The sequence below is a fragment of the Zalophus californianus genome, chromosome 8 (assembly GCF_009762305.2).
Source record: "Zalophus californianus isolate mZalCal1 chromosome 8, mZalCal1.pri.v2, whole genome shotgun sequence".
Taxonomy (NCBI): domain Eukaryota; kingdom Metazoa; phylum Chordata; class Mammalia; order Carnivora; family Otariidae; genus Zalophus; species Zalophus californianus.
In genome coordinates this window covers 116844919-117089000 of record NC_045602.1, presented here as the reverse complement: position 1 = coordinate 117089000, position 244082 = coordinate 116844919, and the positions used below count along the sequence as shown (strand labels likewise).

The 244082-nt window shown below is 43.0% G+C and overlaps 4 protein-coding genes, 5 non-coding genes and 1 pseudogene across 17 annotated transcripts; 6 read left to right on the top strand and 4 right to left on the bottom strand.

The window, feature by feature from the left end:
- Positions 1–8107: 8107 nt before the first annotated feature.
- LOC113938499 (translation initiation factor IF-2-like) lies at positions 8108–24418 on the top strand. Its single transcript, XM_027623884.2, has 2 exons — positions 8108–8200; positions 19274–24418. The coding sequence occupies exons 1-2, from the start codon at positions 8108–8110 to the stop codon at positions 19961–19963; spliced, it is 783 nt and encodes a 260-aa protein (XP_027479685.2). The 3' UTR covers positions 19964–24418.
- Positions 24419–31685: 7267 nt separating this feature from the next.
- Positions 31686–86301, bottom strand: CNBD2 (cyclic nucleotide binding domain containing 2). 7 transcript variants are annotated; one of them, XM_027623938.1, is made up of 13 exons: positions 86005–86301; positions 83612–83665; positions 70015–70152; positions 67584–67637; positions 62962–63125; positions 58971–59127; positions 58316–58467; positions 56404–56542; positions 48246–48360; positions 45258–45435; positions 43008–43128; positions 36784–36947; positions 31686–32027 (listed from the first exon to the last, which is right to left on the bottom strand). In XM_027623938.1, the coding sequence occupies exons 1-13, from the start codon at positions 86278–86280 to the stop codon at positions 31709–31711; spliced, it is 2031 nt and encodes a 676-aa protein (XP_027479739.1). In that variant the 5' UTR covers positions 86281–86301; the 3' UTR covers positions 31686–31708. The 7 variants fall into 7 exon arrangements, with proteins under 7 accessions (XP_027479739.1, XP_027479740.1, XP_027479744.1 ...); XM_027623939.1 differs by having other exon boundaries at positions 62962–63032; XM_027623943.1 differs by lacking the exon at positions 86005–86301 and adding an exon at positions 85775–85996.
- A 10-nt stretch (positions 86302–86311) lies between these two features.
- On the top strand, positions 86312–87285 carry SCAND1 (SCAN domain containing 1). Its single transcript, XM_027623946.1, has one exon. The coding sequence runs from the start codon at positions 86498–86500 to the stop codon at positions 87029–87031; it is 534 nt and encodes a 177-aa protein (XP_027479747.1). The 5' UTR covers positions 86312–86497; the 3' UTR covers positions 87032–87285.
- A 1035-nt stretch (positions 87286–88320) lies between these two features.
- Positions 88321–234321, bottom strand: PHF20 (PHD finger protein 20). 3 transcript variants are annotated; one of them, XM_027621550.1, is made up of 18 exons: positions 234202–234321; positions 211294–211408; positions 175445–175616; positions 173700–173784; positions 165491–165570; positions 160800–161187; positions 156303–156416; positions 155420–155608; positions 154700–154879; positions 134500–134778; positions 116906–117004; positions 114516–114680; positions 113364–113542; positions 105620–105719; positions 102503–102698; positions 97952–98357; positions 96062–96245; positions 88321–90877 (listed from the first exon to the last, which is right to left on the bottom strand). In XM_027621550.1, the coding sequence occupies exons 2-18, from the start codon at positions 211374–211376 to the stop codon at positions 90735–90737; spliced, it is 3042 nt and encodes a 1013-aa protein (XP_027477351.1). In that variant the 5' UTR covers positions 211377–211408; positions 234202–234321; the 3' UTR covers positions 88321–90734. The 3 variants fall into 3 exon arrangements, with proteins under 3 accessions (XP_027477351.1, XP_027477352.1, XP_027477353.1); XM_027621551.1 differs by lacking the exons at positions 105620–105719; positions 113364–113542; XM_027621552.1 differs by lacking the exons at positions 88321–90877; positions 96062–96245; positions 97952–98357 and adding an exon at positions 101945–102077.
- Positions 99340–99448, bottom strand: LOC113938787. The gene has a single exon (XR_003524993.1). It is a non-coding gene; the product is annotated as a U6 spliceosomal RNA (small nuclear RNA).
- LOC113938832 lies at positions 102183–102372 on the bottom strand. The gene has a single exon (XR_003525031.1). It is a non-coding gene; the product is annotated as a U2 spliceosomal RNA (small nuclear RNA).
- LOC113938798 lies at positions 105156–105267 on the top strand. Its single transcript, XR_003525003.1, has one exon. It is a non-coding gene; the product is annotated as a U6 spliceosomal RNA (small nuclear RNA).
- Positions 163540–163878, top strand: LOC113937359 (annotated as a pseudogene).
- Positions 203187–203318, top strand: LOC113938836. The gene has a single exon (XR_003525035.1).
- A 1459-nt stretch (positions 234322–235780) lies between the features above and the next one.
- On the top strand, positions 235781–235884 carry LOC113938786. Its single transcript, XR_003524992.1, has one exon. It is a non-coding gene; the product is annotated as a U6 spliceosomal RNA (small nuclear RNA).
- Positions 235885–244082: the final 8198 nt, after the last annotated feature.

The following is a 244082-nucleotide window of genomic DNA, read 5'->3' as shown; positions in this document are numbered from 1 at the left end:
AAAAAAAAAAAAGTAGGTTACCAGGGACTGAGAGGGAAGTAGTTATTATTTATTTAATGGGTCAAGAATTTCTGCTTGGGTTGTTGAAAAAGTTCTGGAAATAGAGGTAATGGTCATATAACATTGTGCATGTACTTAAATGCCACCAAACTGTACCCTTAAAATGGTTAAAAGAGTAAATTTTAGATTACGTTTATTTTGCCACAATAAAAATAACAATCTGTATTCCTAAAAAAAATACGAATAACTATTTATTTTTTAGCTTATCCAAGAATAATTATGATCAACTTCCTTAAGATATTCCAGGATTGCTGAATTTGTTTAGAATTCCCCTACTGTGTTGCTAATACAATCCTCCCACATGTTCCTAACACTTTGAGTATGGTACACTAATTGATCATACCTTTGGCAGAACAGAGAGCAAATGATGGGCAAATGTTCTTGGGGAAAAATGGAGGAGTCAAAATATCATTCTATGGACAGGTATAGAACTCATAAAGGATTTATGTGGTTAAAGGCAGAAGAGGGATGTCAGTTCTCTGCTTCTAATGAAGACAGAATCAGCAGATATTGCAACAGGAGTGACCTAGATTGGCTCACCACTGTAAAATGAGAGGACTGGGCCAGTAATTTCTGAGACCCCTCCAGCTCTAACAGTACCTCGCTCTGTTACTAAAAACCGAATAGGAATTCACACTGGCCCAGTGCCTGTGGTTTGTGTGGCACTGTGCCAAGTGATTTCAGTAGCTTATTCAACCCTCATGACTCTGTATGGTTGGTATTACTACCCCCATTTTACATAGACGGAAACAAGAGTCCAGATAACTTACATCATTTACTCAGAGTTCCAGAGCTAAGAGGTAGCACAGCTGAGAACCAAGGCCAAGGATGTCTGACTCCAAAGTCATATGCTCCACACTAGGCCATGCTATAGCATCCTCTTTTGCAGAGATACTTGGGAAAGGAGAGAGCTGACTCTGGGCTACAGGCTGGGCCACCCCCAGCTCAAAAGCAGGAGCCTGAAGTCACTTGTTAAGATTACTCGGAGCTGCTTCCCTCATATGCCAGGTCCAGAGACTGGGGCTGCAGATCCGCTACAAACTGTCCACCAATCTTCAAAGATGGAACACTTTACAAGTGTTCATCTGCCCCTGTAAACCTCTGGAGCATCCATCTCCCAGGTGAACTGGTTGTGGCCCTTGGAGGAAGAAAGGGCAGTACCTTTTGGCAGAAGTAGGACCTCTGGCCTTTGCAGTTCTCTGACCTAGAATGGGCAGAACAACAACAACAACAAAAAACCAAGTTACAATGTAAAGCACCCCAATGTGGCTGAAGGATCTTGCACATATGTTTTATCAGAGAAGGTACTGGAATAATTTCCCATTCGTAGCTGGTCTTCTGGCCTCCAGTCCGTTCTATACCTCAGTGGCTTGGTTAATTTTCCCAAAGCACAGTTCCAATGAGGACCTTCTTCAGCTCAAGAGAGAAATCCAAACTCCTCAGCTTGGTATCTGAGGCCCTCTGTGATTTGTCTCTATTTCTATTTCCAGCACCTACCAACCTTATGCAGACGTCGACCCTACTCACGGCTCCCCGTTCATGCCTCATCTTTTCCCATGACAGTGGGCTGTGACAGCTGGGCCCAGTCCTAAATTCCCTTCACCGGGTAATAATCCAACCCCCTTCCTCTGGAGAACTCTTTGCTCTCTCCTCATACACAGAACCTTGTATCCTCCAATGGAATCTATCTTCCTGGCCACATGGATTAATTCCAGGTTGGGTATGTGACCAAAGCTGACCCCCCCCTACAATCTTCTCTGGGACTCTCCTGCTGTGGGTGGCAGGGAGGGCTATCTTGCTCTCCTCTGATCTGTCATAACTCTTATCTGGACTCTCCTAGGCTGCCTAGCTCGTACCACAGGTATTCTTATATTCTCTGCGAGATTGCCTAAGCCCTGCTTTCTCCAAGTGCTCCACTTCTTTTCAAGTGCTCAATTTTAACAGACATTTCCTGACCCTTTTCTGTGCAGACATTGTGCTATGCTCTGGGGATCCAGAGTTGGATAAGACATCCCTTATTGAATGGATGGATGAATGAAAACAGTCCTTGGGCCTCATCCAGTTTATCACAGGGGATTGGACAGCAGAAAATAGTAAATATAAAGACCAAAGTCATTAGCCTGGCGTTCAAGACCTTCTCGATCCAGTTCTAATGTTGTGCCCCCACTACACATACTCTTAGCTCCAGCCAGACTGGCCTGTTTGTTGTCCTAGAATAGCCTGAGAGGTCCCCACATGCGTGTGTTGGCCCAGGCTGTGGTCTTCTCCCACGGTCTCTTCCTGTTTTTCTCTTCCATTCATAACTTCCCTTTCGCCATCTCATGGGGGCCTCATTTCTCTCACTTTTAGCTCCTCTCCCTTCTACTCCCCCTCTTTCATCATGTCTCCTTTCCTTTTTCCTTTCTCTCAGCTGTCGCTGAGCTCTCTTCTGACACTTCCCTGCATCCCACTCTTACCTCTTAATTCTCTCTCTTTTGTCTCCTGACCCCCTTCCTGCTCTGTGCACAGCCCCCTCCTCTGGGGGGCAAAAGACGGGATAAGACAAATCTAAATCAAACAGCTTCTAGATCTCATCACAAGAAGTCCTCAAAGTCAGGGGAAAGGAGAGGGGGAGAAACGGAGGGCAGAGGGGATCCTGGAGGCAGAGAAGAGGCTGCCTAGCGACCGCTGGTGAATCAACGGGGAGCTTTGTGTCAGTTACCCACCTCCAACCCACCCCCGGCCCTTCCCTTTCCTCCCTGCGATCACAGAATTATGAAAAGTCAGAACTGCAAAAACTCTTGACATCCATCTACTTTGCCTCCCTGATTTTGCAGCTGAGAAAGTGAAGCACAACTAGGGAAACAGAGGCCCAGAAAAGGGAAGCACTAGCTAATGTCACCCAGCAAGTCAGTGGCTCAACAGAAACCGGAGTCCTAAGCCTCCCACCCTCCAGAATGGTGGAAGCCCTTTCACCCATACCACACTACCTTCCTCCCTGTCGTCCCTCCCCCTGGTCCCTACCCCACCAGGCTTGAGATTACATTTAAGGATGCCCAATCTCCCCTCCCTCCCTTGCTCCCACCCGGAGTAAGTGTAGGATCCATTGAAATAGGGCCAGAAGGGACAGACCACATCACAAGGTCCAGCCCTAAGTCCCAGGGGCATATTCAGTGGTGACAGGATGGGGAAGGCGTCAATCTGGCCTGTAGGGGGACCAGTCTCCTCTTCAGAGAGCTCCATTAGAAGCAGCCTCTGGTGAGTTAAGAGATGCTGCGTTAGACAGGATCCTTTCTCACCCGCCCAGCTTAGCTGGCCACCTAGAGACCCTACCTCACTCTGCCAGCCACCAGCCATGGACTTCAAACAGAGGCCACCCAGGCACAGGATGGTCCACAGTTGCCAGTAGGGGTGGCTAGAGGTTGGGGGGGGCGGGTGTTCCAGAGGCTCCACTTTCAGTTCTACTTCTCTGCTCCACAAAGAGCCACTGTCTGAGCACAGAAGGACCCTGGAGGGAGGCCTCCCAAGGTGCTCAGCAACAGGGCTGGGTTTCATCATGCTGGGCCTTCAGGACAAGTAAACATCAGGGTGGAAACAGGCCTAGCAGTTCATTCCTGCCACGGGATTCTGGCTTCAGCAACGCTCAGTGGCATCCTCACCCAGGGCTTCCCTGAGAAAATGAGGGCCAAGGTCATTTGCCCAATTTTCTGCAGGCACGGAGAGTCAGGATGGGGAACTGGCTGTAACCAATTCTCTTCCCATTGCTCAAGGAGCATCCTATTTCCCCCTTAAGAAGCACACGTTTTCCAAGACATTTTTTAATTAGTTTAGGAGGAGAGAGCTCTGTGAGCTTGGGCAATCAGGGAAGACTTCCTTGAGGAAGTACAATTTAGCTGTGATTCTCCCCAAACGGACAGGAAGGAGAAATGCATTTTGGGCAGAGAGCACAGCACTGACAAGCTGTGGTGTCTGGAAAGCAGGAACATTTGGGGGTCCATGAAGAGATCTATCCGGCAAGGGTAGAGAAAGAATTCACATCAGAGAAGATGGGAAATAAAGTCAGAAAGTTTGGTTGAAGGTTAAACTACGACCAGTGTGAACAGCCAGGCTGAAGAGTCATGACATTTCCTGAGCAGAGCAGCGACGGAGTAAAAGCAAAATTTCAGAAAGTTTAGGCTTATGATGTTTTGAAAGAGTCCCTACATTGAGCCCCCATCTTCTGGATGACCTTGGGCTGGTTATGGCCTCTCTCTGGGGCTTGGTTTCCTCATCTTTAAAATAAAAGAGTTACGAGGTGCCTGGGTGGCTCAGTCGGTTAAGCGTCTGCCTTCAGCTCACGTCATGATCCCAGGGTCCTGGGATCGAGCCTGCATCAGGCTCCCTGCTCAGCGGGAAGCCTGCTTCTCCCTCTCCCACTCCCCCTGCTTGTGTTCCCTCTCTTGCTGTGTCTCTCTCTGTCAAATAAATAAAATCTTTCTAAAAATTTTTTAAAAGTAAAATAAAAGGGTTATACCAGAGAATCCTGAAGCCACTTTACATCTCAAAATGCAAGAATTCTCTGATGGGGCGGCAGGGGCTGCAGAGAATGAAAGGAGGAGAGGAGAGGCTGTGGGCACATGCCAGATATCTCTGGGCTGCATTTCCGCAATGAATCATCCCCACAGAGCTGTGAAATGGCCATCATCACTACCTTTGCTGCCAGGCACTATGCTGAGCGCTCCCCACTTTCTTAAAACTTCAGTTTTTTGTGAATAGGAAATGCATATACATATTGCAAATTTTAAGTCATAAAAAGATGCATGTATGGTAAAAATAAGTTTCCCTCCTTCTCCTATTTTCAGCTATCCATTTCTTTTCCCACTGTCACCAGTTTCCTGTGTAGCCTTCCAGAGAAAACCTATACATAGATAAAGATTCTAGAAAGTCTCTTTTTTTTTACAACAGATGGGAGCATACTGGACACACTTCTGCATTTTGGTTTTTTTAACTGGGAAATTCTGGAGATCTTTTCATATGAGTATATAAAGAGCTGCCTCATTCTTTGTATGGCAGACCATGATTTATTAAATTAGTCCCCCATGGATAGATATTTAGGGTATTTCTTTTCTATTCTAAACAATGCATCAATGAATATCCTGAACATACATCATTCAGCTTGTGCTGGAAGAGATCCACAGGATATATTCTTAGAATGGAAATTATATGCTAAGCTCTTCATAGGACTTAAGATTCACAACAATAATTTAAAGCAATTATAATTATATGGATCTTGCTGATGACAGAATTGAGGCACAGAAAGATTCATTGACTTGTTCAAAATCACACAGCTCTTAGGTCCTAGAGTTGAGATTCCAATGCGGTCAGTCGGACACCAGCGCCTCTCAAACTTTAGCACACATTCACATCACCCGGAGGGCTTGTTAAAACATAGGTCACTGAGCCCTACCATGAGAGTTTCTAATTCAGTTCATCCCTGGTGGGGTCCAAGAATTTGCATTTCTAACAAGTTCCCAGGTGATCACTCTTTGAGAACCACCACACTATGCTAGCTCTCCCACCTTCGGCTGTGCAGGTTGTCCAAAAAGAAAGCAGTTAGAACTTAGCACCTGGCCTTGATAGGATCAGAGTTGAGGGGCATAAAATCTGAGCTCCATGAGGGGAAGGTGAGCGCCCAGCACAATGCCTGCTACTCAGTAGCACTCGATAAATACTTGTTGAATGAATGAATACATACAAGGGGTACAAGTGCTCCATGCCACTTGTTGTTGCCTCTTTTCCCAGCCCCCCTGGGAGCCCCTGGCCTGGGGAAGCCCCACTACCCACACTGGCAGAGAGCCAACTTCATGTTGTGAGAGCCTGCTATGAACTGCATGTTTGTGTCTTCCCAAAATTCATATATTGAAGTCCTCCCCTCCCCTCAAGGTGATGGTATTTGGAGGTGGAGCCTTTGGGAGGTAATTAGGTTTAGAGGAGGTTATGAGGGTAGGGCCCCCCATGATGGGATTAGTGTCCTTATAAGAAGAGAGAGAGCTCTTTCTCTACTATGTGAGGACAATGCAAAAAGATAGCTGTCTGCAGGCCAGGAAAAGGGCCTCACCAGGAGCCAAGTCAGCCTGCACCTTGATCTTGAACTTTCCAACCTCCAAAACTTTGAGAAATAAATGTCTGTTTTTTAACGCCCCCGCCCCCCACCCCCCCCACCCCACCCCCCCCCGTCAGTAATTTGCTATAGCAGCCCAAGCTGACTAAAATAGAACACTTGGGAATGCAGCTGTTTATTTCCTCCCATGCCTCACTTTGCTTAAAATGAAATCAATGAGGCAGCCAGGCCTTTGTTATTAATGGAAAGGCAGCATCTCAGAATGCTAGAGCTCAATCAAGATAAGCAAATCCAATGCTCTCATTTATTATTAATAACAATAACTATAAATCATAGCCTACCCATGCAATTGACATGCTTCCTTTTCAAAAAATTATTATTATTCCCTCTAATCGAATTCCCCGTGTTTCTTTCCCCCTTATTCTGGTACACAGCCTCTCTTTCCATTCCATGTGGCTGATGTGGCCAGTCCACATACACACACACACACACAAACTATGAGAAAGTCGGGAGGAGGTCTGAGGCCTGTGGGATGCCCTTTCTACAGAGTGAGGCACTGACAAAGATATCTCACAAACATGGACAAAGTTTCAGGGTCGTGCATTGTTGCCTGGAGGCCCCCAAACACCAGCCCAACGCCTCAAAGTGCTGACTCTGTTACAGAATTCGATCCCTGAGCTCAAGGGCCTTGAGGACCCCTGCAGCTTCTTCCAGCGGCTCCCTACCTGGCCGTGAGTCCTGCTTCTGCTGCCTGGCTCCCCCACAGGCCTCTCTCTTGGGCTTCTTCCCCTGTCAGTGCCCTTGCTTTGGACCCCACACCCCAAAGCCCAGACTTGTAGCTGAAAATGTCTAGGCCCCTGGACAAGTGACACCCCCAGAAGCCATTGGTTGGGCAGCTGCAGCGAAGGTGGCCAGTAGTCAGGGAGAGAATTTCAGGGGCCAAGGCAGTCAGAGTCGGTTGGTCAGGTGCACGGCAGGCCGGCAGTGTGATTCCACCGCATCTGTTGGGGGCGGGCCAGGTCAGCCATCACGGCAGGCGGGCAGGTGGAGTCGGACACGGCCGCTCTCGGTCAGGCAGAGTCACACAGGTGGCCAGGGAGGGACAGTCAGGGAGACTCAGTCACCCAGGAACCCAGTCCCTGGGATGCAGCTAGACTCAGATGGTCGGCCAGAATCAGCCAGCCATGCAAAGCCAGCCGCGCAGTCTGGCAGATGCGGTCAGCCCACACATCAGGCGGGCTGATCCAACCTTCCAGATGCCCAGCCGGGCCGGCTCCAGCAAACACGAGGCAGTGCTGAGGCCCGCCGGGTCAGGGCAGTCAGCAAGTCTCCCGAGGCCAGCCAGACAGGGGGTGGGACTCCGGCGGTGGCCGCAGCAGCGCTCCGGCCCAGGTGCAGTCCAATCGGCCGGCCAGTCTCCGGCCAGTCTCGGGCGGCTTAGCCCACTGAGCAGAATGTGGTCAAACCACTGCACAGAGCGATCAGTCAGAAGGCTGGTCAGTCGGACACCGGGGGCCTTAGTCAGTCAGATACAGCTTGTCGAACACCGAAGGGGTCTGGGCAGCCAGACGCGCCCTGTCAGGCCCGGATGCCTTCAGCCAGGTGTGGGCAGTCCGTCAGTCAGCTGTGGTCAGGCAGACAGATCACACGCTGTTGGGCCCTCAGGCACCCATGAAATCTGGGTTCCGTCAAACACAGCCAGACAGACGGATTATCAAGCAGTGATGGCGTCTGTAGTCAATCAGACACAGTCGGTCAGTCAGACGCAGCTCGCCAGGCACTGATGGAACCAGCCAGAACCGCACAACTGCCGCGGGATCACGGGACTGAGGCCCCGCGCCTCGTCCAGGGTGGAGCCTCGGGGGGGCGGGGCCTCGGCCTGAGGCTCGTCCCGGGGGCGGGGCCTCGTTCTGGGCTGGGCGGCGGCCCCGCCCCTCCTCTCCCTCGCCGCAGCCTCCGGGCGTTGCCATGGCAGCCGCGGCCAGGCAGGATGCTCTGCCCGGGCCCCCATCCCGCGCCCCAGTGCCTGCGACCTGGAGCTCCCAGCCGGGCCGCGGAGCGGTGAGTGTGTTTGAGAGTCCCCGCTGCGGGCTCGGCCCTTTTGTCACCCCCTCGTACCGACTGGGAATGACTGGGAGACTGGGGAGGACTCACGTCAGGATCCACAGTGATAAGAGCCCCAGAACCTCCCGACCCCGGGCTCCTCGCCTCCTCCGTGACCTGCACGGCTCCTCGGGAGGAATCACATTTCTCCAGCAGAGGAGCGAGTCAGGAAGAGAGAACCGGACCGCGCAGCGATGTGCTTACGGTTCCCTGGGCTCGGCGGGGACTCGGGCGAACACTCACCTGTACCAAGCACTGATAAAAGCGTCATGTACACTAATTCACTTGAGCCTCATACTTTTCCTTTGACAGTCTATAATGATTTCCTTTATCACAGGAGGAAGCCGAAGCACAGAAGGGTTGGTGACCAGGGTCAGCGGGCTGTGGTGGAACCAGGTGGGGGAATGAGGATTGGAACCCAGGCAGTCTAGCTCTGGGGCCCTCAACCCAGACTCTGGCCCTCTCTGTGTGACCTCTGAGGGCAGACCATGGTCATGATCTCAGAGTTGCGAGATCGAGCCCCCAACAGGCCTCTCTGGTCTGCTTCAGGACGCCCAACCCTATCTACACTGGGCCCTGCATCATGAAGGTCCTGCTTGAGTCTCTGCTTCAAGGACTCACAATAAGGAGCTATCAAAACCAGGAACCTGGCCAAACCAGGGGACAAACTATGAGTCTGTCTCATCCAGTCTAGAGAAGAGTAAGCCTGTGAGATCTGAGAAGCCAGGGCCAAGGGGAATCCTATGAGCATGGCTTCAGAGCTTCAAGTCCAAAGATTTTTGATCAAATTCCAGCAACGTGAGCCAGGAGTTAGAAACACATCATGGGTCATAAATTCGAATGCCTACAAGGGCTAGAAAAGTAATGAAAGTAATGAAAAAAGGGTCAAGGGATCAAACTGGCAAATCAGCCCCATCTAAAGGGGGCACTGCCTCTCGGCTCCTGCCCATTGTGTTCTCAGACACCTGCTATCTTCTAGTTGAGTGCCATTGGCTAACTCAATTAACATCAAGTCTCAGTTTCTCCATCTGCATAACAGGAAGGGAAATTTGGCTTTATTTCACAGGGTGAAATTTTATGGAGATCAAACATGTTTTTGTATATAAAAAATATTTTGTGAGCTGTAACATTATTCTATAAAGTGGAGGGAGAACAAACAGGAAGTTGACTGAACATAGATTGTACATCTGTTCCACGGTCTACAAGTTCTGACAGCATTCCTCTGAGGCAGGGCTTAGCATCCCTCTTGTCCAGAAGATGAGAATGCAGGGCACCTGGGTGGCCCAGTGGTTTAAGTGTCTGCCTTCAGCTCAGGTCATGATCTCAGGGTCCTGGGATCCGGCTCCCTGCTCAGTGGGGAGTCTGCTTCTCCCTCTCCCTCTCCCTCTGCCTCTGCCCCTGCTCGTGCTTGTTCTCACTCTCTCTCAAATAAATAAATAATCTAAAAAAAAAAAAAAAAGCTGAGAATACCCTTCAAGGAGTGTGCTGACTTACACAAGGCCACAAGCTTGTGCATGATGGAACCAGATTTAGAATTTAGGTCTGTCTGACTTCTAAGACCAGTCTCTTGCACCAATCATTCTGCAAAGTGTGGCTTGGGGCCCCCTAGTCATACCAAGATGATTTCAGGTGGGCCCCAGATAAACATTTTTTAAATAGTTATATAGTTTCTGTTATTTTCCACTTTAGAGGAGGCTTATTGATACTACAGAAGTCCTAAATTTCACACAGCCAGGCTATAGGAGGCTGAATAATGGCCACCCAAACATATAGAGACCTAATCCCTGGAACCTATAGATGTTACCTTATTTGGGAGAAGGATCTTTGCAGATGTGATTAAGGATGCTGAGATGAGGAAGTCATCCAGGATTATCCCAGTGGGCACTAACTGCCATCACAAATAACCTTATAAGAGAGAGGCAGAGGGAGATTAGGACAGCGTAGAAAACCGGACAAACCTGTGCAACTGTGGAAGCAGACTGGAGTGATGCAGCCACCAGAAGGTGGAAGAGCCTCTGGAGGGAGCACGGCCCTCTCAGCACCTGATGTTAGCCCAGTAAGACTAATGTTGAGTTTCTGGCTTCTAGAACTATGAAAGAATACATTCCTATTGTTTTAAGCTACGAGCTTGGTGATAATTTGTTGTAGCAGCCACAGGAAACAAATACACAGTTCTACATGGCTTAAAAATTCATGCTCCAGGGGTGCCTGGGTGGTTCAGTCAATTAAGTGTTGGCCTCTTGATTTTGGCTCAGGCCATGATCTCAGGGTTGCAAGCTCGAGCCTCACATCAGGCTCTCTGCTGGGCATGGAACCTACTTAAGATTCTCTGTCTTCCTCTCCCTCTGCCCCTCCCCTCCTCTCCCTCTCTTAAAAAATTTTAAAAAATAATCACGCTCCAAACTAGTACACATAACCCCCCTGTCTCTTGTTAAATAAACTTATTTTAAAACAACTATACAGAAAATAAACGTAAATCTTTGATATACAGAGTAAAGAGATTCTGGAAGCGCAGAGTTCCCACAGACCCCTCCCTCAGTCTCTCATATTGCTAACATCCTACATGACTATGGCACATTTGTCACAACCAAGAAACCAACCTTGGAACCTTCCTATTAACTAAACTCTACACTTTACTTGGTTTTCACTAGCTTTCCAACTATGTCCATTTTTTTGTTCCAGGGTCCCATCCAAGTTATTACATTACACTTGGTCAATGTGTCTTCTTAGTCTTCTCTGGCCTAGGACAGTTTCTCAGACTTTCCTTCTTTTTCATGACCTTGTCACAGTTTTGAGGCATACTCGTCAGATATTTTATAGAGTGCCCCTCAATTTGAGCTTCTCTGGCTCAACTGGGGTTATAGGTTTTGGTGAAGGATGCCACAGAGGTAAGGTACTTATGACATCATGTCAGGGGTCCATGCTATCAATATGACTTGGCCACCTTCAGTACCTGGCCAAGCTAGTGTTTGCCCAGTTTCTCCCCTGTGAAGTTACTTGGTTTTCCTCTCTTTCTACTCTTTGGAAGAAAGTCACTAAGTGCAGCCCATACTCAAGGGGGAGAGGGGGAATTAAGCTCCACAGCCTGGAAGGGATAAATTGTTTGGAATGCTTCTATAAGGAAGACGTATCTCTTCTCACCCATTTATTTATTTATTCAATCATTTCATTACATCAGTATGGACTCATGGATATTTAGTTTATACTTGAGGCTATAATCCAGTACTGTTATTTCTTTTGTTGCTCAAACTGTTCCAGCTTTGGCCATCGGGGGCTCTTTCAGGTTGCCTCTTGAGTCTCTTTGAAACTAATTGTTTTGCATCTTGGTTGTACCAAGATGATTTCAAGTGGAACCCAGATGAGCATTTTTTTTAAGAGTTGTATATTTACATTATCAGGCTTTGGAAAACATATAACCAGCATCTCAAGTTGATGATTTCACAAATACCATTGAGGACAAGGCTAATGTAGTGATGGTTGTGCTAAGTGAGTCAATTCCCAGAGAGGTATTAAGTCAAAACTGCTATTGATGGTACATGGGTATGGAGGAAGTTGTTAAGCTGATTAGGGAATGACTCAAGTTTGAGAAACTCTGTACTAGGGCAGAAGCAAGCCCCAAATGCAAGCAAATGATAGTGACTCTGAGGGTTATGAACAGCCTCTCTGGGACACACCCACACACAATCCATTTCCTGGGCCCTGCTGCCAACCAGACCTGTCTCAGTGCAGAGGTGTGCTGCTGTTGATAATGGTGGAGCTGTGCGTGCCCAGGCCCAGGAGGGATGGATGCTGCACTGTGTTTGTTTCCCAAGCGAGCTGTGTGGGTGGCTTGCGGCTCAGCACCATTCCCACTAATGAGCTCGGAGCCTTTGGCCTAACAAACACGTTCTGTGTCACAGGCCTGACATGTGATGTTTCCCAAGGAGAGTGCCAGGAAGCCTCGTTATTTTTACTCTTTTGCTTTGTCTTGTCCTTGATTTCAGACAGGCAGGAAGACAAGGTGGAGTCAGCAGTCAGACTGGCTTCTGGCTCAGAGTCTTGTCTGGGGTCTCTGAGCCAGTTCCCCAACCCCACTGAGGATGCTCAGAATTGAACTGGAGCATTTAGCTTGCCCCACTCTGTACAATCCTGAGCCCTGACCCAGGCCCTGAATCTGCCACCTGGTTGAGCAGTGAAAACCCAGAAGCTCTGGGCCTGATCTGAAATAGGAAGCCCTTCAAAAAGAAGCCTCTTCATTTCCCAGCTTCCAGTCTAAACCTGGGTGGCTGTGGGCTGGTGTGTGTGCAGGTCTCTAAACCCTCTACAGGGCCTTCCCAGGGAGCTCTAGAGTCAGATGAGCTGGGTTAGAATCCTAGTTCTTCCCGAGAACAGACAAGTTGCATAGCCTCTCATCTATAAAAGAAAGACAGTAATAATACCTACTTCACAGGATTGCTCTGCAAATTAAATGAGACAACCTATGCAAAATGCTTTAGCACTGTGCCTGACCCATAGTAAGTGCTCAATTAATTCGTTCATTTGTTTAACAATTATTAATGTCTACTGTATGCCAGGCACTGTACTGCGTGCCAGGGACATTGGGGAAAGCAAGAAGAAGAGAAACTAGGGGCGCCTGGGCGGCTCAGTCAGTTGAGCTTCTGCCTTCAGCTTGGTCGTGATCCCAAGGTCCTGGGATTGAGCCCCACGTCAGGCTCCCTGCTCTGCGGGGAACCTGCTTCTCCCTCTCCCCCCACCCGCTTATGTTTGCACACGCTCTCTCTCTCTCTGTCTCTGAAATAAATAAATAAATAAAAATCTTAAAAAAAAAAAAAAAGAAAGGAAACTAGAAAAGTAATAAATAAGGTGAAGTATATAAAGCCAAGATTTTTGTACAGGACAGAAATACAGCAATACTCATTATTACTAATAAAATAATGATAAATTGTGATCAATGAATAGAGGAAATAAGTAGGGTAATGCAGTGCTACCTGGAAGAAAGCCCTTGAGACAGGGAGATCAGGAAAGGCCCTCTAAAGAAATAATACTGGAACTGAGGCCTACGGGATGAGAAGATACTTAGCCTCTCCAAGAGTCAGGCGAAGACCCTTTCAGGCAGCAGGAACGGCTTATGCAAAGACCCTGAGTTTGAGAAGAGCTTGGAGAGTAGAAGGAATAGTAAGGAGGCTGTGGTGCAATGACAGGGCAGCAGACAATGATAAGAGGTTTGAATTTTATTCCAAGTGTGATGAAAAACTACTGAAACCTTAAACAAGACAGTAAGAAGACCTGATTTCTGATTAAGAGTTAACTCTGGCTTCTGTAAAGAGAATAGATGAAAAGGGAAGAGGAGGAGAAACAGGCAAAACAACATTAAGAGGCTGTTAGTCATCCAGACCAGAGATGCCACTGTTTGGGGGTAGGTTATAGATCAGCAGTGTCCTGTGACTTCCTGGGAGGGTGGGAATGTTCTACATCTATACTTCTCTGGTAGCCACTAGCACCTATGGCTCTCGAGCACTTGGAATGTGTCAGGTGCAACTAAGGAATTGAACTTTTAATTTCATGTTATTTTAATTAGAGTTTACATAGCCTCATGTAGCTGCTATATTGGATAGCACAGGAAATGGGCTGTATGATAGATATATTTAGGAGGAAGATGGGATTTACGATGGCTGGGGGAAGGGGAATGAGAGAAAGTAGAATTAAGGAAGATGCCAACATTATCTTTTGGGAACTGGGTGGAAGAGTAGGCTCTGGGGAGATATCAAGACTTCTGTTTTGCACAAGAGGAGTTTAAGCCACTGCTGGAACATTCGAGCTATCAAGTAGAAAGCAGGATGTATACATGTTTGCCGTCATCATCATCTTTAGGTTCCAGGGATACTAGCCTGTGGGTTGCTTAGGAAGTAGGAAGCTAAAGCAATCCTGGAAAAGAAAAGAAAAGGGGGAGGCATCATGATTCTGGACTTCAAGCTGTATTACAAAGCTGTAGTCATCAAGACAGTGTGATACCGGCTCAAAAACAGACACAGAGACCAATGGAACAGAACAGAAAACTCAAAAATGGACCTACAACTAAATTATCAACTAATCTTCAACAAAGCAGGAAAGAATATCCAATGGAAAAAAGACAGTCTCTTCAACAGATGGTGTTGGGAAAAGTGGACAGCAACATGCAGAAGAATCAAACTGGACCAATTTTTTTAAAAAAGATTTTATTTATTTATTTGAGAGAGAGAGAGCACGAGCAGGGGGAGGAGAGAGGGAGAAGGAGAAGCAGACTCCCCGCTGAGCAGGGAGCCCAATGTGGGACTCAATCCTGGGACTCCAGGATCATGACCTGAGCCAAAGGCAGATGCTTAACCGACTGAGCCACCCAGGCGCCCCAACTGGACCACTTTCTTATACCATACAGAAAAATAAATTCAAAAGGGATGAAAGACCTAAATGTGAGACAAGAAACCATCAAAATCCTCAAGAACACAGACAGCAACCTCTTTGACAGGCTGTAGCAAACTCTTACTAGACACGTTGCCAGAGGCAAGGGAAACAAAAGCAAAAGTGAACTACTGGGACTTCATCAAGATAAAAAGCTTCTGCACAGCAAAGGAAACAATCAACAAAACTAAAAAACAGCCTATGGAATAGGAGAAGACATTTGTAAATGACATATCTGATAAAGGGTTAGTATCCAAAATCTATAAGTTTGATAAGTATCAAACTCAACACCCCAAAAAACAATTCAGTTTAAGAAATGGGCAGAAGGGGGTACCTGGGTGGCTCAGCCGGTTGAGTGTCTGCCTCTGTTTTGGCCCAGGTCATGAAATCGAGCCCCGTGTTGGGCTCCATGCTTAGTGCAGAGTCTGCTTAAGATTCTCTCTCTCCCTCTCTGTAGGCCCTCCCCAACTCATGCTTGTTCTCTCTCTCTCTCTCAAATAAAAAAATAAATCTTAAAAAAAAATAAAGAAATGGGCAGAAGACAAGAATAGACATTTTTCCAAAGAAGACACCCAGATGGCTAACAGACACATGAAAAGATGCTCAACATCACTCATCATCAGGGAAACACAAATCAAAATCATGATGAGATACCACCTCACACCTGTCAGAATGACTAAAATTAACAACACAGGAAGCAACAGGGATGTTGGCGAGGATGCAGAGAAAGGGGAACCCTCTTACACTGTTGGTGGGAATACAAACTGGGAGTTTGTTGGTGCAAATGCAGCCATTCTGGACAACAGTATGGAGCTTCCTTGAAAAATTAAAAATAGAACTACCCTACATTCCAGCAATTGCACTACTAGGCATTTACCCAAAGGATACAAAAATACAGATTTGAAGGGGTACATGCAGCTGGATGTTTATAGCATCATTATCACAATAGCCAAACAATGGAAAGAGCCCAGTGTCTATCAACCGATGAATGGATAAAGAAGATGTGGTATATGTATACAATGGGATATTACTCAGTCATCAAAAAGAATGAAATCTTGCTATTTGCAATGATGTGGATGGAGCTGGAGTGTATTATGCTAAGTGAAATAAATCAGTCAGAGAAAGACAAATACCATATGATTTCACTCATATGTGGAATTTAGGAAACAAAACAGATGAACGTGTGGGAAGGGGTAAAAAAAGAGAGAAGGGGGGAGGCAAACCATAAGAGACTCTCAACGAAAGAAAACAAACTGAGGGTTGATGGAGGGAGGTGGGTGGGGGATGGGCTACAAGGATGTTGGGCATTAAGGAGGGTGCTTGTGATGATGAGCCCTGGGTGTTATATCTAAGTGATGAATCACTAAATTCTACTTCTGGAACCAATATTATACTATATGTTAACTAACTAGAATTTAGATAGAAATTTGGAAGAAAAAATAAAAAAGAAAGTAGGGAGCTCAGAAAGAGGACCAGGAATTCCACACTGAGACTTTCCTCCACCTTGTCCCGGTCAGTGTGCCAACCACCCACCTAGCCAGCCAGCCCTAGTGTTTGAAACCCTTGTGTGATCTGTGGCTCCTCCTTTTCCTCCTCCCTCTTCTCTCCAGGTATGGAGTCCAGTGGCTTTTTTCTTTGCAAAGGTAGAAGCCCACACCTCACCTATTTTCTGCTCCCATAGCCATTCCTGTGGCCCAGGCCTTGTGGATGAGAACCCCAGAGCCCCTGGCCTTCTCACCACTTCTTTTTCTGCCTTCCAGCAGAGGGGTCCTTCTGATCGTCAGATTTTCCTCCCAGGAATCTTGTCTGGGTCTGCATCAAGAATCTTAAGACTGAAAAATGAACTATTGGGATTTCATCAAGATAAAAAGCTTTTGCACAGCAAAAGAAACAGTCTACAAAACCAAAAGACAACCAACAGAATCGGAGAAGATATTTGCAAATGACATATCAGATAAAGGGCTAGTATCCAAAATCTATAAAGAACTTATCAAACTCAACACCCAAAGAACAAATAATCCAATCAAGAAATGGGCAGAAGACATGAACAGACATTTTTCCAAAGAAGACATCCAAATGGCCAACAGACACATGAAAAAGTGCTCAACATCGCTCAGCATCAGGGAAATTCAAATCAAAACCTCAATGAGATACCACCTCACACCAGTCAGAATGGCTAAAATTAACAAGTCAGGAAACGACAGATGTTGGTGAGGATGCAGAGAAAGGGGAACCCTCCTACACTGTTGGTGGGAATGCAAGCTGGTGCAACCACTCTGGAAAACAGTATGGAGGTTCCTCAAACAGTTGAAAATAGAGCTACCCTACAACCCAGCAATTGCACTACTGGGTATTTAAGATACAAATGTAGGGATCCAAAGGGGTATGTGCACCCCAATGTTTATAGCAGCAATGTCCACAATAGCCAAACTATGGAAAGAGCCAAGATGTCCATCAACAGATGAATGGATAAAGAAGATGTGGTACATATATACAATGGAATATTATGCAGCCATCAAAAAAACCCTGAAATCTTGCCATTTGCAACTACGTGGATGGAACTAGAGGGTATTATGCTAAGCGAAATAAGTCAATCAGAGAAAGACATGTATCATATGATCTCAGTGATATGAGGAATTCTTAATCTCAGGAAACTGAGGGTTGCTGGAGTGGTGGGGGGTGGGAGAGATGGGGTGGCTGGGTGATAGACATTGGGGAGGGTATGTGCTATGGTGAGCGCTGTGAATTGTTTAAGACTGATGAATCGCAGAACTGTACCTCTGAAACAAATAATATATATGTTAAAAAAAAAAAAAGAAGATAGTAGGAAGGGAAAAACGAAGGCAGGGGAAATCAGAGGGGGAGAAAAACCATGGGAGACTACGGACTCTGAGAAACAAACGGAGGGTTCTAGAGGGGAGGAAGGTGGGGGGATGGGTGAGCCCAGTGATGGGTATTAAGGAGGGCACGTATTGAATGGAGCACTGGGTGTTATGCACAATGAATCATGGAACACTACATCGAAAACTAATGATGTAAGGTGATTAACATAACATAATAAAATTAAATAAAAAAAAAATCTTAAGCCTGGACCAGTGCTTTGATCGTTCTTTACATTTCTAAAGTGGTATCCAAAGGAAATCAGAAGTCTCCACAAAATTTGAAAATTCACAAGAATGTTCATCCCAGCATTCATTATAAAAGCTAGAAGTACAGTTCTCAACCGTATCTTATCTGATTTATCAACGTTTGATACTGTTAATCGCTCTTCCTTGAAACACTTTCTTCTTTTACTTCCAGGATGTCACACTCCTATGACTGTTCTCCTACAGCTTTGGTCACTCCTCAGTCTCGTTTGCTGGTTCCTTCTCACCATCCTGACCTCTTCATGTGACAGTGCCCAAGGCTCAGGGCTCAGTTCTCTTTGCGTACACCCTTGGTTCTCTCATGCAGCCTCATAGTTTTAAAGACATCTGTATACTGGTAACTCCCAAATGCCTATGTCCAGCTCAGACTCTCCCCTAAATGCCAGACTCATAAATCCACCTGGCTACTTGACATCTCCACTTGAATGTCAAACAGGCATCCCAAATTTTCCATGTCTAAAAGTGAATTCCTGATATTCTCCCCAAAACTTGCTCCTCGTATTATCTCTCCCATCACAGTTAATGGCAATCCCCTCCTTCATTTGCTCAGGCCAAAAGTTTTAGAGTCTTCCTTGATTCCTCTCTTGCACATTTCACATCTGGTCTATCAGCAAACCCTGCAGGTTCGATTTTACATTTATCTTAAATTCAACCTTTTTTTTTCTTTGCCACCTTTGCTGCCCTCATCCTGGGACAAGCACTAGCCTATTTCAACCTGGTTGACTGCAATAGCCTTCTAGCAGGTCTCCCTGCTTCTACCTCTGGCTCCGCTTCATTCAGCTTTTCCTCCATGCTGCGGTTCAAAGCTCTCCAACGGCTCCCATTTCTCCCTTTCTAAAGCACCAAGTTACTTCTTCCCTCTTTCACATTGCATTTCTTGGCCTAACCTCTACATTCCTGCCTGCTCACACTGCTCCAGCCTCTTTGCTGTTCCTGGGACAGGTCAGGCCTTATGCTTCAGCTTTGGCGCCTGTGCACTGCCTGTGCTCCCCCACCCCCACTGCCGGTAAGGATCTTCCACCGAACACCCTCATGTATGGCTCATTCCTTCACCTCCTTCAGATTCCTGCTCAAAAGTCACCTGACCACCACCTCAAACATTCCACACTCACACTTCATATTCCCCTTCTCAACTTTTTATTTTTCCACAGCACTTTCGCTATCCGCCTTTTTATGCATTTGTAAATTTCAAGAGGGCAGAAATTTTCGTGCGTTTTTTTTCCTTCACTGCTGCATTCCCAGTGTTTACGTGGCACATAGTAGGTCCTCAATAAATAAATTGGCGACTGAATAAAAAATGTAGAGCCTCCTTACCCCAAAATAGGGAAATGAGGGAACCGAGAAATAACGCACGCTCGCTTGTTCAGAAAATTCTGAGGCGGGTAACAACTACCGTGCAAAAGGTAAGCCAGGAGGGCGGCCCCACGTAACGCCTTCCTTGCCCTTCCCCCCTGCGGGAACGTTTCAGTCCCGGAACTTACGCTCGCGGGTTCCGGCGCGAGGGCACTTCCGGTGCCGCTCTTCTCTCGCCAGCAAAGAGAACTGCCAAGTCAGTTCCGGCGGAGAGCGAGGTGAGAAGCGCAGCGAGGCCGTCTGTCCCGGGGCCCTCCAGGCCCCCCGGCCTCAGGCCAGCGGGTGCCCTGGGGGGCCCGGGGACAGGTCACGGGCTCTGACCCGCAGAGACCCAGCACCCTCGCCGCAGCCGTCCACCGGCCAGGCGCAGACTGTGAAGCAGCCGCGAGGCTCTCCCCACCCCCACTCCCACCCCCACCTCGGCGACGATGGCGGCGGCCTCTCGGAGCCCAGACCTCGCCGGCTGCCCACTCCCCTAGCCCAACTGTGCGGGCCCTGCGCGCAGCCCTCGCCCAGCCAGCGGGCACGCGGCGCCTTTGGACGTCGGGTGTGGCGGGGCAAGAAGAATGGCGGCCACTCGAATGCCGCGGACGGCCGTTGGGGCCTCCGAGGGCCTGAGAAGGCGGATTTGCGTGGACGCAAGCTCGACCACCCTTGGGCCTTGGAGCCCCACAGATTTGGGCTCTGGGATGACCAGCCGTCCCCATTGGACGAAACCTCACCTTCTACGGAGAACAGTGGACAGAGGCCCAAACGGGCCCGGAAGGTGAGCGAAGCCCCTGTCGACGACGGGTGGAACGGTTAACGGGCCGTAGGCGGTTGGTCTTCGTTCTACCAGACGTTGACGTTGGAAGATCGAAATGGGAGAATTACGTACCGCATTTGGCCAATAGGAAGACCACCTTTTGGGAAGATTTACTGGCCGTTTTTAGAAGGCCTGTGTATATAATATGAAAAAGCTGCTCTCAACTTTCCCCCCAACCTTTTAAAAGAAAACTTTTGCCACATCTAGGCCTTCTAGATGTAAAGAGGTTGCCGACATATGATAAAGTAGAGTTAGAAAAATCACACGTCTTGTAAATGCCTATTTGTTTTTTTAAAAATCATAGAAAAGTAATGTCTTTTGGAAATGACTTTGGAAATGGAATTGTTAGACCACTTCTAGAAGCGACATCAGGAGCGACACGTCCATGTTTGTTCAGTGGGTAAGAGGACATGAAGTAGACGACCTTGAGGAAGAAAAGAAGGTTCTGTGCCAGACTGGTCATATTTAGAAGACATTTTCATATTATAACCATTGTTTTGTGTGTGCATTTTATTCCTCACTACTGTATGTATAGTTGACAATGCTAAGAACTTTTTTGAAATATCTAGTCTTTCTAGATGTTCTGAAGTGCCTGCTACATGTTAAAAATAGAGATAGTAAAAAGACATTCTTGTAAATAGCTTTTTAACATTAATATGAAATGCTGTTTAATTTGGGGGGAATGGCCAAACCACCTCTTTGAATAGTACACATTGTGTTTGTGCACTGGTTCAAAGGAGGAGGGAGGAGAAGGAAGTGCAGAGAGCTCTGCCACTGTGTTTATAGTGAGGGAAGATAAACCATTGTCCTTTATGTTTCTGCATTTGGTTTTACTTAGCTGTGTATGTATATAGTGTATATATAATGGACAAATGAGTCCTAATTTTCAACATCTAGTCTTTCTAGATGTTAAAGAGGTTGCCAGTGTATGACAAAAATAGTTAGTAAACTAATACATTGTGTACGTTTTGTGTTAAAATTCCTAAAAAGATTGTCTTCTGAAAATTTGAGCATTATAGCCCACTGGGTTGGTGGAGGAAGAAGAGGAGAGAAGGGTTCATCTTAGGCTAGAATGTTCATATTTTGAAGACACTTTCAGATTATAACTGTTACATGTGTGCAGTTTATTCAAGACTGTGTATATAGTGGACAAACTAAGTCCTTATTTAAAACATCTAGTCTGTCTAGATGTTTAGAAGTGCCCAACGTATGTTAAATGTAGAGGTAGTAAAATATCGCTTTGTAAATATCTTTTTCCTAAAATTCGTGGGAAGTAACTGTCTTGGGGATGGAATTGTTAAACCACCTCTGAGCAGTATACTGTCGTGTATCTTTGTTCAGTGGTTTGGAGGAGGTGGAAGGGAAAGAATTGCAAAAGGTAGTAGGCTAGTGTGTTCCTGTTTGCACATTTTCAGACAAAACCATTTTTTTGTACTGTGCATTTTGTTCTGTGTATATAGTGTATATAATGGACAAATGAGTCCTACTAGTTTTGCAACATCTAGTCTCTAGATGTTAAAGAGGTTGCCAGTGTATGACAAAGTAGTAAAATTAGCACATTCTGTACACATTGTGTTGAAATGCAAAGGAAAGCTTTTCTTCTGTAAATGACTTTTGGATATGAATTTGTTCAACCACCTTTAAGCATTACACATGCCTATACTTGTCTACTGGATTGGTGGTAGAAGGAATTGAGGGAAGTTTAGGCCAAAATGGTGGTCATATTTAGAAGATACCTCAGATTATACCCATTGTTAGGTGTGTGCAATTTTATTTAGCAGTGCTGTTGTGTACATAGTGGACAAGTACTTATATGAAATACCTAGTCTTTCTAGATATTTAGAAATGCTTGATGTATTTTAAAGTAGAAGTAGAGTCACGCTTCTTGTAAATAGCTTTTAAAAACTGATGGGAAATACTATCTTTGGAAATGGAATTGCTAAACCACCTCTCTGAACAATATACTTGTTCAGTGGTTTGAGGGAGGTGGGAGGGAAGAAATTGCAAAAGATGCTTTGCTAGTGTATGCTAGGAAATTTCAGCTTATCCATTGCCCTATATGTTATGTGCATTTAACTTGACTTTATATATTGTATATATACTGGACAAATAGGTCCTAATTTTATAATATCTAGTCTCTAGATATTGAAGAGGTTGCCAATGTATGACAAAAGTAGAGTTTGTAAACTAACACATTTTGTACACTTTGTGTTAAAATTCATCGAAAGGCTGTCTTCTGAAAAGGACCTTTAGAGATGACATTGTAGTCACATCTAAGTAACATGTGCCTGTCTGCACTCATCCGCTGGGTTGGTGGTAGAGAGGAGTTGTGAGTGAGAAATGAAGGGTTCTAGACTAGAATGTTCCCATGCAGAAGACACTTTCAGATATAACCCATTGTTACATGTGTGTAGTTTATTCAACACTACTATGTATATAGTGGACAAACTTAAGTCCTTATTTGAAACATCTAGCCTTTCTAGATGTTTAGAAGTGCACAAAGTATGTTAAAAGTAGAGGTAGTAAAAGAACACATTTTGTAGATAATCCTTTTGTTAAAATTCATATGAAATACTGTCTTTTGAAAATGGAATGATCAAAGTGATCAAACCACCTCTCAGAGCAGTACACATTATATGATATTTGTGCTGGTTCAGGGAGGAAGGAGAAGAAAGCGCAAAGGGCTTTATACCAGTATGTTTATAGTTAGGCAGGATTAACCATTGTCCTGTACGTCTGCATTTGGTTTTACTTAGCTGTGTATATAGTGTATATAAAGGACAAATGAGTCCTAATTTACAACATCTAGTCTTTCTAGATGTTAAAGAGGTTGCCAGTGTATGACAAAAATAGAGTAGTAAACTAATACATTGTGTACACTTTGTGTTTAAATTCATAGGAAAGTCTATTCTGAAAACAACTAGAGGAAGTGAAATTGTTAAAATCCCTTCTAAGCATTATAGATGCTTATACTTTCCACTAGGTTGATAAGAGATGAGAAGAGGAAGGGTTCTAGGCCAGAATGTTCTTTCAGTGCTACTATATATGTAGTGGGCAAATTTTAAATAACTCCTTGAAACATCTCGTCTTCTGGATGTTTGAAAGTGAACAACATGTTAGAAGTAGAGAATTAGAGTAACAACACCCTTTAAGTATTGTTAATTTACAGGAATGTCTGTATTTGGGGAATGGAATTGTTAAACTTGATGTCTTGGAGAGTATGCTGAGTGTTCACTGGGTTCACTGGGGGACGGGGACAGGACCAGGGAAGGAAGCGAGGAGAGAACGGTTCTGTGCCCGTGAGTCTTTAAAGTTCTATATGTGCATTTTAGTTAATATTGCTGTGTGTCAAAGGATAAACAAGTCCTAATGCCCAAACTATATTAAAAGTAGAGGTAGTAAAATCCTTTTATGAATGCTCTTTTGTTAGTTTTTAGGAAGGACTGTTCTGGGAGTATCTGTTAATCCACCTCTTAGAGCTAGATGTAGTCCTATGCTTAGTCATTAAAATGGTGGAGGGAGCAAAGGAGGGGTGAAGGGAAGGGCTTTTTGCTAGTATCCACATCTAGAAGACCATTCTAGGTTATAACCATAGGTCTATATGGACGTTTTTATTAAGTACCTGTGTTTGTTGTGGACAGGTTTCATTATTTTGTAACATCTAAGGTTTTTGGATGTCCTGAGGTGACAATGTATGATAAAATGTACAGCTAATGAATTAACCAATTTATAAGTTTCTTTTTGTTATCATTGATAGGAAAGAAGTATCTTGGACGTGGAATTGTTAAGCTGTCTCAGAAATGTCAGGACTTCACTAGGTTGGCGGCAGGGGGGGCAGAAGGAAGTATAGAGGGAGAGATGTATGCGGATGTGTTCATATTTACATTGTAACGATAACTGTTAATGTGTGTGCGTTTCTTTGGCTGTACTATAGGAATAAATTGATTCAGTGGAAACATACCTCCTTGCTAATATTTGAATAGTATAGATTGGATAATGAATTCTTTTTAGAAGCATTGTACGTTGTGTACTCTTACTTTGTCTCAGTTTTAATTGAACATTAAGGGAATGCAGTATTTTAATTGTAACTCTGCCAATATCTTTATCTAGAGGCCTATTGCCATTTTTGTCTTTTATGAAATTTTTGTAGCCAAGAAAGGCAGGATTACATTTTTTTTTCTTTCAGATGGAGTTGGTGTAGTATATTCTTGGTTATCAAAATACTCAAAGTTTGGGGACTTTGAAATGATAAATATGGTGATAAAAAAGCATGATACATAACTCTATGATCTTAATTACATTAAAATGCTTACTTCTGTAGATACACACATGGGACCTAGAAGTCAGACTGTAAACTGCTTGTGATTATGGATGACTTTGTTCTTTGCTTCTTGTGTTTTCCAGTTTCCTTTTATGCACATGTTAACTTTTAAAAAATAAATTTTTAAAAACCTACATGGAGCCTCCATTGCTTGCAGAGTTCTCACACTCCCTGGAAGTACAGTGTTTGCACCCTTCAGGCCTAGACTCAGGTCTCTGACACCTTCCTCTGTTGCTTAGACATTAGCTCACCGCAGTGCCCTGCTGTCTTTCCAGGTAACCTCACACTTTGGTGATTCCAACTTAGCTCAAGCTATTCCTTCTGCTGACATGCCCTTTCCACATTTTTTCACTTGGCAAAATCATTCATTGCCCAGCTCCATTTTTAACTTATATACAGACTTGCTATGAGAACCTGACACCCTGGAATTATGGTGCTAGAACCAAATGTCAGAAGTTAGGCCCTTTCCCTTGCAGCCCCTACTTGTGTCTCTCCTATATGGAACCACTTGGACCATCATTACCTGGAAGTCCACTGGATGGAACTCACACCATGCCTGACATGGTGGGGGGCTTACCAAATGACTTAAATACAAAGGGAACAAAAGCTCAGCTTTTCAGACTAGTAAGGTGTCACTGCTAATAGGCACTGGTCGAGTAGTGGGGGTTCCCCAGGCCATAGCTGACCAAACCAGAGGGTGCAGGTCAGAGCATCCCCCAACCCCAAATCAGACACAAAACATTTCTCTAATGGTAAATACCTGAAGGATTCTTACTCCCAGCTTTGAGCTGAGGCTCGAGACTGGCCTCCAAATGTGGGAAGGAGCATTTCTAGTGTTTCCCTGGCTGCTACTGGTCTAACCCAAGTGGGCTTGGAACCAGGAAGGGCAGGTAGAGCAGACCCTTCCCATTGCCTTTAGGATCAGGCCTGGACTCCATCTTCTGTCGATGTCCCTGTGAGAATAGGTGTTAGCTGACTGCGATGGGCTTCAGGAAGACACATGTGCACTTGGACTACTCGTCTGAGTCTGCAAGCCCCAAATCCACCAGAGCTGGAGCTAAAAGCTGAAGCTCTCCTCTGCAATTTAATGTGGATTCACCCATAAAGGCTTCCAGAGGGGAAAGGGTCATAAAAAGCTGGGAGAAGAGGTTAGGTCTCAAGCAGTCTTGGACCCCTAGGGCAAAGCTATCCCTCAGTGGACAGAGGAGGAAAGTGAAGTCCAGAGTGGACAGGCCCCACTGGGAGCACACCTCATTGCTGCCAATGTGTATTGCCAGGGAAAGAGAACTGCATCAGAGTCAAAGGCCTCCGTTCTTGTCTAAGCTCTCTCACTAACTGGGGAACACTGACCAGCGGATCCTCTTTGGACGGCAGTCTCCTCATCTGTAAAGGAGGGGTCCATTCTGGCTGGCTGATGAGGGGTGCCACCCTGGATCAGATGCTGGGCCTTTCAAAGCCGTAGACTTCATCAGCACCAGAGTCAGGGCCATTCTCTACTGAAAGGAACCAGAGTCCTTGGAGAAATCGCTAATTCTAGGCTTACATCAGGGGAAATACAAGCTCATCCAAGAATATCCTGTTCTGGCAGAAAATAAAGTGCTCAGAGAATGATAAGAGTGTGTCAAAATGATTGCTTCAAAATATAGAATGAGGGGCGCCTGGGTGGCTCAGTTGGTTAAGCAACTGCCTTCGGCTCAGGTCATGGTCCCAGGGTCCTGGGATCGAGCCCCGCATTGGGCTCCCTGCTCAGCAGGGAGCCTGCTTCTCCCTCTCCCACTCCCCCTGCTTGTGTTCCCTCTCACACTGTCTCTCTCTCTCTCTCTGTCAATTAAATATAAATAAATAAAATCTTAAAAAAAACCAAAATATAGAATGATAATAACAGGTTCTGACGCACTGAATAAAAGAGGAAGCCAAGAGTCCAATACTAATATAAATAAATGAATTAATTAATGAAAAGAATGATAAGGAAGGGGATATTTACATAGTTCCATATCTCCTCACAAAATCCCTATCAAAACAATATGACATCATTGAGTGAAAAGGCATCAACAGAGTGAAAAGGCAATCTGTGGAATGGAGAACATATTTACAAATCATTTATCTGAAAAGGGGTTAATATCTACAATATCTACCAACAACTCCGATAACAAAAAAAAATGGACAAAGGACTTGAATAGACATTTTTACAAAGATGATATACAAGTGGCCAAAAAGCACATGAAAATTGTTCAACCTCATTAATCATTAGGGATATGCAAATCAAAACCACAGTGAGATACTACCACACACCCATGAGGATGGCTAGGAACAGAAACCAGCATAACAAATGTTGACAAGGATGTGCAGAAATCGGAGCCCTCATGCACTGCTGGTGGGTGGGACCCAGGAAGACAGTTTCTCAGAAAATCAAAACTAGAACTACCATGTGATTGCAGCAATCCCACTTCTGGATATATGTCCAAGAAAATTGAAAGCAAGTTCTCAAAGAGCTATCTGCACACCCGTGTTCACAGCAGCACTATTCACAAAAGCCAAGAGGTGAAAGCAACCCAAATTCCCATCAACAGATGAATGGATAAGCAAAATGTGTATACATGTGTGCAATGAATAGTATTCAGCCTTAAAAGGGAAGGCAATCTTATCACAACGTGGATGAACCTCAAGGACATGGTCCTAAGGGAAATAAGGCAGTCAGAAAAAGACGAATACTGCAGGATCCCACTTATCGGAGGTTATCTAAAGTAGTCAAATTCAGAGACAGAAAATAGAATGGTGGTTACCAGGAGCTGGTGGGAAGGGGAAAAGGGAGTCGTTTAATGGGTATTGAGTTTCAAATTTGCAAGATGAAATCATTCCAAAGATCTCTTTCACAACAATGTAAATATACTTAACACTACTGAACTACTCACCCAAAAATGGTTAAGATGGTAAATCTAATGTTTTTTTACCACAACATACATACATATGTACATAATTTTTAAAATAAAAAGGGAATAAGTACCAAAAGTGACTTTACATTGGAGACACCATTTCAATCCAATAATCAAAGTTATCCCCAGCAATGGGCCAAACAAATCTTGTGCCACCAGATAGCATCCAATAAGAAGAACACAGCCTCACTGCTGTGATTCCTGCCAAAGATGCATAACCTAAATCTAGTAATGAGAAAACATCAAACTGACCCACATTGAAAGACATACTATAAAGTAACCGGTCTATATAATCTTCGAAAGTGTCTCTGTGATCCATTTTCTTCTCGATTCTGATTTTCTCTTGGGGATGGGGAGGATTTCGAAGTTGAAGAATGGGTGGGGGGCAAAACAGAAGACACAGAGGGTCAGGGGGCCTGCACAGCCCTGGAGTTGGGGGGGAGGCTGGAAGCCCACACACCAGACCCCTCAAAGTTTACAAATGATAGCACTGAAGCTCCAGAAAGGGAAGGAGCCCGGCTAAAACTCACACAGCACATGTCTCGATGGGCTGCTTTCCCGCAGCTACGTCCACAGGCCTCAAGCCCACAGCCTCCAGCAGCCACGAAAAACCTTTGTTCTAGCTTTGGTGCTGCTTCTCAGCCACCTGCAAACTACTCATCCCCATTGTCGGCTCTGAACCAGTGGTTACAAATTCTGCAACTCAGCACCCTTGGGCTGAAGCCCCTTAAATCCCCACATAGCAGAAAGGCCTCATGGTGAACTGGCCTCTGGTGGCACCGTGGGAGTTGTCAAGGGACCCATGTCACCCCCAGGACTGTCCATAACCAAAGGTAAGATTCTTCCATGAGTTACATAAAGGGAATGGAGGATTTAAAGAATGCTTTTGCTTCCAACCCCGAGATGTGATCCTAAACACTTTCCTATCACAAACTCTGGCATTATCTCCTGTGTTTATTTTTCAAATGGGTTTTTTCATTTTCCCCAAACAGTGGAAGCTGTTAGTGCTGGGGCTCTATTTTGGGCTCAAGGGGCCTGGGTGTGCCTCTGCAAGTATGACTATGCTTTATTTACATATGCAAAAGCATTCCAGAGGGCGGTTATATTCTCTCTAACACAGTTCCAGGGTTGTGGGTACTGCATCCTGAAAACAGGTGGCTCCTTTGGGAGAGATGAGTAACGCGGCATAACGGCGCACGGGCAGCCACGCTGCTCGCCTAGGAGGGCACCAACTGCGGAGAAAGCACATGCATTTCCTGCAACCGCCACCTGGTAGCTGAGTGAGCTTGGACGAGGCCTTTGCCATGCCAGCCCTCAGGCTCTCCGTCTGTCAAGTGAGGATAATGCTAGGAAATGTTTTCAGGACAAGTGATCACTTCTCTAGAGTGCCTCACACAATGCCTGGCACGCACTGGGCACTCAGTACTTAACCTGGGCCCTTCCCCTGGTGGTGGACCACTGTGGGCTTCCAGAACCTTGGATCTGTGCCCAGGTGGGCAATAAGGAGCACTGAAAGCAGTTGGTTGCTAACACTGTGCTCCTTCTAATCAAGCACCCTCCCCAGTTCACTCAGGATGGCCGTTAGCACTGGTTAGGAAGACTTAGCTTTCCAAAGCCTTAGCTTCCTACTCCACCGAAGAGGAGAGAGAGAGTCTCTGGTTGGCCAAACTGATCTCAGTTTAAAAAGGTGCTAATAACATCTAACGTGTACTGAGCACTCACTGTGTACCAGTGACTTCACAGGTGCAGCCCAAATATACCTGCGGGCCCATTCTCTGCTTGGTTACTGAATTCAAAGAAACAGCAGTACTGCCCAAAATCGTAATTAAGAGCCATTCAGTTTACTTGGTTTCTTCAAGAAAATACCAAAGGAAAACATATCCTCAATGCACAGAAAAGCTCTTTGAAAACCTTTTTACATTTCTCATTCTCAAATTCTTCTCTCTGCTAAATGGTGGCTTCAGAAAAAGCTCTGCTCTTCCTCTGCTCCCCTCAAGACTCCACAGTCTCTCTCCCCACACAGTGCCCTCACTCCGGGGTTGCCCTTCTAGTTGACTTCCTCATCCGCCATGTCTGTCCTCCTATTCTGGAAGCTTCTCTCACCTCCCGGGAAGCGGGACCAGGGGGCAGGGTGGATAAAATCCTACATCTTGCTGTACATGTAGCACCTCCTTTTTCTTTCTTTTTTTTAACTTTTCTTTCCAGTTCATGTACCACCTCTTTTAATCCTCAACAGCCATTATGTGGTAGAGCTGGGATCTTAACCCAAAGGTCATCAGCCTCTGTAGTCAGATGTTTAGCAAGACGGCTGTCACAGAATAAGCACTCAATAAAAAGTTTCTCACCCCTTCACTGGTCATGTCATGTCTGCTCAAGAACCTTCAAGGGTTCCTCATTGTCTAGAGTAGGGGTCAGCAAACAATAGCCCACAGGCCAAATCTGGCCAACCACCTGTTTTTGTAAATAAAGTTTTATTGGAACAGTAAAGTTGCTTTCACCCAACAGAGTTGGATAGTTATAATAGAAACCATATGGCCTGAAAAACCTGAACTATTTATTATTTGGCCCTTTACAGAGTTTGCTGACCCCTGGTCTAGAGAATAAGAGGGAACAGAGGCTGCCTCTTATCCTCCTTTGGATCTACTATGAAGCAAGTATAAACAAAAGTAAATAAACTCTGAATGAGTGAACAAGCTGTCCATACCATCGTCTTGGATCCACAGCCCTAAATGCAGAGAGATCCCTAAATACAGTCAGACACTTCAATTTACCTAGTCCCCAAACAGCGCCACCTCATCCCTGTAGGTCAGAGACAGCCCTTTCAGACCTGCCGCAGACGTCCCAGACTCCTTGGCCATCTGGAACTATCAGAGAAGTCAGAGATGATTAAGTCCTCTACTTCTCTACTCTTTAACGTCCACATCCTCTTCTGATAGAAAAATTCCATACTCTTCCTTTTTTGCTGTGCAACATAAATAGTTTTCTTTTAAATTCAACGAGCAGGGGCACTGGGGTGGCACAGTCGGTTAAGCAGCTGACTCTTGGTTTCAGCTCAGGTCATGATCTCAGGGTCCTGGGATCGAGGCCCACGTCCGGCTCCACGCTCAGCCAGGGGAGTCTGCTTCTCCCTCTCCCTCTGCCCTTCCCCCTGCTCACGGTCTCTCTCAAATAAATAAGTAAATCTTAAAAAAAAATAAATTCAACAAACAAAATGATAATGTTGAATGTGTTTTCAAACTGTACTCACCTCTCATGAAGACCATTGATCTTGTCCAATTTGCTCACTTTGCCACTGGGGAAACAGGGGCAGGTACAGGGCTCAAGAGGGTCCAGTGACATAGAAACAAAGCCCAGCTCTCCAGAGCTCCCGAGGCCCAGCTCAGTGCTCAGGTGTTCCTCCTAACCTGCTCCTTGCCCAGTGGGGTAGGTGAATGTGTGGGGTGGGAAGCAATGGGTGGAAGAAGGCTCCTGTCTTCCCTGGCAGCCCCAAGCCAGGCTCACGTGCTGCTATGGCCTCTACCAGGCTCTCCCTCTGCTCTCAAAGCTAAACTATGGAATTTCCCAAGAGAGGTGATTAGGCCCAGTGCTACCAACAAAGAGAGTCGGCCCAGGTCACTAACAAGCAGCCTCAGATTCGGGACCCCCCAGAGGGGCCAAGGAGCCCTCAGTAAGTCCAACCTACCACCTCCTTATCTCTGGCCTGCCTCTTCTCTCTTGGGCTGCTGGCTCCCCAACCTTGGTACCCAGGACACCTGCTCCTGTCACTCTGCCCATCTGTCTCTCTGGCTCCTTATACCTCCTGCCTGCCCCCACCCGTCAGGCCTCCTCCAGTCTCTGGCAATGCCCTGTCAGAGGGGCTTGCTGAGCACTGGCAAACCAGCAGCCTGGAGGCCCAACACAGCCCACGTCTGTGTTTGCCTAACACAGTATTTTAAAAACAATTTGAATTAGTTGCTCACAATTAAAAACCAGTAGGAATCATCTAAAATATTGGGTGTCTTGGTTCTCTTGAAAAATCTAAAGACTGGCAGTACCGGGCCTGCATTATTTCCTGGCATGGCATCGAATGAGGATACAGAGCAGTTGCTCCATCTGGATGGGGAATGTGCATACCAGTCCCCACCACTGCCTGCTGCCTCCTCAGTCCTTCTGATGCACTCCTTTACATGACCTGCCCGGCCTCCAGAAGGCAGTTGAGTTTGCAACCCAAGTCTTGCTCACTTTGATCTGAGCCCCTCTGTACCTCCCATCCATCTCACCAGAGAAGACCTCCCACCCTGAGACCACCCCCAGGGCTTAACCCATCCACACCCAGCCTCCTGACCATCCACTCACTCAAGCCCCACAAGTATCAGGGGAGAGAGTGCCCCAGCTGCCGCCCCCAAACAACTCTCCGGACCCACAGCCCCCAGGAGCCCTGACTCTGAGCCCCGCAACTCCCATGGTGGTCGCTCAGGAAACAGAGTGACAACCCAACATCTTTTATTGGGTCTAAACAAGGACTCCTGCATTCTTATACTGAGGCAGGAGTTCTTGGATTTTATATCGGGGTGCTGTGATGGCTTCGACAATCCTCAATGGGAGGAGGTATTTCTGGGGTGCCACGAAAACGGTATGACAAGGTTTAGTCTCCTTGTTGAAGCTGCACAAATCCAGAATCAGAGACTTGGGGCTGTAGATCCCCTTCTTCTTGGGCCGGATTGGGGTGAACGGTGGACGCTGACGAGGCTTCACCAGCAGCCGCAGTAGGTCCTTCCGAAAGCTATCCCAGCTGCTCTGCTGAAGGAACTTCCGGCACAGATCTTCATCACTAAAGGCGAGGCGTAGACACTGAGTTTCCCACACTAGCCCCTCCTGTGCCCCTGCCCCTCCAGCCTTGCCTCCTGCCACTCTTCCAATTCCTCAACACAGTGTGCTCTGTCCCAGCTGGGTACCTCCGCCCAGACTCTTCTCTCTGCCTCCTCTGCCTTTCCACACCTTCTTCCCCTAGAACTGCACTGCTCTGTGTGGTGGCCACGAGCCACGTGTGGCCACTGAGTACCTGTGGTGTGGCCAGTCTGAATTAGAGATGGGCTGTGAGTTTAAAATACACACCAGATTTCAAAGACTTAGAGCAATAACAAATATAGAGACTCTCATTAATAACATTTGTGTTGATTACATGTTGAAACAATATCTGAGACACACTAAATTCAATAAAATATATTTTAAAAAGCAATTTCACTCATTTCTTTTTACTTCTTTTTTTAATTAACATATAATGTATTATTTGTTTCAGGGGTACAGGTCTGTGACTCATTAGTCTTTTTACTTCTTATAATGTGGCTACTAAAAAGTTAAATTATATAGGTAACCATTTATCCATCAAGGAAACGTAAGGTGAAGCCACAATGAGATACCACTTAATGCCCACTAGGATGGCTATAATTAAAAAGACAGATAAAAATGTGTAATGAGGTGGAGATATTAAAACAAGGGTTTTGGTACACTGCTGATGGGGAAGTAAACTGGTGCGGCCACTTTGGATAAGAGTCTGGCAGTTCCTCAGAAGGTTAAACAGAGTTAACTTACAACCTAGCAATTTTACTCCTAGGTATATGCCCAAGAGAAACGAAAACCTATGTCCACGCAAAGCCTTGCACAAGAATGTTCATAGCAGCGTTATTCATCATGGCCAATAAGTGAAAACAACCCAAACATCCATCCACTGACGAATGGATAAAATGTGATATATACATGCAATGGAATATCATTTGACACTAAAAAGGAATGAAGTCGGGGTGCCTGGGTGGCTCAGTTGGTTGAGCATCGACTCTTGGTTTTGGCTCAGGTCATGATCTCAGGGTCGTAAGGTCAAGTTCCGTGTTGGGCTCCTCACTCAGCATGGAGTCTGCTTAAGATTCTCGCTCTCTCTCCCTTCCTCCCTCCCTCCCTCTCTCTCTCTCAAATAAATAAATAAAATCTTAAAAAAAAAAAAGGAATGAAGTACATACTACAACATGGATAAAACTTGAAAACACTATGCTAAGAAGCCAGTTGCAAAAGACGACATATTTTATGATCCCATTTATGTGAAATGTCCTGAACAAGCAAAACCTCCCAGAGAGCTGGTTGTTAAACATTCACCAGCACACTGCTGGATAGTCTCCACTTAGAAAATTCCACTAACTCCCAATTTCTTCCATAGAAAAACAAAACAAACAAACCAAAAAACCCAGCAACATCTAATTCTGACTTAGCACTTACCATGTGCCCAGCACTTTACTTGTTAACCCATTTAATCCTTACAACTACCCATTTCACAAACACGGACACTGGGGTTCAAAGATGCTACAGGACTCACCAAAACCTAGGAGGGGGCAAGCATGTGATTACAGATTCTTAGGGGGGCTTTTTCTCGGGGGGGACCCAGTGCAAGTTCAGACACACAAGATCCCATGTCGCCTCCTGATGCTGATGGTCATATTGATTTCTAGTTAATTTTTTCACAAATCGGGGTCACTCTTCTAAAGGTCTCAGCTTGCTGCAGGGCTTTCACTTCCAATCCCCGCCTCGCGTGAACTGAAAGTTTCATCTGTCCCCGCAGGCTATAAAAACTTCAGCCCATGATGGCCTTAACCCTCGGCCCAGGCCACACCCACTGGGCAATCCCACACTAGATCTTTTAGGCTCTCCTTCATTTTGGCCCTCGGAGAATTCCCTTCTCTCTTGGGAACTCAGATGTTGGTTCCGTTCTGGGTGGTGCGCTTTGCAGGGGGAGATAGCTCAGCTTCTCCAGCTCGTAGCATTTGCAGGACAGGTGTCACTGCCACTGAGTGTGTGATCTTCAGGACGTCATGTCCTTTTCCCTGGGCTTCACAGTCCTCAGTTAAAACATGGAGGAATTGAGCTAGATAATGGATGTGTTTTCTGCCTGCTTTAGCAGTCTAGAAGCCATGAGTTCAACAGTGAATGGATAAGCCGGAATTCTATCTGTCAGCACTGCGGACCATTGCAGCAGAGTGCTGACGGAGAGGCACAGATGCTGAGGGCTCAAGCATCTGCCGCCCTCAGGCCTATAGAAACCTCTTCTGAATTTCAATTCAACAGGCATTAACTGATAACCATCATGTGCCAGGCATCATTTGAGGTTCTAAGGCTCCTAAAATCCCCTTTTTTTTTTTTTAAGATTTTATTTATTTGAGAGAGAGTGAGCTCAAGCAGCAGGGAGGGGCAGAGGGAGAGGGAGAAGCAGACTCCCTGCTGAGCAAGGGGGGACGTGGGGCTCCATCCCGGGACCCTAAGATCATGACCTGAGCCAAAGGCAGATGCTTAACCAACTGAGACACCCGGGTGCCCCAACACTGAAAGGTTTTATGCAGGAGTTTAACATGACCAGATCTGGGTTTTAGCAAGAGCACAATAACAGAAAGGAACTAGTGGGTAGGAGACTGAGGCAGGGGGCCCAGTGGTAAGACCAGGGGTCTAGGCTGGGGGTCCCAAAGTGGGAGTGTAGGGTCATGTCATCTAGTGAGGTGAACAAGATCCACTGGGGTGTGTGAAAAAATATAGGACATCATTTATATTCATCTTTGTCTTATTCTTTTTAAAAAAATTTTTAAAGATTTTATTTATTTATTTGAGAGAGAGAGAGAATGAGAGATAGAGAGCATGAGAGGGAAGAGGGTCAGAGGGAGAAGGAGACCCCCCGCTGAGCAGGGAGGCCGATGTGGGACTCGATCCCGGGACTCCAGGATCATGACCTGAGCCGAAGGCAGTCGCTTAACCAACTGAGCCACCCAGGCGCCCCATCTTTGTCTTATTCTTCTAAAGATCATAGATCATTCTTCTAAAGACATATTTTGATATGTCCATAATGTATATATTAGCACAGCAATATATGTATGTAATAATAATAAATTAACATATGTTATTCATATTTACATATATTCTAGGGGGTATATACTCAAACACTTCTTAGTAATAACAGTGTGAGATCAAAATAGTTTTACAACCACTGGTCCAGTTAACATTTACATTAAAAAATTGGTTTTTTTGACATTATAGAAGTATTCACTCTGGAAAATTTGAAAACCAGGGAAAAGTAAAAAATATTTTGATCGAATCTTTCAAGATATTTTATTTTTTTAATTATAAAAGTAATATCATCATTACCAAACATTTGGAGAATAAAGGAAAAAAGGAACGCCACTATGCTGACAACAACTTTTTTTTAGGGGGGGAGGCAGTGGGGAGGGGCAGAGGGAAAGAGAGGGAGAGAGAGAGAGAGAATCTTAAGCAGACTCCACTCCCAGCACGGAGCCTGACACAGGGCTCGATATCACAACCCTGAGATCATGACCTGAGCTGAAATCAAGAGTCAACACAACCAAGTGAGCCATCCAGGCACACCCTGACAACAGCTTTTAAAAAGTATTTCTTTTTGCCAAACTATGGAGAGTGCCCAAATGTCCATTGACTGATGAATGGATAAAGAAGACGTGGAGCGTATATATGTATGGAATATTAGTCAGCAAAAAGAATGAAATTTTGCCATTTGCAGCGACATGGATGGAACTAGAGTGTATCATGCTAAGTGAAATAAGTCAGTCAGAGAAAGACAAATACCATATGATCTCACTTATCTGTGGAATTTAACAAAGAAAACAGATAAACATATGCAAAGGGGAGAAAAAAGGAGAGAGGGAAACAAACCATAAGAAACTCTTTAACGGTATAGAACAAACTGAGGGTTGATGGAGGGAGGTGGGTGGGGGATGGGCTCCATGGGTGATGGGTATAAAGGAGGACACTTGTTATGATGAATCACTGAATTCTACTCCAGAAGCCAATATTGCATTGTAAGTTAACTAAGTAAAATTTAAACTAAAAAAATAAAGTATTTCTTTTCTTCTATCATTATAAAAGCAATGCACACACACAGCAAAAACAATATGAGAGGAATACATAACAATAACCAGGAAGTACATTTTAGTCTCACCTTCCAGACAGAATGACTCTTACAAATTTTCAACATCACAGATGTCATCACTTTTGCTTATTTCCTTCTAGGTTTTTCTCTTGTGTTCTACAAAGGCATAGCCATAGAATATATACAATTTTGCATCCTTTTCGTGTATCATTATATCACCTATTTTACCCTATTGCTACAGAGCCATTAAACTTACAATTTTCTTAATACAACAGTTATGCTCTATCAAAGAAACACACCACAATTGCTAAACTATGTCCTTAGTGTGACATGTGTGGGTGGTGGTGGTAGTGGTTTTTCTACCATGAATATGGCTGCTATGAACATCTCAGCGCATGTAGCTATTCCCATAATTTAATTACATAAATTCACAGGTAGGCCTTTACTTCAAAAGATATGGCCCTTGCAACATAATTCTAAAATTATTATCAAAAGGACTGAGACAATTTAAGGGATACCAGCAACTACCGGTTTCACCCCCCCCCCCCTTCTCAGCATCAGGTATTAGCACCTTTTTTCTTTCTTTTACTAAAACAATAGGTGAAAATTTGTTTTATTCAGTCTGGTGGGATGTATGCACGTTTCCAGCACTGACCTGGGGTAGTTGACCTTGAACCTGGACAACTTCTCTGTTACCTCACTGTCGATCAGTTCACAAAATTTTTCTTTCCTCACCCGTATCATCTCAGCTCCCAGGCTCACGAGGATCAAGGGCCGCATGTCATGCTCGTTCTCCGGGAGGAGGATCTGGTGAAGGCCCTGGGGAACAGAAAGTTCCAGAAAGTTTGACCTCAGAGACTGTCCACTTATACCAGCAGATTATCTAGACAGGAAAAACGAGGCCCCAGACAGACGGTGAATCCATCTGGGGGTCATTCTGCAAGTGATGGGGAGAAGGTCAGGGCTCCTTCGGCTACATGACATCAAAGGCCTCTGGCTGCTGGGATTAGAAGAGCCTGTAAGGAAGGCACTTCGTCTGTGTCCTACCTCCATGCAGGCTTTCCAACAATCACACTCTTCAGCTTTTCACAAGGTTTCCCCCATGTCCAATCTCAACTCTTGTGCCAAGCCATTTTTCTCTTCCTCATGCAGTGACAGAATTCCAACAACGAGTCTTCCTCTTCTAAATCTTCCCTTCCGCAGCCACCACACCCTCCCTCATCCTCTCTGCAGGTCTCTACTCACATGTCCTCACTGGGCCTCAGTTACCTTCTCTGTCCCTCACAGACCTTGGGGGTTCACTGGCCTCCTCTCGGCAGCTCTGTTACACCTCTGGCTCCCTGACCGTGATGATGATATGACAGCAATATTTACTGAGCATTCGCTACATCCCAGGCCCTCTTGCTGCTGCCGTGGGTACTAACTCATTTGACACCCTCACAGTCCCCCATGAGGTGGGTCCTATTGTTATCCTCATTTTACAAAGGATGCTGCTGAGATTGAGAAACTTGTCCAACATCACACGGCATGGAAGCAATAAAGCTAGCATTTGAGCCCAGGGGATCTGTCTTCAGAGTCCATGCTTTTAACCACTATACTCTGAGGAAACTGAGGCACAAAGAGGTTAAGTAACTTGCCCAAGGACAGAAAGAGGTGGAGGCAGGATTTGAACCCAGTGATCTGTTCAGGGCCCCACTGAGGGCAGCACTGTTGGCAGGTACCCTCATCCACCTGCAACCAATCCCACACACACCAGCTAGTCAGGGCCCTTTTCTGCCTAAGCCCTTCAAATACCTTCCCACAGCACGCAGGGTAAAAGAAAACTCCTCATTGTGGCCCCAAGGCCTGGGCTATCTCACCTTTGCCTGGCTCTCCAGCCCGGCCTCATGTCACCCTACCTTGTTTACTCTGTTCCAGCCATGCTACCCTCCCTTCCAGTCCCCTTGACACACCAAGCTCCTTCTGGCCTCAGGTTTTGAGCTTACTCTTCCTTGGTCTGCAACACACTTCCCCCAGGTCGTCCCCAGCTTGTTCTTTTCCCCATTCAGGTCTCAGCTTAAACATCACCTCCTCGGAGCTGGCTTCCTTGATTGTTCCACTTAAGAAGCCTGCCCCACAATCCAGCTTTCTCTTCCATTCCCAACAGCAGTTTGCACTATTTTGTGTGTTTGCTAATTTATCTGTTTATTGTCTGTCCCCAGACTAGATCATAAGCCTATGAGGGCTGGAAGAATGTCAGTTTACTTGCCCACACTGGCATTTTGGGCCATGCTCAAGAACTATCTGCTGAATGAATACTCAAATGGGGTAACAGAACATTCGAATTAGCAGCTCACCCAGCTGAATTTCCTCATTTTCTGATGAGGACACAGATTCAGAGAGGTCAAGTGATTTGCCCAAGGCCACACAGCTGTCTAATTAGAAGCAAAATGAAGATAAGGACCCCCTGACCTTGACCCCAATCTGTCATATCCCTTCTGCCCTGCCCATGGCTCCGGCTTGCCCAATCTGGGTTTGCCCGGTCTGCCTGTTCCCTGGAGAAGCTGGTTCCCCTACACCTCCTGGCTCAAAACAAAGGCTCTACTCCAGGCCCCAACCTCTATGTTTCCAAGACTGACCCAGCTTCACACTCCTGCTGCCCACGTTAGGCAAATGTGATCTACATGAATACAGGCACATCTGTCACCATTCACTCTCCGACAAATGAAGTCAGGGAGAACAGAGTCTTACCAAAGACACATTAGGGAGACATCCACAGGCATTTTCATCAAGAGTCATGCTAACACATATTTGGGGGGGGGGGGCTTCTCTGTGCTGGGCCCTGTGTGACGAACGAGGCAGCAGGTCTTTGTTCCGAGCCCTCACCCAAAGCCTTCTAGGCCTTCCTAGAGAATCAAGGCCAAGGCCCCTATTCCAGCACGGCAGGTCCTTGACAACACGGGCCCTGCTGCTCTCGTGCCATATTGCCCCATCTGCACTGCTGTCACTATCTGCCCAACCAGACGACGCCGTTCCGCCCTCTGGTGCCCTCATTCGGCTTGGGGTGCCCAGCATCCCCAGCTGCTCTGCCTGGAGGTGTGAGGTTCATTCACAGGCCAGGGACTGGCCTCAGGAGCCCCGTGTTCAGTTCTGAGTGCCTTACCTGGAAGCACTAACTGCCCTGAAGGAATGGAGGATGTTCTGACCAAATGAGAAAATAATTAACGGGGCACTGGCACTGTGCCCGGCTCCCGAAATGTTGAATGAAAAACAAAGTGGCATTCTTTAAATATCTAAGGGGCCATCATGTGGCTAGGAAGCTGATTTCTTCTGTTTTGTTCTTGGGGTGGTGGGGGGAGGTTGGGGGAGGAGCTAATTAAAACTTAAAGGAGGCAGAGTTTTGCTGAAAAAAAGGAAGAGCTTCCTAAGAGCTTGGAAATATTCCATCAGCCTTGAGGGAGGGCTGTGCCAGGGGCTGGGGCTCCCACCCAGTACTGGCTGGCCTTCCTACCTCTGGACTCCCAGTCCCGTGGGGCGGGAGCATTAAGAGCCCACCACAGCGGGGGGTGACAGGCATGTGAGGGGGACCCTGGAGATGCTGTAACTGAGGAACAGTGGTGAGGGCACGGCGAGGGAGCACCTCTCTGGACTATGACGACCACATACTAGATGATGACCACACATGGGGCTTCCGAAGACAGCCCCTCCCCAGGGAAGGTGGAAGCCCACCTGCTGCCCAGCTCCCACAATGATGAACTCATGGCCAAACTTGTTTCATTCATGCATTCCCCACCCCTCCAACTATTGGATAACTTTTTTTTTTTTTTAAGTAGGCGCCATGCCCAGCATGGAGCCCAACATGGGGCTTGAATTCATGACCCTGAGATCAAGACCTGAGCTGAGATTAAGAGTTGGGCGTTTAACCAACTGAACCATCAGGCACCCCAGATAATTATGTTTTTAATAGACTTTATTTTTTAAAACAATTTTAAACTTAGAAAAACTGAGAAGATAGTACAGAGTTCCCATATAATCCCATACAGTTTCCTCTGTTATTAGCATCTTACATTAGTAGGATACTTTTGCTATGATTAAAGAACCAATATCAATATATTATTATTATTGTTAACTCAGGTCAAGGAGTTATTTAGATTTCCTCTTTTAGCCTAACGTCCTTTTCCTGTTCCATGATCCTATCCAAAACACATATTCATTTATTCTCTTATCTCCTTAGGCTCCTCTTGGCTGGGCAGTTTCTCAGACTGACCTTGTTTATGATGACGCTGATAGCTATTTAGGAGTACTGATCAGGAATTTTGAATGACACCCAGTGATTTGGTCCCATGATTAGACTGGGGTTATGGATTATTGGGAAGAGAACCACGGAGGTAAAGTGTCATTCTCATCACATCATACCCCATTTCATCATATTAAGAGACATACTATCAACACACTTTAACTGCAGCTGTTGGCCTTGATCACCTGGCTACAGTGGGGTTTCTCAGGTTCCTCCACCGTAAAGTTACTCTTTTCCCCCCCTTTCCGTACTGTACTCTTTAGAAGGAAGTCACTATGTACAGCCCGCACCTAAGGAGCGGGGTTTATACATCCTCTCCTTTAGGATGTATGTAAATTATCTGGAATTCTTCTGTCTCTTGTCTCTTCTCCCCTATTTATTAATTTGTTCATTATTTATTCATTATACAGTATGTTCTCAGAGATGTTTACTATATACTTTCAGTTATAATCGAATACTATTTTATTTTGTTGCTCAAATTGTTCAAATTGTTCTAGCTTTAGCTACTGGGAGCTCTTTCAGTTGGCACCTGTGTCCCTTTGATATGCCTGCCTCCATCAATGTAGGGTTTTTTCCCCCAATACTTCCTTACTCCACGGCACTACAAAATGCTCCAGGCTCATCTTGTCTATTCCCTGCCCTAGACCTAGAATCGATCATTTTTCAAGAAGCCCTTGTTTCTCTTATTGAAGAATGGTATTAGAAATCAAGATCCAGAGGAGCCCGGGTGGCTCAGTTGGTTAACCATCTGCCTTCAGCTCAGGTCGTGATCCCAGCGTCCTGGGATTGAGCCCCACATCGGGCTCCCTGCTCAGTAGAGTCTGCTTCTCCCTCTCCCTCTCCCCCTGCTTGTGCTCTCTCTCTCTGTGTGTGTGTGTGTCAAATAAATAAATAAATAAATAAAAATTTTAAAATAAGAAACCAAGATCCAGGTGCTAGGTTTGCTCATTGCTACTGGAGTGTCTTTTCTTTTAGACCCTGTCAGTTGACAGAGCAAAAGATATATGTTGAGACACATATCTCTAAATATCTCCATGTGTAACCATCTGTATTTATATCAAGCTAAAAAGGAGTTCATACAGATGTCTTCAACGAATCCATTACCACATGGATCATTCTAGCCTCCTCCTTGCTTATCTGCAAATTTCTACTCCAATGATGAGAAACCTGGCTGCCGTCATCTGCCATTCAATAACTGAATTGATCCACTTCAGTACACGTGTATTGCAGTATCAGAACTGTCGAGCATACACCCATGGGTAACGATGTTATCAGCTAGAGTACAGTGCTCATGTGCAGTTCCTTCGGCTTTCAGTCTCAGGGACCCCAGCTGCCTCCAGCGTTAGAGGGTCTCCCACCCTCTTCACTGAGATCGTTTCATATATTTGTAGTATCATTAGATGCTCTTGTCATAGTCTGCATTCCCTCCTGGGATCCCCTGCCTCCTAAATGACTCTTTTTTTTTTTTTTTACAAATTGCATACATTAAGGTTCATTCTTTGTGCTATGACGTTCTGTGAGGGCGCCTGGGTGGCTCAGTTGGTTAAGCGACTGCCTTCAGCTCAGGTCATGATCCTGGAGTCCCGGGATCGAGTCCTGCATCGGGCTCCCTGCTCCGCAGGGAGTCTGCTTCTCCCTCTGACCCTCCCCCCTCTCATGCTCTATCTCATTCTCTCTCTCAAATAAATAAAATCTTAAAAAAAGATTTTATTTATTTATTATTTTTATTTAAATAAAATAAAGATTTATTTTATTTATTATACTTATTTAATTTAATAAATTATTTATTTAATTATTTAGATTTATTTATTTCTTTGAGAGAGAGAGCCTGCATGCAAGCATGGGGGAGGGGCAGAGGGAGAGGGAGAAGCAGACTCCCCGCTGAGCAGGGAGCCTGATGTGGGGCTTGATCCCAAGACCCTGAGACCATGACCTGAGTGGAAGGCAGGTGCTTAACTGACTGAGCCACCCAGAGGCCCCATGAATTCTTTCATTATAATTAACAGTTTTCTGCATGTGGATCCTGAACATACATTGTTAGATTTATACCTAAGCATTTCATTTTTGGTGCTATTGTAAATGGTATTGTGTTTTTATTTCAAATTCCAATGTTCATTGCCTTATACCCTGTGATCTTGCTATAATAATTTATTCACTTCAGGAGGGTTTTGTTTTGTTTTGTTTTTTGATTCTTTGAAGTTGTCTACATAGACAATCAAACAACTGCAAACAAGACAGCTTTATTTCTTTCTTCCCAAATGTTTTATTTCCTTTTCTTGTCTTAAGGCACTAGCGAGGTCTTCTAGCACAATGTTGAATAAGGGTAGTGAGAGGGTACATCCTTGCCTTGTTCCTGGATTATTTTAAAGCAAGTCCCAGACGTCATATCATTTTATCTGTATTTTGATATGTATCTCCTAAATATAAGGACTCTTTAAAAAACATAACCATGGTACTGTTATCATATCTTTAAAAATCAACAATATTCCTTAATATTACCATATATAGAGTGGGATGTTTTTAAACCTTTCCTGTTATTACTTAACACTCCCAGCCTGCCATGTTACACACTCTATCATGAACAAGGCTCTCTGCACACTCACCACAGTTTCTCCTTCCTCCACAGTGTGGATCTTGATGTAGGCGCCCACTGCAGCCTCTTCAGGGAGATCACCATACTTGGTACTGATCATGGAACATTCAAGTGAATGAGGATTCCTGGATCTGAAATTTGACAGCTTGTTAAAGAGAACTCATTTGTCACATAGCCAGTTCCTGAGGCCCTGAACAGTCAGCCCCCACTCTGCTGTACAGTGAGACCTCACCTCCCTGGAGAACTTACACTGCCCCCCAGAAAGTGAGAAAACTCAAATCAAGCTCTGGAAGAGATCATGTCAGGAACTGGAGAAGTTTAATAGCAGGGAGGCTAGCAGAGAAAGAGATAGGACCCCCCCTTTAAACACTTGAAGGCTGTTATGTGGAAGAAGGGGCTGATGATCTCATGCAGCTGAGCCAGACCGGATGGATGAGAAGTCCAGGCTGGCTAAGAGATGCTCAACCTCTAAGTCAGAGCTGTCCGATAATGGAACAGACTGCTTTGAGCTAGAGTAAGCTCTGTGCCCCTGGGGACACAGCAGAGGTTGGGGCTCTCCTTGGCAGAAAAGCAGAGAAGAAATGGCTTTGTTTGTTTATTTGTTTAAAAGACAGGTTTCCTTGGGCAGCCTGTAGATTCTGTACTTTGTTCATGTTGGAATTAATTTTACACAGGTGATCTTGTGCTTTCTTTGGTCTCAGGAGAGGTAGAAGGAAGAGACAGGCTATGCTATCTGGATTAGAGGCAGGGAAAAAATTATTTATTAGCTGAGAATATAGCTGATATATTCACCCAACTCATAAACTCACCCAACACATAAACAAGGCAGCCTACAATTCTCACCCCCCAGGACATGCCCAGCATGGTCTTTATCTTTCATTTCTGGGTCCAACCTGTCTCTTCTTCCTTACAGCAGAGAACCTGGGTCTATTCCATCCCTACCTTCAGAAGAACTGGGACTGGACTTCAAGCACTGGATCCCTTGGAAAGAATACCCATCAGAGGGAATAACAACTCAGAAGTCATGGGATGCTCCTTATGGAGGCCAGCAGGCTAGAAATGTTAATAGGCAAAGGACTTGAGTGCAGTGGTACTTCGGGCAACATGGAGATTGTGACACTGATGTATCATTGTGATATTTATTTATTTATTTATTTAAGAGAGAAAGAGAGCATGAGCTGGGTGAGGGGCAGAGGGAGAGCAGACTCCCCGCTGAGCAGGAAGCCCAATACGGGACTCGATCCCAGGACTCCAGGATCATGACCTGAGCCAAAGGTGGACACTTAAACAACTGAGCCACCCAGGCGGTCCTCATTGTGATATTTTAGTTTTACACTTAATGGGAGGGGGGAAGAGGTGTTATGTTGCTCTGGGTCCAGCCCTGAGCTGCCTTTAGGCAGGTACAGTTGAGTGTCCTTTCCTGCTCCTCAGCCTCTCTGGGTTGAGGCAAAAGGGCAGCCCTCAATGTGCATTCTCATTCCAGCTGTGACAGTCATACCAAATAAAAAGACTGAGCACTAATAAGCTGCTTAGGTTTGAATCCTGGCTTTGCCGCTTCCTACCTGTATGACCTCAAACAAGGAACTTAATCTCTCTCTGTAGCTTGGTTTTCTCACTTGAAAATGGGACTGATAACAGTACTTACCTCATAGAACTCCTGTGAGGATTAAATTAGATAATCCAGGACCAGGAATAGAGTATTCCACAAGTGTTAGCTATAACTACCATTATCTCATTTAATTGCTGGCTTACGACAACACCAAGACTTAACTCCTATTATCTACAGACAAGGGAACTACGGCTTAGAGAGGTCAAGTCCCTGGTGCAAGGACACAGAGCTAAAATAAGTGACCAAGCCAGGACTTGAACCTGGGTTGAACTGACTCCAAAGCCCAGGCTCTTATCTCCTGCCTCCTTTAGATGGGTAGAATTTTCTGAAGAGGCTCAGAGTCAAAAAGATCCAGTGACAGAGTATCAGAGCCAGAAGATCTGCCCCTCCTTCTTCAAATGGATTCCCTGAGAAAGGAAGTAGCTGACGAGCTAAAATGGTTCTGTGGGTTACAGGCAGAGAATGCTGCTCCTGGGTCTCAGATCTAGGACTTCTCGAGTTTGCCCTCTGTCTATACCCCAACCTTTGGGGTCGAGCTGTGCCTGCTACCTCTGCCCCCTCCCCAGTATCCCTGACATTCTGTCCTTTCAAGTTATATCTCCCTTTTCAACCAGAATCTGAACCCTTCTATCTGCCAAGAGCTAAGCTTACTTGATCTTCGGGCCCAACATTTTTGGAAGAGTATTCCCTGAGGTGTTAATCCTCCTACTGAAGCCGGTCCCCTTTGGCTCCCAGGAGTTCTGGAGGTGCTTAAGTTTCAGAAAGCTAAAGTCCTGTACAGGATATGATTTGATCTGAAATTCCTTAAATCTCTCCACAGGAGAAGGTTCTGTTAGAGAAAGCACAGAAAAACACATTAATGGGTCTTTTGAGGTCTGTGCTGATGATGAAAGGTATACCCTACTCACCTGCCTGGCCAGTCTGACCTATGGGGAAATAAAGGAAAATAGAAAACACTGTGTTTTCCATGTATTGTCCCTCTGCTCTGGAGCAGAGCCTTCACATATGTTACATCCATGTAAGTGTCACTGGCTCCATTTAAGAAATCAAATGAGCAGCAGAGTTTAAGTCACCCAGGAAAGGGCTGAAGCTTGGATTTAACACAAGTCTACCTGATTTAAAGCTCATGACTTTCCACTAACAGATGATATTCATCTGGGATTGGGGACGGAGGCAGCAGTAAGAGATAAAGGAGTGATGAGCAATAGAACCTTGGACGAGGTAATTTCCTGGAGCCCTCATAGGATTATTATAAGAATTACAGATTAAGGGGCACCTGGGTGGCTCAGTCAGTTAAGCCCCTGACTCTTGATTTCAGCTCAGGTCATGATCTCAAGGTCCTGGGATCAAGCCACACATCGGATTCCGCACTCAGCACGGAATCTGCTTAAGACTGTCTCTCCCTCTCCCTTGGCCCCTCCCCTCTGTGGGTGCATGTTCTCTCTCTGTCTCTCATAAATAAATAAATCTTTTTTAAAAATAGATCTCCAGTGTTAGAATCAACTATTAAAATTAATGTTAATCCAAATCCAAAATCTATAAAGAGTAAGCCTAAATTAACACAGCACATATAAAAAGCCCCAAGTAAACATTTTTGGAAGACTTTTTGGTCAATATCTACCATTATTTTAAATGTGCATGACCAGTATGCACTGGATTGATTACTTGATTCAGTAATTCTAAGAATTTATCCAATGTTTCCTTGTACAAGTATACAAAGATAAACACATCATGAAATTTACCACAGCAGGGTAATAGTGAAAAATTGGAAATAACCCAAAATATCTGCAAAAGGTCATTGCTTTAGAGCTAATTATGGTATATACATACAGTAGGATAAAACTCAGCTACTAAGAAACACAGATCTAAAAAAAGAAAGAAAAAGAAACATAGATCTATACTTCTGCTTCCAGCCAAATGGACTAACAGGGACTAGACTTACCCTCCCACCTAGAACTACTAAAAAAACTGAGATAAATGTATGAGGCACTGGGCATCAGGCCATGAAGAACAATCATCCCCGCAAGATAGAAAACAAATGGGGTAAGCCCTACTATTGCCCCAGCTTACTGCCTGGAGGTTTTCTGAGCCATGTTGCAGGGAGAGGGAACACAGGGGGAGCCCAGAACATCACTAATCATAGGGAAATACAAATCAAAACTACAATAAGATGCCACCTCCTATCCATTAGGATGAATATCATGTTTAAAAACCAAACAGAATATAACAAGCACTGGTGAGGATGTGGAAAGATTGGAACATTTGTGCACTGTTGGTGGGAATGTAAAATGGTACAGACCCTATGGAAAATGGTATGGCAATTTCCTAAAAAAATAAAAAATATAATTACCATATGATCCAGTAATATATACCCACTTCTGGGTATGTATTCCAAAGAAAACTGGGTCTCAAAGAGATAACTATACACCCATGCCCATAGTAGTCACTATAGCTAAAATGTGGAAGTTCTCAAGAGTCCATCGATGGATGAATGGATAAACAAAATGTGATATGTACATACAATGGAATATTATTCAGCCTTCAAAAGGAAGGAAATTCTGACACACGCTACAATATGATGAACCTTGAGGACATTATGCAAAGTGAAATAAGCCAATCCCAAAAAGACAAATACTGTATGCTTCCAATAATATGACGTAGAGTAGTCAAAATCATAAAGATAGACAGTGGCGTGGTGGTTGCCAGAGGCTAGGGGGAGGAGGAAATGGCTAGTTACTGTTTAATAGGGATACAGTTTCCATTTTACAAAATGAAAAAAAAGATTAGGAAATGGATGGTGTTGATGGCTGTCCAATATTATGAATATATTTAATACCACTGAACTGTGGGTATAAAAATGGTTAAGATAGTAAATTTTATGCTATGTGTATTTTGCCACAATGAAAAAAAATTGGGTAAAAAATACAGGATGCAGCTTTTTCTTTGGTGGCTTGGCAGCGGAAAAGAGAGAAAAAAGAATTGACATGAGAAGAGAAGGGATATTTCCTGTGCACCTGAGTATAGGCCTGTACACACACAAGCTGATGCAGCCCCCCTTGTAACCTGTGGGATAAAGATAACAAACATCTACCATAGACTGATGCATCCAGTTAGGGTTCTGAGCTTTATATATTCATTTGCTTCATTTCATAACAAGTCCATGAGGTAGGGACTATCTGAGGGAACTGATGGCACGGGGACACGGTCACTTGCCCAGTATCACACAGCTAGTAAGAGAGGGACCCTGGATTCAAAACACAAGCAGTTTGGCTCCGGGGCCTGTGCTCCTAGCCACTACACTACTGTGACAAACCAGACCCAGAGGCTTTAAGTACTCAGTGAGTCATCCAGCTAACCAGGGAGATTCAAACCCAGCTCTGTCAAGCTCCAGGCTCCTTTCCACCCCTCTCCCCAGGAGCACCTGACACAAAGGGAAAGCCTAAAAAGGAAGAGCCGGAGGGTGGGCAGGAGCCTCAGCCAGTGGGGCCATGTGGGCCACGTTTCCACAGCTGCGAAAAGAGGGGATCAAACCAGACATCCTGCTGGGCCTTTCTAGCGCTAGACGTCTAAGATTCTATGGGCTGGGAACTGGAAGCCACAGGGCCCAGGCGCCCCCTACTGTGCGCGGCTGCCGGTTACCATTGAGGTGGGTCTTCAGAGGTCTGTTGTCTATCAGCTCCAGATGCTGCCAGATCCACTTGTAGTAGAAAGGCGAGGTCCTGAGGTCTATCAGACGCAGCACTTCACAGCTGCCCTGGAAACATCAAGGGACACAAACAAAAAGGCTAACCCCTGAGGCTCAGGGCAGGCCAGGCTTTGAAGTTAAGCTCTACTGCATCTTACCCCAGTTTACTTGGCTTAATGCAAGTGGTTTCAGGTTTTGTTTGTTTTTTTTTTAACACAAATGTTATCTATTCATCACAAGCTCAAACAGCTAAATAAGCATGAGAACTAAATAAATGTTGGCATTGGGGGAAAAAAATCACCATGGAGAATGTTACTGGGACAACTGGTGAAATTGACTATGGACTGTAGATTATATGTTACATCAATGTTAAATTCCCTGATTTGGATAATTATTCTGCAGTTAATTTCTGACTTTAGAAAAAAATCACTTAAGTATATAGGGGTAAGTGAGTATAATGAATGATATTTAACTCTCAAATGATTCAGGCAGGGAAATATATATAGGAGCAAATGTGGCAAAATGTCAATAATCGGTGAATCTGGATCAAGGTTATACAGGAGTTCTTTGTACTGTTCTTGCAACTTTTCTATAAATTTAAAAACATTCCAAAATTAAAAGTCTAAAAGATACTCAAACCAAACAGAAGGACATAAAGTTAAAACTATTTTATCCTAACACCCAGAAATAACAAGGAGTAGCAGTTTGGTGACTATTATATCAAACTTTTCTCTGTAAACACATAACATAGACAATTTTTCATAAATGAGTCCTTTTCTGTAAAACAGATTCTTGTGACCTCTTTTTTAAAAACTCAATAATACAAGGACACCTGGGTGCCTCGGTCAGTTAAGCGTCTGCCTTCAGCTCAGGTCATGATCCCAGGGTTCTAGGATCAAGTCCCAAATCGGGCTCCTTGCTCAGCGGGGAGTTTGCTTCCCTCCTCCCCCTCCCCCTGCTCATGCTCTCCCTCTCTCTGATAAATAAAATCTTTAAAAAATAAAAGTGAAAAAATAAAACTCAATAATACATCAACGGCATCATTTCACGCCAAGTAACATTGTTCTACATTATTGTTTTTAATGACTGCATATTATTCTATGTATGCCGTAACTAGTTGATCAAAAGAAGTCAGACACAGAGCACATTCTGTGTGATTCCATTTATATGAAGTGCAAGAATAGGCAAAAGTAATCTAACAAAGTCAGAAGAGTGGCTCTCTTTGGTTTGGGGGGGTGAATTTTGTCTGGGAGAGGGAACAAGGGAGCCTTCTGGGGTGCTAGAAATGATCTCTACCTTGATTTGGGTGATGCTTACACAGGTGTATACCTATGTAACAATTCACGAAGCTGTAAATTTTAGATCTGAGTTCTTTACTGCACACATGTTACACCCCAAGAAAATATTTTTGAAGATTAATATTCAGTTGTTTCTAATTTGTCATTATTATATGTATATAACTCTGATTTTGTTCAGGACAACAAAACCCCATTTACAAAACTCACCACCTTCCCAAACTCTCCTGCAGTGGGGGTGGCAGTGACCCACTTCCAGCTCATGACATATAACTGGAAGACTGATGGATAAAACCCCCAGGAAAAATATGGTTGTCCTTCCCCTTTACCTCTGCCTGAAACTCAGATGTGATGGCCAGAGGTGGAACAGTCATGTTGTGACCACTAGGATGAAAGCTATAAGCTGTGGATGATGAGGGGAGAAGCTAGAAGGAGACTGGGGTCTTGAAGACTTCCTCCAACAGCTTTCTAGCCCTGGATTGCTTAATTCTAGGCTCTCTACTGCAAGACAAAAATTACTATTCACTGAGCCACTGCAGTTGGGTTTCTATGACAGCAACTTTAAGTGATAATCTTGTCACACGTCTTAATGCCTAGAGTGGTCATTAAGGCAGTTCACAAATATTCAAGTTCTCCCCCCGCCCAAGCATAAGGCAGGATTGTATTTTCCCTTTGAATCAGATGTGGCCTTCTTACTTGCTTTGGCCACTTTCCTTAGCAAAGTGACTTCTGATCATCTGAGTGGGAACTTTAAAAGCCAGTGTTTGATTCTCAACGTTCCCTTCCCCTGTCATATTGACCATGGAAGCATAGGTGACGATAGTTTCCAGTGGCCTGGGTCCCCTGAGGGACCATGAAAAGCAAGGCCTCCTGCTGATCTGCTGTGATCAAGTAGTGGCACGAAGGAATGCATCTTTGTTAGTTAATCCACTGAGATTTGAGGATTGCTTATAATTGCAGTATTTTTTTAAAGATTTTATTTATTTATCTGACAGAGACACAGCGAGAGAGGGAACACAAGCAGGTGGAGCGGGAGAGGGAGAAGCAGGCTTCCCGCCGAGCAGGGAGCCCCACGCGGGGCTCGATCCTAGGACCCTGGGATCATGACCTGAGCCGAAGGCAGATGCTTAACGACTGGGCCACCCAGGCACCCCTATAATTGCAGTATTTAACCTAGTTTATCCTAATATAATACCCATGTTTGACTATCCCCTTGGGATTGTTTGCTACAGGTATGTATGTTTTCAATTTCAATACACATTGCCCAGCTGCCTTCCAGAAATGTTAGCTTACGCTCTCTCCAGCAGTGCATAACAGAGCCTGTTATATCTTTGTGTTACATTGAAAACCGAGCTTTCACAATTCTTTTAATCTTTCCTAATCTGATAGGAAAGAAAGATATGCCACTTTTTCTTATTTATTTTGTATCTTTATAAAATCTTACCCTTTTTTAGTAGGAACTATAAGAGACATGTTATAGTTAAGGTTCAAGACCATTTACTGTTGAAGAGGAAGGAGAAGGGATCAAACATTTAATAAGCCCTTATTCTATGCCAGGTGTTGGGCTTGGAGGGTTAGTCAACATTCATGCAACATTTATCAACAAGGAACCTGGTGCCAGAGGAACACAGGTGAACATTTTCCTCTCAGAAAATCTCTCGTGGGTCTTTAATCCCATCTGCATCTCTGTAGAAAACAATTTCACCATGGGCCCCTAAATGATAAATTGTTCGAAATGAGTTGATTGTGGGTATTAACTATGTTTTCTACGCCACCAGGAAATTGCCTTCCCTAACTTTCCCGGGTCCCCAGGACACCCAGGACACCCAAGCCACTCGCTGCTGATATCGCCCCCTAGTGGCCACATCCGTGAACTACAGGAGCCGGGATGACCCAGGCTCTTTTTTTTTTTATTTTAAGATTTTATTTATTTATTTGACTGAGAGAGGGCGCACGAGCGGGAGGAGCAGCAGAGCGAGAGGGAGAAGCAGGATCCCCGCAGAGCGGGCGGAGCCCGATGTGGGACTCGATCCCAGAGCCCCGGCATCATGCCCTGAACTGAAGGCAGTTGCTTAACCAGCTGAGCCACCCAGGCGCCCAAAGACCCAGTCTCCTTAGATAAATACTCCCAATAGCCAGCCTGGTGGGAAATAAAAATGGGAGAAAAAAGCAGTCCCTTTAAAAGGGGCAGGTGCTCTTCAACTCCAGCCAGAGGGAGCTGCATCACAATACAGCCTGGTGTTGTCTGATCCTCTGAATATTCAAAAGAAGCCAGAAATCCAAAATTTTATTTACAATCTTCACAATAACGATTAAATCAGTTTTCAATAAAACACTGTAAAGGACAAATCCAACTCACCTACTAGCCAGAATGCCCCTCCACACACACACCTGCTGTCACTTTGTGACATTGTATTATTTTTCTCAGAAAGAACTTCAAGGGCGCCTGCCTTAGATTCACCAGCTGTGCTTATTCAAATGCAGATTGCCGGAGTTAATGAACGAGACTCTGGGGTGAGGCAGAAATTTGCCTTTTTAAGAAGCCCCCTAAAGTGTTCTTTATGCTTACTCACATCTGAAAAACTCTTCCTTTAAATCAGAGTTCTCCAATTTTTGTACACATCAGAATCACCTGGAAGGCTTATCAAAACAGTTTTGGATGTTGAACAGCTCTTGCGTAGGCCTGAGAATCTGTACTTTTAGTGAGTTCCCAGGTGAAACGGATTGATGCTGCTGATCCAGCAACAACACTCAGAACCACTGAATTCGAGGATGAATATGAACTGAGTAAGTCTGTGCTAGACTCATCCTTACAGACTTTATGAGGTAAGTAGTCCCACTTCGCCGACAAAGAAGTGGAGGCTAAAACAGACTGAGAACTTCCTGCTGGTCAAGGTGTAATCCTGCTGATTAAAGCAAGTCTTGAATTTTGATCCCTCACCACCCCTGCCCCCAGTCTTCCCTGGCTATATAGTATAGGCTAGGCTCTCCCCGCTCTCCTCACATGGCCATCAGGATTCTCCAAACTTGCCACACTATTCCCGGTGGCTGCCAAGGGCCTCATCCTCATCTGCACCATCCTCGGGCTCAGATCCTGTGCATCCAGTCCCTTAGAGGGTAGAGGCTGGAAGCCAGATATTCCCAAACATCTCCCAAACCGCTTGGCAGCTAAGGAGGTGATTTGGGTTCCCCTGCCCGGATGCACTTGGGCAAGGTCAGGTTTTGGATGGCAGGACCTCCAGTGTGCTCGTGGAAGCAGTGGCTAGAGATGTGGCTTCCTGAACTTGGCAGGATCAGGAGCACCCGTGACTGTCCAGTCTGGACTCGGATTTGGAATCATTTGGGAATCACCTTCAGTCTAAGGTCTGTTCCTTCAGGCCTCTCCATCACCTGTAAGTCTGTTAGCCATTCAGCCTCCTCCAATAACTCCCTTTCTGCTTACAGCTAGCTAGTCTTGACTCCCTTCTCTGGGACCGAACCCAAGATAACAGCACAAACACCCACCTGTTAAGTTTAATAATTGGCTCTCTGGGAAAAGGAATACACGTCTATAAATCTTACTCCTACAAAGGGTGTGCTGCACAACAAACAAAACAAACTATACTCTCACTCAAAGTTCCACAGAGACAAGTGATTCTCACAGAATGCTGTTGCGGACTCTGGCTGAGTTCTTATAACCATGGCCAATCTATAGTCACAATTCAACCATGATTGGAGAAATGAAGTTGCATCCAAACCACTCTTTTCCCAATAAATTTAATATTATTAAGTCTGGTTTGTAATCTACTGGCAAACTACTTCTCACCTTTGTATAAACTATATTCATTAACCGAAACCCTCTCTAGCTTTAGCACTATGTATATTGGAACTTGGCATGTTTATCAGTGATGTAACTCCTATGATGAATCTATGATGAATACTGTTTAAATACTGGAAAAACATTTCTGTAATTTTCTTCTCTTTACAATGTGATGGCTACTGACCCAGCCCACTTTTTAAATTTAATCTGCATTATAAACATTTTCTCTATAGCTTTCTTAAGACAATCAGCAAAGCCATATATCAAAACCTGACTCAGAGTGTCTGCTGATTTCCACTGTCCTGCTGGGGCCAATTTTCAGCTACCAATGTGAAGTCATTGCCTGTGGAGGTGGGAAGAGACGTGCACAATTGTACAGTACTTCCACCAGATAGATAAAACAGACATAAATAAACTCCAGAGCACAGATAATAGTAAAATGCAGTAACGTCATGAGGAAATGATGAATTTTCATTATTTGCTATCCTTGTTTTCCATATATTTAATTATAGGTTTATATAATTTAATTTTTAGTAATTACTGTGTTTATTGTCTTGCAAAATTCCCGAAAACTTAATCAGCTCTCATAGGCCAGTAAGAACCAACTCCAGCATATAACCAATCTTGCCCTTCCTTTTGTCTAATGGTCCAACACTTCAAGGCTCAACCCCTCACCTTCTCCAGGAAGCCTTCCTTAAAGCCCCCAGCCTTTGGAGAGGTCTCCCTCCTAAATCCTTGTAAACTTAAAGAGTTTGCACTAATCACTTGGTAGCTAGCCTGGATGACTTTGTCTCTGCTCAGAATCTAGTGGAAGAGAGAGATAAGGAGAGAGAAGCAGTCTTTGCCATTCTCAGATCCCTCCAGAGCATGAACCAAACTTGGCAAAAAATAAACAAATGTCTGGTGGCTTAATAGGAGCAACAGCTACATGGGAGATACTAAAAGTTTGGAGACAGAATCCTGGCTTTGCCACTTACTAGATGGGTGGACTTTCTTAAGGTGTCTTAACTTCAACTTCCTCATCTGTAAATGTGGAATAATAATATCTTCCTGATAGAGCTATAGCAAAGATTTATGGTGAAATTGTACTATGTACACAGTTCACCAAAGCACTGCTTGAAATAGCAAAAGATGGGGGCGACCAATCCATCAATAGGAACTGGTTAGATAAATTCCAGTACAATCATATAGTAAAACACAGCACAAGTGGTAAAAGAAAAAAAAAAAAATAGAGTGGGTTCTTTATGGACTGATACAGAACAATCTACGGAAATACTCTTGAAACAGCAAAGTGCAGAACAGCCTGCGTAGCATGACACCATTTATAAAAACAAGGAAAAAACATACAAACACATTTGCCTTTATATACAAAGAACAGATGCAGGACAGACACAGAAGAAAGTGGTGACAGTGACTGTCCCCAAGGAGAAACACTGGGTGGCAGGGGGAAGAAGTGAGAGGGAGACATTTCTCTTTTGAACCTTTTAAAATTCGAACCATGTGCAAATAAACCAAAACAATTAACAACACTAGTAGAACCCCTGGAACAGGGGCAAAGGGTCTCAAAAACATGGCGGTTCTCACGATGATCATGAAAACTACATTGGGGTTGAGCAGAGTCCACAACAGACAGAAGGGTCGACTCAAATGGCAAATCCCAGCCCCTGAGAAGAGCTTTGGAGTCAGACAGTCCTGAGCTGAACCCGGCTTCTGCCCCTCATCAACTGTGTGACCTTGGACAAGCTGCTTAACCTAGTGCCTCAGTTTTCACCTCTGTCAAATGGGAATAATGGCAGTACCGGCCTGAGCTGGGCTTCTGTGAGGCCGAAATGACACAAAGCACATGGAGCACACAACCTGGGACATGGTTAAGTGCTCAATAAATGTCAGACTCCCTTTTCATTATCAACCAACAGAGAAGTTGGCACAGGACATAAAACAATTCACAAAAGATGAAATTTGGGTAGTAAACAAACATGATGAATCTCACCGGTAATGAGGAAAAATGTAAATTAAATCCTCAATGAGGTAGCAGTTGCTATCTATGAAATTAGGTAAATTTTGAGGGAATGACAGGCAAACCTGGCAGAGGTGTGTGGCGCTGGCAAATGTGCACACTGCTGGAAGCTAGATAAAGTGGATCCTTCTGGACAGCAACTTGTTCCAAAATCCATAAACATGATGATACCAAGCAATTCCGCTTTTGTTTTTTATTCATTTTTGAGAGACAGAGCATGAGCACAAGCAGGGGGAGGGGCAGAGGGAGAAGCTGAGCAGGGAGCCCGATGCAGGACTCCATCCCAGGACCCTGAGATCATGACCTGAGCTAAAGGCAGACGCTTAACCAACTGAGCTACCCAGGCACCCAAGCAATTAATTCCACTTCTGAAAATCTATTCTGAGGCGATAAGTTCATGGGTGATTTCTTCCCTCTTTCCAGAACTATGTTTTATAAAGTGGTCATATCATGTCTATAATTTAAAGATTGTAATTTTATTTTTTTTTAAGATTTTATTTATTTATTTGAGGGAGAGAGAGCACAAGCAGGGGGAGGGATGGGGGAGAGGGAGAAGCAGACTCTTCACTGATCAGGGAGCCCAGTGAGGGACTGGATCCCAGGACCCTGAGATCATGACCTGAGCCAAAGGCAGACGCCTAACGGACTGAGCCACCCAGGCATCCCTAAAGATTACAATTTTAAAAACTGATCTGGCATCATTAAGACTCAAGGGCCAAATGTATAATTTAAATATGTATCTGTATGTAAATAAGCATGTATATGAGCTCAAGGAGTGGGTACCCCTGTGGCCCTCTTTCTAATTAACCGTGTGTCTCAAAGTTCACGGCAACCCTCTGAGGGAGGGAGGCCAAACTGTGTGGTATGCCTTTTACAGCTGGAACATGGACGCTCAGGAAATGAAGTGCTGCAGAACAGGGCTCAGCCCCACCTGTGTGGCCACAGGACATTATGCTAGGCATGCCTTCCCGGCTTCCACCCCCCCATCCAGGGCCTCTCACCTTGCTGACAAACATGATGGAAGATGATTCTACAAAGTCTTTTGAGATCAGCTGTCCGTACGAGAACTTCTCCACCTTCCCCAGGGTTACGAGCTTCCAGAGCTTCTCATCAGACAATGACTCAAACAGATCCATCTTCCTGAGGGGAAAATCCTGTTAGAATTCATCGCCCTCCATCACAGAAGGTGCCCAGCTCTCAGCAATTTCCAGAAAGGGAACATGTCGTCTTGCTCTTGCAAATGGCTGAGGTGGAGGATTTTACTCACCCTCCAGTTGCCTCAGCTGGCCTGTGGCACCCCCTCCAGCACACCCCTCTACTGCTCCTGAGTCCAGTGCTATGCGCCTCTCGCTTCCACTCTGCCCTCCAGGGGCTTCTTCCTGGCTCCTTCCCTCAACCCTGTGCTCACTAGGCTAGTCTCATTCCAAGCAACTCTGAGAGTTCCTCACTTGAACTCACCTGCTCTTCTGCCCCGCATCCCAGCTCTCCTGCCCCTCCCTTTGGTTTGGGCAGCTCACTCCAGCCTCCTCCAGCCTGTTAGCTTCAAAGACTCGGGCCTGTGCCTGATGAATGGGGGACATCTGGACTCCCCTCTTTTTGCCTTTGTTCCCTATGACTGAAGGCCCACCCTGCAGTGCCCACCCCTTCCCCTGAGCTCAGGCGCCACCACTCAGTAGCTTGCCTTCCCTCACATGCAGCCCCACAGGGCTGCTAACAATCGTCTCATATTTTTTCAGCTCCCATAGATCACGGAGCCCAGAACTCTGGTGACTCAGGGCACTGAGCTCCGTCCAGGGCACTAAGGGGGAACAAGGTCGGTGCCATGTCCAAAGGATGAGGGTCTGGAGACACAGGAAGGGAAAGCAGGGTCGCCACAGAGGCAACACCACTGGGCCACACGCTTCCTGGGATCATCTCATTCAAACCTTATAATGATTTGGGAGAGATGAATCATTATCCCCATTTTACAGAGCAGGAGACTCAACTCAGAGAAGGGAGGTGACCCATTTAGGGTCACACAGTTGATAAGCCCAAGAGCTGAGATTGCAGCTCAGCCCCAATTTTCCACTGTGTGAAAACAGGAAGTGCTCCCCCCTGCAGGACTAAGTCCGCCCTTTGCAGGTCCCAGTCCCCTCTTACAGTTCCTACTCTCGCCACTCTCCCTTACCCTACAGGGTAGCCCTCTGCCACCACACTGCTCTAGAGCTGCACAACCCTACAACCTTTATTTTCAGGGCCGGTACAGATACTTCATCTGATTTCCATTCTTTTCCTAAAGGTGAGTAACTCGAAAGGATACAATGCGCCCCTGCATGTGCCTGGCACAATGACAATGTGGGGATTACCATGACGAAAGGGCCACTCTGCCCTCACAACCATAAGTGCTTCCTGCCTGATGGACAAATAAACTGTAAAGGAGGTACTATGTAATCATGAATCACAGTGTGGCTGGGACTTTAAAGAAACATGGGGTGTGATAGAAGCATTGGGGGGGCACTCTCTCTATTCTGGAGTGATGGGGTTGGTTAGTGAGGTGGGGCAGTGAAGCCCAGAGACTTCTGAATTTAACATTCTGGGTACATCACCACCCCGAGGTTTGGTTTCCTTACCTGTCAACTAGACAGAGCAAGAGAAACAATGTCATGGGATTGAATGAGAGAAGTTAAGAGCCCTGGTACAAAGGGCTGAGTACATATTAGCTATTCTATTAGTACCATCCCACAAGGAAGGGATGTGAGCTGAGACCTGAGGGTCTAGTAGGAGTTTGCTAGACGGAGAAGTCAGGTGGGAGGTGTCTCCCATCTCAAGAGCATTCCAGGCAGAGAGCAGGACCTACTGTTTCCTACTGGGCCTACGACAGTTGGGCACCTAATAAACACACAGGGGGAAGATGTTGGCTGATGATGGAGGCACCTAAAAAATTCAAATCGATGCTGAGCGTCCTTTTGGAATTCTTGGTCCAGCTTATTCGCAAGGAAATCTTCTCTGTCGACAACCAGGAGTTCTGTTTCTTCCATACAGACCACAGTGGCCCTCCTTAGTGACGGAGTCAGAACGCCCAATTCCTGTTGGGTAGACACGGGCAAAGGCAAGTAAGAGGCTACTTCTGACTTTCTGCTCGCAGCCTTGCCCACTTTTTCCTGCTTCCATCAGCCCCCAGAAATCCCTACTCCCCAGACTGCAGACTCCCCGGCTGGCCCTGTGCTCCTGCTCATTCCCCATCTCTGGCGGCCCATCCCTTCCTCTTAATATGCTGCCGGTGGAAAAAACAAGCAACAGGCTTGACCAGACCAGAGAGAGGAAGCCGAAGGGGCCTCAATGAGGCGTCACTGCATCTCTGCGGGGGTTATACAGGGAACACATTCCTTAAACATCACAGACCAAGGAGCCAGCCTTGGACACCAGCTGGTCCAGTCAACTGGCCTGTAACAGGAAAGGGTGCTGGGAGCCACAACAGGGCAGTGACTTACCCATAGGAGAAGGCAGGACTGGGCCTGGGTGTTCTAGCTGGAGCCCTGTCGAGCCCCCACGCCTGCCCCCAGCAAAGCAGACCTTGCCCTGCGCTTACCCCAAAACAGTCGCCCTTGTGCAACAATATGGGGTGGGTGTCCAGGAAGGCGCTGCTGCCATCATCATCCTCAGTCACTGCGACGGTGCCCAGGTAGATGAAATAAAAGCTGTTGCCCCTCTGCCCCTTCTTGACAATCACGCGCCTGCGACCAAACCTGAGAAAAGACCAAGGCCAGCAGGTCTGGTAGCAGCAGGGCACTGCTGTGCTCTCTGCTCTGGAGCATGAAGGCACAGACTGGGACAAGAAGGGACCTCACAACAGCCCAGCCCCAGCCCCATCAAGCTCAACATCTTCACTAACATCCCCCTAGTTGCACGCCTCCATCAGACTGAGGCTTCCTGAGAGCAGAACCTTCGTCGATCTGCTTTGGCACACAGGACATGCTCAGTGAACAGCAACTGAGTAAATGAATGACCAAATCCTGGAAGTAATGGCTCAGTAGCTAAATTATGGAGACCAGGATCTAAGTCCTGATTCTGCTGCAAGCTGCATGGCAGTGGGCACTCATATTCTCTCTGACCCTCAGGGTCTCTTGTCTGTAAAATACAGATGAACACGCCTAGAAAAAAATAGATAAATAGTCTTCTAATACCCGAGAGCTCACTACATAATTGGGAACCATTAGGGTAGAGGTGCCCAGGTCCAGAGCAAACTGGGAGTTAGTTCTTAAGCTCCGAGGGGAAAGATTTCTGCACTTCAAATGTAAGTTCAAATTTGACTTCTTTCAATATTCATTTGTTTCCTTCCTTCATTCAATTAGTTAAATAAATACCAACTGTGTCTATCAGGCAGAGCGAGAAAGGACAGATTTTGTCCTGAAAATTATGGTCAAGTACAGGGACTAAATAAGGTTTAAAAATGCTTTAAGAGAGGGAAGCACAGGTGAATTCAGAAGCATGGAGAAAGGGCACTTAACCAGCTTAGGAAAGGCAGAGCAGGCTCCAGGATAATGTCTGGAGTCTCCCAGGTAGACAGAGAGATGGAAGAGTGTTCCAGGCAGAGGGACCACCACGTCCAAAGGCACAGAGGCGCCTGGAAGCATGGTGCCTTCAAAGGAATAGCAGTAAGCTCCATTAGAAAGGAAAACAGAAGACAGGGAGGTCAGTGGGATAGTGGGAGAGAAATTTGGCTAGGTTCAATCACAAGACACTTCAAACACTGGGCTAACTTTGGATTTTACCCAGAAGGTAATGGGGAACACAAAAGTCTGGAAAGAAGAGATGGCCCAGATGACAATGACTAGATGGGAGAAGACAGGCACATTCAGCTGGGAAATGAGACTTTGGGGAGCACAGCTAGAGCTCATCCAAGTCCAGACTCCTGGAGCCAGAGCTGGAAAGACCCTCAGGAACTGTCTAGCTGAATCCACATGACTGAGATGAGGGAAGTGGGAGCTAAGGAGCCCCAGGCTTGCTGAAGGCACACAGTGAGTCACACTTGAGTCAGCACGAGGCCCCAAATCTCCTGTAGCAGACATCTGTGGCTTTTGTTGTCAAGCGTCGGGTCACCTTTCCCACCAGCTGCACCCTGACCTTACTTTGGGGGAAACACCTTTTCTTGACTCTCAGACAATCCGTCATCTTGCTGCCACCAGAGAGAGAGTCTGGAGGAGAAGGTGGTTTATGAGAATGGAGTGTGAGGAGGTGGAGAGAGACAGACAGATACTGGGTCCTGAGAACACTGAGTCTCCTGAATCCGGCTGAGCTGGAAGCTGGAAAACTATCCCAGGACTTTTCAGATACTTGGGCCACTCTTGCATTCCCTACAGCTAGGTTTTCTGTCCCTTGTGACTGAAAGAATCCTGTGTAATCTGCTCATTTCCAGTCCCAGAAATAATCAACTAGCTGAAGAGGGCTTTAACAATCACCACCCCTTCATCTTCACATAAACCCATAAAATCTGTATCAGTATCCTCATTACACGGATGAGGATACTGAGGCCCAGCAAGGTTAAGTGGCTTGCCTGAGGTCACACCTCAGAGTGGCAGATGCAGCATCACATTCCAGAGCTTCTACCCCAATGATTCTTTTTCTTTGCTTGACACCATCCTGCCTGCTATGGAATCTTACTTTAAGACGGCAGTGACTTGCTCTTCTTTACTGGGCTAGACACAAAGCAGATAGTTCCCTCTACCTGGAATGTTCTTGTCTATACTTCCACTTGTCATATATATGTATTCCAATGCCACCTCTTCTGTAAATTTCCTTTGGCCAAGCCAGCTGGAGGGTTCCCTCCTCTCTCGGGCTTAATGCCTTTAAACAGATCCTGCACAGGTCATAACAGGCCTTAATCTATAGCTAGTTGTGATTATGGGACCTGGGACCTCCTTGAAGGGGCACAGACTGATAGTGTCCTTATAGCCTAGATTTATAAGATAGGCCTTACCTCAAATATTCTGCTAGGCTGCCTTTCTTAAGCCACTGAAATGTCCAAGAAATGGCAATATTTCCACACACACATCTTAGACTTCTCTAATACAAGGTATTTATATGGTGCTTTTTGTGTCATGGACCCTTTGACAATCTAGTGAAGCCTTCACAGAATAATGTTTTAAATATATAAAATAGGGGTGCTTGGGTGGCTCAATCAATCAAGCATCTTCTTTCCCCTCAGGTCATGATCTCAGGGTCCTGGGATCAAGCCCTGCATGGGGGGGGGGTCCCCACTCAGCAGGGAGTCTGCTTCTCCCACTCCCTCTGCTCCTCCCCCCTGCTCATATTCTCTCTCTCAAATAAATAAATAAAAATCTTTTAAAAAGTTTTTTCAATAAATAAGTATATATATAAAATAAAATACAGCAGAAAGAGCTAATAATTGCCTTTTAAAACCCAAACTGTGGAGGCACCTGGGTGGCTCAGTCAGTTAAGAGTTTGACTCTGAGATCATGACCTGAGCCAAAATCAGGAGTCAGACTCTTAACTGACTGAGCTCTGTGCTCAGCGGGGAATCTGCTTCAGATTCTCTCCCTCTGCCCCTTCCCCCTTTGCCCCCTCATGCCCCCTCATGCTCACACACCCTCTCTCTGTAAAATAAATAAATAAGTCTTTATTTTTTTAAAGATTTTATTTATTCATTTGCGACAGAGAGATACAGAGAGAGGACACAAGCAGGGGAGAGCAGCAGAGGGAGAGGGAGAAACAGGGTCCCCACTAAGCAGGGAGCCCGATGCGGGACTCGATCCCAGGACGCTGGGATCATGACCTGAGCCGAAGGCAGATGTGTAACCATCTGAGCTACCCAGGTGCCCCAATAAATAAGTCTTTAGAAAAAAAAATCCAATTGTGGTATAGCAATATATGTGCATCTTTATTAAGGCCCTGAATAACAAGATCGAGCAGCAGATCTAATTACTACCATAATTTCAAAGCTGTGATGAATATAAATTATTTTTTGAGAAACATGCAACAACATGAATGTGTAATCTTGGTGATTTCTTTTGGTGAAAAAGTCACAGGAATAGCTAATACTGGTTCATTACCTACATCTGCAATTAAAGGAAATGATAAATTTTAGTTAGAGGTTAACAAAAACAGATATAAGTTTTTTCTTATCCAAGTTCACAGACCCTTGCCCTAGTTCCTATCTGGACAAAGTACAATCACCTGTGACCCGCTGTGGCTTTTCAGGCTTGGATGTGAGTCTCAGCTCTACCCCCATTACTTGGGTGACAGAGTATAAGTCATTCTTACCCTCTGAGCCTCTGCTTCCTCATCTGAAAAAGGAGGGAATTGGACCAGATCCTTTCAGAGGATTCCTATCAGAGCCTTTCCAGATCCAGTGGCTCCTAAATTCTGGGGAGACTAGCAATAAAGGAAGGAAACCAAGTGTGCTACAAGTATAACAAGGAGAACTCGAGTGAACTGACAGATAGCTTTTCATGGCTGATGCGCCACGGAGACACCAGCAGGCCTGCCACGGCCTCATCAGGCAGGCTCTTCCTGTCCAGCCTGTCCCAGCTCAGGTGCCAAGGGGTGTGCCCCTCACTGACCGTTCAAAGCGCATGACTCTGGCCAGGAGCAGCTGCAGGGGCTCTGAGTAGTTTCGGTAGCTGTCCAGGACCTGCAGGAGGTTACAGAGGGTCTGGATCTCAGACTCTGTCCTCCAGGAAGGCAGCTTCTGTGCGATATGCATGGCTTTTGGAGGAAAGTGACCCTGGGGAGAGAGGACCAGAATGATACGCAAGACCCAGCAGTTTCCCCCGGGGGCCACTCCCCGTACAATAGTGGCTCACATGTACTGAGCACTTACTGCACACCTGGCATTAGGATACGCATCTTACATACACCATCTCACTGCATCTTTGCCCAGCCCGAGAAGTGACACAATTATGATTCCCATTTGACAGATGAAGACACTCAGGCAGAATGATAACCCAGATCTGCTACGTGCCAAGACCCACATTCCCACCTCCTGACCATACTGCCTTTGCTGTTCACTGACCACCCCGAGTCAATAGAGGGCTCCCTGGGCTCCAGGGGCCCCTCAGAATATGTTCACTGCAGTCAGGGGAGACCTCCCTTGCCTCAGCCTATATCTTGGCCTGCTACAGGACACTAAGAAATAAACAGAATCTACAGAAACCAGGTCCTGGTGAACCAGGACTCATGGACAAGTGGGCAGACAGATCCATCCATTCAGCCACCACTCCCACCTGCTGGGAAAATGGTACTTGAGTTGTTAACACCCTTACTGGCTGCCCATCTCACTTAGGATAAAATCTTAACTCTGTACCCCAGCCTAGGGGCCCCACATGGTCTGACTCCTTTCCTCCCTACCCCCCACAACTCCACCTCCTGCCTCTCTCCTTCATTCTCTAGTCTCTAACCTTCTACCCATCTCTTGCAGGTGCCAAGCTCACTTCTGTCCTGCAGTCTTTGCTTGGCTGTTTCCTCTGCCTGGAATGTTCTTTCCCTGCATTTTCACATGGATATGACTGCTTCCTCCCCTTCATTCAGTTCTTAGCTCCTATGTTCCCACATCCTCAGGGAGTCCCTACTGGATCATTTGACCCAAAATACTAGGCCCCTTCCTAGCAGTCTGTAGTCTCTGAATCATTTTTACAAAGCAATTCATACTTTCTGAAAAGAACTTATTCATTTTTTTTAAGATTTTACTTATTTAGGGGTGCCTGGGTGGCTCAGTTGTTAAGCGTTTGCCTTTGGCTCAGGTCATGATCCCAGGATCCTGGGATAGAGGCCCACATCAGGCTCTCTGCTCAGTGGGAAGCCTGCTTCTCTCTCTCCCACTCCCCCTGCTTCTGTTCCCTCTCGCTGTGTCTCTCACTGTCAAAAAAAAAAAAAAAAAAAAAAGATTTTACTTATTTAGGGCGCCTAGGTGGCTCAGTCATTAACTGTCTGCCTTAGGCTCAGATCATGATCCCAGAGTCCTGGGATCGAGCTCCATATTGGGCTCCCCGCTCCTCAGGAAGCCTGCTTCTCCCTCTCCCGCTCCCCCTGCTTGTGTTCCCTCTCTCGCTGTGTCTCTCTCTGTCAAATAAATAAATAAAATCTTAAAAAAAAATTTTACTTATTTATTTGAGAGAGAGCGCATACACACACGCACATATGAGTGAGTGGGGGGGTAGGGCAGATGGAGAGTGAGAAGCAGACTCCCCACTGAGCAGGGAGCTCCACATGGGACTCCCTCCCAGGACCCTGGGATCATGACCTGAACCGAAGACAGATGCTTAATGACAGAGCCACCCAGGCGCCCCTCTTTTTTGTTAATGTGTATATTATCTATCATTTCCCCATCCTACACACACACACACACACACACACACACACCTCTCTCTCTCTCTCTCTCTCACTCTAGAACTGCATTTCCAGTATGGCAGCCATTGCCACATGTGGCTATTGAAATTTAAATTAAATTAGATAAAAAAATAAGTTCCGGGGCACCTGGGTGGCTCATTTGGTTAAGCGTCTGCCTTCGGCTCAGGTCATAATCTCAGGGTCCTGGGATCAAGCCCCGCATTGGGCTCCCTGCTCTGCAGGGAGCCTGCTTCTCCCTCTCCCTCTGCCTGCCACTTGCCTGGCTTGTGCTCTCTCTTTCTGTCAAATAAATAAATAAAATCTTTAAAAAAATAAGTTTCTGGGGCGCCTGGGTGGCTCAGTCATTAAGTGTCTGCCTTGGGCTCAGGTCTTGATCCCAGGGTCCTGGGATGGAACCCTGCATCCGGCTCTCTGCTCAGCGGGAAGCCTGCTTCTCCCTCTCCCACTCCCCCTGCTTGTGTTCTCTCTCTCGCTATGTCTCTCTGTCAAATAATGAAATCTGAAAAGAAAGAAAAAAATAGTTCTTCAGTCACACTAGCCACAAGTGCAACATGTGTCTGTTGGCTACTATGGACAACACAGACAATTGAACATTTCTATTATCTCAGAAAGTTTTATTGGACAAAGGTGTTCTAGAATATAAACCCCAATATATACACAATAGTGGCTTCATCTATCTTATTTACCCCACTCTAGAATAACCTCACATGTAATGGGCACTCAACAAAATAAAAATTTAGGGAAAGAATGAACGAATGCTGGCTAATTTTACTAACAGTAGTTGTTACAGAAGCAAAACAAAGTGGGACATGATGAGAAATTCTGGACAACAGATCTGAAGCCTTGCATGTTCACTCAGAAGGGCAGTGTTGCTCAGTGATTAATAACGCACAGGCTCTGGGCACCTGGGTGGCTCAGTCGGTTAAGCATCTGTCTTCAGCTCAGGTCATGATCCTAGGGTCCTGGAATTGAGCCCCAAGTCAGGCTCCCTGCCCAGCAGGGAGTCTGCTTCTCCCTCCGCCCCTCCCCCCATTCGTGCTCTCTCTCACTCTCTCTCTCTCAAATAGATAAATAAAACCTTACAAAAATAAAATAAAATAATGCATAGGCTCTGGTGCCAGGTACCTGGGTTTGAACCTTGGCCTGCTCCTTCCTACCTGTGTGTCCTGGGACAAGTCACTTCTCCCTGAGCCTCAGTTTCCCTATCTGAGAGCAGCAGAACCTGAATGTATAAAGAGCAGAGCTAATACATATAAAGGGCTTAGAATGGGCCTGGCTCCCAGCCCAGACTATGGAAGCACTGACTTTTTTTTTTTTTTTAATTAAGTAGGCTCCATGCCCAGCGTGGAGCCCAAAGTGGGGCTTGAACTCATGACCCTGAGATGAAGGCCTGAACTGAGTTCAAGTCAGATGTTCAACCAATTGAGCCATAGGTGCCCTGTGTTAGCCATTTTTAAGGTCTGAATCTAATCTTTTTCCTTCTTAACCCTCTCTTGTTATCAATAACCCATTGGGATTTCTATCACAGGGTCCATTTAAGACAAAACACAGATGACTCTGGTTTCTATGAACAAAACTGATTCTTGGGCGCCTGGGTGGCTCAGTTGGTTAAGCGACTGCCTTTGGCTCAGGTCATGATCCTGGAGTCCTGGGATCAAGTCCCACATCGGGCTCCCTGCTCAGCAGGGAGTCTGCTTCTCCCTCTGACCCTCTTCCCTCTCGTGCTGTCTCTCATTCTCTCTCAAATAAATAAATAAAATCTTTAAAAAAAAAAACTGATTCTCTGGGCCCACTAGGGGCCCTAATTCTTTTAGGAATCTCTCACCACCCCCAACCCTTAGAGACTCCCTTCTCTGGATTCCTACGGAACTGACTCTGTTATTTAACTTCCCAGGTAACTTTCCCCACCTTAACTCCTACTTAAGGGCAGTTACACTACCTAGAATCTCCACAACCAGACACAGATATAAGTCTAGAGCTGGTAAGAGCTTCAAATCTTTCCTATAAATAGGTAAGCACCTTTAACATTTAAATTAAATTTTGGGGCACCTGGGTGGCTCAGTCAGTTAAGCGTCTGCCTTCGGCTCAGGTCATGATCCCAGGGTCCTAGGATTGAGTCTCACATCGGGCTCCCTGCTTAGTGGAGAGTCTTTTTCTCTCTCTGCCCCTCCCCGCTCCGCTTGTGGTGGCTCTCTCTCTCACTCTCTCAAAAAAAAAATAAGTAAAATCTTTAAAAAAACTTTTTTTAATTAAATTTTAATTTAGTATCCAAGATTTGGTGGGAAGAAGCCGGGAAAATAACAACAATTCTTGAAATTTAGAGAACAATTCACAGTCCAAAGATATGAAGCATTCCCTCGCCAGAATGGCCGTCTGGCAGCCCTGGGGCAGCCGGGGGTGGAGGGGGGCTGGAGGGTTGGTATGCCCAGTGTCTCTCAGAAGGCTTAGGCAGAGCCAGAATTCACACACAGGCCAGGGCTTTTCCCACCACCCTGATTATTTCTCCTGTGTCTAGAGCTCTCACAGCCTCTACTTTGCCTTTTGCTCCTTGTCCATGGGTCCAAGTACAGGAGCTCTCCCTGCTGGTTCTGTCCAGCTCTAAGGCGACAGTGGGTTCAGGGGGGCTCACAGCCTCAGAATGTCAGGACTGGAATCTTGGGATCACTGAAATCAGCTATTTCATAGATGAGGAAGCTAAGTGGCTAGCTCAGGATGATACAATGGCTTGGTGCCAGAACCCAGACTGGACCCAGCTGTCCTGATACCCAGCCCAGTGCCTCTTCCAGGCCATGGTGCAGAAGAATATTCCCAGCAGCAAGGTCAGAGTTATGCGTACCTCCTCTGCAACGAAGTCCATAGTATCAAATGTGATTCGGCCTTGTTTCCTTTTCTGGGGCGGTGGGGGTAAAAAGGAATGGGGGAGAAGAAAGAGAATCAGCAAGACTACTCCTAGAATTTTGCACTGAAACCCTCCTGTCCCCATCCCCGTGGCAGGCAAGAAGCCACAGGAACCCTTCTACCAGCTGGCCCTCTCATGTAAGCCTCTGCTCAAAAGCCCTGACTCAGCTCCAGCCTCCGGCCCAGCATTAACAACCTGTCAGTGTTGAAACAGAGAGAGATGCGGAGGGGTGAGGGTAAAGAGGGGAAGGATGGAGACAGAAAAGGAAGAGGGGAAAGAAGCAAACAAATGGGCAAGTGGAGAGGGACAAAAAGGGACAAAATGGAGGCATCAATGAAGCCAGCTTTCATTAAGTGCCTATCAGGAGCCATGCACACTCATCTTCCTTACTCCATTTCATCCTCAGGACAAAGCAGGTATTACTGAGCCCCCTTTTGGACTCGAGGCAGGTGAAGGAACCTACACAAGGATCACACACTGAGTAATCAGTCCTCTCCTAGAGTATGGCCAGAATAAGGAAGTGTAAGAGGTCTTAGGAATGAACTAATCCAACTCTATCTCCTACGTGGATCCCCAAAGTCTTCTTCATTACTATTCAGGGCCCCAAAGTTTCCGATGTGGAAAGAGTAGGGGAAGAGGCAGAGAGAGGGGGGAAGATATGTGAAAGAAGGAAGGGGGAATGAAAGGGATAAACAAGGCCCTGACCACCACCTGGGCCAAACCAAGACCCACGCCCCCATCTCTCTAGGTATACCTCAGGTCCTCCCCACCCCAGAGCCCCATTTATAGCTTGTGTACCTGCGTGGTGCTTCTCAAGAAGGCCAGTGAAAGAAAGCAGTGGTGCTCGGAAAGACCCAAATTCACAAGCTCTAATGAAATCTGGTCCACGGCTCTCTTTACCTGACCCCACTCTCCAGCCCCCTAGCTCTCTGCCCAGTGGCCCTAGGACCCCCTCAGGCTGCCATTAAGAGGCTTCTGCTCTGCTCAAGTCCACTCTGCCCAGGCAATGCCATTAAGCTTTAGCCTCACAGTCCCCTGATGACAAGGCTGATTTTGGTCTTCAGCTTCCAAGTGCCCAGGCACCGGCCCATGTCTTCCAGTAACAAAAGATTCCTGGATCCCAGGGCCCATTGCTTTACCACTGCATGATAACACTCTGAGTCAGAATGTCCTTCCTGACAGCGAACCTCAGTCTCTTATTCTTCCACTCCATCCTTTCCCAACTCATGGTCCATCCACAGGGCAGAATCTGGCTGTAGATTCATTTGGTTTGGCCAGCACAATGTCTTTAAAATATATGAATTTGAATGTCTTCAGGTGGGACATGCTCTTCTTTTCTGCAGACCCACAGGGCCCTACTCCCTGCTACATCTTAAACTCAGCGACACACACAGTTACACCTGCTGGCCCCTTAGAGACTGATCTAAGATGGCCTTTCTTTCCCCATCAGCACTGCCCATACCCCTCTCCTTCAGAAATCATTTGGGGCAATTTCTTGGAGTGAACTCCCCGTGCAGTTGGGAGGCAGGGCTGAATCTAGTCACTCTACGCACCACAGGAAAATGGGCAGGCTTTGTCCAGAGACTGGGAGAAAAATTGGGTTCCTGAATAGTAATGAAGATGCCTTTGTGGATCCAGAACAGGTTAACAGAATGGTGATCAATTTTTTCTGAACAAAAAGGGTACATGATCTGCCACTAGGATAAAATATTTGAAATGGGGACCTTCTAGAAAATCTAGAAAGCCTGGTCTCCGGAGTGAGCAGGGCCCTGCATGTGTTCCTTTGTTTAAGTGGAGGGGACAGAAAAGAAGATAGAAATGAACAGGGGTGGGCATTCAGAAAACCCTGACTCTAATGAGACTTCTGGATTTCTCTGGCTCTTTTGATCCCTGTTGGAATAGAGATGGTTTCTTCCCTACTCCTGGTGTTTCTTTCCAGATGGAGGGAGTTGTACTGGTAGAACACTACCTGCCCCTCTCCTTCCATATTGAGAAGGAGCGACTTAAACTCCTTGGTGAATTTGGAAGGAAAAAGTGGGTGAGATCATTCCTTCTCCATCTCTCTGAGCCCACATTCTGCTCTGCCCTCCTCTGCTGTGAGTTTAGGGCAGGAGACCATGCTCCCGCAGTGGAGGCCTGCCTTGGTCCAGCACTGCCCATGACTGGCATGTAAGGCTATCTAATTCTGGGGTTTAGTCTTAGTCATCCTCCAGTAAAAGTCTCGTCGTTAACAAAAGTGACAGTTGGATCTCCCATCTGCTTTACCCTTTGTCTTCTCTCTGTTGGTTCAGAATATGGCCTGGGAAGTGAGGTGCTATTTATCGGACCCCCTTAAACCCTCACAATCCTGCTAAGGCCAGCTGCTTACGTCCCAGAAGGAAAAGATAGGGTGCTTTCTGTGAGCAGTCTCGATGATCTGATATTCCCGGAATCCCCTGAGGCCCTGGCGGAACATTTTACACACTCGGATCATCACAATGATATCCATGGTGAGCTGGTACAGCCCCTGTGGAAACAAAACAAATTAGATCAGTAGAAACCATCTGTTTTCGACAGCCACAGCAGGCTGGATGACACCAACAAGGTGAAATGGGACAGTATTAAATGTGGGGTTCCTGTGCTGGAGCCATGGTTACATTTTCAGGAAGCTTTCAGGCCTGTTGAAATCGTGTTGGTAGCCTGAAAATGGCCACGGCTGGGAGTATTTATGCCACAGAAACTGGCAACTACTACAAACCTCCCTCACTGGGAGCTGGTTGTTAAAACATTCTCCAGCACAGCTCTAGTTAATATCAAGTCCTTCACTTCGGTCCAGAAAACAGCACCAAGTGACAGCAGGCAGCAAGGGGTGATGCAAAGAGCCTGGATTTTGGAATCAGATGGATCTGATGGGAGAACAGCCAAGCAGAGGCAACATTGCTGCCTTTGAAGACAGAGGACGGGGGCCATGAGCCAAGGGATGTGAGTGGTCTCTAGAAGCTAGAGAAGTCCAGGAAATGGGATTCTTCCCTAGACCCTCAAGAAAGGAATGCGGTCCTGCTGACACCTGGATTTTAGCCCAGGGAGACCCGTGCCAGACTTCTAGCCTATGTAAGATAATATCATTTGTCTTAAGCCACGAAATTGTGTGATATGTTACAGCAGCAATAGGAAACTAATATAACCACTTGTCCAAGCTGGGCCATCTGATCCCAGGCAAACTTTGACCTGGGGATTTGGAATTGGAACTGAGAACAAGTCAGACTCTCTATCCCAGTATGAATTTGGCAGTAAGGGCAGTCACCCTCTGCCAGTCAAGTAAATACAGGGAATAGGGAAACAAGTTCAACACCAAAGAGACAAATCCAGAATGTGAAACTATCTACAAGTCAACTAACCCAGCTTTTTTTTTTTTTTGAAGATTTTTATTTATTTATTTATTTGAGAGAGAGAGAGTGAGAGAGGGAACACAAGCAGGGGGAGTGGGAGAGAGAGAAGCAGGCTTCCTGCCGAACAGGGAGCCCGATGTGGGGCTTGATCCCAGGACCCTGGGATCATGACCTGAGCCGAAGACAGACGCTTAACGACTGAGCCACCCAGATGCCCCCAACTAACCCAGTTTCTTAAGAGACATACAAATAAATGCAAAGTATGAACCTTTGGATCCTGATTCATAATAACAAGCTGTAAAAGCCATTATTTAGGGACAAATAAGGAAGTTGAATATGCCTGGAGATTAGATGATATTAGGGATATTAGTGTTAATTTTCTTAATATTATAGTGATGTTATAATCATGTCCTTATTTTTAAGAAGTGTCATAAAAAATGCAACTTAGGGGCAGCTGGGTGGCTCAGTGGGTTAAGTGTCTGAGGCTCAGGTCATAATCCCAGGGTCTTGGGATTGAGTCCTTGGCAGGGAGCCTGCTTCTCCCTCTCCCCCGCTTGTGCTCTCATGCTCTCTCTCCCTCAAATAAATAAAATCTTTGAAAAAAAAAATGCAACTTACTCTCACATGATTCAACAAGCACACACACAAATACGTAAAGCCAATGTGGCAAAATGCTGACTGTTAGATCTAAGGAGTGATCATTATATTTCAACTTGTATGTTTGAAAATTTCCATAATGAAACAAAGGCAAAAGCTAAAAACTTCTATTAACTTCTGTTAATCAGGAGATCAAAAATAAAATGAAAACACAAACTGAAGACTGGAAGAATACATTTGCCATGCACAGAATCAACAAAGGATTCCGACCCAAAATTATAAAGAATAGCTATTACAAAAAACCACTATCCAAAACTGCTTTTTAAAAATTTTTTTAATTTTTAAAAATTCTACAAATCAAGGGAAAAATACAAATAACCCAAAAGAAAAAATGAGCAAAGGATATGAGCAGGTAATTCAAAGGGAAAACCCAAATCACCTATAAATAATGAAAAGATTCTGAACATAGCCCTAGAGCTGTGTATGTCAGTGTGGGTAAAGCTCACACACTTTTGAGTGGAAAAAAGGTTGAAAAAGGATACCGTCTTTTAAAATGTGTTACATACTATGTTACTTATAAATATATACACATGTAATAAAATTTTAAAATCTAGACAGTGCAGGGTGCCTGGGTGGCTCAGTCCTTAAGCGTCTGCCTCCGGCTCAGGTCATGATCCCAGGGTCCTGGGATCAAGTCCCACATCGGGCTCCCTGCTTGGCGGGAAGCCTGCTTCTCCCACTCCCCCTGCTTTCGTTCCCTCTCTCGCTGTCTCTCTCTCTATCGAAAAATAAAAATAAAATCTTAAAAATAAATAAAAAATAAAAAAATAAAATCTAGATAGTACACATCAACCTCAGGAAAGTGGCCCCCAGTGAGGAAGAAGGGAATGGGATGATGAGGAGTTTCACCAGTACCTATAACATCTTCTTTAAAAACATTTATATCTGAAGGAAATACAGGGAAAGGCTTTATTAATAAAATTAATACTTATCAAATACCAATTTTCCACCAGGCACTATTCTAAGCCCTTTAGCTGTATCAACTCATTTCATCGTCAACAATAAATCAATGCAATAGATATTAATACTATCATCACCCTTTACAGAGGGGAAAATAGGCACAGCAAATCAAGTAACTTGCCTAATACTAATATTAGTCATATGACTAATAGGTGATAGGGATTTGAACTCAGGCTGTCTGGCTCCAGGATCCACAGGCTCAACCTATCACTCTATCCTGCTGCCAGGCCTTATTCCCTCTGGATCTCATGACAGCAGGAAGGGTGGGTATGGAGCAGTTCTTAGGGGCTCAGAGTGTAGCCTGTGCCATGCCCACTGTCAAGGGGATAGCAGTCTACAGGGAAGACTGTTGAGACTTGAGAATTCAGTCTTTCTGAAGCGTAACCTGGACTCTATCCTTTGTGCCATTCTGTGACTCCAAAAGATAGACCCCCTGCTTACACCTATCCTCCCTTCCTCAAAATACCACTCTTCCCTCCCAGGACCCTTGACACTCCTCACCAGTTCCTTCTTCAGGATCTGCCATGAATAAGACACCATATATCTCCTCATGGTTCCTGAGCTGACAAATGGCACAACTAGCCCCTTTGCCTTTCAAGGGTAGGACCACAAATCCTTCCCAAAGAATCCACTTATATTAGAAACAAATAGCCTCCCTCGGTGGCAAGGTAGGAGTTTCTCGCCACTCCTCATACTCTACCAACAGCTTCTGGAAGCCTTGTTCTGAGAAAATCTCATTCTCAGAATCTCCGTATATCACAGTGGAGGATTCTGGAAAAGAAGGCAGGGAAGGAATTGGAATCCAGGAGTCTAACATTTATTGAGCACTCATAGGCATTATCTTAGTTAATCCTCACAACTACCACAAGGTGAGGGTCCTTACACCCACTCCATACATAAGAATGAGGCTCCAAGTAGCTAACTGATTGCCAGTCATGAGGCCATCTTAAAGTAGGAGGCTTCTGGGCTGGGGGCAGGAGCACCTAACACCTCAGCCTAGGGGGCTCTCCAAGGCTTAGAACTTGGAGACCCTGAAGTGTGGGGGCATGACGCTGTCCTATAAATCTTGTTAAATCAGCAAATCAGGAACACTCAGAAAATCAGAAGTCCTCAGTTAAATGGGGTGCCAAATGTTGAAAGGAACTCGGTGACTAGAACTCAGTGACCCTGAGGTCCTTCCAAAAGTAGAGAAGAATATAGGATCTAAAGTACTGCTGTCTACTAGATTACAGATGGCAGTTGCTGTCTACTAGATTAAAGATGGCAGTTGATGACCACAATTTGCTCTTGTATGAGAATCTTCAATAAAAAACTATGATTTCAAGTATTGCCTGATTTGCCATTCCTACCCAGCTAGGCCTATCTGCCAACCCTCTCCCAACTGACAGCCAAATGGAAGGACACTGAACACAGTGAAGACAGCCAGACAACAAGGAAGACCCAAGCTCTGAATTACTAAATCCAAAGGCCACCACTCCTAGAGTAAGACACTAACCACTTAGAGAGATGAGAAGAGACAGAAGTGTGTTTTCTTCCTCCCTTGCCTTGAGAAAAGATGAACTCAGGGAGAAACAGAGTAAGAGAAAGTTTCAGAGAAAAAGAGAGAGAAGTAGTGTGGAGTTTTTGCCTTCTCTACCACAGACCTGGTCTTAAGGAAGGAAATACAAAAGTTTAGGTAGTTTCTGAAACAAACTGGGGACAGGGAAGGCAAGAAAGATGGTGGGAGGTAGCTATGGACAGGGAGGTATCCGATCAGTCCTCTGAGCTGCCTGAGATGCAAGTGACATGGAGAGGACCCAGACTAACAAGGGGCATCAGAGGATGCCAGTAAGTAGGGCCAAGACCCTGATGAGACACTGAAAGTAGACACTCCCCACCTCCCCTTGTGCCAGTGGTGGTTGTATAATTTCCGTAGGAATTGGATCAGTGCTGGGGAGAAAGAGGCAGGAACTCTGGAGAACTCTGAACTGGCCTAAGATGAGTCAATCAGCCTGAAATTACATTCCCTCAAAATTACTGGATTGGATCTCAATTTACCTGAAGACATCTAAATTGTCTATTAGGAGGCAGGGTGGGGACTCAGAGTCAGACATTAAAGTCAGTTCTAGAAATTAAGGAAGTGTTGGGCTCCTGGGTGGCTCAGTCAGTTAAGTGTCTGCCTTCAGCCCAGGTCATGATTCCAGGGTCCTGGGATCGAGTCCTGCATTGGGCTCCCTGCTCACTGGGGAGTCTGCTTTTCCCTCTCCCTCTGCCCCTCCCCCTGCTCATGCTCACTCTTCCTCAAATAAATAAAATCTTTAAAAAAAAAGAAATTAAAGAAGTGTCATTTCTGTCCCAGTTTCTTTTTTTTTTTTAAGATTTTATTTATTTGACAGAGAGAGACACAGCGAGACAGGGAACACAAGCAGGGGGAGTGGGAGAGGGAGAAGCAGACTTCCTGCCAAGCAGGGAGTCCAATGTGGGGCTCGATCCCAGGATCCCGGGATCATGACCTGAACCGAAGGCAGATGCTTAATAACTGAGCCACCCAGGCACCCCACTATCCCAGTTTCTAATCTTAAATTGAACTGTTATAGAGTAGAATGTCAGAAAGGGCATTGGTCCTGTTCTTATGTGATCTTGGGTAAATTACCCTAACCACACTGAGTCTCACTTTCCTTCTTTTAAAACTGAGTTAGAGGGGTGCCTGGGTGGCTCAGTCGGTTAAGCAGCTGCTTTCGGCTCAGGTCATGATCCCAGGGTCCTGGGATCAAGCCCCGCATCAGGCTCTCTACTCAGCAGGGAGGCTACTTCTCCCTCTCCCTCTAACTACCACTCTGCATACTTGTGCTCTCTATCTCTCTCTCTCTCTGTCAAATAAATAAATAAATAAATAAATAAATAAAATCTTAAAAAAAATAAAACTGAGTTAGAGCCAACTCCACAAATAATTTCTTTTCTTTTCCTTTTTTTAAAAATTTTTAAAAGATTTTATTTATTTTTTGACAGAGAGAGAGACAGCAAGAGAGAGAAGACAAGCAGGGAGGGTGGGAGAGGGAGAAGCAGGCTTCCTGCTGAGCAGGGAGCCCCACGCAGGGCTTGATCCCGGGACTCTGGGATCATGAGCTGAGCGGAAGGCAGACGCTTAATGACTGAGCCACCCAGGCGCCCCTATTTTCCTTTTTTTTTAAAGGATTGATTTATTTATTTGAGAGAGAAAACATGAGCAGGGGGAGGGGCCGAGGGAGAGGGAGAGAATCTCAAGCAGACTCCCCCTGAGCACAGAGCCCAACTCAGGGCTCCATCGCAGGGCCTTGAGATCATGACCTGAGCCGAAATCAAGAGTCACTTAACTGACTGAGGCACCCAGGAACCCCAAATAATTTCTTTTCAAGATAAGATCCTTATTGTATTGCTAATTTTAAGAGTTATGCAACAAACATTTATAGAGCTCCAACTACATGCAAAGCATGAAAAGGTGAGTAAGACACGGTCTCTGCTCACAAGGAGTTCACAATATGGTGGGTATGGAAACCACAGCCATAAGAGAAAGTCACACTAAAATAAAGCCATAAAGGGTGCCTGGGTGGCTCAGTTGGTTAAGCGACTGCCTTCGGCTCAGGTCATGATCCTGGAGTCCCGGGATCGAGTCCCACATCCAGCTCCCTGCTCAGCAGGGAGTCTGCTTCTCCCTCTGACCCTCTTCCCTCTCGTGCTCTCCATCTCTCATTCTCTCTCTCTCAAATAAATAAATAAAATCTTTAAAAAAAAATAAAAAATAAAATAAAATAAAATAAAGCTATAAAGATAAATGAAGAAAGGGCAGGGCCTGATCAGAGAGCACAAGATGTGGCTGGAATATGAGATACCCAGGAGGCACGGCAGGAAGTGAGGTTGTGCAGGCAGAGGTCACAAACCAGCCATCCATGGGCCAAGTTGAGTTTACAGACTGCTTTATTTGACCCACATGGTGTTCTGGTTAAAATATTGTTAAAACTTAACTTGGTTATCTTTAGTTGGGGATTGGGTTCTCTAATTCACCAAGGTCTTCACCTCTGAGAATCATGTTACCTGCCAGGCATGTTACCAACTTGCAACTCCCAGTATAGGATCTATATAGCCTCTTTCAGACCTAAAAATCCTTTGATTATATAATCAGTGGTTGCAAAATTGTGGTCCACAGGCCATATCTAGCCTGCTGGCATGTTTTGACAGTTTTTTTAAAAATTTGAATTAGTTGGGGTACGTGGCTGACTCGGTACAGCATGCTACTCTTGATCTTGGGGTGGTGAGTTTGAGTCCCACATTGGGTGTAGGGATTACTTAAACAAACTTTTTTAAAAAATTAAAAATTTTTTTGGAGAGGGACACATTAATGAACAGGTCACTCTTGGGGACCACTGGGACTCCACTGTGCTGGGACCTTAATAAAACTGAAAAGAGGGGCGCCTGGGTGGCTCAGATGGTTAAGCATCTGCCTTCGGCTCAGGTCATGATCCCAGGGTCCTGGGATCGAGTCCCGCATCGGGCTCCCTGCTCAGCGGGGAGCCTGCTTCTCCCTCTGCTTCTCTCTCTCTCTCTCTCTCTCCCTCTGTCTCTCATGAATAAATAAAAAAATAAAATCTTTAAAAACAAAAACAAAAACAAAAAACACTGCAAAGAGCATGCCTCAAAGCTGTCTCGTTGGTTAAAGGCTACCCCCGGAGGCATTCACGGGCCAACTTTTCTGGACTGAGCAACCCAGTGGCCAGAGAAAGCTCTCAGTGAAGGTCCTTAGAGTAGGATGCTGTCTTGCTGGCCTGTGCAGAAATGGCAAGTCAGAGGGTTAAAGCCAACAGAGAAGGCCTGGGGCTGCAGGTCTCAAGGGAGAACTGGCAGAGTTCCAAATTCTCCCCCAAAAGGGGGCACACTGGAAGGCAGAACCAACAGCCCCTTCTGTAGAGCACTGGGATCAGAAGGGCTGGGCTCTCAGAGCTTTCCTGGTGCCTCTGGCACCAAGGAGAAGCAGGGCATGAGGGCTGGTCAGGGAAACGCACTGACTGCCATGCTTGCGGATTGATTTATTATGGAGCTGCCAAGCTCCATCTGCCAGGAGGAGGAAAGAACTAAGCCAATTCGCTCACACAAAACCTTTGTCAGAAGGAACTGTGCTGATGACCTCGGAGACTTCCGGCCAGCCTGGAATTCTACTCTAGTCCCTTCGCCATGCACACCTCCAGCAAATAGCTGGTCCAGAAAGAACTCACTTCATTTAAAGGTGATTTATAATAAAAAATAAATAGCACCAGACCCATATATTACAGAAAAGTGGGCGGGGGAGGGGAGAAGCGGGGCCCAGAAAAAACAAATGGCAGATGAAAGGCACTCACAGAAAAAAAAATTAACATGGAAACAGATGATAATCAGGAAACACAAAGAACTCAAAGGGCTTAATACATTTCAAAACAAGAGTTCAAAGCAAAGATGCAATAGTTCAAAGGGATGATGAAGCAACTGAAGGAGATGGCACTGGCAGAGCTCAGGAAAGAAGTGGGGTTTTTTTGTGTTTGTGTTTTTAAAAAAACAAAACAAAACAAAACAAAAACACCTCAGAACTGAAGATCATTTCAGAAACATCAAAAAGGAAGCTAGCCTTGCTGAGTACAGAGGTCAGGATTGCAAAAAGCAAGTGAGGGAGTTGTCAATGAACACTTAAAAAGGAACGAGGAAATAATACAACTAACAGGTATGGAAACACAGAGGGAGAGAGAGTGGGCTAAATACATGGGTTTCTTCAACTTTAGAGGTGTAAATCTTTTTTTTTTTTTTAGATTTCATTTTTAAGTGGGGCACCCAGATGGCTCAGTTAAGTGTCTGCCTTCGGCTTGGGTCATGATCATGGGGTCCTGGGATTGAGCCCCAGGTACAGCTCCCTGCTTTGCGGGAGAGTCTGCTTCTCCTTTCCCTCTGCCCCTCCCTCCACTCGTGCACTCTCTCTCTCTCTCAAATAAATAAATAAAATGTTTAAAAAAAATTTTACTTTTAAGTAATCTCTACACCCAACGTGGGGCTCAAACCTACGACCCCAAGATCAAGAGTTGCATGCTCTACCAACTGAGCCTGCCAAGTTCCCTATAGCTGTAAATCTTCAGACACATTTTAAACCTGATAAACCAAGAAAAAGATGTATAAGTCTATTTAAAAGATAGGGAACTAACAATAATCATTAAAACTGGATAGACAAGGATTTAAAAAAAGGAGAAGTATAACAATTACTCTTTTTTGACTTTGAATTTTGTACTAGGCGCATATATATATATATGTATATATATATACATATATAATATATCTCACCTGTTAAAATGAATGCATCAATTTTTATTTATTTAAGTAAACTCTACCCCCAGGGTGGGGCTTGAACTCATGGCCCCAAGATCATGCATCACGTGCTTTACTGACTGAGCCAGCCAGGCATCCCTAAATGCATCAATTTCTAAGTAATTAAACAAAATCAATGCAGTGCAATAAAGGATGCAGCTCCTAGTAGAGCACCACAATAAAAACAGGTTCATTGAATTCTAGAAACTAGGAGGGTTGCAATTGAATAGAAATAAGTGAAAGAAGAAAATGGCAAAAGGATTATAAAGTACTCAGGCTTTTGAATTTACATTGGTTTATCAGGAACAATAATTAATAATAACTGAGTTAATTACAAATATAATCCGGCTACATTAAGCACCCTAGACCAGTATCTGCAGCTTATCAAGACATCAAAAGATAAAAGACTTTTACCCCAAGATCAAACACATTTGATAAAATAGGCTACCAAAAAGAAATAAAGTCAGTAGAGAGACCAGAGCAAGCTTCTTAGACTTTGTAATGAGATTTTAAACACACACACACACACACACACACACACACACACACACACACACACACAAGGAACAACCTGGGGCCCTTGTATCCAAACCACCTCATTAGCTGAACCTGCTTTCTCTTCACCATGATCACAGCCAGCCTCCTGGGATGATGCATGTGGTGTGTGGTGAGTGTAAATGAAATGATAAGATTACTAGATCTGTTGAAAATATGAATATCCTGTCTACTCATAACTTACCTTAAAATTTTCTATTTAACATCTCCCATTGAGAAAATAATGCAAAATAACAACTGCTGGCAAGGATGGGGAGAAACTGGAACCCAAGTCTGTTGCTGGTGTGAATGTAAAATGGTGGAGCCACTATGGAAAATAGCATGGCAATTGCTCAAAAATTTAAGCAAAGCATCACCATATGATCCAACAATTCTACTTCTGGGTATATACTCGGAGGAATTAACAGCAGAGACTCCAAAAGATATCTGTATACCAATGTTCACAGCATTATTATTTGCAATAGTCAAAAGGTAGAAAAACCCAAATGGCCATTGACAAATGAATAAGCAAAATGTGCTATCTATATATAATGGAATGTTAGCCTTAAAAAGGAAGGAAATTCTGATACATGCTATAATGTTGATGAAACTTGGAAATATTCGAACTTGGAAACAAGCCAGACACAAAAGGACAAATATTGTAGGATTCCCTTTGTATGAGGTTCCTACAAATTCATAGAGACAGAAAATAGAATGGTGGTTGCTGGGGGCTGGGAAGAGGGGTGAATGGGGAGTTATTATTTAATGGGTACAGAGTTTCAGTTGGGGAAGATGAAAATTTGCTGGCGACAGATGGTAGTTACATGACAATGTGAATGTACTTAAATGCCACTGAACTATACACCTAAAGATGGTTTAAATGGTAAATTTTGTTTTATAGATTTTACCACAATTTTTCTTTAGGTTAAAAAAAAGAATGTTCCCCTTCCTCCTCCATTATTAAATGATTGTCTAGAAGCCATTAGGTGGTACCAGCCTTTGTAGGCACCTGCCTGGGGGTGGAGGAGGCTGTGGTTGGTGAACCAGTAGCCCTGGAGCCCTGGGCAGGGTAAGGATGATGGGAGATGGAAGCAACAACAGGAGACTAGTTACTCATAGGAGGATTGGTCAAAGAAGATCATGAGAGCCAGGTTTCTCTCTGTTGAAAAAGAATTAAATGAATGGAAAGGGCGAAAACTAGAATAAACCCTATGGTGTTGAACTTGAGTTGAAGGTGTTGGTGTGAATGCATGGATTTCAATATATATATAGACAGATATAGAAATGGATACATAAATAAATAGATATATAGTTAAAATATCAAAAATTCAACTGAGGAAATTTGAAGATCTAATTGGTTTTATCAATTCATAAATCATGCAACACCTCATCTAGCAAGCAGAGATACTCTGAAGAGTTATGCAAAATGGGAGGCTTTCATAGAGAGGGCTGTGGGACAAGGAAGTCACTAGTAAGAGAAGCATGAAGGTTCCTTAGAGGAAAGTAAGTTTGGGATGATGGCTTCTCACTGGCTGAACCAGAGCACTTCTCATTGGCTGGGCTTGTTGCTGGGCCAGAAGAATATCTTCCTTTTGCCAGAGTCGTGAAGTAGTAACACCTTCCTGTTGGAGATGCAAGGTACCTCTCCTCCTGTTTGGGGTAACTGGCTACAAGTGGTTGCATGAGAGCTCCCCCTACAAGTCTTCCCAAGCTCAACTTTAGTTGAGGTTTCCTTTACTAACTTTCCCAGTACTTTTCCTCACTCTGTTCATGAGGGAGCCTAGGAGCAGTGATTATCCCAACAGCAATGAACAAACCCAGTGCCCAAATCTTGGTTTCTAAACACCATTCTCCACTAAAAGAACAAGGGTTTCTCGGAGAAATGGCTGATTCCAGAGCTGGGATAGGAAGGCACAAGATGTGCTGAAAAGTATGGAAATTTTCAAAAAATGATAGAAGTCAGCCTGATGGGGTTCTTACTGGTCAAATATAGGGTAATTTGGGCATCAGAAAAAATAATTCCAGTGGCAACCAAGATGCAGTAACCTCATTACAGACGCTCTCCCCTGTCCATTGTAACCAAAAACTTCGGACAAAACACAACTTGGGACTCTTACAAGTAAATAATGGCAAGTGTGCTGGGGGAGGGGGGCAGGTAGTAAAAATGAAAAAACAGCCCCAATGAGGGTGAGTTTCCTGGTTTAATGAAGTCACAGGACACAAGTCATTAGACAAGAATCAATTGTATTTTTATATACCACTGAACAATTAGAAACTGAAAATTTTAAAACAACACCATTTATAGTAGCACTAAAAACATGAAATAGTTAGGTATAAATATAACATAATATATGCAGATTCTGTATGCTGAAAACAATAAAACATTGAGGTAAGAAATTAAAGAGCATCTAAGTAATACCAGACCTGGTACCAGTTCCTTTACATATATTTCCTCTTTGACTCTTCAGAGCCATTCTGTGTGGTAGTTACTACCTCCAGGCTCAGAAAGAGTCTGACTTATCTAAGGCCATATGATAAAAGAATTCATAGCAGCTTCATTTTGGAATAGCCTGAAATTGGAAATAACTCAAATGTCCTTCAACCAGTGACTAAGCAAACCATGGCATATCCACACCATGGCTTATTACTCAGCAATAAAAATGAACAAACTATGAAACATATAAAACCTAGATGACTCTCCAGGGAATTATTCTGAGTGGAGAAAGCCAGACCCAAATGGTTACACACTGTATGATTCCATTTATATAACATTTTTGAAATGAAACAATTATAGAGATGGAGAACAGATTAGTGGTTGCCTGCAGCAAGAGATGGGAGGTAGGGGAGAGGGATGGGTGTAATTATAAAGTGGTAGCATGAGGGACTGTCAGAACTAGACCTCAAGACCTGACCTTTGCTGCCTACCTGCTTGTACTCACCAACCTCTGTCCCACATTTTTCCTTAAGCTCTTCTTTCCACCTATCTCTTTAACTCAGGCAAAAGACCCAATGGGCAGAGCATCCTGTGATAGAAACTGAAAACCCTCAAGCAGTAAGGACTGCCTGGACAAAATGCTGCAGCTGGCCCAGACCACCCAGTTCAGTTTGAACTCAACCCCTGACTCACGCATGCGCAGAGGGGCCATGGAGTGACCAACTGTTACCTTTACCTCATTATACTACTAAAATCTGCACTCAAGGAGGAGCACAAACCTCATTTACATAATGCACAATACATGTATAGGCATGTTTCCTTAAGGTGCATGCATGACTTTATGCCCACCTCTACATAGGATGACAAGGCCCTCCTATCTAAATATTCACCCTACTTTACCTAAATAAAAGGAATCCATTCACCCTTGCTCAGAGTCACAGCTTTGGAAGTTATTACCTGTGATCTCCTTATTTGCTGCAAATACAGTTTACTTTGTAAGAGCAGTCTGTGTGGTATAGTTTCTATCTGTAATTCACCAAGGATCAAAATCACTTTAGTTCAGTTACAGGATCTTAGTGGTCATCAAACATTTCTAGATATTGTGGCACAGGTTCATGAATCTACACATGATAAAATTGCATAGGCCTATACACATACACAAATAAGCGCTTATAAAACTGGTAAAATCTGAATAAACTGTGGATTGTATCATTGTCAATCTTCTGATGTTGATATTGTACTATGATTGTGCAAGATATCACCATTGGGGAAAACTGGGTGAAAAGTGCATGAGACCTCTCTGTACTATGTTTGCAACTTTCTATGAAGCCATAATTATTTCCAAATAAAAAGCCTTAAAAAAAAATGTATCGAGGCTTCTATACCACAACCCCCAACAGTATGCCATTAAAAGACACCAAAGTCTCTGAAAGAGTATGGGAATCATATTAGAGCTCCCCTTCATAGATGAAACCCACTACTTGTCCTTTTTTCCTGATTCAACATTTACTGAGAGTCCAACTGGGAATCTTGTGTTGGAAGCTAAGTGACAGGAGATGCATGATTTATGATCCCTTCCCAAGTGAGCTCCCAACCTAGTGCTAATGAAAAGGCCTAATACGATAAGAACATTGGACTACAAGTCAAAAGAATTCTGTCCTCATGGAACCACTTACTAGGTGTTTTAGTTTGGACCAGTCCATTTCCTCTTGGTGTGCTGACTTCTTAACCTGCAAAATTTGGGAGAATGGAATACATATAAATATATTTTAAACTTAATCCAGGTCCTGTGGATGGGTTCAAGGAAACCTGGAAATCACCTGAAATCATATGCATAAGTATGTAGGATAATTCCAGAAGAGGTATTTTAACTTTTTTTTTTTTTAGATTCTGGGTATTTGCTCACCCATAGAGTTTAGAATAACTGCATCTAATTTTTGGATTTAATGTCAATGGTCCCTTCCATTCTAACATTCTCCAATTCTAATAGATCTCCAAGATCTCTCCATTTCTAATATTCTATGATTCTAATAGGGATGCAAGAAATGGACTAGAGATCTAACATTCTGTGATTCCATGGACCACAAGAGTTCATTCCCTTCCCTGACAGAGCAAGGATTACATTTTTCAACATGGAATTCTAGGCAGTCTATGATTTAACTTCCAAATGACCTTCCAACATCAGCTTTCATCCCTTTCCCAGACCCTGGCCACTCTCCCCGCCACCCCCCACCATGTAGTCTGCAGTTTCCACAAAGTTTTGCTCCCATTCACTCTGTGCCTTGGCACAGGCAATGCCTTCTACCTGGAATGCCCCTAAATCTACCCTTTTTCTTCTTGAGTATCAGCTTGAAGTTCTCCCCAGTAAAGCCTTCCATGACCCTTCGTCCTTGCAGCAAGGTTTGATGTGCTCCCTTAAACCCAGGTTTCTGACTGCCTGTTACCACCCAGGGAATAGGACTGTTGGTTCACTCAGGGCAGTGAATCAAAATGCCAAGAGGTGAAGCAGAGGAAGTAAAGGTTTGAAGCTAGTAGGTATAACAAACTCTAGACACCTGTTTTCCCACCTCTGGAAATAAAGAAAAATATCGCTCTAAGGAAAACAACAACCTGAGAGCAGTAGTAAATGTAAACAGCATTCTGTTTCTGAGACAAAAGGGAGTGGTGGGGATTGAGGCCATCTGGGACAGAGCATCTTGTCTAAAAGGAGACTCGACTCAGCTCCAGCTAATTGTTGATTGGCAGGAATGTGAGTGGGTCCAATGCGGTCAGCTCATCTACTTTTTCAAGAAAAGCTGGAAATCCAGTTTTGCATGTGAAATCTCCCAATTTTAAGTGTCAATAACTAAAAAAATATTCAAGACCCATTGCAATGACTTTCAAGGTTTTCAAGCTGTGAAAAATGTTCTGTGAGGATCCACTTCTACCCATCCAAGAGAGCACATCCTATGGGGGGGCAAGTTTTATATGAGGGCTGCTGGTATATTACAAGTTGTTAAACAGACCCACTCCTTCTGCACGGAGCTCAGACAAAACCTTTCATATGGGTCCTCTGTCTCTCTCTGGGTCTTAGTTTCCCTATCCATAAAATGGTGATACAAAACATAATTGTGAGTCAGCCGTCAAACAGAATCTATCACTGAAGGTTTATCAGAGCTACATGCTTTTATCTGCATCATCTCGCTGAATTCTCAAAACTTCTGAGGTAAGTTGTATTACTTCCACATTTTACAAATTAAAAAAAAAAAAACCTGCAGCTCAGAAATAGCAACTTACATAATGAAGACAATAGCAAACATATAAAAAGCCCTTTCTTTCAAAGGGCTTTGCTGATTCAATCCTCTCAACATGTCTGGCCTAAGGCAAATAAACCCTGAAATGGGGATTCCACCAAGGCAGCCTGACTCCAAAACGGTAGCACAGGGCTGCTTAACAGAAATATAATGCAAACCATACATATAATTTAAATTTGTCTAGTAGCCACATTTAAAAAGTAAAATGACAAGGCTAATTTTAATAATACTTTATTTGACCCAACATATGCAAAATATTATCAATCTAACATGTAATCAATATAAAAAATATTGAGATATTTTACTCTTTGTTGTACTAAATCTTGGGTGTATTTTACATTACAGCACATCCCAAATCCGACTAGCCACATTTCAAGGGCTCAGTAAGCCCATGCATATGGGGCAAGGCATTCACTGTCTAATTTTAATGTTAAAAGCAGAACCCACAGAGGCACCTGTCCCTTGGTTTCAAAGGACACGCAAAATATAATAATGGCACACAGTTCTTGAACATACACTTTGTGCCATGGGAGGGGAGAGTCTTACTATGCGCGTTGGGGATCTTCACACGTTGTATTTTGTCATCCTCGCAACAAGGCGAGTGCCACTGCCCTCCTCTTTTGACGGAAAGAGGATTTCCCTGGGTCGGAGGCTCCCCTAGTGCCGATCTCCGTCCCGCCGCCCCGCTCCCGCCACCGGCCGGGCGCCAAGCCCCAGCGAAACCTTGGTTCGCCGTCTGATAATGAGGTGTGCACGCAGCGGGAGGTGCAAATCACCTGCGGGCGGAAGAGCTTATAGCGGGTAAAGACCCCTCTGGGCTCCTCCTCCTCTAGCTCCTCCTCCTCTTCTTCCTCCCCCTCCTCCTCGGACTCCGATTCCTCGAACTGGCGCTGGGAGGCGACATCGCGAAGACGAGCCCTGCGCACGCTTGAATAGGCCCACCCCAGCCCCTCAGTCGCAGCCGCCTCCTGACGTGACTTGCTAACGCGGGGGGGTGCCGCTTCCGGGAGCCGGGACTCGGCTTCCGGGCGCTCTGGCGCCGAGCTCATCATAGAGGCTAGCGGGAGTTTCCGCTTCCGGTCCCCTCAGGCGGTTTGCCGGGGCGGTCGAGTTCCGTCGGCTGTCGGTCTGCCCCCATCCGCTTCCCCGGAGGCCGCGCGGGCTCTGCCCTTACACACCAAACGTCTCCCTCTTTCAGCCCGCCCCCGCGCAGACGCAGTGCTGAGCTCACGGCTGCGGGACAAAGAGTGACGTCCGGAGCTTGGAGTCATGGCGGAGACTGAGCCGAGCTTGGTGGCTGCTGGGGGCCTCGCGCTGCCGCCAGAGAAGGAGGAAGGAGCCGGCCTGAGCTCAGGCCCGGAGCGTAACTCTGCGGGCTCCTCGTCGACCCCTGAGGCCCCACCGCCTGCCCCCGAGCCCTCCAGTCCCAACGCCGCGGTCCCCGAAGCGATTCCTACGCCTCCTGAGGCGGCCTCCGCGGCCTTGGAGTTGCCTCCCCCAGCCCAGGGCCCCCCGCCGCTTCCCGAAGCTGCTCCGCGCTCCCCTCCACACCCTGGCGGCTCCCGACCCGGCCCGGAGACGTTCCGCCAGCGTTTCCGACAGTTCCGCTACCAGGACGCCGCAGGCCCGCGGGAGGCGTTCCGTCAGCTGCGGGAACTCTCCCGCCAGTGGCTGCGACCCGACATCCGCACGAAGGAGCAGATCGTGGAGATGCTGGTGCAGGAGCAGCTGCTCGCCATCCTGCCAGAGGCGGCGCGGGCCCGGCGGCTTCGCCGCCGCACCGATGTGCGCATCACGGGCTGAGCTGTGGAGCTGCGGGCGACCGGGCTCGGGCATTTTCTGGACTGGGGCCACGATCGGGTCCGGGGGCCTGAGTCTGGCTCTCCATTCCGCGTTGATGAAAACCGAGTTTTTGGCAGCTCCAGTCGTCTGATGTGTCCCTTTCGTTCGTTCTTTACTAGGTTTATTTTCCCGAGCCTGTCTCCTTCCAACCTCCTTTTTGGCTGGTGGCGAAACCAAGTTGGGAGCCCATGAGAATAAAGCCTTTGTTCCCTATTCACTTGGCATTTATTGGCTTTTGTGGGATCATTAGCGTGTTGGCTAGGCCTGAGCCTCCACATCTGGAAAATTTCTCTCCTCGCTCCACAGGACCCAACTTGGGATTCCATTGTTTAGTTGGGGTCTCCGTAAAGGTTTTAGCCGCCGTGGTTCTATATTCGCCCCTACCTCTCACTAGAATATGAAATTGCCTTCCCACCTAAAAAGGTAGTGGATAGTGGTTGTGGCAGGCGATTATCCGACTCTTACAAAGTGCTTACTCAACTGGCTACCTCTATACCAATTGGGCCACTAACTTGTTACACCAACCTGCCCTTTGGGCACAGGCTTCCCAAAAGACCTATGCCTGTGGGCTATTTTAGGAAGTGTTTTAGTGCAGGTCCTTACGGAGAGCTCCTTGTGAGCTCTGGTTTAAGCCTCCAAATTCACCTTTCTTGCCATGTTTTAGGCCTCTAGAATTTGAGTAGAACTGGCATGAACTAATGAGTTATTACATTGCTGGAGCCACTCTAATTCTCTCCAGCTATATTTTTTTAATAAGCGTAATTGTTTAGAAAGAGAAGGGCTTTGGCAAGTAATAGGGAAGCTCTGTTACGAAATCTTAAAAAAGCCTATTTTTCCCTAAGTCTTCTGTCCACTCAGGAAGGAACTAATTGGGGTCCATAGGCAATTTGGATTGGTCTCAGAAGGGTCCTAATTGCAATGGGTGCCATCTCTTAATATGAGGAAGGCCAGACCTATCTTCACTTCACTGCTCTCAACAACTGAAATCTAATAAGCCTGCAGCTCACACCACAAAGCACAAGCCAGACTGGGTTAGAGGACGATGTGGGACATTTTACGTTCACATATTAAAGACCCTTAGATGAATTCAAAATTATTTTGCCTACTTTATTGGGATTTAGAATCTTGAGCTTGCATCTGCTTCCCTGCAGAAGATATATCTGTTTACAATGTAAGTCTTCCTCTAAAAAATGTTTATAGAAAATTATGTAATGGGTATTAAAAATAGGGTACAGAACTTTATAACATGATTGAAACATAGCAACAAAAACCTGTTTTATTTTTTCCAAATACAGATACAGAAGTTTGCATGTTTTGCAAATATTGCTTCAAAGCAACATTTCTATATACAGCGCCTTCTGTTCTAATAGCGCGTAAACATAGATATGTATCCACAGTGCAATGTTGGCTCATCAAGGGTCCACCTTGCATAACACTCATCATTTAAAGAAACAAAATGGTTAGTCAAACCAGAACTGTTTTTTGTCAAGGCAATTTTTTATAGGTGGATAGTTTTTCTCAAAGAAAACTTAGGTAGTGTACATATTTCTACATGGTAACAGTAATCTTTGCAAATAACAGTTTCCAGTGCTCCAACTTGGGGTTAATTCAGCCTGACCCAGGAATTGGGGATGGAGCCCCTAAACATGGCTTTAAATTAGAGAAGCACACTGAGGTTATCAGAACTTGGGACTCATCCCTGCTTCCCTAAGGACAAAAGTCACAATGAGTGAAATGGGATTTACTTTATAAACAATAAACTCAATAATGGCCACTTGGCAGAATTAGGGTAATTCAGTTTCTGCTTCCACCTTTGAGAAAGACATGACATTGACTCCCTTAAAGTTGTAGTAGCTTCCCCAGATGTGATGCTCGAATGTATTTGAGAAAAGAAAAATCAGTAATCTAATAATACAACAGTCATCATACCTCACAGTTGTGGCTACAGAAAATCATCCTGTTTCATCCCTTTTCAGACAAACACACCATTCTTATAATGTGGCTGTCTGATAAATTGTGCAAAACATAGATGCCATGCACAGTCCTTGAACATTTCTTCCCACACCAGAAATGCCAATGTTAGCAATGGGAAAGAGCCTCTTGGAGAGGAATCGCGTCAGCTTTACTACAGATGTCACAGCCACATGTCTTCCCTCTGATGGATAAGCTACAGCAGGTCAACTGGCCCTAAATTTATTTTATATCAAATGGTGAAGAAATCACTGGACAGAGCATTCCCTGAAACAGATTTTGGTACAGAGACCTTCAAGACCACAATGACCTGTGTGCCTTCAAGGTCTAATCATTCCAAATGGCGCTGGAGATACTGTCATTGCTATAGAGATATTGGCTACTTCACGTTTACATAGTAAATATTTGCAGCATATAACATTACAGATTCATAAACCCATAATCAACTTGTGAGTGTTAATGGACAAGTGTGCTTTGATTTTTGCCTTTAGTGATAAGAAAACTAAACGGTGAAATGGGTCACTCCTCAAAGCATGGAACATTTTCTTTAACTTTGTCTAGCAAAGAAAAACAATATAGCAATTACACATGTGACCTGCAAGAGTAACAAATGTTGTCTTAAAAGGTACAAATTGTACCTGGACCTTAAGCAGCATAATCACCTTGACCTCACAAAATAATACAAACAGGAAATCTAAAGTGTTAAAGTATATTAAAACAATTCTGAAAATGCCAACTACTGAACATACACCCTTCTGGGAAGGAGAAAAACAGCACAGGTAGAATCTGAAGTTTGTTTACAACAATAGAAAATAAGGTAATTCTCCAAACCACATTCTTTGTAACAAATCTTTACAGTGAAAGAGTTCAAAATTTGGGGAAACATTTTTTGGACATTAAATAGAACCGGGAAGCTGTCAACATTAAGAAGTGGGTAGAAAACGCTGTCCTTTGGGTTCCAGAACCTGCCTGCTTCAGTTTGGAAATCCTCCTAGATTCTTATTACTGTGAGATTCTAGTTCCTCCACAGGCTGTTCGGGCTTTGCTACAAAAGACACAACCCAGCCAACTCTGGGGTAAAACCATACAAAACTTGTCCCCGGTACCATGAAGTCATGCAAGACAGGTGGTGAGAAAAGTGAAGAGTCCTAAGGAGAAGGCAGGGCAGCCAAGGCCTCTGCTCCTTCCCAACCTCCACAGAATGTGAAGTCACAACATCCTCACGAAGCTGGAAAAATGAAAATGGTGCCTGCTGCCTAAATCCATGCCAGGCAGAAACAAGAAGGCTTGGCATGTGCCCCACCCTGACAAAAAAGTCAATTAAATAAGCTGCAAGTTGAATTTACAACTGTTTCTGACTAAACTTTTTTGGCTCTCATTCCATTTATCGGTGGCACGATTTCAAGTCAAGTTTGTGCAAAAAGACTCACTCTCCATTCAACGATGTGCACAGAAGAAGGGAATCCCAAGAGTCTATTTGCTACCTTCTTGGTAGGCTTCAAGATCAGAGTGCCCTGCCCTCCAGCAGCCAAAATGGCCCCTTTGTCCAATGTCTATCACACCCCCTGCCCAGATCCCTGAAGTCAGTCGGTGTCACGTGCATTCGGCATGCTAGGTTTATTTATTTAAATATGCAAAGCTCCTCCTGCAGGTGCCCCAGGATTGTGCCCCCACTAGTTCTGGGTGCCCAGTTTCATGTTGAGCAGCAGAGTGCAATCTGCTGCACCTTGCCCAGGTCCATCAGCAGCTGCTTGATGCAATGCTTGAGCTGCGGAAGCCTGGCCAGTGGCTCCGGGGGCTCCAATTCCCCAGTGTAGTCCAGCCAGCTCTCCAACACTGTAGGCAGAAGAGAAAGAAGACCCAGTGAGCTCCTAACACTTCATCTGTGAGAACATCAGCAAGAATTTCAGCATCTTCTCCCAACTATCCCCACAAGGTTAGGCGACGGGAGGGGGGGGCCACTCAGGCAACACTGACTCATCACCCTCTCTACAAAGTATTCCCCCTAGGACAAGGCTCAAATGCTTTAGAGGAGCGCAGTCCAACAGAACTTTCTGCAGTGGAAATGGCCTACATCTGTGCTGTCTATACAGGAGCCACTAGCCATATGTAGCTAATTGAGCACTTAAAATGTAGCTAGTATGACTAAGGAACTGAACTCAAATTTTATTCAATTTTAATTCATTAAAGAGCCACACACAGAGGCGCCTGGGTGGCTCAGTTGGTTGAGCATCTGCCTTCGGCTCAGGTCATGATCCTGGAGTCCTGGGATCAGGCTGCGCACTGGCCTCCCTGCTCAGCGGGGAGCCTGCTCCTCCCTCTCCCTCTGCCTGCAGCTCCCCCTGCTTGTGCTCTCTCTCAGATAAAGATAAATAAAATCTTAAAAAGAGCCACATATAAGCTAGTGATTACTGTATTAGTGCAGCTCTACAGTCTAGAAGGCTTTGAAGAACCCACCTTCCTCAGTGTTACTCCCCAGTCTTTTTTAATTCTTTCATTCTTTTTTCAAGATTTTTATTTATTTATTTGAGAGAGAGAGAGCACAAGTAGGGAGGAGGAGCACTCGGAGAGGGAGAAGCAGATTCCCAGCTGAGCAGGGAGTCTGACACGGGACTCAATCCCAGGACCGCGGGATCATGATCAGAGCTGAAGGCAGATGCTTAACCAACTGAGCCACCCAGGACCCACTCCCTAGTCTTTATAAGGTTTTCCTTTGTTGGACATCAGAGAGCATTGTGTTTTAGCCTCCTATTAAGAAAAATGAGAATCTAAAGGCACTTGAAAAGGTCTATTTTTATCACTATAAAGTCTGATTTGCTTCATATTCCTATCATCAGTAACACTGAATACTCTGACTTTATTTTCTAAGTATTTAATGTAAGATGTCCAGGTACTAACATCCTTGATTAATATTTGTTCAATATCTAAAAAACTGCCTTATCTCTGAGATCAGGGATTTCTCTATAGAAGATGTTTTTTCTTCCCAAGCCCTCCCCGAAGCTCTGGCATCTGGAGAGAGGCCATTTTGGAACCCTGCATCTTTTGACAAGAGACAGCCCCTCCAGGGAGGCCTGTGCTCACCCCAGTGTGCCTGTACCCTTTCTAGTTCATGAGCCAACCTGTACTGAGCACCTTCTGGACCCTTGAGCTGAAGGTGCAGAAAGAGGAAGACCCACCCAGTGCCTGTTCTTCAAAGAGCTTATAGCCTCACACATAATCCTCTTCCCTCCTCAGATCCAGCCCTCCACCTTCCTTCCCACCTTTCAAAATCCTTTGTTCCCTGTAAGTTACTTCCCAGAGAAGCTCTCCTCAACTCTATACCCTAAATCATGTTGCTGTGTTAAATTAAGGGTGCTATGTGATCAAATCTTTCCTCCTTTGGAGCACTTACCATGGTTTATAATTATATATAATGGGATAATTTAATTAATACCTGTCTCTACCTCAAGATCAAGTTCCATAAGGGCAGAAGCCAAGTCTGCCTTGCTTACCATGATATCCCTAAACACTCAACTGTGCCTGAAACACAGCAGGCACTCAACAGAGAGAGTGAGAAAATGTGGGAATGGCCTAGCAAAGTGCCCACTGACTGCTCGGGCTCCAAAACTCGCCTGCCTCCCTCTGATTTCTTGTTGGTACGTGGGGGTTCCAAGGAGGAGAAACAGCCCCTCCTCCTCATCCCAACCAGTACAAGGACTTGAAAATAAGAAAATAAGATTGCCTTCTCAGACCTGAACTTGAAAGTCAAGAGTAAAGGATCAAAGTCACGGGAGAGTGACTAGTGACCTGCTGAGCAAGATAAAACTCCCCAGTGACCAGTTTCAATACATCAATTATTCTTTAAGGAAAAAAACTAGGAGATAAGAGACTGCTCAGCAAAAGGGCACAAGAATAAATGGAGAAAAGGCCCGAAAGCAATGCTGGAAGAGCCCATCTGGATGAGTGTAGAAAAGAGGTAGTCAGGGGCAGCACCTGGGTGGCTCAGTAGGTTAAGCATCCGCCTTCAGCTCAGGTCATGATCTGAGGGTCCTGGGATGGAGCCTTGAGTCTGGCTAGCTGCACAGTGGGGAGTCTACTTCTCCCTCTGCCCAGCCCCACCACTCACGCTCTCTCTTTCTCTCAAATAAAAGGATAAAAATCTTTAAAAAAAAAGAAAAGAGGCAGTTAGGACTGGCCAGGTCATTTCCAAAAGACAGACAGAATGTCAGTCCATCTGTCTTTGACAAGATGATCCTACAGTTGCTGAGAGGCCCCTCTTATGGTCATTATAACTACTTCTGATCTGGTTCCAGGCTCACCAAAGACACCATCCAAGACTATGGTGACCCAGGAGGCATGCAAAGGAAGAAAGAGCACCGGTGTGCTGCCTAGAAGAGTCTAGGTTACTCAGTAGTCTCTGAGCTTGGTTAAGAGGAGTGTTTGGAGCCCCTAAGGTGGAAACCTTCTCTCTAGATCTCCAGGACTGAAGATGACCCTGAACTATGAGAGCCAATAGCATCTCCTCTGGACTCCCCAGCATCCAGCAGGCCAGCCTTCTCTCCCTACCATGTGCTGGACCATCACCCCAAGTTTCTCTTTTAAGGGAGCTCAAAAGGTTCTCAGCAGTATAATGATAGTAAGCAAGACAGAAGGTCACAAAGGTGAGGTTCCATTTCATATACTCTCCCAGACCATCTAGATAGAGGCCAATGCTCAGTAAAGTAACATTTTTTTCTTTTTTCTTTTTTTTTAAGATTTTATTTATTTATTCATGAGAGACAGAGAGAGAGAGAGAGAGAGAGAGGCAGAGGGAGAAACAGGCTCCCAAGGAGCAGGGAGCCCGATGCGGGACTTGATCCCAGGACCCTGGGATCATGACCTGAGCCGAAGGCAGACGCTTAACCATCTGAGCCACCGAGGCGCCCCAGTAACATTTTTTTCTTAAAATAATATTTCTGATGCTAAAAGATTCAATATTTTCATAGTCATTAAAAATCTTTTCTCTTGGGCACCTATGTGGCTCAGCTGGTTGAGCATTTGCCTTTGGCTCAGGTCATGATCTCGGAATCCTGGGATTGAGTCTCGCATCAGACTCCCCTGCTCAATGGGGAGCCTGCTTCTCCCTCTGCCTGCCGCTTCCCCAGCTTGTGAGCTCTTTCTCTGACAAATAAATAAAATCTTTTAAAAGAATTTTTAAAAAAATCTTTTCTTGGGCGCCTGGGTGGCTCAGTCAGTTAAGCGCCTGCCTTCGGCTCAGGTCATGATCTCAGGGTCCTGGGATCAAGCCCCGTGTCGGGCTCCCTGCTCAGAGGGAAGCGTGCTTCTCCCTCTCCCACTCCCTACATAAATTATTAAATTATGGTTAATATAAAAACAGTAACTCTTTTAAAATATAAATCAGTCAAAAAATATTTATTAGACTATTTCTTAAAAGGAATACTATATCCAAATTCTTATAAAAGCTCAGTTTATCTTAATGGTATTTGGATAAACTCAAGAGTTCACTCCCTACTATGGTTGAAATAAAATGGGATTCCGATAAATCTTAATTAAATACAATGGAAAAGTCTGTTTATCTGAATAAAATCTCTATGATTTATCATTGATTTTCACACTTCAGGGCCTAGACTATCAGAACACAAACAGAGTACATGACCCCAGATCAGCAGCACACATAAGAGGCCCTCAGGAAGGCCAGAGAAGGGAGCCCGGACTTAACCTCCTCACCACACTGGCCACGAGACTGAACAGGAGTGACAAGTCAGTAAGAAGTGGGGAAACAGTGATGTCTCCCCTAAGGGCAGGCTCCTTTGGCAACAAAAGAACACCCTCCCTGTTTCCACAGTGCTAAGCCTACTCTAGGGACCCAGAGCCACTCCTACTGCTATTCTCTCAAAATCCATAATTTCCAGTCTGGCATTCAATCCTCTTTCACCTAGAGAATAGCAGGGTTTTCAGACAGTGGAATCAGTTACCATTCTAAGGAGCCCAAGGAAACCTTTTAGGAGTAAAGGGGACAGAAACACTCCCCCTTCCAGAAGTGCCCTTAGAATGGACCCTGAATTAGTCTCCCATTCCCAGTTCCTCAGGTTTGCCTCCAGGGCAGGGCAGAAGCATCAGGGCATAGAGGTCCTTCTCTCACTTTTCTTAAATAGGACAACCCTTTCCCAGTCAAGCCAGCCCTTTTATCACCTACCGAGTCACCGCCCTCCCTCAGAAAACCTCACTTTCCTCAAGGCTCGGCTTCAGACACAGGGGTTCCAGGAAGACTTCCAGTTATCATTTCCCCTGCCACACTTCGCCTTTGGCAGCGCCTCGGCCATACACTTGCCCTGGTCACACCTCATGACTCTAGCTTGTATAACGTATGGCACAAGTAGCTTTATATCCCCAATTACAGCAATGGTAGCCTGACTACACTCAGAATCTGCCAATGGAATATTTACTTTTCAATTTGGCTCCTTTTTAAGAATGAAAACAAAAAATTAATAAGTGAAAAATCAAGAAGGAATTCTGTCTTCAAAAATCAAACTGACAACTTCCTAGGGATCAAAAGAGACTGAACTTGAGCATGTTTATCAGGCCCATCTGTTACCACTAACACCTGGGAGAAATACCCAGGGTTACCCAAATGACCCAGTCAAGTTCTTAAATCTCTACTGATAAAGAAGAGAAAGCTTCAGTTTAGATTTTATGAAAGGCCGAAATAAAAGGTTTCTTCAGATTAATCCTCAAAGACATCCAAAAAACTCTATTAAGTCAAAATTGAAATCCCCCACAGAACTTGGTTAGCAAAGTTGCTCAGGTCGCACACTGCTTGCAGACAGTTAGTTATACTTCTAGTTATACTTCTGCACTCCGCTTTGCGGAAGGCACTAGGTAAGTGAGGGAGGACTCCTGACATCACACAGACCTTAAAAGTGCCAGATAAGTACTAAAAGTAAAGCTTGCTCATCTAGAGGGAGAATGGGGGTTGATGAGACTGAAAAGAAAGGAGGCAAGAATACAGCTCTCTGTGGAGAGCCAGAGAAGGAGCCCTACCATCCAGCTCTTTTTCAATGGAGTCCATCCTATGTGTGACTTCGTCCTGAAGAGATTCCACGTGGGTCAGCAGGTTAAACTGCCACTGGTGCTGGGAGCTCAGCAGCCCCTCTCCGCTTCTGTCCAGCAGCTTCCGAGTGGGGGCTTCCTCGGGTAGGACCTTTTTGGAGACATATTCCCTCACCTAGGAATGCAATGGCATTTAAGTTACTGAGTGGAGACAGCTCCCAGCCCCTTCTCCAACCAGCCAGAGTTTACAACCGTCTGAAAAATCAGTTGCAGTTTGAATATTCCAAACCTCTATCCCCCTCTCTTCCTGTCTTGGACACCTGGCAGAGGAATGCCTGGTGTAGCAATCACAAACACCTCAGGGCGGCACAGGCCTCACAACTGCTTCCCAGTGACTGGCCCAATGCCCCAGGCCTGGAAGAGGCCCCACGGAATGGCTTCTAGAGCCCGGAGATCAGAGTAGAGCAGGATGGGCACAGATAGGGGTTAGTATATTACTTAGCAGGAGTCAGACAAATTAGTTTTAAGTCCAAGCTCCTTGTCTTGCTGAATGTGTGAGCCTGGATTAGTTATTTTTCCTCTCTGAGCCTCTGAGGCAAGTAGTAAAACCTATCTTACAGGTTCATGGGGATGAAACAGGATAAGGTTATAAAACACTGTGTTGGCCTATGGTCAGCTTGTCAGGAATGAAAGATATTTTTAATCCTAGCTGACTTGTTCAGGCCCGGTATTTTCTGATTTTTTACTATGTGGCAGATGCCTCTAGGGAATCTGCCTAGTTTGTAGGATCACAACCCTTTTCTACAGTTTGGATCTCAACCTTTCCTTCCTTCATTCATTTGAAATGAAATAGGGTCAAGCTAATATTTATTAGAGCTGACTGTGTAAAGCTCTGTGCTGAGAGCTCTTCACAGACACACTGCATAATAACTAGAGGACACGGGCACTGGCCCCTCCCACAGGGAGGTAAAGAGACACATCTAAGGAGATAAAGTGCTCAGCATCACACAGTAAGTGGCTAAGCCCAGACTTGAAACTGGGTGTGTCTCCAAAACCAACCTCACCAACCTTAACTAGCACTGTTTAGACACTGGCAAGGGCACAATGCCCATCCATGAGGGGCTTATAATCTAGGATGTCCCACCCGGCAATATGCAGTAACATATCTAATGCTGGTGATGCCAACCACGGAGTAAAGTTTGAAAGGAAGGATAACCAGGGTGGAGAAACTCTCCAGTTACACAAAGCCTCACTGACCAACTGAGGACAGGACAGAATGACACCAGTGAACATTAAAGATGACAACACTGGCAGGAAAATGACACAAAGAGGCTCTAGAAGAGCATGATTTGAATAACAAAAAATTGAGAGCTGTTCTTGGGAAAGCTGATAACCAGCAAATATTCTGACAAAATGGACTGTTCTATCAGGGCTGCAAAGTTAAAAGTCAAAGTAAAGCTATCATAGAATTGTATTGAAAACCTTATGCCTAACAAAACACTTCACTCATTCTTTGCTCATGCTAAGAATTAGCAGCTAGGTGCAATTACAACATGAACCCTGTTAAAGAAAAAACCCATTTCCAACTTAACTTCCGTTTATCAAGTGCCAATCACCACTTTTCTCCTCACTTCTTCCCACCTCCCCCCCCCCAGTGACTGTCATTTTGTGGGCATTTCCTGTAACCAGGATTTCTGGTTTAATCGGGCTCTCCTGACTTTGCACCCATTTTAACCCACCAAAAAACACCTATGATAAGCACCTTTAAATATAATTTTACAGTAAGTACAACTTTATAATAAACGTCTTCCACAGAACCCTACAGGGAGAGCCCAAGCACTCAAACACTAAGTGAAGAACAAGTACAAGTGAGCCACATACCTTTAGGGAGCTAGATTTGGAGTCACTGTCCCCCCTACTCCTGTCTTGGTCTAGAGGCCAGCCCAGACGTGGAGAGAGAGAACCATCACCGTTCTCATGGAGGGGGTTGACCGCATCGTCAAGGGCAGAGCCCCGGGTCTCCACCACCAGCTTCTGCTCCACAGCAGGGTAATAGGCGCGGGGCTTCTGATAGCAGTGCTCGCTGGTGATATAGGACTCCTCCACAGACCGGGGTAGGGGCAGGGGCAAGGGCTTCTCCACCGCCCCGTTCAAAGTTCTATAACTTGGGACTTCCTCTTTGCTCTTGGCTTCAGTGACGTGGATGTGTTTCAAATGAGATCTCCCCTCCCCTGAGTGCTGTTTCCAAGGCTGACACCACAGCTGCAGATCAGGATGCTCCCTGCTTCTGTTGGGAGGGCAAACATACAAAGGGCTTTGGAGTAACTGGGACCACTGCAGGGGTGTCTCAATTCCCATTCTCCCAAAAGGAAGAGGAGCTCCCCACTTGGGCCATCTGGCTACAAGCCACCATTTACCAAGCAAAAGGGAACATGAATCCACGGTCTCTGAGGAGACCACCTGTAGGCAAGCTCCCACTGTGAACACGCATGGTGAGGGAGACTGGACTTGGAGTCACAAGACCTGACTGCATTTCAATTCAGCCACTGATTAGTAGAACAGCTATAATGAGTCACTCAGCCAGACTCATTCCCATTCCCTCCTCTGCAAAACTGGGCTAACCATCTGTCTGCCATTAGCCAATGAGTTTGATAAAGATTAAGTGAATTAATTCAAATAAAGTACTTTGTTGGCAGCAAAGTACTCTTCAAATGTGAGTTACTAAAAATAACCTAATAAGCCGGCATGATAATCCTGGCATGCAATAGCTTTCAGTTACAAAATGCAATGATGGGGGCACCTGGATGGCTCAGTCAGTTAAGTGTCTGATTTTGGCTCAGGTCATGATCCCCGAGTCCAGCATTGAGTCTGCTTGTCCCTCTCCTTCTGCCCCTCCCCCTCCTCGTTCTCTCTCTCTCTCTCTCTCTCTCTCTCTCCCTCTAATGAATAAAATCTTTTAAAAAATACAATGACAATGGGTCAAGGGGGCAGGAATCAAAGTCATCTACGTATAAGCCATTAGTAATTTTTTTAAAAATTCTTCTAAAATCTTTTACTCTCACCATTCCAAGGAGAAAACTTTGTTACTAAAGAACAGGGATTCTAATCCTTTTTTGAGCCACAGACTCCTTTCCTTTGAGAATCTGTTGAAAGCTCTGCCTGCACATATGTGCACATAAAACTCTGTGTTAGTACTTTAGTCTCCCAGAATCATTCCCTGTTTGAGTTTTGACCCAATGGAGGATCATTAAATTAATCTACTGGATAATAATCAATTGTAATGCTCCACAAATTTGCGTGTCATCCTTGCGCAAGACCCATGCTAACCTACTCTGCATCGTTCCAATTTTAGTCTAAGTGCTGCCGAAGCGAGCGGCATAATCAACTATAGAAAGGAAAACAGAATAGAAAATATCATAATGTACCATTCTAAGTAACAGTAGGTGTTCTGTGAAATTTTAGTTTCAGTTTTATATATGTGAGAAACATAAAACATATTTCTTACTGTGGAATAAAAATTTTATTAAGTTTAAAAGCCACTACTCTAGATGAACGTCACCTTTTAACTCTTCTTTACTACCCAGAACTTCCACTATTACCTTTGATCATTAAATGAAAAGAAGGAAAAAAGGGAGGGAGGGAAGGAAAAAAACAGTGGGCTTCTGGAGTAAGGCCCATGGTTACCAGAGATCCCAGCTGGGGGGGCAGTGCCCTCTAGGGGGGCGTTTGGAAATAAACAGACAGGTGCTACTCACATCTGGTTCAGAGATGGGCAGAAATGTGTTGCATGACCTTTCTAACTGCCACAATGACTGACAGGTACTACTGGCATTTAGTTCACTGAATCCAAGGATGCCTAACATCCTATAATGCTTGGAACAATCACACATGATTGGGATAAAGAATCATCCCACGATATAGTCAACAGTACTTTCCCAGCCCCCAGTGAAAAAACACTGAAACCAGATCAGCAGGAAAGCACAGCTTAACTCCCCAGCAACTCCCATATATGGGTACCCCTCCACACACACTTGGCTGAATTCCTGCACAAATGGAATAGGCCATACATATGAAAGCATGGAGTGATTCTACAGAACCTAAAATTATGTTCCCAAGGGGCTACAAGTATCCTTTCTCAGCTCTACCTCCCACAATCACCAAAACCCCTCCTATTCACTGGAGAAGGACAGGAAACGAGTATCAAGGCAGCCTAGGTCCCTGGACCAGTGTCAGCAGGGTATCACAGCCTGTCCCAGGAATCCAAGATGCCAGACACACCTCTGAAATCATAACTGCATCAGGGGAAATGAGAGTCATCATTAACGTTCAGGTTTACTGCAGTCTGAAATCTGTTAACTGGAGCATGTAAGCCACAGTACGGACCTTCTCTTGCATGAAAATCACAAGTCTCTGCTTCCCCCTTCCTAGAATTTTTGCCCTTCCAGGTAAGACCTGAAGCCCCAGCTACTACTCCACACACACACACACAAAAACCCTCCCTGGCCTTTCTTTGTACACCCTGTCAATCATGAAGAAGGAAGGTACAGACATGCATGCTACTTTTTAAATGACAATAGATGCTCTGAGGTTACTCCCAGGTTTATTGTTTGCCTTTGAAAATAAATCTGCCAGGCCACTTAGGAACAGTATTTCTGAGAATGAGGCCCCAGAGTTTGTGATAGCAGAGACTATCCATGTGTACACAGACATACTGGGACCACACTCCCTCCGCCCAGGATCTTTTCTCCACATATAATGATGAACAAGATCTCCCTATGCCCTCTTCTGAATTGCTAGAAGTCAATTTAATTCCAGTACAAAGTCACTGCTATAAAGATGAAGGATCTAAATGGGAATTCAGAAGGGACAAGGTTCCAAAATATAGGATAAGGCCAGGAGCAGTGGTATTTCAGTAAGAAAGAAACACCGTCTCGTTATTAAAGCCAAGGGACCCCAATAAGAGCTACATGTCTTTCTCAGAGCTTGTATGAATGTGGGTCATCTGACACACAGAATGCAACCACAGAAGGGGAATTCACACTCAATTTCACTCCTCAAACTTCTAGCCACTAAAAGCCAGAAGTCCAGTTCCAGAACACCTAAAACTTTGCATGAGCAAACCATGAAGAGAAAAGACTTACTGAGCAACCACTAGGCTAGAGAGCAGGCCTGCCAATATTATCTCTTCCAGCAGTTTTCAATGTTACTTTATTTACCGGTCAGGGGTGTTAAGGATGAATGGATAAACAAAATCCAACATTACCTACAATGGAATATTATTCAGCCTTTAAAAAGGAAGGAAATTCTGATACTGACTATAATATAGATGAACTTTTGAAGACACCGTGCTAAGTGAAATGAGCTAGTCACAAAAAAGACAAATACAAATACAAAATACTGTGGGATCCCATTTATATGAGGTATCTAGAGTAGTCAGATTCACAGAAACACCTAAAATGGTGGTGGCCAGGGGAGGGGAAGAGGCAAAGAGGAGAGAAGTTGTTTAACAGATACACAGTTGCAATTTTGCAAGATGAAGAGTTATGGAGATTGGTTTCAACAAGGTGAATGTACTTAACACTACTGAACTATATATTAAAAACAGTTAAGGGGGGGGGCGCCTGAGTGTCTCAGTCAGTTAAGCATCTGCCTTCAGCTCAGGTCATGATCCCACGGTCCTAGGATCGAGCCCCATGTCGGGCTCCCTGCTCAGCAGAGAGCCTGCTTCTCCCTCTCCCTCTGCCTGCCGCTCTGCCTACTTGTGCTCTCTATCTGTCAAATAAATAAATAAAATCTTAAAAAAATAATAAAATAAAATAAAAAATAAAAAGCTAAGACTGTTCATAAATTTATAAAACATAAATTTTATATAATGCATATTTTACAATAAAAACAATTCAGAACTGTATACCAAAACAGTAAACAAACTAAACTATACATACATACACCATATTTTGATTATGGTGGCGGTTGCAAGGGTGAATACATCTGTCAAAACTCAATGAACCTGTAAAATGAGCAAACTTAATTATATATAAATTCTACCTGAATAGGGTTGTTTTTTTAAAAAAGAACGTTTACTGTGTAACTGACATATTCCCCTCTACCCCCGAGGGGGTGCACCATTCCTGGAAGTACTGCAATACCAGGTCAATGTGTGGAGTGGTCAGAGCAAGCTCCTATTCCATCTCCTAGTTCCAAAATCCATTTAATATATTGTCCTTTGATATAGGACATATCAGATATTAAACTGCTAAGAACAGACACTACACTTGACCTTAGCCAAAAGGCTGAGATGTAGTAAAGGTCTCAAACTCGATGGTCTTATCACTGATTTTGTGGCTTTCCAATCTCAAATTGATCCTGCCTCCCCCCCACACCCAGACCATCTCAAATCAGACTCATCCCCAAAGCTACAGGTGCCACACTTACTGCAAGATGCTCATCTTGAGCTGCAGGCCATGGAGAACCTCGATCACTCTCTGCACATCTCCAAGAAGCTGGTGGGTGGCCACAATCTTCTTGGCATTCTGGTGGGAGTAGTTCTCTTCTAAAAAGGCCAGGCCATGCATATGTCCCCTGCTCAACCACTCCTTGTCATACCAGTACTTGAAGCCAGGCCTCTGACCTAAAGCAGTGACAATGAGAGAGTTAATACTCGGCCTGAAGGAAACCCAGACCATTGTATCATTGCAGTTATCACATAAATTACTGGAAGGATGGATTGGTGTGTTCATTTTATTTATTCATCCAGTAAACATTTACTTGGCACCTACTATATCCTGGGCTCCCTTCTAGGGATTGGGAATAAGGCAGTAAGACATGTAAATTTCCTGATCTCCTAGAACAGGCCAGAGGTGGAGTGGGAACCTAGGTATCTCTTTAAATTTAAATCACATCATTACATCTCCTGTTTAAAACCTTCAATGACTTCCTACTGCATACAGAAAAAAAAAAAAAAAAGCCAAAGCCCTAACACTGGCCTAATGAGCCAACTGCACCCAGTCCTTCTTGCCCTCCTTGCCCCACCCTTACAGCCCTTACAGTGGCCTCCTTTCAGTTTCTGGAACACATCCATCTTTTTGGTCTTAGGATCTCTGCTCTAGCATCCTCTCTGTCTGGAGCATTATTTTCTAAGGCCCCTGAAGGACTGGCACCTTTCCACTTCCTCAGACGGGCCTTTTGTTACCTTCAAAGTAAGAAAGCCTCTTCAATGCCTCCTAACTCCTTCCCTATCTGGTTGCTAACCTCCCCCGCCAAAGCATTCATCCCTATCTAACATCTTCTTGCTTATTGGACTTATTTTGACATCTGTTTCTGGCCCTAACTCCACTAAGAGCAAGAATAATAGGAACCATTTGTTCATGGTTGTATCCCCAGCATATGGCAAAAGACATCTTGAATGGATTTATCAAGTAGAAAGAAGCTCCAAGTCGCCCTTCCAACTGTCACCTACCACCTTACTAAATATAAATAGTCAGGCACCCTCCCTTCTCTGAACCTCCATTTCTCATCTAGTATAATGACAGATGAATTGGATGGTTTCAGTGGTCTTGCTCATTACAGGAATCCTTAGGAAGAACTGAAAACACAACTACATGTGACTCGGCAGTATTTCCTGCTCCAAAAGCCCAAGGAACAACTTTCAACCAGACAAGCATTTACTTCCCAATATCTATAAAAACCCTGAAATAACCCATACAATCCCTATCAAGTTTCTTGGGCTCTTCCCAGCTTTACTAAAACACATGGTAGGGATATACCTCGATTCTGTAAAAAACATCTTTAAGTAACCTTTAAAGAATAAGTCTGTTAGGTTAAACTTCCAGTCCAAGACACTGCAGAGTCAAACACAGGCTATAAATATAAATGTAAAAGACACGGAGCACTTGATTCAAGGAGGAGTCTATTTACAGCACTGGCAATTAGAGTTGTAAAAGTTCAGCAAGTGCAGAGGAGTCAATGAAGATGGCGTACATGATTTGTAAAAAGGGAAAGGTGGAGGGAGGGGAGGAGTGAGAGATAATAAAGTGGACAAAAGGGATTTTTAAGCGGTGCTAAGGAGCCCTAAGGATTACGTGCAGCATCTCAGAGGCAGCTGCTGCACAAGTGGCCTGAGCAGCAGGATTCAGAGCAGTACCACCTGTTTTACGAAACAAAGGTCAAAGACCATGGTTCTCATCTCCTATCTGGCACTAACTTGCTGACTGGTCTTAGCCCTGTCATGTCCCTTCTAGGTCTGTATTTGCTCACCTATCAAATGTGAGGGCTGAACTAAGTGGTCTCTCAGATCCTGCCCATTAATAATATTCTATGATTCACAGACTAATCTTCTGACCATATTCTTTCCTGGGGATAAAGGGACAAACAGGCAGATTCCTCTCCATCTATGGACTAATCTAGCACAAGGAGATACAGTGTCACAACAGAGGTCATCAGGTCCCAAGGGGACACACTTCTAAAACACAAACTACGGTGACTAGCCTCTCCCTACACAACCAACAAAATCAATATCTGACCCCACAAGTCAGTTCTAATTCCAATTTGCTTTACGAGATTGGGAAAGTCATTCATGTTCCTGGGCATCAATTTCTTCCTCATAAGCCAAAACAGGAATAGGAGCTCCCGCCAGGCCTACCTCATAGGACAAAAAGAATCAACAGAAGTAGAGGCACTTAAGCATTGTCTAGTCTTGCCTAACCTTGGGATCATGGAACTGGAGCCAAGGGGAGAAACCTTACAGGTGGTGAAGGGAAAAGATATCACCATCCCATTGACACCAAGACAAGAACCACAGATATATAAGACTTCTGGAAAAGGGAACCCAAGAGCCACAGGCCAGCCATGGAACAATGTAACTAAATGATCCTGTTAAGGAATTAATTCGCTGGTTTGGGTAGCAATTGAGCCCTATCAACTACACCTTTCCCCTTCCCCTCAAAGGCTTATCTCTCTTCCAGGTGGCAATGATGCAATGGAGGGCAGGTGCCACCAGAGCGAGCAGAGGCAGGTTCCTAACCCTTCAACAGCCCCAAAAAGCCAAAGACAGAGCCCACATCTTCATGAACTCTCAATAAAAGGAAAGGTGCTTGCTCCAGCAGCACATATTCTAAAACTAGCTCAATACAGAGAAGACTGGCATGGCCCCTAAGCAAGGCAAGGATGACATGCAAATCTGTAAAGCATTCCAGTTTTTATAGTTTCAGTCAGGCAAGATGAAAAAGTTCTAGAGATCTGCTGTACAACATTGTGTTTATAGTTTATAAACAAACCGTACTGTACACTTAAAAATTTGTTAAGAGGGTAGATCTCATATTATATGATTTTTACTACAATAAAAAAGTAATTCTAGCTCAAGGCCAGGCTTTCCATATGCTCTCTCACTGCTAAGTTCAGGATAGCAGTCTACCAGGTGAGCTAGCAACAGGGACAAGGAAGAGTCTAGCCAATGTCAAAGAAGTCTCAAGATCACAGACAGCGAGGCTGCTTCATGGCCAGCTGTGGAAAAGGTTACATATTGTTAATATCCCTGACTCCAGAAATCTCTACCTGGAGGGTCTTGGCAAACATAACAGGTGTATTTCTCAGGCACATTTTCTTCCAGTAATCCCATGCAGACCCCATGCTGCCAGCACTGGCACTCTTCACACTGTTAGAATTAAAGAAGCAATAAAAATTAAACTCAGAAGGTATCCTCCATCCAAAAGCAAGACCCACTGTGGGGGGTAGGGGCAGTGGGAGAGAGAAGGAAAGGGGAGGGAGAGTACTCCCAAATGACCTGCTCAGGAGCTGAGCTGCAACACCTCATCTACAAGTGTGCTGTCCACGAAGGCGGCCACCAGCCACCTGTGGCTCTTTACATTTAAATTAACAAATTAAGTTAAAACTCAGCTCCTTAGTCCTATTAGCCACATCTTTGGTGCTCAAAAGCCACATGAAGCTAGTGGCAATTGCACCGGACAGCACAGATGAAGACCATTTAGATCTATAAAACAGTGCTGATCTCAGAAAAATGACTATTTTAACTCTTATTTCTAGAGGCTTTCACTTTTCTGATCACTTTATGAAAACAGAGGGAAAAATGTTCAAGTCCTTAGAGGAAGATTAACCTGAAATGACTAAAACGTGAGTCTGAATTCTAGCTCAGACATTCATTAGCTGTGTGACTGTGCACAGGTCACTCCTCCTCCCTGGGCTTTAGTCTTCCCCACTTGCAAAATGGGGTACTCTTCCTACTGACCATGGGGGCTGTTTGTGAGGAATCACGGGGTCACATAAAAACACCCATCAAAGAGCCCAGCACACAGCCTTCATGCACCTATTACTACTACAACTGGGCAACCTGATTTACTTTGATACCTTCTGGAATAATCACATGCTAGCACTTGGAGTTTATTCTCTCTAAATCTTACCAAAGGTCACACAGCTGAAGAGAGGCAACAGTGGATCAGAACACAGGCCTGTGTAATGGTAAAGCTAGTAGTTCTTTTACCCTGAGGCTCCACTGTCTTACCCGGATAAGGGGCTAGAGGGAGAATGGGGAGAAGGAGGGACAGGAGGCAGAGAGGGAAAGAAAGGAGGAGACAGTGAGGGCAGCATAGAAGTTGCATGGATGGCCTGAGGGTAGTAAGCCTAAGGGCTAAGGATCTGGAGAGAATGGAAAGAAAAAACGATGCCAAATGAGATACTAGGACACTTCATGGAATCTCAAACCAGGACCCTAAGCCTTTAACTATGCAACCAAATGGATAGCTCTGGAGGGTGGACAATGAGCTTCCTTCCCAGCATGGCCTTTGAGGGTGGGCCACCAGCCTGGCCACAAGGGACTAAGGTCCAAAGCTCAGACAGTCCTTGGCTGTCTGGAGTCAGACAGGCCCTAGCATCAAGAGGGCTTTCCTGGGCAGATATGAATCCTCTAGGAAGCTAACTGCATCAGAATCAACAGAGGCAAAGCTGGAAGACAGACTTTAGCTAAGATCCGATCCAGATTCTTTAATTTACAGATGAAGAAACTAAGACTCGGGGAAAGTAAAGGCTGCACAATAACAAAGAGTTGTTGCAGAAAACAGAATTAAGAATGAAAGTCTGTCTCACCAATAACTTTTGAAATTTCTTGAGAACTGGGATTCACTAAAATTCAAATACAGCTAAGTTGAAAACTTCAAAATAACTTCTTTCGTATGGGTTTGGCTAAAAGACATTATTCATTTCTAAGAGTTTAAATTTAGAAATGAACGAGAATAATAACTGAAAAGATAAAATATCTAAGAATAAACCTAAGACTATCTAAGAATAGAATATCTAAGATATCCAAGAATATCTAAGAATAAAACATGCAAGATCTCTGTGAAGAAAATTTTAAAATACTATTTAAAGGACACAAAGACTTAAGTCATTGGTAAGGAATATCTTATTCCTGGATAGCAACAGTCTTAATCATAAGGAAGTCCTTTCTCCTTAGGTAAATTTATAAAAATAATGTAGTATCAAATAAATAATAAATTAATAGCTATAGAACTGGATAAGCTGATCCTAAAATTAATAGCCAGGAAATTTGTAAAAAAGAACAAAAGGGGGTACTAGCCCTGTAAGATATTTTAAAAATATTATAAAGGTAAAATAATTAAAATAGAATTGTATAAGCAAAGAGATGGAAAAGGAGAAGCCAAAAAGCAATCCAAATACATACGGAAATGGGGCATGGTGTTGGGACAACTGGGTAGCCATGGCCCTCACACCTTATACCAGGATAAATTCCAGGTGGATCAAATATTTACATCGCTCTAAGAAGAGTAACTGAAACTTCAAAAGTACCAGAATCAACCATGAGAGAATTCTGTTACAAATTTTTCTATAAACTTTTATTAACTTCCAATAAGGAAGCAACTATTATCCAAATTTCAGAATTCATTAAAGAAAAGTTTGATATAGTTGACTCATAAAAACAAACAAAAAATGTGAAAGTCAAAAGACAGATGACAAAGTGGGTACAAGTAGTTGTAACTGTTCTTTCAGCGAATACAAAACAAGGTCTATAAAAAAGCCTATACAAATGAGTGGGAAAATGACCAACTATCCAACAGAAAAATGGATAAAGCACATGAACACACAGGTCAAAGGATAATATCTGATTCTTAAAAAGATGTTCAGGGGTGCCTGGGTGGCTCAGTCATTAAGCGTCTGCCTTCGGCTCAGGTCATGATCCCAGGGTCCTGGGATCAAGCCCCACATCGGGCTCCCTGCTCAGTGGGAAGTCTGCTTCTCCCTCTCCCACTCCCCCTGCTTGTGTTCCCTCTCTCACTGTGTCTCTCTCTGTCAGATAAATAAATAAAATCTTTAAAAAATATAAAATAAAATAAAAAAATAAAAAGATGTTCAAATCATCCACTAAAAGAATTAATGAACAGTTACTTGAATTAATATAATTACTGTGAAATCAACCAGACTAATAATATGCATACACATTAGTATTCCTAGGTTTGGGGATTACATATAAATATCAAGTAATTCTTTATACATTTATATACTGCCTGAAGTTTTTATAATAAACATTTGCTTTTATCCTAAAAGTGTTATTCTCATGAAAAATTATTTACAGAGCATAATTTTCATTTATATATACATGTGTATGTGTATTCTAGAATATTAACAGTGCTTCTCTCTCAGTAAAAATAATCTGGGTAATTGTTTTCTTCTTTGTGATTTTCTGCATTTTCCAAATGCTACAAGTATGAAATTTTTTAAAAATTTATTTAAAAATAAATTACAGGGCACTCAGTTAAGCAGCTGCCTTCACCAGGGTCCTGGGATCGAACCCCACATCAGGCTCCCCGCTCAGCTGGGAGTCTGCTACTCCTTCTCCCTGTGTCCCTCCCCCTGCTCGTGCTCCTGCTTGCTCTCTCTCAAATAAATAAATACCTTTTTTAAAAAATTACAAAATGGCTATACCAATAGACTATTTTTTCACTTATCTTTTTAAGATTTTTTTTTTTTATTTGAGAGAGAGAGAGAACATGCATGGCATGCCAGCAGGGGGAGGGGCAGAGGGAGAGGGAGAGAAAAATCTCAAGCAGACTCCCTGCTGAGTGTGGAGCCTGACCAGGGGCTCAGTCTCACGACCCTGAGATCATGAACTGAGCTGAAATCAAGAGTCACATACTCAACGGACTGAGCTACCCAGGCACCACTTTTTCTCACTTATCTGAAGAGCAAAGCAAAGATAAAGTTTGATAATATCCTATACTGAAAAGGGTGCTCCTAAGGACTGTTCATTGGTACAGGCTCCAGGGAAAGTTTATATAATATTGCCATGACAAAAATATTTATCAAAATTATAAATGCATATAAACTGTGGCCCAGGAATTCTACTTCCAAAACTTGGCCCAACAGGTGTACTTACACAAAATTATTCATTACATTACTGTTAAGGTGAGAAACAATCTAAATGTGATCAACATGGAAAGTGGTTAAATAAATTATGATCCATCCATTATGCAGCCATTAAAAAGAATAAAGAAGATTTTTATTTTTATTTTATTTTTTAAAGATTTTATTTATTTATTTGACAGAGAGAGAGAGACAGCTAGAGAGGGAACACAAGTGGAGGAGTGGGAGAGGGAGAAGCAGGCTCCTGGCTGAGCAGGGAGCCAGATGCGGGGCTCGATCCCAGGACCCTGGGATCATGACCTGAGCTGAAGGCAGACGCTTAACGACTGAGCCACCCAGGCGCCCGAAGCTTTTTTATGTTTGAAAATGAAACGGGCTTCAACTTATGTATTGTTAAATGAGAAAAGATATCGAAAATACTACATATAAAGTAACATTTGTGTTAAAAAAAAAAAAAAGATGGTTGCACAGCAATGTAAATGTACTCATCTAATGCCACACACACTTAAAAATGGTAAAATTTTATGTTTTTTTTACCACCAAATAAAAAAGGGGAGGGGGGAGTAAGAGAATGTATTTGTTAGCCACAGAGTGTTTCCAGAATGCTACACAAGAAGCTGATAAAGGGTGCTTCCCATGAAGGGGAGGTGGGGGTCAGATTTTTTTTCTCTATACCTAGGTATACTTTTTTGACTTTGAACTGCATGAATGCTCTAGCTAGCAACAAACAAATAATACAAATTTTAAAACAAACAAAGCTTTTAAAATGGACTTCCGGTTAAAACTGCTACACAGGGGCGCCTGGGTGGCTCAGTTGGTTAACCGACTGCCTTTGGCTCAGGTCATGATCCTGGAGTCCCAGGATCGAGTCCCACATCAGGCTCCCTGCTCAGTGGGGAGTCTGCTTCTCCCTCTGACCCTACTCCTTCTCCTGCACTCTCTCTCAAATAAATAAATAAAATCTTTAAAAACAAAAAACAAAAAACTGCTACACAACTTTTACTGGGTTTGGCACCTACTACATATTTGTTAGTCTAAAGCAAACTACAGCCAAGAGGCTAAATTCAGTTCAAGTCCTGTTTTTATAAGTAAAGTATCATATGAACACATCCATGCTCACTTATTACATAATGCCTATGGCTGATTGGGGCTAAGCTGAATAGCTGCAATAAAGAACACATGGCCCTCAAAGCCTACAATATTTATCACCTAGTCCTTTAAGAAAAAGTTTGCCCAAACCTGCCCTAGAAAATTAAAATAATTTTAATAAATAATAAATAAATAAATAAATAAATAAATAAATAAAATAATAAAATAAAATATCAAATGGATTTTCTGAGGTTCATTTTTATGTGGTACCCAGATTTCTCAAATATTGATGATTATTAAGTAAGATTTTAACCTCCCAATGATTTAAATTATTAGCACTGGTAAATAAAATCAAACAATAATTTACTTGAGTAATGTTAGTATCAATCAAATAATGAAAATGTTCAGGGCGCCTGGGTGGCTCAGTCGTTAAGCGTCTGCCTTCGGCTCAGGTCATGATCCCAGAGTCCTGGGATCGAGTCCCACATCGGGCTCCCTGCTCGGCAGGAAGCCTGCTTCTCCCTCTCCCACACCCCCTGCTTGTGTTCCTGCTCTCGCTATCTCTCTGTCAAATAAATAAATAAAAATCTTAAAAAAAAAAAAGAAAAGAAAATGTTCAGAGAAAATTACTCCTCTAAAGTAATATATGCACCTTCTAGGAAACAAACTCTAAATGTATTCTAGGGTAGTGCAAATTACCAATGTAAGTAAAAAAATTTATTTAAAAAATAATCATTGGATCTTCCTAGACGATGAATACATTTAAAACTAGATGATGAATACATTTAGAAAGTTTAAATTTCATTTGTTCCAGAGCTCCCTCCAAATGTATGCCTTTTGCTAAAGTTACTGAATGGAAAAGGTACATTGCTCATAATGACAGGGAAAGTAAAAAACTGTCCCTCTATACCACAAAGACAGCTGGACAGCAAGTGGACAGCAGAGAAAAGTCTTCTGCAGCAAAACATGAAGTGTTCTGAAGTGAGCTCATCACCACCACAATACCACAGGAAGCCACAAGCGTTGAGCTGAGCTAAGCTAGGGGAAAGCCATGCAGAGCCTGGGAAGCTGGAGATGAAAGTCAGTTCCTGACTCTCCTGTAACAGCCGGTATGGCCTCAACAGCTCCAAACTTAAGTTTCCTCATAGAGGACATAATGCCACACCAAGCTCTACCTCCCTGAACACCCCATCATCCTTGCTACTTATAGAAAAGTCAATGGGAAAAGTACAAGTGGATCAGAACTAGGTCTCTTCTACTGATTAGCTGGAATAGCCCTACCAAGAAGGGCCTTCATTACTCACCCACTAAAGATTTCTATGGACAAATGAAGACCAAATCAGGCTTCCAAGACCAGAACTGACCACATGCCCAGAGAGACAGGATAAAAACTAACCATCTTCAACATCCTTTTAAAAACCAAACTTAAAAAAAATTCTACTTAAATGACAGTTTCCATGTTGTGTAAGAGTTTCCAAATTGTAGTCCACTGAGCTTCAGAGGTTCTGCAAATGGGTATCTTTTTAAAAATAAGACTGTTTTAAAATTAAAACAAAAAATGCACACTCAAATGTGTCCCAAACTTAAAGACAACATGACCCACCAGTACACATAACTGTACTGCTAGGTTAGCTCAGTATTGTGCTACACTCGGAACAAAGCTTTCCCTCCCATCTCTGATTAATCGGTGACCACACAGTATGCTATTCAGGAAAAGTCACCCAGATAAATGGCCATGTCTCACAAAAAGAGAAAAACTATCAAGTCACTGAAATGCTTCAAGTTGGCAACTGTCACACACAACCCTGAATGCGTGTCAGACTTCATGGGAAAAAGCACACCATTCACATTTCTGAACTCAAAACTGAAGATGATCTATTTTGAACTTTCAAAACTACTGCTTTTAAACTTGTGATATATTTTGTAGTTCTATGAAAGAATCCATTAGGAAAATGGGTTCTGATGTTGAAAAGGTTTGAAAACCACTGACCTAAGGCTTACTAAATGTCATAAATATCAGGTACTACTTGAAACCATTTATGTACTCTGAATTCCCAGAAGTTACCACGAAGGCTACTGAAAAACAAAGAAATTCCCAAAGAATCCTAACCAATATAACCATGACTTACTTGAAAAACTCAGGTGCCCTAGACAGTCCGGGCAACTGCCTAGACAAGCAGGGTATTTATGACAGCCTCTGGAGTCAGCCAGCCAGCAGCCACCTCACCAGAACTGTCATTAAGAGCAAGAAAAGGGCCAGAGGCAAGCAGGTGCTGGCCAATGATGCTCTCCGCCAGCAGGCAGGGAGGCCTACCCCACAGGCACATCCCAGAGATAGAGATGACAGATACAAATGTCAGGAAAATAAAGAACAAGAAACAGACAACTTATGAAACTGGCCTCCATTTCATAAGGCCATATAGAAATTTTACATCAGAGAGAAAGTAAGGGACCATAGGAAGATTCAACTGCCACTCCAGAGATTCAGATCCCTGATGTTCAACTCCTCACTGTGTGACCACAGGCAAGGCCCTTCTCATTTGTGGGTCCCAGCTGCCCCAAGCAGAGCATGAGACTTTTAGACTCAGTGATATTTCAAGTCCTCTCTCATCCTATTAATAGGCTATTTACACCAGCCTGAGATTCAGAGGAAGCTGAACTAAAAAGTAAGCTCAATGTGCTGCTGGTAATACTGCCTATCTGGCTGGGGCTTCTAACATGACTCTATGTTTGCTGTACTCAAACTGCAGTCCCTCAAAATTCCCTCCAAGGACCAGTTTGTGTTTCTCTATGCCTGTCTCCTGGAAGCTCTACCTACCTGAATCATGAAGTCATTTTCCTCCTGAACCTCACAGATGCAGCGGACCACTTCAAAATCATAGCGGTCGTCCCCATCGAGTTCCTCATCTGGGTTGGTGGTCACATCAATATCTTGACCATATTCCTCATCGCTCCAAAGAAAGCTCTCAGAAGAGGACTCACTCAGATTATCCTCCTCTGAGAGGAAAGGAAAAACAACAGTCACTATTTTAAATTATAGTTATAAAATTTTCAAAAACTTAGAATGTCAAGAGTGGAAGTGACTATACAGCCCCACTCCTCTATGAACTTTCACAGAGCTGGGAAACAGGAACTCCAATCTGTCCCTTGGGCCTGTCATCTAGCAACAGCCCAAATGACGTATGCTGCCTGCTGATGAACCGAACTCTATTCCTCATTTTACTGAGAGTGAAGCCCAAAGTAAGTGGCAGCTCAAGGTCACAGAGCTCACTGGCAGAGTGGCTGCAACTCCCCATGAACTACACAGATCATCATCCTAATGACTCAAACATGTTCCTCAACCTCATCCCTTCCAGCCAGGATCTGGCTTACTGTCAAGTCTACACCCAGAGCCACCTTTAAAACTCTGTCGAGAGTAGGAAATGAAGAAGGGACAGATTCCAGGGATAATCAGAACTAGAATCACTAGATGTTGGCGCCTGATTAGTTATAATTACTAACCTTTACTGATCACGCACTTTGTACCACTGTTGTAAGCACTTTCCATATACTTATTAACTCCTTCCAAACTCACAATCACCCTCTAAATTGCTGGAAAAGAAGCACCTTCAAGGTTGATTCAGATTTCCCCAAGCAACCAGATTAGATGCAGAGTCCATCAATAAGAAATGGAGCAATGAGAAGGGCAGGTATGCAAGAGGATGGGGTATAATGGATTTTGGGGGTTACAGATATACTGCCCTGGAGGTACCTAAGAGGCATTCAACTAAAACCGAAGTTGGAGAGAAGGAAAGTTCAGGAAAGGCACAGCTAATAGCCTTTGTTTTATTTGATGTACTTCTTTATTTTGAAAATATAACAGAGTGTACTTGCAGAGGGCCTGGGGAGTAAGTTACAGTGTCAACATAAATCCAGCCTTCTCCGACTATAATGCTATACAAATGATCAAGTCAGCCGACAGTCTCCTTACCGGATACTTTCACTTTCCCTTTATGGTTTCCAGATTCCGAGCCATGGAGCTGTGGACTCATATGGACCCCAGGCTTATGTGAGGACCCACACCTGGTGACAGCAAATGCTTTGGGTGGAGATGGTTCCTGAGAGGTATCACTGATCTCCTCACTGCAAGGGCATTCTGGAAGATAGGATCAAAAAGGAATCAGCACCCCCACGTATCATCAGGGCATTCCAGAATCAACCCCACCCAACCAACAGCCCCACTGTTCAAACAACTCCATGGCAGAGGAGCAATTCAACTACAAAGGGGTGTGGAGGACAGATTTAGGGATAAAAACTTCTAGCTACCTCCAAGAACCTCAAAACCAAAAGCTTTCTCAATATCACCCTTCTCCCCTTTTTTTCTAATAAGATTGTTTTTCTAAACCAAAAGATAAGAATAAAACATGGCATCCCTTTGTCTCCCAAGGTTGGAACGCTTATTTTCTTAACATCCTTGTAGGAGCTAGACACACACTCTTCAAAAAGTAAATCCTTTATTGGGGCGCCTCGGTGGCTCAGTTGGTTAAGCTACTGCCTTCGGCTCAGGTCATGATCCTGGAGTCCCGGGATCGAGTCCCACATCGGGCTTCCTGCTCAGCAGGGAGTCTGCTTCTCCCTCTGACCCTCTTCCCTCTCGTGCTTTCTATCTCTCATTCTCTCTCTCTCTCAAATAAATAAAACCTTTAAAAAAAAAAAGAAGTAAATCCTTTATTGAAAGGGTTCAGAGATACGTGTTTAAGAGTTGTGTGTAGGGGCACCTGGATGGTGCAGTCAGTTAAGCATGTGACTCTTGGTTTCAGCTCAGGTTGTGATCTTAGGGTCATGAGATTGAGCCTCACGTTGGGCTCTGCACTCAGTGCGGAGTCTGCTTAAGAATCTCTGTCCCTGGGGGTGCCTGGGCAGCTCAGTCGTTAAGCGTCTGCCTTTGGCTCAGGTCATGATCCCAGGGTCCTGGGATCGAGCCCCACATCGGGCTCCCTGCTCAGCGGGAAGCCTGTTTCTCCCTCTCCCACTCCCCCTGCTTGTGTTCCTGCTCTCGCTGTCTCTCTGTCAAATAAATAAATAAAATCTTTAAAAAAAAAAAAAAAGAATTTCTGTCCCTGGGGCGCCTGGGTGGCTCAGTCATTAAGCATCTGCCTTTGGCTCAGGTCATGGTCCCAGGGACCTGGAATCGAGCCCCGCATCGGGATCCCTGCTCTGCAGGAAACCTGCTTCTCCCCCTTCCACTGCCCCTGCTTGTGTTCCCTCTCTCGCTGTGTCTGTCAAATAAATAAATAAAATCTTAAAAAAAAAAGAATCTCTGTCCCTGGGCACCTAGGTGGCTCAGTCATTAAGCATCTGCCTTCAGCTCAGGTCATGATCCCGGAGTCCTAGGATCAAGTCCCACATTGGGCTCCCTGCTCAGTGGGGAGTCTGCTTCTCCCTCCAACCCTCAGCCCACTTATGCTCTCTCTCTCAAATAAATAAATAAAATCTTTTAAAAAAAGAATCTCTGTCCCTCTCCCTCTGCCCCTCCCGCCCCAGCTCTTACTCTTTCAAATAAATAAATAAATCTTAAAAAAAAAAAAGAGTTGAGTGTACAAGGGGTGCCTGCCTGGCTCAGTTAGTGGAGCATGCGACTACTGATTTGGGGTCGTAAGAGTCCCACATTGGGTGTAGAGATTACTTAAAAATAAAATCTTGGGTGGCGGGATGGGTTAGCCTGGTGATGGGTATTGAGGAGGGCACGTTCTGCATGGAGCACTGGGTGTTATGAACAAACAATGAATCATGGAACAGTACACCAAAACAAATTATGTAATATATGGTGATTAACATAACAATAAAAAATTTTAAAAAAAAAATAAAATAAAATCTTAAGGGGTGCCTGGGTGGCTCAGTTGTTGTCTGCCTTCGGCTCAGGTCATGATCCCAGGGTCCTGGGATCGAGCCCTGCATCAGGCTCCCTGCTCAGCGGGAAGCCTGCTTCTCCCTCTCCTACTCCCGCTGCTTCTGTTCCCTCTCTCGCTGTGTCTCTGTCAAATAAATAAATAAAATCTTAAAAAAATGAGTTGTGTGTGCAAATACAATCATTCATCTGCATATCCTCTATTATAATACTTTCACATGCACTACCCTATGACAGGGCACACTGGCCAGTGCAGAAAGAAAGGTCTTCCTAAATGCCAATGTGGCCTTGTAATACCCAGGATGAATAGACTCCTCCCCTGCCAAGGTCCATGCCAGGCTGAGCCCACAAGCTCCCTTAAAGGCCTGCTGGCCCCCCCTCTCCTCAGTGCAAGTTCAGAGGCCAGGAGACAAAGCAACCCCTCCCCAACCCATGGTAGGAAACCCAAGTGAAACACCCCAGGGGAAAATTACCAGGTTTGGTTTTCTTTTTCTTTTTCTTTTTTTTCTTTGGCTTCACTCTCACAAACTCTTTGAATTTCTTCTCTTTATTCTTTTCCTTGTCTTTTGCAGCTGGAATTAAAAATAAGTGTAAGTCTTGACTTTCTAACATCTTGTTTCCATCGCTAAGATGTTCATTCTCAAGTAAGTATGTCCAATGTGAAGAACTAAAACAGGCAAAGGAACAGAGTTCTGGATCTGGTTCTGCCTACGAGGTTACCTTCTATCCCCCTCAAGGCTCTGGAACCCCTTCTCCATCATCTAGCCTTTAGATCAACGGTGGGCAAACTCTGGCCCACTGCCTGTTATTTTGTTTTATTGAAACACACCATGCTCATTCGTTACATATTGATGATGGCTGCTTTCATGCTTCAACAGCAGAGTTGAGGAGTGAAGATGGAGACTTTATGGCCCTCAAAGCTGAAAGTATTTGTCTGGCCCTCTACAGATTAAGTTTGCCAACCCTACTTAGATCACAACTCCTCACTGGCTACATACTACAATCACCAGGTAAGATTTTTAAAAAGTGAGTGCCCAGGGGAGCCTGGGTGGCTCAGTCGTTAAGCGTCTGCCTTCAGCTCAGGTCATGATCCCAGGGTTCTGGGATCAAGCCCCGCATCGGGGTCCCTGCTTGGCGGGAAGCCTGCTTCTCCCTCTCCCACTCGCCCTGCTTGTGTTCCCTCTCTGTGTCTCTCTCTGTCAAATAAAATCGTTAAAAAAAAAAAAAAAGTGAGTGCCCAGGTCCCACCCACAGAGATGCTGATTTATGTGGCTTACGGTGTGACCTGCATGTCAAGATGTTCTTTTTTTTAATAATTGAAGCACAATTCACATAACATAAAATTACCCATTTAAAAATGAACAATACGCACCTTCCAAATACCACAACTTCATTCTCTGCTACTCCTCACAGCAAACTCAAGTCATCAACACTCCCTGTCCAAACTTCTCACTTCAGTTTTTCCTAATTCTATTCTAAAAATCTTCCCACCTACCACTCTGAGACTGTTTTCAGTTTTCAAAGTTAACAACAGCCTTACCATTGCAAAAATCCAGTTGTTTTGCTTATCAAATGTGTCCATAGTATTTCATATAACTGATCAAGCCTTACTCTATAGATGTCAAGAAGGGTTTAAGCACACATAATCTAGAGGACCTAACCACTCTACTCCTAGATATTTACTCGAGAAGGGGTACCGTGTCCACACAGAGACATGTAGATGAACGCCCACTGAAGCTGTAACTGTAATCACACAAAGTAAAAAATGCCCAAATGTCCATCAGCAAATGAATGAATCATTTGTGGTGTGTTCACACAATGGAATACTTTTCAGCAATAAAAGCATGAAGTATTAGTAGGCGCAGCAACCTAAGTGAATCTCAAGAGAAGTATGCTAAATGAAAGGAGCCAGATAAAATCTAGTATCTGTATGACTCCATTTGTATAAAATTCTAGATGAAAAGTAGTCTATTTTAGTGCCCAAGGGGCGCCAGGGCGGCTCAGTTGGTTGGGCGACTGGCTTCGGCTCAGGTCATGATCCCAGTGTCCTGGGATCGAGCCCCACATTGGGCTCCTTGCTCAGCGGGGAACCTGCTTCTCCCTCTCCCTCTGCCTGCTATTCCACCTGCTTGTGCTCTGTCAAATAAATAAATAAAATCTTAAAAAAATAAATAAAAATAAAAATTACAAAACAGTGCCTGATGAGAGGAAGGGAGGAGTAGAAAGGAGGAATTAAAAAGAGGCATAGGGAAAGTCTGGGAGGCAAAAGATGGGTTTACTATCTTGACTGGGTTGCTCTTCAAATTGTACACTTTAAATACGGGCAGTTCAGGCGCCTGGGTGGCTCAGTTGGTTAAGCGACTGCCTTCGGCTCAGGTCATGATCCTGGAGTCCCAGGATCGAGTCCCGCATCAGGCTCCCTGCTCAGCAGGGAGTCTGCTTCTCCCTCTGACCCTCTTCCCTCTCATACTCTCTATCTCTCATTCTCTCTCTCTCTCTCAAATAAATAAAATCTTAATAAATAAATAAATAAATAAATAAATAAATAAATAAATAAATACGGGCAGTTCACTGCACAATTAAGCTTCAACAAAGCTGTAAAAAAAAAAAAATCCAGTGGTATGTAGTACATTCACCATGTTGTGCAACCAGCTCTACCTAGCTGCAAAACATTCCCATCACTCGTAAGGAAAATTCTTTACCACTAAGCAGTTTCTCCCCAGCCCCTCAACCCCTGGTGAGCACCATTCCGCATCTGTGGCTACAGATGTATCTACTCCAGACATTTCATATAAATGCAATCACATAATATGTGACCTCCTATGTCTGGCTTCTTTCACTTAGCATGGTTTCCAAGGGCATCAGAAACACTCTCCAAGTGATTCTGATGTGGAATCAAGATGATCACAAAGCAGTTATGGGGTAAGGTAAACAATCAGATTCAAATGATTTTAACTAAGCACTTGTGTGCAAAGAAACCACAAACATCTCATTTAATCCTAACAACAACCTGTGTATATCATTTTCATTTTACAGATGGGGAAAGTAAAGCTCAGTGAGGTGAAGGCCCCCGCCTGACATCAAGCAGATATCTGAAAACAGGTTCATCTGGCTCTTCATCACCATGTCAACACTGCAGCCCAGGCCCCTCTCCCAAATGGGCATCCAGGAACCATCAGAGAGGATAGTGTGCTGCCCTCCTAGCTGGCAAGTCTGGGCTCTACAGACAGAAGTTAATCAACTGGCTAAACACAGGATTTAAGGGTCTCTAAGTTCCCTCCCAGTTACAGTACTCCACAACTGAGAAACAAAGTTCAACGAACAAGAACTCTAGAAAATACCTTAGTCTAATTTACAAAAATACTCAATTTAAGATCAAGAAACCAACGTCCAAAGAAGTTGACCTGGCCAAGGTCATACAGTTGATTAGCAAAACACTGTCAAATGCCTCCTGAATTTTACAAAAGCTATCAACAATACTTACTTTCCTCTGATCCTGAGAACAGTTTTCCTCAGATATAAAAAACACAACTCATGGGGCGCCTGGGTGGCTCAGTCGATTAAGCATCCGACTCTTGATTTTGTGGTCATGGAATCAAGCCCCAAGTTGGGCTCCACTCTCAGCACCTAGTCAGCTTGAGTATTTTCTCTCCCTCCCACTCTGCCCCGCCCCCTGCTCTCGTGCTGGCTCCTTAACACACATTAGAAAGGAAGAAGTAAAACTATCTTTGTTTGCAGAGACAGGACTGTCTATTTAGAAAATCCCAAAGAACTGGCCAAAAACAAACAAAAAACCTGCTGGAACTAAGAGTGATCATAGCAAGGTTGCAAAGAAACGAGGTTAATATACAAAAGTCCACTAGTTTCCTATATATTAGCAATGAACAATTGGAATTTGAAATCAATAAATAGCAAGGAGGCCTGCATGTCTCCACTGGAACTGAAATTAGAATTTGGTTGAGGGAGAGATGATATGGCTAGAAGCAGATCATGTAGGGCCCTGTAAGGAAGTTGGTCTTTACTACAAGTGACTTAGGAGGCCACTGGGAGCATCTGAGTAAAGGAGTAATAGAAGTTGATATATTGTCCCACATCAGGCTCCTTGCTCAGCAGGGAGCCCCGCTTCTCCCTCTGCTTGCCACTTCCTCTACTTGTGCTCTCTCTCGCTCACTCGCTCTTGCTGACAAATAAATAAAATCTTTTTTTAAATCTCTGTAAAAAAAAAGTAGTTGATATATCGTCACACACAAACATATAGAAACTGCTGCCCAATCCAGTTTTTTATTTGTAAACTCAGGTTTTAATGACCTCCAAATTAAAGTAACTATATCCATGAGTTTACCGAAAGGCTAACGGCATTAACCCAATCAGTAGAAGTGGCTGAAGAAGAGAGATCACCTTGGTGGATTCTTGAGAGGGTCAAGATGTAGGGTATAAACTGCCAAGTACCAGGACATACCCAGTTATCATCTAAGTATGGGAGGTTTTTTTGGTCTGTTTTCATTTTACATTTTATTTTATTTTTTAAGATTTTATTTATTTATTTGACAGAGAGAGACACAGCAAGAGAGGGAACACAAGCAGTGGGAGTGGGAGAGGGAGAAGCAGACTTCCCGCGGAGCAGGGAGCCTGATGCGGGGCTCGATCCCAGGACCCTGGGATCATGACCTGAACCAAAGGCAGACACTTAACGAATGAGCCACCCAGGCACCCCTCATTTTACATTTTATAAAACAGCATTACACCCTTTAGGGAACCCAAAAGGCAGTAAAAGAAGAATGGGGCTGTTCCATACAAGGGATTCCTGAAGTCCCCACATTATTCAAAGTCACATAATTCATGACGAACATTTCCATAAAATGAAGACATAATGAACACTCTCATTGGCCTACCAGCTCTGAAATCACATGGCTAATGAATTTTCTCAGTTTCTTAGGATTTGCATTAATTCAAATTTTGCACATAAGACTTTCTATATCATACAACTTCAAACTGATAATTTTGCATAAAATGCAGCTATACCTTAGTATTATTACCACTCAACAGAGGAGGAAGTGAAATCCAGAGAAGCTGCAAGATCATGTAGATTGCTAAACGGAAAAGGAGAACTCAGACCTCTGAGGATTTGGGCCCTGTGCATGGTCCCTGAAATAGGAAACAGGGCATGGATCTGCTTTGTAGTTCAACACCACCACCACCTGGTTTCCTGGCTCTGCAGGTTTCTTTTCTCATCTTGCACCTGCTGGGTGTAGGAGATATCTATCTCCCAGAATCTCTTCTACCCCTCCTTCACTGAGCAGAGTGTAAGGGCTTTGAACAGGATTGACTCCACGCTCAGTTAAATCAGTAAGAGTAATCCCATAGCCCTGGTCACAATCTTAGGCTTAGATAATCTGAGGCTGGCCAACTGGTTCCTAAGGCAGGGATGACAATGGACTGATCTGACCCACATGTGGGATTCTGGTCCAACATTTATAAAAAGGATATGTTTTTACTCTCTTGTTAGATTTGACTGAAGCAGTATGGAGTCTTAAATGATACTGGCTACCACCCTATGACCACAAGGTATCCAGCCTGAAAACAGCACTGAGGGGCGAGATGGTAAGACAGTCCTGGAGCCATACCTCCCCTGGACTGCCCCATTATGTGAACCAACACACCCTCTTGATTGTAGAGTCAATTCAAATACGATTTCCTGTTACTTGTACCTAAAAGCTTCTCAAGTCTTGCAGCTGGTCTGAAATATGGTCACCTTAAGCTTTAAAGAGTTCCCTCCAAAGCCTTCAATTAGAGGAGTAAACAATGAAGATAAAAGAAGAGCTATTCTAGGAAGTTGTTCTATAGAGGTCTATGAATGCAGAGGGAAGAGAGAAAATCTCCAGAGTCTCACCCTGGCTTCCGGCTGAAAACTGTGTAGTCACATGTGGCCTGAGGTGGCAGAGCTCAGAAGGACAAATGTCCAGCAGTGACTAAGCTAATGCAGGTGATTCCCTGAGGTACAGGGGCAGACGAGGTGACAACATGCAGAACTCATTCGGACTACCCATGTACACAGGAAGTCCCCTTCGGGGAAGCACTCCTACTCCCCACTCCAGGACCCAGGGGCAGGGCATCCTTCCCTGGAATCCTAAAAAAAAAAAAGAAAGAAACAGAGCCTACAGTGAGGGTGTAGGCTCTACAACTAGATTCAGATTGTGGCTCCACCACCTGCTAGATGTATAGATATTGGTTCAAGTTAACCCAACTCATCTGCATCTCAGTTTCTAATTTATCACTGGGCACAACAGTACCCACCTCATAGGGTTTGTTTTAGGAATTAAACAAGATAATACAAGGAAAGAACTTGGAACAGTGCCTAGCACATGCCAAATTCTCAAATGTTAGCTTTTGCTATCTTGCTTGCAATACCCTCTCCATGGACAGTGAGACTGGTCTCCTGTCAGTTCTCTTTGGACAGCCTGACCAATTGTTCCATGACCCACACAATATGAGCCTGACTGCAGAGCTTCTTCCAGATTGCCTAAGCTTGGCTGCACAAAGAGCAATTTCCTGCCAAAGCGATGGATCACAGAGCAGCTTGTCACCTGAAGAGGGTGAGACTTTTCTAGGATGGCCACTTGTCTCCTCAGGCTGTAGGTGCCCATTAGAAGTACCAGAGCCCTGGGGCGCCTGGGTGGCTCAGTCAGTACGCAACTGCCTTCAGCTCAGGTCATGGTCCCGGGGTCCTGGGATCGAGCCCCGCATCGGGCTCCCTGCTCTGTGGGGAGCCTGCTTCTCCCTCTCCCACTCCCCCTGCTTGTGTTCCCTCTCTCGCCGTCTCTCTCTCTGCCAAATAAATAAATAAAATCTTTTAAAAAAAAAGAAGTACCAGAGCCCTTCTTTCTCCCTCTGTACAGCCTGCTCCCTATTTCTCCACCAGACCATCACCAACTTATGAGAGAAGAAGGACATTAGACGGCTGCTTCTGGGAGGGAAAGGCACAGAATAACATCACCATCATGTATGGGAGAATGGCCTATACACCACAGAGCACAGCCACATGGCTGGGACAAGCAGCAACCAGAGCATGCTCTGATCTGCATGAAGGGACAGCAAGCAGCTCAAGGGCAGAGTAGAAGTGGGCATGTTCTTGGAGGGATTCTCACGGCCTACCAGAGGAGGTGATGCTTGTGGCTTAACACTACCATTCCACCATGCCTACCTTCCCAGCCTCTTCTCCCAGCAGCTCCCCAAACCCTCCATGGATCCCACCTGAACACCAGCCGACAGGGCCCTCCAACAAACCCCTCTCTCAAGCCCTGCCTTTTTTTTTTTGCCTTAATTCACATGGCAGAGACTGTTATGCATTCTCCAATACCCATTTCTCCACTTAAAAGAGAATATTTTCCAGCTTCTCCTGAGCAAGGTGGGGCCAGGGACATACGTTCTGGCCTAAGGGCTATGAACAGAAGTGATCCGTGGCACTTCTGGGTGATACCCTTAAAAGAAAGAGCTGAAAGGCAAGGTGGTAAGCAATCCTGGACCACGCAGAGGAAAGCAACACCTAAGCATAATGCAACAATGAGCTGGCCTTGGACAACTTCATGGATCCACAACAGAGCCACTGTGGGGAGCTTGCAGTTTGACCTGAGAGGGAAATAAACCTCTGCCTTGTTGAAGTAGGGCACTTGGGTTCTCTCTTTTAGGCACCGTCATCTAAGTAAGCTCATACTGCCCTCTTTCCTTTAAGGGGAGAGAGAGCATGTCCCTGTAAGAAGACCAATCTAGTGCCACAAGGTGTAGACGGCAACAAAGAAGGGTCGAGTCCACTCCAGTGCCCCAAGACTCATTTGGGCCTAAAGTCGAGGGTTACCCAGAGTGAGAATATGAACCAAATGGATGTGATAATAGGTAATAAGCACAGGGGAGACTCCCTTTGATTCTAGAGTATTCTTTCTGGAACTAACTGCTACTGAGGACTGAACTCACCTATGCAGAAACAAACCCCGAACTTGCCACTGGAAGAGAATTTATAAAACGGATTCTGGTATTCCAAGAAACCTCATTTGGAAAAGCAAATCTAAACTTACATCCCAAATTCACTCATGTGACAAAAGACCTGGCTGAGGGAAGGGAAAACATCTGAAGGCCAGAGTCAGCAGGGGTACCTTAAGGACAAAGGATCATAGCCATTTATTCTCCTCGATGCCTCAGAACCTCCGCTCTGCTTGGTCCCAGCATGGTTATGACGTTCCTATTCCCTGCCCTTGGTTCAACCCCTCTACCCTTATATTTTAAGGCTTAACTAAAATGGCACCTGTCCTCTCAACATTCAGCCCCTGCTCTATAGGCAAAATCTGAATCTTTGTTTCCACAGCACATTATATGTTAATACAGAACTTAGCCCTTTTTACTGTATCTGATTATGGGCTTTTCTCCTCACATGAAACGGCCTTGTCTCATTCATACCTGATCCTACATCATGACTTTAGAAATGAGGATAACAGATTCGTGAAGAGTTCAGATCACAACAGTAGCAGGACTGCTACTAAGACTCAGTCTGTGGACTCTCAGACCAGAACTGCTTCTCCTGCTCAACCTAACCAGCAGGGAAATTGAAAGAATCAAAAAATAATCTGCAGAACGTTTTCTGAGCCTCATGGAACAGAAGCACCAGGAATCTCCATCTGAGAACTCCATTAGATCTCAAGGTCCCATATGCCATAATCAGAGCACTCAGCATAAAGGGAGTACTTTTTTACAATAATTATCCATAGGGTGCCTGGGTGGCTCAGTTGGTTGAGCGACTGCCTTCAGTTCAGGTCATGATCCTGGAGTCCCTGGATCGAGTCCCGCATCAGGCTCCCTGCTCAGCGGGGAGTCTGTTTCTCCCTCTGACCCTAACCCATCTCATGTGCTCTCTCTCATGCTCTCTCAAATAAATAAATAAAATCTTTTTTTTAATCTTTTTTTTTTAAAGATTTTATTTATTTATTCATGAGAGACAGAGACAGAGACAGAGAGAGAGGCAGAGGGAGAAGCAGGCTCCCAAGGAGCAGGGAGCCTGATGCGGGACCCGATCCCAGGAGTCTGGGATCATGACCTGAGCCGAAGGCAGATGCTTAACCATCTGAGCCACCCAGGCACCCTCAAATAAATAAATAAAATCTTAAAAAAAAAATTATCTGTAAGTACCACGAGTCCTGTAATAATCTGTTTTACACTTAAGCATAATGTCAAGTTCACAATGCCTGTGAACTAGGACACAGGTTGCCTGGTGTCAGAGCCTCACCTTGGAACATCTCCCCACCTGAACCCACCCTCCATCTGAAATTCCACCCCTAAGGATAAAGGCTTTCTTAGAAGCCTGAGCAAGACCTAGATACGTTGAGAAGAGGTGAGCTATTAAGTTGGTTTTATTCTTTCAAATCTTGAGAAATTTAGTTATCAGATTAGTCAAGTACTCAGCAAAACCATGAGGAAAACAGAGGGAGGCTTTGATGGGAGAAAGTGAGGGGAGATGCCTGGAGCAGGGTGTTCTGGAGGCTTGGGTCTGTGGAATCTTCTAAACACTCTGCTGTGTTTGCTCTCATTGACAGTCAGCCTCATAATGAAGGCTGAACGTGTCTACTGACCCCAGTTCGGTGATGACGATGACTGAGGCTCCTGCTGGTTAGTGGCACAGGCAGGACTAGTGGCCAGGGTTTTCATGAACCATAGAAGGCAGCAAGGTAAATGGTCTAGTTTCCTTCAGACTGGTAACTGCTGGCCATCTGCACAATCAGGCAAGGGGGAGTTGTGAAATCATCCATGAGGTCTGTGTCCACTTGACATGAGGGCAGGGGTGTGATCCTTCCTGGCTGCACAAAACTGCTCTCCACTGAGGAGTGTACAGGAAAGGAATGACCAGGCTCTACCCCAGACAGTCAATGAGTGGCCTGTGTCACCAAATGGACCAGTTTTACAAAGGATCAGCAGAGGAGTAACAAGTTAAAGCAGAAGAATTTAAAAATCCCTTTTGTTCACCCTAAAGCATTTTGTATTGTCCACCCCTGCCAGCCAGGTGAGTATATTCACAGCAGGTCTTGTTATTAAAAAGGAAACAGGCAGGTAAAAATTCACCAAGAGACTTCCAAATCACAGGGAAAGGGATCCGTCTGCATTGAGAGAGAGAATAAAATCTCAGGTAGGTATGTTGGTATGAGACCCAAGAGTAGTACACAAAAGTGAAAATCAACCACTCAGGTTTCTTAATTATACCAAAATGGCAACAACCTGTGTTACTGATTTTGTAACTTGTTAGTAGTCGGCTGAGTTTAGAACTCAGATCTCTAACTGCCTGCGTTAATGATTTCACTGAGACAAAGAGCTACTATTCATTAAGAGTTTACTATAAGCCCAATATTGTGCTAAGCATTTTACATTATATTGCATTTAATGTAACAAAGCTCTGAGGTAGGTAAAACTATTATTTTCATTTCACAGAGGGGAAAATTAAAGTTCAGCAAGTTCTTTACCCAAAGTCACATAGCAAGCAAGTGGTAAAGGCTGGATTCAAATTCAGGTGGGCTGACTCCGAGCCTGCACATATCACTAACACAAATCAAGACCCTAAAGCATATTTATTCAGGAATCCCTAAACCAAACAAGCAATCCGCACATGGTCAGACATCCACCCTGTACTCAGGTGCACTATACTGGGCAAGGTCCCTCCTCGGACAATTACCATGATCAGGGACAGGCAGAATTATGCCCTAGCAGAGGGCAAACACCATGGTGGTCAGGCAAGCATAACTTTCTTCAGTCCCCTTATAGCCTCCTGTCAAGCCTCAGCCTTTGGAATAACATGGTTCGAGAGGCTCTGTGTCATCTGGGATAGGCTGCACCCACGTCCACTTGCTCCCTAGTACTGCCTGCCCACATGTCACTCCAGCACTATCCAGTGACTACTATATCTACTGGGTCTTGACACCTCAATTTGATCTCCATTTATCAACACAAGTACCAATCCCTAAGCACTACCTGTGTCCACAGATCTGAGCAGAGCCCAGGGATACTGAAGCAACAACATTAATTCCTCCCCAATAGCAGTTACAATCCAGCTGAAGAGCTCACACCAATGCACCAACTTTAGTCATACATGGCTGGATGAGACAAATAAAATCATGGTTAAGTGGAAGAAGGAAATGCACACCCCGCCTAAGGGACCCTAAAACAGGCTCATTAAATAGATTAGCTCACAGACTCATCATAAGAACTCAAGTTTATGCAGAAAGGCACAGAGAAGTCAAGAAACCTACAAAAAGTCCAACAGTGACTACAAGAATCGGATAGGATTCACAACACACATGTCCAGCACTAACATTATGCTCTGCAAAAGCCATCATTCCATCCTTAAATATTTTTTAGCAGGTGAGTGATATGATCAGGTTAGTATTTTCAAAGATCCCTGACAGCAAAATGACATATAAACCATAGTGGGTAAAGAATGGAGAGAAGAAAACTGGTTGAGAAAATATTACAACAATCAAGGCAAGAGAGGAAAACCTGGAATAGTGCTGTGGGACAGAAAGAAGGGATTCATTTGGGGATAAAACAGAGGTAAATAAACAAAAATTAAAAGCTCCTCAATTATTTCAATTGAAAATCTGAATTTTTTTCTCAGCATCTTCTTGTAGTTTATTTTCTTACATTCTTACGGCATTTTTAGTATTTTCAAAATAGTTGTTTTAGGGGTGCCTGGGTAGCTCAGCTGGTTAAGCGTATGTCTTCAGCTCAGGTCATGATCCCAGTGTCCTGGGTTCGAGCCCTGCATCAGGCTCCCTGCTCAGAGGGGAATCTGCTTCTCCCTTTCCCTCTGCTTGCTCTCTCTCTCTCTCTCTCTTTCCTCTCAAATAAAATCTTAAAAAAAAAAAAAACTTGTTTTAAGTAGGTTCTTTATTGAGGTCTAAAACATATACAGAAAAGTACACACATAATAAATGTATGATTGATACATTTCACAATGAACCCATCTGTAAAACCACCATACGTATCAGAAAACAGAATATTTCCAGGAGCCCAGAAATCTCCCTCCTGACCCCACCAAGTCATTCATCCATCTCCCTTGAAGGGTAACCACTGTCCTACCCTCAAATACCACAGATTTATTTTTATCTGGTTTTGAATTTTATATAAAACCATATCAGGGCGCCTGGGTGGCTCAGTCGGTTAAGCGTCTGCCTTCGGGACAGGTCATGATTCTGGAGTCCTGGGATCGAGTCCTGCATCGGGCTCCTTGCTCAGTGGGGAGCCTGCTTCCCCTCTCCGTCTGCCTACCCCTCTCTCTGCTTGTATTCTCTCTCTGTCAAATAAATAAAATCTTTAACAAAATATATCACATAGGTTATGAGCTTACACTAGCTTCTTTGGCTCAACACTGTATTTGTGAGATGCACCCATGTTGGTGGATATGGCTGTGGTCCGCTCACTCACTGCTATGTAGTATTCCACTGGATCAAGAAACCACAATTTATTTACTCTATTTACACATTTACAGGCATACCTCCAAGATATTGCAGGTTTGGTACCAGATTACCACAATAAAACAAAGGTCACAATAAAGTGAATCGAATTAATTCTTTGGGTTCCCAGCACATACAAAAGGTATATTTACACTATACTGTAGTCTATAAAGTATGCAATAGCATTATGTATTTAAAAAATGAAATGCAGGGCGCCTGGGTGGCTCAGTCGTTAAGTGTCTGCCTTCGGCTCAGGTCATGATCCCAGGGTCCTGGGATCGAGCCCCACATCGGGCTCCCTGCTCCGCAGGAAGCCTGCTTCTCCCTCTCCCTCTGCCTCTCCCCCTGCTTGTGTTCCCTCTCTCGCTGTGTCGCTCTCTATCAAATAAATAAAATCTTAAAAAAAAAATAAAAATAAAAAAATAAAATAAAAAATGAAATGTACACACCTAAATAAAAAAACATTGCAAAAAAATGCTAACCATCATCTGAGTTTTCAGCAAGTCATAATTACTAACTGCAGATCACTGTAACATACAATAACACCGAAAAACTTTGAATAGACACGTAGATCAATGGAAGAGAATAGAAAATCCAGAAAGAATCCCATTAACTATATGGTTATATACTCTTCAACAAAGAAGGAAAGAATATTCAATGGGAAAAAGTCTCTTCAACAAATGATGCTGAGAAGACTGGACAGCTACATTAAAAAGAATGAAACTGGACCACTTTCTTACACCATACACAAAAAAAAACTCAAAATGGATTAAAAACCTAAATGTGAGACATGCAAACCATAAAAATCCTAAAAGAGAGCACAGGCAGTAATGTCTCTGATACTGGCCATAGCAACATTTTTCTAGATATGTCTCTGGAGGAAAGGGAAATATAAGAAAAATAAACTATTGGGACTACATCAAAATAATAAGCTTCTGCATAGCAAAGGAACCAACAAAACTAAAAGACAACCTACTAAATGAGAGAAGATCTGCAAATGACATTTCTGAAAAAGGGTTAGTATCCAAAATATAATATAAAGAACTTCTAAAACTCAGGGCCCCTGGATGGCTCAGTTGGTTAAATGTCTGCCTTGGATTTAGGTCAGGATCCCAGGGACCTGGAATCGAGCCCCAAGTTGGGCTTCCTGCTCAGCGGGGAGCCTGCTTCTCCCTCTCCCTCTTCCTGCTGCTCCCCCTGCTTATGTGCACACACTCTCTGTCAAACATATAAATAAAATCTAAAAAAAAAAAAAAATCTGAGGGCACCTGGGTGGCTCAGTTAGGTGTCTGCCTTCAGCTCGGGTCATGATCCCAGGGTCCTGGGATCAAGCCCCACATCGAGTTCCTTGCTCAGCGGGGAGCCTGTTTCTCTCTCTGCCTCTGCCCCTCCCCCCTGCTTGTGCTCTTACACGCGTGCTTTCTCTCTCACTCAAATAAATAAAATCTTAAAAAAAAATCTGAAGGAAATACAGAAAAAAGTTAACATATGTTAGTCTGGGCAGAGGATGGATATATGCACATTTGCTATATAATCCCGTGTACTTTTCTATATGTTTAAAATATTCCAGAATTTTAAGAATACTAAAAAACCCACTGATATATTTTTATTTATCAGATACTCGATAATTTAAAATTTGATAATATCAATAAGAATGTAAAAACCTGATAGACATAACTAGTTGGTAGGAGATTACAAACTGGGACAAGGTTTCCAAAAGGTGATTTGGCATCATTCCTCAGAAGTTTAAATATGCATATACCTTTTGCCAAAGCAAATCACCTCCAGGAATTTATCCCATTGGGTTTACTTGTACACAATGGCAAATTAACCTTTGGGAGGTTTACTTTACTTTAGCACTTGATAGTGTGAAAAAAATTAGCAAAATATAAACTTTTTATAGGAAAAATGTTTAAAATACAGTACACCCATACAATGAAATAATGACAACTGTCAAAATGAGGCAGAGCTAGGGGCACCTGGGTGGCTCAGTCGGTTGAGGGTCTGACTCATGATTTCAGTTCAAGTCATGATCTCATGGGTCGTGAGGTTGAGCCCTACATCAGGTTCCATGCTCAGTCAGGCTACATGCTCAGCAAACAGTCTGCTTGAGATTCTCCTCTCCCTCTCTCTCTGCTACTTCCCCATTTGTGCTCTCGCTCTCTCAAATAAATAAATCTTAAAAAAAAAATGAGGTAGAGCCATATATCTACATTGATAGGGAATGATGGCCAAGATATCTTTAATGAAAAAAGCAAGTTGCATATGATACTGTGTAAAAGATATTTTCTATTTAGACATGTATGTGTTTGGACATGCACAGAAAATGTCTGAAAAAAGTCTGCTAAACAGAAATAGTCACATCCGCAACAGGGTGGAAATGCCAAGGAGAGGGAGACCTTTTCTCTCAGTAATCTGTGGTACCGATTTCACAGCAATCATATGTCACTTTTATACTTGAGGGTGGAGAGTACAAAAATTACAGATTCTAAACTTAGAGCCACTGAAATGGAATGTCTAGAAAGCAGGGCCCAAAAAATCTGTATTTTAACAAGTCATCTAGGGGTGCCTGGGTGGCTCAGCTGGTTAAGCATCTGCCTTTGGCAGGGTCCTGGAATCAAGCCCTACATAGGGCTCCATGCTCAACAAGGAGGTCTGCTTCTCCCCCTCCCTCTACCCCTCCCCCGGTTCATGCTCAATCTCTCTCTCAAAATCTTAAAAAAAAAAAAAAAAGTCACCTAGTGTGATTCCCAAGCAGCTGGATTAGCTACTCCTCCAGCTGTGACCTAGGGGAAAATCTCAGTGACAGGTCCCTCAAGTTCTAGGAAATAAGCTTGCCCCCAGAATTAAATATGTATTCAATGGCAGAAAGATATAAACTCACCTAAAAGACACAGAATGGCCACCAAAGCCAGCAGGACTGGCCAGTAATAGACATTAACATCCTTAAGGATGTTAACTGATTCCTAAGAAATCAATGTTTGGCCCTAAATGGAACAAGCATTGCCCAGGCAAGAGAATGGTCCGGTCTGAGAACTGAGCCAGTCTTTCTTTCTCTGTGCCAGGAATATCCACAACCAAGATCTCAAGCAGAACAGGACTTAGGTCTCTTTTGTAATGCCCAGAAAAGAGCCTGGCACATAATAGGCATTCAGTAAATAGGTGCTGAATTAACAAATCAATCTATTTTAGTCTGAGGCATTTCTAACTCCAGTGTTCTAATCCAATGTTCAATAAGCAACCTTCTCTTCCCACACAGGTCTGAACTGGATATATATAGGAAAGGAGTTTTGATAGCTGTGAGCTTTGTTTCAAATAAATAACTGGCACTTGGCCTTGACCATCATCTACTGCTGTTTGGTTCATACCAGCCTGCTCTGAGACAGCCATCCACTGGTGGGTACCTGAGCAGGACTCTGGTGAAGTAACTAAGGTGGTGAGTGCTGCTGTGCCCTGCAGCCCTCATGGGGGTCTCCCTCCTGGGTGACTACTGGCCAGCTGGCCATCCTCAGGCAGCTCCTGTTAGCTCAATGCTTAGGTTCACCAAGTGCACCCTAGATTGCCTAAGCTGAGGGTATTAGAGCTGCAGGGTGCAATACAAAGGCTACTAGCCATATGCAGCTACTGAGCACCTGAAATGTGGCTAGTCTGAATTGAAATTTCAGTAAGCATAAAATACACCCTAGATTTTAAAGGCTTAGTATAAGAAAAAGAATATAAAATAGCGCACCATAAATTTTTATACTGCTTACATGCTGAAATGACAGTATTTTGGATATACGGAATTAATAAAATATATTAGTAAGAGTAATTTCACCTGTTTCTTTTTACATTTTATTTTTTTAAAGATTTTATTTATTTGACAGAAAGAGAGACAGCGAGAGAGGGAACACAAGCAGGGGGAGTGGGAGAGGGAGAAGCAGGCTTCCCGTGGAGCAGGGAGCCCGATGTGGGGCTTGATCCCAGGACCCTGGAATCATGACCTGAGCCAAAGGCAGACGCTTAACCAACTAAGCCACCCAGGCACCCTAACAGCCACATTTTAAAATGTAAAAAGAGGGGCGCCTGGGTGGCTCAGTCGGTTAAGTGTCTGCCTTCAGCTCAGGTCATGATCCCCGGGACCTGGGATCGAGTCCCACATCAGGCTCTATGCTCAGCGGGGAGTCTTCTTCTCCCTCTCATTCTACCTCTGTGCTCTCCCTCTCTCTCAAATAAATAAATAAATAAATAAATAAATAAATAAATAAAATCTTTAAAAAATAAACAGTATAAAAATAAAAATAAAATGTGGCTATTAGAAAAAGTTACATGTGGCTTGCATTATATATCTAATGAATAATGCATCACATATGACTAAGAAACTCCCACTATATCTTCACAACATGGCTGAGGACTGATCTCTCACAGGGTCAGAGATCACCTTAGTTAACATGGCCTGCCCCACTGTTCTGAAACCTGATTTCACACTTTCTTGGGAACACTGTCACATGTCCTAGGAGTTCCATATACCATTTAATACCTATGTATTTTGGGGCACCTGGGTGGCTCAGTTGGCTAAGCATCCAACTCTTGGTTTTGGCTCAGGTCAAGATCTCTTGGGTTGGGGGACTGAGTCCTACATCGGGCTCCTCACTAAGCAGGGAGTTTGCGTGAAAGATTCTCTTCTTCTGCCCCTCCCCACCTTCTCTTAAATAAGTAAATCGTTAAAAAAAAAAAAACCTATGTATTTTAATGGAGAAGTTATAAGCCAAAAATAGTGATGTTACAATTTCAGGTAAAAAGAAGCTGAAGAGCTTGTAGAATTTACTGAAAACTCATTAAAAAGTCTTCTGTAGATACCTGGCTGGCTCAGTCAGTAGACCATGCAACTCTTGATCTTGGGGTCATGAGTTCGAGCCCCACACTGGGCACAGAGATTACTTTAAAAAAAAAAAAAAAGGCTTCTGAAATTCCCCCAGAAACATGTAATTTTTCACTCTGTAAGTTTTAGAAAAAAATCTCCAAAACAGTTCTTTGTAATAAGACGTGAACATGAGATTTTGTGGTAACCCTTACTACCACCATTATCGTTTCTATGCAAAATAAACAGTGTTGTTAGAAAATATCTTCAGTTACAATTAAGATGAAATTGAACTCAAATTTGGAAACAGCAAAAGAATTCCACACGTTTTAGTTCTTTTGTTCTTTTGCCCTGCTAGCAGGGATGGAGTAGGTTTGGGGGATAGAATGACTGCACCCATGTTGTTCTGAGCTCAAGTTCACTGCCGGCTTCTGAAGGAGGTCCCTTTCCTTGACTGTCCCCAGTCATACTAGGATTACAGGGCCTTCAAAAGCTAAGTGACTTCTCAAGGTAACTTGAACAGCAGGAGGCCAAGGTAAGAATAACAGTTAGGTATTTCTATTTCTTCCAGGAGGGCCACAGCCCCATGATGCAACTCCTAAGAATCACTTGTCATTTACAATCTTTGAGATTCAATTGGACCAGACCAACCTAATGCCTTTTTTTGTGTCAGAAACGCAAGCAGTGTGACCTCAGCAACAGAGTCCTCTACAATATAGATACAACACAGAACCAAAATACTTACTTGGGGAACTGGCAGAGACCCGCTTCCTGGTCAGGCTCTCCTGGTTGGCCTTGTCTGAAACTGATGAGCCCCTCGTTTGGACATGCCTCTTTCCTGGGCTTTCCTCTGGCTCTGGTGACTTCTCCATCCCATGGAAATACTTCATGTGATAGTGTAACAGTTTGGCCTTGCGGAAAAATTTTAAACAATCCACAACCTTGCACCTGAACTTGTGATCTAGGTCGACAGCTGGTGCTTTACATGTCACAAAATCATCTGCTTTCTTAAAAGTATTTGTTACTGAAAAATAAAACAGAAACAAAAACAAAGATCCCTTGTACTTACCCTAGTTATTGTAACATATGCATTAATACATGGCAACAGAAAGTGAAAGAGCAGAATGCATATGTAGCTGGAGACATCAGACAGCCATTACCTCCCCAGATTACTGTTTGGAGAGAATGGATACAACTTCAAGGATAAATAATACAGACTCAACCATGATTCATCTTCTGAAAGAAAAGATCAACATGTTTTTTGTTTGTTTGTTAAGCAGCCATACAAGTTCTCAAGGTTGTACTGTGGGGAAAGAATAGGGGAAAATACTTAAAAAACAAACCAAAAAAATCAGGGACCCAACCCAGCACTTAATACTCATGAGTTGGACCAGATTCAAACTTACTACAATCCTGATACTTGTGTGTGTGGACAGAACTAGGGAATATTCTGGTGGGATCTCTTTATGAAACCAAAGGGATCTCACAATGGTTTCTGCACAAAGAGAATGTAACTGTTACAAAGGTTTTTGAGATTTTGCTATCATGTACTTTGTTTGAACAAAGGGACTCAGAGACAGGAAAAAAAAAAAAAAAAAGACAACCAAATAAATGGATCTTGAAGGCATGAGGAGAATTTGGGAGTCAATGATCAAATTTAAAGAGGCAAAAAATGTTTGAAATGCGGCCCCCCCCAAAAAACAAATAAGCAGAAGGCAATGGTCTATCATGTATCAATGACAAAAAATAGAGCTGTCAACAAGGAATTCATGCGTGTTGGAAAGAGTTTATTGAAGACTCACTTCACAATGCTCTCACCCCAGTGAGAGCAATCACCTTAAACTCAAATTCTCCTACCCTATTTGATTAGGTTACCCAAGAATATCCTGAGTAGACCCTTCTTGAGTGAATCACATTTTTCCTTAATGCAGTGATATAATTTCCATTAGAAGCAGAAAGCATACTGAACCATTGGTAAATATTAGGATTACATTTTCAAATACCATTCCACAATCACAAGAAATAAAAAAATAATTAAAGTCAATCTAAATCATATTCTATATTTCAAAATCAGCACTAGGGTATGATAACAAAGCTGCTACACTTGATGATGTGACGGATGCCATCATACGGGCAATTTAAACAAGTGAAAAATTATACATATACATACACATCCCAAAGCAGAATGCTTTAAAATCATTTTATATAACAAAGAAAGAGCTTCAAATTAATAAGATGCAGTTAAGAGAAGAAAAGTAACATGAAATGAAATGGAATATATAGACAAATGGTTGTGCTAGAAAAACATGCCACACACAGTCTGCATAGATCCCAGGTCTCACACAGGTGTGTATTTCCCAATGGGAGTTTATCTGTATCATATGTCACTGATGGCACCAGCCAGCTAAGTGACATCATCTACTATGGGATACTACTGTCTTTTGTCAATGAGGGAGCAGTTACTAGGAGACAAAAGGCAGAAAATATGAAAATTAAATCCTCAAAGGAGCCTGGTTCAAAAGCTAAGGTTAATCGAATTACCCTTTGGGTAGAAAGTAAATCACTGGGACCAAGATACACCTGTTTTAGAAAACAGTATGGAAATCAGTATTTCCAAGTAGTTACTGGTGTTATCACTTAAATGCTCTATGCTCTTCCTCATGTTTAACAGACTTTTGTTTGGAGGAATCAAGGCAAAGCATAGAACTCTCCCCTGGGCTCCGAGACTCAAAATCTCAAGAGTCACCCTTTGCTTTTGCCTCTCCCAAAATTACTACTATACGTTGATGTATGCAGAGAAAAACGGTCCATAGAATTTGAATTTGCTTTTAAGAACAATAACTCTAGGGTGCCTGGGTGGCTCAGTTGGTTAGGTGACTGCCTTCGGCTCAGGTCATGATCCTGGAGTCCCGGGATCGAGTCCCATGTCGGGCTCCCTGCTCGGCGGGGAGTCTGCTTCTCCCTCTGGCCCTCTTCCCTCTCGTGCTCTCTCTCTCTCTCATTCTCTCTCTCTCAAATAAATAAAATCTTAAAAAAAAAAAAAAAGAACAATAACTCTAAGAAATGTTTTCTTTACTTCTGGGGGGAAAATATAAAATGTCTCCTAAAAATCCTCGCCTCCTGGTATTCACATCCATGTGTAATCCCTTCCCCTTGAGTGTAGGCAGGACCTATAACTTGCCTCTACTGGAATGAGCAAAGGTGATAGTATGCCACCTTTCTTGAAAAAACCTTTTGTGATTATATTATGTAATATTTAACATCTACCTTACTAGCAGGTATTCTCCTTTGAAGACTTGATGAAACATGCTGCTGTGTTGTGAGCTACTCTATGGAGAAGCCCATGGAACAAGTAACTGAGAGTCTGACAGCATGCAAGAAACTGAATGTTGCCAACAACCATGTGAGCCTGGAAGCAAATCCTTCCCCAGCAGTGTTTTCAGATAAGAACACAGCCCTGGTCAAGTCCTTGACTGCAGTCTTGCAGAGGACCCAGTTAAGCTCCGCCTGGATTCCTCATGCACAGAAACTATGAGAAAATAAATGTGTTGTTTTAAGCCACTATGTTTGTGGTAATATTGCTACATAGCAGTAGATCATATAAAGCAGGATCAGAACCCTCTCGTTTTCTTTATACTTGGGTAATATTTTTATACTTTCCCTTTTATGATAAACATACATTATCTTTATAATAAAAAAAGTTTTTAAACTATGTTTTCTGAAATATGGCTTAGAAATCATATCCTATTTAACCCTTTTTTAAATACCAATTACCAGAACCTCAAACCTCACAGTTAGAGGATTATGATGGTGATATTTAGTCTCATTGACCACACCCTGGCATTCTAAACCCATGTCAATCTAAGTACCACCCTGCTTTCCAAACTCATCTCCCATTAATCCACAATGAGGCCTCAGCAGCTACCTAGCTAACTGCTGGTCCAAACAACTGCTTCATGCTCTCATAGCTCACACCTCCACTCAGGCTTTGCCCTCTCCCTGCCATTCCTCCATGGCTTGGCCAAATGTTCACTTCTATCCAAACTCAGCCTGCTCCACATGCAGGAAGTTGCCCAGATGGCCGTGGCTCTCAGGGACTGCATGCCATCAACTCCTGGCACAAATGACTACCTGATGCACCTCATCTTTAGCACTTCAGATCTACTCCTGGATTCTGTTATTTGCTACTTCTCCAGCCAGAGGATAAGGGCCACGTCTCATTGTCTTACGTATGCACCCTCAGCACCATCCCCTAATACAGCTGGTATTCTTGTCAGCAATGACGCCATGTGATCCCAATAGTTTAACACTTTTTTGACATGTACTTCCAATACTATAATGGGTAAAACATTTTTCAGGTCTGTGAAGAAATAACTTTATCAACTCTGAAACAAAAGAAGGCAATCAAAGAGAAACATGAATGGATTTAAATATTCACAGCAAGTCTAGTCAAACGCATTGAATAAAAAATAATGTCCTTAAGTAGAGGAACAGTTAAATAAACTATGGGAAGTCTGCATTATTTCATTCTAATTAGCTATTTAAAAGAATGAAGTAGCTCTGTACTTACTGATATGGATAATCTCAAGATATACTAAGTGAAAAACAGAAAGTTGCCTGATCCATACCATAGTATATAACCCCATGTATGGTTACAGGTGGGGAAAAAAAAGATAGTACAAAAATACACAGAAAGGGGGATGGCTGGCTGTCTCGGTCAGAGGAGTATGCAACTCTTGATCTTAGGGTTGTGAGTTCGAGCCCCACACTGGGTGCAGAGATTACTTAAATGAGTAAATAAATTTTTTTAGATGCAGAGAAAAGAAACCAGAAAGATAGAAAATCAAGATGTTGATAGTGGGTTATGTCTAGAGAGGAGCTTGGGCTAGAAATGCTGACAGTAAGAGGAACTTCCACATTTCCTATGTATACCCCAAGAGCAACAAGCATACCTAGCACCCAGATCTTGGTTTCTAAATACAGTTTTTCACTTAAAATAAATCAGAACTTCTTGGAGAAATCCAAGGATTTCTAAATCCTTGCTGAAAGGATGGGTTAAGTACAAGATGAGCTTGAACATCTTGTTAAACCAGAAAGTAAAGAAGTGCTCACATTTAAAAAAAAAAAAAAAAAAGCCATGGTGGGGAGGGAGCTGGCTGGTCATTTGGTGGAGCACATAATTTTTGACCTCAGGGTTGTGAGTCTGAGCTCCAAGTTGGGTGTCGGGATTACTTAAAAATAAAATCTTTAGGGCGCCTGGGTGGCTCAGTTGGTTAAGCGACTGCCTTTGGCTCAGGTCATGATCCTGGAGTCCCGGGATCGAGTCCCGCATCAGGCTTCCTGCTCAGCGAGGAACCTGCTTCTCCCTCTGGCTCTCCCCCCTCTCATGTGTGCTCTCTCTCTCTCATTCTCACTCTCTCAAAATAAATAAATAAATCTTTAAAAATAAATAAATAAATAAATAAATAAATAAAATAAAATCTTCAGGGGCACCTTGGTGGTTCAGCGGGTTAAGCATCTGCCTTCAGCTCAGGTCGTGATCCCAGGGTGCTTGGATCAAGCCCTCTGTCAGGCTCCCTGCTCAGTAGGGAGTTTGCTTCTACCTCTCCCTCTGCCCACTCCCAGCTTTTGCGCATGCTGTCTCTCTCTTAAATGAATAAATATCTTTTTAAAAATTAAATAAATAAATCTTTTTTTTAAGTAAATAAAATCTTAAAAATATACATATAAAGAAGGGCTCACAGAATGAAGAAGATACAGGAACCAGTCTGAAAGGCTCCCACTGGCCAAATCTAGGACAATGCGGGTATTTAAATAAATAACCATAGACACACCGGGCGCCCATGTGGCTCAGTCAGTTAAGCGTCCAACTCTTTTTTTTTAAGATTTTATTTATTTATTTGACAGAGAGAGACACAGCAAGAGAGCGAACACAAGCAGGGGGAGTGGGAGAGGGAGAAGCAGGCTTCCCGCCGAGCAGGGAGCCCGATACGGAGCTTGAACCCAAGATCCTGGGATCATGACCTGAGCCGAAGGCAGATGCTTAAAGACCAAGCCACCCTGGTGCCCCAAGCGTCCAACTCTTGATTTTGGCTCAGGTCACGATCTCATGGTCATGACATAGAGACCTACATCTAGCCCCATGCTCAGCAGGGTGTCTACTTGAGATTCTCTCTCTCCCTCTGCCCTTCCCCCTGCTCATGCTCTATCTCTCAAATTATCTTTAAAAAAGAAAAAAATGACAGACACAGATTGTAACCCATAGAACAAAGAATCCATGAATCCATGTGGATACAAAGAAAGAAAGAAAGGGAAACCTCTTCCTTATAATAGAATACAAATTAATAAAATATAAAAGAAATTATTAAAGTTAGAAATCACTATGTGGCAGTCATCAGAGTAAACGCTGTTTCAGACAAAAAATACCAAGAGATGCTAAAATAGTAGGTCAATGTTTCATGGAGAAACAAAATATTTACATAGCCTCAAAGTATCCTCTCACAAGAAATTTATTAATTATAAAGAGAAAAATAATAGCTTGACAGTAAAACAGATACTACCTTCGCCAAGTCATCAAAGTTAACATCACCGATAAATGGGACAGATTATCATGTGCCTCCTGATAGAATGCACTTAAAAAGAACATATTGCCTATATGGTATTTCTACTAAAAGTTAATAACCTAAATCTAATCATGAGGATACATCAGAAAACACCAAATTGAGGGACATCATATCCTTCAGAAATATCAAGGTCATGAAAGACAAAGAAAGACTGAAGAATTATTTCAGATGAAAGGAGACTAAAGAAACAATGAAATCCAATGTGTCATCCTGGATTGGATCCTGACCAGGAAAAAATGTTTTTCCTACTTTTGCTATAATGGACATTATTAGAACAACTGAGGAAGTCTGAATAAGGTCCTGATTTTGATAATCATATCGTAGTAATGTAAGAGAATGTCCTTGTTTTTAGGAAATATGCATTGAAATATTTATGGGTAAAGTTCTGCAACTTATGCCAAACAATTCAAAAATAATACTTTCTAAAAAAGGGAATATGGATGCCCAGGTGGCTCAGTCAGTTAAGCGTCTGCCTTTGGCTCAGGTCATGATCCCAGGCTCCTGGGATCTTGTCCAGTGTCGGGCTCCTTGCTCGGCGGGGAACGTGCATCTCCCTCTGACCCTCCCCCTGCTCGTGCTCACTCTCTCTCTCTCTCTCTCTCTCGCTTTGACAAATTAAATAAATAAAATCTTTAAAAATTAATTAATTTTAAAAAGGGAATAACTGGGGTACCTGGCTGGCTCAGTCAGTACAGCATGCAACTCTGAATCTCACGGTTGTGAGTTCAAGCTCCACATTGGGTGTAGAGATTACTTTGGAAAAAAAATGATGGGGTGCCTGTGACTCTCAATAGGTTAAGCGTCTGTCTTCAGCTCAGGTCATGTTCCCAGGGTCATGAGATGGAGCCCTGCTCAGCAGGGAGCCTGCTTCTCCCTCTGCCTGCCACTCCCCCTGCTTGTGCACTCTCTCTCTCTCTCTGACAATAAATAAAATCTTTAAAAAAAAGAAAGAAAAGAAAATATCTTTTAAAAAAAAGTGGTGGGGAGGCACCTGGGTGGCTCAGTCAGTTAAGCATCCATCTCAATCTTAGCTCAGGTCTTGATCTCAGGGTTTTGAGTTCGAGCTTTGCCCAGCGTGGAGCCTACTTTTTAAAAAAATCATTAAAAAAAAAAAGAACAATAAAGCAAACATGGCCAACTGCAAACTAGTGTGAGAATCCGGTTGAAGATATATAGGAATTCTTCGTACTACTTTTCCAACTTTTTATAAGTCTGAAATTACTTCAGTCTTAAAACTTATTAAAAATATATGCAGAGGGGTGCTTGGCTGGCTTTGAAAGCAGACCATGCGACTCTTGATCTTGGGAGTTGTGAGTTTAAGCCCTACATTGGGGGTAGAGTTTATTTAATAAAAAAAAATTTAATATATGCAGAAAAAAAATATATGCAAGAAAACTACTTTGAAGCCACAGAACAGCTAAGTGGGAGGAAAACAACCCTGCCAAGGCTTTCCCCTAGATGCAAACCTCTGCACTCAGTCCTCAAAAAAAAAATCACTGAGCATTTATTCCACAAGATGGCAGAGCTGCCCCAAATGCCGGAGCCGTGTTTGGAGGGGCTATCACCTCTCTTTTGCTCTTGACTAGATGTGCGCTGACTTCCCTGGCCCCTCCTCCTGCGGTCCAAGAGCTTCCTTCACACAGATTTCCTGGATTGGGACTCCATCCTGGGTTAGAAATTCCAAGACTGGTACCAGCTCAGGACAGCAGTTACTAAACAGTGACTAATACGACAGCATCCTGGCCTCCAGGGACCCTGTTGGATGTTTCTGATGATAATACCGCCCTCCTTCCTGCTTACTTACATAATACATTCCTGGTGAATGAATCCTCAACAAAACAATCTCTCTCCCAGCCATCTTTCTAGATCATCCTGTACTCACCACTAAGCCCATGTTCCAAAAGAAACACCACAGAAACATCATTCCATTTCCAGATCAACCCATCTTCCTCCCTCCAATTAAAGAATTCCAAAGGCACCACCCTGTCTGGAGTACTGACATCACTTGTACCACACACTCCTCTTCAAACCTGGCCACCCTACTAAGCCTCTTACTCAGAGTATACACACATACTTTAACAAGTGCCCTCAAGAGCTGTAGGAATTCTGTTTCACATACTGTACAACTTCCCTAGACAGGGACTATGTTCATGTCTCAATTTATATAGCACCCAGCATCTCATCAGATGGCTTTAGGCACTCAGTTGGAAGATGGGAGTCAGAGACTCTGTATCACCAGCCAGTAGGAAGTGTGCAACCATGGCTGAGCCCTTCTTGCCAAATATTAGGCTCTTTGCCTATAAAACAGAATAGTGAAAAATTAGAAATAACTTAGGATTTTTAGCAGGGGACAGTAAATAAATTATAGAATACCCATACAATAAATTATATGTAATTGTGAAAGGAGATAATGTACTAACACAGAAAAATACATAAATGAAAATTGTAAGCCACTGAATGTAAGAATATGATTCCATTACTCTGTTTTTTTAAGTTATATCTGTATATAAATGTTTGTATATGTACCATAACCATGTCTGGAAGGATGGAAAGCCATACACCAAATTGTACCAGGGCTCCTTCAAGAGTGAGAATGCTATCTATATAAGGGAGGACATTTCACTTTTTATTTTCTTTTACTTGGTTTTAATTATTCCTGGCATGTATTGGTTTTGGAATTTATGAGGGGAAAAAATTCAGCAAAATGACTCGATAATTTTTTTAAGATTTTATTTTTAAGGAATTTCTACACCCAACATGGGGCTCGAACTTACAACCCTGAAACCAAGAATCGCATGCTCTACCAACTGAGCCAGCCAGGTGCCCCTACAAAAGTTTTTTAAAGAGAGGTCCCAGCTGACTTAATTCAGAGTTATAAAAATTCATCAAGAACTAATACTCATTGGGGCGCCTGGCTGGCTCAGTCGGTTGGATGGCCAACCATTGATTTTGGCTCGGGTTATGATCTTAGGGTCCACCCTGTGGTGGGCTCCAAGCTCAGCAGGAAGTCTGCTTCAGAATTCTCTCTCTCCCTCTGCTCCTCCCCCACCCACTTGTCTCTAAAATAAATAAATAAATCTTAAAAAAAAAAAACTAATACTCATAAAGAATTAGTATACCTTAGTGTTCAAATTGTAAGAAATTGTATTTTACTTTAAAACTCAAACCTTAAGAAAAACCTTTCATTGCTGTTTCCTTATTACTCAAAACTAAGTCCACAGTCTGAGACAACATCAAGTTCCTGCTGTTATGTTTTTCCATGAAAAAAATTTATGACTAACTGAAGTAATTTAACTTTAAACATCTTAGAAAACATACTGAACTACCTTTTCACATTAATTTTCAAAACATTCTTTATTTGGTCATACCTGTTGATTTTATATCCCCATATCCAACAGGAATCTTAGAAAAAAGAATCACTGCATCAAAAAATAGGACTTACTTGAAAATTTTTTTTGAAGAGTTGCCAACACTATGGCAGATCTAGAAATATTTAAGCTGGGTAATCAATCAATAATGTAATTCCCCACTTATCAACTGGAGGTGTCCAGGACTATCCATTCTTATAAGTACGTGCCTCCTGAGGTCAAAGAGATCAGTTATTCAACTTTCTGTGTTTTCCTAACCTTTTCCAGCTTTCCTTTCTCCCCCTCAAAGTTTTGGTATATAAGAAATGCTCAAGTAATTGACTTGAATCACTTGAAGTAATTGAACGAATGACCCAGTTAATTAAATATTACCCACTACTTAACTGATGAAACAAGTCTTCCAATGGATCTATTTGCTCTGGTCAGGTATAAAAGGTATTCAATAAATGTGCCAAATGAAAGCCCACAGGTGAGAGCACACCCGCTGTGTCTGCAGGATAGCAAGCAGGCCATGTGGCTGGAGTAGAGTCAAGCAGCAAGGAGAGAGTGAGGAGAGGTAACAGGCAGCCAGAAGAAGCAGGGCCACTGCAGGCCAGTGTAAGGACCTGTGGCATGCATGAGCCAATACCAACAGTTCCAGGCAGTGGGAGACATGAATGTTGGTTTTATTATTCTTGTATTTTTCTGGATTTCTTTTCAAATTTATCAACATAAAAAAGCAAGTTACCAAAAAGAGTATACTGAATGAAGACAAGATCACTTCCATAAGTAAGGTAAAATGTACCAACCAACAAAATCTTTGGTGAAGTTTGAATAAGGTCCTGATTTTGATAATTATATTATGGTAATATAATGTAAGAAATATACAACAAAGTATTTAGGAGTAGAAGTCTGCAATTTATTTTCAAACAATTCAGAAAAAATACTTTAAAATACCTTAAGGCCAAAGAATAATGGCTAAGTAGGAGGAAAGCAACCTTACCAACAGAGATCCAGGTGAACACTTCAGGGCTATGCCCCCTCTCTGAGAATGAAGCATTGTCAGTAATCCCATCAACTCTTCAAAGCAACTGACCTCAGTCTGGCAGCAACATATCTACTCAACCTTAACCCAGTTCAGAAAGCCTGCAATTAAGTCAGAAAGCACACCTAACAGTCTCCGAAGACTCTATGATTATGCTGTTGATGTTGCTCCACTTCCATCTCCAAATGCCTAATTGCTACTCATCCTTCAAGGCCCTGTGAAAGTACCACCTTTTTCCACCCCTGCCCCCAAACCACCAACCTAAATATCACCTCTCTCCCAGAGTCAGATCCAAATAGTACTTAATGAACACTAAAACCAAGAGTGCCCCATTCATCACTGTATACTTAACAGTCAGCAGAGCTCCTGGGCATATAGTAAGGGCTCAATAAGTGAGTCTTGAGTTCAACTTTCATGCGGCAAGCACACATTATTACTGTCAGTATTCTCTCCCATAGTTTTAAGTATTTATTACTTTTATATTACAGGCAACTGCAGTCTTATCAGTTCCCCTAGACAGAAAGACCTAGAGCATTGACCACATGTCTCATTCATTTCTCTAACCCTAGAACAATGAATTCTCAAGCAATTCTCCACCCTACATGCCTGACGGCAAACCAGAGACACTTTTACAATGGCTATAACCCTATGACTCCTACTCAAGAAAACAGAGAACACAAGTACATGAAAGCTAAACTACTGTAGGCATTACACTAAAATAGACCTGATTAATTTTAAAATAAATCATTTGCAAAAACTATTATAGGCATTACTCTAAAACATACCTGGTTAATTTACAAGTAAATCATTTGTAAACATTCAGTATTTTAGTGACAAATAATTTCCTATTCATTTTATAACTGACAACATATCAAGACTCCGTGGGTTAGAATCACTGATCTAAACCGCGCAGCAAAGTGTCCCATTTCTAAAGGGTACATATTTTAAAAAAAAAAAAGGCAAGAAACTGAATAAGCCTGCACTCCTATTAGGTCTTCTCTCTTATTTATTCTGTGGTTCACGTAGAACATTCACAAATGAGAGAGCTTAGAATAGTCTGGCACTTAGATGGCACTACGTATTTGTTGACTACAACGAATGAATGGACTACAGCCCATTTTCTAAAAGCTGTGAATGACCAAATAGGTTGGGCCCAGATTTAGAAAATAATCTGAGCTCTCTGAACTTCTAAGGACATCTACACTAATAATTTTATTTTACAACATAAACAAATAGCCTGCCCAAGTAGAAGAATTTCAACAGTATTCTCTGGCTTCTAAGTCATCAAAGCAAATAGCCCAGAGCACTCATCTTTCCTAGTTCAAACTCAAGGTAATCTGACCTCTACCATTGCTATAACCTCTCTTAGAAAAATGGGCAAGTACTTCAGTTAGTTGCAGTGGTTTCAAAATTATTCCCCAGAAGATCCTCTGTGTAAACTTGAAGAAGCAAGCAAAAGAAGACATGAAATCTTACAGAAACTGTATGTGTGTCTTTTGAAAAGAACTTAAAACCCCCCAAAATGTATAAACTTTAAACAGGCACTGGAGGGGGCGCCTGGGTGGCTCAGTTGGCTAAGCATCTGCCTTTGGCTCAGGTCATGATCTCAGGGTCCTGAGATCAAGCCCCACGTAAGACTCCCTGCTCAGTAGGGAGTCTGCTTATCTTCCCCACTCCTTGCTTGTGCTCTCTCGCTCTCGCTCACTCTCTCTCAAATGAATAAATTTTTAAATCTTAAAATAGGGGCACCTGGGTGGCTCAGTCGGTTAAGCATCTGCCTTTGGCTCAGATCATGATATCAGGGTCCTGGGATCGAGACCCGAGTCGGGCTCCCTGCTCCTCAGGGAGCCTGCTTCTCCCTCTGCCTCTGCCTGCTGCTCTCCTTGCTTGCGCATGTGTGCACTCTCTCTGTCAAATAAATGAATAAATCTTTTTAAAAAATAATAAAATAGGGGTGCCTGGGTGGCTCAGTCGTTAAGCATCTGCCTTCAGCTCAGGTCATGATCCCAAGGTCCAGGGATCAAGCCCCACTTTGGGCTCCCTGCTCAGCGGGAAGCCTGCTTCTCTCTCTCCCACTCCCCCTGCTTGTGTTCCCTCTTTAGCTGTGTCTCTCTCTGTTAAATAAATAAAATCTTTAAAAATAAATAAATAAATAAATAAATAAATAAATAAATAAATAAATAAAACAGGCACTAGATTTAGCCTCTAGCCTAGTCTCCTCACTCCTCTTATATGCATAGCATATTTCTTGGTGATGTAGGAACAATTCATTCCCAATTTCAAGTGATGTCTAACATAACACCACCCTCAAGACAATATAATTTAAGAGCTTAGTCTTCTGAATTATAAGGAACATGGCTGTCATCTAGAGCTCTCTACACCAAAACAGACAACCAGGTTCTGAGATTAAATTTCCAACTCATGTGAACATCAAGCCCATTTCTCCCAGATGACAGAAAAGTAGGTTGGGAGGAGAGGAGTGCTACCCCTGACAGAAGGCTCAGCAAGAAAAGGGAAATCATTTACACCCAAGAAAAGGCCACAAGGCTAAGGCACAACACTCTAGACCCAGTGGGACAAAAGACCAACCTAAAGGCACCATGGAGGAGCTAGGAGTGAATATCTGAATACTTTCAGTTTACTATTTTCAAAATGCTGCTCTGCTATACCACTTACGTTAACCACATGGCATGTGGTCAAGGACAACCCCACACCCGCCTGCCAAACAGGCATCTGGGTGGCTCAGTTGGTTACGTATCCAGCTCTTGATCTTGGGGTCATGAGTTCAAGCCCCCATTGGGCTCCACATTGAACGTGAGACCTACTTAAGAAAAAGGGGTGGGGGAAGCACCCGACTAGTCAGTCAGTTAAGTGTCTGACTCTTATCTCAGCTCAGGTTTTGGTCTCACTGTCATGAGTTCAAGCCCCACGCTGGGCTCCATTCTGGGCATGGAGCCTACATAAAAAATAATATAATAATAAAGGGCACCTGAGTGGCTCAGTTGGGTAAGCGTCTGCCTTCAGCTCAGGTCACAATCCCAGGGTCCTGGGATCAAACCCCACGTCAGACTCTCTGCTCAGTGGGGAGCCTGCTTCTCCCTCTGCTTGTGCTCTCTGTCAGATAAATAAATAAACTCTTTAAAAATAAATAAATCAATAAAAGTATGCAATTCTGATGACATATACTCACTATGGTGTCAGTCTTATAAATGGTCCTGTTAAAAACAAAACCATTTAGGGGCACCTGGGTAGCTCAGTTGTTGGGCAACTGCCTTCGGCTCAGGTCATGATCCAGGGTCCTGGGATCAAGCCCCATATGGGGCTCCCTGCTCAGCAGGAAGCCTGCTTCTCCCTCGCCCACTCCCCCTGCTTGTGTTCCCTCTCTCGCTGTCTCTCTCTGTCAAATAAATAAATAAAATCTTCAAAAAAAAATTAAATGTCTTTCACCTTTTTAACAAAGTAAAATTTTCCATTTATAATTTAAAGTACTCCGAATATTTGGAATCTGCCCTTCAAGAAGAAAAGGAAAGACTTTCAAATCATATATTCATTGTTAAATATATAAATTCGACTTAAAATTAGTACAACACAAAGCAGAATATAAATGTACAGATTTCGTGAAAGCTAAAATTAAATAAAGTCACAAGTATGTAGTGTCAAAATACAGAATCATCAAATATTCAATTGACTACCTTCTCTCCAATGAAATAACATAATAGGAAACGTGTTACACCTTTGCTTATGTTGTTCCCTCTGCTGGAATACCCAGACCCCATCCATCACTCATGGGACAGTACTATTCATCCATCAAGATTCAGCTTAAAACTGTTGAACACTACATCTGAAACTAATGATGTACTATGTATTGGCTAATTGAATTTAAGTTAAAAAAAAAAAAGATTTAGCTTAAATGTCATGCATGTCTCCTAAGTTAGGATGGTCTTCAGGTAGCCATTAAGTCTTACTGATCTTGTGTCAGTGATACTACTTATTTTAGCAGAGTGCCTGGTACTTAGCAGGTCCATAAGGTGTTTCAACTGTGTAAAAAAAGATGTGCAATCAAAGCTTGTTAGCAAAATCGCATTTAACCTTTACTATTTCCCCAAGATTCTCACTAAAAGAAAGTCTCAGCATATTCTTCTCCAGGGAACAACTGGCAACCCACAAATCTCCTCAAGCTTCATTCTTCCTCTGGGCTCATACGTACATAAGTAGTTTTATTTTGAGAATAACAGAGCCCATACTCTCCACACACTGGAAAGGGAGAAGGTTACAGATGACCCATATTTACCAAAGGAACACTTCCCAGGTCTAGAACCATGTCATCAATAGAATCTCATGAGATTTGATTACACAGCTCATTTCTGGCTAAATTTTCCAAAAGGCTATGTCTTCCCCTCGTTAGGTCTGCCGTAGTCCAGAAGAAGGCTACCCTGCAAGCCTTTAGGCCATCACAGACATCTAGGAAATGCCAAAATTTGCCTATACTTAATTCCTTTCTCCCTTATTCTACTCCTTTTAATTCATGATAAGTCAAACACTGCAAAATAAAGAAATTTTTAAAGATGAATGTTGATCAAGAACTTTGAGTATGAGCTATCAGTGGAAAACACTTTGGATTTCATGAAAAATTTTATTTTATTTTATTTTTTTTAAAGATTTTATTTATTTATTTGAGAGAGAGAGAATGAGAGATAGAGAGCACGAGAGGGAAGAGGGTCAGAGGCAGAAGCAGACTCCCTGCCGAGCAGGGAGCCTGATGCGGGACTCGATCCCGGGACTCCAGGATCATGACCTGAGCCGAAGGCAGCCGTTCAACCGACTGAGCCACCCAGGCGCCCTCATGAAAAATTTTAAAGGGTGGCTTACACAATAATTAATGTGATTTTTTAAATATGGTAAAATACATATGTAATAATATTGATTATATGCATATTATGATAACTATGTTTTCTAAATACTGAAGGAAATTAATTAATTTTGGTGTTATAAATTACAATAAATAAAAGTGAAAGACCAAGAGAAAATAAAGTACAATTTATATAAAAGAAAAAGGATCAATATCATAATATACAAAGAAAACCTTATTGTGCAAATCAATAATAAAAACAACCCAATAGGAAGTGAGCAAAGAAAATTCACAGAAAAATGGATAAAAATATTCAATAAACACATGAAAAATGTTCAATCTCATTTAAAAAAACCACAGAACTTAAAAAATGAAGTCTTGTTTCCAATGTTAACACAAATTTGAGAAAATTTAAAAGATGAATAATATCCATAGATGGCAAGGATGTAAGGAAAAATATACTCTACCATACTCTTAGTCAAAATATTAAGTGGAATGGTCTTTTTGGAGGGTAATTTGTTGATGCAATTTAAAATGTGCATTCCCTTAAATCCAGCAATACTCAAAGAAAGTTATCCCAAAGGGCTATTCACCAAGTGGTCAAAAATATATATTCAAGGAATACCACTGCATCATTGTTTGAAACACTGATTGCTCAGAAACACTCTAAATGTCCATCAAAAGGGAAATGGTTAAATATATGATGGAACATTCTTACAAGACACTAATATTCAATCACTAAAAAGAATGAAACAAGGGGCGCCTGGGTGGCTCAGTTGGTTAAGCCACTGCCTTCGGCTCAGGTCATGATCCCAGGGTCCTGGGATCGAGTCCTGCATCAGGCTCCTTCCTTAGCAGGGAGCCTGGTTCTCCCTCTCCCTCTGCCTGCCGCTCCCCCTGCTTGTGCTCTCTTCTGCATCAAATATATAAATAAAATCTTAAAAAAAAAAAAAAGAAACAAATATACTGACAAAGACAGATCTCCAGAAGACTACAAAAATAACAGAACAATAGGCTAGAATTAAACCAATTACATTTAAATCTTAATTGCTTCCCTACCTATGTAAACATACAGAAAAGGATCTGGAAAAATAACAAATAAAAGAGGTTTACCCAAGGGAAAAGGAGAAAGATAGAAGACACTTCTCACTTTAACTCCTAAAGCCTCTATATAGACATTTTTATTTATGATCAGATCTGTATTATTTTTATAGTACTTTTTAAAAAGGAAAATAAAAAATAAATACACATACACACAAAAAAAGTGGCTTAGATGTTCTTCACTGTAAAAGGCAAAGATCAAGATTCATTCATGGTCAGCACCATCCTGGACTCTGAACATTCACCACAAATATAACATTATCGAAATGTAACATCCAAGTAGCTATTAATGCAACAAGCAATCACTACTTAAAAGAAAAAATCCCTCTGTGTAGTCATGAATGTGTACAACTTCCTAGGCTGCCCATTACCATAACATTTTCTCTTTCAGTCATGTTAGAAAAGCTCATAGTGGGACATCCCTTTTGCATACAACCATTATAAACTACAAAAAAATATTAAAAAACAAATATGAAAAGGCACTAAAGAGTAACAAAAAGCCCGCAGAAATAAGAGTTGGATAATTGGAATAAGGGAACAGCACTAGATAAGTTTCCCATATTTTAAGGCTTTTCACCTAAAGGCAGACTCCAGTCAGTAACACCAGGTAGCTAAAACTCAAGTAAGAAAGTCTTACTGGTTGAAAAAATAAAAGACAAAGTTCAGGGCAACTACAACAGCTAGAAAATGAGGGAGAAAGTCCTAAAAAGGAAAGCCACAAAAGGGTGGCCTCAATTTCTTCATATAAACTCTGCCTAAATTTCTGGCTGATCTTTGAATGTACAGTTTCAAGCAGCCCAACAAAAGTTAAAAGAACTGAGCAGAGACTTCAGCTGCTGCCCACTGCAGAGGAAAAAAAAATGGAATTTGAGTTAAGCCAAATTAGTTGCCCTTTTGAACAAAGAAATCAGCATTCTTTGGAGGAACATAATATAATTCAAGCTCTACAACATAGCAGACACCATGTACAGGATGCAATACAAAATATTAGACATATGAAGAAAAGGGAAAATGTGATCTGCAGGCAGGAGAAAAAAAATTCAATCAACGGAGATTAACTTCAAGATAATCTAGATGTTGAACTTGGTAGACAGGGGCTTTAAAGCAACTATTAAAACTACGCTCATAACGAATTTACAGACTCCAATATCTCAGCAGAGAAGCTAGAGGAAAACAGGGGAACTCTAGAACTAAAAAACATCAGAAATGGGGTACCTGGGTGGCTCAGTTGGTTAAGCGTCTGCCTTTGGCTTGGGTCATGATCTCAGGGTCCTGGGATTGAGCCCTGCATTGGGCTCCCTGCTCAGCAGGGAGCCTCCTTCTCCCTCTCCCACTCCCGCTCCCCCTACTTGTGCTCGTTTTCTCTCTCTCTCTCTCTCTGTCAAATAAATAAAATCTTGAAAAAATTTTTAAAAAAGTAAAAACCTAAATAAATAAATAATAAAAATAAAAACATCAGAAATAAAAAATTCACTGGATGGGCTTAACAGCAGATTGGAATCAAGAGAAGAAAGAATTTGGAAAATAGAAATTACTCAATCTGAAAAAGAGGGGGAAAAGGGTGAAAAAGAAAAGAAAAAGTCACTATGTCCCAGTGACCTGTGGCCCAGAATCAAAAGCTCTCACCCAATTCTAATGTGAATCACCAATAAAGGAAGACAGAACAGAGAGAATGGGATAGGAAAAAAAATATTCACAGAAATAATGGTTGAAATTTGATAAAAAACATTAATTTTCAAATTCAAGCTCAGTGACTCTCAAATAGGTTAAAAAAAAATACATCATAGGGGGGCCTGGGTGGCTCAGCCATTGAGCATCTGCCTTGGGTTCAGGTCATGATCCCGGAGTCCTGGGATCGAGCCCCGCATCGGGTTCCCTGCTCGCGGGAGGCCTCCTTCTCCTCTCCCCCTGCTTATGTTCCTGCTCTTACTATCTCTCTGTCAAATAAATAAATAAAATCTTAAAAAAAAAATCATAGTCAAACTGCTAAAAAGCAATGATAAAGAGAAAAATCTTAAAAGAAACCAAAAGGAAAACACATTATACACAGAGAAACAATGATATGAATGGTCACTAACTTCCCTTCAGAAACAGAGGCCAAAGGACCATGAACAACACCTTTACAGTGCTTAAAAAGAAAAACAAAACAAAACCAAAAAACTGTAAACCCCACATTCTATACCCAGTGGAAATATCCTTTAAGTTTGAAAGTTAAAAGTCATTCAAAAAAACAAAAACCAAGAGAATTTGTCACGAGGAAACCTGCACTACAAGAAAAACTACAGGAAAATTTTAAGGCTGAAAAGTAATATTCAGGAAGGTATGAAGAAGTGGAAATGGTAAATATGTGCATAAATAAGCCTCTTTTGTCTTCTTCATTTTTATAATACATAGTTATTAAGAGCAAAAATTATTTTATAGCATATATAGATGTATCATGAGACAGGGAGAGCATAAAGGGGGAAAGATTAATAGACTACACATTTTATATAAAGTGGTTCAATATTAAAAGTAAACTGTGAAAGTTAAGGATATCATAATCCCTACAGTAACCTCTAAAACAAATGCTAAGAAGTACAGCTAATAGCTAATAGCTAAATTAAAATGAAATTTGAAAAAAAATTCAATTAACCTAAAAAACAGAAGTGTGGAAAAGAACAAAACACAGGATAAACAGGAAACAAAAAGCAAAGTGGTAGATCTAAAAGCAACTGTATCAATAATTACATTTAATTTAAACAAACTACACATTCCAGTTAAAACCAAAACCCAAATAGATATATACTATCTATAAAAGACACATCTATAAAAGACACACTTTGAATTTAAAAGACATGGTTACGTTGAAAGAAAAGTGATAGCAATAGGTAGGCCATGCATACAGAAAGCAAAAGTATCTGTACTAATATCAGATAAAGCAGACTTCAAGTCAAAGTCTATTACCAAAAATAGCATGATATCTCACATTACAAAGGGGACAATTCACCAAGAGGACATAACAATTATAAATGTGTATGCCCCTAATAACAAAACTTCAAAATACATGAAGCAAAACTGACAGAATTCATTGGAGAAAGAGACAAATCCACAATCATGGTTAGAGATTTTTAACATCCCTCTCTTGGAAACTGATAGAATTAGACAAAAAAAACAAAATCAATGGAGATATATGTCAGAAAAACACCATCAATCACCTTGATCTAATTGACAGATATAGAACAGATATATAATGGCAGAACACACTTTTTTTTTTTCAAGTGTATATGGAGCATTCACCAAGACAGATCATATGCTGGGCCATAAAATTAAGTCCCAACAAATTTTAAAAGAATGAAATCCTACAAAGTATGCTCTCGGACCACAATGGAATTACATTACAAATCAGTAACAATAAAGTCTTTCTAAAAACCCCAAAACTTGGATATGAAACAACACACTTCAAAGTTAACCCATTATCAACAAATAAATCACAATATATCTTAAATTGAACGAAACTGAAAACACATCAAAATTTGCAGCATGTAGCTAAAGCAGTGCTTAATGGGAAATTTGTAATTTTAAATGCTAATACTAGAAAGGAAGATCTAAAACTAATGACCTAAGTTTTTATTTTTTTTTAATGATCTAAGTTTCTAGAAAAATATAAAGGAAGAAAATAAGATCAGAACAGAAATTTAAAAAAAAAGATAAAAAAACAACAGAAATCAATGGCATTTTAAAAAGACAAATAGAGAAAATTAAAGTAAAACATTGGTTCTTTGAAACCATCAACAAAATTGATAAATCCCTAGCTATACTAACCAAAAGAGAGGGAATACAAATTAGCAATATCAGACATGAAAAGGATATAGCATTAAAATGGTAAGAAAATATTAATAAGGTGAAAAAACATCATAGAAAAGTCCATTTTTTTAAATTCACCATCAAAGCAGAAGCAAAAGTATATATAGAAGACGATTAAGTTAACACTAAATAGGAACCTGCCACAGTAGAAATCTCTTGTAACTCGGCAAGAGGAGAAGCCGGTTCCGTCTTCATAATGTTTTCTCCCATTGACTTGCAGTTCAACTCCAAGCCTGCAGCCCCCAATCCATCACCAAAGGAGTGGCAAGTCAGTGCAGATGAGACCTGGTCAGCTTCCAAAGGAGATTTCAACTGACCTAGAAGAAGAAAAAAAAAAGAAAGAAAGCAAGCAAGCCCAGGGAACATATACAGATATATAACCAACCAAAAGTCCCACAGCCAACTAAGATATCCAGGGACTTTTTAGAGGAAGCCATTCACCTCACAGCATACAAGAACACATTCACAGGTTCCAGCACATAACAGCCAGAGCTGTGAGCATCTCAAAGAAAAAGGCCAATAAGAGACCAAAGTAAACGGAGGATTTTCTGAAGTGCTGACAAAAAGGCAGAAGCACTAGAGTGAGATGGCACCAGAAACACAGAGAGAGGGACGGGACTCGTTAAGCACTATACCTCCAACCCAACATTCAGAAATATTTAAGTAAAACCAATCACAACAAACATGTACAGTTTGTCTACTGAATCACCAGTGAAGAACAGTATAAGAAACCCTGCAACCCATTTACAAATTTAATTTCAACACTATCTAAAACTTGTGGAGGTAGTATACAATGATTTAGATTGGTTCTCACTAGACAAACTGGCAAGACAATTCTAGAATACACTCTGACTCACCTTCTTCAGATTCCTTGTTACTGGATGACGTGTTTTGCAGAGGATCAGTATTAACCGTATCAACCAAATCTGATACAACCAAGTCAGGATCTAGGATCTCATGTGTCCCATTAGTGGACAGCCTGGAGGACCGTCTCCTCGATAAATCTTTGTCAGTGTTTTCCAAATAGGTTTTTGACTTTTCCTGGGCTACAAACCATTAAGAGGGTTATGGTCAAGAACCCATTTAAGAAGAAATAACTCTGCTATTACAGATTTCTGGGCTGGTTACCTCTCTAAGGGCTTTAGAGAGACTTCTACAATATTAGACCAGTGATAAAAGGAAATATCCTTTCTTAATTTATAGTTTTAAATAAAGGCAGTCTCTCTTCCAGGATAGAATCATCCTTATTCATGGTCTGAAAAATATGTTTTAAGGTCATGCCCCAATCTTGACAACTAAGTTCTATTTTGGGGCTTTCCAACTTAAAACTCTATGTACTAATTTTCAAAGTCAATAACGTTTATAAAGCCTTAGAAAAATCACAAATCGTTTTTGGAGCCAAAGTATTTTTTTTAAATCAATAAATAGCATTTTTAAAGTTTTACTCAACATATGAAATCCATCCCTTCCTAAGCCATTAAATTTCCAATGGAAATGTAGTTTATGGGTATTAAGATTACACCACTGAATCCAACATTAATATATAGTTTGTGCTTTGGGATTTATTCTTCTTTAAGCAAAACTCCTTCTTATCTGACCCAAACCACCCACATTAGCTCCTGTGACCAAAAAGAGCATTAGAGCCTATATATAGGGAATAGGAAACAACATGAATACAGAGCAGGTTAACCCAATCAACATCAAGTTCTAGACACACACATACACAAACCGGAGACTCACATGAATTTTTGTCAAGCCGGGGACGTTTCAACGGGACTTCACTTCCTTTTGATATTTTCCGCCTTCTCAATTCCAATGTTATCGGTTGCAAAGTTTGAGAGTTTGAATCCACAGCTACAGTGTATATAAAACGACACAAAAGAAGTTATGTAATTTCTTTGTGCCCAATCCTCCTGATTATATATAAATAAAACACACACACACACACACACACACACACCCATGATAAACAGACCCCCCAAAGGGCTAATAAGAAAATAAAAGTGTAATGGGTGAGAAACTACTTCCTTAAATATGAGATGCTGACACCCAGTAGACTGACCTCCTTCATCTCTTTCTTTTTTTTAAAGATTTAAGTAATCTCTACACCAATGTGGAACTCAAAACTCACGACCACAACATCAAGAGTCACATGCTCTACCACCTGAGCCAAAGAGGCGCCGCTTCCTTCATCTCTTTTTTTGGTTTCTCCTATGACCCAGCTCTGCATACACTTCTCTTCTAAAATCCTCTCTTTTAAACACTAAGCCCCAGGGACGCCTGGGTGGCTCAGTCGGTTAAGTGTCTGCCTTCAGCTCAGGTCATGATCCCAGGGTCCTGGGATCGAGCCCAGCATCAGGCTCCTTGCTCAGCAGGGAGCCTGCTTCTCCCTCTGCCTCTCCCCTGGGCTTGTGCATGCTCTTTCTCTCACAAATAAATAAAAATAAAATCTTCAAAAAAATAAAAAATAAAAATAAAACACTAAGCCCCAACATAACTTAATTTTTTTTTTTTTTAAAGATTTCCTTTATTTAGGTGTGCCTGGGTAGTTCAGCCAGTTAAGCGTCTGCCTTTGGCTCAGGTCAGGCTCAGGTCAATGTCTCAGAGTGCAGTCCTGGGATCCAGCCCTGCTTCAGGCTCCCTGCTCAGCGGGGAGTCTGTTTCTCCCCCTCCTTATCCTCCCCACCTCCCTTTTTAAAAAAAAGATTTTATTTATTTATTTGAGAGAGCAAGGGAGAGAGTGAGCATGGGGCCGGCGGTGGGGGAGGGGGGGGGATAGACAGAGAGGGAGAAGCAGGGAGCCCAATGCGGCGTTTAATCCAGGACCCAAGGATCATGACTTGAGCCAAAGGCAGACACTTAACTGAGCCACCTATGCACCCCCAACATGACTACTATAAAATATGAAGGTGCAAGGGCAATAAAAAAAAGTCATTTTTATCACCATCAAATCTCCTCATCAAAACTTGACGTATCCAATACTCAGGAAACCCACCATTCAGGCTAATTCCTAAGATGCACACCTGGGACTATAGTTTGAATATTGTTTTCAATCTCTACTTGTTAAATTAGTTAGCTTGGCACTGGTCCTAGTTACGAGGGACCAAAAAGAATGTCAACATTTATAACCTCTTAAAAACAATTCCAGAAAAATCTCAGGAAACTATGCTATTTGATAGTCAGTGTTCCAGGCAAGGCTGCTGATCCCAACAAATCCAGCTCTGACATAATTTAGCAGTACAGACACTAAACTCTTGGATAGTAGTCACTCTTTATTTTTAAACCCAACATTTAAGAAGCTCCCCCCAATCATGAAAGATGAGAATTCAAAAAACAGGCAGAAGAAAAAACTAAAGAAATGAAACTAGGAAGCTTGGGGGGAAGGCAGAGCTAAGGGGTCTGATGAAGGCTGAAAGGAGAGAGAAGAGAAAGGGGGAAAGAGTTGGGGGGGGTGGCCCTCAGAGGGCCGGGGGTTTGGGCAATGGAGAAGAAGACCCACTGAAGACCAGGAGCTTCAGATCGGCCATGTCAAAGGGCCCAACAAGAGACAGTGCTGAGCTCTGAGGAGGCAAACCTAATGAGTATGCTGAACTCCTCGGCTGTGTTCAATCTTCCCAACGTGCCAACGTTATTTTGTTCCAAGTGGTGAGAACTTAGAAATCATACACATTCCAAATTAAACACAAATACAAACAACCCTCCCTAAATAGCTCAGATCCTGTTCCAATCAAATCTGTAAACTTTAGAGAGCTCAACGCTGCACTGGGTCAATGAACTTTTTCCAAGCAATTTTTTTTCTATTCTTTTTTATTGTTATGTTAATCCCATACATTACATCATTAGTTTGGGATGTAGTGTTCCATGATTCATTGTTTGTGCATAACACCCAGTGCTCCATGCAGAACATGCCCTCTTTAATACCCCCATCCCCCCACCCCCCTCCAAGCAATTTTTAAAGGAGATTTGAACTCATAGAAGATATCTGGTAAGCATTCTTCACTTTGATACCACATACAAACCAGAGCTGACTACATAGAATATTAGTGTTTTACAGTTAAGAATCACCCAGGAAGGCTGTTAACAATTCCAGATATTCTGACTGGGGAGAAATGCCTCAGGCAAACTTGGAAAACGCCATTTCCTATTAAATCAATCCTATCTGGTATGAAACTTACACTTACAAAATGAAAGCAATAAACTGAATGCCTCCCCACCTTTTTTTAATCTGAGTGAAGTCATATGGCTTCATAGGGGCAGTCGGCAAAGTTGAGTACAACTACCCCAGTAAGTACTTTCCAGAGGGTACAAGCCAGAGCATGAACAGCTAAAGGGGAATCTGTTTCAGAGCACTCAATTCCCATATGTATGCTTTCCTAAGGTGAGATGAGGACACATCAGACTTCTACCAGTTCTCATTTTCCACCTCTTCTTGCATAAGTGCCCTTCTTCCACTTACATAAAAAAGCCTGCCTAACACTCATCCTACATCTTAACATGGTACAATGCCCAGAGGTTTAAAACCTCCAGACCTTCTCAATTGGAGTTCCTCATTTGAACAGAGAATGCAGAGGTAAGTTTCTCAATTCTCCCAAGTATAGTTTACAACTAGTACCATTCTCAATGCATGGAAGAGACGTCAATGCACTATGGATGCCTTAGGCAGTTGGGGTTTAATTCTCTCCCAGAATCCTGCAGAGAAAGCCAGTGAATTTAGGCCACTGCTGTCAGACAGAAATATAACAAGAGCCACAAATGCAAGCCACATGTGTAATTTTCAATTCTTTAGTTTAAAAAAAAAAAAGTAAATTTAATTTTAAGAATATATTTTAATCCAATACATCCAAAAACATCATTTTGACATGTAATCAACATTAAAAATTGAGATATTTTATGGGGTTCTTTTGTACCTAGTATTTCAATTCCAGAGTATATTTTACACTTACAGCACATCTCAATTCAGACCACCCACATTTCAAGTACTCAACAGCCACATGTGGCTACTGGCTACCATACTGGACAGTGCAGGTCTAGGCCATAATTAGGCCTACAGGTAATTCCAGCATGCTCAGTTTTTGAGCACTAAACTCAGTTACAACCACTAAAGGAGTAGATGGCTTAATTCATCTGGGAAGAAATCAATCTATATCCAGTTTCCTATCTTAAAGTTAGAACTCAGATGTGAGAAAGCTGTCTACTGGGAATGAATACTAATATTTATTTGAAGTAAATTAAGGCAGACTTTTTTCCACAGAAATTAAGTCTGATGTACCTGCCTGGATTGATAGGACTCGCTTTGCATTCCACATCATGCAGGACCAATGAATGAGCTAACTCTGTAGTTCTGCAGTTTTAATGAAAATCTATTTAATGATTTTCAAGTCAAAAAGTATTTAAAATATAAATATGTCATTTGCAGCTATTTAAACTTGTGAGAAAAAATAGCTATCACTCTAAAATGTACTAAAGGATTCTGTTTTTCAATATTCATGTAGGAAATATACAAGCAAGAATATGTGAAGACCACTGCCAGATTATCCTAGCCAGCATTCAGACTAGAGATCCTACGGGTTCTTCATGACACTGAACTGATCTAGAGAAGGAGTGTTTGATCTAGGAAGAAATTCAGGATGTGTATTATTCTTGGATATTCCTGAAGAATTCTAAATTTCAACTTTTAAAATAACTATACATTCTTCCCTAAACCTGTACCCTTTAACCTTAACTCTTACCAATTAGTCATCTCAGTTTTTTACTTAGACTGTGAAAACGTCCAACCCATAATCACTCTCCAGAGAGCTCAATTTCAAAATGCACCCATGCCTTCCCAGGTCCAGTGGTCTTTGATACAGGCTCTGTCAGACACCTACATCTAATTACTTCTTTCCTCTTTCATGTCTCTCAGGAAAACTATTATTTCCTAATCCCAGGTTCTATTAAGCTTACTTAAACTGAGATCATTTGAATAGGCACAGGCAAAAGGCCTTACCATATAAGCTGAAGCATCTAGTGGACAGTTATGTACCACCCCAGAAGCTTAGTCAAGGACATGTTTTACAACTTACATTCATCTGGATACATGCCTCCCTTAAAATTCAGCTCCACAAACATAACTTATTTTCAGATCACAGGATGATTCAAAGTCAGTCACAAAAATGAAGTATGGAAGTGATAAAGAACCACCAAGAGCCACAGAACACTCTGGCATCGCCCAGTGCAGACCCCACTTGGGAAACTCACCAGTAGGAGCTATGGAAGGGGGCCTGCCTCGTTTTCTTTTTGGCTCCCTCAAGTTTTCTTGTGGACTCTTCACAATGTCATTTTCAGGTTTTTTATCCACTTGAGCATCTCCAGAATACTCTCTGTCATTTTCTGAAATGTTCTCCTTATCTTCCTTCTCGTTCTTGGGAAGGCTCTTCTCTGACACCTTCCCCTTTTCAGAACAAATTAACTTTCCTTCTTTATCAGGCTGCTTGGGTCGCTTTTCTGTCTTCAAGGCTTTGTCCTCTTTGTCTTTCTTCACATTGACAGTGGCTTTTCTTTGCTCTTTAAACTTCTCTCGTTTATCAGGAGATGATGGAAGACTTTTGTGATCTGTTTCTTTAGGCCTAGCATTACCCACAATATTCTAAAATGAGCAAAATAGCGATGAAACACACTTTGTGATTACTTGCAAATATAAAATCAGATGGTTTTTTGCAAACTTATGAAGACAAACAAATTAAAACAGGACATATGCTATGTCACATAATGGAAAGAACCACTGAAAATATCCATCCATACTCTGAGGCTTGAGAACGAATCCTAAATTTAAAAAAGACAAGTCATGTTCAATTCCTTCTGACAGAGTGATCTCCCCTATTTTGATTATTAATAAGTCACTAGATAATTAAAGAGACAGACAAATAGCCCAGGAACTTCTGCAAAGCAATCTTTCTGACAGAGGTGTTCTAAAAAAAATGCCTCCAAGCTATGTCCTTCTCATCACAAGCATTGACTACACAGACCCAGGGCCTTTCAGAGGCCTGGCTCAGTGTACCAGTGGATGCTGAGGCCCTGTGTAGAGAAGAACACAAACTAATAACTAGAGGCTGAACAGGAAAGCTATAAAGATTATCCAACCCATGGGGAACCTGCGTGGCTCAGTCCGTTAAACATCTGCCTTCGGCTCGGGTTGTGATCCCAGAGTCCTGGGATCAAGCCCCATGTCTGGCTCCCTGCTTGGCAGGAGCCTGCTTCTCCCTCTCCTCCCCACTTGTGCTCTCTCTTGCTATCTCTGTCACTATCTGTCTCTCTCTCTCAAACAAAGAAAATCTTTAAAAAAAAAAAAAAAAAAAGATTGTCCAACCAGAAGCAGGGTCTTTGCTTCCTCAACTGGGTAAAGGCTGTGCCCAATCCAACAAAGGCACCAACTGTGCTCCTGAGCTACTAAGTTTTTGTCTACTAGACAGAAGTACTACTTCTTGGTTACTTTCCTCCTAAATAACTTTTAAAGAATTCATTCTAAAACTCCTGTGTCCTGGTAGGACACAGTTCTGAAAGCCAGCTCTGAAAGCTCTGGAGTTTCCAAAACTACAATTAAGTTTGTGTATGGGGTGCCTGGGTGGCTCAGATGGTTAAGCGTCTGCCTTCAGCTCAGGTCATGATCCCGGAGTCCTGGGATCGAGTCCCGCATCAGGCTCCCTGCTCCTTGGGAGCCTGCTTCTCCCTCTGCCTCTCTCTCTCTCTCTCTCCCTCTCTCTGTCTCTCATAAATAAATAAATAAAATCTTTAAAAAAAAAAAAAAAAAGTTTGTGTATGTATCTCTCTTCCAAAACCTCTAGAGAACAGCAGGAAGCACATATGTTCATATGGGATCCCCAGCACCTAGCACACACTAGGGCACACAGATCTCTCCCAAAAGCTGGAATGAGTGCCTTCACTCACTGAGTAGTGAGTGAAGGTTTAATCTGTCCCACAGGGAAAAGTAATAAACAAGGAGAATCCCTATGATTGGAGCCTAGAAGGAAATATTTTTTCAAGCCCCCCAAATTTTCTGAAAGCAGGTTTGAGAGAAGCACTCCTCAGTAACTGTTGGCAGAACTATAAATTATAACCACCTGGGGGTTGGGGGTGAGGATGTTCCCAGTTTGTGTGAAAAGAACTAAAAGTTTATACTTTTGAACTAGAATGAATTCCTAGAAACGGAACCAACAGAATAATTGACTTGTACACACAGATTTACAAATACCCTTATAAATGACCTGTCCCCAATAGGGAATTGGTTACAGACAGTACAGTTATATACATGTTACAAAATACTAAAGAGCCAGCAAAGCCATATTCTCATACACTATTAAGAACTTAAGAAAATGTTATTCTGTTAAAAGAGCAAAATATACCCCTTTAAAAAATAAAAGCAAAATATGGAACAGTAATATATGACCCCAATTTTAAAAATATAAATACTTAACAAAAAACACAGAAGGATATATGCCAATATGTTAAGAGCAACTGTATTTAGATAACAGAATTATATCATTTTTACTTTCCTTTTTTTTTTTTTAAGATTTTATTTATTTATTTGACAGAGAGAGACACAGCGAGAGAGGGAACACAAGCAGGGGGAGTGGGAGAGGGAGAAGCAGGCTTCCTGCGGAGCAGGGAGCCCGATGCGGGGCTCGATCCCAGGACTCCGGGACCACGACCCGAGCCAAAGGCAGACACTTAATGACTGAGCCACCCAGGCACCCCTCATTTTTACTTTCTTTGTGCTTTTCTATAGTGTCCAAATTTTCTACAGCTCATGTATTGTTTTTATAACTTCAAAAAAAGTTAATGTTCCTAATATATAAATTATCAAAACATTTAGAGCAGTATGATCACACAGAAAAAACTTCAATCTATTCTAATAATATATGAAAAAAACTTTAAAAATTGTCTATGACAGGTATTTTTAAGAAGTTAAGCTTTGGAGGTGCGTGATCATCCATCCACTGTCATGGCCGGGCTAGGGGCTGCTTTCCATCACTTGGGCACCTTGTCTAGGGCTGGGGCCTGAGGCTTGGCCTCCTACAGGACGCAGGGCGCCCAGTTTCCAGATGCCTATGGGAAGGAGCTCTTTGACAAGGCCAACAAACACCACTTCTTACACAGCCTGGTCCTATTACGGGTGTCCTGTTGTAGAAAGCCCCTCAGGGCCGGGTTACTACTAGCCTCTAAAACCATTTTATTCTGCACCAGCTCTTACTACCAGGTTGAGTGCAGACCCAGTGTCCAGACTTTGGCCCCTGTGGGAGGGAGCCTGCTAATCTTGGGCTGGCTTGCCATGGCTATTTGAGGTTCCTTGTATTTAAGGTACTTTCTGAGTACTTTTTTAAGAGCTGGAGCAGGGAGGGGATTAAAAGAGAATGGCAAATTTAAAAAAATAATTTAAAAAAAAAAGAAGTTAAGCTTTGTATGTAGCCATTATGGAACTCTAGATCCTTAGGGCTGAAGAGACCTGAGAAGTCTTTTATCCAAATACAACGCTCTCTTGGAAAAAAAAACAAACAAGCAGGAACTGTGGGCCTATGCCTGACCACCCACCAGGTCTGAGATGAGGTGAGACACTCAGGGATAGCTGGGAATTGGGAACTGAAGCACCCACAAATCCACACTGGGTAAGGTGCTCATCTCCAACCCAAAGCACCACAAGTGCTATCAATCAATTTATTCAGTGCAGCAGAGTAAACAGTTGAATGTTTGTTATCTGGAGCCCTGGACTTCCACTTGGGGAATTCTAGATACAATCTGACAATTCTGAATAAGTTCTTATCTACACAGTCCTCTATCTGTATTAACTCATTCCACAAACTCATCATAAAAATTGCCAAATTTAAGGCCAAAATAACATTTTACTTATTTTTTTAACTTTAAGTAAACTACACTACATGTGGGGCTCAAACTCATAACCCTGTGATCCAGAGTCACATGCTCTACTGACTGAGCCAGTCAGGAACCCCACAAAATAACATTTTAGAGTACTGTATAGCAGCTCCTTAGATGCCTGAGGGGCAAATGATCACAGAGAAAATATCTTCAGGGCTAAATCTTTATAACTGTTTCAATTTTCTTTAAAGGAAAACCAGCAAAAGGCAAAAACATTCTTAAGGCTACCTTTAACGATATCATGAAACATAACCCTCTGAAATTGCTAAATATATGTATGTACAGAAGAATTTACTAAAATTTGTGATAAGTAGAGGCATTTGATCATAAGAAAAGACACAAGAGGTTCCAGGATCACCAAATACGTCACATCAACAACTACTCAAAAAGTTAACAAGTAGTAACAATCAGAAGTTTTAAAACATCAATACCCAAATTTTGATCTTGCTTTCCCAACTATTTCATTAAGGCATAAACATGAAAAAGACTAAAGGGGAAAAATGTATGAAAAGAGTAGGCCCAACATTTCTAGATGGCCCATATTTCCTGTATCAAAACTCCTGTGTCATGCTCAAGCAAATACATGCATGGTGCCTGGAACAACAGGAAACAAAATTTTCAAACCAGGCATATCTAGCACAAGCAATTGCCAAATTCATGCCAAACTATAGTTCTGAAACCACCAAGTCATGGTCGTGAGCTGAAGGACAAAGTTAGAAGAGGAGAAAATACACTCTAGGTTTCCTCAAGCATTATAACAGCTCTAAGAACAGGGCGCAGGGATAGAGAAAAAAAGAATAAAATAGCCAGACAGTTTTGAGAAAAGATGAGGAAAAGAGATAACAGGAAATGGCAGAGAGACAAATATTAACAATTTCTGAAAACTTGTGTATGGCTTTCTAGTGAAATTGTGTCAGGTGAAGGAAATACTTTGCCATCATAAACAAATGTAACATCTTTGAGAAACAGAACTACAATGTTAGCATTATTCATACCACAAAGCACAAAACCACATTTCTCACCTGATCTTTGGAAAAAGCTTTGACATGAATATGTTTGACAGTCTGAACTACTCCATCATAAAATTTCACAGTGTAAGTACCTAAAATTTAAGAAGATATCATGATTTAACTTACAGTTTCATGAAAGCAACAAAACTTTTCAAAGCATAAACACAAGGGAGTTCCAACCACAATAATAAATGTATGAGAATTAAAATATTAAGAAACACATGCAGTCTTATTTATGTTCAAGATACGTAGTATGCATGCCTTCATTTCTTAGTCAAGATTACATAGTAAGTTTTCTCTTTATCTATACAGATCAAAATCCATCTGCTTTTTGATGGAAAAAAAGAATTGCATTGAATTTAGGCCAAGAACAAAGAGCAGTAAAACAATTAAGAATGTGAGGAAAATGCAGTTTTATTTATTGCTTGGTGAATTATTAATTTTTATCAATCTTTATTTTCTGGGCTTAAGAGTAGTAATAAATTTTTAAACTTTAAAAGAAACATGACTGCTTACTAAAGGTATCATGTTTTTAGAGGTCACATTCATCTCATAATCCACATGAATAACCTTCATGTTACAACATCTAAACAGACTTGGCCAAAACACTAAATGGTGCCTGCTACCTTACCAGTTTTATTCCATTAGAAAAAGAAATCTAACAAAAATCACTCTGCTGTAAGACTGAAGCTGAAAATCCAAATAATCTTCTTCCCAAATAAGGCATCCAACTACAAAAGTTCTCATTAGTTGCACTCAAACCAATTTTTCAAACTTCTGCATCTTAGAACCCACCTCTCCCCCACCTCACCTTTGTTTTTCTTTTTTTTTTTTTTCCTCTTTGGTGCCAGGGATTTGGGAAAAAAAAAAAAATCACAGTTAATCTTGTCAAGATTACCAGTGAATTACTGGTAACCACATAATGGTTTACTACTGGTAAACATGGTCAGTACGTTTTCAGGATCAATTTGCCACCAAACAGGGAAGGAAAAAAAAAATCCCTGGGAGTAAAAGAATGCAACAAGGATGCCAAAGACCTTCTGGCTAGTTACCGCCTTCTTTGTACATTCTCTACCCTCCCCACACCGCCCCATCCCTCCCCTCCAGTCCTAAATAGGCCCCTGTCAATGGCCAGCCACCTCTAATGAAAGCCTCACTCTGTAGTGTTAAAAGTCCAATGCAATCTTAGCCCAATTATTTTCCAAACTTTGTTTCTCATTACCAATACACAACTTAAAGTGATGAGCTAATTGCCACCCAATGAAACCGCCTTGTGACATTTCCACCTCCACATCTTTATCAAAGTATTTTCCGGCCTAGAATGTCCTACTCATTGACCCTTAAGCACTCAGCTCAAATGACCACAATAGTTCTGTAAAAGCTTCCTGACTTCCTAACTAGAAAGGTTTTTCCCTACTCTGAACTTCTCAAAGACTCATTTTGGCACCTTGCCTGCAGGACCTCAAATTAGATCTACCTTCATAAAGAAGGCAGATACCAAATCAAAGGCAGGCTCCCCAAGGCCAGGGACCACATCTCACACCAATTTCTCTCTCACACAGCATCTGGTTCACTGTAGACCCGGGCTTCTCTAAGTACGGTGCCCAGACCAGCAGCATCAACAACTCCTGGTGACTTTTAGAAATATAAGTTACCAGCACCACTCCGCATATACTGAATCAAAACCTCAGAGTGCAACACAAAAATAACTGTGTGTTTTAACAAGTGTTTCAGGTGATTCTGGTATATTGTCACAGACAATTAGTAATTCCTACCGAACTTTACTCCTGGTATTACAAAACAAAGTTGATTATCCATCACAAGTATCACCAACACAGAACAAAGTGTCTAGCAAACTAGATACAAGGATATATAGTTATGTTTGGTTGGTTAAAACAAGCAATAAGATGTGAGGCTATGATAAGGGATTCTACATAAGGCAGCTCAGCAATGACTGATGAATTCTTACAACAAAGGCCTGGGATCCTGTCTTCCTGCCTCTATTTGGCAAGCAAAGAAGCAATGATAAGCAATGCTATGGAACTCTAAACATACCCTTTACAAGCAACCATGACATGGTTCTGGCCAGCCTGCGGATGGGGGCATTAAGAACCCAACTCTCATTAAATCTTAAATATCAAGTGTGCCAACAAGACACCCAAGCCTATACCTCTTCAACTATCTTACCAAGAAAGAAAGTTAGCATCAACTACATCAAAATGAAAACTGTCCATTTTTACAGACATTTCAAACATCCAGAAGGACATTTTCAGCTATCTGAGGTCAATTTTGAAGCTTACTCCTGATGGCAGGCTCAAAATGGAGGCCTTAAATGAAGGGGTATGCCCTGAGTTCCAAAAAGAGCTAAAACAGAGCTAAGCAGACCTGGGAGTAGAACCTAAGCCTCTCTGCTGACCTCTGACCAATTCTTCTTCCACCACCCCAAACTGCCTATTCCTCAAGTCCCTCAGCCTAAAGTCCAAACCAGAGACCCAGAGCATCAATGGCCATTCTAAAATTACCCACACTATGGCCAAAGGTACTCAGGAATCACTGGCCTTAGACAGCAATATCCCGGCCCTGACTCTTTTTACTGCCAAAGAACTATAAAGGATCATCTTAAAACATTCTCCCTTGATCATGTACACAGCCTAACTTGGGCTTCAATAAATCAGAAGGAAAAAAACAACATATCCCATGGACAATGGTGGCCTAGGCCCACTTCTGGAAAAAGGCCCCAAATCTACTTTAATGGTTCCTGTACAACTATACAACTAAAAGAATGCCTTCCCGGGGCGCCTGACGGGTTGCCTGAGGCTCACTCAGGTCATGATCCTGTTAGGCTTCTCCCTCAGCTCGGGGTGTGTGTGTGTGTGTGTGTGTGTGTGTGTGTGTGTGTGTGTGTGTGTGTGTGTGTGTGTGTGTGTGTGTGTGTGTGTGTGTGTGTGTGTGTGTGTGTGTGTGTGTGTGTGTGTGTGTGTGTGTGTGTGTGTGTGTGTGTGTGTGTGTGTGTGTGTGTGTGTGTGTGTGTGTGGTGTGTGTGTGGTGTGTGTGTGGTGTGTGTGTGGTGTGTGTGTGGTGTGTGTGTGGTGTGTGTGTGTGTGTGTGTGTGTGTAATAAAAAATAAAATCTTTTTAAAAAAATTAATGTGTTCTCATGGAATCCTCCTGTGGGTGGCTGACAATAGAGCTTTCCCATGGCCACAGAAAACATCTAACAAATAACATATAAATGACAGAAAAATAAGTGCATCCTTAACACAAAGGCCCCCTGCCTCAGGCTCCCTTAAGAAGCCCCTGTCCTTACACATGCCAGGTGAAACAAAGCTTCCTGGTCTTGCCCCTCTGGGGGTTAAGAACTCAGCGTATCAGACAACCTTATAGCAGTAGTAGGTGCAGAAGGGATGTAAGAAAAAAAAAACAGAGATGCATAGAAAGCTGATCTTCTGTAGGACCAAGGAAATAGGGAAGCACAGGTGACTCTGGATAGATATCTGTTGTTCTTGAAATCTACCATAACTGTGACTCAAGGGCCCTTTCTCTATCCCACTCATCTCCAAGAGTCAAAGAATTCCAGAATGCCATGAATAGGAGACTCAAAGTTTTCAAACATGGATTCTCAATGTCTTTTTTTTTTAAAGATTTTATTTACTTATTTGAGAGAGAGAATGGTAGAGAGAGAGCATGAGAGGGAAGAGGGTCAGAGGGAGAAGCAGACTCCCTGCTGAGTAGGGAGCCAGATGCGGGACTCGATCCCGGGACTCCAGGATCATGACCTGAGCCGAAGGCAGTAGCTTAACCAACTGAGCCACCCAGGCGCCCTGGATTCTCAATGTCTTGAGGTTCCTGTACATGTGCCTCAGGGGTTGAGCAGAGGGATATGCACATGTCTGCAGTATACCTTCCCCTCCCCCATCTTTTCTTCTTAGCAATTTTACTAATGGGCTTAGGTTCTGTAGCCAACAACTTCTTAAAAATGCTTATCTATTCTAATTCTTTCTTCGAGTTCTAACTGCTCAAATGAGTCCCAAGAACAGGTAGTGAACTGCCAGTAATCACAGAGCAGGGACTGGGACCAGATCCTGACCCCTACTCGGGGCTCTCAAGACACCACCCAAGACACCACCAGGCTCCAGAAAAGTACTGACCATCTACACCCACCAACACATCAGGCATGTATGCACACACACCCAATGAACACCTACTGCTGACAACTCCTGCCATTTTAGGAAAACTCTGCCCTAGAGAGGCAGCCTGGTACTGCGGAAACTACAGGTCAGGATCTTTGAAGCCCCACAGACCCATATTCAGTTCACAGCTCTACCATTCATGTACGGGCTCTGTAACCTCAAGCAACTTCTCCTGTGAGCTTAGTTCCTCATCTGTAAAATGATGGGGGGGTTGATGGCAACAACCTTTCCATGTTTGTGTGAATACTAAATGAGATCAGATATGGAAACTGCTTAGCAAAGGAACTTGTTACAGAGCAAGGGATCAATAAGTGGTTCCAATTATTACCATCCACCAATCACTTTAAAAGGGAAGCACCAACCCCTTCCCCACAAAGAGGTAAGAGTCAGGCTAGCCCCTGTGTGTTTGGGCCTAAATCCTCCTTTTATCTCTGTGCAAAGCTGTTCACAGTGCCAATATCCCCACATTTCAAATGCAGGATCACTTACAGCATGAAGAAGACAAAAAATAGTAACTGCTTCAACAAGAGACTCTAGAAATAAGACCATTTCCATAAAATCTCCTGTTACAAATGCACACTTCAGGCATTGGACCAAAGACTGAACTGAGAGAACAAGGGACACGTGACCTAAGAATATGAATAATTTTAAGGAAGAGGGGCCTGATTCGCCTGTTCAAGCAAGTTAAGGAACCACAGATCAACAGGAAGGAACAATTCTTCATTTTGTTGAAAATGCAAACCTACTTTCAGTTTCCCCCAGCACATGCCTTGCAGAGCAGCAGGATTCAGGACTGGGGACACAAAGCCCTGACACACAAGTGGCTCTGCCATCCCCAGTGTAACAAAGGGGAGCTGAGCAGCCCCAACAAAGAGCTGAGGTCACCTCACCAGAGATGGCTTCCGAACAAAGATTCCCTGGAAACAGAATCCCATCCTTTACTCCAACACAGATAGGGGGGGCTAACAAGGCTAACCACGTGTGGCTGCCTTCACATGAAATGATGCTTAATTGCCACTGCCAAAGAGTTATTCCAGGTGAAAAGAGCTAAATAACACTGCCCTCCCCAGTTTCCAAGTGCTTAATTACAGCCTTAAGAAACTCTAAAGTTGCCACTTAGTTGTGTTTCAATCATGCCAGACTCCCAATGCCAGCAGCCTCAATGCTCAGCCTCAGGAAAACCACCAAGGAGGTTAAGAGTGGCAAGAAAATGAGGCCACGCCTTCCAAAGATTAAACTATAGGGTATTACTTCTCTATATGCCCAGCTACTCCTAGCAGCACCAACAAGACAGTATGACTTTTACGGGAAATAAAGGGGGCACCTTGCCAGCAGAGCTTCTCCTCACAGTGCCATTAGGCTGCGGTGGTCCCTGCTGCAGATGAAATTGAGGCAGAGCAGAAAATACGAAGGAAAGAGTGAAAAAAAGAGCCCAGCACTGTCTCTCCCCATCCTGCAATTACTAGAATCATACTGAACTAGAAACTGTCCACCAGCTCCCATGGATAACATCTAACCTAAAGGCAGCACCTAAGAGTCATTATCTCGTCTCAAAATCAGGCACAGATCTGAGCTCTCACAAAGGCTAGCTTTCCTTCATATTCCTTCAGTGTGGCAATAATACCAACCAGCCAATTCCACTAACGTTCAGGATTTCCCCTCCCCCATGCCCTTCCTCTCCTTTCCCTTCCAATTAGTCTCAAGACCAGTAAGGACTTCAGACCCAAGAACTCTGCGGAAAACTGGTTCTGGCAGAAATCTCCACTCATATTCAATGTCCTTCAATAAACTAAAATTCGCTGGACAGACTTCAGAGCTTACAGAACCAATATTATTAGAATAACAAATGACCATTTTAGGGACAATCACTATCTGAAGACTCTTCCCATAATTTTAGCTCATGGCGAAAATAAACTAAAAATATTTTTTAAAACAACTTCCAAAGCTCTGGTTGCCCCAGTTTAAAAGACATTTAAAAATCTTAACTTTGGCCAATAATTTGGGCAAAGACTTTCAGTCCTTAAATGATTATTTCAAAAAATTCCAGACCCATCGACATACAAAAAAAAAAAGTTAACTGCAGACAGGGATCCCTCACTCCTCCCCTTATGATTTATCTGCACCATTCTGTTCCTGTACTGCCTCCTCCAGGTGGCTACATAGCAACACCTACTTCACACTGCTTTGAACTAGTTTTTGTTTGTTTGTTTCCCTTTAAATCCAAGATGCCCAGCTCTAGGCTCTGCAGATATTAGATGCAAACAGTAGGTTCCTAAGCCTCTACTGCCTCCACCAGGACACCACCCTACCCCTCTGCAAGACTGCTCCCAGAGTTCCCCAAACCCTTCTTACACAATCTGCCTTTTCTCCTTTGCCACTTCCTCACCCAACTCCCTGGGCCTCCTTTCTATCTTCCATATAACTCTGGGACATCACTGAATCCAAAGAGAAATGTCGCTTCCTTTCTACAACCTCCTTTACAGAATTACCATGTTACTACTCACAACTTTTATCTAAGGGCCAGTCATTTCCCCAAGGAAATATCCACCTACAGTGGATATTATTCAGGAAGAAAATATGATTGATCAGCATAAATCAACCTAACGGACTTGCAGGAACACATCTATGTACATTTAGAACACCTATATCTCATATCATATGATTTAAATCCAGTAAGAGCAGAAAACATTGTTAATCTTGAAAATAAGACTCTAAAAAAGTAAACCATGTCATTTACTAAAAGGCAATTTAATAACATGTAAGCTTTCCTTTAAAATACATTTTTAGGCTAAAGTGATACATATGAAAAGTACTAACAGGGGATTTTATTTGGAACACAAGATTATAAAAGAAATTTAGGGAAACAAGGACCATCCAAAAAGACTTAATCAACCATGAGCTGGAGTATCACTAACTGCTTAGATATTTTAAAACTACAACCTTGCTTTGGAAGCCTGAGGCAAGAGAATTGCGCTTGCGCTTTCAGGATAACCTACATCTTAGGAGAGTTAACCCACAATGGCCTAACAGCTAGAAGGGTGGAGGTGGGGTGAATGTAACAAAAGACAAACAGAAAGTTCTGCCATATGCAAATGTATGTTCATTTTTGACCATTTCAACCCATTCTCAGACAAAGCTTGGTCAGCCCCAGGTCCAGCATTTAACAGAGTGCTGAATGAATACTTGAATAACTTCACTGAATGAAAAGTCAATGTGGCCTCAGAGTCACCACTAACACTGGTACTAAAAGGCCTGACTGGCCTAAACATTCACTGAAGAGATCATGGATATACCACAAACATCCTGAAATAAAATACCCCCCCCCCAAAAAAGGTTATCACTCGGACCCAGAGTCTATTCTCTGAGTGTCAGGATGCTGACCATGCATATTATCTTCTTAACCCTCCTTCTGCCTTTGTACTAGCAAAATGAGCCTCATTGGGTCATGTTGCCAGTCTTGAGTCCTCACAGGTTCTAAACTCTGGCAAAGGCATCCCAATTCAGTGCTCTAAATCCCAGGGCCCCAATTTCAACTAGAAGCTTTGATATTACAGACCGCCCTCAATCATGTTGTAACAACAAAGCTTTTTTTTTAAGTAGGCTCCACACCCGAGCTCTACTGACTGAGCCAGCCAGGCACCCTACAAAGCATATTTTTAAGAAATGTTTATTAATGTCCACTTCATTTCTAGGCTATTCACAAATAATTAAAAGGAATATTAAGGCTTATTTCATCAATTATATTAGGAACTCCTGGACAAAAACCTGCACACTTACCAGCAGAGTGACAGATGAACCATAACTATTTTATGGAAAACTAGTACTAAAATTTAGAAGGCAAAGAATCAAATTCCTTTTTAACCCAGCTTTGTCTCTATTTATAGTTTCTTCCTAATTCCTGACATAGTGATTAACTTGAAAAGAGAGGATTCCTAGGCAATAAATACATACTGAAAATACACTATCAGACTCTAATATTACAAACTCCCCCCTAATTCATGAATAAAAACAATTACAACTAAAATGCCTTACCATCCTTGTTAACAGCAGTGACTTTGGCTGGGTAAAAACGACAATCAGACCAGCAAGCAAGGACCTGCTCGTTTATTTGAAATTCCTAAAAAGCATTAAAACAAAACAAAACAACACAAAAAGACTGTTACCAATCCAGTTTCATAGTACGTGTACAGTACCAGATTTTGTGAGAAAAGCTGACTGACAAGAGTGGGAAGGGGTGATGGCTACTGGGACGGAGGAGGATGTTTCTGCTGTTCAACACTGGGTGTCAACCCAAAAGGGCTGGACACAGGATTCTTCCTATCCTAGGAGGTCCGGGCAGGCATAGCAAAGTACTGATTAAAATCCTTACCCTATCCCTGAGCCTAGGACCACTGGGAACACACCCAGTATACAAACTGGAAGGAGGGAACCTACCGCAGCTCGAGGGAATCAGCATTCATGCCACCTAATACCACCCACATTTTTAAAGGGTCTTTTGCCAAAGGAAGCACCCATTCACTTTTAATATTTCATACTGTTTTCCCAGCACACAGTTTGCATTGATACAGTTTGTAGAATAAATACTGAGCAATCAAATTGGACAACAGTAAACAATTCTTTTTCTTTTTTTTAAGATTTTTACTTATTTATTTGACAGAGAAAGCACACAAGCAGAAGGAGAGGCAGAGGGAGGAGAGGAAGAAGCAGTTTCCCCGCTGAGCAGGGAGACCGACATGGGACTTGAACCCAGGACCCTGGGATCACGACCTGAGCTCAAGGCAGACGCTTAACCGACTGAGCCACCCAGGCAACCCAACAGTAAACAATGGGGGTGGGGGAGGAAGGACACACACAGACAGCAAGAGTTCAAGTTTCCTGGCCAGGGTTAAAATGAAAAACAGAATCCGGGGGTGAGTCAGATCCAAAGGCAACAGGATTTCTACAGATTTCTCAATGCCTGTTTAAAAAACTCAAAACTAATACTTCATATTTCATTCTGAAATCAGTAAAAGCTCCAGGCATAGCAATGAAATTTAGAAAAAGGAATATAGTCCAATTCCAAGATATTCAAGAGCTTTTTTTTTAAAGTAGGCCCCACCCACACCCAATGTGGAGCTCGAACGCATAACCCCACGATCAAGAGTCACACGCTTTACCAACTAAGCCCGCCAGGTATCCCTCAAGAGTTTATAAAAGGGGGTGCCTGGGTGGCTCAGTCAGTTAAGTGTCTGCCTTCGACTACAGTCATGATCTCAGGATCCTGGGATCCAGCCGCACATCAGGCTCCCTACTCAGCAGGGAGTCTGCTTCTTGTTCTCCCTCTTCCCCCCCACCCCGCCCCCTAGCTCCTGCGCATGCTCTCGAGCTCTCACTCAAATAATAAATGAAACCTTAAAAAAAAAAGAAAAACCTTTATAAAAGACCTTGATATGAGGCTCCACATGGAATGATTGCTTAATAAATGGTCAGACAACAAATAAGTTTAATAAGTGATCTGAAGGGATACAGTAGTATAAAAGAGACAAGGTCCCCATTCATCCTCAATGCTTTTCAACCAAGTTAGTTTATGAACTGTCATGTCAATCATATCATATAGACAGATGACAACTGAGATTCTTCAAGAGCCCCAGGCACCATGGAGATCTCAGGGTTGCAACTATAGGCTATTTAAATAAGGACTGGTTCCCCAGCTGCTACTGACTTTCACACTGAATATCAAAGGCTGGAACATAAAGTAGCCAACGGCTGACCCAGCTCATTATAGACTTGATACTCACAGAAGATCCTTCATCTTCATGTAAGCCCTCTTTCCTCAGCTGTATTTTCTCTAAAGGGCGTAAATAAGGACTGTCCCAGCAGAACCACTCATCATAACGATGGTTCCAACGCTTGAAATGGATGAGTACTTTTCCTTCTTCGTAGTCAATGTCTTCTATGTGAGCTGGATACCTGAGTCGGAAAAAAAAGTTAAATGCCTTTAACACCCACCCAAAATATCCAAAACAGTACCCTTCCAAACCTCTTCCCAAAGGACTAGCTTACCAAAGTACTAAATAAAGCCTACCATTTAGAGACTGTAATTGTGTCAAATCACAAATTATGGAGGCTAACAGACCTGGGGTTCAAATCCCAACCTGGGCATTCTTTAGTTTATGAATTATTAAATTGACTTTTCAGAGCCTGAGTTCTGTCACGTAGAGTAGAGGAAGGATACCCAGCATACTGGGTTACAATGCAAGTTAAACAAGATGACATACACACAAGACCAGAGCACAAAGGAGTCAGGAAGCAAACATTTAACAACTAGATTATATTTTACATAAGCCAATAAATTAGAGTGACCATGCAACCCAGACTGTATTAGATAGCCTGAATTTAAGAATTGTATAATACATATAGAATACCATGCAGCTGTTTAAAAAAAAAAAAGGTTCTGTCATGATATGGAAAACTCTCTCAAGATGAACTATTAAAATGAAAACAGCAAGGTACAGAACACTGTGTATGGTAAGCTATTGTTTATTTTTTTAAAAGATGAAAAAGTAGGGGTGCCTCGGTGGCTCAATTAAGCACCTGACTTCGGCTCAGGTCATGATCTCAGGGTCCGCATTGGGCTCCCCGCTTGGTGAGGAGTCGGTTCTCCCTCTCCCTCTGCTTCCCCCACTCTTGCTCTGTCTCTCTCTCAAATAAATAAAATCTTAAAAAAAAAAAAAAAGATTGGGGTGCCTGGGTGGCTCAGTCAGTTAAGCATCCAGCTTTGGCTCAAGTCATGATCCCAGGATCCTGGGATCGAGCCCCGCATCGGGCTCCCTGCTCGATGGGAAGCCTGCTTCTCCCTCTCCCACTCCCCCTGCTTGTGTTTCTGCTCTCACTATCTCTATCTCTCTGTCAAATAAATAAAATATATTTTTTTAAATATGAAAAAGGGGCGCCTGGGTGGCTCAGCTGGTTAGGCATCTGCCTTTGGCTAGGGTCATGATCCCAGGGTCCTGGGATTGAGTCCCACATCGGGCTCCTTTCTCAGCGGGGAGCCTGCTTCTCCCTCTCCCTCTGCCTGCCGCTCCCCTGCCTGTGCTTGCACTCTCTCTCTGTCAAATAAAAAAATAAAATCTTTAAAAAACAAAAACAAAAAAATGATGAAAAAGTATATTTATATATGCTTAAATATATATAAAAGTATTTTACACAAGAATCTAACAATGGTTACTTGTAGAAGTGTGGTCAGTTCAACAGTTCACCCTCCTTCCAGACTGAGAGTTGGAAAAACCAACAACTACATTTCCCTGACTCCCTAACAAAAGGCAATCAAGGTCATGAAGACCTGTGGGTTTAGAGGCAACTATAGTGGCCAAACCCAGTGCTCCAGGGCAGGGCCTCTCAAACTTTCATGTAACGCAAATCATCAGAGGATCTTGTTAAAACGCAGATTCTGGGGCGCCTGGGTGGCTCAGTTGGTTAAGTGACTGCCTTCGGCTCAGGTCATGATCCTGGAGTCCTGGGATCGAGTCCCACATCGGGCTCCCTGCTCAGCAGGGAGTCTGCTTCTCCCTCTGACCCTCTTCCCTCTCGTGCTTTCTATCTCTCATTCTCTCTCTCTCTCAAATAAATAAATAAAATCTTAAAAAAAAAAAATGCAGATTCTGATTCAGCAGATGGAACTAGGGCCTTAAGAGTTTTAAACAAGCTCCCTGGAGATACTGATACACTGGTCTGCAGAAGCAAGGACCTAATGTCTAATTACTGCTTCCTAAGTCTCAAACAAGTGTGGAGGGTGGCAGTGGCCCCAGCAGGAGTGAATTCCTGGCCTCCAGAACACAGCTCCAGCAGTGGGTCCTTCAAATTGATACCTAAGGGCAGCAACCATGAGTCCCACTCCTCCAACCCTTCCAACAACTTTGTAAATAGCCAATTTCTTGTGTTAAATCCTTTTGTGGTTAAAGCACCCATGGTGGTTTCTGTTTCCAGCATTAAAACCTGACACACGAGGGGAACTGAGTATGGGGGAGGGAAGGAGTGAAAGTGGGAGGGAGACTTTTTGTAGTGTACCTGTTAATGCTTTTTATTTTTCAACCATATTATTCTGTTGCTCGTTCCAAAAATAAATAAATGGTTAAAAATAAAGAAAAATAAGTATTGTTTGCAATTGTTCTCTTAAATACTTGCATTAATCAGATTGCTATTCTAGATTGAGAAAGTTCAGATTCTACCTATATTTTCTCCCTACAACTTGTATTGGTACCATTTCCAGCCTTTCTTATATCAATCACCTAGTACCCCACCAACCTAATAAACATGTGCTACATAAATAAACAGGCCTGCTTCCTTGTTGTCTGTACCCTATGTCCTCTTCAATCCTATACTAGTAACCTCTAAGGCAGTTTGCTTGCAGTTTAACCTATCACAGTAGGTTGCAGATACTGGGCATTCGATAAATGTTGAGCAAATGAATTCTGCTCTCTCTATTCTTCCCAAAGGTCAGGCATCCTGTCAATTCTTCAATCCCAAAGCTCTTTGACCCCAGCTACCCATTCCAGTTTGAGTCACTTTCCAAGTTCAGGCCCCCATCAATTTGTGTGGGTATTTCTCACACAGGACTGACAGGGTATGCTTTTCAAAATTCTGAATGGTACTATACATACATTAAGTGCCCAAAAAATGTTAATGGAAGGAATAACAGCCTTGATACTAGTGTCCATACTTCAATACAACTGACATACAGCTGCTACAAACATAAGATATCCTGACAGCAGACTAGCTAATTATACAATCTGTGAACTGTGAAGTACAATTGTAGGAGACAAAAGGATTCCCTAAACCTACTCCTCTCTATAAAACTGAGAGAAGGGGGGGGCACATGGCTGGCTCAGTTGGTGGCACATGGGACTCTTGATCTTGGGGTTGTGAGTTCGAGTCCCACATTAGGTGTAGAGATCACTTAAAATCTTAAATAAATAAATAAAACAGGGAGAAGAACATAGATATCTCAATTATACTCCTCTTGACTGGGACGCCTGGGATCAGTCAGTTGAGCGTCTACCTTCAGCTCAGGTCATGATCCCAGGGTCCTGGAATTGAGTCCTGCATCGGACTCCCTGCTCGGCTGGGAGTCTGCTTCTCCCTCTCCCTCTGCTCCTCCCTCCTCCCCTCTCCCCGTGCACTCTCTCTCTCAAATAAATAAAATCATTTAAAAAAATACATATATATTCCTCCTGCCCTCTCATTTGTTCAATCTACAAGAGACTAGCGAGCCTCCCTAAAATATCAAACTCTGATCTAACACACTCCTATTCAAAAGCCCTTTCTCGGACGATTTACTATCTCTAGCAACAGTTTTCAAACACAAGTCTTTGGACCAACACATAGAATTAATTTTTCACAGAACTGTATTTATATTAAATTATTGCAGAACTTTTCTTTATACTAAATCACATTCTTTCTAAATTTTTGGTGCATAAATACGTTTTAAATCAGTGGTAACTGTTTATTTTTAATACTCTTACTAATATTATGGAGCCATTAAAAAGATTAAGTCAGCTCTCTATGTACCAATTTTAAAAGATCTCTAAGAAAAGTGGGAAAAAAACCAACAACTAAAGATGCAAAATGGTACTGAATACACTACCATTTATTTGGGGGAGAGGAGAGAGCCAATACATTCATACCTTTTTAAATGCGTGGGCTATCTCTGGAAGGATGATCAAGCAACCCGGTTTGCCTCTTGGGAGGGGAACTGGATAGTTAAGGAACTGGAGAGGAAGTATGAGACTTATTTTATTCAATATATATCTTTTTGTATGTTTTGAATGTTGTACCATGAGCATGTATTAACTATAAAAAATATATAATTAAATATTTATTTTAAATATCCTTATTTGGCAAAATAGAAAGTCGACAACCTCAGGACAAACCCCAAATTATTTTGAATTTGCACTGGCCAGTGCCTTCTAAAAGTCTGGTAAGTCCAGATCCACAGAATCAACTCCAAATTCTTAGGCTAGCAACTCCAGTGCACATACTCAGGAGTCTGAAGAAGGACCTCTAGGTCCTTGGCTAGCCCAAAGCCCTTCCTTGCTCAGGCACAGGCATCCTACAGTCTGCACACTATACAAACCTCTCCAGAAGAGTCAACAGTAACCAAGGGGTAAGCAAGATTTCCTAAGGAGAAGGCAGTTTTCCCTACTTTCCTAAAGTGTACAAGGATGAAAGGCACTCATGGAGGATGGGGAAACCTAACTGCACTTCAGAGAAAAGGGAAGACTTGGTGAATCAAAACTGCTAGTTGCCTTGGAAAACAGCTCAGCTTTATCAGTCAACAGAACTTTATTTAAGTGACTTTGATCTGTCCAGTCAATCCCAGGTCCTGAAAGGGATTATAAGATATATGTGTTCTGGCTCCTGCCCTTGAGGAGAATCAGACATGTGAACCAATTAAGTTTTAAAACTATTAGGTGAAACCACATAAAACCACTGATAACTACTTTTTACCTACAAAAACAATAATTTTATCTGGTGCAACCTAAATATTTGGACAACCATTAGGGTGCTGGGGAAGAAGCCACAAAGTTAACGTTGTGAATGGAATCTGTATAGGCAGAAAAAGGGAGAAAGAATTTCCAATTTCAACATGTAACTAACAGCCACTGATGAGACTCTAGATTCCGAACTAACATTGCAGCTGGGAGTCACATTTCTAATGGAAATATTAGCCAGAAAGGAACAGATATCAAATACCAAACTGATAACAAAAGTAAGCTCTAGGGAGGGAAAGAGGTACTAAAAATGGCCAAGAGACTTTTGCCAGTAGTTTGAATTTTCTTTTCCTTTTTCTTTTTTTTTAAGATTTTACTTATTTATTTTCTGAGAGATAAAGACAGTGCAAGCAGGGGCGCCTGGGTGGCTCAGATGGTTGAGCGTCTGCCTTCGGCTCAGGTCATGATCCCAGGGTCCTTGGATCGAGTCCCGCGTCGGGCTCCCTGCTCCTTGGGAGCCTGCTTCTCCCTCTGCCTCTCTTTCTCTCTCTGTCTTTCATGAATAAATAAATAAAATCTTTAAAAAAAACAAAAAGAGAGAGAGTGCAAGCAAGGGGAGGAGCAGAGGGAGAGGAACAAGCAAACTTCCACTCTGAGCATGGAGCCAGACTCGGAGCTAGAGCCCACAACCCGGAGATCAGGACCCAAGCTGAAACAAAGAGTCAGACACTTAACTGACTGAACCACCCAGGCCTCCTGTAGTTTCAATTTTTACAAGGATTTAGTCACATAATACTTGTGTAAGGAAAAATAAATACTTTTTAAAAAAATGGGCACCATGCCCTGCACTGCAGGGCCTGAACTCACGACCCAGAGATTGAGAACCAAGCTGAGATTAAGAGTCTGACATCCAACCAACTGAGCCACCCAGGTTCCCCCCAAAATAAATACTTATAAATTAAAAGTTCTGAAAAGTATGTAATGAGCAGACATTCAGCCAACAACTTCATGGTTTTGGGATTTTTATGCCGCTTGGCACATCCACAAAACAGAATATTATGCAGCCATAAAAAAGAGAGAGAGAAAAGAGTGCCTGGGTGAGCGACCAAGTCTTGGTTTCGGCTCAGGTCATCATCTCAGGGTCGTGAGACTGACCCCTGCATCGGGCTCCATGTTCAGCACGGAGTCTACTTAAGACTCTAAGATAAATAAATCTTAAAAAAAAGAGAGAAAGAGAACACACTCTGAATTGATATAGAAAGATTTCTAAGACATGTTAAGTTTTAAAAAGGCAAGCTACAGAATAGTTCATATCTTATGATAACGTTCTTGTTACAAAAGAGGAAAATCAGAGTATGTATTTGTTTTGTTTGCATTGTAGGATAGACAGAAACTAAAAAAACTGGTTATCGATAGAGGACAGAGCAGGTATAGGATAAAGAAGTGGAAGCAAACATTCTCACTGTATACTTTGTTACACTGTTTTGATTTTTGAACCTATTCAAACTCTAGCCAATGGATTATCAATTAATTCCCTTGCATTTCCCAGGTGGACTATCTCATCATATTCAAATTATGACTACACTATCTCACTTTCAATACTGACACCTACCATTTAGCTTTCTTGTTTTACCATACTCATTAGTGCTTCTAAGATGACGCTGAAAATTAGCAAATAGTTGGCATCCTCCTCTTTAATGAAAACGTCTCCAATGTTTCATCATTAAGTCTGAAGTTTGTCAAATTTTCTAATTAATGCCTTTAATGTGAAGTTTTCCTCCACACCCACTTACCAAGGATTCATCGAGAATGAGACCTTTCAGATTTTGTCAAGATGATTATACAGCTTTTCTTTTACTCTATGAATATAATGAAGTAACAGATTTCCTAAGTTTAAGTTAACATTACCCTGCTAAAATACATCATATTTGGTTATGTGTGTCATTCTTTTAATAAGTGTCTATTTGGTGTTTACTGATAAGTTTTGTGTCTCTTTTGTCAGTAGGATTTGTCCAAGGTTCCTCATATTATGTCTTTCCTGCCCAGTTTTAGTATTAGGCTATGCTACCCTCAGAGAAAGTACTAAAAAGCTTGACTTCATTTCTATTCAACCGCCTACTCTGAGACCTTTTCAAGATAATTCTTTATCTACCTTTTCCATCACTTCTATGGTTACTAATCCGGTCATGTTTTCTACCTCTTCTTGAATTAATTTTGCCTAAATAAGAGAGTTTGAAATGATCATCAGATACAATTTAAATATTCAATAGTTTTCCTTTGAGGAAAAGAACTCAAGACTCAATAAAAACATTTCAAACTCAACTCACAAACAGGATTTTTTTTAATAGATTTTATTTGTTGGGTGGGGGGGAGAGCACGTACAGCAGGGGGAGCAGCAGGCAGAGGGAAAAGCAGGCTCCCCACTAAGCAAGGAGCCCGATCCCATGACATTCTGAGTCTAAGGCAGGAGCTTAACCGATTGAGCCACCGAGGCGTCCCACAAACAGGATTTTTAAGTGGCAAATACAAACACTACAAACACTACATGCTAAGCACTTTATGGGGCAGAAACTACTCCCTATTGATTCCATTATTCAAGAAACATTCCTAAATTTATACTCTTTTTTTTTTTTTAAAGAGTTATTTACTTATTTGAGAGAGAGAGATTGCATTGGGGCGGGGCAGGGGAAGAGGGAGAAAGAAACCGAAACAGACCCCCCGCTGGGTGTAGAGCCAATGCAAGGCTTGATCGCACAACCCTGAGATTACAACCTGAGCCGAAACCAAGAGTCAGATGCTCATCTGACTGAGCCACCCAGGTGCCCCATAAATTTATATTGTGAGACAAATGGCTAGGTCCTGGAGTTACAAAATAGATGACCAAACATCAGGGCTTCTAGAGTAGCAAGGGCCCAAAGAGAAGTATGGTGGGTTCCTTGGAATTCGCCATCCGTCTCTACAAAAAGACCAAGAACATTCTTAATCTCTGGAAGGAAAAGAGTAAAGGAGTATCATGCCTAAAATTATCTGGCCTACCTATACCCCGTGACCAGAACCAGATAGAAAAGAGACAATATTTCCTATGGCATGCCTGGGCTAGAGACTAAGTTTCTGCATGCTCTCCCCTACCCCCTCTCTAAAGCACTTGAGTGGACACATTTTTTTTTAATCTTTTGTAAAGATTTTTTATTTTTACATAATCTTTACCCCCAAAGTGGGCTTCGAACCCCTGACCCTGAAATCAAGAGTCACATATCCCACCAGCCAGGTGCCCTGGACCCTTCTCTCTCTCTCTTTTTAAGATTTATTTATTTGAGAGAGAGCAAGTGAGTGTGGGCAAGTGCAGGCTGGGGGGAGTGGGGGCAGAGGGGGGCGGAAGCAGAGGGAGAAGGGAAGGAAAAGCAGACTCTGCACTGAGTGTGGAGCCTGACAAGGAGCTCAATCCCAGGACTCTGAGATCATGACCTGAGCCGAAATCAAGAGTCAGCCATTTAAATGACTGAGCTACCCAGGGGCCCCTGCACCCTTTTCTTTTAAAGTATATTTTTTACCACTCAACTCCTAGTCTCTTCCTTAATTTACCCAAAACTACTTTTGCTCACCTTCCTCAGAGGCAGCAAATGAGTGGAAGTCCACTTCAAACTTTTTCATCAGGTACTGGAGGGTTAGGAAAACAGCTTTAAAGAAGAAGACTTAGTACTTGGGCTGAACCTTGAAAGATGAAGAGAGGTGTTTGCCAAATGTCTGAATTTCCTTCAGACTGTTCTGCATATTGAATGCATAGACATTCAATAAATGTTCATCAAATGTATTTTTTTTAGATTTTATTTTTAAGCAATCTCCACAACCAATGCAAGGCTCAAACTCACAACCCTGAGATCAGAGTTGCATGCTCCACCAACTGAGCCAGCCAGGTGCCTACTTTTTTTTTTTTTTTTTTTTGAGATTTTGTTTATTTATTTTAGAGAGAGAGCATGCGCACAAGCATGCACACAACTGGGGGGACGGGAAGAGAGAATCCCAAACAGACTCCACACTGAGCACGGAGCCTGACACAGGGCTCAATCCCACAACCCTGAGACCATGACCCAAGCTGAAATGAAGAGTCGGATGCTCAACCAACTGAGCCACCAAGGCGCCCCCAAATGTACTTTTTAAAAAGATTTGACAGGACACCAGAGTGGCTCAGTCAGTTAAGCATCTGCCTTTGGCTCAGGTCATGATCCCAGGGTTCTGGGATCGAGTCCTGCATCAAGCTTCTTGCTCAGCTGGGAGCCTGCTTCTCTCTCTCTCTCTCTGCCTGCCACTCCCCCTGCTTGTGTGCTCACTCTCTGACAAAACTTTAAAAACAATTTTTTTTAAAGATTTGATTATGAATACCTAGAGTCACAAAGCAGCAATAGGAATACAAACACAAATCAAGGTGAATCATCAAAATAAACCAATGATATCCATGTTGCAGAAGTCAAAAAGACAAAAAGATCCCCATACAAGAATTGTCAAACTGGGGGTGCTTGAGTGGCTCAATCAGTTGAGTGTCCATCTCTTGGTTTTGGCTAAGGTCATGACATCAAGCCCCATGTCAAACTCTGCACTCAGCAGGGAGTCTGCTTGAAATTCTCTCCCTCTCCCTCTGCCCTCCCCCCCCCCCCCGCTCATGTGCACACACCCTCTCTCTCTCCAGTAAATAAATAAATTTTTAAATAAAAAAAGAATTGTCAAAATGAAAGGAACTGACCACAGCACCAAGACAAAATTAGTTACAAAACAGCTTTCTTCCAAAGGCCAAAAAGTATTGACAACTCATATTTTTCCAAAATTCAACTTGGGAAGGACAGATAACCTAAACTTCATAGTAAATCAGGTTACTATGGTGACCTTATTTTAAGCAATGGGTATAACTGTCCACTAAGCCAACCAAGAAGCCACAGAAGGCCAGTGTAGCCAATCAAACATAAAGAGACCAGGAGAATGGACAAAAAAAGAAATTCATCAATTCAACAGTTTTTTTTTAAGATTTTATTTATTTGAGAGAGAGAGGGAACATAAGCAGGGGGAGCGGCAGGCAGAGGAAGAAGCAGGCTCCCCACTGAGCAGGGAGCCAGACATGGCACTCGATCCCAGGATCCTGGGATCATGACCTGAGCCTAAGGCCGACGCTTAACCGACTGAGCCACCCAGGCGCCCTCAACAGACATTTAGAGGCCTGTTCTGGGATAGGAAGTGTGCCTGGGTTTGGAAATACAGGGCCAAATCTATGAAGACATGTGACCGCAGCAGCTGGCAGAGGAAGACAGATTCTATGTTCTAAGACATACTAGGCCTTTCATTTCCTCAGACATACCACATACCTTCCCATATCCAGTCTGCTCCTTTTACTTGAAACATCTCTCCCTGCCCACTCTTCCCAGGCAACAGCCTTACCCTTCTGCAGCCTCAGAATCCCTGACTACAATATCTCAAGTAGCCCCCATCTCCTTCCAGTCTATGTCAGCTTCCCACTTGCTTCCTTCGTAGCACTTACCCCAGTCTATAATTATTTCCTTTGTTTCTCCATTTACTTATGTTTATGGTCGGCTTCCCTAAGAGACTACAGAAGGCTCTAAGAGTATCTGCCTTGTAGTCACTGCAGAATCCTCAGGGGAATAAACATGTGTCTATATACCCACATAATGATAATAAAGGATCACAGGTGCAACAACAGAAGACTACCTAAGGTAGAGTAGGGTAAAGAAGACCAAAAGACCAGTTCTAGGGCCAACAGGGAATGAAGAGGCCGAGGAAGAAGTGGAGGGAGAAGGGGCTCAAGATAATGCTAGTGAAGAGGAGACACTGGATTTTAATTCTGAAAGATGAAGAGGCATTTTCCAGGTGATCAAGGAGCCAGTGAGGCTGGAGAGTGTTTCTGAGAGAGGGTGCATTATGAGTAAATCAGCATAGGTACAGAGGAAGGGAAGCACAAAAGAGGACAAAGTAGGCAGAAAACTAAAGATGGGAAAGGAAACAGTAATTCCAGGCAGAAAGCTGCACAGGAACCTCATGGATCCCATACCTGTTGTGCAGACGGGCAGCTGGGCCCTAAATGACTGCTTCCCAACAGCAGTCCATGGACCACTGGGTGCTGGTGAACACAGCTAGCAGTCCACAAGGTCTCCATGAAAAATGTTTTACGTGCTTTTCCATAATCTGGACCACCTTTATCAGAGCTAACATAGTATCATTTTGCTCCAGTGCTATTAAAAGTGGGATTAGATAGTATACAGGTTGGAGGTGCCAGTCCTCACATTTTTGAGTTTGAGAAACACTGCTCTAAGCTACCAGATAAGCCAACCTACCCAAGGGCTGCACCAAAAGAGAGGACTGTAGGAGAGTGAAGCTCACACCAAATGAGAGAGAATAATGCCATGTACATGTCCAGAAAGGCAGAGAACAGTCTAGATCTAACACAGGGAGACAATATTGGCTTGTCCACAGTAAATGACTTCAAATCCCGGAAGGCTTGCTGCTCAGTCTTGGCTGCTTATGAGTAAAATTAAGCTGCCCAACCGCACACACTGTGCACATGCTTAAATTAGAGCAGCTAGACAGTGCTTGGCAGGAAATCTGTTTGGTCCCCCACACACAGCAGAAACACGAACTAAAGAAACATTACAGAGGGGAAAAAAAAGGAGGACCAGAAAGAATAAAAATTTCCCTCTGATTTCCCACTCCAACTGGTCAGTGTTCACTCACAGGGCTATTAATAACCAGTGTGTGCCACTGACTGTGGGGGTTAGAACTCCCATTACGTAAGGATCTCACTGGATCTTTACCACAATCTCATGAGCACTTAGCAGCTGTCATTATCATCGCACCCATTTTACATTTGTGGAAATGCAGGGTCAAAAGAATTAGGAAAAGGTAAGTAAGATCAGTATACAGATCTTCTGACTAAACCCAGTGAGGAGACTTCTGCTCTTTATCTGACTTCACATATAAATATCCTTGTAGTGACACAGGTCCATAAAGGTGTCTTTCATCTTGGCCACCTAACAGTCTACCTGATGGCTAGCCCAAAATCTACCTAAACTTTCCCCCAGGGGTTGGGCATTCAGACTGCTTCCACATTCTTTCTATATATAAAAATAGCCTTTCTGCAAATACACATGCATTTACTTCAACACTCAAGAGTGCGCCTCTATTCCTGGCTCAGTGCACGCACCAGAAGCAAGAGTTCTATGCACAAAAGTAACATTCTAAGCCATCCCCAGCCTTTTCTGGAGAGAGGATGGAAATGGAAGTTGTATTTAGTGAAAAACAAAAGGCTAACTATTAAGCTGCAGAAAAACTGTGCTGTTTTAAATGCCTTAACTCTTTCCCTACCCCTTCACCACCTCTATTAGTCAACATCTGACACTTCTAACTCAGGAAACGTCTTAAATTCATCTCTCCTCTCCATCCACATCATTTCTCATTAGCAACAACTGAATAGTCAGTACATCCAGGCAACCTATGCCCCTCTATCAGTACAGGCAAAGGGCCTTTACACTCAGTAAATATTTGGTGACTGAATAAACACTACCACTTTTCTGTTCCTAAAAGGGACCCAGGTCTCTCTCTCTCCTGATTAACATCTCCCTTTTTAGCCCAACCTTCCAGTACTCCTGATGTGTTCCCTCTCTGGATTCTGAGACTACATCATATTCCTTGAGCCCTAAATACTTTTGCTCACACTGTCCTTCTGCCTGCTCTCACCGTTCCTTCTGCCTGCTCTCACCTTCACTCCCATCCTGGAAATCTTGTCTGTTGATCTCACTTCCTTCTGACTCCCTGGTCCCTCTCTCCCTCCATCATACCTGCCTGGATAAAGCCCAACCTTAGGTAAATCAGATTCTCCACATTCTCCAGCCAGGCAGCTGATTATGGCTAGATAATGCACTCAACATGCTGATGGGTCTCACTTGAAATGCATGACCACAAACAATCCTTTCCTTGGGGATGGAGCGGGCTGTATGACTGAGTGTGGGAACATGTCTATATCTTGATCTGGGTGGTGGTTACACACATGTATCTATGTATAAGAGATCATCAAGCTACACACTTAAGATGTGTGCACTCTAATATAAATTATACCTCAGGGGCGCCTGGGTGGCTCAGTTGGTTAAGCAACTGCCTTCAGCTCAGGTCATGATCTCAGGGTCCTGGGATCGAGCCCCGCATCGGGCTCCCTGCTCGGCGGGAAGCCTGCTTCTCCCTCTGACCCTCCCCCTGCTTGTGTTCCCTCTCTCGCTGTCTCTCTCTCTCTCTCTGTCAATTAAATAAATAAAATAAATAAATAAAATCTTTAAAAAATAAAATAAAATAAATAAATTATACCTCAAAAAAAAGTTATTTAAAAATTTAAAAAAAAAGAGGGGCACCTGGGTGGTTCAGTCAGTTAAGCATCTGCCTTCGACTCAGGTCATGATCCCAGGGTCCTGGCTCCCTGCTCAGCTGGGAGACTGCTTCTCCCCCGCCCCTCCCCGTTTTTATTCTCTCTCTCTCAAAAAATAAAATATTTAAAAAAATTTTTTTAAAAGCGTAAAATATTTGCTCTCTATATTCAATCAATGTCTTACAACTATAAACTACCATGATTTATTATTATGAAAAAAGTTTTTTAAAAATTCAGGGTTGGGGGGCCCCTGGGTGGCTCAGCTGGTTAAGTGGCTGCCTTCGGCTCAGGTAATGATCCCAGAATCCGGGGATCAAGTCCCGCATCGGGCTCTCTGCTCAGCAGGAAGCCTGCTTCTCCCTCTGCCTGCTGCTCCCCCTGCTTGTGCTCTCTCTGTCAAATAAATAAAATCTTTTAAAAAATTAAATAAATAAATAAAATAAAATAAAATAAAAATTCAGGGTTGGAGGGGCGCCTGGGTGGCTTGGTCGTTGAGCATCTGCCCTCAGCTCAGGTCATGATCCCAGGGTCCTGGGATCGAGCCCCGCATCGGGCTCCCTGCTTGGCGGGAGGCCTGCTTCTCCCTCTCTCACTCCCCCTGCTTGTGTTCCCTCTCTGTCTCTCTCTCTGTGTCAAATAAATAAAATCTTAAAAAAAAAAAAAGCTCAGGGTTGGGGGGGTCTGGGTGGCTCAGTTAGTTGAGCATCTGACTTTTAGCTCAGCTCCGGTCTCATTGCCAGGGTTGCAAGTTCAAGTCCCGTATTGGGCTCCACGCTGGGAATGGAGCCTACTTAAAAAAATAATAATAATTCAGGGTCAAGGGGAAGAAAAAAAATAAAAATAAATGGAGGGAGAAAGGAAGAAAAAAATTAAAAAATTAAAATTAAAATCCAGGGCCTACCACTGGCTCTTGAGTGGAAAAGAGCCTGATGAGGAAAGGAAGCTCAGTCTAGGATATAGGAGACTAGTTAGGTGGCTAGTGCCAGGGTCCAGAAGATCCATGATAGAGGCTTTAGGCCAGAGGGGGAGGGTGGAGATGGCAGCCAGTGTGAGAGTCAGGATAGATTTTGCACGTGGATCTGACAAGATTGACAAGATCTGACAAGTAGATGATGGGGTGGAAAAGAGGAGCAAGGAGACTCCAAGGGGGCTCTAGAGGTTCTACAGCCTGTTGAGTTCTGTGAAACTTTACTGTTCAAAAAAAAAAAAAGGACATTCTACCATTGTAATAAAATATGTATGTGCATATATATACATATATATGTATATATATAATCTTTTACTCTAAGAATGATAATAATCCAGAGGCGAGAAGCAACAACAACTCAGTAGCAATGAGCACACCTAGCACCCAGATCTCTGTGTTTAATACCATTTTCCAATAAAAGGAACCAGGGTTCTTTGGATAAATGGCTAATTGTAGGACTGGAGCAGGAAATATACAGGATAAGTCTAAAATATTTTGTAGTGCCAGAAATAAGAAAGTGTCTCTCTCTCTCTCTCTCTCTCTCTCACACAAACACACACACACACAGTGATGATGGGTGTATGTCCAAAGGACACAAGAGGCAACTGAAAGAGCTCCCAATGTAACAAGAGCAACAAAATAAAGTAGTATTGGATTATAACCCAAAGTCTAAAAGAAGTATGAATCCATCAGCATGGATATAAATAAAAGATAATAAAAAACAAGGAAAACCTAGGGGTGCCTGGGTGGCTCAGATGGTTGGGCATCTGCCCTCAGCTCAGGTCATGATCCCGGGGTGCTGGGATCGAGCCCCACGTCGGGCTCCTGGCTCAGCAGGGAGCCTGCTTCTCCCTTTCTCTCTGCCTCTCCCCCGTTCATGCTCTCTCTCTGTGTCTCAAATGAATAAATAAAATCTTAAAAAAAAAAAAAAAAACAAGGAAAATCTAGAAACTGACACAGCCAAGAGCAGCCTAAGGAGACATGACTACTAAATGTAATGTTGTATCCTGTATGAGTTCTTGAAACAGAAAAAGGACATTAGGGGAAAACTAAGGAAATATGAATAAAGTATGGACTTTAGCCAATAATAATAAACCAATATTGGTCCATTAATTGTAACAAATGTACCTTACATTTCTGTATTATTAATGTACAATGTTAATAGTAGGGGATATTGGGTTGTTATATACAAGAACACTGTATTATCTTTGGAATTTTTCTGTAAATCTAAAACTGTTCTAAAATAAAAAGCTGGGGCTACTGGCTGGTTCAGTCGGAGGAGCATGTGACTCTTGAACTTAAGGTTGTGAGTTCGAGCCGCATATTGGGTGTGGAGACTGCTTAAAAATAAAATCTTAAAAAATAAAATAAAATAGGGGCGCCTGGGTGGCTCAGTCGTTAAGCGTCTGCCTTCGGCTCAGGTCATGATGCCAGGGTCCTGGGATCGAGCCCCGCATCCAGCTCCTTGCTCTGCAGGAAGCCCGCTTCTCCCTCTCCCACTCCCCCTGCTTGTGTTTCCTCTCGCTGTCTCTCTCTCTCTGTCAAATAAATAAATAAAATCTTTAAAAATAAATAAATAAATAAATAAAAAATAAAATAAAATAAAATAAAATAGGGGCCCCTGGCTGGCTCAGTCAGTAGAGCATGTGACTCTTGATCTCAGGGTTGTGAGTTCGAGCCCCACACTGGGCGTGGAGCCTACTTAAAATTTAAAAATAATTAAAAAATAAAATAATAAAATAAAATAAAATTCTTACTGAAAAAACTCCATGACCACCACCTCCAATGAGACGTTAGTGGAATTTGATGACATCAGCAATCCTACCATATTTCTCACATCAATCCCTCTTCAATCTTCTAAATGACATTTCATACCTTGTCTTCTTTCCTCAAACTCAAGCCTTCCTTCTTTATATCCTCAGTCTTAGCTGAGGATTTTCCTATTCCACTTAAAAAATAAAATCAATCAAAAAAGAATTCCCAATGCTGGTAGGAACATAAAATGGTACAACCACTGTGGAAAAAAGTTTGGCAGTTCCTCAAAAGATTAAACAAGTTAATTAGCATTTGACCCAGTAATTCTATTCTTAGATACCTAAGAAATATGAAAACATATGTCTACACACAAACTCATACACAAATATTCATAGCAGCATTACTCATAATAGCCAAAAAGTGAAAATAATATAAATACTCATCTACTGATGAATGGATAAACAAAATATAGTATATCCCTATAATGGAATATTATTCACCCATCAATATGAATGTTGATATATGCTACAATACAAATGATCTTGAAAATCCCATTTTAAATGGGGCACCTGGCTAGCTCAGTTGGTAGAACATGCAACTCTTGATCTCGAAGTCGTGACTTCAAGCCCCACACCACTGGGCTTGGAGTGTACTTTAAAAAAAAAAAAATGAGAAGGTAATCCAAAGTAGTTAACTTTGGGGCACCTAGCTGGTTCAGTTGGTAAAGCATATGACTCTTGATCTCAAAACCATGAGTTCAAGCCCCACACTGGGCATAAAGCCTATTTTTTAAAAAAGAAAATATGTTAAGTGAAAGATGTTAGTCACATAGAAACACATATTATATAATTTGGTTTCTATGAAATGTCCGGAATAGGCAAATCTACAGATAGAAAGTATATTAGTAGTTGCCCAGGGCTGGGGAGGGCTGAGGGGGAAAAAGGAAGTGACTGCTAATGCAGAATTTCTTTTTGGGGTGATGAAAATACTTTTTTTTTTTAAAGATTTTATTTATTTATTTGACAGACAGAGACACAGCGAGAGAGGGAACACAAGCAGGAGGAGTGGGAGAGGGAGAAGCAGGCTTCCCGACGAGCAGGGAGCCCGATGTGGGGCTCGATCCCAGATCCCAGGACCCTGGAACCATGACCTGAGCTGAAGGCAGACGCTTAATGACTGAGCCACCCAGGCGCCCCTGATGAAAATATTCTGAAATTAGATAATAGTGATAGTTGTACAACTTTGTGAATATGCTACAAATCACTGATTTGTATGCTTTAAGAGAATGAATTTATGGTATATATATTACAATTCAATTTAGAAAAACAATAAAAAAGGAGGGAAACAAAAGAATCCCACCAAGTGCTGGCAAAGACACAGAGCAACTAGGACTCTCATGCATTGCTGGTGGAAACGCAAACTGGAATAGCCACACTAGAAAACAGTTTGGCAGTTTTTCAACAAGTTATACACATACTCAACCTATGACCTAGCAATCCCACTCCCTGGTATTTATCCAAGACAAATGAGAACTTATGTTCTCTCATATTTAGTAAAAACTGGAAACAATTCATATTTTTGAACAGGTAAATGGATAAACTGTGGTACATCCATACAATGTCATTCTACTCAGCGATAAAAGTAACAAATGACTCATTCATGCTAAAGTGTGGATGAATCTCAAAAGCATTATAAGTGAATATGATAAGAAGCCAAATTTAACAGACTACACACCATACAATTCCATTTATATGACACTCTGGAAAAAGTACAACTACATGGACAAAGACAGGATTATGGGTAACAAGGGCTGGAAATGGCAGAAGGAGTTGACTACAAAGGGATACAGGAAATTTTATGGGGTGATAAAAGCACTCTACATTTTGATTGTGGTGGTACATGCTTGACTATGAATTTGGCAAGCGTCATAGAACTGTACAGTATGTAAATTATAACTCAATTTTATTTTATTTTTTTTTAAGATTTTATTTATTTGACAGAGAGAGAGAGCACAGCAGGGGGACTGGCAGGCAGAGGGAGAGGGAGAAGCCGGCTTGCCGAGCAGGGAGCCCGATGTGGGGCTCAATCCCAGGACCCTGGGATCACGACCTAAGCCGAAGGCAGATGCTTAACTGACTGAGCCACCCAGGTACCCCTATAACTCAAGTTTAAAACAGAAAACACACACACAAAAAGAAAAAACACATGCTCCCATCACCAATACTACTAGTCAACCTTCATGTCTATCTGTATACCCAGTCTCCCTTTTCCCCTTATAATAAATGAACTATCTGCTCCTGTAAATGGCTAATTCCTCCATTTGTGCACCACACCAGTCTCTCTCCCATTTTCACCAATCAGAATTTTGTCCCCAGTGCTCCACTAAAACAACTCTTGTCAAGATCATCTATAGCCTCAATGTCACCAAATCAACAGTCATTGAATTTTCACCTTACTTGACCCAGCAGTGTCACAAACTGAAGTGATTACTCCCTGCTTCTTCGAAATACTTTTTTGCACTAGGCCTCTGGACATCCTCCTCTTGGGATTCCTCCTGCCTCAATGGTCACTCCTTTTCAGTCTCTTTTGCTGGTTCCTCTTCCTCTGCTAACATCTACAGGAAGGCTCCTGGGCTCCATCCTCCTTTTTATCTGTACTGACTCCCCATATTACCACTATCCAACAGAACCTTCTCACTGAAAACTTTCTTTATCTCTGCTCTCCGATATGGTAGCCACTAGCCACACGTGGCTACTGAGCACTGGAACTGTGCCTAGTATGACTGAGGAGCTGAATTTTCAATTTTACTTAAACAGCCACATGTGGCTAGTGGCTACGTTTTTGGACAGCACAGCCCTAGATGAGCTCATCCAGCCTCATGAAAACACATCTGATAAAGAACCATTATCCAAAATATACAAGGAACTCTTAAAATTCAACAATAAGACAAAGAAACAAACAAAAACTGGGCAAAAGACCTTAACAGACACCTCACCAAAGAATACATAGAGATGGAAAACAAGCATATGAAAAGATACCTATTCACCATATTTCGTTAGGGAAATTGCAAAATTTAAAAAACAATGAGATACCACTATTTACCTATTATAATGACCAAAATCTAAAACGTGATTTGGTGATGACACCAAATACTGGTGAGCATGTGGAGTAACAGTAACTCTCATTCACAGGTAGCAGGAATGCAAAATGGTACAGCCATTTTCAAAGAGTTTGGCAGTTTCTTACAGAACTGAACATACCATATGATCTGGCAATCACATGCTATCTTTTTTTTGGGGTGGGGGCTTGAACTAACGATCCTAAGATCAAGGGTTGCACGCTCAGGGCACCTGGGTGGCTCAGTCGGTTAAGTGACTCCTGATCTCAGCTCAGGTCCTGACCTTGGGGTTGTGAGTTCAAGCCCCATGTTGGGCACCATACTGCATGTGGAGCCTACTTTAAAAAAAAAAAAAGTTGCATGCTCTACCGACTGAGCCAGCCAGGCACCCCGCAATCACATTCTTTAGTATTTACCCAAATGAGTTGAAAACTTATGGATAAATAAACTGTGGTACATTCTGACAATGTAATATTATTTAATGTTAAAAAGAAATGAGCTATCAAGCCATGAAAAGACATGAAGAAACCTTAACTGCATATTACTAAATGGAAAAAAAAGCCAATCTGAAAAGGCTACCTACTGAATGTATGTTCAACTGATGACATTATGGTAAAGATAAAACTATGGAGACAGTAAAAAGGTCAGTGGTTGCCAGGGTTTAGGAGACAGCAACACTTGAAGAGGCTTTTTTTTTTTTTTTTAAGATTTTTATTTATTTGACAGAGAGAGACAGCAAGAGAGAGGAACACAAGCAGGGCGAGTGGGAGAGGGAGAAGCAGGCCTCCCGCAGAGCAGGGAGCCCGATGCAGGGCTCAATCCCAGGGCCCCGGGATCACAACCCGAGCTGAAGGCAGACGCTTAATGACTAAGCCACCCAGGCGCCCCAAAGCACAGAGGATTGTTAGGGCAGTGAAACTATTCTGTATAATACTCTAAACAGTGGATATGTGTCATTATAAATTTGTCCAAACCCAAAAATTGTACACCAAAAGTGAACCCTAATGTAAACTACAGAATTTGGGTGATCATGATGGATCAATGTAGGTCCATGAATTGTAACAAATGTACCATTCTCCTGCAGGGTGCTGATAGTGGGGAAAGCAATGAGAGTGTGAGGGGGCAAGGGATGGGCCTTCTCTGTACTTTCTGCTCAATTCTGCTGCAAACCTAAAGCTGCTCTAAAAAATAAAATCTATTTTTTTAAATCCCAAGTACTCACTGCCAATTCCCAAATTTCTATCTCTAACCCAGAGCTCACACCTCAATGCTTGACTCAGTTAGTTATTCAACCATCTGCTCAACAATCTCCATTTGGTTATCTAAAAGGAATGCCATATTTAACATGTCCAAAACCAAATAGCTGATTTTCCCCATTTCAGCAAATAGTAATTCTACTAGTACTTAGACGAAACACCCTTGGAGTCACCCTTGACTCTTCTCTGTCTCTCACAACATCATCTGCAAATCTGTCAGCTATACCTTCAAAAAATACTCAGATTCTGACCACTTCCCATCATTTCCATCACTGCTTTTTTTGTTCAAGCAACTATCACCTTTAATTCAAAACTACTACAGAGCGCCTGGGTGGCTCAGTCGTTAAGCGTCTGCCTTCGGCTCAGGTCATGATCTCAGGGTCCTGGGATCGAGTCCCACATCGGGCTCCGGGCTCAGCGGGAAGCCTGCTTCTCCCTCTCCCACTCCCCCTGCTTGTGTTCCTGCTCTCGCTGTGTCTCTCTCTGTCAAATAAATAAATAAAATCTTAAAAAAAAAAAAATTCAAACTACTACAAAAGACTCACTATTCTCCCTCTTTCTTTCCATGCCTGCCTATAGCATATTCTACACAAAATAACCACACCCACTTTTAATAACTGAAATCAGATAATGTCACTTCCCTGTTTAAAATCTTTCAATGACTTCCTATTACATTCAGAATAAAGTCCAAATCCCCAAGTATGGCCAGATCTGGCTCCTGTTGACATTTGTGGACTCATCTCCTACCTCTGGCACCATTAATCTTTACCCTCCTTGAACATGGCCAGCATGCTGTGCCTTGGTTGCCTCTGCCTGAAACCCTTTTCCCCTGGATATCCACCTGGCTCACTCCCTCACTCACTTTGCATCTCTATTCCAATGTCTCCTTAATAGAAAGATCTTCCCTGAATACCTTCTATATGAAAAAACACCCCTCATACACACACCATGTCAGATTCTTGTCCACTTGTAAGTACTTATTTCTCTTTCTAGCATTTATCACCACCTAACCTTACAGGTATGGGTCTGTTTGTTTATGGTCCATCTACCCCCACCAAATGTCAGCTCCTAAAGATCCGAGACTACATCTGTCTTAATCAAGGCTCTATCTCCAGCACCTAGCGCTGAATGAATGCCTTGGCATAAGACACCTCTGTGAAGCCTTCTAAAATTCCCACAAACGAAATTAACTGTTCTCCCTCAGGGGGTTATAAATGAACTCCATACAGAGTTAAGTATCACTTTATGATATAATTAATTTCAAAAACTTCACTTTCTATCCTAGGTACAAGACACAGCATGGGGATCAGAGTCATACCCTGCCAAACTCAGAAGCCAGACTACCTGGATTCAAGTCCCAAATTCATTACTTACTAGTTGTGCAACTTTGGGCAACTCAGTTAACTGCCCTGTGCCTGTTTCCTCATGTATAAAATGGGAATAATAAAAATACCCACACCTCGTAGTGTTATGAGAATTATACAGGGTGTAACACGTAATGCCTTTAGACTTGTTCCTGGCAAAGAATAAATCCCTCAATAAATGTGAGCTATTAGCAAAGACGTAGGCATGAGAATATATGATTAACATCATTTGCTGGCAATGCTAAAAGCCAGAGCCAAATACCCAAGTGGCCTCTAAACTTCTTGAGGGGCCTACATGATTTTTCTTCATTCCACAGTGTGTAGCTTAGTGTCTGACTCAAAGCAGACACTCAATACATGTATGTGAAAAGCTCAGAAATGAAAAATTATTTTTATTTTTTGTAAGATTTTATTTTTGCAATGTGGGGATCTAACTCACAACCCCGAGATCAAAAGTCACATTCCACTGACTGAGCCAGCCAGGTGCCCCAGTGAAGAATTACTTTTAAAAAAAAAATAAAATAAAGGGAAACAAAAGGATAGTACAAGAAGTGAAGAGGTAAGAAGGAGGAACTCAGACTTGATCAGTGCAAATAATTCTAACAAAACAAAAAAAAAATTAAGAGGAGAGCTAAGGACATTATGCAACTCAGATTTTAAAATCCTTTGTACAAAAAGTGGAAGGAGACCACGATCAACTTATATGGAAACAAAGCAGTGGAAATGTGCCATAGAGTCAGGAAAGCAACAGACAGAAGGAGTTTTTCACCATGTTCTGGGCAAGAAGAGAGAAGGCCAGGCCTACTGTTGGAGGCAGATGGTGCGCTGCTGACAGATGAAGGGAACAAGGCAGAGGGTGGCAGAACTAGCAGTTTCTGTTCTAGCCACCAAACATCATTGCGAGGAGACTGCAGCCTCTCACAAGCTAATCAGTTCATCTGCATAACCCTAGAGGTAAAGTGGGCAGGTAGGATAACACCATCCATAGAGTAGTAAATGGATATCTGGAAAATTGTGCCCCAAAGTGGTAGGTCCAAAATTAAAACACGAATTCTTATCAATAATCCATAGCCTGAATGGTGAGATAAACTGTTTTGAGAACTAACAATCTCCATGGAAAATCTAAATCTGTATTTTACAAACTCCCCTCTCTAAATAATAAAAATTCTAATCCTGTGATTTCTTTGGGACCCTAGAATTTAGAAAGGAAAAGCTGGTTTGGATAATTTACAAACGAATTCTGGTAAGGTATACATAAAACACTTTTCTAACAAAACCAAGTTAAGTCTCAGATTCATCAGTGATTAATCTGTGATCTTAGTAGGGTGCCCAGCTGGCTCAGTTGGAAGAGCACGCGACTCTTAATCTCAGGGTTGTGGAGTTCAAGCCCCACGTTGGGTGTAAAGATTACTTAAAAATAGGGCGCCTGGGTGGCTCAATCGTTAAGCGTCTACCTTCGGCTCAGGTCATGACCTCAGGGTCCTGGGATCAAGCCCCGCATTGGGCTCCCTGCTCAGTGGAAAGCCTGCTTCTCCCTCTCCCTCTGCTGCTCCCCCTGCTTGTGCTCTCTGTCTCTCTCTCTCTGTCAAATAAATAAATAAAATCTTAAAAAAAAAAGATTACTTAAAAATAAAATTAAAAAAAAAAAAACCTGTGATCTTGGGCAAGTCATTTTACTTCTGAGATTCAGTTCCAAATGGCCTTGCTTTTGGGGATTAAATGAGATACCTCATGTAAAGCAATTAAGGCAATTAGCATCATACCTGACACACAACAAATCTCTGATAAATGTTAGCTACCATTGCTATTGTTCAAGCTAAGTATATGTATAGTAGACAAGGTAAGAGAGAAACCAGGCTTCCGTATAAGCATCACAGACAAAATAAATCAAAGATACAGTCCTATTAAAAATATCAAAGCATTAATCCAGAAAGACCCACTCACCCACTCTGGGTCACATTTATATCTTCATATACATCTACTGTCACATGGGTTTTGAAAAATACTTTAACCCTTTTCATGCCTTTTTTTTTTTTCAACCTAGCAGCAAATCCAGGAAATATGGAAGAGCACTCAGAAAAAGATCACGAGGGAAAGGAATCACCTGAGAGGCACAGCCAGTCTTTGGAGTCAGATCAACAGGGGTTCAATCCCAGCTCCACCACACACTAGCTGTGTAATTTAGAACAAAGGACTTTTACCTCTGTGAGCCTTGGTTTCTTCCCTCATTTATAAAATTGAAACAATAAACAACATAGCTTGCAGAGAAGATTTAATGGAGAAGCTGCATATGGGGAGCCTGGCACAGTCAGTCCTGCACATAATTGCTATCTAATTCTGCAATATCAAAAAAAAAAAAAAATTCTCTCCGGCTTAAGATGCAAGCAATCAGAATAACCTAGAAAAATGTTTTCCTACAATCATTTGGAACTTGGTCCACAAATACTTTATTGATTACATATTATATGCCAGGTGCAATTTTCAGGCACTAGAAATATATCAGCAAACAAAATTGATAGCCCACTAATGGCTGCCTTGCAAATGCACCCATCGCATCCTTATCAAGTAGAGAGTAACTGACCCCAGCTACAAAGGCCCTAAACCCATCCAACCTCTGTACCATCTCCACACTTCCTTAGGGCTGCTCCCCGCCAAGGATTGAGTGAGCAGGTATACTAAGACTCTTCGTGAGAGACAAGACTCTTTTGACAGCAACATTGACTTGAGAAATCCCCATCTCCTTTGCCAAAACTTTCTTTTTTTTTTTTTAAAGACTTTATTTATTTATTTGACAGAGTGAGACACAGCGAGAGAGAGAGAACCCAGGCAGGGGGAGTGGGAGAGGGAGAAGCAGGCCCCCCACGGAGCAGGGAGCCCGATGCGGGGCTCGATCCCAGGACCCTGAGATCATGACCTGAGCCGAACACAGACGCTTAACGACTGAGCCACCCAGGCGCCCCTCCTTTGCCAAAACTTTCTGAAAACTGTACTAAATGGAAAACATTCTACCTTCCTTTTCTCTCCCCCGCCAGGGGTAAAGGGGTAAGACTTCCAAGACAGTCCGATAGCTCTCCCAGCCTCTTCCCCTCACTCCCTTACTTCCCCCTTCCCCCTACGGGGGAGTTTCCAAATCAATCAACTGCATTGCTTCTCAGAGAACCCAACCTATCCCACCAGCCCTCAATTAAGCTTGCATTCTAGTAGGAAAGACAGATAAATAAAAAAATAATCAGGAGTACCCGGCTAGCTCAGTCAGTGCAGCATGCGACCCTCGATCTCGGGGTTGTGAGTTTGAACCCCACACTGGATATAGAGATTACATAAAAATAAAATCTTGGGGGACCTGGGTAGCTCAGTCAGTTGGGCATACGACTCTTGACTTTGGCTTGGTCATGATCTCAGGGTCCTGAGATCAAGCCCCACATCAGGCTCTGCGATGAGCCTGAGCCTGCTTAGGATTCTCTCTCCCTCTCCCTCTGCCCCTCCACCCCCGACTTGCAGCATGCACTCATGTGCTCTCTTTCTCTCAAAGAATAAATTAATTAACAAATAAATAAAATCTTAAAAAAATAATAAAATCAAATAATTATATACTGGCAAAGATATAGCATAAGCGAATTCTTTAGGTGTTCTCCTTATCCTGTAAGTTGTGATGCTTATAAGAATCTATAGATGTGTTAAAACTCATAGGCATGTACGCCAAAAAAGGGAGAATTTTACTGTATGTATATAAAAATAATTTAAAATGTAGAAAACTATACTGCAGGAGTATTAAAAAGGAACTCACAGTGGTGCCTGGGTGGCTCAGTCAGTTAAGTGTCCAACTCTTGGTTTCAGCTCAGGTAATGATCTCAGGGTCATGGAGACTGCATAAGATTCTCTCTCCCTACCCCCCTCTAAAATTAATTAATTAATTGATTGATTAAAAATTGAATTTTAGAAATAAAGATTTTCAAAATAAGAGAAAAGGCAAAAAAATCAAAATATAAATTACAAAATAGTAAATTTAAATTGGAAATACCAAAATGAACTCTCAACTTTTAAAAAATTTTCTTAGTTCTACCCATTGAAAAGACCTAAAAGCAATAACATTCTAGCAGCAACAAACACACCCAGTGCCCAGAGCTTTACTTCTAAACACTACCTCCACCGAAAAGGAATTAGGCCTCCTTGGAAAAATGACGGACTCCAGGGAGGAGGATGACATGGGCAAAATAAATGTGGGCCTTCTAAGTAGTGCCAGAAAAAAAGAAAATACTCAAGGACTAATAGAAGTGTGTCAAAAGAACAAAAAACCCGGTTTAAAGGGCCTCCCACTAGCTAAATTTGAGATAATTTTAGCACCAAAGAGAATAATTAATGTAACTGACTGCAACACCACACTAAATAATCTGAGTTTTGGGGATCCTTAAAAATGAAAAAAGAAAGGGGCGCCCGGGTGGCTCAGTCGTTGAGCGTCTGCCTTCAACTCAGGTCGTGATCCTGGGGTCCTGGGATGGAGCCCCGCATCAGGCTCCCTGCTCAGCGGGAAGCCTGCTGCTTCTCCCTTTCCCACTCCCCCTGCTTGTGTTCCCTCTCTTGCTTTGCTTCTCTCTGTCAAATAAACAAATAAAATCTTAAAAAAAAAAAAAAATTTAGTAGGAGTCAGGGCACCTGGGTGGCTCAGTCAATTAAGTGTCCAACTCTTGATTTTAGCTCAGGTCAAGATCTCAGGGTTCTGAGATGGAGCCCCACATTAGGCTCTGCACTCAGGGGGGAGTCTGCCTGAGATTCTCTCTCTCCCTCTCTCTCTGGCCCTCCCCTACAACTAGCCCACAAGAGCTCTCTCTATAAAATAAATATTTTTAAAAATAAAATGTAGGAGTTGGGGGAGAAAAATATTTATTTATTTAAAATTTGGAGTCAGAAACATTAAACACTCTGGAGAATTCTGGTTATTTCAGAAAGGCTATGAACTCAGTCTATCTGGATTCAAATCCCAGTCCTAACCCTGTGTGACCTTGGGCAAATGACTTAATCTCTCTGAGTCTCCTCTGTCTTACTGATAAAATGAAGCAAATAATAGCACCCATATCTCATGGTACTTTTAAGTGGAAAATTAAGTTAGATAATCCATGAATTGCAGAACTACAACTTTAGACTTCTGGTCCTAAAACTTCTTATAAGCTGGCCATAAGGTTTTCATTTTTTTTTAACTTTATTTATTTATTTGAAAGACAGAGAGAGCATGAGCAGGGGGCAGGAGAAGAGGGAGAGGGAGAAGCAGACTCCCCAATGGGCAGGGAGCCCTATGAGAGGCCCCATTCCAGGACCCTGGGATCATGACGTGAGCCAAAGGCAGATGCTTAACCGACTGAGCCACCCAGACACCCCTATAATGTTTTCATTTTTATAGTAGACATAATTAAGAAGAAAACTAGTGGCTGTACTTTCCTAGTAATACGGAATACAAAATACTTCCACAGGAATGATCCTATCTAATCCACATAATCCAATTATAATTCCCCATTTTGCCTACATGCAAACTGGGACTGGGAAAAGTAAAGTAACTTGACCAAGTAAACTCAGCTAGTAATTACAGCATATGAAACTCTAATCCAGAATTCATCACCCTCAATTACAAGCATTTATCAGTACACCAAATAAGGGCTTAACATTTGTAGAAATTACTTACAACCTGAAGTTCACAGGCTGGGCTGTTGATTTTCTTTATTTCTGTTTAGAAAGGCATTCAAGGTAGCCAACTTATCTGAATGTGACTCAAGGACAATTGGATTTCTCTGTGTAGTCACCTGCACCCAAAGGGACCTAGCTATCGAACCCTGAGAACTGATCCTATAGCACTGATACCCCACCCCCAAAAAACTCTGCTTTTGCCCAAATGTCCGCTGCCACTTTACTTATGGCTCCAGTCTCACCTTTTCTGAAAAGTCTGCCCCACTTACCCAGGCCGACTAAGGCTCATCCTTCCCCAGTCCTATACATATTCCTTCCCTTAGCCCCATTCACATTCCTCTAAAACCAGGCCACTCTAGCCACAAGCAGGTCCCTCTGTGCCCCTAACAAGATCTGTTCCCCTGAAGACAACAAAAGTGGGCAGGGCAGCATTCTATTCACTGCCTGACATAGAGCTTGCTAAATTACCACGAAGTGAGTAAATAAGTAAAAAATTTGAAGGGCCTCTCTCCCATGAGGCTGTGTGGGGGTCCCTTTTCTCCTGAGCCAGGGTTAGAGGTCAAGATCAGCTTTTGAGGATCATTGTTGGAGCTGCCACAAGCTGGCAGTCTTGTTTTCCTGCCTTAGACATCTGTAGTTGCAGAGTGCCCACTTGATCTGTATCAGGCATGCTGACCCCACAGCCAGACTAGAGTCTGAAATGGCAGCACTGGGCATGGGGCTTCTGGCTGTCCTTAGATAGTACCAGGTTCTTATTAGTTGATCCTGACCTGTGTTGCCCCAAAAGTAGCTTGGCCCCCTGCCTGCCCCATAGGCAACACCTAACAAACACACCTAGACAGGGTCCATACTGGACGGCAAGGTGCAGGGTGGCGAGGAAGAGCCATGAGTAGGTGCTGGAGAAGAAGGAGCGCTGCAGGCACTGGGGCAAGGAGGTCAGACCTGACACTTGGTACACCAGCCACAAACACAAGCCCTGCTTCTAAGCAGTTAGCTGTGTCTAATCGGACAGCTCAGGCTGCAAGTGAGAAGCTTTCTACCAGCTTCCAAATAATGTTTTAGAAAAGATTTCAAGTTCTAACAGCTTTTCTTCACTAATAAAAGTTCTGAAAACATCTTATTTTCTTCTAAAAGCAATAAACTGCTTTCTGTGGAACTGTGAAAAAAAAAAAAAACTGGAAGCAGGGGTGCCTGGGTGGCATGGCTGGTTGAGCATCCAACTCCTGGGTTTGGGCTCAGGTCATGATCTTAGGCTTGTGAGATCAAGTCCCAAGCTCTGTGCTCTGCGTGGAGTCGGCTTGAGATTCTCTTTTTCCCTCTCCCTCTGCCATTCCCACTTTCGCTTTCTCTCTCTAAAAAATATATTAAATAAATCTTTACAAACAAATTGGAAGTTGGGGCACCTGGGTGGCTCAGTCAGTTAAGCATCTACCTTGGGCTCAGCTCATGATCTCAGGGTCCTGGGATCAAACCCTGCATTGGGCTCCCTGCTCAGTGGGGAGTCTGCTTCTCCCCCTCCCTCTGCTGCTCCCCCTGCTTGTGTTCTCTTGCTCTGTCAATTAAGTAAAATCTTTTCAAAATAAATAAATAAAATTTAAAAATAAAATAAATGGAAGCAAAAAGTTCTACAAAGGTAGAATAACCATCTGAAATATAGTTTATCCACTTGAGAACAGATTATCTATTACATTATACTATAACTAAAAAAATAAAAGAATATATAAAAATCTTATGTACACATAGATCATGCCTATTCTATTTGTATTTATTTACTTATTTATTTATTTGAGAGTGAGAGCATGCACACACATGGAGGGGCAAAGGGGGAGGGAGAGAGACAAGCACTCTGACCTAGATTCAATCCCACGACCATGAGATCATGACCTGAGCCAAAATCAAGAGTCTGACGCTTAACCAACTGAGCTACCCAGGTGCCCCATGCCCATTTTAACAGAATTTTTTTAAGCAATCTCTATACCCAACATGGGGCTCAAACTCACAACCCAAGATCAAGAGTCATATGCTCCACCAACTGAACCAGGCAGACGCCCTATGATCACGCCTATTTTATATATAAGCAATTACAAAAAAGACTACCTTGTTAGGTTGGTAAAACTACAAGTAACTTTTTCATATGTTACTATTTACTATATAAATCATGTTATATTGCTAGCATACTTGAAAAAATATGACATAAGCATAAATAAAATCAAGATAATTAACTTAAGAAAATGAAAATAGCAGAACACTAACTATTAAAGAATTTGAGGGGTATTTGGGTGGCTCAGCCAGTTATGGGTCTGACTCTTGATTTCGACTCAGGTCATGATTTCAGGGTTGGGAGATCAAGCCCCACATCAGGCTCCATGTGGAGCCTGCTCAAGATTCTCTCTCTCCCCCTCTCCCTCTGCTCCTCCTCACCTAATAAAATAATAAAAACTTTTAAAAAGTAAAGTATTTGATTTGAAGTCTAAAATTTATTTTTACCAAAAGGAGTTATTGGCCAGATGCCTAGGTGGCTCAGTCAGATGGGTATCTGCCTTCGGCTTAGGTCATGATCTCAGGGTCCTGGGATCAAGTCCTGCATCAGGCTCCTTGCTCAGCAGGGAACCTGCTTCTCCCTCTGCCTGCTTGTGCTCTCTCTAGCAAATAAACAAAATCTTTAAAAAAAAAAAAACGGGGTGGGAGTATTGGCAAGATTTAGTAAAGCTTCAAGAAACTGTTCCAGATGGGGCACCTGGGTGTCTCAGTCAGTTAAGCACATGACTCTTGGTTTCGGCGCAGGTCATGATCTAAGGGTCCTGGGATCAAGCCCCACATCGGGCTCCCTGCTCTGCAGGAAGCCTGCTTCTGCCTCTGCTGCTCCCCCTGCTTGTGTTCCCTCTCACGCTGTCTCTCTTTGTCAAATAAATCAGTAAAATCTTAAAAAAAAAAACAAAAACTGTTCCGGCGGGGGGGGGGGGGGGGGGAGAATAAACTACCTCATTTCCTAAGACTTCTATAACAACAGACTGAAATTACAAAGGAAGGTGCAAGAAAAGATCAAAACCAAAAGTACTAGTGAACATGGATATCAAAATCCCAAATAAAATATTAGCAAACTTAATCCCATAATTTATTTTTTTTAAAGATTTTATTTATTTATTTGAGAGAGAGAGAGAATGAGAGATAGAAAGCACGAGAGGGAAGAGGGTCAGAGGGAGAAGCAGACTCCCTGCTGAGCAGGAAGCCCGATGTGGGACTCGATCCTGGGACTCCAGGATCATGACCTGAGCCGAATGCAGTCGCTTAACCAACTGAGCCACCCAGGCGCCCAATCCCATAATTTATTATATAAATGACCTAGTAGGGTCTATCCAGGCATGCAGGCAAGAACTGTTCAACATTAGAAAATCTACTAATGTCATATACTATGCTAATACACTGAAGAGACAAAAATGTATACAGTGAATTAATTAGATGTCCAGAAAACATTAGATAAACTCAACAGTCACTCAGGCTAGGGGGAAAAAAAAACAAAAAAACAAAAACAACTTCCAGCAGACAAAGAAGAATCTACTTTAATCTGATTAAACAATCTACCATGATCTTAACATTAAACATCATACTTAATGATGAACCATCACACGTGCTCCTATTAATCAAACAATAAGACACAGAAGGCCACTATCACCACCACCATTTAACACCATGCCAGTGTGGTCCTGGTCAATGAAAACTAGAGAGAGAGAGAGAAGGAAAGAAAACACAGCAAAGATGGAAGGAAGGAAAAGAAATAAGAAGCATAAGGATTGGAAAGTAAGAGGCAATATACCTGTTTGCATATATATGACAGTCTACCTAGAAAATCCAAAAGAACTAATAGGACAAGTATGAAAATGCAGCAAGGTTTCTGGATACAAGTTTAGCATACAAAATTTAACAGCAGTAAACCCTCCCATAACCACCACTTACCACTTTTGCTTTCTCTACCTCCCATCCTTTCGTCCCTTCATATTATCTTTAAAGTCTCAGATAACAAGTCATTTTATTCATGAATATCAGTATGTAATCTCTAAAAAATGAGGATTTTTTTAAGATTTTATTTATTTACTTGACAGAGAGAGACACAGTGAGAGAGAGAACACAAGCAGGGGGAGTGGGAGAGGGAGAAGCAGGCTTCCCGAGGAGCAGGGACTTCGACACGGGACTCGATCCCAGGACCCTGGGACCATGACCTGAGCCGAAGGCAGATTCTTAACAACTCAGCCACCGAGGCACCCCTAAAAAATGAGGACTTTTTAAAAAACATAGCTATATCATTTCCATACCTAAGAGTTAACAATGATGCCTCAATATCATTAATCAATGTTCAAATTTCCAACAATCTCATAAATGTCATAAATCTTTTTTTAGCAGTTGCTTTTAAACTATGATCTCAAGTAGAACGCCTGGGTGGCTCAGTCAGTTAAACTATGAGCTCAGTAAAGTTCACACACTGAATTTGGTCAACAACAACAAAACTCAACAGCATTACCTAACACCACCAAAAACCAAAGAGAAAATGTAATATAAAAGGATCCAGGGATGCCTGGGTGGCTCAGTAGGTTGGGCATCCAACTCTTGGTTTCAGCTCAGGTGATGATCTCAGGGTCATGGGATCAAGCCCCACATGGGGCCCCATGCTCAGCACAGAGTCTGCTTGAGATTCTCTGTCTCTGTCCTCCCCCCACTCACACACACTCTCTCCTCCCTCTCTCTCTCTCAAATAAATACAATCTTGAAAAAAAATAAAAAAAGATCCACTCACAAGGGGTACCTGGGTAGCTTAATCAGTTAAGTGTGGGACTCTTAATTTCAGCTCAGGTCATGATCTCAGAGTTGTGATCTCAGGGTCGTGAGACTAAGTTCAGGGTGGGGCTCTGCACTGGGCATGCAGCCTGCTTAAGATACTCTTTTTGCTCTCCAATAAAAGAAAAAAGATCCATTCACAGAAGCAACAAGCACTAAAAGGTACTTAGGAATAAGTCTAATAGATAACATGTAAAAGCTTTATGGAGGTTATAAAACATTACTTAAGTTTATAAAAGAAAATGTGAATAAGTACAAAAACATAATATTCTAGGGCACCTGCGTGGCTCAGTTGGTTAAGCGTCCAACTCTTGATCTCTGCTCAGGTCATGATTTCAGGGTCCTGGGACCAAGCCCCGTGTCAGGCTCCTTACTCAGCGGGGAATCTGCTTAAGGGTTCTCTCTCCCTATCCCTCTGCCCCTCCCCCTGTTCACACCCTCTCACACATGCACGTTCTCTCTTTCTCTCTCTAAAATAAATCATTTTTAAAATAAAATAAAATAAAAATTCACATTAAACGTAAAGGTCTACACCTGAAATTAATGTAACACTGAATGTCAATTATACTTCAATTTTTAAAAAAATAAGAGTAGGGACGCCTGGGTGGCTCGGTCAGTTAAGCATCTGCCTTCAGCTCAGGTCATGATCCCAGGGTCCTGGGATCGAGTCCCGCATCGGGCTCCCCGCTCGGCGGGGAGCCTGCTTCTCCCTCTCCCTCTGCCTGCCGCTCCCCCTGCTTGTGCTCTCTCTCTCTCTCTGACAAATAAATAAATAAAATCTTAAAAAAAGAAAAAATAAGAGTAAAGGTCTAAGAATACAACAAATAAAATAAAGCACAAAGGGGCAAAATCTGTCTTAACAGCTATCAAGACTTACTTTAAAGCAATGTGAATTAGATAATGTGTTGCTATTACCACCAGAGTAAATATAAATTAATAGAATAGAATGAAGAGCTAAGAAGAGACCCATGTTATGTATGGAACTTGGTATACAGAAGTGGTATTACAGATCAGTGGGGAAAGACTGTCCTATAAAAGATGTTGGGGCAACTGATTATTTAAAACATGAATAAAAAAAATTAGACCAAGTTCATCCCATACATGAGATCAATTCTAGGTAAATAAAGATCAAAATGTGAAAAGCAAAACTTTAAAACTTTTAGAAGAATTCAGGAGAGTATTATGTGCCATGAAAGATACCAGAAACAAACTGAAAAGACAAGCTACAGACTGAAGATTTGTGCAATACAAACCGACAAAGAATTAGAATCCATAACATATTAGTAAAACCCTAATAAGTCACTCAGAAAAGACAAATAGGAAAAAGCAAGTCAGAGAACACACATAATAGAAAATGCTCAACCTTATGAGAAGTATGGGCGACATAGAATAAAACAATGTTTCATAACCAACAGATTGGCAAAACCAGAAAGTCTATAAAAAGCAAGGATTGATAAGGACATGGAAAAACAGGAAGTTTTATGCACTACCATGGGGTGTAATTTAGTAGAAGCATTTTGGAGATAAACTTGACAATTTCCAGTAAAACTGAAAATGTGTATATCATATTACTCAACAAATTTACTGGAGTAGGGCTTATCAAACAGCAGTTCATGACCCATTAGATTATAAAACCAAATTAAAGATTCTAGACCAGCAATTGTGCATATGTTCAGGAAACATACATACAACATAGAGGAAAAACATCAGAATACAATGCATGTCCTAAGGTTAAGGACTGTTTCTAAAACTTTTTGCTTCAGTTAAATTTATATGTGTATATGGATGGGTACTACACTGGATTTAAAATATATTTCTTACTATAAGTTGCAATAAAAAAGGTTTGAAAGCTACTGCCCAAGAAGTATTCTTGCAAATGGACACACAAAAAAGTCATTTACAGAGACGTTCACAATAGCACTGTGTTAGTTTTTTTTAATTTATTTATTTATTATTTTTAGTAATCTTTACACTAACGTGGGGCTCGAACTCATGACTGTAAGATCAAGAGTGGCACACTCTTCTGACTGAGCTAACCAGACACCCAGCAACACTACGTTTAAAGTGGAGAAACTAGAGGGGCGCCTGGCTCCCTAAGTAGGTAGAGCATGTGACTCTTGACCTCCTGGTTATTAGTTCAAGCCCCACATTGGGCCTAGAGCTTACTTTAAAATAAATAAAGTGAAAAACTGGAATCTAAATGTCTATCAGTAGGAAACTGGATAAAGAAAATATATATATTTGTTTAATATGGTATATTCATACAACAGAACTCTATACAGAAGTTAGGATGAGTACCTTACATACTAGTATGGGTAAATCACACAAACATAAGCTAAAGAAAAGAAACAAACAATAAAAGTTATATTCATTTTTAAAATACCTAAAGTGATTCTAACTATTACTTATGAATACATACATATAGTAAAAATATAAAAACATGGACAGAAAGGATACAACCAACTTCGGGGTGCTGGTTGCCTCTATGGAACACAGAAGGGGAATTGAATCGGTAAGGTATAAAAGATACTTGCATTAAATCAGAAATGTTTTATGTCCTTAATTTTTTAAACATAAATATAATAAAACAAAATGTTTTATTTATTCGGGGTGACATTAATTTATTAACAAATCTTAATATTAAATTTTTATATACTAATTCATTGTATTAACATTTAATATTTATTTATTCTGAGTGATAAGTATACAGATTATTTTATGGCTAGCTGTACTTTTTTACTTTTTCTATATTTTAATTTTTTCCACATTTTTAAAAAGAATTCTCCCCTTGATTAAGTTGCCTTAAAAAGAGCTGAGGGAAAACAAAAAAGGGAAATAATTATAGATAATACAAACAGCCTAAAACAACTAGGTGTTCAAAATGTCCATAATTCATATATCAAATTTTCTATCCCCAAAAGGCAGCAGAGACATTTCCTGCCCCAGTCAACATTTCCCTGCTTCTCTTTTCCCCTCTCTTCTCTTCCTACACCCCAGCAATTGGTCAGCTTATTTTGAGAAAACTCCCCCAAAGGACTACACTCTTCCTTAGGAAAACTCAGAAAGGCTTGAGTTCTGAAACCCCCACCTTTACCTTAAGCATTAACAAATGACCAAATTCCAAGACGTTCTCAACAACCATCATTTTACAGTTGGTAAGGAAGGCCTTTCTCCACATATTCTAATTTTTGATTCTCAGAAAAACTCAGGTTGATATTACTACTACCCACACGTTTATAGATGAAGTTGATGCTCAAAGTAGTAATTACCACCCAGAGTTCACAAGTCAATGACAAGTCAGGACTACAACCCTCAGTCCTAAAGTTAATCACCCCTACAGAATGATGACTACATTTCAACCATAACACACATCCAGAAAACAGGAGGGGTTGTTCACAACACACAAACTATTCCAATCTAATACCTTTCCTTCATTCTTCCATCCCTGATCTTTCCGCTCTTCTTCCACACAGGCAGCCAAGAGCAAGAGAGCTGGCACTTTTAACTCTTCCCTGCCATCCATGCTTCTTTTTCCCATCACTCCATCCCCCAAACAGGCAGGAAGGGGAAACAAGTATTAACAAGTAGTCACTGGGTGGTCTCCATGACACAAGGATCCCAGCACCAAAAAGAAAGTACATTTCCACAGCTCTAGGCTTAAGTCTCCTTCTACCTTCCAAGAGTCAGGGAACAAGAAAACACTACAGCAAAGCCCAGGCTACCCCTCTTTATCAATGCTAGCAGAAGGAATTTAATTAACAGAAAAATGTAAAAGTACCAGTTTTTTAATCGGTCCCGGGCTTCCAACTGGGCTCCCACTTCAAAGCTGATTCCTCGTCTGTTAGGTGGATGCTTTGTCATTTTCAGTCATCAGCGGGGCTGCCTTTATTCTCCTGAAAAAGCCAATTAAATATTTATGAAACTTAGGCAAAGTCGGCCCAGAGTGTAGCATCACTCACTACACATAAAAGACAAACAAGCATTATTCAAAACAAAAAGCTCCAGGAAACCCTGCCAGTGGCTTCTTTCAAGCCTGCTCTCATCCTAACACAGGTGTGCCCTCCACTGGCTCCTCCTTCTCTATTATGCAGTATCCTGTAGCTCGAGGAATTGTGAGGAGACCCCCACTTAACAATGCTGACCAAGGGCTCACTTAAAGGGGCACCCCTCAGAACTCCAAAACAAAATAATTGATCTCCAGGTTAAATACAATCATTTGCTAATGCATTCAACAAGTATCTGCTGAAAGACTAGAAAAAACGGTCAAGACCAAAAGAGACAGAGTTCCTGTCCTCATGAAGCCTCTAGTCCACTGGGGGAAGACAAAAAAAGTAGCCAATAAACAGATGAATAACTACAAGCTGCAACTCCTATGAATTTTAAGTAATACAAAAGAAGTAAACAAAAGCTGAGACACTGATTTCTGGCCCTATTTGCGAGGCTGGACAAGGAAGAACTATTATGTTCTTTGTTCTATTTATATTTTCTGCCTCTTCTTGACTTCATTCTGACAATTTATATTTTCCTAAGTAATTCTTTATCAAATCTTTGGATACTGGGATTGGTGGTCATTTTCTATATGAATAAAATTTATCTTTAGGGATCAGAGGTGGTTCTGATGGAAAATGTAGCCACTCTGAGCTCTTAGGGCACATTCACACAGCAAGCTACCTCAAACTGCATTTTCCCCCACTAAACTTTGGGTCCCAAAAGCTTATACTGCTTAAGTAACACCAGAGCACTGCCAAGGCAACATCTGCCTCATACCAGAAACATATCTTGGCAATGGACTGACTGGAAAAATCACACAAGTGGATCCTCATACCTGATGTGTAATGCCATCACATCTTAGAAAGAATTTGTCTGCAGTACATTACATGAAAGGCAGGATCCCAAATTACACCCCTTTGAGCTCACATTAAAACTCATGTATGTGTGGGACACCTGGGTGGCTCAGTCAATTAAGTGTCCAACTCTTGGTTTCAGCTCAGGTCATGATCACAGGGTCCTGGGATCAAGCCCCATGTTGGGCTCCCCCTTCCCCTACCTGTGCACACGCTTTCTCTTTTTTTTAATAATTTTGTATTGTTATGTTAATCACCATACATCATTAGTTTTTGATGTAGTGTTCCATGACTCATTGTTTGTGCATAACACCCAGTGCTCCACGCAGAATGTGCCCTCTTTAATACCCATCACCAGGCTAACCCATCCCCCCACCCCCCTCCCCTCTAGAACCCTCAGTTTGTTTTTCAGAGTTCATCATCTCTCATGGTTCGTCTCCCCCTCTGACTTACTCCCCTTCATTCTTCCCCTCCTGCTATCGTCTTTTTTTTCTTAACATATATTGCATTATTTGTTTCAGAAGTACAGATCCGTGATTCATCAGTCTTGTACAATTCACAGTGCTCACCATAGCACATACCCTCCCCAATGTCTATCACCCAGCCACCCAATCCCTCCCACCCCCACACCACTCCAGCAACCCTCAGTTTGTTTCCTGAGATTAAGAATTCCTCATATCAGTGAGGTCATATGATACATGTCTTTCTCTCATTGACTTATTTCACTCAGCATAACACCCTCCAGTTCCATCCACGTCGTTGCAAATGGCAAGATCTCATTCCTTTTGATGGCTGCATAATATTCCATTGTGTATATATACCACATCTTCTTTATCCATTCATCTGTCGATGGACATCTTGGCTCTTTCCACAGTTTGGTTATTGTGGACATTGCTGCTATAAACATTGGGGTGTACGTACCCCTTCGGATCCCTACATTTGTATCTTTGGGGTAAATACCCAGTCACACTCTTGCTCTTTATAAAATAAATTAAATAAATCTTTAAAACTCATGTGTGTTTAGGGGCACCTGGGTGGCTCAGTCGTTTAAGCACCAGACTTGATTTCGGCTGAGGTTATGATCTCAGGGTCGTGAGATTGAGCCCCACATCAGGCTTTGCAATGGGTGTGGAGCCTGCTTAAGATTCTCTCTCTCCCTCGCCCTCTGCCCCCCCCGCTCGTGCTTTCTTTCTCTCTCCAAATAATAAATTCTTTTAAAAAATAAAAAAAGGGCTGGTAGAAAAAACAGGTTGTAGGTGATTGTTCTTTTCCTTTTATTAATTTTTTTAAGTAATCTCTACATCCAACATGGGACTTGAACTCACAACCCTAAGATCAAGAGTCACATGCTCTACCAACTGAGCCAGCCAGGTGCCCCTGTTCTTTTCCTTTTAAACAGTTTCATAGGGGGACGCCTGGGTGGCTCAGTCGTTAATTGTCTGCCTTGGGCTCAGGTCATGATCCCAGGGTCCTGGGATGAAGCCCCGCATTGGGCTCCCTGCTCCACGGAAAGCCTGCTTCTCCCTCTGCCTCTGCTGCTCCCCCTGCTTGTGTTCCCTCTAGTGTTCTCTGTCAAATAAATAAATAAAATCTTAAATAAACAAACAAACAAACAGTTTCATAGGGACACCTGGGTGGTTCAGTTGGTTAAGTGTCTGCTCTCGGCTCAGGTCATGATCCCGGGGTCCTGGAATCAAGTCCCACGTTGGGCTCCTTGCTCAGTGGGAAGCCTGCTTCTCCCTCTGCCTGCCGCACCCCCTGCTTGTGCTCTCTCTCTCTCTCTCAAATAAATAAAATCTTTTAAAAAAAAAAGTTTCATAAACTTAAAGATTTTCACAATAGAAATTTTCCATAAGAAAAAAAAACATGCAATTTGAATGATGAACCATCCACTAAACAACCAGTTCAGAAGGGCTGATACCTGGGAACACACAAAGCAAGTCAAATGAAGGCAGGAATGGTTGACAGTTGTATTAAAGAAGCTGAAACATTCTAATAAACTGAAAAGTTACTATGTTAAGAAGGAGTGTCTCCAGTATAAGGACCCTAGAAAGGGAGAGTCAGAGGTCTGACTGGCTTTACCTAACACTTTCCAGGAAAATGAGATAGCAAATCTGCTGAGTAAATTCAATCAGTCTAAGTTTTCATTTTGGGGGCACCTGGGTGGCTCAGTCATTAAACGTCTCTGCCTTCGGCTCAGGTCATGATCCCAGTGTCATGGGATGGAGCCCCATATCAGGCTCCCTGCTCAGCGGGGAGCCTGTTTCTCCCCTCCAGCTTCCCCCTGCTTGTGTTCCCTCTCTTGCTGTCTCTGTCAAATAAATAAATAAATAATCTTAAGAAAAAAAGTTTTCATTTTGCTTGATTGACAAATACCACCTCAAATTATCTATCTTTTTATCCCTGATTTCATGCATAAGTAATACACATTAATTGTTTGGCCTCCCAGATTATATGAAAAAGTAATGCCAGGGCTGCCTGGCTGGCGCAGTAGGTAGAGCATGCCACTCTTGATCTCAGGATTGTAAATTCAAGCCCCACATTGGGTATAGTGGTAAACTTAAAAATTGGGTAAACTTAAAAATTAAAAAATTTAAAAAAAAGAAAAAGAATAAGTGATGCCAAACAAGAAAGGCAGAGTGCCACTGAACACTCACTGAGCTACTACTATTTGTCAGACTTTATGCAGGGGGACAGCTCTCTTTTATAGAGGCTATGTATATAATGTAATGGGATTAAATGCTTGGCCTTGAATCCCCAGATCCACCCCACTAGCTGAATGAATTTGGGTAAATTACTTAACCCCTCTGAATTTGTTTCCTCTCCTTAAAAGGGGTTAGCGGTGATAACAGTACCTATCTCCAGGCAGTGGGTGTGAGGATTAAATGAGATAATCCATTTAAGGGGCACAGGACTGGTACAAAGTAAGGACTATAAAGGAATTATTAGTTGTTAATAATTCTATTATTACAAATGAGGAAATTATGCTTAAAGTAATTTGGCTAAGGTTCAGGTGCTAAATGACAAGCCCCAGAACAAAAGCTCAGGTCCGCTTGATTTCTGAATTAATTCTTTCACCACACAAATTCTCCCCAGGTACCCTAGGAGGCCTTCCATTAAAATACAGGAGTGTGGAAGGAAGGCAGTAAATGAATGAAGATGAGCAAATTATTCCCAGTGCCTCAAAGAAAAAAAAAAAAAAAAAAGGAAAAGGAAAAGAAAGAAACAATTCCTCTTGAGGCTGAATTGTCAGGTCTTCCTTACCATGAACTAAAACCTGTTTCATTCTAACTCTGACCCACTTGTTTGAAGTTTCACTCTCTGGTACTGATGAGGAAGCAGAAGCTGAAGACAAATCATAAACTGATACCCTGCAACCTCTTCCCTCACCTCCACTCCTGGGTGGGGTTAAGTGTGACATTCTTCCAGGAAGCTCCTAACTTAATGTTAATGCTTTACTAGAAGGAAAAACATCCATAGCTTGAAAATAGCAAGGACTCCAGGATCCTGAGAGTCTTCTTTAACATATGAAAGTCATTTTGGCCACCTTCCTTTTTCCTCGCCTCCCTCAACTCCCAAGTATATAATCAGCCACCCCTCACAACCCCAGCTCTTCCTGTCGAAGGGCCCTGTCCCCGTGCTTTAATAAAACCACCATTTTGCACCAAGGACGTCGCAAGAATCTTTCTTGGCCGTTGGCTCCAGACCTCACCCCACCAAACCTCACCTACCTTCCTAAACTACATCAGTACAACAAAGAATAAGATGAAGGATTAATCTGACTTTTGTGTCCCATCCCCAATCTTCCCTCACACCACTGTGGTGGCAGCGTTTGTTTTTAGATTTCACATTAAATCATTCAACAATTCATTAGTGAGTACTGTCAGTAAGGCATTGTGCTGGAAATTAGGAATAAGAAATCCAATTTATAGTCCCTGCTCCAGTTCACTCACAACACAAACACTGGAAAGAGATGAACAAACTCTAGCAAGGGGAATGACACCCAAGAAATCATCTAAAAGTCTCAATTTAATTTTGTTGTTGTTTTTAAGTAAGCTCTACGCCAAACATGGGGCTTGAACTCACAACCCTGACATCGTAAGTCGCATGCTCTACGGATTTAGGCAGCCAGGCACCATAAAGTCTCAATTTAATTTGACAACATTAACAAATAAAAAAGAGTTCAAGACAGAAGCAGGAATTTAAAAAAAAAAAAAAAAGCTACCCAAGAAGTACTTTTTTTTTAACTTCTCACACTTAGTTTTAAACACAGATTGTTCTCAAGATGCCAAAGGGCCAAGATTCTATAGCTTTCAACTTATCCATTCTTCAGGCCCTTAGCTATTCTTCCAAAAATCTCCAGCTTCCAAAATTAAGAGTTAAAGGGAATACATTCAATAAGGACATGGAGGAAAACTAAGAGAAAAAAATCTTATGCAATCTCTATTTATACAGGATCCCATTTTAAAGACCTTGACAGGACTTTAAATTACTCCTTTACATTTAAATTTTCCTACAATGGGAACTCACTGCCACAAAGGAGACATAAAGCCTTATTTCCTTAAGTACAGTATTCATAGTCAACGCTCCTGTTATCAGGAATAATGAAAGCTTTAAGTGTATGCTGTGTAAGACTGTTTAAAAGGCACTTTCAGAAACTGGGGGAAAACAGCTACCACGCATATGACAAGGAGCTAACTTCCTATATTAACAAAGAGTGCATACAAACCAAGAACAAAGTCAACTTACTTAAAAGTGGGCAAAGTATAAGAACTGGCAGATTATTGGGGAGGGGGGAGATAATACAAAGGTCTAATAGCATATTATATTCTATCTACATAACCTCACCCTAAATTAAAGGAAATACAAATCAAAGTAAAAAATTTTCAGTTCTAAGGCAAAAAAATTTAAAGGTGGGATAACCAGTGTTTGCAGGGATGAGGAGAAAAAAGCATCCAAATGCACTACTGGTAGAAGCATAAATTGGAAAAGCTTTTCTAGAGGCAACTTGGCACAATCTACAAAAATACACATGGGGCGCCTAGCTGGCTAAGTCGGAAGAGTGACTCTTGATCTCGGGGTCATAAGTTCAATCCCCATGTTGGGAGTAGAGATTACTTAAATAAAAAATACACATATCTGCAACGCAGCAGTCCCACCGCCAGTCACTTACCCTACAGATAATCCCCCAAAGTCTGCCAAATTACCTGTAACATGATCAATATAGCTCTGTAATTTCTGCAGCTAATATGTCCAACAAGAGACCTCGTTAAATGAATTATGGTTCACCTATACAACAGAATGTTGTACAGCCATTAAAAGGAGTAATGGCAATCAGTAGATGCTGATATAGAGCCATCTGTAAGACATATTGTCAAGTAAAAAGGGCATGGTATAGAGGCATGTGTATGGTATTACCCTTTCAATGTAAACAAACATAGACACATCTATTATAGCATATGCATAAAATTATTTCTTAAAAGGAACAAAGAAACTTTTTTTTAAAAAAAGATTTTATTTATTTATTAGAGAGAGAGAGAGAGAGAGGGGTGAGGGGCAGAGGAAGAAGCTAAACAAGGAGCCCAATGCGGGGGTTTGATCCTGGAACTCCAGGATCATTACCTGAGCCAAAGGCAGACAATTAACTGACTGAGCCACCCTGGCGCCCGAGAACTAAGAAACTGTTTAAGTAGTTCCCTTCATGAGAGGAATGGAGCATGGAAATGTAACTTCATTTTTTATCTTACTATATACCTTAAGAATGTATTGGGTGCCTGGGTGGCTCAGATGGTTGGGCGTCTGCCTTCAGCTCAGGTCATGATCCTGGAGTCCTGGGATTGAGTCCCGCATCAGACTCCCTGCTCCTTGTGAGTCTGCTTCTCCCTCTGCCTTTCTCTCTCTGTCTCTCATGAATAAATAAATAAAAATCTTAAAAAAAAAAAAAAAAAAGAATGTACTTTTTTTTGTCGGCAGTGATTATCTAGTTAGTAAGATTTTAATTTTGGATTACTTCTTTATTACTTTTTATGTTTTTTAATATTACTTAAATATACAAAAGTCCTTTCATTCTTATACTGTCTTACCAGACCTTCATAACTGCCAAGTGATCTAGTTAGAACTGTATGTGATGTTCCCATGGCACAGAAAGAAAACTGAGGTGCAGAGGAGCTAGCCGCTTCAGAGGTCCTCCAAAGCAGCAGACATCCTGGGATGCTGGGTGCCTCAGTCGGTTAATCATCAGGTCATGATCCCAGGGTCCTGGGACAGAGTCCCAAATTGGGCTCCTTGCTCAGCAGGGAGCCTGCTTTTCCCTCTGCCTGCCGCTCCCCCTGCTTGGGCTCTCTCTCTCTGACAAATAAATAAATTTTAAAAACCTTAAAAAAAAAAAAAAAGCAGGAGATATCCTTCTTATAACATGTAACAGGATTTTCCCAAAAATACATAAACTACTTCTTAAAGGCCCTTCTTCTCTCCCCTACCAAAGTTGTTAGGGTGCTTATTACATTCATGCCTTTAGATATAAACTTAATTTGAATACAGACAGGAAGATTAAGTAATTGGATGCTTTAATGTTGTGTCAGAATTATCACACCATTATATAACAAGCAGAAATATTTAATTTTTCAGAAAGGACAAAACCTAAGACTGGCCCAGCTGTGGGGAAACTGAACATCTGAACCACTGCCTAGGGCCCTGACCATGGCCATCTTTTTATTACCTCAATCTGCAGATTGAGGAACAAGCTATAAAACTGCTTATACACTTGGACTCAGTAACTTCAATGTGAAGAATACAGCCCAGGATAAAAATAAATCATTTGTAAAAACGAGAAAAAAAATAGCTCTTTAGATAAAATTCTGGGGAAACTAGATATAGTTCACATGTTTAAAAACAAGAGAATATCGGGGCACCTGGGTGGCTCAGTTGGTTAAGCATCTGACTCTTGATTTTGGCTCAGGTCATGATCTCAGGGTTATGAGATCAAGCCTGCTTGGGATAGTCTCTCTCTCTCTCTCTCTCTCTCTCTCTCCCCCCCTTCCCCCCTCCCCCTGACACTTCTGCTCTCTCTCAAAAAAACAAAAAACCAAGAGAATATTTTTTTTAAATATTTTATTTATTTATTTGAGAGAGAATGAGAGATAGAGAACACGAGAGGGAAGAGGGTCAGAGGGAGAAGCAGACTCCCTGCCGAGCAGGGAGCCCGATGTGGGACTCGATCCTGGGACTCCAGGATCATGACCTGAGCCGAAGGCAGTTGCTTAACCAACTGAGCCACCCAGGCGCCCCCAAGAGAATATTTAAATAAAACCTAATGTAGTAGGATTACACTCTAAGCTCCATTAGGGAAAGGAATGACTGATGCTCAACAGATGCATAATAAATGAACTAAAAAATAAAATGACAAGGATGTGAACTAACTTTACAAAAGAACAGACAGAAAATATCCTTAGGCAGACTAACAAGACCTACATAAAAAAATTTATAATGATAATAACAATAGCTAACTCTACATATATTAAGTCATGTAATCCTTACAGCAACTACAGAAGTAGCTACCATTATTAATCCTCACAGCAAAAATGAGAAACAGAGGAACAAAGGAAAGTTAGGGACATCCTAGGACACCCGTATGGTAAGAGGCTGTGCCAAGATTTGAACCATAGGCCCTATGGCTCCAGATTCTCAACCACTACCACATATTTATGAGCTACATCTTTGAGTTCTCTTTCTTAATTCATCAAATGAGGATTAATAATGGTCCCAAGGGGCACCTGGATGGCTCAGTGGTTAAACGTCTGGCTGCCTTCGGCTCAGGTCATGATCCCAGTGTTCTGAAATCAAGCCCCGCATTGGGCTCCCTGCTCTGCAGGGAGCCTGCTTCTCCCTCTCCCACTCCCCCTGCTTGTGTTCCCTCTCTCACTGTGTATCTCTGTCAAATAAATAAATAAAATCTTTATAAATAAATAAATAAATAAATAAATAAATAAATAAATAAATAAAAATAATGGCCCCTATGTTGGATGCTATAAGGATTAGGTGAGAAAAGATGTGCAAAGTCCCTATTTGTAGGGACACAAAGTAGGTACTCAAAAAATGGCAGCAGAATTTTCCAAATTCATAATACGTTTACAGTTACTGTTGTACTGTCAAGGACTCTGGGTTTTATTTTGGAAAAGGTGAAAGAGTACTGTAGCCCTGGTAACTGGAGGTCCTGCCCTCAGCAACCCCATTGTGCTCAAGAAGGAACTGAGGGCTCAAAGTAATAAAGAATTAAAGTGATAGGTGGGTATGGAACAATACCTTTAAACGAGTCAGCTGCGACAGAATCAGGGAAAAATAAACCCAGGGACACTCAAGGGAAGAAGGTCAATCACCAGAAACTATAGAACAAGCTTTGTGATAACCTAATAGTGCTTACCACCAGGCTTGCATTCAACCTCCATTTAATGGTGATGGTGCCTCTGAAACTTAATACAACCCCTTTTCAATGGAAGGACACTGCAAGCAAAACACCAGCTTAAATCTTTATGCCTCCTTCATTCAATAAATATTTTTTTTTTAAAGATTTTATTTAGTTGAGCAGGGCTGCGGGGAGGAGCAGAGGGAGAGGGGACGAGCAGACTCCACGCTGAGTGCAGAGCCCGACACAGGGCTCCACCCCACCACCCTGAGATCACAACCTGAGCCAACCAACTGAGCCAGCCAGGTGCCCCTCAATAAGTATTTACTGAATGCCTGTGTGTCAGGTGCTGCAGAGAGATACTGGGAAGACAAGACTATCCCAACCCTGTTCTCTAGCGGGGAATGCAGGCAATAAACAAGATACGCACAAAGAAGATAATCTCTGGCAGGATAAGCACCCTCGGGAAAACCCAACAAAATACTGTGAACCAGTGACACAGGAGGACCACTTTAGATAAGGCGTTACAAAGCACTCTGAGGAGCGGAGGTCTGACAGAGATCTAAATGACCAGGAGACAACCATGGAAGATCTAGGGGGAAAATTCTAGGCAAAGGGAAAGTCCTACTGGCAAGGTGCCTCAGGCGGGAATGAGGTCTCCTTTCCCTCACAGCCCTGTGCTGAGGAGGTGGAGACTAGCCTGTAGTCCACAGTGTTGTCCCATAAAAGCATAAACAGCATCAGCAGGTCCAGTGACACCTTGATCTCACAGGAGGAAGTTTCCAAGAGGACTCTTTGCCGAAGTTCTGTCTTGGAGGAAGGTCAGAAATGCTTAGGGATGGGGGGAGCACAGGCAGGTTTTAGACTCAGATTCTCACCAATCCTGGCTCCACTAATTGGCAGAGTTAAGATGAGAAAAATCAGTGAGCCTCTCTCTGTTTGCCCATCTATAAAATGGGATTAATAACCCCTACCTCCTGAGGTTGTTGTGAGGAATAAGTGAGCTAATGGATGTCCAATACTTAGCACAGTAAACACTAAATGTTCAGTACTGAAGATAAAATGGTTGTGTAACAGTAGCAGTAGCAGCAAAAAGGACATCAGACACAAAGGATTACAGTCTAGTCAATATTATCATGAAATATTAACAAATAGTATCCAATATAGTAAAGAACATAAAAAGCATGTCTTTAGTCCTAGAGAGATGAAAAATTGGTTCAAGTGGGGGGCAAGGGCCCCTCTACCACTACCCTCGTTTCCTCAAGGACACAGAAGACTGGATCTAAAGCAAAGACCAGTTCCATTCCTCAGGCCCTCCTTTCCCAGGTGACACTGTAAGAGCTGAATTAACCTCTTTTATTTGAGGGGTTAGGAAGTAAGCAAAGGAGAGGGGGTGAGAAATTAGGAAAGGAGAAAGGAAAGAAAGAAATAGGCCAAAAATTCCCTTACCCTCTTTACGGATACTTGAAATGCTTTCTCTAAGAGCCAAGCTTTTCCTTCTACAATTAAAATTCAGACAGAGAGCAAACACAGGTTGAGTTTACTTATTCCAAATTACTGAGAATGAGTTGGTCAAATCAGTGATCTTCCCAGAAGCAGTGGAAAGGGCCTATTGTCCAGGCTGGGCTCCAAAATATATTTGCTCAATGACCTTTGGCACCTTACTCAACTTCACTGAGCTAATCCTCCTATCCTCACAAGGATAGGATGATTTCTTTTCTCCTCATCAGAGTTTAAGGCCCAAAACTGGCCAATGTGCCAAGCTAGAAACATGGACATCACCCTTGCCTCCCACTCACACTCACCACTTTGTAACACCTACTTCTAGGTCTCTCCTACTTCAGGCCCCCATCAGATCTAATCCAATTACTACAACAGCTTTCACTGGAGCTCAAAGCCCCTAGCCACACCCTCGCAGATCCAAATCAATACTGTCTCATAAACTCACATCTTCTGCCTGTTTTACTACAGATAATATTCTAAGTGCTTTATATAACCAGCATCTCATTTAGTGTCTACCTTATAGATCTGTAGTGATGATGATGATAATTCTCATTTTATTTTATTTTTTAAGATTTTATTTATTTGTCAGAGAAGAGAGCACACAAGCAGGAATAGAGGCAGGCAGAAGGAGAAGTAGGTTCCCCACTCTAAAATAAATTTTTAGGGGCGGCTGGGTGGCTCAGTTGCAAAGCATCTGCCTTCAGCTCAGGTCATGATCACAGGGTCCTAGGATGGAGCCCCGCTCAGTGGGGGGCCTGCTTCTCCCTCTCCCTTTGCCTACTGTTTCCCCTGCTTGTGCTCTCTCTCTGTCATATAAATAAATAAAATCTTTAAAAAAAATTAATCTATCAGTTCAGGTTATATGTCAATTATATCTCAATTAAAAAAAAAAAACACACAGCTCAGTAGTTCCCCTATGGAACCAAGTTCAAGCTACTCAGTGTGGCATTAAGGCTGAGTGAGTTGGCCATTGTGACCAAAACAACCTCAGAGTCTCTAAAGGTGGGTGCTTTAAAATAGGGCAGTAGGCAAGCTTAGCAGAGGGGCAGTGGCACACAGTGATTATGTGCCAGAACTCTGTAGTGAGACAGGCTGGGTTTGGATCCCAGCTCCAATATTTTCCAGATAACCCTGTGCAAGTCATTTTCTCTGTGAGCCTCAAGCTCCTCACCTGTAAAACAGGAATAGTACCAGTACCAACTTCACACCTTCATACAGGCGTTGTGAAGAGAGAAATTACTTAGGCTCTCGGAGTATTACTGATCTTGCAGCCCCACACACAGCCAGACTCCTTGTAGTTCCAACCTCCACGACCTTTGCTCGAACAAGCTGCTTCCTCTGCCCAGTCCTTCCACACCTACCCAAAGAGCTTGCTGGGCCAGCAGCCCACTACTATATTCTCCCAAGGCAGTCTGGGCCACAGCATTCAACACTCGACACTGAAACTGCCTGTCTCTGAGAGATCTCTCACAAGGCCCTGAACTCCCTCATAGGCAGCCCCAGCATTCAACAAGCAGTGCCCTTACATGGTGGTCAGGTGCTTGTTAAATGTCAACTTCCTCACTGGCAGAATAAAAACAGGAAAAAAGACAAGTATCACTCCCCTAGAAGGAAGTAGGGATTCAAGAAGACATCACGTAGAGGCTCTTTGAAAGTGCTACCCACGGGTAAATGAAGGAACCCTTATTACTCCTTAGGGGCAGGGGAGGAAGGCAAGGCACAGGGAATGAGGCACCTGAAGACAGACCACAACTTTGCTCCTGGGGCCTAAGAAAAGCTGTATTCGTTTTTCAGTCAGGGGGAGGCTCCAGTCCGTAAATGTTGGTATCTGTGGAGTGGGTTTGTATGACTTACTTTCAGAGGACGGAGTTTTGTTTTTGTTTTTGTTTTTTAAAGATTTATTAAAGAGAGAGAGAAGAGAGTACGTGCATGCGGGCACTCTCAAGTAGGGGGAGGGTCAGAGGCAGACGAATCTCAAGCAGACTCCCCAAAGAGTACGGAGCACCACTCGGGGCTCCATCTCACGAACCAGAGATCACGACCTGAGCCAAGTCCGATGCTTAACGGACTGAGCCACCCAGGTGCCCCAAGGGAGCCTTTTTTTAAACATACCTAAACTGTTCTTACAGGACTCCTTAATTGAGGTATCACTATATTACAAAAGAAAACAATTTGAATATGCAGTCATTACTCCAAGGGGCCTCCAAAGACTCTTCCCTGAATTACAACAGTTTCACTGCTTATGGGGTTTTAAAGACAAATAAAGTATTTAATAGTTAACTAATTCATTACCTTATTCTTTAAATATTAACTTTTATTCCTGGCCTTTATTATTAATACCAGGAAATGGCTTACATTTACTTCACCACAGGCTAAATCCTTAACAAATACCTTATTCCCAACAACGCAGAGAAGTTGGCAGTATTATCCATTTTACTGAGGGAAAGGAGGCTTAGTGCAAATAATCTGCCCATGGTCACCTGACTAGGTGGAAGAGCTGGGGTTTGAGAAGCAGGACCTCCTCTAAGACTCACTATACTTACACTACTTTTAAAAATAGGACCTTTAGAAATATAAATAAATGAGGCCTTTGGGATATCTGCACACTAATATTAAGGGATTACTGTTTCAGTCGTTCTGTGTAAAAATGAAAAAAAAAATTTAAGTGTCTTTTCCTTCTCCACTGATAGAGTTGCGGATAAAACACAAACTAACAAACAACATAAAAGGACTTTAAAAACAATTTGTGAGCTGGGCACCTGGGTGGCTCAGTTGGTTAAGCGACTGCCTTCGGCTCAGGTGAATCGAGTCCCGCATCGGGCTCCCTGCTCAGCGGGGAGTCTGCTTCTCCCTCTGACCCTCCCCCCCCTCATGTGCTCTCTCTCTCATTCTAAAAAATAAAATAAAAAATAAAATAAAAACAATTTGTGAGGAATAAAACAGAATAGTAACATACACTCAACTCTTCACCGTTTACCAAGTTTTGATAAACTTATACATTAGGTTTTCTCACTCCCATTTTAAAGATTAAGAAATGGGGCGCCTGGGTGGCTCAGTCGTTAAGCGTCTGCCTTTGGCTCATGTCATGATCCCAGGGTCCTGGGATCGAGCCCTGCATCGGGCTCCCTGCTCCTCAGGAAGCCTGCTTCTCCGTCTGCCTCTGCCTGCTGCTCCCCCTGCTTCTGCTCTCTTTCTCTCTAATAAATAAATAAAATCTCAAAAAAATAAAATTAAAAAAGATGGTTTGATCTGATGAGAGTTCATCCCATGTCAGGAACATAATCCTAGGATTTTATTTTTTTATTATTTAATTTTATTTTTTTATTAGAGAGAAACAGCATGACAGGGGAGAGGGTCAGAGGGAGAAGCAGGCTCCCTGATGAGCTGGTAGCCCGATGTGGGACTTGATCCCAGAACTCTGGGATCATGGCCTGAGCCGAAGGCAGTTGCTTAACCAGCTGAGCCACCCAGGTGCCCCAATTTATTTTAATTTTTTTAAAGATTTTATTTATTTATTTGACAGAGACATAGCGAGAGAGGGAACACAAGGAGGGGGTGTGGGAGAGGAAGAAGCAGGGAGCCTGATGTGGGTCTCAATCCCAGGACCCGGGGATCATGACCTTGGTATCTTCTCCTTTTCTTTGCACTTTCCTTAATTCTCTCCCTCTTTTAACCACTTAGCTCAAGTTCAGCTCTTTGCTGAAATCATTTTGGCTGCCCCAACCTCTATTAATATCTTTTTTCTCTAAATTCCTTAAATTCCTATTGTTTTTTACTACTGTGCTCTGTTACATGTTTATGTCTATCTCTCCAATAGGTTAAGTCTCTTGAATACTCGGAGCATGTATTTTCTGGCTTTTTATTTCTCGTAATACTTAACATGTGCTTTTCTTTCACCTTATAGTATTTATTATTCCATAGAGCTTGGCACTAGGGATAGCGAGATGAACAAGACAAGCTTAGTCCCTGCCTTCAGGGAGCTTACATTCTAGTAAAGGGGACAGTTAACATATAAACAAACATATAAATGAAATAGTTACAAACTGGGATAAATGCTATGAAGGAAGCAAACAAGAAGCTGAGAGAAATATGACATTGAGCCCCTCTAATAGACCAGTGTCCGGGAAAGCAAGATGTTGGGAGGCTGATTAATAATTCCATTATGAGAAACATTTTAGGGCGCCTGGGCGGCTCAGTTGGTTAAACGACTGCCTTCGGCTCAGGTCATGATCCTGGAGTCCCGGGATCGAGTCCCGCATCGGGCTCCCTGCCCAGCAGGGAGTCTGCTTCTCCCTCTGACCCTCTTCCCTCTCGTGCTCTCTCTCTCTCATTCTCTCTCTCTCAAATAAATAAAATCTTTAAAAAAAAAAAGAAAAGAAACATTTTAGTTCAGTGAGGTCCCTACCTCAGTGTTGTCACCAATAACCTTGTTTTTTGCTACTTTGTTGTTTGCAGCTTACTCTGACAACCTTACTTAGGAAAGGTTCTCTCTTTTTTTATTAAACTTTTAATTTTTAAGTAATTGTAGATTCACACGTGGTTGTGAGAAATAGTACAGAGAGATCTCATGTACCTTTTACCCATTGTCCCTCATGGTAATATCTTGAAAAAGTATAGTACAATAGCACAACCAGGGTACTGACATTGACACAGTCTGCCAATCTTATTCTCATTTCCCCAGTTTTACCTCTACTCACTCATCACACATAGGTTTGTGTAACTACCACCACCATCAAATTAGTTTTATCACCACAGTGATGCTTCATGTTGTTCTTTTAAAACCACTAATTTGGGGGCACCTGGGTGGCTCAGTGAGTTAAGTGTCTGCCTTTGGCTAGGGTCATGATCCCAGGGTCCTGGGATTGAGCCCCACATCAGGCTCCCTGCTTCTTCCTCTCCCACACCCCCTGCTTGTGTTCCCTCTCTCGCTGTGTCTCTGTCAAATAAATAAATAAAATCTTTAAAAAAAATTAAAATAAATTGGGGCACCTGGGTGGCTCAGCTGGTTAAGCGACTACCTTCGGCTCAGGCCATGATCCCAGAGTTCTGGGATCAAGTCCCACATCGGGCTACCAGCTCATCGGGGAGCCTGCTTCTCCCTCTGACCCTCTCCCCTGTCATGCTGTTTCTCTCTAATAAAAAAATAAAACTAAAATAAATAATAAAAAAATAAAATCCTAGGATTATGTTCCTGACATGGGATAAGCTCTCATCAGATCAAACCATCTTTTTTTATTTTTTTTTTTAATGTAAGCTCTAGGGGCACCTGGGTGGCTCAGATTGTTAAGAATCTGCCTCTGGTTCAGGTCATGATCTCCAGGTCCTGGGATTGAGCAACATGTCCGGCTCCCAGCTCAGTGGGGAGTCTGCTTCTCCCTCTCCCTTTGCCTCTCCCCTGCTTGTGCTTTATCTCTTTCCCTCTCTCTCAAATGAATAAATAAATCTTAAATAAATAAATGTAAGCTCTAGGGGCGCCTGGGTGGCTCAGTCGGTTAGGTGTCTGCCTTTGGCCCAGGTCATGACCCCAGGGTCCTGGGATTGAGCCCTGCATCAGGCTCTTTGCTCAGCAGGAGCCTGCTTCTCCCTCTCCCTCTGCTTCTGCCTACTTCTCCCCCGGCTTGTTCTGTCAAATAAATAAATAGAACCTTTAAAAATAAATAAAATAAATGTAAGCTCTATGCCCAATGTGGGGGTTGAACTCACAACCCTGAGATCAAGAGTCACATGTTCTACAGACTGAACCAGCCAGGCGCACCCGAACCAGCCAGGTGCACCCAAACCATCATTTTAAATCCTTCCCCAGACTCCTCCCCTCCCTCCAACGAAGACCATGGATCCAGACACCACCTGCCTTTCATACAAAATGCCCTACTTATGCCTGGTGACTCACACCAGGCTCCTAAAATTTTATGGGATTTCTGCAAGCTCATTACTTCCATTATTTGGTCAAAGAAAGCAAAGAACAGCTGGATACCCACCCAGTCCAAGATCTAGCAAAGTTGTCACAGCATTACAAATCAGGGTTTCAATTTTCAATAGGTTACCCTAAGTTAAGGTTAGCCAGTCAACAACCTTTAAGGCGCAATTGCTGAGAGAGAGAAGACAGGAACATCCTTCCTTTTTCTGAGCTTACAATCTAACCAAGGAGGCTCTAAGTAAGAACAGATTTTGGCTTAAAGAATGTTTATCATGAAAAATGTAAACTTCCCCCCAGTAGCTGCTAGAAAGATGAGGAAGGGAGGTTAGGGAGTTATATACAACCTTGAGCCCTGATTTCTAGGCAGTGTCAGCAACTGCCTTTGAGAATAATCAGGTGTTCTCAAAGAACTGTTTCACTCACTGATGAAGTTATTTGAAATCTAGATTTCTTATCATTGTCCTTAGCAATTTCTTGTCTGGGGCTTTACGAGTATATTGTTAGGGAAAAAAGCACTTCGAAGTCATTTTTAAATAGTGCTTGCACTCAGGATACACTTTCAAATTTCAGATAGGGAGTTTGAGCACCTTTAAAATCCTGGGAGAGGGCGCCTGGGTGGCTCAGATGGTTAAGCGTCTGCCTTCGGCTCAGGTCATGATCCCGGAGTCCTGGGATCTAGTCCCGCATCGGGCTCCCTGCTCCTTGGGAGCCTGCTTCTCCCTCTGCCCCTCCCTCTCTCTCTCTCTCTCTCCCTCCCTCTCTCTGTCTCTCATGAATAAATAAATAAAATCTTAAAAAATAAAATAAAATAAAATAAAATCCTGGGAGAAGTACCAGGTGGCTGAACCCCCATTGATACGGAAGACCTTGGGAGAAGAGGACGAAAAGCATTACATCTCACTTTACCCAAACTCCAGCCAAAAGGAAACTGCCTGCTTCACTTTTAAATTTCATTCTGCCTACCCTGCTAATTCAAAGCCAAAAAGAAAACTGGAGTGGGAGGGCGCCTGGGTGGCTCAGTCAGTTAAGCATCTGCTTTTGGCTCAGGTCATGATCCCAGGATCCTGGGATGGGCTCCCTGCTGAGCAGGGAGCCTGTTTCTCCCTCTCCCTCTCCCTCTGTACCTCCCCCTGCTTGTGCTCTCTCTAGAGTTCTCTCTCTCTCATAAATAAAATCTGTAAGAAAGCAAGCAAGCAAGCAAGCAAGCTGGGGTGGGGAGGAGAAAACACTTTTTAAATATAAGATGAGAAAACTTAGCAACATAGTTGTATATAAACTACAAGACTCCCTGTTAGTGATTCAGGAGGTACCTAACACTGAAGGAACACTGAGTAACAGTGAGAAGTTCAGGCAATTTTGAATGAAATTAAGCATGGAACTGGCAGAGGACATGGAGGCAGAAGTATGCTGAAGTTGGGTGTGAGGACAAGCTGCCTGACTAGGCTAGAAAAGAGGCAGTGACAGGAGTGACTTGAACGAGGGAATGATTGGCAGCCTGCCCAACAGAGCACGTGAAGGAAATCAGATCTGCTAAAAACAAGCTCCCCGCAGACACTGGGTTTCTAAGCAAGGTACTGGCAAAGACTCACAGCAGGGTAGACCTTGGAGATAATCAGCCCCTCATTTTACAACTGGGGAGAATGCGGCCCAGTAGCATTCAGTGACTTGCCTGAGGTCTCACAGTGAGTGGAAGAGCTGGGACTAGGGCCAAATCCAGATCAAATCCGTTACTGAAGAGGATCTGATATTCATGTGAGGGATGAGGGGGGAGGGGGAGGCACAGGACACAAAACAGTCTAGTCATTCAGGTTTGTCCTGATTAGGGCCCAGAACAGGATTATGGTGGAAAAAAGGCCACGACAGGTGACAGCCTCAGGGAAATAGGTGCAGATGACTTAAGACATTAAGAAGGAAAAACCCACTAAGACTTATTTGGTACAAAAAGAGAGAGAGAGCATTATAAGCACTGATTGCTATCAAAGAATATCATCTTCCCACCAGCATTCACCTTTGTGAAGCTCTGGTACAGAGATAAGCCAGCAGCTTCTATTCAAGGTCCAGGCACCTACCTTTCCCAGGCCCATTTCCAGAACCTAGAAAACCAAGGACTCCTTGTCAATTCCAACACATATGACCTACCCATGGTAGGATGACAAGTGAAGACCTAGAGAGATAAGATGGCTAACTACTATATCGGCCCTGAAGTATTCACTAGAAGACTCTACATCAAGGGGCACCTGAGTAGTTCAGTCAGTTGAGCATCCAACCCTTGGATTTTGGCTCAGGTCATGATGTCAGGGTCGTGGGATGAAGCCTCACTTCTGACTCCCCACTCAGCGGGGAGTCTGCTTATCTCCCTCTCCGTCCCGCCACCTGTGTGCCCTCATTCCTGTGCCCCCCCTAAAATAAATAAATAAATCTTCCAAAAAAAAAGAGGAGCTCCTGGATGGCTCAGTCAGTTAAGCATCTGCCTTAGGCTCAGGTCATGATCCCAGGGTCCTGGGATCGAGCCCCGCATCGGGCTCCCTGCTCGGCAGGAAGCCTGCTTCTCCCTCTCCCACTCCCCCCGCTTGTGTTCCCTCTCTTGCTGTCTCTCTCTCAAAAATAAAACCTTCAAAAAAAAAAAAAAAAAGAATTATGTTCAGGGACACCTGAGTGGCTCAGTCGTTAAGTGTCTGCCTTTGGCTCAGGTCATGATCTCGGGGTCCTGGGATCAAGCCCCGTATTGGGCTCCCTGCTCAGCGGGAAGTCTGCTTCTCCCTCTCCCTCTGCCGCTCCCCCTACTTGTGCTCTCTCTTTCTCCCTCTGTCAACTAAATAAATAAATTCTTAAAAAAAAAAAAAAAAATTTTAGCCATGGTTTTAAAAGCTAAATGCTAGACTAACTGTAATTATGTATAACTAATAGTCCTCAGCAGGGGACTATGGCCTTGTACAAACTTTAGGGGATATGTCTGGATAAAGAGAAAGTGGAAAATAATACCTCAGCGTAAGGCTAACCACCACCTTCCTATTTCCACAGAGATATCCTTGGCTTTGTGTATAGAACTTTGCTACTCAAAGTGTAGTTCAGTAATGTTGGTATCACCTGGCAATTAGAAATGCAGATACTGAGGCAGCAGCCTGAAACTACTAGATCAGAATTCGCATGTTAGCAAGACCCTCCCCCCAGAGATGATTTATATGCACATTCAAGTTTGAGAAGCACAACACAGAATATTTTAAGGGTGCACTCTCTATAGCAATACCAAACAGGCATATAAAGAGACGAAATACCTGCTCACTTTCTGTATATCATATTTTATTAAGTACTGATCAGACAGACCTTCAGTGTTTTTTAATCAATTTGGTATTTACTAACGACCACATGATCTAAATGTGGGATCAATTTCACTTCCTGAAATAACACACCTTAGCTCTGGAGCTTTCAAGCACATGAAATATAAAACAGTTTAGCTGTTCTGAAAATATAATAATGGTTAATTTTATACAAGTTCCAACACTGAGTTCAGAGCACTTCTCCACAAGCCCCATTAATTCCTACAGGTTCCTGGGAGTATCATTAAATCCCCCAGCATCCCTAAGAAGCAGGTGCTTGGCAAACATCCAATCTCCAAATGAGATTCAGAAGGATGTGGTCCTGAAAATGCAGTATTTTCCTGCCTCATTCTGCCAGTGTAGCTTCTCAGGCCCAAACTCTCTCCCCCCACTGAGGCCTCATACAGCTGTACACTCAAGTACTTCCCAAAAGGGAGAAAGGTCAGAGGTATCATTATCCCATAAGCACTTGGGATTCCAGCTGTGGAGAAATTAATCCGGTTAGGGGTTCAGGCAGAGAAGCCCTGAGCAAGATCTGGAAAGGCAGAAAGAAATACAAAAGAAAGAACCTACTGAGAGGTTTTTATAGATGTCCCAGATATTTGGTCCCAGATATTAGGAGAGGTCCCAGATATTTGGAGATTTTAAGGTGGGGATTGGGAGCAAGGCTTGGCAGACATGTGAGAAAATGATGGGGAGAGATGAGTATCCATCACCCACGTGCACCTCAGGGACAAGAAAAGAGAAGAGATTCCTCCAAATGACCTCTTTTCCTGATAAAAGGAAGGAAAAAAGCCAATGTAGGGAGGAAGCTTATGAGTTGGAAGCAAGACTGGAAGAATCCCTTTAGAATTTTTTCCCAATATATGGGGGGAAAGCAAAGGAGAAAACAGTACACATTTAACCAGAATCTTACAGGAAGCAAACCACCCAGAGAATTAAGAGTCCCGTGAATAATCAAAGAAATGCCAGGGGATTCCTTTCCAGTTTAAATTCAGTGCTGGAGGGTCAGACAGTCCTGGACTTAAGGCCACCTCCAGCTCAAGGAGTAAGCAGAAAAGGGAAAATCTCTACAAACACCAGTAAGCAGAGCAGTGTCCAAAGGGAGTTAGAAACCAGAAAAATGCAGAAAATGGGATAGGGCAAGCTAAGATAGATGAGTTTCTGTTAGTAGAAAGCAGAAAGATAAAAGATAAAGTAGACATACAAAAGACAACATGCAGGCACCCTTTTGGAGGGGGATCTTTTCCTTGGGGGAGGGGAATTCAGGAGATGTGACTATAGGAAGTGTGCTCAGAAAAAAGGTCGCAGAGGCAGAGAAGTGCTGTGCAGAAGAAAGATATGCATTCACCAGAGGAAGGAAGAGGAAATGGGTGCCCTGACCAAGCAGTGAGAGCACCTAAAAGGGAAATGGGGTTCCAAAGAGGAAAGGAAACTGAGGAATGAAAATGTCTTGGATAGAAAAAAAGCTAAAAAGGAAAGGAGGCATGCTCAAGAACCAAGGATCATGGCCCCGGAATGAGAGGACTTAGAAAAAAATTTGTGTCCTCCGCATTTAAAAAGTATCAGGAAGGTGGCTGCACCCTGAGAACTGTACAACCAAAAGGGGTGGATTCTGTACATTTTGGAAACACAGGAAATAAATACACTCTCAGATATGAAAATGAGTTCCCCCCCCCGGAAATAAAGTAGTTCAATTTGAGGAACTCATGAAAATGAGTGCAACCCCAAGAATACAGTGACTAGAAGAAGCAGTGAATTCCTTTATTTGTGCACCCGCAAATATCTACCTATAAACTTCAGGATTTGGATCGCATTTTCAGTAGACTCTGGAAATGAGCACCCCCAGATTTCAAGGGCTGGGGAAACGAAGTAACCCCTAAATTTAAGAAATTTTGGAAAGCATGTTGCAAGATCTGGGGCCTGGAGAAGGGGATTCTTTCTTGGATTTGTGGGAATAGAAGCACCCCCAAAACTTTGGTTACTGGACCCCAGATTTGACTCAATAATGGGGCAAACCCCAAAATCTGAAAGCAGTGCGTATTCAGATTAGAGGCTCGGAAAAGGGAGTGTCCTCCCAATCTGGGGGGTGCCTGAGAAATGGGTCACATCCTCCGTTTGAGGGACTTTGGAAATTAAGATAAAACCCCAAGCTGGAGTTTAAGAAAGGGGATGCACCACATTCTCTAAACTATAGAGAAAGGGGACACTCCCATAGTCAGGGGCTTGAGAAAGGGGTGTGCTCCCCAGAATAGGATAAAAGAGTCAATAAAAGAAAACGCGTTCCCAAAGCACAAGGTAAGAGCAGCGGCTGGTGGTGGAGCTCCCGGGGACCACACAGCTCAGCCTCTAGCCCTAGCGCTTACCCCCCACCCCCAACACGGCCCGCTCCGCGCCCCGAGCCCGCACCCCGCGGCCCAGCCCCCTCGAGCGGCGCTGATTGGCCGCGGCCGCCGTCATTCCCTCGGGCAGCCCTGAGGATTGGGCGCCGCTCGCACGCCCGCCACGCTCTCAGCAGCGGTCCCCGGGCCTCCCTCCGGGCTGGGCGAGCGGGGCCGGGCGGGGAGGGAGGCCGGGCAGGGGACCAGAGCAGCGGTGGCGACCGTCACCGCTCCCGCTAGCACAGCACGCACAGCGCGCGGGCCCGGCCCAACCCGGCCCCAGCCAGCCGGCTTCTCCTCGCCGCGCCTCGCCGCGAGCTCACCTCACAGCCCCGCTCCGGCTGCGCCGCTCCAGGACCAACCGACAGAAGGACTCTGCGTGCTGCGCACCACGTGACCCTCGGGACGCGCCCAGCGTATCCCCCGCCCCCCACACACACGCACCATCGCCACCATCGAGTGACGCAGCGCCCCAGCTGCCCCGCCCTCGGCCCCGCCCCGCCTGATCCCCGTGGAGACCGCTCCCGCGGGCCACGCCTACTGCCCTGACGCGCGGGAACAAGGCCGGCGCCCTGATCCAGAGCACGAAGTCCCCATTCACCCATAACCACTGAGGTAACACGAAGCTTGGGACTGGACGCTACCCATCACCTGTTAATTTCGTCTCCTAAGTGCATCTCGAAGCCTCCCACTTTTCTCCATCCCACTGCCGACTGTCCAGTCCAGGCCACCTCTCTCTTAGATGATGGTGGTGGTGCCCTCCATCCCATTACCCTTTCCCCTTCCAATCCATTCTTCACACACAGACAATGGAGCTTTTCAAAACTGAGGTATAATCATAGCCACACCCTGCTCAAAACCCATTGCCTACTGTTCTTCGGGTTGAAATCTTAATCTCCCCTGTAGCCTATCAACCAGACTCTTCAGAGTCTGAACCTAACCTGCCTCTCTCACGTTCTCACACATCCTGCTTTCCCACGTTCTCCACCTCTTTCAAGTAAGTGCTCAAGCCAGGTTCCTTGCCGCCTCAGGGGCTTTGCACTAATACCTCCTCCACTTTGCCTCATTAACTCCTAGCTAGGAAAGGATTCCAATGGCTGGTGTGCAGAGGAGCTGTATTTTGCCTCTGGGGACCTAGGTGGGAGTTGCAGCCACAACCAAAGGGTATGAAATGTTTTCCCAACGGGACTTGGGAAGTCCCAAGGAGAAAGGCTGAACATTTGTTATTTATGAGGGCCATGAGGACTTTAATTTACATTGGAAAGACAAAGCAGCCAGACTGCACTTCTTAAAATGTAAATCCAGTCATGTCACTGCCCTGCTTAAAACGGCCAGTCTGTTCACCTGCATCCTTCACCCTTGCTCATCCTCTGGCCACACTGACTTTCTGTCAGTTTCTATGGTTCTTTCTAAATTCTTTCCAGCTGCTGAATCATGGAATAAGCTGTTGCTTTTTGCAAAGCTGACTCTTCATCCTGCAGGTCTGTTTGTCATCTCCTTAGTGAGATGCTCTTTAGCTACATTATCTAAAAGTGCTTCATTTGATCAAATGCCTGCCCCTTGACAATTACTCTCTACCTTATTACTGTTCATTTTCAACACAGCGCTAACACAGTTTTAATTATTTCATTTGTTTGTTCTCTTGATTATATTTGTCTATTTCCTAAATTAGAGTTAGGAACTATCTTATATCAACTGAATTGTCAAACCTGACAAATAATAGATGTTCAATGTATTATCTGTTGAAGGAATGAAAGGAAAGAAAATGATATCAAAAAACTAGTAGATTCTTCTTTATGGCCCAAGTCCATAGGAGAGGTGTTCTTCAAATCAGGCTTGAAGAGGGCATTACCTCCGGGCAGAGGAAGAGGTTCTGGGAAACCAGGGACAAAATCTTCAGCTGTGTTCACTTCAGCAGCACATATACAAAAATTATAACGATACAGAGATTAGTGTGGCCCCTGTCCAAGGATAACACGCAAATTAGTGAAATACTCCATTTGTGTTAAAAAAAAAAAAAAACCCTCAGGAATTTGAAGACCAGAACCACCTGCAAAAACTCAGCTCAGTCAGTGCTCCAATACAATAAGAAAGGACCTTCCCAGGATCCTTTCCGTTTATGTCTATTAACATGAAATTGTTCAAATGTTAATGGCTGGGGCACCTGGGTGGCTCAGTTGGTTGGTTAAGCATCTGCCTTCAGCTCACATCATGATCTCGGGGTCCTGGGAACCAGCCCCATGTCAGGCTCAGCAGGGAATCTGCTTCTCCCTCTCACTCTCCCTCTATGCTCTCTCTCAAATAAGTAAATGGAATCTTAAAAAAAAAAAAAAAAAAATGTTAGTGGCTGTTGTAGCATAAGAGGATTTGTTGTCGCACAACCATAATAATGCCAAGAATCCCAGACTCAATAGCCCCACATAAATACAACCTGTTTCTTCACTTATTCAGCCTGCATGCATTGAAACAAGGGCTTGAGCTGGGCACCAAAGACACAGTAGAATGAGATGTAGGCCCTGCTCTCAAGGATCTCACAGCCTGGTAAAGAAATCATTGAAATTTGTAAGTTAAAGTTCTTTTTGTCTGTTGCAAGTTCAGGCACTGACACTGTTGCCAATACAAGCAAAAGAGAAATATATAGGGGCACCTGGGTGGCTCAGTCCTTAAGTGACTGCCTTCGGCTCAGGTCATGATCCCAGGGTCCTGGGATCGAGCCCCGCATCGGGCTCCCTGCTCGGCAGGAGGCCTGCTTCTCCCTCTCCCACTCCCCCTGCTTGTGTTCCCTGTCTTGCTGTGTCTCTCTCTGTCAAATAAATAAATAAAATATTTTTTAAAAAGAGAGAGAAATATATTACAAGGATATCAGGGGCCTAGAGTGTGGACTACAGGGCAAGCATGGAAAACAAGCAAACAGAAAAGCAGCTTCACCAAGAAGCAACTGCTGCTGCCAACAGCACCACACACCACGGCTGGGATTCAGTCCTAACATCCTTTTGTCTTTGAGTCACTCACTTAAGAGGCAAAAATCTTGGCCCAGAGGCACTGTTGATTGGTCAATATCAGATCACATGGATTAGTCCAGGCTGCCAGGGAAAGAAGAGAGGAGCAATATGCCCATAAGGATATTCCCCCGAGCTGGGAAAAGAGGGGAGAGCTGATGCTGGCCAGGCAAAAATAACTTGATACACATATGAAAAAAGTACCTTGGGAGTTAAGCTCTTTCTGATTCCTGCAGAAACCTGGCTTGCCAGCTTCTTCTAAACTGGACCTTCACTAGCTGCCAGTCACAGAACTCCAGTTTGCAAAATTCTGATCTAAAGCCCCAGTCTTACCCCTGCCTCCTTAGCAGCATCCCTCTTTGGGCCTTAAGATTCTCCCCAGCATCTCACTAGTAGTTGGTCTCAACCTCCCAATTATGTCTTAGATAGAGCCTTTCTTTGTACAAGATAGGCATTCAACTAATAGTTGCAATTAGTGAATGAGTGAAATAATGTAAAGCAGCCTCAATTCCATGAAATAGAATCTCTCCTGCTAAGTGTCTAACCAGTTCAGAACTCTGGTCCCAACCTGTAAAATGACAGCTCCACAAGGAAACCCTGCATGCACGTAAGGTATATAGTAGCACAAGAGGCAGGTAATATCTGCATGGAAAGTCCTTTCACTCCCTACGCATCACTTTCTTCTTAAATTGTCAAATTTAAGTTAAATAGCATATGAGAAAATTTATTATAAACTGCAAAGTTCTATATAAATGATTTTCTGATTGCTTTCTTACTAGATTCATCATCGTCTAGAGTATTCAAAATGCCCCTGGCTAAAGAGAAGCAGAACTAAAGGCCTAACATGAGATAAGATATTCAGTTAGAAAACTGATCTTTCTCAGCCTCTAGCCAGCAAACCTTTACACTCTGTCCTTATGCAACCCCAAGGTATTTACAATGAGTCTGTCTAGGGAAAAGAGGAAAACTAAAATAGAAAAGCAAGCCCCTCAGCTGTGACTCACACTCAAAGACCCCATATACTCAGAGTATCACCAAGCTTGAGCATGTCAGTCTCCAAAGTAGGACCTGGGGTATGATATCTGCAGCACCCAGCTGACTGTGAGAACTCAGGAAGCCGGAAACCACAGTCACAGCAGCATCTGAGAGGTCCAAGAACCTACACAAGGCCCCGGGGGACCCAAGGGAAGCAAGTTGAGTCTTGGCCCTGGCCTAAGTTCTTCCAGTCTGGACCTGATGGAAGGTTCTTGAGCTCCCCAAGCCTTAGTGCTCTCCAAGTGAGGGGGAGGAGAATTAAGTAGGAATTCTAATATATTTCCAGCATTTTGCAAGATTATAAGGGGCGGGGAGAAGAGGAAAAGGAGAAGAGAACATTTTTTATTCTTGTCCTAGATACTAAAAAGAATGATAAGGGGCACCTGGGCAGCTCAGTTGGTTGAGCGACTGCCTTTGGCTCGGGTCATGATCCTGGAGTCCCAGGATCGAGTCCCGCATCGGGCTCCCTGCTTAGCAGGGAGTCTGCTTCTCCCGCTGACCCTCCCCACTCTTGTGCTCTCTCTCTCTCATTATCTCTCTCAAATGAATAAATAAAATCTTTAAAAAATAAAATAAAATCCACCTGGATCACTTCAAGGGACTAAGTCCTATTCTACTTTGTCCTTTGGGAGCTCTGGTACCTAGCACTGTTCTCTATAATTTAAGCATACTTATTAAATATTTCTTGTGGGTTGAAACTCATGCCAATCCAGAGATAAAGAGAAAGGGGGAGGAATGGAGGTTAAAGAAGTTTATTAATTGATCAGTCTCTAAATCTGCTGGTACTCCACTCCCCAAATGTCTTATAATTTATTTTTTTAAGATTTTATTTATTCATTTGCGAGAGAGAACAAGCAGGGGGAGAGGCAGAAGGAGAGGAAGAAGCAGACTCCCTGTTGAGCAAGGAGCCTGATGCGGGACTCGATCCCAGGACCCTGGGATCCTATAATAAATGTCTTATAATTTAATTGTAAATAGTTAATGGTATCCATATGGTTCAAATCCCAGAAACTATATAAAACGCATACAATGCAAAGTCTCCCTCAAATTCTTCTCCCTCATTGGTCCTGTTTCCATTGGTTAACCACTACTCTTACTTTCATATGAATCTTTTCAGGGTTTCTTCATACATATATAAGCAAATTCAAATATAAGTTCCAAAAAAAAAAAACCACCCCAGATATAAGTTCAAATATATTCTGACTCTTCTATACAAAAGGAAGCATTTTCGGGTGCCTGGGTGACTCAGATGGTTAAGCGTCTGCCTTCGGCTCAGGTCATGATCCCAGGGTCCTGGGATCGAGTCCCGCATTGGGCTCCCTGCTTGGAAGGGGGCCTGCTTCTTCCTCTCCCTCTGCAGCTCCCCCTGCTTGTGCTCTTTCATTCTCTCTGTCAAATAAATAAATAAAATCTTTTTTTAAAAAAGGAAGCATTTTCTTAAGTTTTTTGTTTTGTTTTGTTTTGTTTGTTTGTTTTGTAAGTTATCTCTACACCCAATGTGGAGCTCAAACTCACAAACCCAAGATCAAGCATCATATGCTCCCCTGACTGAGCCAGCCAGGTGTCCCCAAAAGGAAGCATTTATATAGTTGTCCTCCACCTTTTTTCACTAAACAACATATTTGAACACCCTGGAATACATTTTGTACAATGGCATAAAAATAACTTCTTCCTTATCTTGTTTTATATTACTGCTCCATAGTATCTCTTGTGTGGATAAACTGTAATTTGTTTAATCAGTCCCTTATCGAAGGCCATTTAGGTTGTTTCCAATTTTTTGCAATTTAAAAACAATGTTCCATTTACAAATAGTAAAGCACATGTGTGCATACAGAACTGTAGTCTAAATTCTCAGAAATGGAAGCTCTGAGCCACAGGAGTATATGCCTTTATAACTTGGTTAGAGATTGCAATTTGCCCTCTATAGATTCCCCAAAGATATAACTCCACAGTTGCAAAATATGTCACGAGTAATCTGTTACTTGTAATAATTAAGATCCAGTCATTTATTTATAGTTTAAGAAATAGAAGGAGGGAGCCTGGGTGGCTCAGTCTTTAAGCATCTGTCTGCCTTCGGCTCAGGTCATGGTCCCAGGGTCCTGGGATCGAGCCTTGCATCGGGCTCCCTGCTCCGCGGGAAGCCTGCTTCTCCCTCTCCCACTCCCCCTGCTTGTGTTCCCTCTCTCACTGTGTCTCTCTCTGTCAAACAAATAAATAAAATCTTTAAAAAAAAGAAATAGAGTTTCAAGATTATTCCCATTATGTTAATTCTCATTTACTTTCATTCCCGATAAGGAAAGAAATGAGTAATGTTGCAGTTTCTAGCTAGAAATGTGTATAACCCACTGTACAACTGTGTATATCCCACATGTCAATGTCCCCTGTGTGTCTTTGAAAGAGATATATTAGAAGCTTTCTTGATGATGTATTTTTTTTTAAGATTGTATTTATTTATTTGACAGAGAGACACAGCGAGAGAGGGAACGCAAGCAGGGGGAGTGGGAGAGGGAGAAGCAGGCTTCCCGCGGAGCAGGGAGCCCGATGCGAGGCTCGATCCCAGGACCCTGGGATCATGACCTGAGCCGAAGACAGATGCTTAACGACTGAGCCACCCAGGCGCCCCTTGATGATCTTAATGTAGAGGAAAATATCCTTAAGCATGAAAGGACAAGTCATTAAGGAAAATATTATAAATTCAACAACATTGAAAAATCTATTCTATCAAGGTGGGGCTAAAAAAATTCTATCCACAAATGTACATATATATAAACAGATGGTTTGCAGTATATAGGGAAATGAGAGTGGGAGTAGAGGCTAAGGAAGTGTAATTCAAACAAAGAGGGGCCATTCACTTTGTTTCCAATGTTCATAAACAATGTTGCAATAAGAAAAAAGAAGAAGGGGGGGAGAAAACCAACTTAAGATAGAACATGGTTTTAGCTAAAATGAAGTACAGTCTGGGGAAGATTAAAAAGGTGATGATGGGGGCGCCTGGGTGGCTCAGTTGTTAAGCGTCTGCCTTTGGCTTAGGTCATGATCCCAGGGTCCTGGGATTGAGCCCCGCATCCGGCGGCTCCTTGCTCAGCGGGAAGCCTGCTTCTCCCTCTCCCACTCCCCCTGCTTGTGTTCCCTCTCTCGCTGCATCTCTCTCTGTCAAATAAATAAATAATATATTTAAAAATTAAAAAAAGGTGATGATGATCATTTCTCAGCCTTTTGACTAAGATCAAGTGTAAAAAGGTGATGATGGTTTGGAGAGAGATTTTATTTTTAAAAAGAGAAAAAAACAATGTTGCAATAAATAATTCTCTTACTGATGATCATTCACAATGTTTCCAATTGTTATAAACAGTGCTTCAGTAAACAGCCTTGTATGTTCAAAACAGGAAAAAAAGAGAAAAAGTGGGGTTGTATCTGGCTTAATGGAAATTGCACCAAGAAACAAATATATGAGTATATCTGTAATTATGCGCGTTTGATGTTAAAAAAAAAGTGGTGGTGGTGAAGAATGTTAGTAATTGACATTCTGCTGCTCAAACCCCACTGGATTCCCTCTTACCTGCTTATTGACTCACTAAGACCCAAAAGTTTTCTCCTCCTTCTTTTTGCCCCACACTTGTGCATTTGAAATCTCACCTCCTAGACTTTACCCTACCTAGCACAACCCGCAGTTCCCTTGGGCCTAAAACCATATCTGACATCCAATCTGGGTTCCAAATTCCAGGCTCTAAATAACACACTAAAGAAAGTCATTGGATGGTAATTATGGAGAAACAGGTAGTCACAAGTACTCTCACACCTTATTCCACTTTCCCTGCTCTCCTTGTCTATATTATTGTCTTTTTTTCTTTTCTTGCTACTAAATAAACCCTTTTCAGGTCTTTACACTTTTCCTTTTATTTATTTATTTATTTATTTATTTATTTATTTATTTATTTATTTATTTATTTATTTATTTAAGTAATCTCTACACCCAATGTGGGGCTTGAACTTACAAACCCAAGATCAAGAGTCACATGCTCCTATGCTCCTCCCACTGAGCCAGCCAGGTGCCCCTGGGTCTTTAAGTTTTTTATTTATCCTAGTTGCTAAATTATCATCCCTCCTCCTCTTCTTATTTTCAGCGGACCCTCTTTATTGCAAGAGGTAAAATAGAGGCAGAAACCTCTGCATACTTGGCTAAAGTAGAAATGAAAGGCGCCATAAAAACCCAAATGACAAAACCGGACAACTACAAAAGAGCTAGATCATGCCCACATTTAACTCTCCCTGCCCCAGAGGGCTTCTGCCCTCCCACTACATGCCTTGGAGTAGGACCTCTGACTTTTCAAAGGCCAAATGACAAAAGAAAAGTTATATTTATATTCCCTATAGATTTTCCGAATTTTCCTTTCACCCCTACACCCTTCACTTTGCCTGCTTCCCCTTCCTGTTCTACATCAAATCTTTCTCCCTTTTGGAAAAAATAATAATGGTGATAATATTTAGTGAACATTTACTGTTTGCTAGGCAGTGTGCTAAGTACTTTACATGAAGCATTTCATTTAAAACAATAACCCTTGGGCACTTGGGTGGCTCAGTCGGTTAAGCGACTGCCTTCGGCTCAGGTCATGATCCTGGAGTCCCAGGATCGAGTCCCGCATCGGGCTCCCTGCTCAGCGAGGAGCCTGCTTCTACCTCTAACCCTCCCCCCTCTCATGTACTCTCTCTCTCTCTCTCATTCTCACTCTCTCAAAATAAATAAATAAATCTTTAAAAAAATAAAAAAATAAAATAAAACAATAACCCTTGGAGAGGGGTCCTATTTATTATCATCATTTTGCAGCTGAAGGAATGGAGGCCCAGAGAAAATAAGTTGCTTGTCTAAGGTCACATTGCTAAAAATGATATAAGCACAAGGGTGACAGGCTGGCTCAGTCAGAAGAACATGTGACTCTTAATCTTGGGGTCATGAGTTCAAGTTCCATGTTGGGTGTAGAGATTACTTAAATAAAACTTTTTAAAAAAATCTGTTTCATATCCTTAGAATTTAAAATTCATAATGGTAGGGACATTGTTTTGTTTACTGCTATATCCCCAGTGCATGGAATAATATCTAACATGAAATCGGTACTTAAAATTTCTCATGATAGGGCCCCTGGGTGGCTCAGATGGTTAAGCGTCTGCCTTCGGCTCAGGTCATGATCCCAGGGTCCTGGGATCGAGTCCCGCATCGGGCTCCCTGCTCCTTGGGAGCCTGCTTCTCCCTCTGCCTCTCTCTGTCTGTCTGTCTCTCATGAATAAATAAATAAAATCTTTTAAAAAAAAATTTCTCGTGATAATATCAAACAATATTTTTGGAGTACTTTGGTTATGCCAGGTACTTTAAGCTTTTTACATATTTATTTTCTCACCCAATCTTTATAACAATCTTATAAGATTTAACAACCTTTTATTTTTTTTTTTAAGATTTTATTTATTTGAGAGAGAAAGAGAGAGCACGCGAGAGGGTGGTAGGGTCAGAGGGAGAAGCAGACTCCCCGCTGAGCGGGGAGCCTGATGTGAGACTCGATCCCGGGACTCCAGGATCATGACCTGAGCCGAAGGCAGTCGCTTAACCAACTGAGCCACCCAGGCGCCCAGATTTAACAACCTTTTAAATGTGATGTCCAAAACTTTCCTGAGGCCAGGGCGCCTGAGTGGCTCAGTTGATTAAGCATCTGCCTTTGGCTCCTGTCATGATCCCAGAGTCCTGGGATCAGGCCCCATGTTGGTCTCTCTGCTCAGCAGCGAGTCTGCTTCTCCCTCTCCTCCTGCTCCTTTTCTGTCTCTTTCTCTCTCTCTGTCTCTCGCTCACTCTCTCTCAAATAAATAAAATCTTAAAAAAAAAAAACAACTTTCCAGTGGCCTATCAACAACTGTGTCTCTGAGGAAAAAAGGAAAGGTTGATTTTCAGCATTTGCAGATCTATTTGCGGTATAAATACCCACACTGTGGCTGATTTCAAACTACCAATATGAGATCAACTGGCTCACAAAATTCCTGGACATTTTATAATTGGTTCATGAGCTGGTCCAAGTCCACTCCAGCATACCACTGGCTACTGTTCTTCCAGAACATGGAAGCCCTTTCACAAATTAGCCCTTATGTACCTTTCCAACGCAATCTTCTGACTTTTCAACTCACCCACG

What these genes read in the sequence shown, in the direction of transcription:
- LOC113938499 (XM_027623884.2), top strand. Translation starts at nt 8,108, where the DNA reads ATGGCAGCCGCGGCCAGGCAGGATGCTCTGCCCGGGCCCCCATCCCGC. An exon ending in CCCAGCCGGGCCGCGGAGCG is followed by an intron (nt 8,201 to 19,273) that starts GTGAGTGTGTTT and finishes GGAACGTTTCAG; the next exon opens with TCCCGGAACTTACGCTCGCG.
- CNBD2 (XM_027623938.1), bottom strand. Translation starts at nt 86,280, where the DNA reads ATGATGAGCTCGGCGCCAGAGCGCCCGGAAGCCGAGTCCCGGCTCCCG. An exon ending in TCTGAAGACCCACCTCAATG is followed by an intron (nt 45,436 to 48,245) that starts GTAACCGGCAGC and finishes TTTCTCTAACAG; the next exon opens with AACCTTCTCCTGTGGAGAGA. An exon ending in TGGAGGAAGGAGAAACTGTG is followed by an intron (nt 36,948 to 43,007) that starts GTGAGTGTGCAG and finishes TCTGTTCCCCAG; the next exon opens with GGCCTTCACCAGATCCTCCT.
- SCAND1 (XM_027623946.1), top strand. Translation starts at nt 86,498, where the DNA reads ATGGCGGAGACTGAGCCGAGCTTGGTGGCTGCTGGGGGCCTCGCGCTG.
- PHF20 (XM_027621550.1), bottom strand. Translation starts at nt 211,376, where the DNA reads ATGACAAAGCATCCACCTAACAGACGAGGAATCAGCTTTGAAGTGGGA. An exon ending in AGAGATTTCTACTGTGGCAG is followed by an intron (nt 134,779 to 154,699) that starts GTTCCTATTTAG and finishes TTTATTTTTCAG; the next exon opens with TAACAAATACTTTTAAGAAA. An exon ending in CATTGAAAAAGAGCTGGATG is followed by an intron (nt 90,878 to 96,061) that starts GTAGGGCTCCTT and finishes TTCTGCCTACAG; the next exon opens with TGTTGGAGAGCTGGCTGGAC.